This window comes from Bos grunniens, chromosome 6, assembly GCF_055505025.1.
Source record: "Bos grunniens cultivar Pamir isolate PY7600 chromosome 6, Bosgru_T2T1.0, whole genome shotgun sequence".
Taxonomy (NCBI): domain Eukaryota; kingdom Metazoa; phylum Chordata; class Mammalia; order Artiodactyla; family Bovidae; genus Bos; species Bos grunniens.
This window is the reverse complement of record NC_141170.1, coordinates 6,802,734-7,046,526: the sequence shown is the minus strand read 5'-3', so window position 1 is coordinate 7,046,526 and position 243,793 is coordinate 6,802,734. Positions and strand designations below refer to the sequence as shown.

At 42.5% G+C, this 243,793-nt stretch overlaps 2 protein-coding genes, 3 long non-coding RNA genes and 1 other non-coding gene across 17 annotated transcripts in view; 2 read left to right on the top strand and 4 right to left on the bottom strand.

The window, feature by feature from the left end:
* Positions 1–5,159: 5,159 nt before the first annotated feature.
* Positions 5,160–22,613, bottom strand: LOC147370247 (uncharacterized). Its single transcript, XR_015165148.1, has 3 exons — positions 22,415–22,613; positions 7,052–7,141; positions 5,160–5,695 (listed from the first exon to the last, which is right to left on the bottom strand). It is a non-coding gene; the product is annotated as an uncharacterized LOC147370247 (long non-coding RNA).
* CC2D2A (coiled-coil and C2 domain containing 2A) lies at positions 12,853–144,789 on the top strand. Of its 11 annotated transcripts, XM_086404753.1 has the most exons (38): positions 12,889–13,055; positions 20,727–20,786; positions 23,128–23,211; positions 24,622–24,715; positions 25,821–25,944; positions 45,981–46,069; positions 46,400–46,501; positions 51,895–51,996; positions 52,719–52,883; positions 57,729–57,891; positions 59,534–59,670; positions 61,825–61,956; positions 69,437–69,646; positions 70,743–70,849; positions 74,708–74,848; positions 74,970–75,126; positions 76,302–76,543; positions 78,478–78,655; positions 90,158–90,314; positions 93,399–93,546; positions 96,608–96,746; positions 98,691–98,894; positions 101,584–101,676; positions 104,610–104,701; positions 108,395–108,562; positions 111,408–111,513; positions 111,871–111,980; positions 112,904–113,000; positions 114,449–114,547; positions 118,658–118,834; positions 123,889–124,092; positions 127,709–127,798; positions 129,591–129,704; positions 132,118–132,252; positions 137,057–137,179; positions 141,855–141,913; positions 142,734–142,908; positions 144,460–144,789. In XM_086404753.1, exons 5-38 carry the CDS (start codon positions 25,845–25,847, stop codon positions 144,646–144,648), a joined length of 4,704 nt encoding a protein of 1,567 aa, XP_086260879.1. In that variant the 5' UTR covers positions 12,889–13,055; positions 20,727–20,786; positions 23,128–23,211; positions 24,622–24,715; positions 25,821–25,844; the 3' UTR covers positions 144,649–144,789. The 11 variants fall into 11 exon arrangements, 9 of the variants coding, with proteins under 9 accessions (XP_086260878.1, XP_086260879.1, XP_086260886.1 ...); XM_086404752.1 differs by lacking the exon at positions 24,622–24,715 and having other exon boundaries at positions 12,853–13,055; XM_086404754.1 differs by lacking the exons at positions 12,889–13,055; positions 20,727–20,786; positions 23,128–23,211 and adding an exon at positions 24,091–24,228.
* TRNAG-CCC (transfer RNA glycine (anticodon CCC)) lies at positions 28,292–28,362 on the bottom strand. Its single transcript has one exon. It is a non-coding gene; the product is annotated as a tRNA-Gly (tRNA).
* A 9,119-nt stretch (positions 144,790–153,908) lies between the features above and the next one.
* On the bottom strand, positions 153,909–199,460 carry FBXL5 (F-box and leucine rich repeat protein 5). The gene is made up of 11 exons (XM_086404762.1): positions 199,304–199,460; positions 190,978–191,193; positions 188,147–188,242; positions 186,638–186,824; positions 183,903–184,085; positions 181,084–181,209; positions 177,778–177,926; positions 176,921–177,003; positions 175,289–176,014; positions 163,697–163,845; positions 153,909–154,703 (listed from the first exon to the last, which is right to left on the bottom strand). The coding sequence occupies exons 1-11, from the start codon at positions 199,385–199,387 to the stop codon at positions 154,627–154,629; spliced, it is 2,076 nt and encodes a 691-aa protein (XP_086260888.1). The 5' UTR covers positions 199,388–199,460; the 3' UTR covers positions 153,909–154,626.
* Positions 199,461–206,027: 6,567 nt separating this feature from the next.
* LOC147370243 (uncharacterized) lies at positions 206,028–212,707 on the bottom strand. The gene is made up of 2 exons (XR_015165145.1): positions 212,540–212,707; positions 206,028–206,239 (listed from the first exon to the last, which is right to left on the bottom strand). It is a non-coding gene; the product is annotated as an uncharacterized LOC147370243 (long non-coding RNA).
* A 29,693-nt stretch (positions 212,708–242,400) lies between these two features.
* Positions 242,401–243,793, top strand: part of LOC147370242 (uncharacterized) — an 8,568-nt gene continuing 7,175 nt past the window's right edge. For both annotated transcript variants that reach the window (XR_015165141.1, XR_015165142.1), the window contains exon 1: positions 242,401–243,793. This exon is cut by the window's right edge and continues 1,919 nt beyond it. This is a non-coding gene — a long non-coding RNA (uncharacterized LOC147370242).

The following is a 243,793-nucleotide window of genomic DNA, read 5'->3' as shown; positions in this document are numbered from 1 at the left end:
CATATACACACTAATATATAGATACAATAGATAAAAAACAAGGACCTATTATATAGCATGTGCATGCTAAGTTGCTTCAGTCATGTCTAACTCTGCAACCCTATGGACTGTAGCCCTCCAGGCTCTTCTGGCCAAGGGATTTTCCAGGCAAGAACACTGGAGTGGTTTTATTTCCTCCTCCAGGGGATCTTCCTGACCCAGGGATCAAAGCCAGGTCTCCTGCATTGCAGGCAGATTCTTTATGGTCTGAGCCACCAGAGAAGCAGTTACTGTATAGCACAGATATATATTCAATATCTTACAATAACCTGTAGTGGAGAATAATCTAAAAAAGATACATATATATGTATACATATATGTTCTGCTTCCCTAGTAGCTCAGATGGTAAAGAATCTGCCTGCAAGGCGGAAGACCCAGGTTTGATTCCTCGGTTGGGAAGATCCACTGGAGAAGGGAATGGCAACCCACTTCAGTATTCTTGCCTAAAGAATTTCATGGACTGAGGGGCCTGGCAAGCTATAGTCCATGGGGTCACAAAGAGTCAGACTGAGTGACTAACACTTATACATATGTGTCACTGAATCACTTTGCTATAAACCTGAAGCATTGTAAATCAACTATACTTATTTTAAAAAAATAAAATAAACAAATAGAACAACAACAAACTCTAATTTCAGGCAACCCTTCTATGACTTGCCATAAATCTAATTGGATAAAAGTGATTAGATAGTTCAATCCCCTTCTAGGTGGTAAACAGCTAGAAATTAACAATTTTTTTCATTATCTTTAAATCTCTAGTACTTTTCATCATACTTGTCACATGGCATATATTTAATAAATGTAGATAGATGGACAGTTAGATTTTAATTTGAAATTATACATCAACCAAAACCGAAAGTCACTTGCCTGGTTCTCCAATTAGCAAGTGGCAGATCCAGAGTTTGAGACCAGCAGTTCAGTCTTACATTAAAAGCCACCATCCCAACCACTTGCCCTAGAGCCCCCTGCTACTGAGGATGGCCTTTCTAAATTTCACAGAAGCAACCTTTCTGACTGTGTGAATCAACACAGCTGATTCAAGAGGAGATAGTATTTTTCAGATGCACAGCCAAATGTTTTTGCCCTCAAATAATGACCCAATAAAAATCATCCTTCGTATGTTGGTTCATTCCTTCAATCATTCAATATATATTTATTGAGTGTTTACTATGTGCTGGGAATTTCCCTTAGTAATGAGAATCCACTGGGAAAGACTAAATGATGTCCCAGCCACTATGCTAGCAGTAAGCCCTGGCAGAATAAAGAAAGAAGGCAGCCCTGATACTGAAGATTGAGCTTTCCCCAAGGTTAGTGGAGACGTGAGTTAGGACACAGCCCTGAAGCTTGCGAGAATTTATGAATAAATCTCAACATCCCTTGATAATAATCCAGGTTGGTGGCGAAGAGAGAGAATCTTCAGATGGTCAGGGGCAAAACTGGTGTTTCTTTCCCTCAACCATCATTCTTCGAATTCATTTTGTTTTTGAAGATCTAGCAAGCTCTACCAATACCATCATACTTGCTTCTGAAATTATTCTTCATCTCCTTACCCTTCTACCCCAAGCATGGGTATGAACCCTTTCTTTAATTTCCCACAGCCCAGATGAGGCCATGTAGGAGTCATTCCAAGATTTTACTGAAGTCTCAGGGAAAACAGAGAGGAATGATAACAGAGTTTTTAAAAGATAGCAGCTATACATGGGGGCACCTGAGACCTACGGGCACCCTCCAGAGGTTGGCCAGACTCCTGTGGGATTGCTTTCCTATCTTGCCCTGGTTTGGCAGCATATGGCCATGTCCAAACTTCCTACCACCCCAGGAAATTCCTCAAATGTGTCAAAGCCCCTCAGAGTCCCAGCCCAAGAGAGCAGAGTGGTGCATGATGACAAGAGTCCCTTTTCCCCAAATTCCATCTCTCACCTTGTGAGAACACCAGCAGCTTCCTATTTACAGAGGGCTTTTACTCCAAAAATCTATTCGCTAGACAGTTTTTTGGAATCAGCCATGCATTTCCAAAAACATCAACAGTTATTCAAATCAGAGGCAAGTCCTCGAAAGTGCTATTTATATCCTGGCCCATCCAAGGATATAATGGACCAACTAAGGATGTTGGAAATACAGCTTTCCAGTTTGGCAGAAATCAAGAAGCAAACACAGATGCTCCTGCGGGTGTGCTTGCTAAGTCGCTTCTGTCATGCCTGACTCTTTGCGACCCTATGGACTGTAGCCCGCCAGTCTCCCCACGGGATTCTCCAGGCAGGGATACTGGAGTGGGTTGCCGTGACCTCCTCCAGGGGATCTTCCCAACCCAGGGACTGAACGTGTGTCTCCTACATTTCCCGCATTGGCAGGTGGGTTCTTTGCCACTCTTACCACCTGGGAATCCCATAGATGCTCTTGGGCACTCTCTATATCCATGTATCATCTGTACCAATATGAGGACTCACATCCCCTACCAAATCCCCTGCATCAGGAGAGAAAGCGTTCTTGCCTCCACATGGAACTGTGGCTGCAAAGACAGAAAATTCTTGACCTGGAATCAATAGAGTAGTCATTCCTAAATTGAGTCCAGTAAACACCCTCTGTTTTCCTGAGTATCTTTAGTATTTGAGGAATTTGAAGGAAATGCAGTACAATTTGTGGCACCACAGGACATGAGAAAATGATAGATAGATCAGAGTGCAGAGTGAAACCGAATATAGTATTTTTTATCAAGAGATATTGTCAGCCACTCTTCTATCTAGTAATCCCAGCAACTTTCCTTGGATAAGACCTTGTTTCCATGAAGGGTCATTTGAGCACCTCTTCTTGATTATGCAATGAAAGACAAGGGGACACCCATTGCCCTGGGAAGAGGGGACATTACAGGATTTTCTGTGACATGACGGACACTGCCCTTTCCAAGTGCCCCTTGCATCCTTGACATCAGTGAATAAATCTGCAAAATATCCTGGGGACAAAAGAGACTTAGATGCTGACCTTCCTGCTAAATTTCGACAGCACTTAAACCTCTCTGATAGAAGACCTAAACAGATATTTCTCCAAAGAAGGCGTACAGAGGGCCAATAAACACATGAAAAGATGCTCAACATCATTAATAATGAGAGAAATGCAAATCAAAACTACAATGTGGTATCAGCTCACACCACTCAGAATGAGCATCATCAAAAGATCTATAAGCAGTAAATGCTGGAGAGGACTGGAGAAAAGGGAACCTTCCTACACTGTTGGTGGGAATGATACAACCATTATGGAGAATAGTCCTTTAAGAACTAGGAAGAAATCTACCAAATGACCCAGTAATGCCACTACCAGGCATTCACCCTGAGAAAACCACAGTTCTAAAAGACATTTGCACCCGAATGTTCACTACAGCACCATTTACAAAAGCCGGAACACGGAAGCCACCAAAATGTCTATCAAGAGATGAATGGATAAAGAAGATGTGCTCACAATAGGAGAAGCCACTGCAATGAGAAGCCCCCACGCCACAACAAAGAGTAGCCCCTGCTAGATACAACTAGAGAAAAGCCTGTGCGCAGCAGAGAAGACCCCGCCCAGAAAAATAAATAAAACTTAAGAAAAGAAAGCGAGACTGTCGTGATATTTGTATCCTAAGCTGATGACACAGGTAAGACCAGTGAGATGCACTTAAGGGAAGTAGCTAGAGAAGAGAATGTAAAAACTGTAGGAAAGGAAACTTTTCGAGGCTTCCCAGGTGGAAAGAAGTGAAGTAAAGCAAAAGTCCTATCCAACTCTTTGTGACCCCATGGACTATACAGTCCAGGGATTTCTCCAGGCCAGAATACTGCAGTGGGCAGCCTTTCCCTTCTCCAGGGGATCTTCCCAACCCAGGGATCGAACCCAAGTCTCCCACATTGCAAGCGGATTCTTTACCAGCTGAGCCACAAGGGAAGCCCCAATGGTAAAAAAAACCACCTGCCAACGCAGGAGACACAAGAGACGTGGTTTCCATCCCTGGGTTGGGAAGATCCCCTGGAGGAGGGCATAGCAACCCACTCCAGAATTCTTGCTTGGAGGATCTCTTGGACAGAGGAGCCTGGAGGGCTACCGTCCATAGGGTCGCAAAGAGTCAGACACAAGTGAAGCAACTTAGCACCCAAGCATGCAACATTTTCAAAGAGAAAAATACTCAGACTAGAGCACTAGTTTTCTCTGCATAAGAGCATCTCCAGTCATTTAAAATTATGACATGAGTCTCTAAATAAAATGAATCTTACAACATTTTATTCTCAATAGCTCAGACAGCTCTTTTAGGAAGTGGGAGTGTTGTGAAATGAAACAAATGAGAAAAAAAAAAAAAAAGGTTGCAATTCAACAAAGGTTGGAAATCATGGCCCTGGAGGAACAAAATTAAATGCTTTAGTATCTATAAAATAAAAATAGGCCACACAACCAACATATCTGAATCAGTAAATGTTTCTCTCCATTTGCTATAGAAACAACAGGTTCAAATTTACTAGGGTCCGAGTTATATTTCAAGGAGAGATGTATATAATTCAGTAAATTGGAAAATATAAATCAAATGTTGAAGAATGCAGTTTTATAAAATTTATGATTCAAAGGTGATTCTTCAGCTTCAAAGTTGAGCCTTATTTTAGTGATATATTTTCCCTTGTGAAACATTTTTCTTTCATGGAGAATAAATCAGCTACAATCAAAAATATTTTAGAACTGCAAGAGCCGAGTAAGAATGACACATTCGTCTGAAGTTGAAGCTGTGTTCCACATGTCCAGGTGTACAAGCAGACTCTAGCCATTTATTGACTTAATGCACCATTGCAGCCTTTATCTGGGTGCTTTCCTACACAGTATAACACTTTCATCTCAGGTACTATAATTTTTCCATGTTGATTCTAATGTTCTAATCTCCCAAAAGGGTTTCTAATGCATCATGCTTTAGTGATATTACCCTTGAAGGCATTGAGTGCATTTTTCTAGTTTCTTTTAGGTATACATGTAGAAATTATGTGTCTCAGAGTTCCATGTAAAAAAATAATGACTATATTTCATTCATCAATTCATTCATTCATCTATTTATTTATTTAAAGATATGACTGCTACAGTTATCATTGATGCATAACAAATGAGCCCCAAAATGCAGTGACTTAAAAGAGTGATTTTATTATGCACACGGATTTCATGAAACACGAATTTGAACAAAGCAGAACTGGTTGACTAATCTCTACTCCACAATACCTGGGGCCTCAGCTGAGAAAACTTGAACCCTGGGACATGAGTCAATGTTTAGGGGCTGGAATCATCCAAAGACTTGCTCAGGCGCATGTCTGGAGCCTTGACTAGAGTGACTCAAGGACTAAGACTGGAACTGTAACATGGCTCAGCCGCCATGGAAAACAGTTTGGCAGTTCCACAAAAAGTTAGACAGGATTACAATGCCACCCAAAAATGCACCGCCAGGTATATATACCCAAAAGCGTTGAAAATGGGGCTTCAAACAGATTCTTGTTCGTGACTATTTACTGCAGCATTATTCACACTAGCCCAAAGGTAGAGACAACCAAGCGTTCATCAGCAGATGAAGGATAAGCAAGGTGTGGAATATTACACGGCCCTCCAGAGGAACGATGTACCGATGAGCGCTGCAACCTGGACGAAACTCGGAAGCCTTGTGCTAAAAGGAAGGCCAGACACAAAGGGACACACGCTGTGTGAGTTCACTCATGCCAGATATCTAGAATAGGCGAGTGCATAGAGACAGAACATAGATTACAGGCCACCCGGGGCCGGGGGGGTGGGAGAAATGGGGATTTATTGTTTAAAGAGTAAAGAGTTTCTTTTTGTTGTGTATGTGCTACAGTCTTTTGTTAGTTTGGCTGGTCCAAAATAAGCTTTGTTTCCTTTAAATAAAAAGAATTTGTAGTCAAATAATATAATTAATATGTTAATTAAATATATTAATTATTTGATTGCAGATTCTTTGTTTTAATTGGAGGATAATTGCTTTACGATATGGCCTTAGTTTCTGCTGCACATACCATGAGTCAGCTGAATGTCTACATACATCCTTCCTCCCTTGAGCCTTCCTTCCACCCACCCCGTGGCACCCCTCCAAGCATCACAGAGCACCGAGCTGAGCGCCCTGTGTGACACCGCAGCTTCCCACTAGCCATCTATCTTACACATGGTAGGGTAGATATATGTGAATGCTGCTGCTGCTGCTGCTGCTGCTAAGTCACTTCAGTCGTGTCCGACTCTGTGCGACCCCATAGACAGCAGCCCACCAGGTTCCCCCGTCCCTGGGATTCTCCAGGCAAGAACACTGGAGTGGGTTGCCATTTCCTTCTCCAGTGCATGAAAGTGAAAGGTGAAAGTGAAGTCGATCAGTCGCGTCCGTCTCTTCGCCACCCCATGGACTGCAGCCCCCCAGGCTCCTCCATCCATAGGATTTTCCAGGCAAGAGTACTGGAGTGGGGTGCCATTGCCTTCTCCAATGTGAATGCTACTAAGGAGTAAGGAGTTTCTGTTTGGGGTAATGAAGTCATAGTGATGATGGTTGTGCAACATTGTGAATGCAACTGATGCCACTTACTTGTACACTTAAAAATGGCTAAAATAGCAAACTTAATGTCATATATATATTTGTCATATATATATATATATATTCGTAACAAAAATGTCTCACCAGATACAAATAGTTTTATGGACAAGTTCATAAAACAGATCATGTATGTGTGTGTGTGATAAAGAGAGGCAGAGAAAGACAGGGAGAGAGAAAGAAAACGTATCTGTCTTCCTTTTTAATATTAGAATCTCCTTCATTCTCAAGAACAATGTAGGAAAAAATAATAGGCCAAATTCAGTAATGAACATGAAGGCCCCCAAAAATCTAAATATTAGTAACAAAATCCCAACAAGTCATTTTTAAAACATCTTTACCAAGTTTAGTGCATCCTAGGAATGAAAGAAAAGTTTGACATTGTCATTGCAATAACAGCACTAAGAGAAGAAAAATGTCATATACGATTACCTCAAAAGATCCAGGAAAAACAATTTTGAGATGTATGATCCAACACTCATTCATGATTAAAAACTCTTCAGTCAGATAGGAACACTTAACCTGAAAAATGAGATTTTCACATTTGAATTTAAAACAAGTCTGCTAGATTCATCTACTTCGCTTGCATAAGAATTTTTGCAAGAAACGTCGTTTTTGAACGATGCTTTTTAATGATTTTAGAATGTAATGGGAGATGGATAATTCTTACGAACTGTTGTAGTTTAAGTACATACTAAAAGATAAGGGAGGATTTCCCTGGTGGTCCAGTGGCTAAGTTTCCACGCCCCCAGTGCACCGGGCCCGGGTTTGATCCCCGGTCAGGGAACTAGATCCTTCATGCTGCAACTATGAGAGCTCACACGCCAGAACCAAGACCCGATGCAGCCAAATAAGCAAACAGTTAAAAGAAAAGGGAACTCGTAATCATAAGGTAGTTAGCACAAATGTAGTAAACAAATCCTACCTGTTATAACAGTTGACCACTTCAAGTAGATGATCTTTTATAAAAACATCTACTACGTCCCCCCAAATTATTCTGTTCTCAGCTAATCCTCAATGTGACTGTATTCAGAGATAGGGATTTTAGGAGGTAATTAAGATTAAACGAAGTCTTAATGGTGGGACCCTAATTATATAGGACTCGTAGCTTTATTTCAGATCAGTTCGGTTCAGTTCAGTCACTCAGTTGTGTCCAACTCTTTGCAACCCCATGGAAAGAAGCACACCAGGCCTCCCTGTCTATCACTAACTCCCAGAGTTTACTTAAACTCATGTCCATTGAGTCAGAGATGCCATCCAACCATCTGATCCTCTGTTATCCCCTTCCATTCCCACCTTCAATCTTTGCCAGCATTGGAGTCTTTTCCAATGAGTCAGTTGTTCGCATCAGGTGGCCAAAGTACTGGAGTTTCAGCTTCAGCATCAATCTTACCAGTGAATATTCAGGACTGATCTCCTTTAGGATGGACTGGTTGGATCTCCTTGCAGTCCAAGGGACTCTCAAGAGTCTTCTCCAACACCACAGTTCAAAAGCATCAATTCTTTGGTGCTCAGCTTTCTTTACAGTCCAACTCTCACATCCATACATGACTACTGGAAAAACCATAGCCTTGACTAAAAGGACCTTTGTCAGCAAAGTAATGTCTCTGCTTTTTAATATGCTGTCTAGGTTGGTTATAGCTTTTCTTCCAAGGAGTAAGCATCTTTTAATTTCATGGCTGCAGTCACCATCTGCAGTGATTTTGGAGCCCAAAAAATAAAGTCTGACACTGTTTCCACTGTTTCCCCATCTATTTGCCATGAAGTGATGGGACCAGATGCCATGATCTTAGTTTTCTGAATGTTGAGCTTTAAGCCAACCTTTTTCACTCTCCTCTTTCACATTCATCAAGAGGCTCTTTAGTTCTTCACTTTCTGCCATAAGAGTGGTGTCATCTGCATATCTGAGGTTATTGATATTTCTCCCGGCAATCTTGATTCCAGCTTGTGCTTCATCCAGCCTGGCATTTTGCGTGATGCACTCTGCATATAAGTTAAATAAGCAGAGTGTCAATATACAGCCTTGACGTACTCCTTTCCTGATTTGGAACCAGTCTGTTGTTCCATGTCCAGTTCTAACTGTTGCTTCAGATCTGTTATTTCAAATCAGCACATGGACTTCTCCAGGCCAGAATACTGGAGTGGTAGCCTTTCCCTTCTCCAGGGGATCTTCCCAAGGGAAGATCGAACCCAGGTCTCCCACATTGCAGGCAGATTCTTTACCAGCCGAGCTGTGAGGGAAGGTGGCTTTACCTAAAGAAGAAGAGGGAGTTCTCTCTCTCTCTCTCTCTCTCTCTCTCTCTCTCTATCTATCTCTCTCTCTCTATCTCTCTCTCTCTCTTCTTCAGGCACCAGGAAAGGCCATGTGAGAACACAGCGAGAAGATGGTTGTCTGCAAGTCAGGAAGAGAGTCCTCACCAAACACCAAACCACTGGCAACTTGATCTTGAACTTCCAGCCTCCAGACCTATGAGAAAATAAATCTCTGTGGTTTAAGCCACCGGGGCTATGGTAGTCTGTTAAAGCAGCCTAAGCTAAAACAGCATCCACATTTTTCTTTCAATTTAATAAACCTTACAGCATTTACTAGGCTTTTCCAGGTGGCTCATGGGTAAACAATCTGCCTGCCAATGCAAGAGACGTAGGAGATGCAGGTTCAAGCCATGGGTCTGGGTCTGGAAGATCCCCTGGAGAAAGAAATGGCAACCCACTCCAGTTTTCTTGCCTGGGAAATCCCATGGGGTCACAAAAGAGTCCATGTGACTTAGCAACAAAGTAACAACAACAGCACTTACTGTGTGCTGGACTTCCCTGGTGGCTCAGACGGTTAAGCGTCTGTCTACAATGCGGGAGACCGGGGTTCGATCCCTGGGTAGGGAAGAGCCCCTGGAGAAGGAAGTGGCAATCCACTCCAGCACTCTTGCCTGGAAAATCCCATGGACAGAGGAGTCTGGTAGGCTACAGTCCATGGGGTTGCAAAGAGTCGGACATGACTGAGTGACTTCACTTTCACTTTCAGTTTTTGGCAAATATTAACTCAATAAACCTTATCATGACCCTCTAGAGTAAGTACTATTATTAACCTCAATTTACAAATGAGGACACTGAAATCTTAAGAAGTTAAGGAATTTGACCAAGATCCCTCAGCTCTAAGATCCAGTGTCCAGAGTCTCTCTCTTCTCTGCTCTTGAACTGCACTGGACATGGTGCTGCTGCCACTGCTGCCAAGTCTTTTCAGTCGTGTCCGACTCTGTGTGACCCCATAGACGGCAGCCCACCAGGCTCCCCCATCCCTGGGATTCTCCAGGCAAGAACACTGGAGTGGGTTGCCATTTCCTTCTCCAATGCATGAGAGTGAAAAGTGAAAGTGACGTCGCTCAATTGTGTCCGACTCTAGTGACCCCATGGACTGCAGCCTACCAGGCTCCTCCATCCATGGGATTTTCCAGGCAAGAGTACTGGAGTGGGGTGCCATTGCCTTCTCTGACTGGACATGGGTAGATCTCATCAATTTCTCCTCCATGTCTTTCATCCAAAATTTTCCTAGTTTCAATCTCTCTGTGCCAACTTTGAATTTTTAAATCTATCTTTTACATCACTCATTTTCTGTCCAGCTCTCTCATCCCATCCTTTGTTTTAAATTTAAAAATTAATATATATATGAATATATGACTCATACATATACAGCATTGCAAATCAACTATATCCCAATAACTTTTTTAAATTCACAACTTTATTATTCACTTCTAAAAGCTCTAGCTGGTTCTTTTTCACCTTTTCCTGATCTTTTTGACAGCATCGCCCTCTTTCATAGTTTCAAAGCCTCCTTTTAAGTTCTTTAATGGTCCTTGTTTTTTCTGATTCTCCATATGATCACTGTATGATCAGAAGTTCTTGGGTATCTTTGCGCCCTCTGACTGTCGGCAGACTCCTGGATGTGTCCTCCTATGCGTCTGATTTTGGATTGTGAGTTCACCTTTAGGGTCCTTGTGTTTTCTGATTCTCCATACAATCACTGTATCATCAGAAGTTCTTGGGTATCTTTGCGCCCTCTGACTGTCGGCAGACTCCTGGAATTGTCCTCCTATGCGTCTGATTTTGGATTGTGAGCTCACCTTTAGCAGGTTTTTTCGTCATTACGCAGTCGTGTCCGACTCTTCGCAACCCCATGGACTGCAGCATGGATCAGGTTTATCTGCAGCAACTCTGAATGGACTAGTTGAGGGTGTGTGTCTCCAGAAAAGTTTTGTATCTGCCCTTGGGCACCCAACAGTAGCCTGATACAGTAGCCTGAGCCCATTTTTAAAATGTGTCCCCTGGGGAGTTCCTAGATGATGTACATAGCATAAATAAGGCAATTCAGCAACCTGGTGCAGGCTGGGGTTATGAACTCCCTGGAGAATATTTCTCCTGCCACATGCAGAGCTGGTGAGCTGAGACAGAGTAGTTTTCTCCTGGGGTCCCAGCCCAGCGCTGGGTCACAGGCTCTTTCAACTGAAAGACTTCTTTCAATTCTGAGAATCTTCTTTGCGTTACTTCTTTGACACATTGTACTTTTTGCTTGCTTGACTCTCTTTCTGTATAACTGCAAGTTGCATTTCTTAACCTGAGACCCTCTCGGTTTCTCTCTATTGCCTTTCTGTAAAGGCAACATGATGCTTCTTTCATTGAAGGAGCCAGAAATGCCTGTGCCTGGGACCTGCTATTTGTGACCATTCAGTTCCTCCAGAAAATAATGTCCTGTGTTTTCCAATTTGATGCCAGTGAAGGTGGGACCATACAGTCCATGGGATTCTCCAGGCCAGAATACTGAAATGGATAGCCTTTCCCTTCTCCAGAGGATCTTCCCAACCCAGGGATAGAACCCAGGTCTCCTGCATTGCAGGCAGATTCTTAACCAGCTAAGCCATAGGGAAGTCCAAGAATACTGGAGTGGGTAGCCTATCCCTTCTCCAGCGGATCTTCCCAACCCAGGAATCCAACCCAGATCTCCCGCACTGCAGGCGGATCCTTTACCAGCTGAGCCACCAGTGAAGACCCCTACTTGATTAGGGCCCAGCTTAATGACCTTACTTTAAACTGATTACCTCTGTAAAGACCTTGTCTCCAAACAACGTCATATTCTGAGGTCCTGGGAATTAAGACTTGAACATATCTTTCCAGGGGACACAATTCAGCCCAGCGCACTGCAGGGCAAAACCCTGGGCCTCTCTGAAGTGCTGCTGAGCAGACCAGCTCATGCCCTCATTCTGGTGCCTAGCTGACCCACCCCACCCCTCCCCACACACACACAGATACACACACACAGATGCACACACATACATAAACACACACACACAGATACATATACGCAGGCACACATACATGCATAGTCACAAACACATGGACACAGACTCTTAGACATATACACAGAGACACACACACCCAGAGAGATGCACACACACACAGATACACACACATACACATACAGAGACTCACACACACATGCAGATACATACACCCAGACATACACATGTACACACAGACCTAGACACTCAGACAGACACACATACACATATATGGAGACACAGACAGACACACAGATGCACCCACATACATATACAAAGATGCACGCACAGATATACATACACAGACACACACAGATATATACACACACAGAGACAGACCAGAGACACACGCAAACACACACAGACGGGGACACACGCAGAAGGACCCAGATACCCACATACACACGTCCTAGGATACTCGGCGTGTGGCTTTCTTTGGTCTGTTCATTCCAGTCCTCAATCATTGGCTTTGCCTCTTTTTCCATTTCCTTTGCTTTTTGAGCCTTACCAGTGATCTCCTCTTTCAATAAGTTCAGGTTGATTCAGAGAATAAGCAAAGTCATCTCGCACATTCAATTTTCCACGTTTAACCAGAGAACAGTCCACACCAACCTCAGGGAGCATGAGAGGCAGACAAGTCAGACATCCTCACCTGTAACAAGGACCGTTCCTGATTCTAAGCCACCCATCTCTGAGCATCGCCTGCCTGCCATTGATCAGGAGTTCCCAGTGACCGATAATGTGAGGGAGGGGGCTGCTCTGAAAACTTGGCCTCCTGTCTGCCCAGCGCCCCCAGATTCATTCTCTGTGTGCTTCTCCTGTGAGCTGTGCGCTTCTGCTCACCCTGGTGTGTGCTTCTCTGCTAGAAGTAACCTGTCACTTTAAAAGAAAAAAAAAAGCTGCGGAGTGACCTTCCTTAGGAACGGGTTGCTAAGCGGGTGTTTTTGCTGAGACGTGGCTGCAGCTTCCCAGGGAGCAGCCCAGGAGCCGCCCCAACACTCAGCCTTTGCCCTCCGGAATTTTTTAGAAGCATCACCAGGGAGAGCCGTCTCGCTCCACTTTCAACACAGAAAGCAGAATCTGCAAAGTGCCCTGAAAAGTTCCTTAAGGTAAATCAGTTCCTCCCGGGAGCAGGGCTGGAGCAGTGAGGTCCTGCTAGCGCAAGCTCGGAGCTCAGCCTCTCCCCGGGATACCCTGAGCCGATTTAATGAATTGTAAACGTAGGAGTCCTTGTCGTTATAATATTTATGCTTTACTTCTGAGATGAAAACATGGAGCACGACTCGGGCTGCTTTGCTTAGAGCCACTGCCTGGTGCCTAGCTTGCAGGAAATGTAAGTCCAGCTCATGACAGCCCCTGGGGGAGAATGCCTTCTAAAATCTCCCTCCACTTCCTTCCTGGAACGTGCCCGCCATCCTGTTGCATTCCCGTCCCCCAGAAACACTGGTTGCAGGCTGCATTTCTGGGTCTTTTCGTGCGAGTCGGTTCAAGGGGCAAAGTACTAGTTACCGCAAGCTTCACTTTCCTCAGCATTAGACAGAGGAAGGGCTGCTACAGACAAAGGCTGACTGCTCTCGCCAAGAGACAAAGAATTCTATCAGCTGCGAATTAAGCTGATCCTTTCCCTTCATTGCAAAAAGGGGCTCTGAAAGGCTAATAAAGCCTAAGGGGAAATCCATAGATGTTACTGGATGTTCATATAACCTTTTCTGCAAGTAAATTCAGCACCAGAAAGAAATCTCTGGCAAACGGATCTCCTCGAGCTTATTTAAGGAGTCATTCAACCAAACATGCACTGAACAGTCCAGGGCACCAGGCTTCAGCAAGCTGCTGAAGTTTAGAGTGTGCAAAAGGGACCCAGACCAGGTCAGGAGCTCGGAGTTTGCTGGAGAGACAGACCTATGAACAGATAACAGCACAGCGAGATAACTGCCATAAGAGATTTATGAAAGGCTTTGAGTGCTCAAAGCACCTCGGGATGAACCCCAGGGAGGGCCCGGAAACATTTCGCGCTCACGTAGTGAATGCACTGGGCGTATATCATCCCACAGCTCAGATGCGGTGTTTATATGTACTCTTTGAAGACCATACGCACTCTATTGAGCTGATAAAATGATTCTATAAAGCTGCTTGTCACTCTAGGAAGCAATGGCTGGAAGAACTTGGAGAATTAGGTAAAGAAATCAAACAGGGTGTGTTTCGACCTGCCCAGAGGTCCAGGCTTTAACAAGATAAGACAGAAAAAGCTAAGTGCTGTCCATGGGTAGAATAGGCTCATGGGATTGAAGACAGAGGAAGGTTTCAGAAACACCCTAAAAGGAAACAGAAAGGAAACTGCCCTGGGCCCAGCTGAGGCGTGGGTGAGAAGTGTTATTCGGTCCAGTGACTCAAAGTTGAGAACCGAAGGTGTTCCTGGAAGATTTGATGTCACCTAAGGTCTTTCTTTGGAGAAGGCGATGGCACCCCACTCCAGTACTCTTGCCTGGAAAATCCCATGGACGAAGGAGCCTGGTGGGCTGCAGTCCATGGGGTCGCTAAGAGTCGGACACGACTGAGCAACTTCACTCTCACTTTTCACTTTCCTGCATTGGAGAAGGAAATGGCAACCCACTCCAGTGTTCTTGCCTGGAGAATCCCAGGGACCGGGGAGCCTCGTGGGCTGACGTCTCTGGGGTCACACAGAGTCGGACACGACTGAAGTGACTTAGCAGCAGTAGCAGCAGCAGAAGGTCTTTCTTATGATTCCATTCCCCCCCCTTTTTTTTAACCCTCCTTATAACTTTCTTCTACTTTCCTCCCTCTGCTGCTGCTGCTGCTAAGTCGCTTCAGTCATGCCCAACTCTGTGTGACCCCATAAACGGCAGCCCACCAGGCTCCCCATCCCTGGGATTCTCCAGGCAAGAACATGCCATTTCCTTCTCCAATGCATGGAAGTGAAAAGTGAAAGTGAAGTCACTCAGTCGTGTCCGACTCTTAGCGACCCCATGGACTGCAGCCTACCAGGCTTCTCCATCCATGGGATTTTCCAGGCAAGAGTACTGGAGTGGGCTGCCATTGCCTTCCCCCATCTAGGATCACCTTTTCTTAAAAATACCACTTTTCAGTATTGATAGCCTGGTCCGTGATGGGCAATTTACTACATACATTCTATCATCATTTGAAAGAAAGTGAAAGTGAAAATCGCTCAGTTGTGTCCAACACTTTGCTACCCCACAGACTATACAGTCCATGGAATTCTCCAGGCCAGAATACTGGAATGGGTAGCCTTTCCCTTCTCCAGGGAATCTTCCCAACCCAGGGATCAAACCCAGGTCTCCCACATTGCAGACAGATTCTTTACCAGCTGAGTCACAAGGGAAGCCCAAGAATACTGGAGTGGGTAGCCTATCCCTTCTCCAGGGGATACTCCTGACCCAGGAATTGAACCAGGGTCTCCTTCATTGCAGGCGGCTTCTTTACCAACCAAGCTATCAGCGAAGCCCTGAGTCATGGAGATTATATCATTTAACCTTAATAAAACAATCACTTATCGAGGTAGGAATTATAATCACAAGTTTACAGATACAGAAATGTATCTCAGAGGGCTGAAGGCATTGCTCCCAGATCACATAACTGATAAATAGAGCTGGAATTTGAACCCAGGTCCATACAATTGTTTACAAAGTCCTCACTCTTTCTATAAAACTATGTCTTCAGTGTTCTGGAGTAGGGTACATATATTATATTATGTTTCTTTCTTTCTTTTTCATGGAGATATTAGAAGATCAAACCTATTATGTTATCTTTTAAGCAGCCAAGGTTGAAATGCCTCACATACAATGCCACCCTCTTCATATACTTTCCATCCTTTTTTCCTGCATCCTATAGAGTCTACCACAAGACACTCTGGGTAGGACTCTGATTACTTAATGGCCCTCGGAGAAGGTCCAGTTGTTTGGGTGAAGGTGTCAGTAGGTTCCTTGAAAAATATCTTTGGTTTCCTGCATTGAGTTAAAGTAAATCAATCGGTGACCTAAAGTAACCAAAGTCCTTTCACAAGGGGGAAGTCTGTGCTTTTCAGTTGTAAATATTTCCAGAATGGTGGACTAAGAGACACGAGTTACTGGCCTCGCAAAACAAGGCTGAGCCCCGAAACAGAGAGGCAGGGGGCCATGGAGGAGGGCTGCAGCAGTCAAGTTTTGAACATGACGTTTAATAATCATAATGGCAAATCGCGGAGCCTGTCCAAGCTTAACCTCAGAGGATCCCTCCATCGCCTCCTGTGCAGAGGCTTTTACTGCTGGCTGGAAGTGTTCCTGTGAGCCCTAGCGATACGGTGCGTCTAGAGAGAGCACAAATAAGGCTACACTGAACCACAGCTCTCATTCTGATGTTACAGGAGGAATATATTATTAATGACACACACTCAATACGCATGATGATGACAAGCTGCATATTAACGTTAGGGAGTATTGATTTGTTTTCTCAGCAACAGTGTTCATAACAAGATAAATCTTGATGTCATTCGATTTCCTTGGAAACTCATTCAAAGGTAATGATCAGGAATACACACGGAGGAAAAAAAAATCAACCCCATCACATTTTTCATGTTCTGCTTCTATTTCTTTCATATGTAACATTTTCAATTTATGGAGGATCTTCTTTTAGCCACTAAAATATTGCACAGTTCCTTTTTCCCCACTTCATAATTACCAGAGTTGTGCTTCAGAGAGTTCCCGTGTCCTGTAGCACTTTATGTTGACTATCTGCCCTCTGGTTCTCTCTAGATTACCTCCTCGCCCTTTTTTCTTGGCTGCTTGCGGCATTTCCCTTCCTCCATTCTTTGTAGCCTGTGAGAAGGTGTGAACAGGAGACAATAGAATTTCAGATGTTTTATTTCCCTTCAACATTCTAACTCCTTGTTAGGGTCAAAGAAAGCTTGAGTGCTTCAGATGAGCTGCTTACGTGACCAACTCCAGTTAAGATTCCAATTCCACAGCTGTTAAGAAGGGCTTATAATATATCAGCCCTGCCATTTCTCCTGTGTTCTCTCCTTTAATCTTCTCAGCACCTCAAGGATGACAATGATGCGCTGAAGGGCTCCAGAATGTGGCCAAGGAAGACACAGCCAGAAAAGAATGATTTAGTCATTCATTCAACGAACATTTATCATGTCTACTGGGTACAGCAGTCCTAGGCTCTGGGGCTAAACAATGACCAAAGATTCCTGCCCTCCTATAACTTGTGTTCTAATGAGAATGTTCAGATGGCAACAAATAAATATATATGTCAACTGGTGATAAATACCATGGAAAAAGAAATCTCTATAAGGTGGCTGGGGAGCTCCAAGGGGGTGTTACTGTAAGCATTCAGGGAGGATGTCTCTGATAAAATGAAATATGAGCAGAGCCTTGAGGGAAATGAAAGAGAGGGAGAGTCCGAAAAAGCTTAGGAAAGAGAGTTCTAAGCAGATCCACTGCAAAGGCTCGGAGCCAAGAAGATTCAAGTGTAGATCCTACAAGGCCTGTAGGCCATTGAAGGATTTTGTGCTTAACTCTGTTAAGAGAGGGAGGTCACTGGAGAATTTTGAGCAAAGGAATGATATGACCTCACTTACACACTAAACAATTCACTCTGGCTTCAATACAGAGAATGGATTGTAGGTAAGTGAGGCTGGAAGCAGAGAAGTCAGAGAAGTTCGCTCAGTAGTGTCCAACTCTTTGTGACCCCAGGGACCGTAGTCCATGGAATTCTCCAGGCAAGAATACTGGAGTGGGTAGCATTTCCCTTCTCCAGGGGATCTGCCCAGCTCAGGGATCAAACCCAGGTCTCCCACATTGCAGGCAGATTCTTTACCAGCTGAGCCACAAGGGAAGCTTAAGTCAGGAGACTCTTACAAAAAGTCCCTAAGAGACAACCGTGCCAGACCAGGGTGGCAACAGTGAGGTGTTTAGAGCTGGTTGGAGTCTCAATATAATATGAAGGTGAAGCAGGTAAGGTTTCTGATGGACTGGACGTGATGTGTCGTGTGAGACTCACAGAGGACTCAAGGATGACTCCAATGTTTCTGGCCTGGCGGGGGAAAAGATGGAGTTCTGTCATTACGGCATGCAGATGACACCACCCTTATGGCAGAAAGTGAAGAAGAATTAAAGAGCCTCTTGATGAACGTGAAAGAAGAGAGTGAAAAAGTTGGCTTAAAGCTCAACATTCAGAAAACGAAGATCATGGCATCTGGTCCTGTCACTTCATGGCAAATAGATGGAGAAATAGTGGAAACAGTGGCAGACTTTATTTTGGGGGGCTCCAAAATCACTGCAGATGGTGGTTGCAGCCATGAAATAAAAAGACACTTACTCCTTGGAAGAAAAGTTATGACCAACCTAGACAGCATATTAAAAAGCAGAGACATCACGTTGTCAATAAAGGTCCATCTAGTCAAGGCTATGGTTTTTCCAGTAGTCATGAATGGATGTGAGAGTTGAACTATAAAGAAAGCTGAGTGCCAAAGAATTGATGCTTTTGAACTGTGGTGTTGGAGAAGACTCTTGAGAGTCCCTTGGACTGCTAGGAGATCCAACCAGTCTATCCTAAAGGAAATCAGTCCTGAATGTTCATTGGAGAGACTGATGTTGAAACTGAAACTCCAATACTTTGGCCACTTGATTTGAAGAGCTGACTCATTTGAAAAGACCCTGATGCTGGGAAAGATTGAAGGCGGGAGAAGAAGTGGACAACAGAGGATGAGATGGTTGGATGGCATCACCGACTTAACGGACTTGAGTTTGGGTAAACTCAAGGAGTTGGTGATGGACAGGGAGGCCTAGTGTGTTGCAGTCCATGGGGTTGCAAAGAGTCAGACCCAACTGAGCGATTGAACTAAACTGTGCAATATAGCAAGGAAGGCTGCAGGACATGCAGATTCAGGGTGATGACAAGGAGCTTGTTTGGGACATGTTAAGCCACGAGACTGTCTTCCCAGGTAGTAGAGTGGTAAAGAATCCGCCTGCCAACGCAAGAGACGTGGGTTCAATCCCTGGCTCAGGAAGATCCCCTAGAGCGGGAAATGGCAACCCAATCCAGTATTCTTGCCTGGAACATTTCAGGAACAGAGGAGCCTGGCGGGGTCACAAAGAGCTGGACACAACTAAGTGACTGAGCACACACACAGGAAGGTGTCTGTCGAGCATGTGCATACTTGAGTCTGGAGTTCTGGGGAGATGTGTGGACCTTGGTCTAAATGTGGGGAATGTCAGTAGGCAGACGGTACTTAAAGTCGAGAGACGAGACACGCTCACCAAGGGAGTGAGTTGAGGGAGGCTCTTCCCCAGACACTGTCACGTGTGCTGCTCACCAGACCAGCAGTCCGAGCAGGAGAAGCAGTGGGCAGGCGAAGAACTGGGCAAGAGTGTGCCTGAGAAGCCAAGAAAAGAAGGTCTTGCAAGAAAAAGAAGGCAACGAGTCACTTTCCTTACTCACCGCCTCTGATGGGGCAACTAAGCTGAGGGTTGAGGACTGAACATGAGACGTGGCGATGCGGAGGTCCTCATGAAGAGGAAAAGCTAAAATTTTACATAGCCTCCTTCTCCTTCTGCCTCTGTAACTCAACTTGCTCCTTGCAAAGTCTGGATCATATAGGTCACGTAGTCTCAGAAAGTGGGGACTCACAACACTAGGAATTGGAGCTTATCTCACTCACGCTTGTCCTGCTCTTTGCAACTGCCCAGCCCCTGCAAACCTGTTTAATCAAGTGTAAAGGTCAGGCACCCTTCTCCCCGTCTTGACTGCTGTTCCTGCGTGCACGTGAAATCTCTTAGTTTAAACCAGCCTATTAACAGCTGGTGTTGCCCATTGTAGTCTGTCCACAAAAGCTCTGTAACCCCTTTGTTCAGGGCTCAGAGCTTGGAGTGTTAACTCCTCTGGGCCCACCGGCATAATAAACCTGAGTTCTCCAACTCTCCAAGTGTGGTGCTTGGTTTCTCGAGGACTGGCTTCTGCAACACTCAGAGATGCTGGCAAGAGCACTGTCGGGAAGTGCTGGGCTCAAAACACTGATTGGAAAGAGTGGGTCTGAGGAGTTCCTTGTAGAAGGCTGAACAATTGAGTGATGGGTAGAAAGAGACATGAAACCCAGAGAGAGATTTTTTTAAGGAAACAGCCTTTGTACACAGATGGGAATGAACCCAAAAAGCAGGAAGAATGGATTATGCAGGTAAAAGGGAGGGTAAGAAGGGACAGGATGGTGGACATTCGAAGGGAGAGGAAAGTAAAAGTCATTCAGGCGTGTCCAACTCTTTGCGACCCCGTGGATTGTAGCCTGCCAAGCTTCTGTGTCCATGGGATTTTCCAGGCAAGAATACTGGAGTGAGTAGCCATTCCCTTCTCGAAGAGATTTTCTCAACCCAGGGGTGGAACCCAGGTTTCCTGCCTTGCAGGCAGATTCTTTACCGTCTGATCCACCAGGGAAGGGAGAGGAGAGGCTATGAAATAATCCTTCCGGAGCTAGATTTCCTCCAGGGTCATCGGACACCAAGGGTAGAACCCTCTCCTGAGTCTCGCCTCCTGCACAGGAAAGCCAGGTTCCTTGCCAAGCTCTGGGGATGGGGGGTCCAGCCTCCTTCCTTCTCCTCTGGGGTTCGTGTCCATCAGGCCTGGGGCCTAAGAATGTATTCCTTGGGGCTGGACTCAGCTCAAACACTTCCCTAGCCATCAAGGTTAGCTTTAGAGTTGTCAATAGTAAGAAGAAAGATGTTTGGCTGAGTTCAAAGGGCCTGACTTCTTCTTTGTTCTTTGCCTGTCAGGGAGGAGCCACCGCTGAGAAAATGAAGTCCAAGGAAGAAAAAGTGAAAATAATTTCAGAGGTGAGTGGTGGCTGAGGTGTACCTGACAGATGTGTGGTGTGTGTATGCACGTGTGTCACACGCGTTGGTGAATGAAGTTAGGCCAGCAACAAGTATTTATTGCACACACACTGCAAGTGTAGGGCTTCTGCAATGGCTCAGAGGTAAAGAATCCACCCGCAATGCAGGAGACACAGGACATGCGGGTTCGATCCCTGGGTCAGGAAGATCCCCTAGAGGAGGGCATGACAACCCACTCCAGTATTCTTGCCAGGAGAATCCCATGGACAGAGGAGCCTGGCGGGCTACTGTCCATGAGGTCACAAAGAGTCGGACTTGACTGAGCATGCTTTGTCATCATTTCGTGAATTCCAACAGACGGCAGTTCTGAGTTACCACCTACGACAGGGCCCAGTTCTGCTGAAGCACCTGGTCTCCAAAGAAATTCAACATGAGGGTAACAATTATAGATTGTGACAGCTAATAAAATCCCCACAGAGTCCTGCAGTTTCTAACTCTTTTTGTGCAAAACATCATTAAACACCATCTGGAGCAGAGGAGGAAGCCCAGCTCCAGTTTGGAGATTATAGACCACCAAACAGAAAAGAAAGTATTCCTCTCAGTCTTTGCTTCTCTCTTGGCTCCAGAGCTCAGTAACTTGAGACCACAGAGGCAGAAATGGGACAATATGCTGTTTTCAATAGGTACTTCACAAGCCTGAAGGAATCCAGATCAGACCAGAAAGACTCACTTTAAGCAAGATAAGTACTAACAACTTACTTCCATCTACCTGTGTTTATTCATTCGTGCAACAAAGATGGATTGTGCCTCTGGTCCCTGGCACTTCAACACTGAACAAAACCCTGAGTCCTCTTGGAATTCACATTCGGTCTAATTTGAGATCCTTCTGCACAGCTTTCCATTGATGGAGGCTCAAAACTTGATTGGAAAGCCAAAAAAAAAAAATTATGAAGATTTCTCACAAGTCCGTTCTAAGTCAATAAGAACTTTGATTTGAATTAAAAGCCACAGTTGCACACTCAACATTAATGTCTTATAATCCAAGTTGGTGAATTCCTGGTAGGCCCTGAAGAAGAAGGCTTAAAAGAGGGTGGGGCTCGCACCCAGAGGACATCAGTTGGATCAGGTCCTGTAGACAAGGCCGTGCCCCTTCCCTGGCTGGGGCCTCAGTTCCCTCCGCAGTTAAGGCTCAGGTCTCCTCTAACTGAGGTCAAGCACACTGAGGTGTGGTTAGAGCCCAGCCCAGCAAACTGCGTGCCATTTCTTTGAAACCTTACATGATTCAAATCCATGCTTTGTGTTCCAAATTCCAGCAGAAGTACCAAAATTTCCCAATTTCAGGAAAAAAATGTCAAATAAATCTGGTATCGCAGGAGAGGTTCTAGATTCATCCCGCAACCTCTTTTACACCCAGAGGTGCTTGTGCTCTGGTTTGAAAAAGTCAGACTAGAAAACTTTAAAGCTGGAAACTAGAGAAGCTTCAGTTTTAAAAACTTTTGACCACAAATTTAGAAAGCATCATGTGGAAAAAGAAACCAAATTGGCACTCTTACAGGATTTCTCCCTTTTCAAAAAGACCTGCAAAAATTTCCATTAAGTCCAAACATCCATGGTGATTTCACACGTACCTTCATTAACCTTTACCGGCTTGTAAGGCTGGGAGCAGAGAAGCCCAAGCCTGGAAACCCTTAGGCTGATTCTGTCTTTTTGGGCTAGGGGCCTCCATCTGGGTCAGAACATCGGTCCTGGCAGATCCACTTGCTGGTGGCCTTCATGACATTATGACTTTTGAAGGAAGTCACCAGGCACCTCTTGTGCCCACAAGACCTGGAACATAGTGAAAGTGAAAAAGTCACTCAGTCATGTCTGACTCTTTGTAACCCCGTGGACTATACAGTCCATGGAATTCTCCAGGCTAGAATACAGGAGTGGGTGGCCTTTCCCTTTTCCAGGGCATCTTCCCAACCCAGGGATCGAACCCAAGTCTCCCGCATTTCAGGTGAATTCTTTTACCATCTGAGCCACAAGGAAAGCCCCCTGGAACATGCCCCAGGCCTGAATGGGCACCTGGGGCCATGGAATCTCCAACACCATCTCATTGACCATCTTTCCATTTGGATACAACTTTTCAAGAATGTGTCTCTTTGGAGCAAAGCAGATGGTGGCTGTGTAGCTCTGTCAACTGCCCCTTCAGCCACATTCAGCATCAGGGGGTGTAGGGTCCAGGCCAAGGCGGTCATTGGAACACCTAAGAATCCCACCCCTCTTCCTTTCTTGCCATTTTTTCCCGATTTACACATATGCATTAAGTGACCACACTTCCATTTGCATTTTCACAAAGGAGTTCATTGACGACGATGAGGATGCAGAAGAGGAAAGACAGAAGAAGCCCTTGAAGATTCCAAGACAAAAAAGAAAGAAGCAGGTAGGGACGGCAGAAGCCCGCGTCTGCCTACTGGGCTGTCGGTTAAGAGCCCACCGCATCCAGAGGGGCCACTTGGCCTCCCGCGGGCACCAGCACTTGGGATTCTCTGGAGGAGACAGGGATGCGGGTGGGTGGTCCAGGTGAAGGACCCCGTGGGGCCTCATGGATGATCCTCACCATGAAGCCATGGGCAGCGTTTGGAGCATCTTTCCCCCAAGGTTTCTCCCATCGCTGGAGAGAAGTTTAGAAATACTGGAAAGAGGCCCTTCGGTACCATCATTGTCAACCACAAATCAGCACTTGCCATGGCTGCTTGCCATCTGCCTCTACCAGGATGAAAGCACGTGCCGCTGTACCTACTGACCTCCAACATCCCCTTTAGTTCAGGGTGGAGAGCAGACAGGAGGCGCTCTGTGCTCTGGGAACCTGGCAGGATAGGTCTTTACATAGTCAGATGTTCTCAGGAGCTGATTTTACGAGCCTACTTCTTATATCTCTTTGTATCTAGAAAAACACTAAACTCCCTCACGGTGACGATTGTTTCTCGTGACTAGCAGAAGCTTCACGAGACCAGCAGAAACTTTCTACAAAAAAATACGTGCTTGACTGCATGTACCCACCCTTTACCAAATCACTAATATACCGTCTTTTCCCCCTCCCTCTTTGGAGCAGCTTCTCAGAGCTATCAGAGGTGCTGTCTCCCAAGCTGCAGTCCTCATTTTGGCCCAAATAAAACTTAACTCGCAGCTCCCTTATTGTGCATCTTTTTTTTTTAAGTCGACATCATCATAAGGCCATAAACTAAGATGTGCAGTAGATGGCAGTGCAGGATAACAAATCCTGGGAACTCCCACTTTCTCCAACTCCAAGCCTAAATTCCAGCTCGGTCTAAACCAGAGGCCAACCCCCTTCTCCCGGGCGGAGTGCTGGCTGGTGGTCCCGCCCCTGGCCCTGCTCTCCCTCAGAAGCTGCCCTCCCTGGCTTAGAGCATCCTGGAGTAAGGTCCACCTTCTCAAGGTAAATAGATGCCCTTGCCAAGGAGTCGTCCCCTGCGGAGGGAGGCAGGAAAGATCTCGTGGAGGGGCGGTTTGCTCGGGAAAATCCAGATGCCAGCAAGGGAGGAGGGAGGAGGAGGGAACGCCATTTTGAGCCAGCAGTCACGTGATGGGACTGCCTGGAGGGGGGCCAGGGAGGTGGGGAGGGCAGCGGGAGAGCTGAAGTCTGGAGAGAGACCCCCTTTTCAGCTCCCTGCCTCACCCAGCACCATCCCATTGGGACAATCTGGGCCATGGTGCCTCCTTCTCTGCTGGTGGATGGAGCGGGCCGGTGAGGGTGGTGGGGGGAGGGAAGTGGTACCCGGCCAGGGGGCTGGTCCCCTGGCCACTCAGGGAGCTTTAACCCTTCCTGCAGGGCCAGCCGGGGGCCAGGGAGCCCCAAGGAGTCAGCAGATGAGCCAGTGCGGAAGCAAAGAGCTCAAGTTCCCAGTTCCAAGGCCACAGGCACAGTGAGCAGGGGTAACCAGGGTGGATGTGCAGCTACTGAGCCGGAGGAAGGCATGGGGATGGAGAGAAGGTGTGCACTTTCCAGAGACAAGTCTTTCCTCCACTGCACAGGAGCCCTGATCAAGACCACGTGCAGTCGTCCGGGCTTTGTGAGAAGTCTGGGGGACGATTTCTAACCCCAGTGGCACTTCGGAATCACGAGGGGATTTTTAATATATGTCAGATGCCTCAGGTCTACCCCAGGACATTATTTAAGTCAGAATGTCTGTGGTTTACCACGTGCCCGACAGGTAGCAGCGTCTCCGTGAATGGGCTTTTTATTTCCCTTAGTTTACAGTGAGGAAAGAAGGTAGGCAGTTCACTAAGTCACCCACAGTCCCGCAGTACACTGGGGTTCAGAGGCCAGCCTTTGGCTAGTCCAAAGGCCATCACTCACCTGTGGCCTCCATTGCTCCTTCTGCTCACCTGCCCACCCTCCTCTAAGAGTCTGGGGGAGGAGTCAGAGGCTGGTCTTTGCTTTAGATTAACCCACAATATTTTGACTGCTTCTTTCAAATGGGCTTCCCTGGTGGTTCAGTAGTAAAGTACCCGCCTACCAATGCAGCAGAAGCAGTTTCGATTCCTGGTCAGGAAGATCCCCTGGAGTAGGAAATGGCAACCCACTCCAATGTTCTTGCCTGGAGAACCCCAAGGACAGAGGAAGAGGAGTCTGGAGGGCTGCAGTCCATGGGGTCGAAAAGAGTCAGACACAACCGAGCATACTCTCTCACCAAATGAGTTAGAGCTGGGATCAAGCAGTCTGATCCTGATTTTTCTAGTTCCCTTTCCTCCAAATTTTTACAGAGCGCTACACATTGTACCTAGAAAAAGTGAAAACACTCATTTTATTTTAGGATGCCTGGGTCACTCTCTCCAACAAGAAACCTCTTAAAGAAAGGATCATCACTGCTTCCTGTGGGGTGAGGGGATAATGACCACAGAGACCCAGGTGACAGAGACCGGGATTATCTGGATCTGAACAGGATCGAGGCCTGTCCCTTTGCTAAGTGACCCACCTCATCCCGAGACAGGATCTGAGTCAACCAACCTCTGACTCTCTGCCCACAGCTGCCGACTGCCAGCCGCGAGGAAATGGTGTTGGAAAACTCCCCTGTGGATGACCAACAGGAGCCGGTGCAAAAAGGCCCTGACACCCGCCTCCTGGGCATGACGAGCCGACGGGGACCCCGGAGTAAGTGTCTCTGTGTTCAGTTCATTCAGTATGTATCTGCTGCCTCCTGTGATCGGCACAGAGCAACATGGGCACTTGTCATGGGAACTGTTTTTTTTTTTTTTGGTACGTGTCCACCGCCCTCCACAACACTTTACCCCAGTTCTGAGAGTAAATTGCTAGGTTAGCAGGTGTCTGGGAGACAGGACGCAGACACAGGACATAGTTACATAGCTACAGAATTTTGGAAGCACTCAACGAAATTGAAATGGTGCAAATAATCAGATAGGTAGAAATACAAAGGCAGGTGAAATAAGCAAGGCGTATTTGTCAATGATGGGACTGGAATCAGATGTTGGAAAATCTGAAGATGTCTCTGAGGCTCTCGGAGACCTTGTCCTTTGAGGACCCCTTCTCTTATCCCTCCCCCAACCCCTCCCACAACACATACACACTCAATTTACCCTCCAGGAACCGTGGCCTGTATTTTACCACAGGATTACTCTTCTTCATCACAGTGACCATCATTCATTATCTGCTCATTGTAGGGAAAATTATTACTCCTCACTTGTTTCTTAAAAAAAAAAAAATCTATTTACTTAATTATTTGGCTGCTTCGGGTCTTAATTGCGACACATGGGATCTTAGATCTTTATTGCAGCATGAAGGATCTCTAGTTGTGGCATGTGGGATCCGCCCCTGACCAGCGATTGAACCGGGCTCCCTGCATTGGGGAATCTTAGCCACTGGACCGCCAGGGAAGTCCTTGTTCCTTTTTTTGAACAATGGATTAGACCAGAGAAGGAAGTGTGTTACACTTCTTAACTGTTACATAATTATTACTCAGTTGTTACCCTATTTCCCTGTAACTAAGCTGGGGAGTAAAGTACCTATTGGAAATTAGAGAGCTTTTGGAAGCAAGCTCATCTGAAGTCCGACCCTAAGAAAAATGCAGTTCCCGTCTGAGAGCAATAACGCAATAGGACTGGTACAAGTGACTAGAGCAGAACCAGGCTTCAGACCACGCAGCTGCTTCCGGTCCTAAACGCACGGAACTGTTCATTACCGAAGATTACAGTGTATCTTAGTGTGCTCAGGCTGCCCGAATATACTGTACCATAGCCTGGATGGCGCCAAAAAAAAACCAAACTTTTGTTTTCTCACAAATTCTGGAGGCTGGAAGTCCACGATCAAGGTGCCCATGGGGTCAGTGTCCAGTGAGGCCTTTCTTCCTGTCTTGTAGGTGGCTGCCATCTCCCTGTGTATTCCCTCTGGTGTCTCCTCTTAGAAGGACACTAACCCTTTTGCACTGGGGCCCCATCACATAACCTCTTCATGACCTCTTTAGAGGCCCTATCCCCAAATGCAGTCACACTGAGGGTCAGGGCTTCAACTTATAAATGTGGGGACAGTTCAGTCCATAGCACAACTATGGAATATTTAATTACCTGTTTTAAGCTCGGAGGGGGGGGAAATGTCAGAATATGTCTAGGAATAAAGGCTCTGTGAAATGTGAATTCTTTCCTTCTTTCTAAAATGGGAGAGATAACGCTTCGGTGTCACCATGGGGTTGATTGTGGGGATCAAATCAAGAGGATGTGCAAACATTTTAAATAGTGTGTGCTGTTTTATCGGTGTCACCATGGGGTTGATTGTGAGGATCAAATCAAGAGGATGTGCAAACATTTTAAATAGTGTGTGCTGTTTTAAATGTTTAAATAATATGCATTAGTATTCTAAATTGGAGATTGAAATGGCAACCCACTCCAGTATTCTTGCCTGGAAAAATCCCATGGACAGAGGAGCCTGGGGGGCTACAGTCCATGGGGTCACGAAGAGTCAGATACAGCTGAGCACTCGTCAGCAGCAGCATTCTAAATAGATAAATACACAGTAAATAAGGGGTTTAGAGGGGGATAAGGGCTTACCAGGTGGCACTAGTAGTAAACAACCCGTCTGCCAATGCAGGAGACACAGAGATATGGGTTCAGTGCCCAGTTGGGAAGATCCCCTGGAGAAGGAAATGGCAACCCACTCCAGTATCCTTGCCTGGAAAATTCCATGGACAGAGGAGCCCGATGGGCTACAGTCCATGGGGTCGCAGAGTGTCATACACGACTGTGCACACATCTAGTAGTATAGTGAAAAGTGAAACTGAAAGTCACTCAGTAATGTCCGACTCTTTGCGACCCCATGGTATATACAGTCCATGGAATTCTCCAGACCAGAATACTGGAGCGGGTAGCCTTTCCTTTCTCCAGGGAATCTTCCCGACCAACAGATTGAACCCTGGTCTCCCACACTGCAGGCGGATTCTTTACCAGCTGAGCCACAAGAGAAGCCCAAAACAAACACAACCATCATCTGGTGCACTGGCCGGGAATCGAACCCGGGTCTCCCACATGGGAGGCGAGAATTCTACCTCTGAACCACCAATGCGGTAGTATAGTAGACAGAGATAAAAGACAATCTATGCATTAGTCCAAAAGAAAAAGATTAAAACCACTATGTATGATTTGAAGAGGGAAGGGACGATCCAATGCTAAGGTGTGCCTGCCTGAGAAAGGTTGTGACCAGCTGGGCGCTCAGGGCAGAGCTGGAGGCTGATGCTGATTCGGCAGCACTGGTAAGCGAGATGTAGAGAAAACCCGGAATGAGCTGGGGGCACTGGCTGAATGAGCAGCCTGAGTGGACAGGCATCCTTCAGAAACGAGAGGTCAAGACCAGCAGGAAGTGGTCAGTGGTCAAGAGGGCAGATCAGGTCTCATTCACTGTGTCAATGCAGGTCAGAGTGAGAGGCAGATGCGTTCGAGGAATGAGGATCCCAAGGAGACTCTGCCTAAGACAGAGGTACATCAGAAGCCATATAGGACGTGCAGGAATCTCCATGGGGGGTTCCTGGGGACCGAGGGCTCCAGACCAAGAGCTCTGAAACACAAAAACGAGTGCAGAAAACGGTGCATCTGAAACCTACTGTGTCTCTTTTTTGAAGTTATTTGTTATTGGATTATAGTTGCTTAACCATGTTGTGTTAGCTTCTGCGGTGCAGCAAAATGAATCAGACATATGTATACTTACGTCCCCTCCTTTTAAAGGTCCCTTCCCATTCACGTGACCACAGAGCATTAAGTAGAGTTCCCTGTGCCATACCCTGGAGGCATGGCAACCCACTCCAGTATCCTTGCTGGGAGAATCCCATGGACAGAGGAGCCTGGCGGGCTACAGTCCATGGGGTCGCAAAGAGTCGGACACAACTGAGAGACTAGGCGTGCACACATGCCTGTGCCATAGAATAAGTTCTCATTAGTCGTCTATTTTAAGTTGCTTCAGTCACGTCCTAAGTCCTTGAGACCCTTTGGTCAGTAGTCCACCAGACTCCTCTGTCCATGGGATTTCCCAGGTAAGAATACTGGAGTGGATTGCCATGCCCTCCTCCAAGGGATCTTCCTGACCCAAGGATCAAACCCATGGCTCCTGCGTCTCCTGCCTTACAGGCAGATTCTTTACACTGAGCTGCCAGGGAAGCCCCATCTATTTTATACATAGTATCACTGGTATATGTGTGTCAACCCCAATCTCCCGGTTCCTCCCACCACCCCCTTGGTGTCTATACATTCATTCTTCTCTACGTTTGTGTCTCTGTTTCTGCTTTGCAAATAGGTTTATCTGCACCATTATTCTGATTCCGCATATGTGCATTAATAGACAATACTTGTTTTTCTCTCTCTGACTTGCTTCACTCTGTATGATAGTCTCTAGGTCCACCCATGTCTCTGCAAACGGCACGATTGCCTAGCAAAAGGGATTTCCATCATGCAGGCATGTTTTCTACTCGACCCCTTTTCTTATTTTTCCTCAATGAAACTGGAAACATGACCTTATTTCCTGTACTAACAACATTTCAGCTCATCTATTAAGGTTTTATATGTATGGTTATCAAAGGAATTTGGATTTTCAAAGTAAATCTGATGTCACCAAGGCAACTGCCAAGAATCCTAAACAGAGTACCCTTGGGGACCCTATTTTTCATTATGAAAATTCAAATCTACACAGAAGTAAAAAGTATAGTGACGCGTATATTATCCAAGGATTAACAAGATTTTGCCACATTTTTTTTCCTTCTTGTCTTTGCCAGAGAATTTTTAATTATTAAAAAAAAACATAAAACTTTCCATCTCAATCGTTTTTCAAGGTACAGTTCAGTAGAATTACCTATATTCACGCTGTTGTGCAATAGATCTCCAGAACTAGTTCATTTTGTAAAATTGAAATGCTATCCCTGTTAAAAAGCAGCTCCCCCCTTTTCCTCCCCTGGGCCCTGGAAACCACTCTCTGTTTCAGTGAATTTGACTACTTTGGATACCTCTTGGGCTTCCCTGCTGTCTCAGTGGGAAGGAATCTACTTGCAGTGCAGGAGATGCAAGAGAAATGGGTTTGATCCCAGGGTGGGGAAGATCCCCTAGAGAAGGAAATGGCACCCCACTCCAGTATTCTTGCCTGGAGAATCCCACGGACAGAGGAGCCTGGTGTACTCCATTCCATAGGGTCGCAAAGAGTCAGACCCAACTGAAGCACCCGGGCACGCGCACACACAGATGCCTAGTGGGAGTGGAATCGTACAGTATCTGTCTTTGTGACTGGCTAACTTCACTTGGCATTATGTCTTCAAGGTTCACATTGTAGCTTGTGACAGGGATCCCTTTCAAGGCTGAATAATATTCCATGTATCCCAAGACTACCCTTGGCTTATCCATTTATCCTTCATGAACTTTTGGGTTGCTTCTCCCTCTTGACTATTGCTAATAATGCTGCTTTCAATATGAACATGCTAATACCTCTTCAAGATCCTACTTTTAATTTTGTTGGATATATACCAAGAAGTGAAATTCCTGGTTCCTATGGTATTTCTAGGCTTCCCAGGTGTCTTAGTGGCAAAGACTCTGCCTGCCAATGCAAGAGACATGGGTTTGACCCCTGGATCCGGAAGATCCCCCGGAGAAGGTAATGGCAACCCAAGCCATTATTCTTACTTGGAGAATCCCATGGATAGAGGCTACAGTCTATAGGGGTCACAAAGACTTGGACATGACTAAACATGAGCAAGAACAAATATGACATTTCTAATTTGAATTTTTTGAGGAAACCATCATTACTCTTTTCCATACCAGGTACACCAAAATTTTTCATGTCCACCAACAATGCACAAAGCTTCCCGTTTTTCCATATCTTCACCAACACTGGTTGTTTTCCTTTTGTTTGTTTGTTTTTTAATATAGCCACCCTCATTTGTGTGAGATGATATCTCACTGTGGTTTTACTTTGTGTTTTTCTAATGAGTAGTTGTAGCTCAGTCGGTAAAGAATCTGCCTGCCGTGCAGGAGACCCAGGTTCGATCCTTGGGTTGGGAAGATCCCCTGAAGAGGGAAATGGCAACCTACTCCAGTATCCTTGCCTGGAAAATCTCATGGACACAGGAGCCTGGTGGGCTTCAGTCCGTGGGGTCGCAAAGAATCAGGCACAACTGAGCGACTAACACTTACTTACTTAATGAGTAGTGATGTTGACCATCTTTTCACAAGCTTGTTGACCAGTTATCATCATTGCAGAAAGGCCTGTCCCTTGCCCATTTTCTGATCAGATTACTTGCTTTCTTGTTATTATTGTTGAGTTGTAGGAGTTCTTTACATATCCTGGGCAATAATCCCTTATCAGATATATGATTTGTAAATATTCTCTTCCACTCCATACTTTGTCTTCTTGCTCTGTCAACTGTGTCCTCCAAGGCACAGAAGTTTGAAGTATTTTAGCCTTTGTCTACTTTAATCCTCGTTGCCTGTGATTTTGGTGTCACGTCCAAGAAATCATTACCAATCTCAATGTCAGAAGATTTCCTCTGTGTTTTTCTAGCAATTTTATAATTTTAGGTCTTACAATGATGACTTCAATCCATCTTGAGTTTATTGTATAAGGTAAGGGCCAACTTCATTCTTTCCCACATGGATAGCGAGTTTCCCATCACCATTTCTGGAAGATACTGTCTTTTCCCAGTGAGTGATCTTCACATCCTTGTTGAAGATTATTTGGCCATATCTGCAAGGTTTTATTTCTGAGCTCTCTATTCTATTTTATTGGTCTATATGTCTGTCTTTGTGCCAATACTACACTGTTTTCATTGCTGTAGCTTTGTAATGTTTTCAAATCATAAAGTCTGAGCCTGCAACTTTGTTCTTTTTCAAAATTGGTTTGGCTATTGCGAGGTCCCTTATAATCCATATGAATTTTAGGATGAATTTTTTAATGAGAGGAATGCCATCGAGACTGTGATAGGGATTGCACTAAATCTATTGCTTGCCTTCAGTAGTATTGACATTTTAATAGTATTAAGTTTTCCAGCCTATGAATATGAGATGACTTTCCATTTATTTGTGTCTTTAATTTCTCTCAGCAGTGTTTTACAGTGTACAAGTGTTTTCCCTCTTGGGTTAAATCCATTCCTAAGTGTTTTATTTTCATGCTATTATAAATGCAACCATTTTCTTAGTTTCCTTTTTTAGATGTTTCATGGTTAGTGTATAGAAACACAACTAATTTTTGCATATGAATTTTCTATGCTGCAACTTGGAGAAGGCAATGGCACCCCACTCCAGTACTCTTGCCTCGGAAATCCCATGGATGGAGGAGCCTGGTGGGCTGCAGTCCATGGGGTCGCTGAGGGTCGGACACGACTGAGCGACTTCACTTTCTCTTTTCACCTTCTTGCATTGGAGAAGGAAATGGCAACCCACACCAGTGTTCTTGCCTGGAGAATCCCAGGGACAGGGGAGCCTGGTGGGCTGTTGTCTATGGGGTCACACAGAGTCGGACACAGCTGAAGTGACTTAGCAGCAGCAGCAGCAGCAGCATGCTGCAACTTTGCTGAATTTGCTTATTTGTTTCCACAGTTTGTGCATGCATACTTGTGTGTATGTTTGTGCATTTGTGTGGAATCTTTAGGATTTTCTCTACAAAAGACCATATCATCTTATACCCTGAGGAAATCAGAATTGAAAAAGATATATATTCCCCCAACGTTCATTGCAGTATTATTTGCAATAACTGGAACATGGAAGCAACCTAAATGTCCATCAGCAGATGAATGGATGGGGAATTTGTGGTACATACACACAAGGAATATTACTCAGCTATAAAAAGGAACACACTGTGTCACTTCTAATGAGGTGGGTGAACCTAGGGCCTGTTATACAGATCGAAGTAAGTCTGAAAGAGAAAGACAAGTACCGTATATTAATGCTTACATATGGGATCTGGAAAGATAGTACAAATGATCCTACATGCAGAGCAGCAAAGGAGACACAAATGTAAAGAAGAGACTTTTGGACACAGTGGGGGAAGGGGAGGATGGGATGATTTGAGAGAATAGCATTGAAACATACACATTACTATATGTAAAATAGATGGCCAGTGGGAGTTTGATCCATGATGCAGGGAACCCAAAGCCAGTGCTCCATGACGTCCTAGAGGGATAGGGTGGGGAGGGAGGTGGGAGAAGCGTTCAGGAGGACACAGTATACCTATGGCAGATTCATGTTGATGTATGGCAAAAACCATCACAATATTGTAAATCAAAAATTTACAATATTTACAAAAAATTGTAAATATTGTAAATATCCTCCAATTAAAATAAATACTATTTTTTTTTAAAAAAAAGACCATGTCATCTGCACACAGAGATAATTTTACTTCTTCCCCTCCAATCTGGATGCCTTCTGTAACTTATTCTCTCTATGTTAGTCTATTGGCTCTGTCAGTACTCTAGACTGGGGAGCTAATTAGCAGCAGAAATTTATTTCTCACAGTTCTGAAGCCTGAGAAAGCCAAGATAAAGGCAGCAGCAGATATGGCGTCTGGTAAGGAGGGCATCCTTTTTGGCTCCTATGTGGCCGTCTTCTTGTGTTCTCACACGGTAGAAGGGGCAAGGGAGCTCTCTGGGGTCTTTTTCATAAGGGCACTAATCCCATTTGTGAAAGCTCTACCCTCTCATGACCTAATCACCTCCCAAAGGCCCTGCCTCCAAATACCATGACGCTGGGGATTAGTTTTCAACATCACAGTTTGGGAGGACACGGCCTACGGCTCTCGCCAAATGCCCAGGTCTGGATTTGTAGCACTGTGTTGAGTAGAAGTGGAGAGGGGGGCTTCCTTGCCTTGTTCCTCACCTTGGAGGAGGTGCTTTCAGTGTTTCACAACTGAGTGTGTTAGTTGTGGGCTTTTCATATATGACCTTTACCACGTTGAAGTAATTTCCTTCTGCTCCGAGTCTGTTGAGTGTTTTTATCGTAAAAGGATGTTGAATTTTGTCCGATGCTTTTTCTGTATCCATTCAGGTGATCATGCGGTTTCTGGCCTTTGTTCTGTTAATGAGGTGTGTTACATTGATTGATTTTCATATATTGAGTCCTTCTGGCACCCCTCCCCAACCTGGGCTGGGACTAATAAAAGGTTCAAGAGGCTGTTTCTCATGACTGATTTATAAACACTACTTACCTACCTTTTTTCTAGGCAAAACCTCAGATTCAGTGGTTTCCCTATTCCAAAAAGGTTTACGCTAAGGAAGTTGTGGGATTGTTTTAAGCTCTTATGATTTCATTGTAGTTTTCTTCCTTAAACACTTACATGTTTACCTGAAGCATCTCCCCCAGAAAGAGAAAAAGAGACAGAGGGAAAGGGGAGGAAGGGAAGGATGGAGGGAAGAGACAGACAAACAAATGATAAATCTGGCAACCTTGAACTTTGAGAGTAAAAGAGGAAAGAAAGGAAGAAGAATGAAAGAAAGACAAATAGATCATAAATCTCTTGAACTCAAAGAGAGAGAGAAAGCAGACAAACCTGATGACCTTGAACTCTGAGAACTTAATACTGTGTGCTAAGCCAGGCAGCAAGCTTTCTGATGAGATTTCCATCAAGATTCCTCATTCTCTTTTCTTACGCTAACTCCATTATGTTGCCCAAAATTAAGAGAAATAAGCATTTCAAGTCCACAAACATTGCCCGACATCAGAGCTCACCACTGCTTGTCACTGCTTTTGGTCATGGGACCTGGAGCAACAAGCTAGACTCCCTCAGCTGCAGGAGCCTCGTTTATAAAATGGAGATCATAAAAGCCTTGGCTTCATGCAGCTGTCATGACAATGAAATCAGATGATACATAGCAAGGGCCCCGCAGAGGGGCTGGCACCAGCGTCGTCACCTTCTCCAGCTGGAAGAAGAACTTGATGCTAAGTAACCAACACAAATAATTCCCTCTTCTGAGGGTGAGGGTGATCATACAGCAGGCCCCGTCTTTATATGTACTACGTTACTCCAAGCAGCTCCGTCATCAGGCATTGCTTTACAGTTCAGGAAATTCAGGTTCAAAGAGAACCAGCCGCTGTAGATGGTAGAACCAGAACTGAAACTCCAGTCTACAGACATCAGGGAAATCTGTTCTTTTTGGTTTTGCTATTGCTATTGTTGAAGTGTAGCTGATTTACAATGTTATGTTAATTTCTGCTGTACAACCAAATGATTCAATCATACATGTATATACATTCCTTTTCATATTTTCTATTATGGTTTATCACAGAATATTGAATATAGTTCCCACAACTTATCTCATTGATACTAAATGAATTTGTGTTGATAATTGCCACACTACAGCCTCATTCTACACCCACAAATCTTAACTCTGATTGTTCTTTAAAGATAATGGTTTACAGTTGCCCAGGGAAAGTCCAGTGCTTGTGTGTATTTTACTCATGGCCATGCTCTGGCTTCCCTGTGGTCACTTACTACCCAATGACCACAACACCAGCCTACCACATCCTGCCGACCAAGTCTACCTGCTCTGTTGTTGTTCATTCTCTAAGTCATGTCTGACTCTCTGCCACCCCATGGACTGCAGCACGCCAGGCTTCCCTGTCCTTCACCATCTCCCAGAGTTTGTTCAAACTCCTGTCCATTGAGTTGGTGATGCCATCCAACCATCTCATCCTCTGTTGTCCCCTTCTCCCCTGCCCTCAATCTTTTCCAGCATCAGGATGAGTCAGCTCTTTGCCTCAGGTGGCCAAAGTACTGAAGCTTCAGTTTCAGCATCAGTCCTTCCAATGACTATTTAGGACTGATCTCCTTTAGGATGGACTGGTTGGATCTCCTTGCTGCCCAAGGGACTCTCAAGAGTCTTCTCCAACACCACAGCTCAAAAGCGTCAGTTCTTCAGCACTCAGCCTTATTTATGGTCCAACTTTCACATCCATACATGACTACTGGAAAAACCATAGCTTGGACTTGCTCACCGAGGTCCAAATTTTTGACTCCCTCTTGATGGTTCACTCCCCAAATCTCTTATGGGTCTGGCCTATTGCTCAATTCTACTCCCCCAGCTCCTGACCTTGAACCTATGACCTTCTCTATACTGTAGCATCCCTACAGGCTACAGGGCTCCAAGTGTTGCCAAGTCCAGATTGTCTTCAGATACTTAGATACAAGCATCCTTGATGATCTGGCGTCCCCCACTGCCCCGGGCACATGCCCAGAGGGGCCACCTCCCTGATGAACAGCAGTATAAACCCACACACTGAAAGCTTCGGCTTCTAATTGCTATTCAAACATATACATAGTCAACGACATAGTCAGTGACATTCCAAATAAAGAAGATAGCATTGCGCTGAACGGGCGCTTGCTCCAAATCAAATAAACATTTAGGAAAAAAGTACACATTACTGCCGCAATTCCAACTTGCACCATCTCTTAAGGGAGGAACTATCAAATGCTAAGTAGTTTCTTATGAACATAAATTTCTTCATTACTGACATCTGTTTTCCATTCATTCGTGTTGGTTTCTCTGATTAAAGCATCATTTCCGAGCCAATTTTTCAGTATCGCTTGCAAATAAAGTTCAGAATCCAGTGAAATTTGATGCAAATGAAAGAAAAACACATCATTTATTTTAGGCATACTTTTTAAAAGTCACCAAGAGCTGGAGAGACTGACCCAGGAAACAAATGTTATAAAGTTCAATACAAGACAAAGAGAACCTCCCAAAGGAGCTGCTCTTGGGAGTTGCCTTGGAGCCCAGCAGCTGGAGAAGGAAAGAAGATTCTAGTCAGAGGATGCACACTGATGTAGGAAATGTCAAAAGTTCATCCATGCTGGAGTTCACAACCTCACAGGGATCTGGGAGCAGGGGGTTGAATTACAGTACTAAGTAAAATATTTATATAAGTAAAAATAAATAGTATGCTATATTCAATAACATTTTTTTCTGAATATTATGTTTGACATTTTAAGAAAAAAAAAAAGAAAACTTTCTGGTTGGGGAGACACTAGCCAATTGTTTAGAAATATAGAGACAGCAAAGACCCCAGACTGGAGCATGCCTGAAATGCTACCTAACCAAGCCAGAGCCCTATGCCTTCTGTCTGGCCAGTCCAATCCCAGGAAGCAAGAGTCCTCTGCCTGGATCATCGCAGGGCCAGGTACGCAGCAACAAGGGACCACCTCGTACCTCAGAGCCCATCAGAACAGCTCAAACTGGCCCGTCCTAACCTGCTTACCCTGCCCTGCCCTCTATTTCCATCAGAAACCCCACAAAAGCCATGGTAGAAGCCTTCACCCTCTTCTGTCTTCTCCTCCTGACCACCTGACTGCCTTTCCACGTGCCCTACATGTCACGCCCTGCCCCCTGCTACAGAACCTGAGCCTCTCCTCTGTCTCTGCATGTGGCCACACCTGACTGCCCATCTTAGCACAAAGAATATTAAACAGACCCATCTTTATTATTGGGCTTCCCAGGTGTGGCAAAGAACTCTCCTGCGAATGCAGGAGACATAAGAGATGTGGGTTCGGTCCCTGGGTTGGGAAGATCCCCTGGAGGAAGGCATGGCAACCCCTTCCAGTAGTCTTGCCTGGAGAATCCCATGGACAGGGGAGATTGGCAGGCTACAGTTCATAGGGCTGCAAAAAGTCAGACATGACCGAAGGGACTTAGCCTGCACACATCTTTATCATGAATTATCAAGAAAGGCATTTTCCCAAAAACTCCTTCATAGCAAAATTTCTCCAGGGCCATCTATTCCCATTCTATCTGCAGTCTTGAACTTTCTCCTGTAACTGAGATCCCCACTGCCTGTCGACCCTGTCCTTGTTGAGGTCCCTGTGAACCGCACATTTGCTCAATTCTAGGGTCAGCTCTTCATCTACCTTCCTCGACTGTCAGCCGCACTCCCTGCACCTTGCACTTCCCCTCCTCGGCATTCAGCTCCTGGACACCACTCTCCTGGGTCTTCTTTCTCCCTCCCCTGGTCCTCCCCACCTCTTCATGGGTTCCTACACCCCAGCCTCTAACAGTTGGAGCCCCTAAGCTGGGTGATCAGCCCTCTTTCCTTAATGAACATTCATTCTCTCTGTCATCTCGAGACTTTCAATTCCAGCTTCTAGATACTGTAGGTATAACTGATCAGTCCCCAATTTTTTTTTAATTTATTTATTTTAATTGGAGGCTAATTACTTTACAATATTGTATTGGTTTTGCCATACATCAACATGAATCTGCCACAGGTGTACACGTGTTCCCCATCCTGAACCCCCCTCCCACCTCCCTCCCCATACTGAATGGGTAAGAAAGCTGTGGTACATATACACAGTCCCCGATTTTTATCTCCAGTCTGGGACTCTCTCAGACTAAATGTGAACTACCTACTCAAAGCCACATTTGCCTATCACATAAGACAGCTCGCATTTTAATAGACTTGTGGAAGTATAACTTGCATATCATAAAATTCACCCATTGTAAGTATACAATTCAATGACGTTTAGTAAATGCCTAGATCTGTGTAACCATCACTAAAATCCAGTTTTAGGACATTTCCATCACTCCAAAAAGTTCCTTGAGACCTATTTGCAGCCACTGCCACCCCCGGCCCTAGACAAACACTGATTTGTGTTAAATATTTGAATAAAATATATTCCTGTAAATATGCATTTTCTAGACATTTCATGTGAACAGAATCATACAGTATGTAGCACTTTGTGTTTGACTTCTTTCCCTTAGCATAATGTTTTTCAAGATAATAAACGAAGTAGCATATGTCCTCACTGTGTTCCTTCTTATTGCTAAATCCTATTCCATCATCTGGATATGTGTGCACACATTTTATTTACATTCACCTGGTGATGGATATTTGGATTATTTCTAGTTTGGGGCCATGATAAGTCATGCTTCTATGAACCAGGTCATATGATGAATGTATATTTTTAGCTTTATAGGAAACTGCTAATCTGTTTCACAAAGTGGCTATATCATTTCACCTTCCCACCAACAGTTTGTGAGAGTTTCTGTTTGTTCACTAAAAACAACTGATTTTATCTGTGATTTCCATTGTACCCTTTATAATACACATACAGTGATATTTCATTGTGCTTTTAACCTAGTATTTCCCTAGTGCTTAATGATGTGGAGTATTTTTCAGATGCTTATTAGCCGCTTGTATATTATCTTAGTAAACTACTTAATTTTTTACACATTATTAATTGGATTCTTCATCTTACTGAGGAATTGTAAGAGTTCTCTATATACCCTAGATACAAGTACTTTATCTGGTCTATAGTTAGAAAGTATTTTCTCCAAGCAAATGTCTAACCTTTTCATCTTCTTTGTTTTATAATCGTATTTATTCATTTACTTTGGCTGTGCTGGGGTTTTGTAGCTGCGTGGGCTTTTCTGTAGTTGCGCTGAGCAGGGGCTACTCTCGCATTGTGGTGTGCAGGCTTCTTATTGCAGTGGCTTCTCTTACTGTGGAGCACAGGCTCTAGCGTGAACAAGCTTCAGTAGTTGCGGCTCAAGGGCTCAATAGTTGCAGTCCCCAGGCCCTAGAGACATTACTTTGCCAACATAGGTCTGTCTAGTCAAGGCTATGGTTTTTCCAGTGCTCATGTATGGGTGTGAGAGTTGGACTCTAAAGAAAGCTGAGGGCCAAAGAATTGATGCTTTTGAACTGTGGTGTTGGAGAGGACTCTTGAGAGTCCCTTGGAATGTAAGGAGATCCAACCAGCCCATCCTAAAGGAGATCAGTCCTGGGTGTTCATTGGAAGGACTGATGTTGGAGCTGAAACTCCAGTACTTCGGCCACCTCATGTGAAGAGCTGATTCACTGGGAAAGACCCTGATGCTGGGAAAGATTGAAGGTGGGAAGAGAAGGGGATGACAGAGGATGAGATGGTTGAATGGCAGCACCGACTCAATGGACATGAGTTTGGGTAAACTCTGGGAGTTGGTGATGGACAGGGAAGCCTGGCAATCTATCGTCCATGGGGTCGCAAAGAGTCGGACACGACTGAGCAACTGAACTGAACTGAACTGAGGCTCTGGAGCGCAGGTATGTGGGATCTTCCTGGACCAGGGATCAAACCCATGTCTTCTGCGTTAGTAGGCAGATTCTTTACCACTGAGCCACCAGGGAAGCCCCCTTTTCCAAAACAAAAGTTTTTAATCATGGTGAAGTCAAATTATCACTTCTTTTCTAATATGGATTGTATCTAAAAATTCTTTGTCAGACCTAAGGTCATGGACATTTTCTTGCATATTTTCTTTTGGAAGTTTCCTGTTTTTAGCTCTTACATTTAGTTAGGTCCATGAACTATTTTGAGACAACCCAAATGTTACTTGACTGAAACTGAGCTTCTGATATCCTTCTTCCAACCCTGACCTGTTTCTGCTACAAAACTCTTCCAGTTTCAGAAGGTTTACCTACCATTTCTCCTCTTGGAAGTCTCTGAAGCTTGTTAAAGCTGGTTATGAGGGTGGGAAAATCCTGGTTATCTCCGTCTCACTGGAGAAGACACTTCACCTTTTCTGCTATTGTTGCTAGTCTCTCAGTTGTGTGTCCAACTCTGGGCAGCCCTATGGACTGTAACCCTCCAGGCTCTTCTGTCCATGGGATTCTCCAGGCAAGAATACGGGAGTGGTTGCCATGCCTGCCTCCAGAGGATCTTCCCTACCCAGGGATCAAACCTGTATCTCCTGCACTGCAGGCAGATTCTTTACCATCTGAGCCACCAGGACAAGCTTGGAGTGGACAGATGTGGATTGCCACGCCCGCCTCCAGGGGATCTTCCCAACCCAGGGATCGAACCCATGTCCCTCATGTCTCCTGCATTGGCAGGCAGGTTCTTTACCACTCATGCCACCTGGGAGGCCCCAGGTGAGAGATTTCTCCCAGACCCCTGGGAGAAAGATTTTGTAGTTGATGCTTGAACTGAATTCTCTAAGCCATCGGTCCCAAGAATGGGTTGGGTAGAATGTGTACTCAAACTCTATCAGAGATTAACTGCCGCAAAAATATTTCAAGCTCAGAAGCTTTACCTACTATTTCCCTTCTTAGAAATTTGAGAAGCTTGTTTGAGACAGTCACCCTGGTGTTTCCCACACAGCGCTTGGCCCTCCTGATGCTTCTGTTGTCTTTTCCACTCCGCTCAAGGCAATGTGGAAGGCTCAACCCGAGGCAAAACGGTCAGGGCAAAGCGTATCTATGATGTTCTTTACCACTCTTCAGAGTCTCAGGCCCGCTGGAAGCCCCATTGCCCTGTGAAATCACCACGATGGTGCCAGAGTGCAGGGACAAACGGCAAAGCTGGCGGGGCTGGTCTCGCCCAGACAGACGGTCCCTGTACCTGCTGGCTGACGCTGCTATAACAAAATATCATAGATGGTGGCTTGAACCACAGACACTGAGTTCTCACTGTTCTAGAGGCTGGGAGTCCAAATCAGGGTGCTCGGAGCACTTCCAAGATTGTGGAGGGAAGACCTTAGAAGCCTGCCCTCCTGTCCATAGAAACAAGGTCACATCGACTCAGGGGCAGTAGGTGAGAAGATTGGAAAATTATTTCAAAGGGCAACGCCTTTCTTATTAGAAGGTGGTGTGTGTTTTCTGAGGAGTCAAGTATCACAGAAGTGTTTTAGAGAAAAATGGACGGTGTTCATCGTTTGACGAAGTCTGTAAAGAGAGAGATGTGGGGTGCAGTGAGTGTGGGTGACAGGAGAAGGTGTCAGCACAGAGAAGATCTGGGAGCCGCTTGCAAACATGAGGCTGATGAGGCTCTCAGGCTCACAGGTCTGCCGGACAGCTGGGGAAGCGTTGTCAAATCCATTGATATAACCCCTGCTGCCCCGATGAAAAGCATCCCTTGGCCAGAGAATCCATATTTCATACCAATGGACATTATGTATATATTTTTAACAGAATGTCTTAAAATTCTCTCATTGTCCATAAGCTCTTGCACACCCTCAAATCAAATCTTTCAAAATTCAAATTGTTTGCATTGCACTCTTTCAGTCTAATATCTCTCACACCTTCATAGTCCTCCATGTTTTCCTTTTCATTGATTTAGTGCTACAAGGTGCCAGGTACAAAAGTCACCGACAGAGTCCGTGCCGTCAAGCAGGTCACATTCTAGCTGGGAAAATAACATCTCACCACCTAGTTGTCCAGATCAGATTTAGAAATCTTTATACCCTCCAAATGTCTTTCACTAACACCGAGTGTATTTTTAAAAATCGAGAAAGAGCTAGTTTTTACCCCCTCAACATTTTTCAGGACTTTTTAAATTAATACTTGCTAAAGAAGCCCCTTTCGTTTTGTTATTCAGAGCAGATGGTTTTTAAATAAAATATCTTGTCTCTTTTAAACAATATAAAATTATTCTAATGAACTCCATGTTTGTTGTTTGGTTGCTGCTTAGTGCTAAGTCATGGCCAACTCTTTTTGTGACCCCCATGGATTGTAGCCCACCAGGCTCCTCTGTCCATGGGATTTTCCAGGCAAGAATACTAGAGTGGGTTGCCATTTCCTCCTCCAGAGGATCTTTCTGATCCAAGAATCGAACCTGCATCTCCTGCATTGGCAGGTGCATTCTTTACCACTGAGCCATCAGGGAAGCCCCATGGAGTTCATTAGAACAATTTTATGAATTATATCTTGCCTCTTTTAAAGAACAATTCATGAAACTATTCTAATGAATGCTATGTAGGCAGCAAGTATTTTAAGTCAACTTGAAAAACTAGATCTCTTTTAAAAATAAAAGAGGAGGGATAGTAAATAAACAAGAGTTTTTTTTTTCATGTTCAAAGACATTGCTTCTTTCTGGGGGCAGAAGGAGGGGGGTGATCAGCCAGAGAGCAGGGGTCCAGTCTAGAAATCCTTCTTTATCCACCTAGGTGGTCCACACACACTTAATGACATTTAACCTGTGCTCACCCTCTGTGGCTGGAGACCACAGAACCTGGGGGAGGAAGAAGGTATTAATGCAATAACCACACAAATACATAAATTCAAAATGTGACAAATGTGAAACAGGAAAAGTCACAGGACTCTGACATGGGGATATGATGGTAGATGGTCTTTAAAATGGGAAACAATGACTTGATTTTTAAAGTTGGCTTAAAAAAAAAAAAAAAACGCCAAAGGCCTGTTCAGGCTACTGAAGGAGATTCTTGTAAAGAACTTGAACCTCAGCCCGCACATGTAAGGCTGTGATCTTTAAGATGATTATTTCAGGCCTTCCACCAGGCACAGAGGAAGCCTCAGGCAGGTGGTTGGCACCTGATAAAGTAGGATTTTACATCCTTCTGTCACACGAAAGGAAGGACACTTGGCCTCGGCACTGAGTGACCAGGCTGCAGAAAGCTCCCTCTTCTGCACAAGCAGAGGCGAGGGGTCAGCACGGCGGGCTCTGCCCAGTGCAGCTTCCTCTCTCCCCGCTGTTCCTTCCACCTGCTGATAAAGCATCTTGCCTTCTCTCTTTTTCTTTCACTTGTGAGCCTTCTTCCTTTAACAGGGCAGATGGCTACAGGGCCAGAAAACTCCTCTCTCCATACTCTTTTTCTCAAATGTCAGCATCACCAGGGTAGAAACACTTCCTCGGTCTCCATCTCAGGCACTGGATCCCTTCCTGGAGCTCAGCACTCAGGACCAGTACACATTCCCGTATCCTGCCGGCATCTCAGACTCGTCCCAGCTCCGATTTACAGGAGTAAACCAATCCCCCTCCTCACCAGTAGCCCCCAGGCTGGCATGCCTCCACTTTTTCTCTCTCAGGAGCCCCAAATCCATACTTACCTCAGCCGAAACCTCAGACACGTTCGCCTTCTCTAAACTGGGGGTCCTCCGACTTGAGTATGTCTTAAAAATTACCCAGATGGTGGCTCCACCTCCAGGTTCTGATTCAGTGGATCTGTCTGGGGTCAGGCCTGAGCGTTTGCCGGTCCACCAAGTGCCCAGAAGGTGCTGCCGCTGGGGGAATTAGTGCTCGCCCTGGGCTTCCCTTGTGGCTCAGCTGGTAAAGAATCTGCTGGCAATGTGGGAGACCTGGGTTCGATCCCTGGGTTGGGAAGATCTCCTGGAGAAGGGAAAGGCTACCCACTCCAGTATTCTGGCCTGGAGAATTCCATGGACTGTATAGTTCATGGGGTCGCAAAGCGTCAGACACGACTGAGCAACTTTCACTCCCCGTCGTCACTAGGAACCACCGTGTCATCTTTTTGTGGCCTCTTTGCAACCATGCCCACTGGCTCCCTCTTTATTATCCCAGCTGGGGTCTCTCCGTCTCCACCCCAACCATCCTGTGCCTGCAGCCCTAGGAGCAGCTCCAGAAAATGCTGCTTCTCCTCCTCTGCTCTCCATGTCCTTCAAGGCATCCCCACCACATAGAAAATATATTCCAGTTTCTTTCACGTAACATCAGAGGCTCCCCGTGACTTGACCCCAAACTCCTTCTGCAATCTTTTCTTCTACTTCCTCCCAGTAGAGCCCCCTCTCCTTTAAGTATCATAACATGCTGTTCCCCAAGCCTGTTGTCGTATTCCTACCCCTTTCATAATGGTGTAAAGCATTTAGGATCAAATCCTAAGCACTGTACCTCCTGAGTACGCAATCATCACTCCAGTCACTTTTTTGAAGACTTTTTTTTAATATTTACTTTTATTAATTCATTTGGCTGTGTTGGCTCTTAGTTGCAATACACGAGACCTTTCCGTTGTAGCATGTGGGATCCATTTCCCTGAAAAGGGATCAAACCCAGGTCCCCTGCACTGAGAGCAAGGAGTCTTAGCCACTGAACCACCAGGGAAGTCCCACATGCCAGTTACTCCAGGGTCTTCATCTTCAAGATGCCTAGTGAGCGATCCCCCCTAGCAGGAATGGCATAAAGTTGATGAGAAGATGCAGTCGGTCAACACATTATCACAGAGCCTGGGACATAATAGCTAAGCGACATTTCATGATATTTATGTATAGGTTTGTGCTAAGTCGCGTCAGTCGTGTCCAACTCTTGGCAACCCCATGGTCTGTAGCCTGCCAGGCTCCTCTGTCTATGGAGATTCTCCAGGCAAGAATACTTGAGTGGGTTGCCATGCCCTGCTCCAGGGGATCTTCCCAACCCAGGGATCGAACCTAGGTCTCCTGTGGCTCCTGCATTGCAGGCGGATTCTTTACCGCTGAGCCACGAAGAGTTTATGTACAGGTTTAATACTACGTACAAAATAAATGTTGTCTGTTCAATATAGCCCAAGGCTATGGCTTGAGCCTGTAGAAAAACTTTCTCTGATCAAAGCTATCAGCGTTGTTGAACGTCGAACCCCATAATCAATCAGTAGTCATTCATTCATCCAAGGAGCCTATTGTCAAATCAATAAATTTGAGAGCTTCTTCCCAATGGTAATTGAACCGGTGTGCTTGCGCTTTGAAAAATCAAGTGTCATTCGTTCGATTCTTAGTTAAGTCCACGTGTCAGCCCTGGTAGGACCAAGGTTGTCACTGTCAGTCTTAAAGAAGCCAAGACATGTCCTTATTACGTCAGATGCGGGGGGTGGGGGGGTGGGGCAGGGGTTGTTCAGCTTTATCTCATGATGGCTTATGTGAAATTCTAAATTTGCAAAATAAAATGATATTCTCTTGTTATTTTTAATCTAATCTTCCCTTTGGAAGAAAAAGATGTTGTTTTAAAGTAATTTTCTTGTATTGTTTTAGGCTTGCCTCCAATCCCCTCAGCTTCCAGAACAGGCTTTGCAGAATTTTCCATGAGAGAACGCATGAGGGAGAAATTACAGGCTGCAAGGGTGAGAGAAACCGCAGGGATATTTTGCTCAGCGCCGATTACCTTGCTTCCAGTCTTGTCTAGCTTGATTCATTTGCTCAAAACTGCGTGAATTTGAATACTGTTAAATCTGTTTTTCATGCTCTAAAGGTTAATGCAGCATTTAACTATGAGCACAGATGAAAGTTACACTTAAGAAGAATGTAATGTCCTTTTTCTAAACCATTGTTTTTACCTCTTAAAGAAGCATAACATGCGTATTTTACTGACTGATTTCCTCCCGAGATGGTGACTGAGGTTTTCATAGCATCACTGACATTATGTAGCAGTAATTTTCTCTTCGACTTTTTAGTCCAAAGCAGAAAGTGCGCTGCTGCAGGAAATTCCCACCCCTCGGCCCAGGCGCTTACGAAGTCCCACGGAGAAAGAATCGGAGACTGAATTTGGCACGGAGGTGAGAAATAGGCCACCCCTACTTTGTGACCAAAGACAGTGATGCCAAATAAAAATGTTCCAGCAAAAGTCCCAGAACAGAGCTATGCATGGAGGGGCTGTTAAACATTCATTAATAATAATAGCTGCTATTTATAGATGTTACTTGGTGCTGGGCATTTTGCCAAGTCTTTCCCCCATGTTATTAGATGCCCTTATCCCAACACCTCTATGAGGTGGGTGCCATAATTTTCATTCACATTTGACATATGAGGTTCAGAGGGCCTGCCCAGCCATCCCCAGGTCACAGAGCACGCATGTGGACAAGTCAGTACTGGATCCCAGCTCTGTCTCATTCCCGATGTGTCTCATGGGTCAGCGGTGCTGGGTCCATGGATCTTGCTGGGAAACAGAGAAAGATAAGAATAGAATCCAATCGTGGGGACTTTGAGTGTTACACTAAGGTGCCCCGATGGTTTTTTCTAAGCCACGGAAAGCAATTGACAATTGGATCGAGTGGTGATTTGAATGCACTGGGGTGACTTGTTTGAGTCTGAGATGCTGGTGAGACACCTCAGTGTGCTCCTCAGATGCACAGAGAGGCAGGGACCCAGCCTGGAGACACAGATTTAGGAAGTATTTGAACTGTGGTGAGTTTTGAGGGTGTGAATGACGATGGTCCTACACTTGGAGAAAAACTGACAATAAAGGCCCACGAGGCAAAGAGGAAGCCTGTTAAAGACAGAAAGATGTATCAGCCATGTGGCTGAAGGAACAACACATCTAGGGTGGAAGAAGGAGCAGAAACAGGGCACGTGGCTCAGTGAAGTGTTTGCAAGTCTAACCCAGTGGTGTGTTGATGATGATGGTTTTGGTTGTTTTAAGGTCTAAGCATTAGGGATATTTCTGGAGCAAAGTCACAGATTTCTTAGATGATGCCTTTTCTTTTTGTATAATGAGATGTTACAGATTTCCATTGACCTATATTCATCCCCAACAAGCCAGAGATTGCATGATTACAGGGAAAGTTGCAGTCGTGCTCATGGGTTTTCAGAACACTCAGTCGGTCTCCTAAAATGGCTTCATGACAACTGGCTACTCCGTTCTACAGAGGACACATTTCTTTTTCTTTATTTCCAATTTATTTTCTTCCATGAGAGCCATAAGTGTAAGAGCCATAGTTCTAAAGTATTGGAAAATAAAGAAAAAGTACCAAGACTTTCCTGGTGAGCAAGTGGTTAAAACTTCATCTTCCAATGCAGAGGGTGAGAGTTTGATCCCTGGTCAGGGAACTAATATCCCACATGCTTCTTGGTCCAAAAAACCCAAAACATAAGAACAGAAGCAATATTGTAATAAATCTAATAAATTCAATAAAGACGAAAATAGTCCACATCGAAAAAAAATATTATTTTAAAGGAGAAAGTCCCTAAAGTCCCATTATTATGACACAAATACTTTGGTTGTTTTGGTAGGTGTGTGAGTAAGCAATAGGAGGGTGTTGTCTCCCATGTCTGGCGTTGTCCGCACCTTCTTGATGGATAATCCTTTCACACAATCATGGTAGTTTTCGCCTGTCCAATAGGCCATGAATATGATATCCAAATCAAGTTGGTAGTTTTAGGAGTAAAAATATACTCCTTTGGCTCACAGAGTTGTTTATTTCTCTTTGTGAGCAGGAACTTGACCTTTTGTCTAACAGAGTGCATATCCCCTAAGAGCCATTCTCTGAAAGTGAGGCAAACACCACATGCCTTGTCCGCAGACCTGATCTCAGGTTTCCAATGGAACATATCACTCACAAGCACACTTATTCATGTACATACCTTAGCCCAGAAGAAGAATATAAAAGCAGTCGATTTTGGTCCTATGGGGCAAAGAGCACATGAAAAGGCCAGGTGCTGGCCCTCAGCTGCCCAGCACTAAATTCTGGCACTCTCACTTACTAGCTGCATGACCTTGGATGTGTAACTTACTCATTCTCTGAGTGATAAAATATAACCCCCTTCCCCACTTCCCACCTCTTTTTTTTTTTTTTTTGCATTGGGTCTTATTTGAAGCATGGAGGTTCTTTTGTTGCAGCACATGGACTCTCTAGTAGTGACATGCAGGCTGAGTTGCTCCACAGCATGTGGGATCTTAGTTCCCTGACCCAGGATTGAACCTGCGTCCTCTGTGTTGCAAAGCAGATTCGTAACCATTGGATCACCAGGGAAGTCCCCTTGCCTCTTTAAAATAGATACACTACCCAGAACCTGATCCTTGATATTGTTCTGAGGATTAAAGGAGTGCATACATGTCACAGGATTTCACACAGTGCCTGGCTCATGGGAAGCCCTCTCTCCATAGTTGGTAGCAAGTGTCAGTGGCTGTAGGGTCAAAGCAAAAAGAAGCCCTTGGGAATACTTGGGTCAGGAATCTAAATCCATCAGCACAAACCTATGCTAAACTCTTCTTTCCATTCCTCTTTATCCTCAGCAGATTTGTAACAAGAGAACAAAGCCAAACACACATCTCCAAGAACATGTCAACAAAGAAGTGGGAATAACACAGAACATTTGACTCCTGGGTCTCCACTAGGCATGACCAAAATGTCTCTGTTTTGTGGACCTGGCTCATTGTCCCAGGTGCCCGAGGTTCTGATCCCTTGACACACTCGACCTGTCGCCAGCATCTCTCAGAGGCTCCTTCCTGCCGGCTGTCCAGTGGACTCTGAACACACAGCAGTGACAGTCAAGGAGCCCAGTGGGGATGACAGGCAGGTGATCAGACAGTGGAAGTGCAGGCTGGTTAATAGCCATGGTGGGTGCCTTGAGGAAGCCTTGGAAAGGGCACTTCCCTGGGAGCCAGGTTATGTAAAATATGACGTGTCTTGCCTTAGGCAATGGTTTCTTGCCTTAGGTAATGGATTTTTATCTGTGACTCAAAAACACAAGTGGCAAAGGAATAAATCAGCACACTGGACTTCATCAGAATTAAACACGTTTCCAGTTCAAAGGAAACCAAGAAAAACGTGAAAAGACAACACACATAATGGGAGAAATTATTTGCAAATCGTTTAGCTTGATTAGTATCATTCCTGATACTGCGAATATATAAAAATCGGAGATATCAGCAAGACCATCTAGATTAGGCTGTCTTTAGGGAATTAAAAATATTGATTAGTAGTTAGAAGAGAGGTCAGGGCAGGAACTATTATATTTTGTAATTATGCTTTGGTAAAAATAATGAGACTTGAGATTGTCTAGCTCAAGCTAGAAGAGGGTCATAGAGCCTTCTTGGAGGTTACAACAAATTCAAGGATGAGAAAGAATTCCTAGCTGGACACAGCACACATCATCATAGGCATTCACTTGAAATTGAATATTATTACTTTAAGCTTTTATGAAGATATTATAGATAATAGTTCTTTAAAATTTAATTCTGCACACAGTCATTTTAAATACATTTAATGGCTTTTCTTATGCTAATATAATTTATAAACTTTTAAATACTTTGAGATTTTGATAAAAATTAAATTACCACCGTTTTGATCAAGTCCATACATATCATAGTAAAACTGTCAATCTTATAATTTTAAAAGATACCAAAGAAATTATATTGTCCAAACTTCCTGTCCTTTCTGTCAAGCTGATACAGAAAGAAATGGAAAGAAACAGAAAGAATAAAATACTGATCTCCACATACACATATTTGCCAAATGGAACTTTACCTACTTATTTTATTTTTTAAATTGCTAACGTTAGACTTTCTGCCTGGTCTTCTTCTGTTTTATTATCAGTCTTTAGATGTCTCTAAAACCTAAGGCTTGCCTATACAGAGCTAAGCTTCTCGTCTCTCTGATCGGTTGACTCCTTGGCTTATTTATGTGTTTCAAATGTATCAGTCTCTGTCTTGGGCTCTAGAAGGTGAGGGATTCTGAGGCAGACAGGAGCAGAATGGCATCTTCAACAGTGGGCAAGAAAGGTTTAGCCTTGTTTTATGAGAAAGACTGAACTTAGCAGACCCTTAGAAAGCCTTCCTGACCCTTCCCTGGTGGCTCAGTGGTAAAGAATCCGCCTACCAAGCAGGAAATATGGGTTTGATCCCTGAGTCTAGAAGATTCCCCTGGAGAAGGAAATGGCAACCCACTCCAGTATTCTTGCCTGGGAAATCCCATGGACAGAGGAGTCTGGTGGGCTATGGTCCATGCAGTCACAAAAGAGTTGAACACAACTTAGTGACTAAACCACCGCCACCAATTTTTAAACGTGTTTATCCTTACATTACATAATACTCATCTGTTTCTTTCCTTGTCTTCAAAAGAGCCACTTAAAATTCTGGAATTTACCAAGACAAATATTAACTCTGCATTGCACTGTGAAATTTATTCATTACCACTGCTTCAACCTTTGTATAATTGAATGCTATTAGTTAACTATCTGGGCTTCCCTGATAGTTCAGCTGGTAAAGAATCTGCCTGCAATGCAGGAGACCCCACTTTGATGCCTGGGTCAGGACAATCCCCTGGAGAAGGAATAGGCTACCCACTCCAGGATACATGGGCTTCCCTGTTGGCTCAGACAGTAAAGAATCCACCTGCAATTCAGGAGACCTGGGTGCTATCTCTGGATTGGGAAGATCCCCTGGAGGAGGGCATGGCATTTTTGCCTGGAGAACCCCATGGACAGAAGAGCCTGGCAGGCTTCAGTCCGTAGAGTTGCAAAGAGTCAAACACGACTGAAGCAACTTAACACGCACACACAGTTATCTATTTAACCTACTACTGCAAAATGAGAAAATGGAGGGAAAGCACAGAATCTTACATAAATTGGAATTGTATGTATTCTGTTAATATCATGATAGATTGCACCCAACTGATGCCCTCATTTTTATTCTGCCCATTGCTGGACATTCAGCTGCACTTACATGGAATTTCATAGCACCTTAGCTTGCTGTTCCCAGTATTTCTAGCTTCCATCACAGAATGTCTCTGGATAAACGCCTGAGGAGACCCGCTCAGCCATTCTGAGACTCACACAAGACTGGAAGAGCCAGGGCCTGGGGCAACCCTTACTCACTTGGACTTATTTACAGTCAGATGTGGTTGACGCTCTTCATCATAGACTGTTTCAAGGTGATCCTCTGTGAGCTGGATAATCTACTGACCTTTAGGGTGAAATAGCATTTCCATTTGGAGGTTTATTGACTGTGAAATTTTGTATTCATTTAATCATGAGAGAGACAGAGCTGAGGAAGAGAACAATCAGCCACTTTACCATTCAAATATATTTGTAAACATTTCATTCCCTAGAAATTGTGAGATGCATCAATGGTCAGAAGATAAAGCCTTTTGAGGGCTAATGCTTGTTTTTTTAAAAATCCTCAGTTCCTTGCTTTAAATGATGTGTCTGTTATTTTTTTCCATTTGAATAGCTGGATAGAGAGGTACAAAGGACTCAACAAGACCATGACTCCCAAGGCCATTCAAGAGTAAAGTTCCACGATTCTGTACGAAAAATCAAGTCTAAACCCCCGGTGAGAAATCCTGTCTTTTAAAATCATGCTACCTTTAAATTATGTAGGCTTTAAATCATGTATCTTATTGATTTGTTTCTGTTTTTTGAAAATTGTCAATGAGAGACAACTATACACATAAGCTGACTCCGACTGCATGAAATATGCAAGAAAAAAATATGAGGAATGATTCCTACTTTTAAATCCTAGAATCTTATGGAGAAATTAGAAAGGAAAGCTGCCTATTGTGGGGAAAGAAAAATGCCTGGAAGGACAGGAAATGTTCTTGATAAGCTGATTTGTTCAGCTGTGAAGTTGTTACCAGCTTTTATTATGGGAAAAAGGGAGATACTAATGCAAGAATTAAAACAAACCAGAAATGGTATTTTTTCAAAGTTTAACAAACCCTGTATTGCTCATAATTAAAAGTATCTCAGCACTGGCCTATAAATCACTTTTTGGCATTTTAATCATCTTTTCTAAAGCTTTTAACTGCTGTGAATAATATGTTTTTGTGTTTGTAGAAGGGTAAATAATTGCTGATTTATATTTTTTTAAAAGTAACTCATTAAAGTTACTTAACTAAGGAGGCCTGTCGTATTTGTTAAAGTTCATTACCATCAACAGGTAATGTGTTTAGGAAGCCTGGAATGCTCTTAGCATCCAGCCCCCTGTCAGTGAACTGTGCAGAGCTTATCTCAGCACAGATAATCTGAAATTCTATTCTTGCTTCCTCTCTGTAGGTTACACCTGGCTTCCCTTCTGCTGAGGAAGCGTATAACTTCTTTACTTTCAACTTTGATCCTGAACCAGAGGAATCAGAAGAAAAACCAAAAGCCAAAAATAGACATGGAGCTAACCAAGAGGAAAAGGAAGGAGAGGAAGAAGAGCCACCTGTGCAGGAAGGAGTAAGCAAAACAGTATTTAGTATAAGAATAGTAATGAGGAGAGGGAAGACCTTAACGGTGGATGGTGATGATCACGTTGGTGGTGATGGTGGTGATGATGGTGGTGATGGTGATGATGGTGACGGTGATGGTGAGATGATGATGGTGGTGATGGTGGTGATGGTGATGATGGTGATGATGATGGTGGTGATGGTGGTGATGGTGATGATGGCCGTGATGCTGGCAGTGGTGATGGTGGAGGTGGTGATGGTGATGGTGGCAGTGATGATTGTGGTGCTGATGGTGGTGATGGCAGTGATGATGGTGGTGGTGATGGTGATGATGATGTCCTAACTTGGAAGAAAGTGGCTAGGAGCAAACACACCACCACCATATAGATCAGCTCATCCACATCCTGAGCTCTTCAGATGATTCAGAAGGATCAACAGGGCTCTTGAAAGGGTTTGTTAAAATAGATGGCTGGCCATTTTTCCAAGTTCCCAATCTAGTAGGTCTTCCCTGGGACGAGAGGCCTTACTTTTTGGCACCAGGTCTAGATACAGGTGGTCTGGCTGACCTGCCTCTTGAGAAACCTATATGCAGGTCAGGAAGCAACAGTTAGAACTGGACATGGAACAACAGACTGGTTTCAAATAGGAAAAGGAGTCTGTCAAGGCTGTATATTGTCACCCTGCTTATTTAACATATGCAGAGTACATCATAAGAAACGCTGGACTGGAAGAAGCACAAGCTGGAATCAAGATTGCCGGGAGAAATATCAATACCTCAGATATGCAGATGACACCGCTCTTATGGCAGAAAGTGAAGAAGAACTAAAGAGCCTCTTGATGAAAGTGAAAGAGGAGAGCGAAAAAGTTGGCTTAAAGCTCAACATTCAGAAAACGAATCATGGCATCTGGTCCAGATCATGGCATCTGGTCCCATCATGGGAAATAGATGGGGAAACAGTGGAAACAGTGTCAGACTTTATTTTTTGGGCTCCAAAATCACTGCAGATGGTGATTGCAGCCATGAAGTTAAAAGACACTTACTGCTTGGAAGGAAAGTTATGACCAACCTAGATAGCATATTCAAAAGCAGAGACATTACTTTGCCAACATAGGTCCGTCTAGTCAAGGCTATGGTTTTTCCAGTAGTCATGTATGGATGCAAGAGTTGGACTGTGAAGAAAGCTGAGTGCCAAAGAATTGATGCTTTTGAACTGTGGTGTTGGAGAAGACTCTTGAGAGTCCCTTGGACTGCAAGGAGATCCAACCAGTCCATCCTAAAGGAGATCAGTGCTGGGTGTTCATTGTAAGGACTGATGCTGAAGCTGAAATTCCAATACTTTGTCCACCTCATGCGAAGAACTGACTCATTTGAAAAGAGCCTGATGCTGGGAGGGATTGGGGGCAGGAGGAGAAGGGGACGACAGAGGATGAGATGGCTGGATGGCATCACTGACTCAATGGACGTGAGTTTGAGTGAACTCCGGGAGTTGGCGATGGACAGGGAGGCCTGGCGTGCTGTGATTCATGGGGTCACAAAGAGTCAGACACGACTGAGCGACTGAACTGAACAGAACTAGATACAGGAGATCATGGAGAAAAGAAGAATGATCATAGCTTTAAAAGAGCCTGGAATGAACTTAACTGGAAAAGAAGAGAGAGTGGGTTTAAAAACAAACAGCTAGAAGAGATCAAGCCCTGATCCTCTGGAGTGGGAGCACAGACTTCAAGACCCTAGACTACCAGATAACTAACCCCAGGGAGTATCAAATAGTGAGAACTCACACAAAGAAAATCACCTGAATACAAGACCCGGCATCACCCAACCACCAGTAGCACCCTGTGCAGGACACCTCATCTAAACAACAGACTAAAAACTACAAACCCAGCCACCAGCAGAAGGATCACCACCTCACTCAGCCTTGCCCATCAGAGGGAAAACAAACAAATACACAAACAAACGAAAATTCAGCACAAACCTCACCCTATAAGCTTATACCAATCACTGGACCAACCTTAGGAGGGCAGAAACCAAAAGGAAGAAAGAATTCAACCTTGAAGCCTGGGAAAAGGAGACCTCAAACACAATAAGTTAAAACAATAATAATGAAAAGGCAGAGAAATCCTACACAGATGAAGGAACAAACTAGAAACCCAAGTCCAAACAAATGAAGAGGAAATAGGCAAACTACCTGGAAAAGAATTCAGAATAATGATAGTAAAGATGATCAAAAACCTTGAAAACAAAATGGAGAAAATGCATGAATTGATTAAGCAAGACCTAGAAGAATTAAAGAATAAACATTCAGAGACAAACAGCACAATTACTGAAATTAAAACTACTCTAGAAGGAATCAATAGCAGAAGAGCTGGAAGATAAAATGGTGGAAGTAACTTCTGAAGAGCAGAATAAAGTAAAAAGAATGAAAAGAACTGAGGATAGTCTCGGAGACCTCCAGGACAATATCAAACGCAGGTCCTAAAAGTGCTGTGAATGCTAGGTTCACATTACTTTCTGTAGCCTCAATTTCACCCTATAATTTGGGGAGTGGGGGCCTTGATTAAGTATATTCAGCTTTCTCTCTCTCGTGGGGAAAAAAAGTGGTGCAATACAGTTTGCAGATTTTTCTTGCTAGACTCCACACAAGGATTAGTATTCATTTCACATACAAAAATGTCTGCCTCTCCAAGGCAAATGCAGCCTAGTGCTCTCTCCTCTCAGCCTTACAGGTGAACAGTTTTCTGTGCCCCATACCACACCCAAGCTACAACTCAGATTCTGTAATTGTGGGTGGGATATGTGAGACCAGAGAAAACACACCATGAAAAATGGGCAGACTTGAATAGCCATCTCTCCAAGCAAGATACACAAATGGCGAAAAAGTACATAAAAAGATACTTAGCACTAATCATTAGGGAAATGCAAATCAAAACCACAATGAGATACCACCTTACACAAATTAGAATGACTATTAAAAATAGATAGGAGATAGATAGGAAGGAAAGAATGAAGGGAGGGCAGACAAGTGTTGGCAAGGATGCAGAGAAACTTGTGCATTGCTCATGCTGTTGCAAGGTGGTGTAGCTGCTGTGAAAAATCCCAGTGGCTCTTCAAAAATTTAAACATAGAACGACCATATGATCCAGCAACCCCAATCCTGGGTATATACCCCAAAGAATTAAAAGCAGGCATTCAGATCACTGTATACTCAAGTTAATAGAAGCATTATTTACAGTAGCCAAAAGTGAAAGCAATCTAACTGCCCATCAAGAGAAGAATGGATGAGTAAAAGGTGGTATATACAAGAGAATATTATTTAGCATGAAGGAAGGAAATTAGAATAAATGCTAAACATGGCTGAACCTTAAAGACATTATGCTAAGTGAAATAAGCCAGTTATCTGAAATGAATAAGACAAACTTTGTGCGAGTATTTTCACACTCACCGTTGATGCAGTCTTTCTGGTGAACCAGCTGCAGGTGCTGGCTTTGCTCTGCTGTCTTCTCTGAAGTTTTCTCAGCCTGTCCTTGCTCAAAGTAGAGCTTGGGGCAGGAACAAAAAGGGTCACACACTGATACTGCGGGATATTTTCTCTTTTCACCTTTTGAAGTTTCTGACATTCTCTGCCTTCAGCTCTTGCTGAGAGCTTGGTTACTATGCAGATTTACTTTACTCTTTTTATTATTTTGTGTATTTAGCAAGGAAATATTAGGTAATTAGGCTACAGCCATTGTCTTCAGCTACCTGGCAGTCTCCATAGCATTTTAAAGGGTGCTGCTCTTAGATGGATGTCAGGTTTAAACTTTAGAAAGAAGAACAAGACAGAGAAAGAAAAGAAGGAAAAAAGGAGAAGGAAGAGAAAGAAAAAGCAGAAAAGTTTGGAAAATATTCAAACTACGTTAAAATACTTCAGCTGGCATTTGTGATTACAGGTTCTGTGCTTAGAATTTTTACATGCATCATTTAATTTTTATTCTCACAAAACCCAAGGAAATAAGATCTATTAATATGCCAATCTTGAAAATAAGAAAACCAGGGATCTGAAGGGTAGGTAAATTCCTCACAGTCACCCAGGCAGTACAAGGCAAAGCTGGGAGTCAAGCCCAGGCAATCTGAACAGGGTGTGGACCCCACACTTGGTACCTTTCCCGTGGGGTTAGTGCCAAGGCCGAAGGTTAAATTATGCATAAGTCATGAACCCAAGTTCTTTAAGTCATTGTCAGAGAATAGACACCCGCAAAGGAGGACACACTCACTGAGGTTCCACTTGCCTTGCTTAGCACATCTCTTCTGACCCTTGTGATTTTGGCGTTTTCCAAGTATGTGGAATAGTGGAAAAACAAAGCATATTAAATAGGAAAGTCAGCATCGCTTTATGCTTTCTTTCAGAAAAAGATAAAAGGAAAAGGTAACTTTGTCTTAGGATATGTTGTTTGGTGCATTTAATATCATGGATTGTTTTTCCAAGTACGTTAATTGTCTTTGGGACTTCCCTGGTGGCTCAGTCAGTTCAGTCACTCGGTCGTGTCCGACTCTTTGCGACCCCATGGACTGCAGCACGGCAGGCTTCCCTGTCCATCACCAACTCCCGGAGCTTGCTTCCCTGGTGGCTCAGATGGTAAAAAATCTGCCTGCAATGCGAGAGACCTGGGTTTGATCCCTGGGTTGGGAAGATGCCCTGGAGGAGAGCATGGCAACCCACTCCAGTATTCTTGCCTGGAGAATCCCATGGACAGAGGAGCCTGGCAGGCTCCAGTCCACAGGGTCACAAAGTCAGAGCCAATCAGCAACTAACACATTCACCGTCACTAACTATATTTGCGGGATTGTTCCTTGACGTTCTTTAATGTGATGCAGGATGAGGAAGAGTGGTTGGATGGCAAAGATTCGGAGGATCTTCTCCTGGGCTTAGATCACACAGCTGAAGACTTTGTGGCAGTCAGACCTGCTGATTATCAAAGTGTCCACGTTCGGCTGCAGAAGGAGAAAGAGCTCCTGTTTGTACCCAGCAGACGGACAGGTACTTTCTCTCTTTATCTTCCTGCCCAGTTTCAGCATCCTTGTTTTCCTTCAGACAAAATAGAGATGGTGTGTAAAGCTAAAGTGAAAGTGTTAGTCGCTCAGTCATGTCCGACTCTTTGTGACCCCATGGACGATAACTCGCCTGGCTCCTCTGTCCATGCGGTTTCCTAGGCAAGAATACTGGAGTGGGTAGACATTTCCTTCTCCAGATGTATAAAAATGCCCAATTTCCACAACTGAACCCAATTTCTAATCTGACTTAATAATGAAGAAACAGGTTCAAATCATCCTACTCATTCCTTCTCCCACTGTGTCCGCAAGTCTGTTCTCTATGTCTACATCACTTTGAGAGAGTAGCGTGGAAACATACGCATCACCATGTGTAAAGTAGATCAGTTCAGTTCAGTTCAGTCGCTTAGTTGTGTCTGACTCTGTGACCCCATAGACTGCAGCACTCCAGGCCTCCCTGTCCATCACCATCTCCCGGAGTTTACTCAAACTCATGTCCATCAAGTCGGTGATGCCATCCAACCATCTCATCCTCTGTCATCCCCTTCTCCTGCCTTCAATCTTTCCCAGTATCAGGGTCTTTTCCAAGTCAGTTCTTCACATCAGGTGGCCAAAGTATTGGAGTTTCAGCTTCAGCATCATTCCTTAAATGAATATTCAGGACTGATTTCCTTTAGGAAATTGGTTGGGTTGGTTGGATCTCCTTGCAGAACTAGGGACTCTCAAGAGTCTTCTCCAACACCACAGTTCAAAAGCATCAATTCTTCAGTGCTCAACTTTCTTTATAGTCTGACTCTCACATCCATACATGACTACTGGAAAAACATAGCTTTGACTAAGACGGACCTTTGTTGACAAAGTAATGTCTCTGCTTTTTAATGTGCTGTCTAGGTTGGTAAAATAGATAGCCAGTGGGAATTTGCTGTATGACACAGGGAGCTCAAGTCCGGTGCTCTTCACAACCTAGAGCAGTGAGATAGGGTGAGAGGTGGGGGGAAGGTTCAGGAGAGAGGGGACATATGTATACCTATAACTGATTCATGTTGATGTGTGGCAAAAGCCAACACAGTATTATAAAGCCATTATCCCCCAACAGTCCTTGGCAGGCTGTTGCTGCCTGTCGCTCCCACAGACAGACTATCCACAAAGATCTGTTCTATGAACAGATCAAAGAGTGAGGAAGTAAATGAAGTCATGTGGACTCCAGCAAACTTTGTAATTTACAAAGCACTTCCCCATCCTTCACCCCATTTAATTCTCCCAGGAGCCCAGAAAGACTGATATTTTCATCCCTTATGTACGAGAGGACAGAGTTCAGAGAAGAGGCTGGCCCAGGCTCACGCCACTGATGAGGCCAGCAGCGTCCCTCTGATCTGGGTACCATACTCCTCGCAGTGTGCAAAGCCACGTGGGCCAGTTAGGTATCGAATTATTTCATGATTCTCCAACATGGTGCTGCAGGAAAACACGTTCACCTTCCCCTTGGTCCTGCTTCTGGACATCAGTTTGGGGCATTTGCACTTCCCAAGAACAAAAGTAAAACCTCTGCTGGTGACTGTATTCACCAGACTGCAGTTTGAGATGTTCAGGTCAGCACTGACGTGGCTCGTGTGTGCTTATGAACTGTCTAGTGCCCACGTATAAAAAGCTTCCTGAGAACGTGCAACCCAGGTACCTGGAAGATGAAGGCCTTTACATCGGGGCAAGGCCGGAGGTGCCGCGAACCAACCAGAACATCATGGAGAACAGGCTCCTGACCCAGGAACCGGTGAGCTCTCAGCCCTGTTCTCTGGTGTAGACAAGGAGGGATTCACAGAGGGTCTTAATCCTGACGTTGTCACTGCGGGGTGGGGCTCATTTCCTCCTGAAGGTGTCTGCAGACTGGTTCATTCTGTCACTGTTTTGTTGTTATTGTTTTTTAATTTGTCGTCAATTCCTTTAGTGACCCTCAAACATCACCGCTCTCGCTCAATCCTACCTTTCCCAAGCTGGATTCAGGCTCTTCCTACTAAACCAGATATTGGCAAACCTTTTCCCAATTTACAGAAATTTTTAATTGTCCCAAGAGAGAATGTCCTCAATTGTTTTTCGCCATGGTCGTCTGTCTTGAAATTTTCACGAATACAATTTCCCTGGTGGTCCAGTGGTTAAGAATCCACCTGCCAATGCAGGGACACGAATTCAGTCCCTGGTCCAGGAAGATCCCACATGCCACGGGGCAACTAAGCCAGCGCACCGCAGCTACTGAGCCACGCTCTAGAGCCTGGGAGCCACCGCCACTGAAGTCCGTGTGCCTAGACCCTGTGCTCTGCAACAGGAGAAGCTGCCACAATTAGAAGGCCCAGCATTGCAGCTAGAGGTTAGACCCTGCTCACCCCAATAGAGAGAGCCCCTGCATAGCAACAGAGATGCCAGTGCAGCCAAAAAACTTAAAAATATATTTTTAAAAATTGTTTCATAGAAAATATGCTTTTCTTAACCACTCCTTTTAACGTGAAAATGAAAGTCACTCAGTTGTGTCCAACTCTTTGTGACCCCTTGGACTGTAGTGTATGAATACCCAGGCCAGAATACTGGAGTGGGTAGCCTTTTCCTTCTTCAGGGGATCTTCCCAACCCACCGATCAAACACAGGTCTCCTGCATTGCAGGCAGATTCTTTACCAGCTGAGCCACAAAGGAAGCCCAAGCACTCTATTAGCTTTTTCTTAAACTTTTTTTTATCAGGAGGGGGCTGAAAACTATATCTTAACTCTGGGCGGCGGAGAGGCGTTACTGAGGACTCAATTTTTTAAAATTTTCATTGGAATACAGTTGATTTACAGTGTTGTGTTAGTTGCAGGATATACATATAGCCACTTTTTTTTTTAATGTGGATTCTTTTCGCACATAGCCATTGCAGAGTACTGAGTAGAGTTCCCTGTGCTATATGGTGGTGGTGGTTTAGTCGCTAAGTCGTGTCCAACTTTTGTGACCCATGGACTGTAGCCCACCAGGCTCCTCTGTCCATGAGATTCTCCAGGAAAGAATACTGGAGTGGGTTCTCCAGGGAATCTTCCCGACCCAGGGATCAAACCCCATTCTCCTGCACTGCAGACAGATTCTTCACTAGCTGAGCTATGAGGGAAGCTCATGCTATTTCAGTTCAGTTCAGTTCAGTTCAGTTGCTCAGTTGTGTCCGACTCTTTGCAACCCAATGAATCACAGCACACCAGGCCTCCCTGTCCATCACCAACTCACGGAGTTCACTCAAACTCATGTCCACCGAGTCAGTGATGCCATCCAGCCATCTCATCCTCTGTCGTCCCCTTCTCCTCCTGTTCCCAATCCCTGCCAGCATCAGGGTCTTTTCCAGTGAGTCAACTCTTTGCATGAGATGGTCAAAGTATTGGAGTTTCAGCTTCAGCATCAGTCCTTTCAATGAACACCCAGGACTGATCTCCTTTAGGATGGACTGATTGGATCTCCTTGCAGTCCAAGGGACTCTCAAGAGTCTTCTCCAACACCACAGTTCAAAAGCATCAGTTCTTCGGCTTTCTTCATGGTCCAACTCTCACATTCATATATGACCACTGGAAAAACCATAGCCCTGACTAGATGGACCTTTTTTGGCAAAGTAATGTCTCTGTTTTTTAATATGCTATCTAGATTGGTCATAACTTTCCTTCCAAGAAATAAGCGTCTTTTAATGTCCTGAGGTTGTTGATATTTCTCTCGGCTGTGGCTAATTCATGTTGATATATGGCAGAAACCAAAGCACTATTGTAAAGCAATTATCGTTAATTTAAAATAAATATTTAAAAAAAAAATAAAAGATCTACAGGACCAGGGGGAGGTGCATGAAATATACACGGTGACAGAGAATTTCCCCACAAACACTGTTTATTTTTGTAAACTATTTTCTGTCCTTCTGCTTGATCCTAGGGGAGGAGATGGTTCGGAGATGATGGGAGGATCCTGGCACTGCCAAACCCCATCAAGCCGGTTCCTTCGCGGCCACCCATGTTGACACAGGAGCAGGACATTAAGGCAGAACTGGAAACCCTGTATAAAAAGGTAAACCTCCCCTCCCATTTTTAATACATGAATTTACTTGAAAGTGCTTTGCTTTTTGAAGGGCTTGGAGTGATGAATTTGCAACATCCTATTTTGACTTTTCTTAACTAATTCACTATCTTGCACGTAAAGAGGAAACAGCAAGCCTGTTATGTAAGACTGAGTCTCCTGCCCACACAGAATCCTTTCTTAAATCCTTTTTTACATCAGCAACAAGCTTCCCAGGTAGGAAGGCTTGGGTCAGTGTCTTATTCCCATATCCAGGTTAGCTGCCCCAATATTTTTTCTTTTCTCTCTGTCATCTCACATATACTGCAGGGTTATTTCCCCCACTGTCTCTGTATTATATCACTGGAGATTTTCTATCCTCACAAATCCTTTCTATGGTATTTTTCCCAGCTCTTTTACCACACTGCCTGGCTTGAGTCCTGGCCCTGCCTCTTGTTTGGTTCACTTGACCCTCCCTCCTCTCTCTGCTGGTGTTTCTTCCTTTGCAAAATGGCATAGGCCTACTAGGATTGTTGTGCAGATGGTTGAGATAATACACCAAAGTGCTTAGAACAGGACTCAGTGAGGTCTGATGGGCTGGTGTTGAATAGGCAGTTGCCTGCCTTCACTTATTTTTTCCCCCAACAATAAATGATTACATTTATGAATTATCCTTTTTTAAAAAAAGTATCAAATAAATATATTCTGGGGGAAAGAAGCTATATTAAAATTAAAAGAATTGCTAGGCCTTGGTTACACATTTCTTTAATATCAGATACATTCTTACTGAAAGTTCAGATAAATCTATGAACACACAGTGACATTAGAGATTAGAAGAATTATTTTTTAAATGTTTCCAATTTGGGTCAACATAGAATGACTTTTTACTATGAAATCACTTCTAAGCTTTCAATCCGTGTCCCTTAAACATCATATCATGGTTTTTGTTTGCTGTATTATCATTACAACATTATTATCAAAGCTTACAACTTACACATCTTGTCTAGGACCACAATTTCCAATATTCTTTAGCTTTAGTTTTGTACTTATATGAATTTAATGATGCAATTTATGCTTTTTTACAATCTTTCTGTTCCTCAAGGATTTTGTTTTTCTTAGTTTTTTAGCTGACAAATATTTTATTTCTGTGTCTTGGAGCTTCTGTTGTTGTTTCCTTGTTTTCCTAAGATATATCCATATGTACCTGGGCTTCCCTGGTGGCTCAGACGTTAGAGAATCTGCCTGCAACGCAGGAGACCTGGGTTCAATCCCTGGGTCAGAAAGATTCCTTGGAGAAGGAATGGCAACCCACTCCAGTATTCTGGCCTGAAGAATTCCATGGACAGAGGAGCCAGGCCAGCTACAGTCCATGGTGTTGCAAAGAGTCAGACACAACTTAGCAACTCACACCCCCACACACAATCCAGGTGCACTTATTCCTTAAATTCTTGTGTATTAAGAAAGACCTGTTTTATTTTTTCTTGTTTGTTTTTATTTCCTTCCTTCACGTTGAATTATATTGCTCTTGCTCTCCTGAAATGTAGCAAGGATCACGTCATTCAGAAACTTGTGTAATTTGAAATGTGTAACATTTTGACACTGCTAAAGCCAAACAAAATAAGAGGATATAAGATCATTCTATAAAGCTATAGAACTATAGAGCCATAGAGTTGGGTGATGAACAGAGAAGACATGGACCCAAATCAGAGAATCTAAGCTGGGTGTCTACTAAGTCGTGGCTTTGGGCAGCTCCCTTGACTGCTGTGAAGGTGTTTCCTTAATTAAAAAATCACCATCATCTCTACCTCATACGACCATTATGAGTTTTGAGATGATGTATGTGTTTGCCCTTTTATTAAATTGTGAATTTCTATAAAATATTGTTATCAGAGACAAATATTAATGAGTGGCTACTCTGTACAGAAATGTGGACCCTAGGAGTGGATTTACAAAGCAAGCATAAACCCAAGCCCCAGGCCATGAGGCATTTACCATCTACTTGCTTTATGACAAAGATACATCATATAATTAGTGATCTAGACAGTATCAACTTGTACCTAATAATCCATCAGTTTCTCTCTCCATCCATCCATCTACTTCAGCATGAAACACTGATATAATGAAGCACAAATTTATGGGCTAAAATTAGAAAATGGAAGAGTCATTACTATGGAGAGTAGGATCTTGAGGGAGGCCATTAATCTTATCTGTCTCCTTCAGAAGTTCTGCACTACTTGGGAAATGCACAGGAATCAGAGAAGGGTGCAGATCTCAGTTTCAGCTAGGGGTGAGGCTGGATAGGAGAATGTGGCTTGGACCCAAGATGGATTGGGCTCCCTGCTCTCTCTCCCATGAATTATGGCCCCTGTGTAGAGAGTTTACCATGTGGAGTGCCTGCTGAAGCCACGGGCCAGTGAGCAGGCCCTCAGGAGATGGCTGAGTAAGGACAGCTAGATGCCACCGGTGACCTTGTCCAGCCAAGAACCTGGACTAGTGGATCTTCGGCTTCAATTAAATCTCCACTCAGACACAGTCTTCCTTCTCTTTGGGCAAGGAGCCAGTGGGGAGAGCACAGAGGGTTTCCTTCCAGTCCTTTTGAGAGGGGAGAGCTTCCTAGCTTTGGGAAGAAACAGGAAAGTAGAGGAAGATAAGAGTTCCACTAAGAGGGGCTGGTCATCCTGCATCACAGAGCAAAGAAGTTAGAAGAGAGAGATCTGCAGGGGCTGGAGTCTTCTGAGATCATTTCCTAGAGTTAGGCTGCAAACATAGCAAAGCATGGAGAACATGCCAGGCTTCTGCTATGAAAGAAGCAAAGGTCATATTAAAAGAGTTGTTCTGTTTAGTTGCTAAGTCATGTCCAACTCTTTTGCAAACCCATGGACTATGGCCCTAGGCTCCTCTGTCCATGGGATTTCCCAGGCAAGAATACTGGAGTGGGTTGCCATTTCCTCCTCCAGGGGATCTTCCTGACTCAGGGATGGAGCTGCATCCCTTGTGTCTCCTGCATTGGCAGGCAGATTCTTTACCACTAGCATCACCTGGGGAGCTCTCTGGTCCCCTGCTAAATTAGAAGAACTGTAGTAGTCAGCACTCTTTGAGTTGCAAGTGACAGAAACCCACTGAAAACTAGCCTAAGAGGAGAGAACTTAGTGACTCACAAAGCTGGAAGGACCTGGAGATGAATCACAAAACGAAGGTGGGGCTTTAGGAACCGGGACCCTGGGGCCAGGGACTCAGTGCTGGCAGTCTCTCTCTCTGCGTCTCCTTCCTCTGGTTCTCCTTGAATGGAGAACCTTCTGTCCTATGGAATGGAGAAACTTCTCTCCTGTTGTAGGCAGTCCAGAGTTTTCCATGGCTTAGGACATTGATAATGTAAGCTCAGAGATGCCAGAGGAAAAGGATCATATCTTGTAGCAAGATCCCCATGATCAACACCAAGGACAAACTAGTCAGTTTTAAGAGGAACATACACTCCCCAGCCTGACGTCCTGGAGACATACCCAGAAGATGGAGAACGAGAAAACTTCCCAGGAAGACCAGAACAACAGCTGTAGAATCTACTGCTGGCTCTGGGCTGGATTCAGGTTCTCTTGCTATTATTTTCTGAGGGAGGGCAAATACATACATTTTACTTTAATTCCACCAGTGATTGCTCTCTCTGTACAACCTTGAAATTTTCTTTCATCGGCATGCAACCCTGCTTGCACTGAGAATGTCAGCAGACAATCCACATGCACCACCTCTGATAGTTTAGATTTTCAGTTTTCCACCAAAGACTGAAGAATCAAACAACTTCGAAATGAAAATAATATACCTTAGAAATATTATTGGTTCAGCAGTAAAGAATCCGCCTGCCATGCAGGAGCTGCAGGAGATGAGGGTTCTATCCCTGGGTCGGGAAGATCCCCTGGAGGAGGAAATAGTAACCCACTCCAGTATTCTTGCTGGGAAAGCCCATGGACAGAGGAGCCTGGCGGGCTACAGTCCACAAGGTCGCAAAGAGCTGGACTGAGCACACAGCACACACACAGGACCATGCCACCGGCAGTACTTACTCACACCAAGCAGAGTACAAGACAGAACCTGCAGGCCACACTCTGAGTGAGCCCAGAACTCTGGAACCTGTGGTAAGAGGAACAGCAAAACAAGAACCAGCAGGAGCCAGGCAAGTGGAGAGGAATGTTTCCGTTAAGTCTCTGGATTGATGCTCAGGGGCACAAGTCTTTGAGAGGTGGAAATGTTTTAATTAATCCAGGTGGCCAGAAAGATCGTAAGACACATAGTCACCACCTGCAGGTTCAAACCCTTAACATGACGGCAGGTTATAATTGAATACTCTTACCCAAAAGAAAGAGGAAAGAGATGGGCCTTTGTTATGGCAGCATGATGGGTGAAGATATTAATGTCAGAACTAGGGCTTTCAGAAGGTACGAAATATTGGTGGAATATGACCCCTGTGGGGATGGGGTTCCCTCCCTGTAAATCCAAAGGGAGATTTGACTCAGCATATTTTGGAGCTATAATACTTTGGCCATCTGATGCAAAGAGCCGACTCACTGGAAAAGACTCTGAGGATGAGAAAGGTTGAAGGCAAAAGGAGAAGGGGGTGGCAGAGGATGAGACGATTTTATAGCATCACCTACTCAAGGGACATGAATCTGAGCAAACTTCAGGAGATAGGGAAGGATAGAGTAGCCTTGTGGGCTGCAGTCTGTGGGGTCACAAAGAGTCAGACATGACTTAGCAACTGAACAGCAATGACTGAGGTATAGTTAATCCATTTTTTTCAAACCTACCTAATTTGTAAACACATCCCAGTTTTACAAGAACATTTTTTTTAAATAAAAAAAATCTGTCTGTAGGTCTTCTCATCAAAGACAGACTGACTTATTTTCTAAGAAAGAAAAATTATTGTTTTATGAAAATGGAGGGTATGCCATATTGGATGCCTGTAGGAAATCACAAATCCTAAATATACATTAAGAGTCTACTAATCTTTTAGGGGGGAAATAAGTATGAAATTGAAAGACTGAAAAGAAATACACTCATATATCCTTACTCATGAATATTGATACAAAGAAGGTAACACAAAACCCAACAACGAATTTACTGGTAAATGAAGACTCATATGTGTATGTATTACTGTCAAATATTGCTACTACTTCAATGACTAATAGTAACTGAAAAGCAGATCACAGTGTATAACAAGTGTGAATGCCTCTTTGTCCATGCATACATGCACATCTTTGTCCATGCATACATGCACACCTTTGTCCATGCATACATGCACATCTTTGTCCATACATACATGCACATCTTTGTCCATGCATACATGCACATCCACACACATACACACAGTGTGACCTCCAAGCTTAGTCTGATGGGGAGAACAATGGGATCTTGTGAGCTAGGATTCTAATTCTGGAGTCCGCCCATCGGCTTTCCATCCCTCCCTCTGCATATCTCAGGCTTCATCCTTCCTGCTCCAGGTTGTAAAGCTCATGTCCCAGTTTCCCCCTATCAATCTACGGCTGCTCACAAACAGGTCCCGCTACGTGTAGTCAACCACTCATTTCTTGGAGTTATTGCAGGAAGGTGGACCCCTTCCAGGGCCCACGAGTAGGATCTTGTGTAACAGTCCGTGGTTCCCTGACAGAATGAGTGAGGTGATATATGTGACGCACTTTATACAATGCCTTGTTCTTGTTCAGTTGCTCAGTCATGTCCAACTCTTTGTGACCTCATGGACTATAGCTTGCCAGGCTCCTCTGTCCCTGGAATTCTCCAGGCAAGAATACTGGAGTGGGTTGCTATTCTCTTCTCCATGGGATCTTCCCAACCCAGGCATTGAACCTGGGTCTCCCGCATTGCAGGTGGATTCTTTACTGTCTGAGCCACCAGGAAGCCTTATATGATGCCTGGTGACATAAAAAATGCCAGCTGGATCTTTATCCTCAGAGGTGGAGCCAGAGCTGGAATCCAGGGCTTCTGTCCCTAGTTCAGCACCTTTACATGATATCATGAAGAAGGTTAAACAAAGAGACTCCTGAACGTTACCCACAGCCGAAGAAGGATGAAAGCGTCACTTCTGAGTAGAGTAGTTGCAGCTGCCATTTAACCTCATAACTTGTAAATAAAACATTTGGGCCACATAATCTTTTCAACCTAGACAGTATATTAAAAAGCAGAGACATTACTTTGCCAACAAAGGTCCGTCTAGTCAAGGCTATGGTTTTTCCAGTAGTCACATATGGACGTGAGAGTTGGACTATAAAGAAAGCTGAGCACTGAAGAACTGATGCTTTTGAACTGTGGTGTTGGAGAAGACTCTTGAGAGTCCCTTGGACTGCAAGGAGATCCAACCAGTCCATCCTAAAGGAGATCAGTCCTGGGTGTTCATTGGAAGGACTGATGCTGAAGCTGAAACTCCAATACTTTGGCCACCTGATGCGAAGAACTGAGTCATTTGAAAAGACCCTGATGCTGGGAAAGATTGAAGGTGAGAGGAAAAAGGGACGACAGAGGATGAGATGGTTGGATGGCATCACCGACTCAACGGACATGAGTTTGAGTAAACTCCGGGAGTTGGTGATGGACATGGAGGCCTGGCATGCTACAGTCCATGGGGTTGCAAAGAGTAGGACACGACTGAGCGACTGAACTGAACTGAACTGGCTGAATATTTTCCAGACAACATAAATAATATCCAGAAGTTCCTCTCCACAAAGGGGAGGCTCGAAGAAGTGTGAAAGTCCACATTCTGACTGTAGTCAGTGTTCATGACAAGGAGAGAACATTAAGACACAAAATCAAAAAGGTCAGCTCCCCGTTTTGGAGCTCCCAGCCTCCAAAACTAGATTCCCACAAGAGCAGCAGTGATCGACATAGAGTATCTGAATGAGTTTAATGAAGAAAAACAGACGTTGATATAGCACACTGTATACCAAGTGATCCAGGAAAGTCCCAGTGGAAATTTCCACTCCTGTTTTCAACACACTCAGCTGCCCACCTCCCTCTTGCTCTGTTATTTTGCAGACTAATTTTCTTCTTCCTAGGAAAACAAGAGCCAGCACGAAGCTCGGTTCAATAAGTTAGTCTCTGGCTGTTCTCTGCAAACTAAAAACTTGTCCACATGGAGAGAGTGTCTACGATCCAAGTAATGATCAGTTTGGACTAGAATCTGTGCTCTTCTCATTAAAAGAATTTCAAGGTCACCAGCTGCAAAACCCAAGAGTTCCAGGAAATGAGATAGTCGCATGACAAAGATTAGGGCTATGACTCAGTAGAGATAAATGCTGAAAGACCTAGAAAAGCAAGATTGAAGTGGTGTTCAGAAAAGGGCAGGCCCCAAAAGCTCCAGGGAACGGGGACTGGAGCGTAGTTCTCCTGGCTTGATCAGGGTAGAAGGGACTTTGCGCCTGGCTTTCCCATTGCACGTTAGAACTAGGAAGTGCTTGACTGTGTTTCCCCCACACTCTGCTCTCTTTGGCAGGCAGTAAAATACATCCACAGAAGTCAGCATCTCATTGGATCTGGGGACGCTCCTGGCAATTTCCAATTGGATATTGATATTTCGGGGTTAATCTTCACGCATCACCCCTGTTTTAGCCGAGAGCATGTGTTGGCAGCCAAGCTGGCCCAGTTGTATGACCAGTACCTTGCAAGACGCCAGAGGAACAAGGCAAAGTTTCTCACTGATAAGGTATCTGTGATCTCTTGCGTGCCAATTATTGATGGGGTTGGTTCTCCTGAGGAGCCCAATCGATACAAATACCTACCAGCAGCAAAGGCTCATGTGCCTCCTTCATGTTCCCTCTGTCTAGGATGTGGTGTGTTGTCCTACCTAGAGGCACAAGAAAGTCTAGGACAATGTACGCTTAATGTGTGCAAATTCAATGGCACACGCTTGGCTTAGAGAACCATTTGTACAAACCGAGCAAATGATCTCACCCACCTCGAATAGGTATTAGATGGAAGATACGAGGCTGCATCTTGCCTGTGTGATCTCAGAGGGTGAGATTGTTCACGGTTTGAGAATTTCTTGGTCCTCAGAGACATTCTCATCATTACATGTTAATTTCCCCAATAGGATACCTTTTGGGGTATCAACAAAAACAACAAAAATCAGTTGTTTCAACTGATGCTCAAAGAAATGGCTATCCATTTTGGATTTACTTCTAATGTGACACTGTCCCGTGGAATATTCATGGGTAGTCTTGATTACAGATAATTTTAGTCTTAGGCCCTGATCTTAAATCTTACTGCCCAAATAAGAAATAACACCACAATGCCTGCTCTTATGAGTCTATACTTTTATGTTCTGTATCACAAGAATATCATTCTGTGTCCAGACTTCAGAAAAGCCTCCTTCTCCCTTGAAAGAAAACTTGTTTCTGGGACACTAGAGTAAAGGAAGCACCTGTCATGAGCAGATGGGTCTGGACCACAGAATAAGAATGGACACACACGGTCCAGGAGGGAGGGGACGTATGTATACCTGTGGCTGATTCATACTGATGGATGGCAGAAACCAGCACAATATTGTAAAACAATTGTTCTCCAACTAAAAATAAATAAACTACACAAATAAAGACTAGAGGCAATATTTCTGTCAAAGTTCACTTCGGTGGAAGCGTGGAGATGTCTGAGTGCTTGCACATCCGTTGTGTCATCCTAAACGATGCCTGTCTGAGGTTGCAGGCATCATCTTACCCTGGAGAAGCGGGCGGGTCCAAGCACATCACTTGTGGTGAGGAGTAGAGCTTCTAACTCAAAACTTGAATCCACATCTCTTTAAGCTCCACGCTCTAAGAAGTGCTGTTCAGATGGGCCTTAATCCAGCAAAAACTCCTAAGACTCTTGAAACAACCCCCAAAACCATCAATGAATACAAATCTGAGATTCGGTGAGTAAAATCTATGACTATAACTGCTGCTTTTTTCCCTGTGCTTATTGAGAGTTTATTTTTTCAGAGTTTTTCCTGAATGCATTGAATACATTATAACCAAATGGGCTTCCCAGGAGATGCTAGTGGTAAAGAATCTGCCGGCAATGCAGGAGACCGGGGTTTGATCCCTGGGTGGAAAAGATCTCCTGGAGAAGGAAATAGTTACCCACTCCAGTATTCTTGCCTGGAGAACCCCATGGACAGAGGAGCCTAGTGGGCTACAGTCCATGGTGTCACAGAGAGTTGGACACGACTGAGCAATGAGCACTTTCACTGTCAAACGAAATAATGAGATGTGTCCATTGTATTAACACCAAAGTTGAAGCCCAGTAAAAGAATGAGGATGGAGGTGGGGGCATGGAGGACTGGGGAAAGTGGCTAGGGGGAGCAGAATATGATAACTTGCACCCTCTGTTGGTGTAAACAAATATTGCTACAGCCACCACTTCTGAGAGAGTGTCTTGTCCGGAAATGAACAAAGAGTTGAAAATGCCCATGAGTTAGAATCCTGCAATTCTGCTTAACACGCTCCAAAGAGCTGTGGGCACCTGTACCCTGGAGATGTGTGCAAGGGTTCCACAGTGTCACTTACAACATCAAGAAGCTAGGGATAACCCCACACCAGAACGAGCCCATCAGCTTCAGTCTTGTAATGAACGTCCATACTACGGTTAAGAGTGACTGAATTAGACCTGTGTGTATCATGGATACAATAGTGTGGAGTGAAAAAATCCAGTTGGAAGAGGATACTTGCTGTGTGATATGGGTCATGAAACCTAAAGACCACGTGAAATAATACTCATGTCTTCCAGGTACACACACATCTGTGTCATGTAGGGATAGAAAAGACACACATGCCAGTTTCTTCCTCCAGGGCGGGAAAGAAGGGAATGAATGGAGAGGTCTCCAAACATAACTCTAAACATTGCAAACAAACAAAGTTCAGTTCAGTTCAGTTCAGTCACTCAGTCGTGTCCGACTCTTTGCGACCCCATGAATCACAGCACACCAGGCCTCCCTGTCCATCACCAACTCCCGGAGTTCACCCAGACTCACGTCCATCGAGTCAGTGATGCCAATCCAGCCATCTTATCCTCTGTCATCCCTTTCTCCTCCTGCCCACAATCTCTCCCAGCATCAGAGTCTTTTCCAATGAGTCAACTCTTCGCATGAGGTGGCCAAAGTACTGGAGTTTCAGCTTTAGCATCATTCCTTCCAAAGAAATCCCAGGGCTGATCTCCTTCAGAATGGACAGGTTGGATCTCCTTGCAGTCCAAGGGACTCTCAAGAGTCTTCTCCAACACCACAATTCGAAAGCATCAACTCTTCGGCGTTCAGCCTTCACAGTCCAACTCTCACATCCATACATGACCACAGGAAAAACCATAGCCTTGATTAGACGGACCTTTGTTGGCAAAGTAATGTCTCTGCTTTTGAATATGCTATCTAGGTTGGTCATAACTTTCCTTCCAAGGAGTAAGCGTCTCTTAATTTCATGGCTGCAGTCACTATCTGCAGTGATTTTGGAGCCCAAAAACATAAAATGTGACATTGTTTCCACTGTTTCCCCATCTATTTCCCATCTTGAGTAAATGATCACTGAAGACTCAGATGCTCACATTTTCCAGAAATGAAGTAGTTTTTTTTCCAGGTTTTTAGGTTACTTCTTGAAGTACCTTTATTATTTTTTTTTAACTTTTGAACTTTTTGTTTTATATTGGAATAAAGGCTTCTCAAGTAAAGAATCTGCCAACACAGGAGCCATGGGAGACACCGATGCAATCACTGGGTTGGGAAGATCCCCTAGAGGAGGAAATGGCAACCCTCTCCAGTATTCTTGCCATGGACAGAGGAGCCTGGAGGGCTATAGTTCCTGGGGTCACAAAGAGTCAGACACGACTGAGTGACGGAGCAAGGACACACACATAGCTGATAGAACAATGTTGAGATAGTTTCAGGAGCACAGCAGAGGGACTCAGCCATGCATATACATGTGTCCATTCTTCAAACTCCCCTCCCGTCAAGGCTGCCATGTAACATTGAGCAGAATTCCCTGTGCTATACAGTAGGATCTTGCTGGTTATCCATTTTAAATATAACAGTGTGTGCATGTCCATCCCAAACACCCTAACTGTCCAAAACGAGTCTTATTCTAGTTCATGGCCTTCTAGCTTTTCTAAGGTCTTCCAAGAGTCCTCAGTCTTGACCACCCAATAACTAACCGGCTGTTATCTTCCACCATCTTCCTTTTCCATGATACCGACTGAATGACCTTCAGTCCTTTATCTGTGTGTCTGTCTCCTGAGCTGAACTATAAACTCCTTGAGGACAGAAAGTAAAAGTGTTAGTTACTTAGTCATGTCCAACTCTTTATGACCCTATGGACTGTAGCCCGCCAGGCTCCTCTGTCCATGGGATTCTCCAGACAAGAATACTGGAATGGGTTGCCGTTTCCTTCTTCAGGGGACCTTCCCGACCCAGGGATCGAACTTGGGTCTCCTGCATTGCAGGCAGATTCTATACCGTCTGAACCACCAGGGAAGCCCCTTGAGGACAGAGACATCTCCTCTATCTCCTACGCACTTCTGAATCCCCTGGAATGACATCAGGTGCTTGCTCAAGAGGAAAAAAAATTGAATTAATTAATCTACTAACTAATAGCATAATGAAGCACATTTGGGTTTTGGATTTGGCTATTATTTGTACAGGGGACAAAATTAGGCATTAAATAATTCCCAAATACACAAAGTATTATTTTCACTCAATAAGAATGAAAACATTTTCAAATGATGCCTCTACAAATCAAGCCAAACTTTGCTAATCTAGTCAGCACAGAAAACTCGCCAGGGCATGTAGTAACATTACTTCATCTCCTAAATGTAGAACTTGTGATTTGTACTAACACAGATAGACTTTAATATACCAGTTGTTAACTGGTTCAGCAACATACTTTCCTATTTACAATAATTTAGTTCTTGAGAACTATATTTACTGGGCCCTTTATTTTCACAACTTCAAAGCTGGCTTTTGTTTAAGACTGCACAGTATAAATGAGAATTTTAAATGGTTCAGTTCAGTTCAGTCACTCAGTCGTGTCCAACTCTTTGTGACCCCATGAACCACAGCACGCCAGGCCTCCCTGTCCATCACCAACTCCCGAAGTCCATCCAAATCCATGTCCATTGAGTCGATGATGCCATCCAACCATCTCATCCTCTGTTGTCCCCTTCTCCTTCTGCCCTCAATCTTTCCCTGCATCAGGGTCTTTTCCAATGAGTCAACTCTTCACATGAGGTGGCCAAAGTATTGGAGTTTCAGCTTCAACATCAGTCCTTCCAATCAATATTCAGGACTGATCTTCTTTAGGATGGACTGGTTGGATCTCCTTGCAGTCCAAGGGACTCTCAAGAGTCTTCTCCAACACCACAGTTCAAAAGCATCAATTCTTCAGCGCTCAGCTTTCTTTATAGTCCAACTCTCACGTCCATATGTGACCACTGGAAAAACCATAGCCTTGACTAGACAGACCTTTGTTGGCAAAGTAATGTCTCTGCTTTTTAATATGCTGTCTAGGTAATTTAGTCTTATTGAAGTCAGATTCTTCTAGAGAAAACAAAATTAAATAACCTCTCGAAACAGACCAGCATCCTACTGACTTCAAATTTGCATTTCATATTTCTGGTTTTCTAGTACATAAGAAATGTCATAGTTATGAAATTAATTATACAATCACTATAGTGTTATTAGTTTCTATTTTTAATTTGCAAACACACCCATATAACTTTTAAATACATATCCATATACTATATCTCCTAGGCAAACAAGAAAACTGCGTGATGCTGAACAAGAAAAAGATCGAACATTGCTTAAGACCATCATAAAAGTCTGGAAAGAGATGAAGTCCCTCCGAGAGTTCCAGAGGTTTACAAATACTCCCTTGAAACTTGTTTTGCGAAAGTAAGCTTTTTTCAAACATTGTTTTATTGGCTTATAGCATGCATAGAAAATGTATTTGCTGTTATTATTACTCTGTCACTTAATTTCAAGAAATACCTACGGTGTTATAAATTATTTTAAGGGAAAAAGTTGACCAGAAAGCCGACGATGAAGCATATGAAGCAGAAATTCAGGCCGAGATAAATGAATTGCTGGAAGAGCACACAGAAGAGTACGAACAGAGGATGGAAGTGTACAGAGTCACACTGCAGCAGTGGAAAGCCTGGAAGAAAGCCCAGGTCTGTGAACAGCCTTAAACAGAGCTGCCATGGAGGACAGGGGGGCCTGGGAGGAGGCCGCTTGGGGCAGGAGGAGGGAAACTGGGCAGGCAGACTGGGGTCCCCTGCTTGCTATTCTCTGTCTCCTCCTGGCCCTCTTGCTCAGGAACAAAAGGATGAGAGGGTGAACTGGTTGATGCACTTGTCGAAAATGTGACCCGGCCAGCAGATACCAGAGCCAGCTTTTTCCAAAGACTGGTCTCTGTATCAGGCTGTGACTATCTGAGTGAGCAAATAAGTAAAACATAGTAATTGCTCATGAGTGTGTCAAGTGCTGTGCTAAGCCTTTTACACACCTTACACCAATGAATGTAGGGTATTGTGCTTCTGGGTTTCTGTCAGAAAATTGTGTGACTTTGTACACATGTCCCTGCAAAACTGAATCAGGAACAATAAGTAAAAATCAGGATGTGTAACAGGCATAAGTTCATCTACCTCAGTTCAACTGACTCACATTTCTTCTTTTTCATGGCTCAGTAATAGTCCATTGTATACATGTACCACATCTTTATCTATTCATCTGTTGATGGACATTTAGGTTGCTTTCATGTCCTGGCTATTGTAAACAGTGCTGCAGTGAACATTAGGGTACATGAGGGGTAGGAAGGAGGCCCAAGAGGAAGGGGATATATGGAGATACATATATATATATACTTACAATTGATTCACACTGTTATATATATATATATATATATACTTACAATTGTTATATATATATATACTTACAATGTAAGTATATATATATACTTACAATTGATTCACACTGTTAACCAAAACAAAATGGTAAAATGATTGCCCTCCAATTAAAAATAAAAATTAAAAAAAAGATCAGTGTGACCTGCAGGACCAGTTCTGCTCACAAGACTTACTTTAATTTCAAGATGTGTCCTTGGTCTTTAGAATTGATCACATTAATAACCAACTTTTTTAAGCTCTCTGTAGGGACCAGGCACTGTGGTAAGTGCTTTCCAGGCGTGATCTCATTTCAACAGCTCTGGAAAAAAATCTCCTATGATTGTTCCCATTTTGTAGATGGGGGTGAAGCTGGGTTTACATCCCAGGGCTATCTGAAGACTGTGCTTTTCAAAGAAATTCCAAAATTTCTACTTAAGATAAGTTTGCCTCTTACCCAACAGAGGGCCAAAAAGAAGAAAAAGAAACAGGAAGCGGAAGAGCATCCCGCCGATGAGGAGAGGGAGGAGCCAGGTCCCGGGGAGGAGCCTGAGAAGCCTGCCCCTCCAGAGCCCGTGGACAGGGCGGTGATAGAGCAGCAGGTGAGGGAGAGAGCAGCCCAGAGCCGGAGGAGGCCGGGGGAGCCCATGCTGGTCCCGGAGTTGAGCCTGGCAGGGAGCGTGACGCCCAACGACCAGTGTCCCAGGTGAGCAGACGCTCTGACCGTGAATGAGGTTGACATGCGACGCACACACACATATGTGCACCATATGGAGTATACACCACCTGGCCGGCACGGAATGATTGGGAGGGTCCTGAACTCTCTGTAGCCATATGTTAGCTTAGACCGTATGCTGCTGCAGGCATTTGTCCAGACTTTGGTGATTTCCTATGGCTCACCTGCCCAGTATACCCCCACTGGCCCCAGGGGAGTTCACTCCCAGAAGCTGCCTGGAGGGAGTGCTCTGCACAGTGCCTGCCTGCGTGGCATCTGCTTTGCAGCCTTTATCTGTAACCTCAGTGTGTCCTTTGTCATCACTGCTAGCACATGCCCTCTCCTTGGCAAAGTGGATTCCTATCCACTGTACCACCAGGGACGTCCCCATGGTATGCCTTTTAAAGGGAAAATTTAGGTTTGATTTTGCAGTCTTTGATAATGAGTCCCATTTTGACCAAAAATGTATATCTCCGTCTGAGGTTTCTGAGTTTTCACTGGGTTTGGGGACTATAAACCAGGTTTCCCTGAGTCAGTGATTATAACCCACCCCCTTCACCAAGCCGTCAGGGGAGGGGGCTAGCAGAAGAAGGAGGCGTATCAGGTCTGTCACTGGCGTGAGGTTACTGGAAATAAGCCTTTTTAAAAATTCAGAGTCAAGTCTTTGGGGGTCTTGGATACTTCTTGAGATGGTGTCAACTGTTTTTTATAGGAAAAATAATTGAGCAATTTCACACCTAGGATGGGCCTACATTCAGTTCAGTTCAGTCACTCAGTCATGTCCGACTCTTTTCAGCCCCATGGACTGCAGCACAGCAGGCTTCCCTGTCCATCACCAACTCCCAGAAGCTTGCTCAAAACTCATGTCCATTGAGGCCTAAGTTATAGAGATGTAAAAAGTTAAACCTACTCTCCCAGTTTAATGAGTACAGGATTTCTATTTGGGATGATGAGAACATTCTAGAGAAGAATAATGGTGTCTGTCACATCACATTGCAGATGTACTTAAGGCCACAAAATGGCTTACTTAAATAATGTTAACGTGGTAAGTATTACGTTGTGTGTATACATATAACCATAATATTAAAAAAATAACACTCAAAAAACCCTGAGTATGTTTTGGATTTTTCTGCTCTCACCTTTTCGAATTCTTAACAGACTGAGTTACTATTGACTTAAGCAATAAGTGGCATTTGGAGTGGGCATCTCTACAAATAAAGACCGCTCTTGAAGGTGTTGACTTTTTTTTTTTTTTTTAACTTCCTGGCTATAAGAATGATATGCTTACTAGGATACCTCCTGTCTTCTACTGGGATTCAAACGACCTTTAAAAATAAGGAACCTTTCTTAGTTCCCTACAGCCAAAGAGCAATGACTCACCATCGGAAACTATTAGGAAAAAGTTTGGATTTTGGAAAAGCTGAGTTGACCCCACTGCCACAATATGCTATGATTTTTTTTAGGATAAAACATCACATCCAAACATAAACCACTATTAGCCTTTATGGTCTGAATTCACTCCATTTGACAAATAATATGATTCTGTTTACTTAAACTGTTGGGATGCAAACGTAAGGCTTGCTTGGAAAAAAAATTTAAAGACTGTAGCACAACGATGCTTGGACCACAGTTCTAAATCACCTGTAGGCTTTCCAGTACCTCTTATTTCACATCACATGTATTGTTATATCGGATTTCCTTCCCATTTAGGTCACCACAGAACACTGAGCAGTTTCCTGTGCTATACAGTAGGTTGCAGGAAGGTGTCCCTGCAAGACCTGTGGCTGCCTTGGTTCAGTGAAGACTGAAGCAACTGGAGCATCACCTCCAGTGAATCTCACTCTGCTCAGCACCCTTGTGTCAGCCACTCCACTTACACTTAGTACACGAATATTGACCCACCCGTGGATGGTCTCACTCTGCAGGGTGGAGGTCATGCGAAGGGAGGACATCAAGAGACGCTCGCTGTTCCTAAAGGTGACCTTCAACAACAAGGAGGTGTCCAGGACAGAGAGCCGGCCGCTCGGGGCGGACTTCCGAGTTCACTTTGGACAGATTTTCAATTTGCAAATATTCAACTGGCCGGAGAGTTTAACGTTGCAGGTACCTTTTTAAAATTTTCTCTCCACTTTTTAAAATTCATTTTTATTGGACTATAGTTGCTTTATAATGTCGTGTTAGTTTCTACTGTACAGCAAAGTGAATCAGCTCTACATATATATGTATCCTCTCTTTTTCAGATTTCCTTCCCATTTAGGTCACCGCAGACCACTGAGTAGAGTTCCCTGTGCTTTACAGTAGGTTCTCATTAGCTGTCTGTTTTATTCATAGTAGCAATAGTATATGGGCTTCCCGGGTGGCTCAGTGGGTAAAGAACCCACCTGCCAAAGCAGGATACATAAGAGATGTGGGTTCGATCCCTGAGTTATGAAGATCTGCTGGAGGAGGGCATGGCAACCCATGCCAGTATTCTTGCCTGGAAAATCCCATGGACAGAGGAGCCTGGTGGGCTACGATCCATGGGATTGCAAAGAGTCAGACAACTGAAGTGACTGTAGTGTATATAAGTCAGTCCCAATCTCCCAATTTTTCCCACTCCATATTTTAATATAGTCACTGTCCTGAGAATTTTTGCTCATCACAGGTGCGAGATGGCTTTAAGTCGTCCATTGGTTACACGGGTGTCCTGATAGATTCTCAAAGGCAACAGAAGTTCGAGGCACGTCTTAAGGTCTTGGCGGAGAAGATCTGTTACCCTGCTTGGCTCCCAAAAAATGCTGGCAGAGTAACTGACCACGGTGCTCCAGTGTGTGTCTCAGGACAAGACGGGGGGATAAGGGAGAGGGGGAGAGTAGAGAGATCTCTGGCTCATTCATCAGAGAACTTCAACCTCACGCCGAACCAAGATTCTGGCATAATATACCAGAGAAATCAATTTCTGTAATCACAGATCATTTTGATAGGGGTGGTGGTACAGGTGCTAGGATCCCCCCAAAATAAATCAAACTCCCCACTGGCCTAAAGGCCAGCGTTAGCAATCTATTTATTTGTGTCTGTTATCATTTTCTAAAGCTGGCATAACTAAGTACCACAAATCTGGTGATTTAAGACAAAAGATGTTTATTCTCTCAAAGTTCTGAAGATCCTGAAGTCTAAGGTCAAGGTGTCAGTAGGGCCGTGCTCTCTCTAGAAGCTCTAGAGAAGAACCTTTCCTGCCTCTGCAGCTCCTGGTGGCTCCAGGTGTTCCTTGGCTTGTGGCAGCATCACTCTAAACTATGCTTCCATCTCCACGTGGCCTTCTCACGTCTGTGTGTCCTTTTTTGTCTCTTACGAGGACACTCTTGTTGGATTTAGGACTCACCTTAATCCAGTATGAGCTCATCTGGATCTTTAACTATACCTGGAAAGACTATGTTTTTCAACTAAGGTCACATTCTGTGATCCCAAGTAGACATAAATTTTTACAGGACACTATTCAGCCCCCTGGGCTTCCCTAGTCGTCGTTCAGTGGAATCTACCTGCAGTGCATGAAATGCAGGTTCAATCCCTGGGTCAGGAAGATCCCCTGGAGGAGGAGATGGCAACCCACTCCAGTATTCTTGCCTAGGAAATCCCATGGACAGAGAAGCCTCATGAGCTACAGTCCATGTGGTTGCAAAAAGTAGGACACAATTTAGTGACTAAGCAACAGCGATGAAAAACAAGACAAATTCAACTCATTTCAATGTCTTAGGCTTGCTGATCTGGCAAAGCCTCTTATGTTGCTGACAGGTTCTGTTTCACGATACTAACAGGCACGTTAATTAGGCTTGCAAATACGTGGCACATGTACTGCTGTCTGCCATCTCCCACCCAGGCAGAAACCACTAGTCCTTATCCACCACTTGTGCAGAAATCTCTATCTTTTTTTTTTTAATTGGAGGATAATTTACAATGTTATGTTAGTTTCTGCTGTACATCAACGTGAGTCAGTTCTTTGTATACATATATCCCCTGCTTCTTGAGCCTTCCTCCCAGGCCCTCATCCCACCCATTTTCCTTATCACATAGCACCGGGCTGAGCCCCCTGTATTACACAGCATAGCTATCCCCCCAAGCTCTCTGTTTTACACATGGGAATATGTGTCTGTCGATGCTGCTCTCTCAATTTGTCCCTTCGTCCCACCCTGTCCTTCCCCCACTGTGTCCACAAGTCCCTTCTCTGCATCTGCGTCTCTATTCCTGCCCTGAAAATAGGTTCATCAGTAGCGTTTTTCTAGATTTTATATACATGTGTTAATATATACTATTAGTTTTTCTCTTTCTGACTTACTACTCTGTGCAACAGACTCTAGGTTCATCCACCTCACTACAACTGACTCAGAAATTTCTCGTTCTTATCCACCACCCTTGCCAGAAATGACAGCTAAGCATGCCTATTTTCCCCCTCTGAGCCTGGATATAACTTCAGACTCCTCCTCAACATAGTACTCCAGGCAGCCAATATTTCTTATTATAATTGACATTAAGTCCACAGATACAACTACAGCTGTGTAGTTATCAAAATATTTTAGTATTTCTCTACTGAATGATTGAGTACTGGTTATAGATACAATTAATTGAGAGAATATTGTATTTTGACTGTCTAGAAATAATATTGTACCATTTGGAAATTTTCCATATGATTGCAAGTTTTGAATAAGGGAAGGTTCAACAATTACTGGCAACTTCAGGAGGGTAAGAAAAGTCACCTTAAAAGCATCTGTTTATGCCAGTGCTATCAAATGCTTAACTTTAGAGGGTAATGTGCTTCAGAAAATGTTCCGAGACTCTCAGAATGATCATGTATCCCTTGATTCAACACCAAGCTCCAAATGTTTGTTGCTTGACTGTGGAGAGCCAACTGAGGGTCTGATGCTGAGCCAGGAGTTTAGTGGAACGTTGGAAGCTGTGTATAAAGAGCGATGTGCATGGCCCTGCCTGTGGGAGCTTTAAATCCAGCTGGGGGATGAGAGAGACAACTATTGGAGTGGCCCAGAAGTTCATTCAGGTTTCTCTATACGCTGTCACAAAAAACCCAAATGACCCTTTTGATCCACCCAATGCACAGAAATAACACTAAGCAGAGTACACGGGATATGGAAGGGAACAGTGTCGACTGTGATGTTTGATTTTTTTTTTGCATGTTTCAAACCATAGGACTCAGTGTTTCCTAGGCTGCCAGGGCAACCCTACAAAGCAGAGGATAAGGCCACCAACTCACCCGGAAAGCCCAGGAGGGAGGGGATGAGGCTGGGGACTCACAGAGGAAATGAGAGGAAGGGATTAATTAAAGCAACACTGCAGCCTTGAGGGCTTCCCAGACGGCGCTAGTGGTAAAGAATACTCCTGACAATGCAGGAGACATAAGAGACGTGGGTTCAGTCCCTGGATTGGAACGATCCCCTGGAAGAGGGCGTGGCAATCTACTCCAGTTATTCTTGCCTGGAGAATCCGCATGGACAGAGGAGCCTGGGGGGCTACAGTCCATGGGGTCACAAAGAGTCAGACATGACTGAAGTGACTTAGCACACACACAGCCTTGAAAGGAGGGATTGGCAGGACTTGATGATGGCTTCGTTTGTTGTTGTTCCTTAGGGTTAGCGTTGAGTCCGACACTCTGCGACCCCGTGGACTGTAACCCACCAGGCTCCTTTGTCCATGGGGTTTTTCAGGCAAGAATACTTGAGTGGGTTGCCATTTCCTTCTCTAGGAGATCTTCCTAGACCAGGGATTGAACCCGCATTTCCTGCATTGACAGGCAGATTCTTTACCACTGAGCCACCTGGGAAGCCTGTGATGGTTTGACTAGAGAGAGTAAAAAGAGCCTCAGAGTTGGCCCCAAGTGAAGGGTGAGATGGGACTTCACAGGATGGAAGCTGAAATGGGACCAGAGTCCTTCCAGAAAGGTCTCAAAACTTCAGGATTCTGAAGTCTTTCCAAAATAAATGCTTGTTGTTGTTCAGCCACTCAGTCGTGTCCCACTCTCTGCAACTCCATGGACTTGGTCTTTCACAAAAATGAAGTTTGACTTAGAAATAGAGAAAGCTTAGTGATAATGACCTTCACTCCTTTTCCTTTATCATGCACACCTGTCATGCCACCCCATACTCATCAACCTGACTCCCCCAAACTAACAACAGCTGTGTAATATTGTTGGGTGGCTTTTACACATCTTAGTGTTATTGTTTTTTTCCTTATGAATCAGTCCTGTTGAGCTTTTATATTCCTGGCACGTGGACTGAGATAGGGAACTTTCCTTTTAACCCAGCTGGAAGTCACTTGACTCTCCCTTCCAGAGTCCCTCCTGGTTTCTCTGGCTTTTCTGATAGAACCGCACTCTCTGGGTGGAGACACCAGTCCTGTTTGGAGATGTGTCCTGGATGACCCTCCTTCATCTTCCTGGGACAAGGGGGAGAGAGAATGAAATGCCCAGAGGAGGCTTCCTCCCAGAAGCTCAGCAGGGAAGGGATCGGGGGTTGACAGGGGACCATGGTTTACTTTAGGGTGTGGTTGATTGGAGCACGTTTGTCAGCTGTGGGAAAAGTGGCCAGCACAGAAAAGATTGATGACTTGGAAAATAAAAGGGAAAACTGGAAGGAGAGGGTGGGAAAGGGAAAGAGGGTGGGAGTGTTGAGAGATGATGGGATGGGATACTCCATCCATCAACCACAAGTGCTCCAGTCAACAACACCCTAAAGTACACCACGTCCTGTCAACCCCCGACTCCTTCTCTGCTGAGCTTCTGGGAGGAAGCGTCCTCTGGGTATCTTCATTCTTTCTCCCCCTCGTCCTGGGGAGACGGAGGAGGGCCATCCAGGACACATCTCCAAATAGGACCGGTGTCCCCACCCCGAGAGTATGGTTCTAACAGAAAAGCCAGAGAAACCAGGAAACTCATGAACCTGTAGTATCCCATAGGTTCATGAGAGGTGAATCAAGACAGAATAGCAGGACTTTCCTGGTGGCCCAGTGGTTACGATTTTGCCTTCCAGTGCAGGGGCTGGGGGTTCAAACCCTGGTCGGGGGCTAAGATCCCACATGCCTTGCATCCAAAAAAAAAAAAAAAAACCCAGAAAACAGAAGCAAGATTGTAACAAATTCAAAAATGATCCACATCAAAAACACTCTTTCAACAAAAAATACAGAATAGGAAAGTCCTTTGAGTTGGGAGTGATGACACAGAGGAGGGCGGGCCTCGGTCACCCAGAGTCTTCTCAGGGAGGGAGGGGAGTCTCTGGGCGCAGGAGTAAACAGTGTCTGATCCAACACTGAGGGGAAGTGGGGACATCAGCCACGGCGCCACTGGGGCTGAGATCGCAGGGCGGCCCCCTGAACCAAATCCGCTGCTACCACACCTGCAGGATAAGCCGTGCCGTGCTTTGCTTTGCTTAGGTTTTAAGATCAGAGAATCACGACTTAAGACCGTGCAATATAAACCACTTCACGATGGACTCTTCTTTTGTCTGGCTTAATGCCCCTACATTTTTCTAAGATTTGGCTTATCGACACTATCCTGAGCACTGCTGTTAGTAGGTAAATTTGCACCAGAATGTTGGCTTAAAGCAAACCTCATTCCAAATGCAGCAGAAGTTAATAATAACCTCACAGAGTCCCAGTTTGGTAGCAGTTGATCTAATTGCTATTCTGAATTCACTGCTGCCTTTTTTTTTTTTAATACAACAGGAATTTTTGAACCATTGAACATAAATCAAATTATATTCCCTGTCTTATTTCTTCATTAACATTTCACCTTCAAACAGACACATACACTCATTTTGCTTAGAGCAGTGCTTCTCAGTGAAGATAACTTTGTACCCCCGGGGGCCATCCGGCAATGTCTGGTGACATTTTAATCATTACAGGTGGTGAGGAGCTGCTGGCACCTCTAGTAGGTAGAAGCCAGCGATGCTGGTGAACACTGCAACACGCAGGATGACACATCATAGCAAAGGGCTGTTCAGCCCCGAAGTTAGGCATGCTGAAGCTGAGAGCCCCAGACTTAGAAAGAACACACGATTTCAACTTAATTATACAGAAAGCGGTCTATAAATATTTATAAAGCCCAGTGACTCAATGGACATGAGTTTGAGCAAGCTCTAGGAGTTGGTGATGGACAGGGAGGCCAGGTGTGCTGGCGTACATGGGGTCGCAAAGAATCGGACACGACTGAACGACTGAACTGAACTGAACTGATGAAGGCCAAGGTTCCACTCTTTGACTTTTAAAAAGAGCATTCTATTCTAGCATTAAATAGAGCTGCGATTTAAAAAATTAGGCAGTCTTGAAAAGACAGATCTTACATATTCAAGTTTAATGTAAATAAAAGAAATTCTTATTTTACAAAGCTTTTGTTGTTGTTGTTTAGTCACTAAGTTTTATCTGACTCTTTTGAGACCCCAGGGACTGTAGCCTGCCTAGTTCCTCTGTCCATGGAATTCTCCAGGCAAGAATACTGGAGTGAGTAGCCATTCCATTTTCCAGGGGATCTTCCTGACCCAGAGATCCAACCCGGATCTCCAGCATTGCAGGTAGATTTGTTACTGTCAGAGCAACCAGGGAAGCCCAAGAGTAGTTAGAGATACAAAGTCAGGAAAGGTTTAACTAAATGCTTAATACTGCATTTATGTCACCTTCTGAAGCATTTTACCAGCATAAATGGTATTTTCTGACTGTTGGTATGGTTTCTATTCCCTTAACTTGAAGTAATATCAAAGTTTTATTAGTCCCTCATGTTTTTAAGCATTTGAGACAATGTAGTTTGCTTTTTCAGAGAAGGCAATGGCACCCCACTCCAGTACTCTTGCCTGGAAAATCCCATGGATGGAGGAGCCTGGTGGGCTGCCGTCCATGGGGTCGCTGAGTCGGACACGACTGAGCGACTTCACTTTTACTTTTCACTTTCATGTATTGGAGAAGGAAATGGCAACCCACTCCAGTGTTCTTGCCTGGAGAATCCCAGGGACGGGGGAGCCTGATGGGCTGCCGTCTATGGGGTCGCATGGAGTCGGACACGACTGAAGTGACTTAGCAGCAGCAGCAGCAGCAGTTTGCTTTTTACCTCCTTATTTTTGGGTACCCAGAAATATAGATGATTTAACTCTAAATATGGAATATGCCCTAACATTCCTATAGGTTCTCAGAAGCTAAATGTCTTCCTTGAAAAAAACTAGGGTGTCTTGAAAAGACATTCTTACAAGTTAAAATTTAATTTAAATAAAAGAAATGACTATTTTATAAAAGTGAATAAAAGCAACTGGCCAACAGGATTTAATGAGATATTTGGGAAATGTAATCATGTTTATGAAAGACCTTTGTAAACTGCAAAGTATTAGAAAAATGTACATGCTTGTTGCCAACTGTATGCCCAGATGAAGAAGAAATGGCATTTATACAGAAGGAAAGAGGTTTTTCATCCATCTCAGCTAAGCTGCACCACTGCCTTCCTGCTGAACTTTGGGTAACATCCTCATTTTACAATGAGAGCAAAAGTGGGGGAATGTCACGCCCAAGATCAAGTTGCAGTGTCAGGGTTCAGATCCAGACCAATCGGACCACAAGGCTGCCCCATCCTGTCCACCACTCCGCCCTCTGCAGGCAGTGGGAGGAGCTGACCGTCCACTGGGCAACTCCCAAGTCTACCGGCAGTTCAGAGAAGGGAACAATTCCATCCCATGTATTTGTCCTCTAACACCTCACTTCCAGTGAGAGTTAACGTGGTCCTTTCTAAAGATATCAATTCACAGAGGAGAGGTACTGAGCAATCAAAGGGAAATCAAACAAGGTCCCTACCCTCAGGAATCTCACTCTTCAGTGAGACAAATGATAAACAAGGAATTTTATCATTTCTTGGGGATAAGCAGTCCTACAGGGAAAGCCCAGGGATTGGTGGGGGCATTCAAGTAAGTGTGGGTGAGCATGTGACAACCTCGTGCAGTGCTCACGCAGGGTCCGAGGGAGTTCGAACATCCTCACAAAGTGGACAGTGCACCCTCCCCTGGCCAGGAGAGCCAGTCCTTGAGAATGTGAGAAACCAGAGAGTTGGAGACAGGAAGAGCTCAGTGATCTTTTAATCACAACTGCCCGTGCTAAAGGCTGTGCTTTAACCTTTTGTTACTGTTGTGTTGTTGTTTAGTCACTAAGTTGTGTCCCACTGGTTTTCGACACCACGGACTGTAGCACGCCAGGCTCCTCTGTCCATGGGGTTTCCCAGGCAAGAACCCTGGACTGGGTTGCCATTTCCTTCTCCAGGGCATCTTTCCAACCCACGAATTGAACCCATGTCTCCTGCCTTAGCAGGTCATATCTTTAACACTGAGCCACCCGGGGAAACCCAACCTTTGGTTTTAGCCATTGTTTATACAGCATTTCCATGTTTTGTGGCTCTTTCATTTAGGTTTTTAATTCTCTTTCAATCATTATTTCTCACCAATCTGTCTAAGGTAATTATATTTACTTTATAAATCATGGATTATAGTTATGGCTTTAAAAGATTTCTTAACTTTTATTCACCTTTCTGATTTTCCTTGACCCGAGAGGAAAGCATAACAAAAAGTGAATGCATCCTGAAGTGAGAGAGTGGTAGATTCACATCCCAGCTTTGTGACTCACGAGATGAAGGACCAGGAGAAATTTCTCCCCTCCGCTGAGCCCCACATCCATCATCTAGGATTGCAGGGTCTGATATCTTGCTCAATCTTTACCAGAAACCATCCTTTATAGGACTGTGGTTAAAATTAAGCACGGTATCAGACCTAAAGCTCTTAGTGGCTTCACACAAAGAAAGGCCTGTCTGGGTGAATAAAAATTCAAGAAGTACAAAAAGAATTTTAAAGAAAGAAAAATGCGCCATTCTCTCTGGCTGGAACTTTATGCCAGAGAGTCCATAACTTAGCAGATCAAACCAAGGTCTCTTGTGCAGTAAGCAACAACCTGTTCCATGTTCTTTATAGTCTGTGATATTATAAAACTGCAGGCTCTTATGAGAAGCTGGGATAAGCCAAAACTTATGGAACTTTCTTTTTCTATTAGAGTTCTAAACCAATAAAAGTATAGAGAAAATCTGTAAAAAAAGATACAAAAAGAGAGGGATCATTTATAAATTAATAGAGGCTTGAGCAACATACCAATCAACTGCCGTGTATGAAATCATTGTCATCCTGATTCAAAATATTATAGTAATTTTTTGAGATTCTGAAGGGCATTTGAAACTTACTGATATTTGGCATTACTCAGGAATTGCTGTGATAACTCTATGGTAATTATGCCTTTTTATATCCTCTTTTAGAGATATATATTGAAATATTTACAGATGAAATGATGTCTAAGCTCAGAATACTAATGAAGAGGCAAATAGTTGAGAAGATAGATAAAACCAGATTGACAATAACTTAATGGTAATTGAAGCTAGGTAGGTGATGGGTTCATGGTATATTATTCTTCTGATATTACATATATTTGAAACTTTCTTTAAAAGATCTTTTTAATATAGATCACAATATCAGCAAGATATTTAAAAATATCACCTGTCTACTAATAAAGATGAAGTTGGAGAGTGTGGCTTAAATGTGCAACTCATGCGCTCCCTGCTGAGCCCTTGAATCAAGCAGGGGTAAGCCCTGAACAGTCACAGGTCTCTTGGTGGGCCCAGCCTGTTAGAATAACTCACAGTGGTACTCAGTCTGGGGTCTTGAGTTCAGTTCCTATGGAGCCTCTGCCTTTGTCTTTGTCCCAGGAGCCCCTCCAAACTCAATCAGCCAGGTTGCAAATGTGAGCTGGTGAATACCAGGCAGATGAGGCCTGGATAGCAGGCCACACGAATCCATCCTTCTCATCCTTAGAAAAGAATCCACAGCACAACACGTGCTGTGTTGAGGGAGGATGGACAGAGAGGCTCCATAGTGTCATCTTTGCACATTCAGGTGGTGAGTGGAAAGATAATCAGAGGGGGATCGATTACATCAGAAGAGAAATAGAAACAGTTCATCGAGAGATGAATGGATAAAGGAGTTGTGGTACATACATGCAATGGAATATTACTCAGCCATAAAAAGGAACGAAACTGAGCCAGTTCCAGTGAGGTGGATAAACCTAGAGCCTGTTATCCAGAGTGCAGTAAGTCAGAAAGAGAAAAACAAATATTATATATTAGCGTATACATCCATATACACGTATGGAATCTAGAAAAATGGTACTGAGGAACCTATTTGCATGGCAGGAATAGAGATAAGATGTAGAGAATGGGCTTTTGGACACAGTACAGGGGAGGGGAGAGTGGAACGAACTGAGAGTGCAGCATTGATGTATATACACCGTCACGTGTAAAGCAGAGAGCTAGTGGGGAGCTGCTGTACAGCACAGGGGACTCAGCTCAGGGCTCCGTGATGACTGAGAGTGGCAGGAAGGGGGTAGGTGTAAGGGAGGTTCAAGAGGCTGGGGACATATGTATACCTTTGGCTGATTCATATGGATGTATGGCAGAAACCAACATGACACTGTAAACCAATTATCCTCCAATTAAAAATAAATTTAAAAATAAAAAAGAGGGAGGAGATAATATGTATACTTAGAGCTGATTCACATCGTTGTACAGCAGAAACTAACACAGCATTATAAAGCAATTATCCTCCAATTAAAAATAAAAAGATAGAAATGCTTCATTAGTAGAAATAAAAGAGCAAGATCTGCATTTTAGAAAAATATGTACCAGCCAGAGAGGCTTCATGGAGAGAGACAATGGAACATGGAAGGAAGGCAGCAGAACTGAGAAATATTTTATCTTTTTCCCGCAAAAGTGAAATGACCCAGGAATACAGGGGAAGCTTGATCACACGGAGCAGAGGGTCCGACTGAGACCATATTGTATATTTGTAATCTGTGGATGCCCTGGCAATGGGGTCTTCATCTCACGGTGATGGGAGGATGATGAGACATACCACAGTAATTAGCATCAGAACTATAGATGGTCCCATTGACCCCATTTTGGGAGAAAAGGTCTGTGAAGGAGATGGATAGCGCTCAGCAACTAACAAAAATAATGAAGATCCTAAAGGAAAGACTGATTTACCAAGAATAGATTTTATATTAATAATACAGATAATACTTTTCTATTACCAATAATAGGTTTGACCCAATACCCCAGAGTACTTCAGGGCATAATGCTTTTGCTACTGACTCTGAAGTTGGTGCAGATAATAAACCATCTGGTGGCTTGTCCAAATTATCTCACCTTTCTACCTGATGCTGTTGCTCTCTGAAATAACTGGAACCAGGAAAAAGAGGAAGCCTGTTCTCCAAAACTAATGCATATTAGTTTGAAATAGAAATATTTGCAGTACCCTGGTACTTTGTAATCAACCTCTCTACCACAGATGATTGGGCCAGGCAAGAAGACAGGATGCTGATAACTTGTCAAATAGGGTATGATCTGGTCTCTATGGGGGCCAGGGCAGCACGACTCAACCCTCCACTCTGACTTGGATGCTCTGGACTAGAACAGTGAACAGCACAGACAAAGGGACTGATTATCTGGGAGTGAGCACCCTCTGTTGCTGTTTTTATTTGGCTCTTTCTCTTCCTCAATTTCAGGTCTATGAGACAGTTGGACACAGTGGTACCACCTTGCTGGCGGAAGTGTTTCTGCCTATTCCTGAAACCACTGTTGTCAGTGGAAGGGCTCCCATTGAAGAAGTGGAGTTTAGCAGTAACCAGCATGTGACCCTGGACCACGAGGGAGTCGGAAGCGGTACGGAAGGCCTCAGTGGCTCACAGAACCACTGTCAGATTTGAATATCTTTTTCTTGTCCCTTATCAGACAACCAGACAATTACAACATTGCTATCAGAAATTCAGATGAAAGCAATAATCACATACGATTTTTTGCAAAGTAATTTTTACACACTATGGGCGGCCAGTAAATTCATGTAACTGTACAAGTATGGCCACGTGCATTAAGGGCATTTAGATTGCCTTTGACACCTTAATTCAACTTCTAGGAATCTTTCCTGAAAAAATAATTCAAAATGAAGATAGAAATTTTGTGCATTAAAAAAAAAAAAGTACATCATAGTGTTATCTGTATGGTGGAAAAGTTTGAAAGAAAATAACTGTAATGGGGATATTATTAAATACTATTCTCTCATTTTCTCATGGACTTTCTCACTCTGTCAACTATGTTTTTTTAACCTCTCTTTAATGTACTTGACATCTCTTTCTTTCACTTCTATATTCTGTGTAATCTCTTTAAATCAGTCTTCTAAGCCATGAATTCACTTTTTGGCTGTGTCTAGTCATTGAAATTCATCACTGAGTTCCTCATTTCAACGATTGTATTTTTCCCCTTCCTATTTAGCTTTTTTCACAATCAGTTCTGACAGCCTTTTGTCATTTTCTGACACTCTCAGTCATTTATTTCATTCATTCCTCCATTCTTTGTGTGCATGTTAGCCTCTCAGTAGTGTCCAACTCTTTGTGACCCCGTGGACTGTAACCTGCCAGGCTCCTCTGTCCATAGAATTCTCCAGGCGAGAATATTTTTCAGTATTCTGTATCTGGCATTCCAACACCTTTCTGCTTATCGGTCTGATTCTGTTTCCTCGCATGCCTGCTGACTTTTTGTTGTGAGTGCATATCTGGATGCAAGAATCCCTTGAGTCTGAAATCCGATCACCAGTCAAAAAGTCTGGAGATCTAAGCTTTTAGTTCCAACTCTGTTACTGACAAACTGTGTGACCCTCGTAATCACGTAACCTCTTTGACTATCATCTTCCTCTTTCATAAGAGGGGTCTAATAATACCTCCCTTAAATGTCTTATGGGGTTATTCTGAAGATCAAGATGCAGTGTTCAGTATGAAGGAAAGATTTTTTTTTAAGTCATAAAGTAAAATAAGTACACTTTATTTAATTGTTTTTATCTTGGCTGCTCTGGGTCTTCATCACAACATTCCAGCTCTTCATTGTGACACACAGGCTTAGTTGCCCTGTGGCATGTGGGATCTTAGTTCCAGGACCAGGGGTCAAACCCGTGTCCCCTGCATTGGAAGGCAGATTCTTAACCACTGGACCACCAGGGAAGCCCTTGAAGGAAAGCTCTTTAGAAAACACAAAGGGGCTATTATAGGGTTACCAGTGGTGTTGTTTTGTGTTAATATCAATAATATTAACTTGGACTCCAGAACAAGAAGTTCCTATGAAAGTGAAAAAGTCAAAGTCACTCAGTTGTGTTCAGCTGTTTGCAACCCCATGGACTATACAGTCCACGGAATTCTCCAGGCCAGCATACCAGAGTGGGTAGCCTTTCCCTTCTCCAGGGGATCTTCCCAACCCAGGGATCGAACCCTGGTCTCCTGCATTGCTGGCGGATTCTTTACCAGCTGAGCCACCAGGAAAGCCTATGTTTCATGCTTAAAAATCTTCTTCTTTTACATGATCAATGTCCTGTCCAGAGACGTTTTGTCATTAATGTCAAATCAGTGGGAGCCCCGTCAGTGAGGCCTTCAAGTTTCTAGCGTAGCTGAGCGACAGCGTCTGTGGACTGGTCAGTGCCTGCCAGGTCTGAGGCTTTGCAGGTTTTTCCTCACTTGACATGCTGCTTCTCATTCCAGGCACGCTCTCACCTGAGGGCCTTTGCATTGTTCCTTCTGCGAAGAAGGCTCTTTCCCAAGATACCTATATGCCTCCCTTCCACTTTCTTCAGGCCTTTCATTATTCAGAAGGGACCTCTCATGGAGCCTTCCCTTGCCACTTAACATTGGAAAGTTCAACCCCTGCCTCCTCCTCAAACATATATTTTCTAACACTTTTCATTTTTTTTTTCTCTTTTGCACTTTCTACTCTCTAACATGGGGTTTCCCTGGTGGCTCAGTGGTAAAAAATCTGCCTGCAGTGCCGGAGATGTGGGTTGGATCCCTGGGTGAGGAAGATCCCCTGGAGAAGGAAATGGCAACCCACTCTTGCCTGGAGAATCCCATGGACAGGGGAGCCTGATGGGCCTGATGGGCTACAGTCCATGGGGTCGCAAAGGTGATCACAACTTAGTAACTAAATCACCACCACCACTCTCTAACATGCTAGCCTCATCTCTTTATTTATCACATCTATAATCTGTCTTTCCTACTTGAATGTAAATTCTGTGAGGTCACAGATTCCTATCAGTTTTCTTTACTACTGTCTTGGTGACTAGAGTAGTGCCTGGCATGAAGTAGGGGCTCAAATAGGTATCTACTAAATGAATGAAGGATGTCTTCACAGTAATCCTTAAAAGGGGGTGCTATTATTATTATTATAGTATGGGCTTCCCTGATAGCTCAGATGGTAAAGAATCCACCTGCAACACAGGAGACCCCAGTTCACTTCCTGGGTCGGGGAGATATGCTGGTAAAGGGAAGGGCTATCCACTCCAGTATTCTGGGCCTGGAGAATTCCATGGACTGCATACTCCATGGGGGTCACAAAGAGCAGGACACAACTGAGCAACTTTCACTTTTATTATTATTATCTCCATTTTATACATAGCGAAACTGAGGTTCAGAGAAGTTAAGCAGTTTGTCCATGGTCACACAGCTGTTAAGTGGCAGAATATATATGCAGTTGGTCCCAGTGCAGAGTGCATCACTCCTCATAATGCTACACTCTGCTATCAGAGATGCAGCCGAGGGGCCCACTGTGTCACCCCCTGAAGCTCCACGTTGTTGATCTGAATGATGTGTTCCATCCCCCTACCCCCACCCATTCTGTTCCATTTGTCTGCCCTCTGCTTTGCCTTCTCACTAGCACGGGGCTCACTCCCTCTTTCTAAACAGCATCCTTTTTCATCTGCTGCTTCCTCAGGAGTGCCCTTCTCATTTGAAGCTGACGGTGGTAATCAACTGATTCTAATGACCTCAGGGAAAGTGTCCAACAGCGTGGCATGGGCCATTGGAGAAAATGGGATTCCTTTAATTCCTCCGTTGTCGCAGCAGAATATTGGATTCAGAAGGTAACGTGTGGCTAGAACAGCTGATAAGCGAGGACAGCATTGGCGTCAGCGCGATTCAGGGGGGAAAAGGCTTGCAGTCTCACAGTCTTTCCTTTTATTGTCACGTGCCAGTATTTTCAGGGGTTTTTTTGTGTGTGTTCTTATGATAAAAACTAAAATGTTAATACCCTAACAAATATTGGATGTTTGTCAGCATCAGGCACCAGTAAGCCTGTGAAATATTCTTTTCGCAGTTTTGCAGATGGGAAAAGTACATGGTACGTGTTGTTGTTGTTCAGTCTGTCAGTCGAGGCCCACTCTTTGTGACCCCATGGACTACAGCTCACCAGGCTCCCCTGTCCTCCACGATCTCCAGGAGCTTGCTCAAATTTGTGTCCATTGGGTTGGTGATGCCATCCAACCATCTCATCCTCTGCCACCCTTTTCTCCTCCTGCCTTCAATCTTTCTGAGCATCAGGATCTTTTCCAATGAGTCAGCCCTTTGCATCAGGTGGCCAAAGTATTGGAGCTTCAGCATCAGTCTTTCCAATGAACATTGGCATGGCATATAGTTGTATCTATTTGGCCCTCAGTCAGAGATCACTGTAAAATATGACTGATGTAGAAACTTCTGGGTATATGAAAGGCCCTATTCTCAGTCCCCTTCCTTGATTGTTAGCTGTCGGTTTCACTCAGAACAGCAGGAAGGGACTCACTCCAGACGGACAGGCCACCCCTCTTAGTGGTTGATGCCCATCCAGGCAGCCTGGACTGTGGAGCCAGGTGCCTGGGTTCCAGTCTTGCTTCTGTCGCTCCCCAGTAGATGTGTCTTGAGTGGATCATCTTACTGCCATGGCCTCAGTAGCCTCCATAAAATGAAAGGACTTACCTTTTCTTTTTTTTTTATTTATTTGGCTGCACCAAGTCCCTGTTGCAGTGTGCAGCATCTTAGTCGTGATGGGATCTAGTTCCCTGCCCAGGGATCGAACCCAGGCCTCTTGCCTTGGGAGCAGGGCGTCTTAACCACTGGACCACCAGGGAAGTCCCAAGAGGACTTATCTTGATCATCAGGAAGATACGTTCCAAGTCACAGGCTGACATTTTCAACATGTGGAAAAACAGCAGAACGGGGCTGGTTTTATTCCCTTTACACCCTCTCCTTCCAATGTAAACACCTGTATCCATGTGATAACAACAATAAGGTCTTTCTCAGCCAGGAGCCTAGCAGCATTTCCAGGGGAGGCTTGTTTATGCCTTTACGTACAAGCCTCCTGTACTTTGTCTCATGGAGTTTCCTGCTGAGGTTAAAGCTCCAGCTCCTCGGGAGAGAAGGGAAAACAGTGTGAGTGACAGGAGACGCAGCCCTGTTAATAAAGGCCCAGCTGAACTGTGGTGACCACCTGGCCCCCTTGGAATTCAGTCATGTCCAAAGTTGGGGCTTAAGTTAGTTGCATAAATGTTCGTTTCTTCTCTTTTATTTTAGCCTCAGCCCCAAGTGGTCCCCAGTTACCTGGGAGGTGAGACCTTCCCGGCATCCTACACCAGGTGCCCTGGTCTGGATCCAGCGACTCAGGACACTGGTGTGCTGGGCACAGTTGCAGAAATGCAGGGTCACATTTGCATTCCTTCTATTTATGCTTCTTTTTCCCCCAGATGTACTGAGATCTCATTGACATGTAAAACTGTGTAAGTTTAACGTGTACCACATAATGATTTGATATTCTAGATATTGCAAAATGATTTTCACAATAAGTTTGGGTAACATCCATTGACACACATAATTACAGATTTTCCCCCCCTTGGGATGAGAAATTTTAAGAGCTACTCTCTTAACAATTTCCAAGTGTACAATAGAGTATTATTAGCTACACTCATATAATCATACATAGGTTGAAGGCAGGAGGAGTAGGGGGTGGCAGAGGATGAGATGGTTAGATAGCATCACCAAACTCACTGGACATGAATGTGAGCTAACTCCGGAAGATGGTGATGGACAGGGAAGCCTGGGGTCCCACAGTCCATTGGGTCACAAAGAGATGGACACGACTGAGCAACCAAACAACAGCAACAGCTACGGTCACCATGCTGTACATTAGAGTCCCAGAACCTATTCATCTTACAACCGGAAGTTTGTACTCTGGAATGGTTTCATCCATTTATCCACCCCCCTGAGCTCTGGCTCCACCAGTCTTTTCTCCGTTTCTACATGTTTGGTTATTTTAGATTCCACGTCAAAGTGAGATCGTCTCACTTAGCATGATGACTCAGTGTCCATCCATGTTGTTGCAAATGGCAGGATTTCCTTCTTTGATGACTGAATTATATATATATATATACACACAGATCACATTTTACTTATCCATGTGTCCACTGACGGACACTTGGGTGGTCTCCATGTCTTTTTATAACTGTTACTGTTATAACTAATACTGCTAAACATGGGGTGCAGAGACCTCCCCAGGACACTGATTTTGTTTACTTTGGATGTATCCCCAGAAGCCAGATTGCAGGAGCATGTGCTTGCTCTACTTTTAACTTCCTGAGCCTCCATACTGTTTTTCACGGTGGCTGCACCAACTTCCGTTCCCACAACAGTGCACAAGGAATTCCCCTCTCACATGCTTGCCAGCACTTGTTATTGCTTGCCTTTTATGACAGCCGTTCTGACAAGTGTGAGGTGACATTTCATTGTGGTTTTGATTTGCATTTCCCTGATCATTGAGCATCTTTTCATGTGTCTATTGGCCATTTGTATGTCTTTGGAAAAATGTCCATTCAGATCCTTTGCCCATTTGTTAATCAGATTGTTTTGTCACCATTGAGTTGAATGAGTTCCTTATATTTTTTGGATGTTTTTACACCTCATTAGACACATGCTTTGAAAATATTTTCTGCCACCATTCGTGCTTTTTTTACCCTTATAATGTGTTTAATAGAAACTATCAGGTAAGGAAAAATGGCAGAAGTCCTTCCTACAATCAGACTTTCCTTCGCAGAGCAGGGCGGACCCTGCAGTTCTGTGGTCCTGATGCAGACTGCTCTGTGAGGAAGTCTGTCTCAAGGAATCAACTTCTGTTTTCAGCGCTTTGAAGAGAGCAGATGCCATCTCTTCTATCGGCACGTCAGGACTAACAGACATGAAGAAGTTGGCCAAGTGGGCAGCAGAGTCCAAGCTTGACCCCAACGACCCCAGCAATGGCCCCCTGATGCAGCTGATCTCGGTAATGTGGCAGGAGACATGGGCACACACCACTTCTCCCCTCGGTGTGGAAACCAAAGGGCAGGGCTTTTTACACAGGTCGTCTTTCACACTACGTTCTCTTGCGCCGGAGTGTGTGAGAACGTGAGGGCTGGGTTAGCTCTGCACCTACTGACTGTGTGAGCAAGACAAACGTGGTCCGAAGCCCGTGATGCCCTCACAGTGTTGTTGGGAAGAAATGGGCTGCTGGTGTCAGCCTCTAGCTGTCCACACTCAGCATGCAGGAAGCACCAGATACTGCTGAGGTTACGGGGCTTCCCAGGTGGCGCCAGTGGTAAAGAACCCTAAATGGTAATCTAATCGTCCAACCAGAAAATGAGCAAAACCACCATTTCTGAAGACACCCCAGTACAGGAGAAATAAGCAATGCAGGTTCGATCCCTGGGTTGGGAAGATGCCCTGGAGAATCAAATGGCTATCCACTCCAGTATTCTTGCCTGGAGAATCCCATGGGCAGAGGAACGTAGCCCACGGAGGGCTACAGACCATGGGATCACAAAGAGTCGGACACAACTGAGTGACTAAACACTTGGTCCCCTTGATGTTTCTTCTTTTTAACCATTTGCCTCCCAGAGAAGCACAAAACACAGGGCTTGCTTTCCTGTTTCTGTTGCTCAGTCATGTCCGACTCTTTGCGACCCCATGGACTGCAGCACACCAGGCTTCCCTGTCCTTCACCATCTCCCGGAGTTTACTCAAGCTCATGTCCATTGAGTCGGTGATGCCATCCAACCACCTCATCCTTGCCTTCCTGACTAGCCCCTTTTATGAACCAGGATTGTCACCGCAGGATCACCTTTCCCATTGCAAAGCCCCAGCGGATCTCTGCTCCCAGAATCTCTCTCTGCAGGTCAAGGCTGCAGCTGACAAAGCTCCCAGCAGAGGAGTAAACGGACACCGGGGCAGAGTGCAGCCCAGACCTGCTCATCCTCTCAGGGTTGCTGAAGCTGTACTGTCTACGCTGGTGCCTGGGTCCATCTCTGGTTCACTTGTCCTCACAACCAAAGCCACAGAGTGGCGTCCAGGAACAAGACAACAAGGCCCTGGAGCCAAGTGAAGCTGGCTGACTGGGGCCCTTATTTATGTCCATAGATATAGTCTAAAAACTATATTTTAAAAATGTTTTAGTCGCTAAGTAGTGTCTGAATCTTTGCGACCCCATTTACTGTAGCCTGCCAGGCTCCTCTGTCCTTGGGATTCTCCAGGCAAGAATACTGGGTGGATTGCCATTTCCTTCTTCGGGGGATCTTTCTGACTCAAGGATTGAACCCAGGTCCCCTGCATTGTAGGCAGATTCTTTACCAACTGAGCTACAAGGTTTTAAAAATACATTTAAATATATATTTTATATATATTATGTATATGAATAATCTTATTTGCAGTGCTGTGTGCTCAGTCGCTCAGTCATGTCTGACTCTTTGTGACCCCCATGGACTGTAGCCCACCAGGTTCTCTGTCCATGGGATTTCCCAGGCAAGAATACTGAGTGGGTTGCCATTTCCTTCTCCAGGGGACCTTTCTGACCCAGGGATCGAACCTGAGTCTCCTGTGTATTTTTTGGAGTAGGCGTTTGGTAACACACTGATATAATTGACTCATTTATCAGTCTGTTATATTTTCATAACACCTATTAAGGGAACATGCATACCAGACATGAACCGTTTACTTTTTATTTCTCTGGAAAAAATGATTTATGGTACTTTTAATAACTATTCAATGAAGATAATAGCATCTCCCTCATTGCCATTATATTTGACTGTGTTTTCTCTTCAAATGAAATAGTGGATGTTTCAAGTATATCCAAAACTGTTCAACATTCAACATCATTCCCAAGAAGCTCAGTGCCAAGTTTCCTTGGGTGAAATCTGCCTGTCACCTAGAGCTTTGTATTTCCTGGTTTTTATAGGTTGCTACCAGTGGTGAATCCTACATCCCTGATTTCTTCCGACTCGAACAGCTACAACAGGAATTTAACTTTGTTTCGGATGAGGAATTAAATAGATCCAAACGATTCAGGCTGCTGCTTCTTAGAAGCCAGGAGGTGCCAGAGTTCCGACATTATAAGCAAATTCCACTGTATGACCGAGAAATTATGGAAAAAGTATTTCAGGTAAGAGATTGCCTTAGAGGGGTTAATAAAATAATGAAATATTTACTGTTCCATTTTGTATACTATTATATATATGTAGGTGTCCTTGTGGTGTTCTCAGTAGCAATATTGGTTTCTTCTTTATTGCACTTTACATAGCCTTTTCATTATTTTTCTTGAATCCAATGTTTAAATCATCTCTTTGTCTCAGTCTAATGACATCTAAACTAGGAAAAATTAGTGTCATAGGGCTGAAGAATCTCTTCAGTGTTAGTGTGGCAAACAGTCCTGCCTGGCTTAGTCAGGAATTCGATGCCCTTTTTTTTCAAATTAATTTATTTACTTAAATGGCTGCATCGGTCTCGTTGCGGCCCGCAGGATCTTCGTTGCATCACGAGGCATCTTTGCTTGCACTGCACAGACTCTCTAGTTGTGGCTTGCGGGCTTAGTGGCTCACATGTGGGATCTTAGTTTCCCGACCAGGGTTCAAACCCACGTCACCTTCGTTGCAAGGCCGATTCTTAACCACTGGACCACCAGGGAAGTCCCTCAATGCCATTTTAACCCAGTAAGTATTTACGAAGCACAAAGCACAGCGGTAAGCGCCGCTTGGAAGATAGATGGGTAGGATTTGAACAGCCTGGGTGAAGGGGTAGGAAGTGGGGAACAGGTCTGGTCAGCATGCTGCAGGCAGCTGGAGACAGAAAGCCTTGGGGGAGGTTGGAGTGGGGCAGGGAGCCTTTGAGGAGTTACAGGGAACAGGCCTGTGTAGGGGGGGCGGGCCAGGGAAAGCTGGACAAGTTTATGTTTGATGAGGTAAAGAAATAGCCACTAGAAATTAATATCAGTATGACTTCTTTTGTTTGTTTGTTTTCACTGCCATTACTCTAGGAGGTGGATCCCAAAAGATATTGCTGCAATTTATATCAAAGAATATTCTGCTTTACATTTTTCTCTAAGAGTTTTATAGAGTGTGGCCTTACATTTAGGTCTTTCATCAAAAGCAGTATGATTTTTCATGCAGAAATTATTTTTAGAGAGATGTTTTTGGTTACTTGGTTCTTCTTTGTTATCAGTTTGGACTTGTGATTATAAGTGATGAAAACCCAATTTGAACCAGCTCCTGTACCGGGGGAATTTATGAGATGATGAAATCACAAAATCAAGTTAAGCGTCTAAGACATCTGAATGACAGGAGCTCGTCTGCCCCTCAGAGCCACCCAAGGAGTACCAGGCTCCTTCTCCTTCCTGTGGGGGCTTCACGTGGTATGGTGGCCTCATTTTCCCCCATTTCAGACAGATTTCTCTGCTTGATCATTTGGCCACCAGTATCACCCAAGTTCATACCTAGGAGCCTCAGCCAGGAGGGAGAGGTGTGTCCTCTTGTCCCAAGTATAACAATCTTGGGGACAGGGTCTTCCCTGGTGTCCAGTGGATAAGAATCTCCTTTGCAAGGCAGGGGATGAGGGTTTGATCCCTGGTCGGGGAACTGAGATCTCACATGCCACAACAAAGACTCCATGTTTTGCAACTAAGACCTGATAATAAATAAATATTTTTATGCAGCCAAATAGTAAATAAATATTTTTTTAAAAAAGAAAACCATCTTGAAGACAGCTCTTAAGAAGAGCTAGAGAAGGACTGAAGGAGATCATGGCAGCTTCCTGGGGCCCACATGGAATTTTCTTGATAGAAAAAGAGGAAAGTACAGCTGCCTAGGAAAAGAAAGCCAAAGGCACCCACTACTCTTCTCCAAGTAGGTGACCCAGGTCAACTGCAACCAGTTACTAACAACTAAGATGTTAGGTGCTCTTTTTGTAATTGCTTTACTTGAAATAGACAAAAATGAAGAGTCCGACATGACTGAGCAACTGAACTGAACTGAACTGAACTTGGCTAAGCCATTTAGGTGAGCTTAGTATCTTGATCTACAGTGACTTGATTCTCTCTATGGCCTCAATTTCTTTCTGCGTGAACTCTGTAACTTGTAAAAAACAAATATCATGTATTATACAAGGAATTTAGAAAAATGGTACTGACAACCTACTTGCAGGGCAGGAATAGAGACGCAGATCTAGAGAATGGACTCCGGACACAGAGGGGTGAATTGAGAGCGTAGATAGCTAATGGGAAGATGCTACAAAGAACAGGAAACTCAGTTTGATGCTCTGTGATGACCTGGAAGGATGAGATCCTGAGTGGGGGGAACGCTCAAAAGGGAGGGAATATATGCATACATATAGCTGACTCACATTGTTGTACAGCAGAAACCAACACAAACTGCAAAGCAATTATACTCTAATTTTTAAACAAAACTTTTAAAAAGCATTGTAACTTGTAACTACTTGTAAAGCAGTTCAATCAACTGTTTCCAAATCCTGGATGCTGCATCAAAGATCAACTCTGAACCTGAAGTTCAGAGGGAAGTAGAAGGAAGATTTAGAACCACAATTTGTGACTTAAACTACACATGACGAATAATTCTCTAATCTGGACTGTAGCTGCCATGGAATTTTCCAGGCAAGAATACTGGAGTGGGTTGCCATGCCTTTCTCCAGGGGATCTTCCTGACCTAGGAATTGAACCCTGGTCTCCTGCACTGTAGACAGATTCTTTACTGTCTGAGCTACCAGGAAAGCCCAATTTCAAAAAAGGCATGAGAGTACCAGTATTTTAAAATCATAGAAGTATTGTTTCCTTTTAATTTTAGGACTATGAGAAACGGTTACGAGACAGAAATGTAATCGAAACCAAGGACCACATAGACACCCACAGGGCCACAGTAGCAAAGTACCTCCAGCAGGTAAGGAAAATCATTTCAAACAGTCCTCGTAGGGGACAAACAGGCAGCATCCTGGTGTTGGAGAAGGGGGGTCTTTATCCTCAACCCTTGTTGGCTTATTTTCTCATGATCGTTGTTGCTGTTGTTCGACTCTATTACAACCCTATAGACTGTAGCCCACCAGGCTCCTCTGTCCGTGGGATTTCCCAGGCAAGAATAACTGGAGTGGGTTGCCATTTCCTTGTTAGGGAGTCCCTCAAAGAATATTCTAAACTGAAAAATTCTAGGGTCACAATGGCAACATGAATAACCTCTCTCTTCCTTTTAAGACTAGACATAAAGTCACTTATCCTATAGTAGTCTGCAATCCTTTATGGCTTGCCAGGATCCTCTGTCCATGGGATTGTTCAGGCAAGAATACTGGAGTGGGTTGCCATTTCCTTCTCCAAGGGATCTTCCCAACCAGGGATCAAACCCACATCTGCATTGGCAGGTGGGTTCTTTACCACTGAGCCACCAGGGAAGCCCTCCTCATTCTTACAGATATAAAATTGATTAGCAACTATCTTCATCTTTGTAACATAATTACTTGGTTCTCCTTTGTATTAGCTTGGATTCATGATTGTAAGTGATAAAAAGTCCAGTTTGAACTAGCTCAGGCACCAAAGGGAATGTATTCAGTGAGGAAACACTGAAACCTCTAAGATTGGTCTCAGTTTATCATCAGTGGTTATCTTGAGGGGTATGATTACAAGGCACTTACTTTCTAAATCATGATTTTTTAAAAAAAATATTTGAATGTTTGCTGTGCAAAAACTTCCAAATTTGATTCGATCCCATTTGCTTACTTTTGTTTTTATTTCTATTGCCTCGGAAGACTAACTAAATATAGAATTACCATATGAATGTGTGCATCTTACTACCTTGGTAATAAAAAAGTTTTATAAACCACATACTCACTGCCCTTCTGCACTAGAAAATGAAAGTACTCTTTTGTCCTTCCTTTAATTAATTTAACTTGTAAGAAGTGCTACAATAACTACAGTACATTTTCCTCAGCCAGTTAATCTACCCTTTAGGTTTTGTATACAAAAATAATGTATGACATTTAAGAGCGCCTCCATTTAAAAAATAATTAGGAACTAAATCACTCTGAGTAGGGGAAGAACTTAGTTGTGAAGTGTGTGTGCTTCGAAGTGTGTTAGTCACTCGGTTGTGTCCAACTCATTGAACTTAGTTGTGAAGTGTGTGTGCTTCGAAGGGTGTTAGTCACTCAGTTGTGTCCAACTCATTGAACTTAGTTGTGAAGTGTGTGTGCTTCGAAGGGTGTTAGTCACTCAGTTGTGTCCAACTCATTGAACTTAGTTGTGAAGTGTGTGTGCTTCGAAGTGTGTTAGTCACTCAGTTGTGTCCAACTCATTGAACTTAGTTGTGAAGTGTGTGTGCTTCGAAGGGTGTTAGTCACTCAGTTGTGTCCAACTCATTGAACTTAGTTGTGAAGTGTGTGTGCTTCGAAGTGTGTTAGTCACTCAGTTGTGTCCAACTCATTGAACTTAGTTGTGAAGTGTGTGTGCTTCGAAGGGTGTTAGTCACTCAGTTGTGTCCAACTCATTGAACTTAGTTGTGAAGTGTGTGTGCTTCGAAGGGTGTTAGTCACTCAGTTGTGTCCAACTCATTGAACTTAGTTGTGAAGTGTGTGTGCTTCGAAGTGTGTTAGTCACTCAGTTGTGTCCAACTCATTGAACTTAGTTGTGAAGTGTGTGTGCTTCGAAGGGTGTTAGTCACTCAGTTGTGTCCAACTCATTGAACTTAGTTGTGAAGTGTGTGTGCTTCGAAGTGTGTTAGTCACTCAGTTGTGTCCAACTCATTGAACTTAGTTGTGAAGTGTGTGTGCTTCGAAGTGTGTTAGTCACTCAGTTGTGTCCAACTCATTGAACTTAGTTGTGAAGTGTGTGTGCTTCGAAGGGTGTTAGTCACTCAGTTGTGTCCAACTCATTGAACTTAGTTGTGAAGTGTGTGTGCTTCGAAGGGTGTTAGTCACTCAGTTGTGTCCAACTCATTGTGACCCCATGAACTCGAGCCCGCCAAGTTCCTCTGTCCGTGGAATTCTCCAGGCAAGAATATTGGGATGGGTAGCCATTCCACTCTCCAGGGGATCTTCCTGACCCGGGGGTGAAACCCAGGCCTCCTGCACTGCAGGCAGATTCTTTACAGTTTGGCGCACCAGGGAAGCCAAAGGTGAAAGCTTTAGTCCCTCAGTTGTGTCCGACTCCTTGTGACCCCGTGGACTGTAGCCCGCCAGGCTCCTCTGTCTATGGTACTTTCCAGGCAAGAATACCGGAGTGAATATCCATTCCCTTCTTCAGGGGGTCTTCCCGACCCAGGGGTCAAACCCAGGTCTCCTGCACTGCAGGCAGATTCTTAACCATCTGAGCCGCCAGGGAAGCCCTCGTGTGTTTCAAGACAGGTCCTGTTTTCTGTAGTTGTTCATTCATTTTTGTTGTTGTTCAGTTGCCACGTTGTGTCTGACTTTTTCCGATACCATGGACTGCAGCACGCCAGGCCTTCCTGTCCCTCACCGTCTCCCGGAGTTTGCCCAAGTTCCTGTCCGTTGAATCGGTGATGCCATCCAACTATCTCATCCTCTGTCACCCTCTTCTCCTTCTGCCTTCAGTCTTTCCCAGCATCAGGGTCTTTTCCAAAGAGTCATTCATTCATCCAGCTAAATTTTCTGCCAGGAATTTGTCCAGATCCTGACAATATAGCAGTGAACAAAATAGAACGCCCCTGCCTTAGGGAGCTTACGTTAGCAAGGAAAATTGGTTGATTTACCGTAGGAAGGGGTCAGAGCTGTGATGGATTGTGAAAGTGCCACCACACCGCAGTGACTTTCGAGCAGAGAATGGTGCAGGTCAGCAAACAAGAACATTTAAATAAGTCTTTCTCTCCCTCAGGTTAGAGAATCAGTGATAAATCGTTTCCTCATTGCGAAACACCATTTTCTTCTTTCGGATTTGGTAGTAGAAGAAGAAGTTCCCAATATCAGGTAAAAAAAAAAAATCTTGTTATTTCTTGTAAAAATTATTTGTATTGTATTATATTAAATATTCCCTGTGAATGTAAGATTTCTATCATGGTATGGTATGCATTTGGCCCCCTAACAGTACTGGAAACTGGTAAAGCCTGATGAACGCCTGATGTCACATTTTGGGGGGGATTCTGTTAGCACGAGTATCACGAGACCCTCTCCATCACATTCCAGTGGACCCCATCTCACCTCCCATCACCCCCAAGGGCACTTCCCCAGCCTTGGCCATCTTCTCATTCCAGTCACATGAAATGTGACAGCATCCTTTCCAGCACATCGTCCTCCTGCCTTCATCACCTCCCTGGGCCAAGATCTCCCTCACTCCCCCGTCACAGGGCAGTGGGGTGGCCGAGAATTATCCCGCTGAGATTCTGAGTGGCAGGGAGAGGCCTGGTTCCAGCACTGCTGCTGGGAGGCACAGAGCTGCCCTGTGTTTGGTGGCGGGTGGGCAGCAGGGGAAAGTGGATATTTACATAGAAGTTGGGAATTGACTCTATTTGTTTGCTAAATCGTCTCCCTGTCATTTAAAATAATTCTCAAATGGTCTCAAGTCGAGGCGGATGCATGAAAGATGAAAGAGAACTTTCTATATTGGTGGGCTTGCACAGTCCATTGACTTAATGACCCTTCCTGTGGTTAAATCTCTTGGTCTCCTGAAAGGGCTTCCCCGGTGGCTCAGCTGGTAAAGAATCTGCCTGAAATGTGGGAGACCTGGGTTTGATCCCTGGGTTGGGAAGATCCCCTGGAGAAGGGAAAAGCTACCCACTCCAGTATTCTGGCCTGGAGAATTCTGTAGAGTGTATAATCCACGGGGTTGCAAAGAGTTTTTGTGCAAACTCACAAAAAGTCTTTGGACATATGTCACAAAGTTATTGGACACAACAGATGGTCTCCTGAAAAGGTTATTTCCTATGCATGGACTTCCTCTCTGCCACCCAGCTGGCAAGGAGACAAAAAACTGGTGCAATCCATGGGAGCCCCTTTTCCTGGCTTTGCCTCCATCCTCATACAGAAGGGAGGCTGTGCCCACAGAAAATTCATGCAAAGTGAAAGTGAAGTTGCTCAGTCATATCCGACTCTTTGCGACCCCATGGACTATAGCCTACCAGGTTCCACCATCCATGGGATTGTCCAGGCAAGAATACTGGAGTGGGTTGCCATTTCCTTCTCCAGGAGATCTTCCCGACCCAGGGATTGAACCCAGGTCTCCCGCATTGTAGGCAGACACTTTACCAATCTGAGCCACCAGGGAAGTCCTCTCCATTCCAGGCCCACAGTCCAATCATTGACTGTTTTCTTTTTCAATCATGAAAATTACACTTTAGATGATGATTTTTCATGCTGTTTTCCATTTCTTTTCTTTCTTTTTCTTTTTTCTGCTTTACTTTTCTGCATTAAGTTCTGAAGGCTCAGGGTATGTTCTTTCTTCTTTTCATTTTGGTTTGTTCTTGGCTTTAGATTAAGATATTTCTGTATATAATGGTCCCAGCCACCAAGATGTTCTCATGCTGACTATGGGGACAGCTAAGTCTTGTGACAGGAGATATTCCTCGGGGAGGGAGCAAGTATTGAGGAAAGAAGCGATGTGCTTTGTTACAACCTCCTGGCAAAGGTTTTTCTCTGAGGTTCCCAAGTCTGGGTTAGGCAGGCATCCTGGCAGAGTGATTAAAAAGATGGGCTATAATTTGTGTCAGTGTGGATGGACTTTTGAGGGCATTCCGTTAAATAGGATGAGTCAGAGAAAGATAAGATCTCTGGGATTCTCACATATGTGGAATCTAAAAGAGCCAAACTAATAAGAACAGAGACTAGACTGTTGGTCACACAGGGCTAGGGGCAGGGGGATTGGGGGGATAGTTAAGGGTAGAAGGGTATAAGCCTACAACCAGTAGATAAATAAGTCCTGGAGATCTTATGTACAGCATAGTGATTATCGTCAACAATATAAACTTCAAGGGTGCTAAGAGACTGTATATTAATTGTTCACACCACACACACACACACACACAAAAAAAAAACAATAATTACTTAAAGTGATAGAGGTGTTGGCTAATGCTGCCTACGGTGGTAACCATAATGCCATGTATTAATGTATCAAACACATCTACTGTATACCTTGAACTTATACAGTGTTATATATCAACTGTATCTCACTAAAATTCTAAAATTAAAATGTACGGTAAAACCAAAAAAGACATTTGCAAAAATGTAAAATAGTGTCACTCTCCTCACACTCTTGGTTTTGGGAAAGATAGTTATTTTTTCACAAATTTTACATCACATTGTTATATAATGCGCTTATTCTTGTCCCAAATGAGTTAATGAAAAGATATGTGCAGATATTCAAAGAAAAAGTTGGGCTGTCAAGTCAGGGTGATCTGAGCTTGAACCTCAGCTCCCTCTCCTTCTATTTAGGAGCCTCCAGCAAATTCTATCACCTCTCAGAGCCTCCAGTTTCTTCATATGAAAAATGGGGTAACACCCTTGTAAGGATTAGAAAGAGTATACGTAAGGCCCCTCACACTCTGCTTGAACCGTAGCGGTGCTGGTAAACGGGAGCTCCTCTGTGCTCCCTTAGAAGGCCCTGGGGGGCTCACGGAACCACAGGCCCTGGGAGTCCCTTGGGAGTCATCTCCCTGGGCTGGCACGTGCCTCTTGGAAGGAGGGCTCCAGTCCAGCCAGCTCTTCCGTACTCACAGAGAAGAGCCGCGTGAGCATTGCCAGCCTGAGGCCAGCTCTGCCCAGCTGGCGTTGCTCTGTGGCTGTCGGGCTTAGCCATTCACATCAGCTTCCCGATACGAAGTCTCTGCTGTGCTCTCTTTAGTCTCTGGGGCAAAATTAAACTCGCTGTTCCCTGGCCCTTCTCATTCATAGACTGTGTTGCTTTCACCTTCCAGGAAGTGTTCATGGGTGTCATCTCAGTGACAGGCAGAGACATAGAGAGGTAGAGAGATCCCCCTGGCCCCCCTCCCCTGCCTTCCTCCTATCTCCATCCCCTCCTTTCTCCAGCAGAATCACCGTGGCATCGTGACCACTGTCATCATCCCAACAGTCACTGTGTTAGGGCATCTGCTAATGCTAGACCCGTACCCAGGGGCTCTGTGTACGCGCCTCGCTTAGTCCTCTCAATAACCCCAAGAGGTAGGTATTAATATTCCATTTTACAGATGATGAAACAGAGACAGCAAGAGGTGAAATGATTTGCCCAAGGTGAGCAGGATGCACTGGCCTGGAAATACTGGCCCTGAAAAGCGGTAGAACTGCAGTGAAGAGGGTCAACGAGGAAGGTGGAAGGAAGCATTGGGTGTTGCAGGATTGGCAGGAGCAAAAGCGGACAGTTGGCAAGCTCAGGCCACGTTTGAGGGGCTGGGGGATCAGCAAGGCAGAGGGCAAGCAGGAGGTGCAGGGCGGGGCCCAGAACCTGAGTTATCTGCCTTGGATCAGAAGCTGCTAAAATATACGTTCATCATCTACGCAGTAGATCTCCCCCATCTTGGGAGAATCTTTTGACAATTTCCACCCCTCCTCAAAGAGACAAAGAGTTTTTCGGGGGCCCATGAGGGACCTTGGGGCAGAGTGTGGGAAGGTGTCTCGTGAACTTCCCCAGTCTTTCTTTCCCCTAGAGTCCTAACTGTGTTCTGTAATCATTAGCATTTTGGGCCTGAGCCTTTTCAAGCTGGCAGAACAAAAGCGACCACTGAGGCCAAGGAGAAAAGGCCGGAAGAAGGTGACAGCCCAAAACCTGTCCGACGGAGACATAAAGCTGCTGGTGAACATCATCCGGGCTTACGACATTCCGGTGAGGAAGCCAACGGCAAGGTGAGAGCCCTCCAAGCCGGCCTGGGGTGGGAGCTGCGGGACCCCACCTCTTCACAGTGTGTTCACTCTCATCATCAACAGAGTTGTTGCTCTGTGGGGGCTGAGGGGAGGGATGGGGGTGAGGGTGGGTGTTCTTGATGATGTCAGGGCCCCATTAGTTCCAAGTAACAGAACCAAGGTGGCACTAGAGGTAAAGAACCTGCCTGCCAATGCAAGAGACGTGGGTTCGATTCCTGGCTCTGGAAGGTCCCCTGGAGAGGTCATGGCAACCCACTCCTGTCTTCTTGCCTGGAGAATCCCATGGACAGAGGAGCCTGGTGGGCTACAGTCCATGGGACTACAGAGAGTCAGACATGACTGAGCAACTGTGCACAGCACAGCACAACAGAACCAAATCAGTCGATTTAGGGTAAAGAGGGGCTTTGTTGGCTATATCTCACGGAACAAGAGGACAGCAGATATGGTGGAACCACGAGGGAGACCTAAGATTAAGCTGGCATCTTCAAAGGCCCTTTGTCTCTCTTGCTTCCGTGTGAATTTGCTTCACTCTTTGTGTGATGGAAGTGATTCATCCTCGATGGTTCCACCCCCAGTCATCAGCTCCCCAAAAGGTCCTAGCCCAGGTCGGGTGCTGAGCCACATCTAGTTACCTACAGTCAGGGGCGGGTTCACAGGGACCAGCCCTGAATACGGGGGACAGTCCTCAGAGAAGTGGGTGAGAGCTGGGAAGATACCCCAAAGGTGCATATTCTAGATTCCGAAACATGTGCTGTGAGCACAAAACTGTGGCTTCTTTTTTATCTGCCCAGAGAAAGGAATTACACCCACTGTATTTCATACACTGGGGCAATGGGGACTCCTCAGCCATAAGGAAGTGTTAATCGATTCATTGTGTCTGAGTCTGTGACCCCATGGGCTGTAGCCCACCAGGCTTCTCTGTCCATGGGATTCTCCAGGCTAGAATACTGGGGTGGGTTGCCATTCCCTTCTCCAGGGGATCTTCCTGACCCAGGGATCAAACCCGGGTCACCTGCATTGCAGGCAGATTCTTTTACTGTCTGAGCCACCAGGGAAACCCAACTATAAGTAAGGTGAGCTTAAATTTCTTAGCCCCTTGGAGAACAGAGACAGAAGGAACAAGAATTACTCCTCTTTGCTGGTGCCCTTACCAGTGTGATGAGGGAGGCTATACCTTACTGTACATTCACAGTGTTCTAGGCACTACCCTAGGCACTTTCGTATCTATGATTTCACTTACTTCTCACTACTATTACTGTCTCCATTTTACAAAAGGGCAAATGGAAGTGAAGAGCTTGTCGTGGCTTGCCCAAGGGCCTCCAGCCGTCTGATTACAGAAGTCCCCTGTTCTAGCCTGGGCCTCTTTCCTCCCTAGGTTCTTCCTTTTAAATGATCTATCCACTCCCACCCCCCCTATTATTTTGCCCTCCTTTTTTTCTTCTAACTCATCTACCCATCACAGAACATCCGATCATCACCAACTATTCCCAGAGTTTGGTCACATTTTGTTTTGTGAATGTCTGTCTAAGCTCTTGAATCTGTGCCATAGCATCGCTTCCCCAAGCCACATCCCAGCCTTTTCATCTTGATCACATTAAAGCTCAACTGTGGGGTGAAAAGCTGTTGTTATTTTTTAATGAATAGGCAATAGGTATTATTTTTTATTTCTGTTAAGTTTTTTAAGATTTAAACAATTTCATTCAAATCATTACAAAGAAGCATAATTGATCCTATTGTTTTACATTTAGTATAGACTCATCAAGTCAGCTCAGATACCAATTCTTGCACTAAATCCACCCAAATCTTAGCCCTCTCCCCTTAAAACTAAACTAAATAGGATTTTCAGTACTCTCTCTGCTCTCTTATATCCCATGCCCTCCAGTCTAACACATACCCCACTATATTACGACTCTTTGTTTATCTAGTCTAAGCTAAAGTGTATCTTATTGGCCTTTGCAGCCCCAGAGTCTAACAGATTGCTAAAGTACAGGAGGTACTAAACAGATGTTTGTGTAATAATGCAATTGACAGTGTTCCAAACAGGAAAAAGGTTTTCTCTGGTAGCTGTTGAGTTAAATGTTCCACTTTCCTTGTCTCGTAGTTTGTCTGAAACCCTTTCTGTGAAAAGGTAAGACAGTCTGGTGGAAAGAGACAAGGTGTACTTTGCCACTGAATGTGAAATACTAGATACACCAGAAAATTCAAAACAAATATGCAAGTGGATTGTTGGGATGAGGGGGAAGGCGTCTGGGAGAGGATCTCTGGACATGACCTTCCTTTCTTCCTTTATGATGGCAGTTCAAAAGGGAAAGAGGACAAGACTCGTAGATCCTAACTCGAGCTAGGAATCACTGACCACCTTTTGCCAGTGATGCCTGGCAGGCCCAGAGAGAGAGATCTTACCTGGGATGTGTAGCTCAAGCTTCCTGGAGTATGAAGTTTCAAAAAACATACAGAGAAAGAGGACCTGAATTGGATGGAGGCAGGGCAGGCTGGTTAGGAGGCTCAGGATTCTGCTACCTGAAAGGGATTGATGCTCTCAATTATGGGGGAAAGGCACCCACTAGACCGTAGAGAGAAAAGGTCTCTTCTTCTATTCCAGCCAGACATGCAGACCTAAGGAAGGACGTTGGAAAGGTTCTGGTAGTCACTAGGTGAGTAGGGAGGACCAGAGCATATGAAAAGACTTCTAAAGCGTCAACAAGCTTTGCAAGAATGTCTGCCAGGATAACTATCAGCACCAAACATCTTTGGAGAAACCATCTGCTCAGTAACATAATTAGACTTTCCCTGTCATTTATTTCTTCTGTTCATTTTTCCCTCCTAGTAAATTCCACCAGACATCAAGATCTTCAAGGACCTTCACTGAAAAGCACGCTGCTTCCCCGACAACACACAGCCCAGCCCACAGCGCCGACTACCCCCTCGGCCAGGTGAGATACCCAAGTGCTGGCTCTCTGGTTAGAATCTTGCCCCTTATGTTTTTAAGAATTGCCTAGAAAGTTCATAATCCATTTTCTGTCTCATTTTCTTTGGAAATATACTATTTAGAATCATGTTTTTCCTCTGCTCAGAACAAAATAATTCTACTAACTGTTACAGACTGTTTTCTCTTGATTAAAAAAAATAGTATAGAAATTTATTAAAAGTATATGCATAAACTTCCAAACTTCCAGTTTCTGCTCGGGATTTAGTGAGCTGAAAAGGGTTTCAATCCTAAACTGAAACAAACCAATAACAAAAAATCTAGCTAAACAGAAACTGTACATGTTCTTTTTTTTTTTTTAAAGGTTTTAGTACGTCCTTTTGTAGAAGTTTCATTTCAGCGAACAATCTGCCATACCACTACAGCAGAAGGACCAAATCCCAGCTGGAATGAAGAACTTGAACTTCCATTTAGGTAGGCATATTTTTCTCATATCACAAGTGGTTCCAATCAAGGGGGGAAAAAATGGGAAATGTCCAGCTTTTGAAATGTGGGTTCATTGTTAGGATACCCCACTCAACTCCAGGCTCTGGTTCCTCAGAGCCCAAGCTTTCCACTCCCTTGACCCCATAGGCCCTACACTGATTTTTTTTTTCTTCCCTATCTCCCCAGCTCTGGGAGCCTTAAGTAATTTCAAACCCAAATCTCCTTCATTGCAGGTGGTCTCCTGCATTTTGGGTTGTTTCTTTACCAACTGAGCCACCTTGGAAACAGAACTAGTTAAGTCAGAAGACAAACAGGAGAAAAAAAAAAGAAAGAGAGAGAGAGAAATAGATACCACTTTTCTACACAGTATAAGCAAAAAAGAATGAGCAAAGTTCAAGGCCAACGCTCAACCAAGCAGATGCAGTGGCCCGGTTTGGAGCCATGCCATGGAGAGGGCTGCTCTGGCCAGGCCTGGCAAAACTCAGAGCAGCTGATGTAGCAGATGAACCTCAGCTCGGCCTTGGTTAATTGGCAGGAAAAGTGACTGGGCTTCCCTGTTGGCTCAGTGGTAAAGAACTCGCCAGCCAATGCAGGAGACACGGCTTCAATCCCCGGGTGGGGAAGATGCCCTGGAGGAGGAATTGGCAACCCACTCCAGCATTCTTGCCTGGGAAACCACATGGACAGAGGAGCCAGGCAGGCTGCAGTCCATGAGGTCACAAAGAGTCGGACAGGACTTAGAGATGAAACAACAAACCACACTGTAGGATCCCCGTGCTGGAGAAACCCTTTAACTGAAAGAACTGCCATTAGTCCTCATTTCTTTGCTCATATTCCTGTTTGGACATTGGAGTGCTCACTATTTCTCTTTTGCTTCTTTCGTGTTCTCTGATCGTGGTGCACATCTGCAGGGCCCCCAACGGGGATTATAGCACCGCCAGCCTGCAGTCAGTGAAAGACGACGTGTTCATCAACATCTTTGATGAAGTGCTGTATGACGTCTTGGAGGTGAGCTCACGTTTTTGAGGAAGATGTCTGTACTTGTTTTCATATCCTCTACCCGCCGTGCAAGGCCTGTCAGGGAGGAGAAATTTTCCCCTTATTCTTGTGGGGTCTGTTAGCTGGTCTGATAATTAAGCTGACACAAGATAGATTAACAGGGGGGAAGGAAACCAACTTTTAATTTTGTGCATACAGAAGTCTCATAGATACAATATCTAGGAAGTGACCAAGGCAGATAGCTTTTATACTTTTTAGACAAAGAAATGATAAAGATGTGAGGAGTTGACGAGATAAGGACGTTTGGATTCAATGTGGTAAATTAGTAAAGGCTAACAAGGTGCATTTATGCAGCCTCCCCGGCCTTGGAGTCCCTCTCTGGTGAAAAGGTGTCTCTCTACGCAAGATGCAGGGAAGGTACCTTTCCTCGGGTTGGGGTGGGTGAGGGGGGGTGGGTTATTTCCTGCTTTCTGGAGACTGGAGACAAAGGAGGGTCTGGGTGTTCTTGCACCAGCTGTTTTTCAAATAACTTGAATTCAAAATAACCAATCTGCCACTTTGGCAGGTCTGGGGGCAGCCTGCCCTCAGTACCATAGGTCCCCAAATTCGGGATGTTTGAAACTTGACATGTATGAATGAGGAACGGGAGGAGGGAGGAAGAGAAACAGCTTTTTAAAAACAATAATTTTATTTATTTATCTTTGGCTGGGCTGGGTCTTTGCTTCTCTGAGGGCTTTCTCTAGCTGCAGTGCGAGGTCTTACTGCCATGGCTTCTCTTGTTTCTGTTCACCGGCTCCAGGGCGCGTGGGCTTAGTTGCGCCAAGGCATGCGGGATCTTCCAGGACCAGAGATCAAACCCATGTCTCCTGCACTGGCAGGCAGGTTCTTAACCACTGCGCCACCAGGGAAGCCTGAGAACCAGCCCTTTTGTTTTCAATCTGAGTGTCTGCTATGATCCAGGAATTGTGCTAATTCTTTATTAGCACATTGCCTTAGCTCTTTCTAAGCACACTGTCTTAATTCTAAAATAACCCATGAAATAGATTATCATTTTTCTTGTTGTTTTGTTTTTTCTTTTTTAAAATATTAATTTATTCAGTTGGCCACACTGGGTCTTAGCTGTGGCATGTGGGAGCTAGTCCCCTGACCAGGGATTGAACCTGGGCCCCCTGTATTGGAAGTGCAGAATCATACCCACTGAACCACCAGGGAAGTCCCCAAAGTAGACCGTTAAACTCCCAATTTATTGATGAGGAAACTGAGGTCCAGAGAGGTTAAATGACTTTCCTGGTTTTTACATAACTATTAAGTGTCTCAACAAGAATGTGACTTATATCTGTTTAACCTAAACCTACTGTGCTTTCAGCTAAAATCCTGCTGCTTTCCTGCTGTCGAGTTACTTATTAAATGACTGTCTGGAGTTGTTAAACAATTATGACTTCCCACCCCTCCTTTAGGACGACCGTGAAAGAGGAAGTGGAATCCACACTCGTATTGAGAGACACTGGCTGGGGTGTGTGAAAATTCCGTTCAGCACGATATATTTCCAAGCAAGGGTAAGCGTCTGAAGTCAGAATTCCATGGCAGTGGGGAACTGCTCTATCCAGCTTTCCTGGTACAGCTTTCTTTGTGGAGGTATACCCTTAACACTGGGGCTTCCTTGGTGGCTTAGTAGTAAAGAATCCACCTGCCAATGCAGGAGATGGGGGCTCGATCCCTGGGTCGGGAAGATCCCCTGGAGGAGGAAATGGCAACCCACTCCAGTATTCTTGCCTAGGAAATCCCACGGACAGAGGAGCCTGGTGGGCTACAGTCTGTGGGGCCCCAGAGTCAGTCGGATACGATTCAGCGACTGAGCAGGAGCACCCTTAACCCTGAGAGGACCGACACGCAAGGCCACTATTGGAAAGATAAATATCACTGTGTAAAGCCACTGATCTGTCATATTTGCATGACTTACTAAAACACCTATCTTCCTGACGATTAGTAGTTCACGTGCTGCTTTTCCAATCTGATAGTTTTTTTTAACACTTAAATAGATGTGAAGAAGGTAGGACAAAGTAGAAACTTGTCAAGAATGACTGGAGTCGGGTGGCCAGATGCCTGAGAATAACCTGAAGAAAACAATCAGGCCAGCTGATGGCCCCTTTAATTAAGTGCATTCATGTTTCCAGAGTCCTCACTATTTCAGAAATGAACATCGGTTGACTCGCTCAACTAAGTACCATTCTTCAGAGTTTAACAATTTTGTGTAAGAGGATCCATCAGGTTAACAATTCTTGAATGGCAGAGCAACTCTAATCTGGGACAGTTAAAGGTTTTGAAATGGCATTAACACCCCAGTATTAAATCCATAGCAACAGGGAGCTTTGAGGCAAAGTCATGCTAATCTCACACAGCTCCAGAGGAGACAGTGTAATTCCACAGGTGATGGCCGCATGGAACAAACGCTGCCTCTGTCAGAGCCTCGGGCAAGACCCAGAACAAAACTCCAGTCTGAGAGGCTTGAATTGGTTGGAATATCAGGAATCGTTTAGCATTGCAGTCTTCCCTAGACCAAAGGGACTGTCTGTAGGTGGTGCCGCAGTTTTATGCTTGCCAGATACTCTACAGTACTTTCCTCTTGGACTAGATTTGAAATGAAAAATAGAATTTAAAGAGCACATCATTTTGCAAATCCTACTTCCCGTGTTATGTGGCATCACACGAGGAAGGGTACTCAGAAGTAGTTCCTCCAAAGCTCTTCCCGATAAAAGAGTAAACTGCTTTTCTGTATTCTGGTAACAACCACACTCTGGTTGAGTCCCCTAAAGTAAGCACCTCACTGGCTTCTAGGGAAGCCTGCTCTCCTTCCAGTCACTCTGTCATCAGTTTCTTCTTTGAACTGTGCCGTGAGCCAAGTTCCTCCCTGTTGTTGCTGCCTAGCCGCTAAGTCTGACTCTCTGCGACCCTATGTACTGTAGCCCACTAGGGCTCTCTGTCTCCGGGATTCTCCAAGCAAGAATACTAGAGTGGGTTGCCATTTCTTTCTCCAGGGGATGTTCCCAACGCAGGGATCGAACCCACATCTTCTGCATCAGCAGGCAGATTCTTTGCCACAGACTTGTTTTGCCGATTGAGTCGTGAGGTTTAATTAAGGTGACAAACTAGCTATATGATATGGTCCTGATAAATACAATTATTACTATTATTATTGGGCTTCCCTGGTGGCCCATTTATTTCTATTATTATTACTGCATCAGAATTCTGTTCATTTTGTGTGGCTGCAAACCAAGATCTATGAGTAATGGGTCCAGGGAGGAACTTGGGCATCCCAGGTGGCTCAGTGGTAAAGAATCTGGCTGCCAACGCAGGAAATGCAGGTTCCATCCCTGGGTCGGGAAGATCCCCTGGAGGCGGAACTGGCAACCCACATCAGTATTCTTGCCTGGAAAATTCCATGGACAGAGGAGCCTGGTGGGCTACAGTCCATGGGGTCGCAGAGTCAGACACGACTGAGCCACCGAGCACGCACGCATGCACTAGGAGGGGCGTAACTGGCACCTAGTGCACTGAGGCCGGGAAAGCTGCAAATGCCCCGCAGGGCCCAGGCCTGCCTCCCATAGTGCTATCGGTCCCAACCGACAGTGCCCAGGGTGAGAAGCTCTGTCTTAAGTTCCTACACTTCAGCTACTTGGAGATGGTGCCACTGCCTCCTGGCTCATCTGCTGTTTCAGCTGAAGTTTATACAGCTCTGTGTTTACACTCTTCCTCCCCCTGCATCCTCCCATCTGCCTGGTTCAGGCTTTAGGGAAGCTCCCAGGTAAGTGTTAGTCACTCAGTTGTATCTGACTCTCTGTGACCCCATGGACTGTAGCCTACCAGGCTCCTCTGTCTGTGGGATTCTCCAGGCGAGAATACTGGAGTGGGTTGCCGTTTCCTTCTCCAAGGGATCTTCCCGACCCAGGGATCGAACCTGGGTCTCCCGCATTGCAGGCAAACTCTTTACTGACTGAGCTACCAGGGAAGACCCACCAAAGCAAGGAGGAAAATAAATAAGAGCTTATTTCATTCCTCTCTAGAGGGCATAGTCACTGAAAGCTTCAGTTCTTTCTGTCTTTGTTCTGAGAAATAAATGTCGCAAAAGACTGAAATAAAAATTGGATTCTTTGAAAATCCGTGAGTCTAAAATTCTAGCCCTGAGTAGTTTTGTGGCACCAGACAGTCTTTTGTAAACTTGATTGTTTTGACTACAAAGGTGTAAAAAGTTCTGCCTTTTTGAACGTCTGTGTAAGTTAGGTCGTTTTATGCAAGTGGCTTGTAATTCATTGAGCCTGCATCCAGCCTCCTGTGTATGCACACCAAACACTGCTACCTGTCGGAGAAGGGTGACACAAAGGGGAACACAACGCAGATTCTGTGTGCAGAGAACAGTAATCTAAAAGTAGACGATAAATACGCAACAACAAAGCCTGGCAGAATGTGTCAGTGCGATAAATGAAAGAAGCAAGCTACCTGTGAGGCTGGCAGAAATGACAAAACAAACCACGAAGGAGATAGCATCTGACCTGAGCCTTGAAAAATGATTCAAATTCTAAAATGTGGAGACACGGAGCTGGGCATCCCAGCAAAGGGGGCTGGCTGCCAGCTAACACTTGCCATGGGCCGGGCATTTTTCTTAGTGTTTTACATCTATTAATCCACTCAACACACATAATGACCCTACAAAGTAGGTACTATTATTGTTTCCTTTTTACAAATGCACAAGTTGAGTCACTTGGGGTTTAACCCAGGATTTGAACCCAGGCAACCTAATGTGGGAAAGATTGAAGGCAGGAGGAGAGGGGACAGCAGAGGATGAGGTGGTTGGACGGCATCACTGACTCAGTGTACATGAGTTTGAGTGAGCTCAGGGAGATGGCGAAGGACAGGGAAGCCTGGCGAGCTGCAGTCCATGGGGTCGAAAAGAGTGGGACATGACTGAGCCACTGAAGAACAACCACCTAGTGTGGGTATCAGCCTGCACAACTAGTACACGCTGTGCTGAGCCAAGCACAGCAGGCAGGGAGATAGCCTTGCTGACGGGGCGTAAGAAGACAAGTCTAGAGAGACGGGTGTGCCCTGAATACCAGTCTGAGCAGTTTCTACTGAATTCATCACATCATGGGGAGCTGACTTGCCTTTGAACTTCTGTTGGAAAATCACCAGGATGCTTCAGTTCAGTTCAGTTGCTCAGTCATGTCTGACTCTTTGTGACCCCATGGACTGCAGCACACCAGGCCTCCCTGTCTATCACCAACCTCTGGAGCTTGATCAAACTCGAGCCCGTCAAGTCGATGCCATCCAACCATCTCATCCTCTATCGTCCCCTTCTCCTCCCGCCTTCAATCTTTCCCAGCATCAGGGTCTTCTCCAGTGAGTCAGCTCTTCGCATCAGGTAGCCTAAGTATTGCAGTTTCTGCCTCAGCACCAGTCCTTCCAATGAATATTGAGGACTGATTTCCTTTAGGATGGACTGGTTGGATCGCCTTGCAGTCCAAGGGACTCTCAAGAGTCTTCTCCAACACCACAGTTTAGAAGCATCACTTCTTCTGTGCTCAGCTTTCTTTAGTCCAGCTCTCACATCCACACATGACCACTCTCACTCTCTCTCACCAGGATGCTTACTAGTTGTATTTTCTTCACAGATCGATGGAACGTTTAAGATCGATATTCCCCCAGTGCTCCTGGGCTACAGTAAGGAGCGAAGCGTGATGATGGACCGGGGTTTTGACTCTGTCCGAAGCCTGAGTGAAGGCTCTTACATCACCCTGTTTATTACCTTGGAGCCTCAGCTAGTTCCTGGGGAGTCGGTTCGAGAAAAGGTAACTGTGTAGTCTCCAGAATCCCATATGAGATGCAGATGAAACGTGAGAGAGGCTTGCTAGGCTATGCTTTCCTAAAATTAGACTGAACAGATAAGCAGAGGTTTCCTTTCTTGAGCATCTATTATTACATTCAGAGAGGAGCTTCCAAACGGGGAGAGAGCAGACTATGACTGGGGCCGACAGGCCGAAAACCAGAGGGCCCTTTGCACTGGGCATTCTTCCCAGGCAACTGACCTCCTACTGCAGGAGTTTTAAGAGCCCCGTGGCCTTCCTTCCTTAAAATGAGACTATCTAAGCTGTCAACTGCTGCCTTCAGTGGCTTTTCACTGCCCCACTGTGGCTGCAGGTGGCATTTCTCTTAGACCTCCAAAATGCGGGCTTAGGAAAATCCCTCTGAAATGCAAACTCGGCCGCTCCTTGTGCCTTGACAGGACCCGGGCGTCCTAAACACACAGCAGCAGAAACGAGCCCTCAGGGAGCCCCTGCAGGTCTTTCAGGAAAGAGAGGGTCTTGCCCTAAACAGTAGGGACCATAACCTGGAATTGTTTTTCCGCTCAACAGCAACTGCCAGGATTAGCAGATTAGTCTTCCCTCCACCATCATCCCACGCTGAGCCATACCATGCGGTTTTTCTTAAGTGATTTACTCATGGAATGGTCTAAGAAAATCAGTAGTAACTCCTGAAACTCTTATTTTAACATCCCTACTTTGTGTCGGTAAAAACGAAAGTGTTTTAAAGTAGATGATTTCTGTTAATGAAGTCTTCCTCTTATTTTGTTTTTCCTTTCTTGCCTCTGATAGATGGGTGACATGCTTAAAAAGGTACCATGTATTTTGTTTTGCTGTTCATCAGTCAGTGGTTATTGAGCTTCCGTCACCTGCTTCTGTCCTCTGCCTCGTTATAGAAGCTGCTGGGTCCTAATGTATGTGTAATCCCTTGGCCTGGAACTACAGACGTCTGCAGTTCCTGTCTAGTCTTGCCTCTGGGCCCATGTCATCTTGTCAGAAAGATTCTTATTTAGCTCTGAATCTGGAAGTCACATGTCAGAATGTCACCTGCATACTGGGAGCCACTTCCACTGTTTCCAAGCCCATAAAACCAATGACCTGCTTCTTACAGAAGCAGCGTGGCTATGACACTTATTTCTGGCCAGTGGAGCTGCCACAGTATAGGTAGTCAAAGAGAGGGGGAGAAAAAAAAAAAAAAGAAAACATTCAGTTTTCTGTAAATATTCACATTAACCAAAAGTTAAGGAATTGAGCCAGTTAAGAATCTTCCAAATTTCATGCTGAATCAACTGTGAATTTGTTGGTTCTACCTTTGTTTTATAATAAATAACCCCAATCCTTTTAGCATTTGGCTTTCGCCTGGCACTTCTCAGATGACCAACTCAGCATTTGTTGTTGTTTAGTTGCTCAGGCATGTCCGACTCTTTTGCAGCTCCATGGACTGTACCCTGCCAGACTCCTCTGTCCATGGAATTCTCCAGCAAGAATACTGGGGCAGGTTGCCATTTTCTTCTCCAGGGCATCTTCCCAACCCAGGGATCGAACCTGTGTCTCCTGCACTAGCAAGCAGATTCTTTACCACTGAGAAACCAGGGAAACCCTCACCAGTTTAGCATACTGCTCCTTAAATTACTGCTTCAGCCCATTAAATGGTAATTCTGGTAATTTAAACAGGTATTAACGACCATTATGAGATACCTGTTAAACGTTTACCTTATGCATGCTTGGTGCAGAGAAGAACACAAAATGACTCAGACATGGGCCCTGCTCCCAGGAAGCACTGGCCATGGAGTCAAAATGCACAGCAGATATTCAGGTCTACGTGGTAGGAAAAGTTTTATATTGAGTTGGCGGAAATGTTCATTCATGTTTTACCATAACAGCTTACAGAAAACCCAAACGAAAAAAAAAAAAAAGAAAACCCAAACGAACTTTTTGGCCAACCCAGTATATACTTGTTTCAATCTAGAATGCCAACAGTCAGTGCTCATGCCAGATTTTCACTGTTCTCTCTGGACAGTGCCTATAGGTGCCTCTCTCTAATGCCTCCCTGGCACACAGTGTCTATCCCTATAGGATCTCTGGTCAAGTATTAGTATTTTAAGCCCCTGATTCCTTATTAATGGTCTCCTCTAGACTAGCTTACTCCTTGGAAGAAAAGTTATGACCAACCTAAACAGCATATTCAAAAGCAGAGACATTACTTTGCCAACAAAGGTTCGTCTAGTCAAGGCTATGGTTTTTCCAGTGGTCATGTATGGATGTGAGAGTTGGACTATAAAGAAAGCTGAGCGCCCAAGAATTGATGGTTTTGAAGTGTGGTATTGGAGAAGACTCTTGAGAGTCCCTTGGACTGCAAGGAGATCCAACCAGTCCATCCTAAACGAAATCAGTCCTGGGTGTTCATTGGAAGGACTGATGTTGAAACTGAAACTCCAATACTTTGGCCACCTGATTCGAAGAGATGACTCATTGGAAAAGACCCTGATGCTGGGAAAGATTGAGGGCAGGAGGAGAAGGGACAACAGAGGATGAGATGGTTGGATGGCATCACCGACTCAATGGATATGGGTTTGGGTGGACTCCGGGAGTTGGTAATGGACAGGGAGGCCTGGCGTGCTACGGTTCATGGGGTCGCAAAGAGTTGGATACGACTGAGCGACTGAACTGAACAGAACTGAACTAGACTAGAAGTTTCTTGAGGGGTCTGCCTTATATACACTTATCCAGACTGCCTCAAACCCTTTAGACTTTCAGCAAATATTTTTAATAATTGGATAGATGGATAAATATATAAACTAATGAGTTTAAAGGAAGCAGGGATGAATTCAAAAGGGTGCTTTTTTTCACATCACCCTTGTTTCATAATTCTCTGTCTCTTTAAGGTTATGATTATTTCTACCCTAAGCATCTGTGACACACCCATACTGAAGTTTTATAAGCTCACTTTTTTTCATTTACTTATAAATTCATCATGACACCTATTTGGTAGCTACCAAGTCTTGGCACTGTGCTGAATACGTGGTCATAATGACGATGGCGTAATGACAATGTTAAGATTCAGATGTAAGTGGACGTCTTGTGAGAATACCCAGGAGGTTTTTGGAGATGCCTCCATCCTATCTCCCCCCAACTTCTTAGAGTACAGCCATCAAATTAGAAACAGGAACCACAGTTCAGCTCCAATATAAGAGAAGTCAAGAACAATCCAAGCTCATGAGGGAGGGGATATGTGTATACTTATGGCTGATTCATGTTGTTGTAGAGCAGAAACCAACACAATATTGTAAAACAATTATCCTCCAATTAAAAAATTTTTTAAAGCCATAACTTATGGAATAAAAAAAGAACAATTTTATATTCTAGGTCCTATTAAAAGTCATAAAATAGTAATGGGATGTTATCTGTGCTCTCATTCATTCATTTGGTAACACTTATTAAACACTTTACCATGTGCTGGCTAGTACCCTCAATACTGAAGATTAAAAAAAAAAAAAACTAGATCAAAACAAAATCCCTGACTTCAGGAGTCCTGTTCTGTGAGGGAGACAGTGTAATCAAATATGTCGGCAGCTTTAAATGCTAAAATAAATAAAAAGTATGAAGGGGATGTCTGGAGGTATTTCCCTACTAAAAAAACAAAAAAACAAACAAAAAAAAACCAACTTTCAAGCACTGCCAGGAATGTAAACCTTACTTAAAAGTTGACTTTCTAGTAAAATTTTGTGTTTGTCAAAGTAAGTAATCAACCATACATAAATTTTTATACTAAACAACAAAAATCTTATAAGAACACTTAAATATCTGCTTTATTCATGCTACTTTTTAGCAATGCCTTTAAGGAAAAATGACACCATATGTCCAGAGACAAGTGAAATCTGTTTCATCTGCTTGAGTTACTAAAAAGGCTGAGATTTGGCTCAGCTTGGATCAGAGAACCACTTTTTAAAGTATTTTATAAATGTTTAAGTATTATATCCTTCACATTTCTAGTTCTGCTTCCTTTTACTTCAGGCTCATTACTGTTATTTATTACATTGGCTATGGATTAAAACCTTTTAACACATCCATATATACTTGTTGCTTCCCAGTGGCTAAGCAGTAAAGAAGCTGCCTGCCAATGCAGGAGATGCGAGTTCGATCCCAGGTCGGGAAGATCCCCTGGAGAAAGAAATGGCAACCGACTCCAGTGTTCTTGCCTGGGAAATGCCATGGACAGAGGAGCCTGGCGGGCTGCAGTCCATGGGGTCAAAGAGCTGGCGCAACTGAGCACAGATGCATGGATATATACTTATACATGTTGTCCTTTTAACATGAGCTGCTTTAGCTTTGCACTTGAGACATTAGGTTTCTGAGTCCCTCTAACACCAACATCAAAATACACATAAAACTATTGCTTGGACTCATCAATCAGAATCAGTACATCATAGCTTAACTTTTATGTGTTGCTTTATTAATCTAATACTTTCCATATGGCTGTATGCCTAATGACTACTTTCTTGCTGTTGTTCAGTCACTGAGTTGTGTCTGACTCTTTGCGACACCTGGACTTCAGAACGCCAGGCTTCGCTGTCCTTCACTATCTCCCAGGATTTGCTCAAACCATGTCCATTGAGTCAGTGATGCTCTCTAACCATCTCATCCTGTGCTGCCCCCTCCTCCTCCTGCCTTCAATCTTTCCCAGCATCAGGGTCTTTTCCAATGAGTCAGCTCTTTGCATCAGGTGACCAAAGTATTGGAGCTTCAGCTTCAGCATCAGTCTTTCCAATGAATATCCAGGATTGACTTCTTTTAGGATTGCCTGGTTTGATCTCCTTTCAATGTCACTGAATTTTTAATGAGTCATTTTTAATGAGTCCATCTGATTTTTAGATTATAAATACAATTAAATAAGGCTTCAGGAACACCAGGGCATGACAGTGTTGTTAAGGGGGGGTCACTGAATCACACCTCATGAAGCACATGTTGAGTCCACGTTGACTGTGGGATCCGAACAGGTTCCACCATATCTCCTGTAATCATACACATCTTTCCTTTTGAAGTTTGATTCTCAGGAAGATGAGAAATTGCTTCAAGCAACAGAGAAGTTTCGAGCTGAGTGTGCCTTGAAGTTTCCCAACCGGCAGTGCCTCACCACAGTGGTTGACGTTAGCGGGAAGACCGTCTTCATCACTCGTTATCTCAAGCCTTTAAACCCTCCTCAGGAGCTCCTTGATGCTTACCCCAACAACCCCCAAGCAACAGCGGTAAGCATTTCATAGCAAATCAGTATCGGCGCTTAAAAGGTTTTAAAATTCAGTATGTGAAAGTCGCTCAGTTGTGTCTGACGCTTTGCGGCCCCATGGACTCTATGTAGCCTGCCAGGCTCCTCTGTCCATGGAATTCTCTGGGCCAGAATACCAGAATGGGTAGCCATTCTCTTCTCCAGGAGATCTTCCCAACCTAAGGATCAAACCCAGGTCTCCCGCATTGCAGGCAGATTCTTTACCATCTGAGCCACTAGGGAAGCCCAAAGTTCAGTATGTTACCCTCTTAATTATCATATTTCATGGTACTTAGGATAGTAACTATGTCAAGAACATTAGTGATTAATGATTAAGATTTTTTTTAGTACCACGAGGCTTACTTTCCTTACAGAAGTCTGAAGGTACCAGCAAGGATAATAACCCTTGCTCCATTCGTTCAGTGAATTCATTAATTATTGAGTGCTTACTGTGGCCCTGACATTACACTGGGTGCTGGAAAATTAACACCTGGAAGACGCTCCCCATGAGTACAGCATTTAGGACATCTCCACAAAGCACATCCCTACCAGGCTGTTAAATGTGCATCATTCTCTGCCTGTAAAGAACCACACCTATCAGAGTCTCAAATGAACAGAACTGTGTGTTGAATAGACTACTCTTTTTATCCTTTCCAGCTTATTTATTTTATACATAAACATGTTGCACCGTCTTTTTTTTTTAACTTCTTTTTAAATTTTTTCAAATTATTAAAATATGATAATACATTTATAGGAGACTTGGAAAATACAGACCATGTAGTTCCACTACATATTACAATTATTTTTTTAAGTAGATACATTAAGATTTTTAGTTGGAGTTTCAATATCAAACTCTCAAAAATTAATAGAATGAATATATAGAGACGTAGAAGGATATAGTAGACCTGAAAAGCACAATGAACCAATTCAAGGTAATTAAGATTTATACAATTTTCACACAACAGTAGGATACAAATGCTATTCAAGTTCCCATAGACTGTAAACCAGGAGACACTGGAACATACCCAGGGATATACGACCAGGTACAAAACTTTCATGATATAAAGGTATTAAAATCATACAAAGTCTTGAACAGGCTATTCTTAATTGAACACTGTAACTCATAACTGTCTTTGGAGAGTGGATTGTAAGACAGTAACCCCTGCTTGTGAGTTATTAATATAGCAATTTAGGGACAGAGAAGGAAGGCTCTCAGAAAATCCTAGATGCAACACATAATGACAGGTAAAGAAAACAGGAAATCTGTGTAGAATTCAACAAGTGATGGCACCCCACTCCAGTACTCTTGCCTGGAAAATCCCATGGATGGAAGAGCCTGGTGGGCTGCAGTCCATGGGGTCGCGAAGAGTCGGACATGACTGAGCGACTTCACTTTGATTTTTCACTTTCATGCATTGGAGAAGGAAATGGCAACCCACTCCAGTGTTCTTGCCTGGAGAATCCCAGGGACGGGGGAGCCTGGTGGGCTAACGTCTATGGGGTTGCACGGAGTCGGACACGACTGAAGCGACTTAGCAGTAGCAGCAGGTGACTCAGACAGTAAAGAATCCACCTGCAATGCAGGAGACCTGGGTTCGATCCTAGGTCGGGAAGATGCCCTGGAGAAGGAAACGGCTACCCACTCCAGTATTCTTGCCTGGAGGATCCCATGGACAGAACAGCCTGGTAGGCTATAGCCCATGTTGGAAAGAGTCAGACATCACTGAGCGACTGACACTTTCTTTCACTTTCAACAAGCATTGTCTTCATAGAAATAATATAAAACCTGTGTGGTTGAAAAATCAAGATAAAACAAAAATCCTGAAAAACATGTATATATGTCAGGACGGATTGATGAGACCATTTTAATGCCCTATATTTTCCAAGGGCAAAGATAAATGTTTTTAACTTTAGAAAGAAAGTGAAAGTGAAGTCGCTCAGTCATGTCCGACTCTTTGCTACGCCATGAACTGTTGCCCATGAGGCTCCTCCATTCATGGGATTTTCTAGGCAAGAGTACTGGAGTGGGTTGCCGTTCCCTTCTCCAGGGAATCTTCCCAACCCAGGGATTGAACCCAGGTCTCCTGCATTGCAGGCATACACTTTACAATCTGAGCTACCAGGAAAGCCCAACTTTAGAGTTCAAGTTAAATATTCAAATTGAAATTTCTAGATTAACAACTTAAAAGAATCTTAAAAATTGGGTATAACTTCCAAACTAGCAGAAGATAAAATAACAAAATGGAGTAAAGAGAGTGAGAAGGGGAAAAAACACTGAAAAAGTGTGAAAAATAAAAAGCACAGAATAAGGTAGTAGAAATAGTCTAAATATTTACCAGTAATCACAATCAAAGTGAAGGGATTAAACTTTCCAGTTAAAACACAGACTGTACAGCTAGATTTTTAAAACACTTTGTAGTGGAACTTGACACACTGATTCTAATATTTATACAGCAGTGCAAAGAGCCAAAAATAGCAAAATAATCCTGCAGAGTAAGAAGAGCTCAGTGGGAAGATCTACCATGTCATATAGTCACTAAGGTAAAATCGTACTGACACGCAGATAAAAAAAGAGAATTTAAAAATCCAGAATAGAGCTACACAAATATGACCCACTCAAACCTGATGTATGACAAAGCTGGCACTGGAAATTAGTAAAGGAAAAACTATTACATAAACTGTAGTGGGATCACTGATTTTACATATGGAAAAAAGATAAACATCAATTCCTGCTTCACACCATTCAACAGATAGACTGAGAACTTAAATATGAAAGGCATTTTTATCCATAAGACCTGATATAGGAAGATCATTAAACAAGCCAGAAAAAAGCACTGACTATAAAGAGAAAGCATAAACTTGACCACATTATGACTGAGAACCTGAGTCTAACAAAAGAACAGCACAAAGGAAATGAAAAGACAAGCCACAGTCGCGAGAGGGTGTTTATAGCTGAGCCACCAGGGAAGTCATATAATAGACCAAAGAATAGTAACTAAAATATATTTTTTAAAAACTACACATAAACTTGAAAATATACAAAATACTTAAATACAAAGTCACAGAAGTAGAAACATGAAGGGCCAATAAGCATATAAAAAGATGCTCGTCCTCCTTAGAAATTACAGAAATATGAATGGCAACCACAGCGATGCACCAGCCTTGGTTTCTAAATACCACTGTTCTCTATCTAAACGCATAGAGTTGGACATGACTTAGCGACTGAACAACAGCTATCTAAACAGAACCAGGACTTATTAGAGAAACGGGTGCTCAGGAAAATAAAAGACGATCCTGGAGAGTTCTAACAGTAAGGGGAAAGGAAAAAGAAGACGAGGACATTTCAAAGACACACAAGAGCCTTCTGTAAAAGGCTTTCTTCATCTGTCAAAGATGGATAATAGCAATAGTCTTCCTCGGGATGTTTGGAGAGGATTAAACGAGATACTATTAACACAACACTTAGTTAGCACTTGTGAGGATTCATTTTGTTCACATAAATGTCTGTGATACATGAAATTTTCTTGCAAGAAATGAGGTACAGGATCCAGCTTTCTATGGTCTTGGGAAAACAGTTACAGCTAATTTTGTTTAAACAGGAACTGGTGGCCCGATACGTGTCTCTGATTCCTTTCTTGCCCGACACGGTCTCCTTTGCTGGTGTCTGTGACCTGTGGAGCACTTCGGATGTAAGTATTCTTCCTCACAGATGTGCTGGCTTCATGGAATATCAGTAAATGGCTTGCTTAATTTTAAATTGCAACATTTAAAATTATAAAAGTTAGTCATTATAAAAGTCTACATGGCCATCTGTTTAACAGAATGAACTAAATTCATTCTGAAATACTTTTTTCTTCCTGGTTCAATCTACCCACACTTCAGGAGTTATGCAAAAACTAATTATTTGTGCATACACACACACTACTTCAGATGTCTTAATGCTGATTTGTCCCCCCAAAGTTTTATTCATAAAATAATCAAAATCACATTTTATATTACATTGGAAATTGCATATTCCTTAATTTATGGGGGCCTCTTAAGGCATGTCATTATTCATGTAGTAAGTATTTCTTCGTTCCCTGACACATGTCAGACACTATACAGAGTTCAGGCTATGAGCAGAAGAAACATGGCCTCTGACCTCTTGGAACTTACAATCAATGTATGCTAGCTACATAAACTTCGGAATGAGTCTTCAATGGTATAAACATGTATTATCACTGGTATTCATTTGGCTTCTGGATCTCAGGTACTGTGTTGGCATAAAGTTGAACTGTGATATACAACTCCCTTCGAAGAATAGCTCTAAAAGGAAGAAACTGAAGTACACTTTGAATTATTTGTTCCCCAATATATTTTAGAAACACAGTGTTGACAATTTTAGAGATAAAATTTCACAACCTTAAGATATTTAAAAGAAGACATACAATGAATAGAAGAGCTATGTGCTCTAGAGCCAGACAAGCTTTCCACTTCCTAGGTATTGCTTCATCTCTCTGTGCCTCCACTTCCTCATCTGTAAAATGGGAAGATGAGAGTATGCCTTCACAGGTTTATTCCAGGATCCATTGAACTGACTCATGCGGTGTGCTTAAAAAACAGTGTGGCGCTGGGATGGGAGGTCAGGATGTGAACAGGTAGAGCACAGAGGATTTCCAGGGCAATGAAAACACACCACATGATACCACAATGACCGATTCGTCAAACCCACAGAACGCACAACACCAAGAGGGAGCCCTGTATGTAAACTATGCTCTTTAGGTGATTATGGTGTCAGTGTGGGTTTATCAGCTCTAACACGTGTCCCGCTGTGGTTGGGGATGTTGATGATGTGCATGTGTGGGAACAAGAAAACATGGGAAATATCTGTAGCTTCTTTCCAGCGTTGCTGTGAAGCTAAAACTGCTCTAGAAAATAAAGTCTTTAAAAAGAAAGTGTTAGCACATACTGCTACTGCTAAGTCACTTCAGTTGTATCCGACTCTGCGACCCCATAGACGGCAGCCCACCAGGCTCCCCCGTCCCTGGGATTCTCCAGGCAAGAACACTGGAGTGGGTTGCCATTTCCTTCTCCAATGCATGAAAGTGAAAAGTGAAAGTGAAGTCACTCAGTCATGTCCGACTGTTAGTGACCCCGTGGACCGCAGCCTACCAGGCTCCTCCGCCCATGGGATTTTCCAGGCAAGAGTACTGGAGTGGGGTGCCATTGCCTTCTCCACATAGAGGGCTATCATATATAAGTTCAACATGAAAACTGAAACTTTGAAATTTATCTCCCTGACCCCACCCCACAATCGATTCTAGAAATTCATGTCATTGAAATGTCAGAGAAAACACCATGTCCAACTAAAATTGAGTGTTTTTTTAAACAATATATCTTATCTTTTAAACCACTAGTTTTAAGAGTGTCTTTTAAAAATCCTATACAGCCCGTCTAGAGTGAAGCAGCCAATGAACATGATTTTTCTTTCCTTTTGTTCAGCAATTTCTCGATCTCCTGGCAGGAGATGAAGAAGAACACGCAGTTTTACTATGCAATTACTTCCTCTCCATGGGAAAGAAGGCCTGGCTGGTGACGGGCAATGCTATTCCCGAGGTAGGACCATTAGGCTGGCTCTCTCTGAGAAGGTCATTGTCTAACATGGTGCTGTTATGTTCCAGGTCATGGGCAGGACTTATTTTCATAGCAGTTCTTGGAGCTGCAAAGAAAGTAGCCCAGAGAAGCCACAGTAGGGAGAGAGAACCAGTGATGAGACATGACAGGGTTTTCGGGGTACTTGAGCCCTATACGTTTGAGGATGTTCTGGGCAAATCTGAGCCCTTCTCCACCCATCACCCCCACCTGGCTCTGCCCTCCCGCCCATCTTACGAAGAGTTCTGATTCCCTCAGCTATCGAGTGTTATTCATGCTGAGGAATGAAAGGATCTGAAGAAGTGTGGCCGGGGTAGAGATCCTTTCACGCCTGCTTCTTCCACAAGCAGTTGCTGTTAGGCTGGCATGCAAAGCAGAACAAGGCAGATAACCACAGGGGCAAAGAGAAGAATGTTCATGCCATGTACTGGTGTCTCTGTTATTTTTATTAGACGGGAAATAGAGACTACTAAAATCTGTTTCCCCAGCCCACTGCAAATACCCCTAAACTGGGGGCAGGTTGGGGGTAGTTTGAGGGTACAAATTTTAAAAAGTCTCATGGATTGAAGCAGCTTAACTTAAAAGTGTTTCAGAAAACAGGCTCCCAGGCTCTGGGAATCCTTGGTGACTAGACAGCACAGGCTGCTGCTAGACAGGCAAGGTCACAACTGAACCCTAAGTCATTTTCAGTCTCTGTCTTCCAGAGAGCCTGGAACCGGGAAAAGAGTACAGGACTAGGAAGTCCCCAGGCCCGGGTCCAAGGCTCTGCCCACTCCTCACAAGCTGCATGACTCTAAACGATTTGCTTCACAACTCTGAGCTTCATGTAAAGAAAGTTGGGATGATAATTTCTACCCCACCTTCCCCAGAAGCCTAGAGTGAGCATCAATGAAATCACACAAGAAATAAACGAATGAATAAATGCACACTGTAAAAGGAGGGTCTAATAATGCACGAGTATTCTGAATAAAAAGTTAACATCCCTCTGCAAGTTTTCACTCCCAAGCCCACCCCTCCTCGGGTATACTCAACCGTCAAGAGTTCAGAAGTATCCTTTCACAGTACTTTCTATTCGTTTACGTAATTATAAAAGTGTATCACATATCAATCCCTGTATTAGAAACAGGAATTTTCAAATTCCGTTTCGAATTTTCCTTCTAAACAGGAATTAAAAGTATTATTCAGATATAATCAGCCTTCTGAATACTTAAAAGGCAAGCTTGCTCACTCTAAAAAGAAAACCCAGTTACTGTTTATTTCCATCAATAATCATGCTTCAGCCAATCTTAAGATATCTTGCCATTTTCAACACCATGGATGGACCTAGAGGGTACTATGCTAAGTGGAATAAGTCAGAGAAAGACAAATAATGTAATGTGGAATCTAAAAGCCAAAGTAAATTAACAAAATAATGAAACAGAAACAGAATCATAGATACAGCAAAAAACGCAGGTGATTGCCAGGGGTTGGGGGGCGGACAGTGGCGAGGAGAGAAATATGTGAGGAGGGTTCAGTACAAACTTTCAGTTACAAAATAAATGAGTTACAGCTACTCATCGTGAAATGTATAGTGTGGGAAATATAGTTAACAATTATGTAATGTCTAACAGATGATAACCAGACATCACGATGATCATTTTGAAATGTACAGAAATATCAAATCACTATATTGTTTACCAGGAATTAACATAGTGTTGTAGGTCAATTATACTCCAAAACAAACAAACTCAAAGAAAAGAGATCAGATTTGTGGCTACCAGAGGCAGGGGACTGGGGAGTTAGAATTAGATAAGATAATCAAAGGGTACAAACCTCCAGTTATAAAACAAGTTCTCAGGATGCAATGTACAATATACTAAAGATAATTCACATTGCTGTACATTGTAAATGAAAACTGTTAAGAGAGTAAATCTTAAGGGTTCTCATCACAAGAAAAAAAATTTTTTCTTGTCTATTTAAAGACATCTATATGAGATGATGGATGTTCACTAAACGTATTGTGGCCACCATTTGATGATGTAAGTAAGTTATGTTGGACTCCTTAGACTTACACAGCACTGTATGCCAATTATATCAAAAAAAATTGAAAATATATGTATCCCATTTAACTTTTAAAAACAAGATACATTAGTTCAGTAACATGACCATCCCTATTTGGTCACCATACTGAAGTAGTTGAAGGGGCAAGAATTATGCAAGAGTAAACTTTTGATTTTATTAATTCAACATAATCTAGAACTTCAAACTAATTTTCACCATTAGCCATGGGGTTTAGAAATTAGATGTCCAACTAAAATAATGAACTGTCTGTACAAACTCCTCTTGGCCCTAATTGCATAATTAATTGGAAATAGGCTTAATGGCTGTTTTCTTTCAGGGTCCAACCGCCTATGTGCTAACTCGGGAACAAAGTCACTATTTAATATGGAACCCCTGCAGTGGACATTTTTATGGACAATTTGATACTTTCTGCCCCTTAAAAAGTGTGAGCTGCTTAATAGGTCCTGATAATGTAAGTATTACCATTTCCTCTGAAATATGGTTGGTTGACTATTTTTTTTAACTGACCTATTAATTTTAATAATATTTGTGTGCCAGAAAATTTACATATATATGTATATGTGTGTGTGTGTGTGTATATATATATATGTATATATATATATATATAAAATTGTTGCTGTTCAGTCGCTAAGTCATGTCCAGCTCTTTGCAACCCCATGTACTGCAGCACGTCAGGCTCCTTCTTCCTCCACTATCTCCTGGACTTTGCTCAAGTTCATGTCCATTGAGTTGTACTGGACCTGGTGGCTCAGACAGTAAAGAATCAGCCTGTAATGTAGGAGATCCAGTTTTGATCTCTGGGTCGGGGAGATCCCCTGGAGAAAGGCACGGCAAACCATTCCAGTATTCTTGGCTGGAGACTTCCATGGAATGAGGAGTCTGGCGAGCTACAGTCCATGGGGTTGCAAAGAGTCAGACATGACTGAGAAACTATCACTTTTACTTTTCACACTCAATTAATTATTGAGTTGGTATTGGTAATTAAAGATAGTGTCAAGCAAAGGTACTCCATAAGGCACTGGTTAAAAACATGAGTTATTAGATCTCACTGCCTGAGTTTAAACTCCAATGTCAATGTTTACCAGTTGTGTATGCTTAGGAAAGTTTCTTAATCTTAAACAGCATCAGTTTCTTCCCCGGTTAAATGAAGGTATTTGCTAGTAACTACAGAGTAGTTGTGAGAAGTAAATGAGATAATCAATACAAAGCAACTATCACACAGTAGCAACCCCGTGTTGGCTCCTGTGACTGTTTTTATGATCATCATCTACCTTAGGAATCTCTGAACTGACTACTAAAATGATTCAGAAGAATCATTTCAACAGGTAGCCCCAATATATGTATTCTTATTTGTAAATTATATACTTACTTATGTATCGATACATTATTTACATTACACAGAGAAGACATATCTTTCTTAAAGAGAGATAGTTAGAGGGTCTAAAATTTCTTCCCATGTCACTGTGATGTGCTCCCTGCTGTGAAGGCCTCTGGTCTACGGGTTACTACCAGGAGTAGAGATAAGACACGCTGAGCACCCAGCAAAGTACCTGTCTGCCACAGGGATTCAGCAAACAGTAACTATTATTAACCACAAGTGTGAAAAGAGAAGTGCAGCATCCCGTGTGCATGGTACTGTTTTTAATTAAAAGCATAGGGATAATCACAGATGATCTGCTAAGCTCCATCTACATGTAGAGAAGCACTTTAAGGTCATATTAGTAGTCAGGTAGAGTCAAAGGGTACTGGAAAAGCCTTCGAAGAATTCCATTCTCTGTCAGAATTACTAGCTCTCAAAACAATTACCATATGGCTGACCAATTCACATGAAGCCAAGTGCTGTGAGCAAGAAAGAAGCCTTTCCTCCTCTTCTGTCAAGACGGACAGCAGTGGCTCAGGGTGCCGGCAGCGGCTGGGAGGGAACCTGCTCGAAGCCTCGGTCACCCTCCAGAGGACCCGCCCGAGGCTCACTTTCTGGGTCCGGCCCTCTGAACCTCCGCTGCCTCTGCTCCACCACCTCCTTAAGAGACTGCCAGGCTTTCTCCTCCTTCACTCCTCTGCCAAGAAGTCAGTCCTTTCCATCCATGTTTGTGTTTCCACTCCCGCTCCAACACTTGCCTCTGTTAAGTTTTCTCTGTCATTCTCTGTAGATATGCTTCTCCCAACCCAGCTATACCCTAAACTACCACTGCCCCTCCTTCTCTTCCTTCCAAAATTCTTTAAATTCTATTTATATGCCCTGCTTCCACTTTCTCAGACTTTATTGCTGTTGTTAAGTCGCCCAGTCGTGTCCGACTCTTTGCGACCCCATGGACTGTAGCACACCAGGCCTCGCTGTCCATCACCAACTCCCGGAGTTTGCCCAAGTTCATATCCATTGCATCAGTGATGCCATCCAGCCATCTCATCCCCGATGCCCTTTTCTCCTTCTCAGACTTCAATCCTCTATAATCTAGTCCTCTTCCCTAATCAGCCTACAGAATTAAACTCTGAGAAGTACCATTGTCTTACTAATGGATAAATAAGTCCAGTGGTTTATTCTCCTCACTCACTTCTCCTTTTCTATGGCACATGACACAACTAATCACCTCTTCATGAAAAAAAAAAAAAAAACACTTGACCATCCTTGGTTTACTAGTAAAGGACTGTTGGTTTTCATTTCTCTGCAACAGCTTCTCAGGTTTCTGCCACTAACTTTTCTTTCCACACTTTGAAAGTAGATTTTCCTGAAAATTCTATATTTAGATTTCTTGCAGAACCACACTTACTATTCATTATAGCTCTATCTAGTTTATCCTGGCAAAAAAAAAAAAAAGTCATAATTCTATCACTAGCCCAGGAATCTTTGGAACCTGAATCTTCAACTGTTTGCTAGACAGCAAGGTGCTGATCAAAATCTCAAACTCAGGACATCCAGAACTCAAGTCATTTTTCCTTTATCTCTGAAAACAGCCCCTCCTCCTGGCCCTCCCACTTCTACAGAGGTCAGGCACTCAGATTCAAACCCCGTAACTGTCCTTGAGTTTCCCCCTCCCCTACTTCCTACTTCAATCCTATTAACAGATATTAGTACCAAATGATACAGATACCGCCCCTTCTGTTTTCCAGGTCGTGTCATTATTATTTCGTCCTGCATTACTATAAATAGCCAAGTAAATAATCTGTCTCCAGCTCAGTCCATCGTTTGGTCCTCTGATGCCTGGTTATTTCCAAGTGTTCAGCTTTCCTCGTGCGATGGCTCAGAAAGTACTGAAGGCACCTCACTGTATATAAATTGAAGAATAAACGTCTCACCTTGGATTCTAATCTGACTTCAGCTCTCTTCCCAGTGCTATTTCCGACTGCTTTTCTGCACATTCCCTACCCTACAGCAGACTGTAGTTCTTAAAAACCTTGCCTTCTTAAAACTACTTGCCCCTATCCCTGTCTAATCTCCAGAGCAAATAATATTCCTGTTAAAACAGAAGTCAGATTTTCATCCCTCTGCTTAAAATACTCCAGTGACTTCTTGGCTCAGGCCAAAGTCAGAGCCTGAACCTTTACAGTGGCCCCAAGGCTTCCACGACCTGACACCTGCCTGGCCCCATCTTCCCTGATCCCTTTCTTGCTTCTACGTGCTCACTTCTCTGAAGTCACCTTGTTCTCTTTGCTGTCCCTCAAACGCGCTTTGCATTTGCTATCTCCTCTGCATGGATGACCCTTCCCCTTACCAGACAGCTTAATTCTCCCCTCACTTCATGCTCTCTCCAGTGAAAACATCCGTGTGTGTGTGTGTGCGTGTGCGTGTGTAGTCACTTATGTCCGACTCTGCGACCCTGTCCAGGGATTCTCCAGGCAAGAATACTGGAGTGGGTTGCCATTCTTGCCTAGCCCCCAATCTCACCTCTTACTGCATAGCTTTCTCTATAACCCATGTTAAGTTTAACTGTTGCCACAACAAAGCACTAAAAGCTCATCCTCAAACTAAATGGCTTCAGACCGTTATTCTCATGGACCCGTCAGCCAGCCAGGATGGTTCTGCTGACAAGGCTGGGAGCGCCCTGCTTCATGCGTTTTTATTCTGGGACTTGGGGCAATGACAGTCGGCGGGGGCACAAGAGGGCAAGTAGGAACATGCAGGGCTTCTCTGGGGGCTGGGACACAGAATAGTGACACCATCGGTCACACTATGCCTCTCTACTTAGCACAAGTCAAGAGCCAAGGAAATACATTTCTAACTTCTACCCTTTTAGTGGCGGGCTTCCTGGGTGGCTCAGTGGTAAAGAATCCACCTGCTAATGCAGGAGATGCAGGTTCAGGCCCTGGGTCGGAAAGACCCCCTAGAGAAGGAAATGGCAACCCACTCAAGTATTCTTGCCTGGAGAATCCCATGGACAGAGGTACCTTGACGGCTACAGTCCATGGGGTCACAAAAGAGTTGGGCACAACTTAGTGACTAAACAACAACTGCCAAGTAACAGGGCAGAGGCTGTAGGTATAGGCAGGGGTGCAGAACTGGGCCAGTGATACCCTCTCCCATGCCACGTATCGTCTGATATCCCATCTATCTGTTTGTCTGCACCGTCTTCTCATTAGCTACTACGTGCCGGTAGAAACTCTGTTTCATTTACAACTTTATCCACGACTGTATTAGAACTGAGCCTAGATATAAGATGCTTGACGATTATGTTGAATGGGACAAATTCACCACTCAGGCACACAGTTACAGGTAGGTAGTCATGCCTATCACATGCCAACCAGGAGCTGTGCCAGACACTAATGACGCAGTGGTGAATAGAGCACGGGACAGAAGTCCTCAGGGAAACATCTCAGTCTAGTGAGACAAACAACAATAAATACAAACAGTAGTAATAAAATAGCTAACAGCTCCTGAGGACTTAGTATGTACTAGGCATTGTTCTAAAGAGACGTAAATAAATTAACTCGCTTAATCTTATGAGGTAAGTACTATTATCCCACTTTTATAGAGGAGGTAAGTTTCTAATCACCAGGAACTACCTTATTTCAGCAATCTACATTCAATAGTAAGGTCCACCTCTACTGCAGGTATACAAAAATGTAAAGAAATGGCCCATGGCAACTACGTGATGCCACTGATTGTAAAATGCTTGTCGGTGTTAAGAATCAAAACATGACAAAAAATGGGCAAGCAGTGTGTCGTCTTGCTGTCTCTCTGCTGCCTCTCTCGAAACACTCACACGTGTATACACATACATCTGCCACCATATACACTAATGTAGTCTTGTCTTTTTTAGATTTGGTTTAATATTCAACAATATGATTCCCCACTACGGATAAATTTTGATGTCACCAAGCCCAAGCTATGGAAATCTTTCTTTTCAAGAAGTCTTCCATATCCTGGCCTTTCCAGTGTTCAGGTATGATATATTCTTATTAACAATTAAATGTAGACAGACAGGTCTTCCCTGGTGGTTCAGATAGTAAACAACCTGCCGGCAATGGAGGAGATGCGGGTTCAATCCCTGGTTTGGGAAGATCCCCTGGAGAAGGAAATCGCAATCTACTCCAGTGTTCTTGCCTGGGGATTCCCACAGACAGAGGAGCCTGGTGGGCTACAGTCCATGGGGTTGCAAAAGAGTCAGACACGACTGAACAACTAATACTTTTACTTTCAAATGCAGACAAAGAAAGGGAGGAATTTGACATCGTTATACTGGGTAGCCAGATATTTTTTGATCCTTAATTCCACTCCTAGGTATTTAGTCTAGGATAATTCTTCATTTTCAAACTTAGTTAAGGCTAATTCCCAATAAGAAACAGACCATCATATGATGAACCACTATACATACATAAAAGAATAAATTTGATACAGAGTCCTGTGATCTAAAAAAATGCCACAAAATATATTTCATTTAATTTTTCAGATGCTGGTCTCAATTCAATAAATTAACTTCATCACATGTTTCATGTTGAAACATGAAATCAAAGTTTGGGGCATGATCCAGGATGGACTCATTAATTTAGAGGGTCCTGGACATTATTAGATTATAAATAGCAAGCCTGAGATGTATTATGAAAACTTTAAATTTGATAGTTATCAGTTCAGTTCAGTTCAGTCGCTCAGTCGTGTCCGACTCTTTGCGACCCCATGAATCCCAGCACACCAGGCCTCCCTGTCCATCACCAACTCCTGGAGTTCACTCAGACTCACGTCCATCGAGTCAGTGATGCCATCCTTCTCTGTCTCATCCTCTGTCGTCCCCTTCTCCTCTCGCCCCCAGTCCCTCCCAGCATCAGAGTCTTTTCCAATGAGTCAACTCTTCGCATGAGGTGGCCAAAGTACTAGAGTTTCAGCTTTAGCATCATTGCTTCCAAAGAACACCCAGGGCTGATCTCCTTCAGAATGGACTGGTTGGATCTCCTTGCAGTCCAAGGGACTCTCAAGAGTCTTCTCCAACACTACAGTTCAAAAGCATCAATTCTTCGGCGCTCAGCCTTCTTCACAGTCCAACTCTCACATCCATACATGACCACAGGAAAAACCATAGCCTTGGCTAGACGAACCTTTGCTGGCAAAGTAATGTCTCTGCTTTTGAATATGCTATCTAGGTTGGTCATAACTTTCCTTCCAAGGAGTAAGTGTCTTTTAATTTCATGGCTGCAGTCACCATCTGCAGTGATTTTGGAGCCCCCAAAAATAAAGTCTGACACTGTTTCCACTGTTTCCCCATCTATTTGCCATGAAGTGATGGGACCGGATGCCATGATCTTAGTTTTCTGAATGTTGAACGTTAAGCCAACTTTTTCACTCTCCACTTTCACTTTCATCAAGAGGCTTTTGAGTTCCTCTTCACTTTCTGCCATAAGGGTGGTGTCATCTGCATATCTGAGGTTATTGATATTTCTCCCGGCAATCTTGATTCCAGCTTATGCTTCTTCCAGTCTAGCATTTTTCACGATGCACTCTGCGTAGAAGTTAAATAAACAGGGTGACAATATACAACCTTGACGTACACCTTTTCCTATTTGGAACCAGTCTGTTGTCCCATGTCCAGTTCTAACTGTTGCTTCCTGACCTGCATACAGATTTCTCAAGGGGCGGATCAGGTGGTCTGGTATTCCCATCTCTTTCAGAATTTTCCACAGTTTATTGTGATCCACACAGTCAAAGGCTTTGGCATAGTCAAGAAAGCAGAAATAGATGTTTTTCTGGAACTCTTGCTTTTTCCATGATCCAGCGGATGTTGGCAATTTGATCTCTGATTCCTCTGCCTTTTCTAAAACCAGCTTGAACGTCAGGAAGTTCACGGTTCATGTATTGCTGAGGCCTGGCTTGGAGAATTTTGAGCATTACTTTACTAGCGTGTGAGATGAGTGCAATTGTGTGGTAGTTTGAGCATTCTTTGACATTGCCTTTCTTTGGGATTGGAATGAAAACTGACCTTTTCCAGTCCTGTGGCCACTGCTGAGTTTTCCAAATTTGCTGGCATATTGAGTGCAGCACTTCCACAGCATCATCTTTCAGGATTTGGAATAGCTCAAATGGAATTCTATCACCTCCACTAGCTTTGTTCGTAATGATGCCTTCTAAGGCCCACTTGACTTCACATTCCAGGATGTCTGGCTCTAGGTCAGTGATCATACCATCGTAATTATCTGGGTTGTTAAGAGCTTTTTTGTACAGTTCTTCTGTGTATTCTTGCCATCTCTTCTTAATATCTTCCGCTTCTGTTAGGTCCATACCATTTCTGTCCTTTATCGAGCCCATCTTTGCATGAAATATTCCTTTGGTATCTCTGATTTTCTTGAAGAGATCTCTAGTCTTTCCCATTCTGTGTTTTCCTCTATTTCTTTGCATTGATCGCTGAAGAAGGCTTTCTTATCTCTTCTTGCTATTCTTTGGAACTCTGCATTCAGATGTTTTTATCTTTCCTTTTCTCCTTTGCTTTTCACTTCTCTTCTTTTCACAGCTATTTGTAAGGCCTCCCCAGACAGCCATTTTGCTTTTTTGCATTTCTTTTCCATGGGGATGATCTTGATCCCCATCTCCTGTACAATGTCACGAACCTCATTCCATAGCTCATCAGGCACTCTATCTATCAGATCTAGGCCTTTAAATCTATTTCTCACTTCCACTGTATAATCATAAGGGATTTGATTTAGGTCATACCTGAATGGTCTAGTGGTTTTCCCTACTTTCTTCAATTTAAGTCTGAATTTAGCAAGAAGGAGTTCATGATCTGAGCCACAGTCAGCTCCTGGTCTTGTTTTTGTTGACTGTATAAAGCTTCTCCATCTTTGGCTGCAAAGAATGTAATCAATCTGATTTCAGTGTTGACCATCTGGTGATGTCCATGTGTAGAGTCTTCTCTTGTGTTGTTGGAAGAGGGTGTTGCTATGACCAGTGCATTTTCTTGGCAGAACTCTATTAGTCTTTGCCCTGCTTCATTCCGTATTCCAAGGTAAATTTGCCTGTTACTCCAGGTGTTTCTTGACTTCCTACTTTTGCATTCCAGTGCCCTATAATGAAAAGGACATCTTTTTTGGGTGTTAGTTCTAAAAAGTCTTGTAGGTCATCATAGAACCGTTCAACTTCAGCTTCTTCAGCGTTACTGGTTGGGGCATAGACTTGGATTACTGTGACACTGAATGGTTTGCCTTGGAAACGAACAGAGATCATTCTGTCGTTTTTGAGATTGCATCCAAGTACTGCATTTAGGACTCTTTTGTTGACCATGATGGCTACTCCATTTCTTCTGAGGGATTCCTGCCCGCAGTAGTAGATATAATGGTCATCTGAGTTAAATTCACCCAACCAGTCCATTTCAGTTCGCTGATTCCTAGAATGTTGACATTTACTCTTGCTATCTCTTGTTGCCACTTTGAATTTGCCTTGATTCATGGACCTGACATTCCAGGTTCATATGCAATATTGCTCCTTACAGCATCGGACCTTGCTTCTATCACCAGTCACATCCACAGCTGGGTATTGTTTTTGCTTTGGCTCCATCCCTTCATTCTTTCTGGAGTTATTTCTCCACTGATCTCCAGTAGCATATTGGGCACCTACCGACCTGGGGAGTTCCTCTTTCAGTACCCTATCATTTTGCCTTTTCATACTGTTCATGGGGTTCTCAAGGCAAGAATACTGAAGTGGTTTGCCATTCCCTTCTCCAGTGGACCACATTCTGTCAGATCTCTCCACCATGACCCGCTGTCTTGGGTTGCCCCACGGGCATGGCCTAGTTTCATTGAGTTAGACAAGGCTGTGGTCCTAGTGTGATATATACAAACTGTGTAATATAAAATGTATTCTTTGCTGTGGATCAAATCTTTCCCAAAAACGTTTTAAGAAAAATCACTGTAGAGAAATTCTTCATGGATACCAGGTAACGTAAAAGTTTGCATAGGAGAACTGTTTGCAGAAGCCTCAGGACTGGCAGGACAGAAGGGGTAAGTTACGGTGTATGGTTATGGTGTGTATACAGTGGAGTATTTTATAGCAATCACACAAATGGATCCGTATTTATGAACCTTAGGTAAGCACACTGAGAATACGTATTTGCCATCCTCTCTAAATGTGTTACAGGGGAAAATTATATGTTCACAGGGTAAAATTACTAAAGTTTAGAAAAGTGAAAAGCAATACAGTATACTGTTTAGGGATATGTATATCTGTAGTTAAATCACAAACACAGTTCACTAATTTGCCTGTCTGCGCTGACTATAACGTAAACACCGCAAGAGCGGGGATTCTGTTCATACGGGCTACATCCTCTTCACCTGTTTAAGTGTCTGACACACAGTAGGTCTTCAATACATGTTGAATGAAGGAGTGCTGAAAAAAACAAATTCAGATTGTGGTTACTTCTGTGAGAGAAAGGGTAAGAAAACTGAGAAAGAACTACACAGCACTGTAATTTATTTGTGATGCTTTACTTAAAAGTAGATCTTGGGTACACTGGCACCTGCAATATTATCCTAACTCAATGAAGAGTGCATAATTAAAAAAAAAATTAGAGAAGGATGTACAGCTATTAAAATAAACTGATTCCTAAAAAATTTCTCAACTGTTTTTTTTTTCTTTTATAGCCAGAAGAGCTTATTTACCAGCGCACAGACAAGGTGGCTGCAGCTGAACTGCAAGACAGGTCACATGATAACCCATAAATCCACATGCCGTCTGTCACTAGGAGTGTTACTGTCAAACGAAACAGTTCTCAGCCTGGATCAGTGTGAACGGCAATTAAACTTTAATTTGTGTTTACAAAGTTCCAATGTGGCCTCTAAATCCCAAGGCTCTGGCATCAGCATGGTGCAAGCCACAGGGCAGTGAAGTCCACCACTGAAGTCACCACCAGTGAAGTTTCTCCAGAAACTTCCCCCCAGATTAGAGTTCAACAGCATGCATGCATGGGTCCCGTGCAGTAATCTCACAATCCTGGGCTTAAATAGGCCCATTTTGTCCCATCAGTGGTTCAGTGAACTTCAGCTACTTTCTAAACCTAGCACATGGCATTAATAAGATGGCTGGTAAGAGCCCGTTTGAGGCCCATAATCCTAATCATGAACCCTGTAAAACAGAACTTTTATTTTTCCAGTTTCACAAGGCTCAGAGAGGTCCCCGTACTTGTCAGGTGTTTAAGGGGCTTCTGAGCCCAGCCAGACCTTCCCAGTTCCAAAGCCTGTATGTCCTTTCTGCTGTCTCAGGCCACAGGAAGAGGTGCATGTCAAACTGTACAAGATCACAGTGAGCCTTTTATGGTATTATTACTAAAAAACACCAATTTACTCTCAACTCCAAATTTAAAATAAAGTTGTGAGATTCTGAGAACAACTAATTGCTGGAAAAAAAAAAAAATCTTGTTTCTTCTCAAAGTTTCAAAATGCTATTTTTGGTACTTTTGTTTATGAGGGAAAAGTCAAGTCAACCCCAAAAAATGGAGTTGTTTTTTTTTTTTTCATAAACAGGATTGAAAAAATACTAAAAGAAAAAATCATGGACTGGCGGCCACGCCATCTGACTCGGTGGAACAGATACTGCACCTCCATGCTGCGTCACTTCTTGCCTCTCTTAGAAAGGAACCAAGACGACGTAGAGGACGACCACAGAGCAGAACTGCTCAAACAGCTAGGAGACTACAGGGTAAGCAGTCCATTTCAAATTGGAAACTGCTTGGTGCGATGGGCTTTGGAATCAAAGTGTCTAGATTACTTCCCAAACTATATAGATGAAGCAGCAGAGACTAAAAAATGTGATTCAAAGTTCATAGCTCAAGAATGAACCCACCATTAAATAGCAAAACGTCTCTATATAACAGAAATATCACCATTTTTTTGTAGGAGGGTCCTATGAAAAATATCTTTTATAAAATCACAAGAGTATTACATAAAATGAAAATGTTTGGCTAAATCATGTTAGACTCAACTGAGCATAAAGGTAAAGCCAACCATTCTTGAGCAGACTTTAAGGATATGACTTTATTCTGATTGCTTTTTGTTGCTAAGAAAAATTCTCCTTACTAGGCAATATATATTCTCTGCTGTCAGTAGTGCTGTGTGTTCATACCCTATAGCTGGATACTGAAACCTAGAAAGCAGTGGCAAACTGAAACAGTAAGCCTCATTGGTCAACAGTATGAAACCAAGCTGGACATTTTTTAAATCTATTTCATTTTACTTCTGGCTGCACGGGGTCTTTGTTGCTGCACACGAGCTTTCTCTAGTTGCAGCAAGCAAGGGCCACTCTAGCTGCGACGCATGGACTTCTCATCGCAGTGGTTTCTCTGGGTGCAGAGCACAGGCACTAGGCGCGTGAGCTGAGTAGTTGTGGTGCACGGGCTTAGTTCCCCACAGCATGTGGGGTCCTCCCGGACCAGGGAAAAACCCATGTCCTCTGCGTTGGCAGGCGGATTCTTAACCACAGGACCACCAGGAAGGTTCCAAGTTGGACGTTTAATTCTATTCAGTGACTAAAACTTACCCTTTGACTTCTAAGGCTAGGTTTCAGCTGCGATGCTTTCAAGTAACAGAAAACTTATTTCAAACAAGCATGAGCATTAACAAATTTTAGGGGTGAGTAGCTATTGGGGCTATACCACGTCTGTACGTCTTCCCACTCTGCCCTCCTCCATGTGATGGCATCATCCACAGACTGGTTTTCCTCATGGGAGCACAGGAATAGTTCCTGGTAGCACTCATATATGGACACACGTGGGCTGGAATAGTTCCTGGTACGGCTCACAAAGGGACACACCTTGCTCTAAGCAGCAGAGAACATCTGTATGCCATTACTCCTTACAAGTTCCCCAGATCACATACCCTCTTTCCTGTAGATCAACACTGAGGCCAGGTAGAATGTGTTCATCTACCCTAGGTTCCTGGTACTGCATGGGTTTCTTTCTATGAAAACTCGGGGCTATGAGGAAGAAGGAAGGGAACAGTGGAGGGTGGCTGGGTGATTAACAGGTATCTTAAACATCAAGTCAGTATGTTAGCAATTAAAACACTTAGCCTCTCTCCATTTTCTATAATGCTAATATATAGCTGAATGGAAAAACAAAGCTAAATAAATGACTTTAAGACCCAAAAGGAAGACTTCCTACTTAGAACTGCACATACTTAATTAGGGGGAAAATACAGTGAAAACTTCACATTCAATAATGATTAAAATGTTGGTTGTTTTGTTTTCCTGCAGTTCTCTGGATTCCCCCTTCACATGCCATACTCTGAGGTGAAGCCTTTGATTGAAGCTGTGTATAGCACTGGAGTACATAATATTGACGCTCCTAATGTTGAATTTGCTTTAGCTGTGTATGTCCACCCATACCCCAGAAATGTTTTGTCTGTCTGGATCTACGTTGCCTCCCTTATACGAAATAGATAATACTTCCCTGTATGTTTTATATCATGTAAAATTTATAATTAAGATGTGAGAATATTTTTTTAACTGCTCTTGATCTGTCAGAGGAAAGAAAATACTTGCAAATAATGAAATAAAATTATCATGATTTTCAAAATGTGCAAATTTAGTAGTCTGCCTTGTCTCTGCCACTCTGACCCTAAATTCAACTTTGACAACTCAGAGTTCCTATGACCTTTATAGCTCTACGCTTTCACACTTGGCTCACCTTCTACTGGGAATGATCTTCTTCTTTGCCAGTAAGATATCCTGTGCACTTAGATAGAAAGAATTAATAGTTAAAATAGCCATACTGCTCAAAGCAATCTATAGATTTAAGGTGCTCACTATCAAATTACCCTTGACATTTTTCATAGAACTGAAACAAATAATCCTAAAATTTCTATGCAACCTCAAAAGACCCAGGATTGCCAAAGTAATCCTGAGGACAAAATCAAAGCAGGAGTAGCAGTCCTCCCAGACTTCAGACAACACTGTAAAAGCACAGTAATCAAAACAGCATGGTACTGGCACAAAAACACACATATAGATCAACAGAACAGAACAGAGCCCAGAAATAAACCCACACACCTTTGGACAACTGATCCTCAGCAAAGAAGGCAAGGATATACAATGGAGAAAGACAGTCACTTCAGCAAGTGGTGCTGGGAAAGCTGGTTAGCATCACGGAAGTCAATGAATTTTGCACACATACTCACACTGTGAACAAAAATAAACTCAAAATGGTTTAAAGACTCAATCTAAGACATGACACCATAAAACTCCTAGAAGAAAACAAGGTTTTCTGATTTAAATCATAGCAATTTTTTCTTAGATCAGTCACCCAACACAAAAGAAATAAAAAATAAACAAATGGGACCTAATCAAACTTACAAGATTTTGCACAACAAAGGAAACCATTAAAAAAACCAAAAAGACAACCTATGGACTGCAAGAAAACATCTGCAAACGGCATAAACAACAAGGGCTTAATTTCTAAAATCTACAAAACAGCTCATACAGCTCAGTATCAAAAAACCAATCTAATCAAAAAGTGGGCAGAAGACCTAAATAAGACATTTCTTCAAAGAAGACATACAGATGACAAACAGGCACATGATGAGATGCTCAATATCTCTAGTTGTAAGAGAAATGTAAATCGAAAATACAGTGAGGGACCACCTCACACAGGTCAGAATGGCCATCATCCAAAAGCCTGTAAGTTAATGCTGGAGAGGGTGTGGAGAATATGGAACCCTCCTACACTGTGAGATACAAATTGGTGAAGCTACTATAGAGGTTCTCTAAAAAAAAAAATAAAAGTAAAGTTATCATATGATCCAGCAATCCCCAAAAGAGATGAAAACTCTAATTTGAAAAGATACATGCCCACTTATGTTCACAGAAGCACTATTCACAATAGCCCTGACATGGCAACAACCTAAATGTCCACCAACATATGAATGGATAAAAAAGATGTGGTACACACAGACAGTGGAATATTACTCAGTCATTAAAAAAGGATGAAATGTTGCCCTTTGTGGCAACATGGATGAACCTTGAGATTATCATATTAAGTAAGTCAAACAAAGACAAATATACCACTTATATGTAGAATCTAAAAAATAAAACAAATGACCTTATTTACAAAGCAGAAACAGACTCACAGACACAGAAACCAAACTTATGGTTACGAAATGGGAAGGGAGAGAGGGATAAATTAGGAATACAAGATTAGCAGATACACCCTACTACATATAAAACAGATGAAGAACAAAGACCCACTGTACAGCACAAAGAACTATATTATCTTGTAAAAACCTAAAATACACTATTCATCTGAAATTAACAATACTGTAAATCAACTTTACTTCAATTTCAGAAAAAGAGGTATCCAGGGAGGGTAATTAGGTTATAGAGCACTCAGGATAGACCCCTCAAGTTTGAATTTAGTGCTCTAACAACAGACAGGAGAATTTACTTCACTTCTACACCATGCATGGATACAATGAGATGTCTATCAACAAACCAGAAAGAGACCCCATGAGACACCAGATCTGCCAAAATCTTGACTCTGGACTTCACAGCCTCTAGAAATGTCAGGAATACATGTTATTTAAGCCACCCAGATTATGGCATTCTCTTTTAACAGCCCAAATCAACTAATCAAAAGTCAGGTAATATTAAAAAAAAACTAAATATATGTACTGACATGGAAAGTGGTACACAAAATAGAAACATGTAAAACAGGATTTCTCAACAGCAGCACTACTGACTTTGCTTTCTTCTATGAAATCTTTCTTCTATGCTTTCTTCTCTGCAATCACCCTGTTTTTTCCATCTTTTAAAGGTTAAAACCTTGAAGCTTTCAACAGCTAAGCCAAATATCTCTCTTGGCAAATGTCACATTGCACTTGAAAATATGTGGGTTATTTTCAAATATCTGTTGATACTGATTTCTAAAGTGAGAAGACTCCTTATGATTTCAATATCTTTAGACCATGAAATTTTTGCTCCTTGTTTTCATCCCTAGATATGTTCCAGGGTCCCCTGCTTTATAGTCTATGGGAACTTGAATAGAATTTGTATCCTGCTGTTGTGTGAAAACTGTTTAAATCTTAATTATATTGTATTGGTTCATAGTGCTTTTCAGGTCTACCATATCCTTCTACTTTTGTATCTAATCATTCTGTTCATTTTAGGGAGTTTGATACTGAAAATCCAACTAAAAATCTTAATTTATCTACTTTAAAAAATAATTGTTACACCGGACCTATATGCAATTTTGTCCAATATTTTCCAGCTCAGTTCAGTTCGGTCACTCAGTCACGTCTGACTCTTTGCGACCTCATGAACTGCAGCACGCCAGCCCTCCCTGTCCATCACCAATTCCCCGAGTCCACCCAAACTCATGTCCATTGAGTCGGTGATGCCATCCAACCATCTCATCCTCTGTCGTCCCCTTCTCCTCCTGTCCTCAATCTTTCCCAGCATCAGGGTCTTTTCCAGTAAGTCAGCTCTTCACATCAGGTGGCCAAAGTACTGGAGTTTCAGCTTCAACATCAGTCCTTCCAATGAATCCCCAGGACTGATCTCCTTTAGGATGGACTGGGTGGACCTCCTTGCAATCCAAGGGACTCTCAAGGGTCTTCTCCAACACCCCAGTTCAAAAGCATCAATTCTTGGGCGCTCAGCTTTCTTTAGAGTCCAACTCTCACATCCATACATGACTACTGGAAAAACCATAGCCTTAACTAGATGGACCTTTGTTGGCAAAATAATGTTATCATACTTCCATAATTTAAAAATGAAAAAAAAAAAAAAAGACAAGGATGCCCACTCTTGCCACTTTTATTCAACATACTATTGGAACTCCTGGTCACAGCATTAAGACAAAAAAAAAAAAAAAAGCATCCAAATTGGAAAGGAAAGGAAAAAGCATCCAAATTGGAAAGGAAAGGTTGAAAGTGTCACTGCCTGTAGATGACATGATACTATATATAGAAAGCCCTTATGGCATCACTAAAATACTATTCAAACTAATACCACACAGTTGCAGGATTCAAAATTAGTATTTGTTGCTCCTTAGTATCCACAGGAGATTGGTTCCAAGACCCTCTTTTGAACACCAAAATTTTCAGATGTTCAAGTTCTTTACAGTTGGTCACATGCATTTGCAGGTTCTACACCCACGGATCCAATCAACCACAGATTGTGAAATATTCTCCAACCGTGTTTGGTTGTATCCGCAGGTGCAGAAACCACAGAGGGAGGGCCAACTGGACAGAAATCTGTTGCATTTCTATATGGTAATAACAAACTATCAGAGAAATTAATAAAACAATCCCATTTACAACTGCATCAAGAAGAATACAAAACCTACACATAAACCTAGCCAAAGAGGTAAAGTACAAGCTATGAGACACTGATGAAAGAAACTAAAGACAATACAAATGAAAAGATACGCTGCACTTGTGAACTGGAGGAATTAATATTGTTAAACTGGCCATACTACTCAAGGCAATCTACAGATTCAACACTAGCTCTATCAAAATACCAAAAGAACTGTCACAAAACTAGAACAAATAATTCTAAAATTGAATGTAAACACAAAAGACCTTGAACAACCAAAACAATCTTGAGAAAGAACAAAAAAGTTGGACGAATCATGCTTCCTAATAAAAAACAGACACACAGATCAATGGAACAGAGTAGAGTCTAGAAGTAAACTCACACTAAAATGGTTAACTAATCTATGACAAAGGTGGCAAGAATACAAATGGAGAAAGGACAGCCTCTTTAATAAACAGTATTTCAAAAACTGGACAGCTATATTATAAAAATAATAAAATTGGACTAGTTTCTCACAACAAATACAAAATAAACTCAAAATGGATTAAAGACTTAAACCTGAGACCCAAAACCATAAAACTCTCACCAGAAAAGATAGGCAGTATGCTCTTTGATATTGGTCTTACCAATAGCTGCGATATGTCTCCTCAGGCAATGACAATAAAAGCAAAAACAAGCAAATGGGGCTGCATCAAACTAATGAGCTTTTATATGGAGGAGGAAAAAAAACTCTCAACAAAACAAAAAGGCTGCCTACTGAATGGGAGAAGACATTTGCAAAATGATATACTTGACAAAGTGTTAATATCCAAAACATACAAAGAACTCATACAACTCCACATCAAAAAAACAAACCAGATTAAAAAATGGTCAGTAGATGACTTCCCTGGCAGTTCAGTGGTTAAGATTTTGCCTTCCAATGCACAGAGTGCCGGTTTGATCCCTAGTCAGGGAGGTAAGATCTCACACACCTTGTGGCCAAAAAAAACCAAAACATAAAACCTAAGCAATATTATATTGCTTAAAACTGTATTGTATAAAATTCAATAAAAACTTTAAAAATGGTCCACGTCAAAAAAAAAAAAATTTTAAATAAAAATGGTCAATGGACCTGAATAAATATTTTTTCAAAGACATACAGCCAGCCAACAGATCCATGAAAATATGCTCAACATCGTGACTAGGAAAATGCTCAGATCGAAACCACAATCAGGTACCACTTCAAACCAGCCAGAACAGCTACTAACAAAAAGACAATATATAACAAGTGCTGTGAAAACGAGGAGAGAAGAGAACCCTCATGCACTGTTGGTGGCACTGTACATTAATGCAGCCCCTATGGAAAACAGTATGGAAGCTCAAAAAAAAAAAAAAAGTAGCCATTTCACTTCTGAGTATTTACCCAAAGAAAACAAAAACACTAATTTGAAAAGTTAAAATGCACTCAGTGTTCACTGCTACATTATTTATAATAGCCATGGTATCAAAACAACCTGAATCAATGGAAAGATCTATGCATAAAGAAGATTTAATGTGTACATGCACACGTGCGTGTGGGTGTGTGTATGGAGTACTCCTTAGCCATAAAAAAATCTTGCTACTTGAAACAACATAGATGGATCTAGAGGATATTAAGTAAAATATGTCATAACAGAGGGAAAAAAATATGACATGATTTCACTTATATGTGCAATCTAAAAAACAAAACAAAAGCAGTCTCCCATAAATATAGAAAACAAACCAGTGGCTATGGGAAGGGAGTGGGGGGTATTAGGGAAAGGGGAATAAGAGGTAAAAACCCTGTTATATAATAAATAGGTGTCAAGTTATCATGCAGTACACTGAAACAACACTGTACATCAACTATATTTTAATAAAAAATAAACTTTGAAAAAAATTTAAACCATTCAGTTCAGTTCAGTCACTTAGTCGTGTCCAACTCTTTGCAACCCCATAAACTGCGGCACACCAGGCCTCCCTGTGTATCACTAACTCCCAGAGTTCACCCAAACTCATGTCCATCGAGTCGGTAATGCCATCCAGCCATCTCATCCTCTGTCGTCTCCTTCTCCTCCTGCCCCCAATCCTTCCCAGCATCAGGGTCTTTTCCAATGAGTCAACTCTTCACATGAGGTGGCCAAAGTACTGCAGTTTCAGCTATAGCATCAATCCTTCCAAAGAACACCCAGGACTGATCTCCTTTAGGATGGACTGGTTGGATCTCCTTGCAGTCCAAGGAACTCTCAAGAGTCTTCTCCAGTAGCACAGTTCAAAAGCAGCAATTTGTTGGCGCTCAGCTTTCTTCACAGTCCAACTCTCACATCCATACATGACCACAGGAAAAACCATAGCCTTGACTAGATGGACCTTTGTTGACAAAGTAATGTCTCTGCTTTTGAATATGCTGTATAGGCTGGTCATAACTTTCCTTCCAAGGAGTAAGCGTCTTTTAATTTCATGGCTGCAGTCACCATATGCAGTGATTTTGGAGCCCCCAAAATAAAGTCTGACACTGTTTCCCCATCTATTTCCCATTAAGTGATGGGACCAGATGCCATGATCTTCGTTTTCTGAATGGTGACCTTTTAGCCAACTTTTTCACTCTCCTCTTTCATTAAGAGGCTTTTTAGTTCCTCTTCACTTTCTGCCATAAGGGTGGTGTCATCTGCGTATCTGAGGTTATTGATATTTCTCCCGGCAATCTTGATTCCAGCTTGTGCTTCTTCCAGCCCAGCGTTTCTCATGATGTACTCTGCATATAAGCTGAATAAGCAGGGTGACCATATACAGCCTTGATATACTCCTTTTCCTATTTGGAACCAGCCTGTTGTTCCATGTCCAGTTCTAACTGTTGCTTCCTGATCTGCATACAGGTTTCTCAAGAGGCAGATCGGGTGGTCTGGTATTCCCATCTCTCAGAATTTTCCACAGTTTGTTGTGATCCACACAGTCAAAGGCTTTGGCAGAGTCAATAAAGCAGAAATAGATGTTTTTCTGGAACTCTCTTGCTTTTTCCATGACCCAACAGATGTTGGCAATGTGATCTCTGGTTCCTCTGCCTTTTCTAAAACCAGCTTGAACATCAGGAAGTTCACAGTTCACGTATTGCTGAAGCCTGGCTTGGAGAATTTTAAGCATTACTTTACTAGCGTGTGAGACGAGTGCAATTGTACGGTAGTTTGAGCATTCTTTGGCATTGCCTTTCTTTGGGATTGGAATGAAAACTGACCTTTTCCAGTCCTGTGGCCACTGCTGAGTTTTCCAAATTTGCTGGCATATTGAGTGCAGCACTTCCACAGCATCATCTTTCAGGACTTGAAATAGCTCAACTGGAATTCCATCACTTCCACTAGCTTTGTTCGTAGTGATGCTTTCTAAGGCCCACTTGACTTCACATTCCAGGATATCTGGCTCTAGGTCAGTGATCACAACATCATGATCATCTGGGTCGTGAAGAGCTTTTTTGTACAGTTCTTCTGTGTATTCTTGCCATCTCTTCTTAATATCTTCTGCTTCTGTTAGGTCCATATCATTTCTGTCCTTTATTGAGGCCATCTTTGCATGAAATGTTCCCTTGGTATCTCTAATTTTCTTGAAAAGATCTCTATAGTCTTTCCCATTCTGTTGTTTTCCTCTATTTCTTTGCATTGATCACTGAAGAAGGCTCTCTTATCTCTCCTTGCTATTCTTTGGAACTCTGAATTCAGATACTTATATCTTTCCTTTTCTCCTTTGCTTTTTGCTTCTCTTCTTTTCACAGCTATTTGTAAGGCCTCCCCAGACAGCCATTTTGCCTTTTTGCATTTCTTTTCCATGGGGATGGTCTTGATCCCTGTCTCCTGTACAATGTCATGAACCTCCATCCATAGTTCATCAGGCACTCTATCTATCAGATCTAGTCCCTTAAATCAAACAGCAGTGCTATTTAAAATTTAAGTGCAGGTTATGCTACGTTCCCATGGAACAGGTCAGGAGGTGATAGAAAAACAGTGAGTTTCCATATGACAATATGTTCATATACTGAAGTCAGTTTGGCTCAAGACTGCCAAGTCCTGTTTAATAGTTTTCTAAACATCAAGTAGCACAGAACAAAGAGAAAGAGGAGCCCCTCAATTACCTGAAACTCCTAGAAAATCAGTTGCTCAAATTAATTACTTTATAAAGAATAACATTTAAGCCAAGTCTCCAAATACCATTTAATCATGATTTTTTCCTTAAGTATTATCAAAACTTTTACTCCCCTTATATGACAGTCTTATGATTACATGGGTATAACCTTAAGTCCTCCTGTGGTGACTCACAACCATAGTTACAAATGACTAACTTCATGCAGTTTGATGGAAGTCCCCCAGAAGACTTATTTCAGTTTGTTTTCTTGAAATTGTCCCTAATGTCAACTTATTCAATTTATTCAAACAAATTTTATTAAATGCTTAAGGAAATAAAAATACAGTAACCACAGAACACTCAACCTACAAAATAAAACTTGTGACCCTGTAACCGTTCCCTAAAACTCAAATGTCCTCTCAAGTTCTCTAAGGGAACCCGACTTTTAAAGGAGGCAGCGAGGTGCAGTGTTGCCACAAGAGGCATGAGGACTTTATAAGCTAAGAGACACACACTCAAAGGATAAGATGGTCTGATCATTCAGCTGCCCCACCCTACATACAAGAAACTACAGGGGTTCCATCCTAACAATTCACTAATGTTAACAGCAATGGAATCAAAATCACAGAATCCTTAGAGGAAAGTGAAACTTCAGAGTTATTAGACGTCCTTTCTTACAGGTGATCTTCTCTCGGAGTGTTTAGTTCAAACTTTAGGTAAACTGAAAAGCAGAGTGACTCCTCCTGATTTATAGTCTTATCAACTGATTCTTCCTTCATTTTAGCCAACTCTGTGTAAAGTAGTTTCCAATTAGCCTGAACTGGAATCTGCCCACCTCTAGTTGGTATCTTTCCTACTCCTTCTCTTCCTCAATGAAACAAACAAAAAAATACTTGGGACCACAAGAAACACGACTGCAAGAGTACCTCCTCTTCTACAGCCTTATAGATATTTATAAAAATAATATGGTATGCTGCTGATATACTACTACACACAGCATGACATAAACTTTAGTCAATATGTGCCTTTCTGAGTAACGGGTCTCCATCCCAACTGTCATTTCACGCAGCAAAGATGAGCCTACAAATCTGAATTTCGAATACTGCACAATTAATTTCAAAGAGACAATTCAGCTCAACAAAATCAGGTATCCATCTAAAACTACAGACAGTTCTAGGGTCACTGATTTCATGGGAGTTCAAAACACCCATGTTGTCCTATTTCACAGTAAAGTAACTCTGGACTGAGATTTATAACACAATCAAAACACAAAAGAGATTACTTGGTAAAGTCCTCAAAGAAGATTTTATTTATGTATTTCTTCAAATGACTGTGGGACTTTTAAAAACCCCTCCCAAACATGACACGTTTTCAGACAGTGGTGGGGACTGGGGTCTCTGAAGAAAGTACAAAGACACTGGTGCTGTGCCGGCTCAAGGAGCCGACACCAGGAAGCCGATTTATTTCACAATCTTAAGAAGATCTTACATGTGGGTATGTTTGAATTGGCCCTCTGGGAACTGTTCAAATTAAAGGAAACATTATGGAAAAGAGACCGGTTTCCAAAACGTGCAGTCTCTGAAAATAAAACTTAAGAAATGTATGTCTGAAAAGATCTGCAAAGCTTGGTACAGTGTTTATCTATATAAAGATAACCAATTACCCATTGACTTCAAAACTCAAAATAATGTAAAAAATACTTTAAATGGCATGGCATTAGTGACAATTTTTTTTTTCAAATTATTCAATTTTAAAGAAATTTGATAAAACTGTTCTCACCCTATGAAAAGATCTAATCCCTTTCTAAAACAAAAGTACGATTTGCAAAGAGAAACAACACTGTACAATTCACTGGTAAATTAAGATTTCTGAGGCTGTAAGAAATGGGGCCAAAACAAGTCACTCAAAAAAGGGATGGTTAACACAAGAAATGTGCTATAAGTAAAGTGCATGAAAGGAAGCCTGCTCAGCTAAATGAAGTAGACAGGGGTCAGAAGTCAAGGGTCATTCGCCAGAGCGGCAGCAGGCTCGAAAACCACACTGCAGGTTCTGGCATCCGCTGGCGGTGTCAGCATGTGGACCTGCGTGAAAACAGAGAAGTGTGAAAGGAGGAAATTCTCATCACATAAAAGTAAGCTTGCTAGTGAAAGAACTGTAAAACACTTATTATTTTTACTGGTAATACATTATACCATAGAAATGAAAGCCCCATGAGTGTATAAAAAATTATTTAGCACAAACGTCACCAAAAGCAGTTTAACTTTAACTAACACAGGTAAATGAAAAAGAGGAAGGAAAAGAAATAATTTTGTTGGCAATAATCCTACAAAATAAAAAATCCAGGGTGAGATAACTCACAGAATCAAGACTGCCAGGCTAAGTGAACAATGGATCTCTTACACCATGAACATCCTTCCCAGAAATAGTATTAAGGCAAAAACAACCTCATCTGTAATAGATAAGCTAAAGAATCCACTATTCAAAAATTATAATAAATACTATATTTACAATATCTGTTAAAAATAAACTATGTAGATCTAGCCTTAACATGTTTGCCATATTGTTATTTAACATCTGTTCCCCCAAATAAATCTTGTGCTATGGTTAAATTATTTTCCAGAATTAAGTATGCAATGAATAAATAATTAAAAACACATCTAAAACATAATAAAAACTGTGATTCAATTACAAAGAAAGCATTAAACATCTGTGGGATAACTGACATTTTATTCCAATCACATTATGCAATTCAAGACACTAGACTAAAAGATGCATTAGGGAACGCAGCTGAGAATTAGAAAGTGTCAAAGAGACAGCATGGCACATATTCAAATGTTAAGTACTCTGAATGAATCATAGTTTTCAAAAAGGCAAGCAAATGTGGAAAAAGACATTTTAACTATATTGAAGCCTTTTTTACTGGTAATACATTTATACCATATGTATGTCTGCACCATGAACAAAGTTAGTTCTTTACTCATCAATTAGAACCAAAAGATTTGCATTTGTAATACTAAGGACAATAAAAATACATGAAATATAATTTTATTGTAGAAAATAACATTTTATAAAAAGGATTAAAACTGAAAAATCATAGTACTCTGGGATGACACCAAGACGTTAACTCAGAAAAATATGCTAAGTTAGTTTCATTTTGTTTTTTGAAGTATCAAACCATTGCAAAAGAAGGCAACTATGCTAATACCAACGTAAGAAAATAACAACTTGCAAATCAACACCCAGAACACACCTACTTCCCAGAATTTAACTATTCTTTGTATTCTTGAAATGGCAATATACAAAATACTAAAGATTAATTTCTTAGGATATACAAAGAAGTACAGCATTCATATAGCTAACTATGAAAATAATAATGTATCTTTAGGAAAAGAAAGAAACGGGCTTTACAACCATAGTGGAACTGCAATAGCTTATGATTTCATTTGTCTCCAAATACTTATGTTTAACTTTTAAAGTAACATTATGTCTGGGATATAGGGGGCAAATAAGGGAACACATAATGGTATATCAAAGAGGACTGGCCTCGGGTGTGTAACTGCTGAAGCCAATGATACATAGGCTTCACTGTATTATTATGTTTATATGTTTAAAATTTTCCATAATTTTAAGTCTAAAATCATTTCAAATATAAAACTGAATTACCACAAAGCCTATTTTTTGCTTAATCAAAATGAAAATGTGTTCTTTTAAAATAAAAACTTGAATGTGTCAAAACTTAAAATTCACAAAGCAGCACTTTTGTTAAGATTATTTTCTCTTAAAATAAGACACAACACTAGCAATCTTAATCACAGAGTCAAAATGAAATCTCTTAGTATTGTGTTATCATATATTAGAAACACCCTAGGAAGGAAACCTGTGGCTTGAAAATCTTCTCGCACTGACGACCTTTGTCCAGGTATTCCCTTTGAACACATTTTCAGCTTTAACTGATACTCCCCAACTTCCTTTCTGAGTCCGCTTTCCTCCCTGCTTACTCTGGTCACTGCTCGGCCCGCCAGTCACTGAGAGGCACCTTTCTCCGAGACCCAAGGCCCTGCCTCACTGCCACTGCCCTGCCCTGCCCTGACACAGTCCCTGGGGATGGAATGTTTACACTGGCGGCTTTTACGAAAACATAACTATAATTTTCTCGGTGTATAATTCTAACTTTTCTGAAAGGGAGAAATAAGAGGAAAGAGACATGGAGACTTCAGTACAGTATTCCAAAATGAAACTAAATCAGATTGATTATACCTTTGCAGCCAAAGATGGAGAAGCTTTATACAGTCAGCAAAAACAAGACCAGGAGCTGACTGTGGCTCAGACCATGAACTCCTTATTGCCAAATTCAGACTGAAATTGAAGAAAGTAGGGAAAACCACTAGACCATTCAGGTATGACCTAAATCAAATCCCTTATGATTATACAGTGGAAGTGAGAAATAGATTTAAGGGCCTAGATCTGATAGAGTGCCTGATGAACTATGGAATGAGGTTTGTGACATTGTACAGGAGACAGGGATCAAGACCATCCCCATGGAAAGAAATGCAAAAAAGCAAAATGGCTGTCTGGGGAGGCCTTACAAATAGCTGTGAAAAGAAGAGAAGCGAAAAGCAAAGGAGAAAAGGAAAGATATAAGTATCTGAATTCAGAGTTCCAAAGAATAGCAAGGAGAGATAAGAGAGCCTTCTTCAGTGATCAATGCAAAGAAATAGAGGAAAACAACAGAATGGGAAAGACTATAGAGATCTTTTCAAGAAAATTAGAGATACCAAGGGAACATTTCATGCAAAGATGGCCTCAATAAAGGACAGAAATGATATGGACCTAACAGAAGCAGAAGATATTAAGAAGAGATGGCAAGAATACACAGAAGAACTGTACAAAAAAGCTCTTCACGACCAGATAATCAGGTTGGTGTGATCACTGACCTAGAGCCAGACATCCTGGAATGTGAAGTCAAGTGGGCCTTAGAAAGCATCACTACGAACAAAGCTAGTGGAAGTGATGGAATTCCAGTTGAGCTATTCCAAATCCTGAAAGATGATGCTGTGGAAGTGCTGCACTCAATATGCCAGCAAATTTGGAAAACTCAGCAGTGGCCACAGGACTGGAAAAGGTCAGTTTTCATTCCAATCCCAAAAAAAGGCAATGCCAAAGAATGCTCAAACTACCACACAATTGCACTCATCTCACACGCTAGTAAAGTAATGCTTAAAATTCTCCAAGCCAGGCTTTAGCAATATGTGAACCGTGAACTTCCTGATGTTCAAGCTGGTTTTAGAAAAGGCAGAGGAACCAGAGATCAAATTGCCAACATCCGCTGGATCATGGAAAAAGCAAGAGAGTTCCAGAAAAACATCTATTTCTGCTTTACTGACTATGCCAAAGCCTTTGACTGTGTGGATCACAATAAACTGTGGAAAATTCTGAAAGAGATGGGAATACCAGACCACCTGATCTGCCTCTTGAGAAACCTGTATGCAGATCAGGAAGCAACAGTTAGAACTGGACATGGAACAACAGACTGGTTCCAAATAGGAAAAGGAGTACGTCAAGGCTGTATATTGTCACCCTGCTTATTTAACTTCTATGCAGAGTACATCACGAGAAACGCTGGACTGAAAAAAACACAAGCTGGAATCAAGATTGCCGGGAGAAATATCAATAACCTCAGATATGCAGATGACACCACCCTTATGGCAGAAAGTGAAGAGGAACTAAGAAAACGAAGATCATGGCATCCGGTCCCACCACTTCATGGGAAATAGATGGGGAAACACTGGAAACAGTGTCAGACTTTATTTTTCTGGGCTCCAAAATCACTGCAGATGGTGACTGCAGCCATGAAACTAAAAGACGCTTACTCCTTGGAAGGAAAGTTATGACCAACCTAGATAGCATATTCAAAAGCAGAGACATTACTTCGCCAACAAAGGTTCATCTAGTCAAGGCTATGGTTCTTCCTGTGGTCATGTATGGATGTGAGAGTTGGACTGTGAAGAAGGCTGAGCGCCAAAGAATTGATGCTTTTGAACTGTGGTGTTGGAGAAGACTCTTGAGAGTCCCTTGGACTGCAAGGAGATCCAACCAGTCCATTCTAAAGGACATCAGCCCTGGGATTTCTTTGGAAGGAATGATGCTGAAGCTGAAACTCCAGTACTTTGGCCACCTCATGCGAAGAGTTGACTCAGTGGAAAAGACTGATGCTGGGAGGGATTGGGGGCAAGAGGAGAAAAGGACGACAGAGGATGAGATGGCTGGATGGCATCACTGACTCGATGGACATGAGTCTGAGTGAACTCCGGGAGTTGGTGATGGACAGGGAGGCCTGGCATGCTGCTATTCGTGGGGTCGCAAAGAGTTGGACACGACCGAGTGACTGATCTGATCTGATAATACTTCAAAATGTCTATATTCGTATTTTCTTTAAAAGGACAGAAAGGTAAGGAAGAAATTTTATACTGAAATCAAAAGTGGCCTAGGAAAAAGTCCTAAGCGATGGCTGAAAGCAATGAAGTAAAGTATCTACTGGTTCGCAAAAAGGGAGAAAGTGAAAGGGCTTCCCTGGTGGCTCAGATGGTAAAGCATCTTCCCACAATATGGGAGACCCAGGGTTCGATCCCTGGGTTGGGAAGATCCCCTGGAGAAGGAAATGTCAACCCACTCCAGTATTCTTGCCTGGAAAATCCTATGGACAGAGGAACTTGGTGGGCTACAGTCCATGAGGTCGCGAAGAGTCAGACACGACTGAGCAACTCCACTTTCACTTTCATGGGAGCCAAGTGGATCAATCACGCCACTTAAAAGAGTCGTACTTTTCCAAACAAAGGTATATTCCATTTAACCGTGATCTGCTTTACTGCACTTTGCTGATACTGCATTTTTACAAACTAAAAGTCTGTGGCCACCCTGCACTGAGCTAGTCTACTGGCACTATTTCCAACAGCATTTGCTCCCTTCTTGTCTCTGTGTCACATTTTGGTAATTCTCACAATATTTCAAGCTTTTTCATTATTATTATATTTGTTACAGTCTGTGATCTATGGTCAGTGATCTTTGATGTACTACCATGACTATTCTGAAGGCTCAGATGATGGCTAGCATTTTTTAGCACTGAAGTATTTTAAATTACGTACATTGCTTTTTTAGACATAAAGCTATCACACTTAATAGACTGCAGGATAGTGCTGACGTAACTTTTACATACACTGGGAAACCAAAACATTCATGTGGCTCACTTTATTGCAACGTTCCTTTATTATGGTGCTCTGGAACCAAACTTGTAATATCTTCGAGGAATGCCTATACCACACAGTTTTTTCATCATTCTCCCCCAAATACAGAGGCCCAGGATCCTCAGTGTTCACTCTGGACAGCTGAGTCACTCTTTGTTCTCAAAGTCTCAGGGATGGCAGTAGCGCTAATAGAGGAAGGAAAATGCAGGAATGAAAGTATGTGCCCTACGTTAGGTAGAAACAACCCTATCCTGACACCTGTCAGTCTCTCCTTATTCGTCACAAAGTTATTGCTCCTACTGATATAAAATGGGCTCCCTTTCTCAAACACACACTAGGATATCTGTCTGAGTTTCAACCGAAGTCTAAGGGCATAAATGTACTTAGCCAGTAACTATAACACCACCTCAAAACTACAATCCCATTCAAAGGTCAATGACATTCCAGGTGACTGATCCTAATAATCCATAAAAGTGGATTCATCCATGAATGGATTTTATTTTGTTGAAAGCCTACAGCAGAGCAAAGGTAAAGACAACCACTGTTTTTAAGTTCGTTTCATACTGTTGGAAACAGGGGTGAACAGCAATTTCCAAAGCACAGAAGTCATAAGCAATGCTAACAGTTAAGATGCTCCAGTGTCACAGGAGGACTGTTCAGAAAAGGGAATAAATGGACAATAGAATAAACAGGCCACAGAAAAAGCGAGGTAGAATTAGAAAGAGATATGACTAAGATATGCTGGGTTGCCAAGGATCTCTAGATGCACTTACATAGACATGGAGTTCAAAAGGTAAACATTGGACTTATCACCAGTAAATAGCAATCTTGATATGAGATTAAAAAAACAACCCGATGGTTATAATATATGAGGATTAAGTTACAGTACAGGATAATAAATAGAAAACTGACATCTGCATAATCATCAAATAAAATCTTTAAATGCATGGTAAAAATAAATTTCGTAAGAAAACGTTCTTTAAAAATATTAGAAAAGAAGAGCTATAATGTTAGCTATCATTATCTTCCCAAAGTTTTATTACTGAATTATTTTTCTCAGATTTTAAGCACATTAGTTATGCTGTGTATCTGCACTTACCTTCACTTACCTTTAAAATTCCTTTTAACTTAAATTAGAAATATAAGAGAGCAAGTCATCTGAGACTGTGTCACCTACCATGAGCTAATCTCTCTTAATTCACAAACATACACTGAAATGCAAATCAGTACGAAAAGTCTATGTGCTATCACTGCTCAAACGTTCTTCAGAGCGCTAAAATCATGCAATTCCATCTACTGCTTCTTAAATGACAAAGAATTTTTTAAATGTCACAGCTAAGAAGTCTTCTTTATACTTAAATCTTAACTTTTTTGTCAAAAAACAAGTTTAAATGTCACGAAGAATCATTCAGAAGAACAAAAATGTCATTTTATGTCAGTGCTTAGTACAGTGTCTTGCTCACAGGAGACAATGCTTGATAATTAATGTATCTTCTCCAAAATCTCTGCTAGTGCTTAGGAAACAGAAAATTTTGCTTCATCACTTGTTTAATGAACATTATTTATCAGTATTTACTTCTTTTAGTAGTAACCTAGTAGTTAACTATGTAAATAAACTCTTTTGACAAAATGAATTTTCACTGTGTTATTCTCAAATATTAAAATAAAATGTATCACCTGAATATGCCCCCTATTAGCCTAAGAACATGTATAAAAATACTGGCTACTTTCCAAACTAATAAAACTAATAATAAAAAGACAGCCATTACACAATCACTAAATATTTACTATACAAGCCGAACTGTAATAAAAGATACTGGATCAATCCCATGTCATCTTGCAAAACTGGAAACAAGGCAACTTTATTTAACACTTTCTAGGTTGTCAAAATGTCCTTTAAGGAGAAGACTGTTACTGGAGTACTGCTTTAAGAGCAACCGGCTGGAACTCTGGAACATACTATAAGTTCATATGACAAGTCACCCTGTAAATTTTAAAGGATTTCCATTTCCCGCAAATCATTCTTTAAGAAGCTGTTAAAGGAGACTTGGTATTCGATTATACAAGCACTGTCTATTTTGTTTCAAACCCTTTAAAGACAGATATGGTCATTAAAATTGGCTTATTGAAAATTAGCACTCATTTCATAAAAAAAAAAATCTTAAAAGGAATTCAACAAACATTCAACAAATATAGCAGCTCCTCTGGAACACTTTAAGATTTATATATTCAAAATAGGTCAAAATTAAAGAATTTCTAACATACTAATAAGTTTTAAAAAAGATACATGCAAAAGCAGCAGACAGGTCATAAAAATGAAGTGAAACCAAATCCCCCCACCAACCCAATAATATCTATATACCCTAAAATAAGTATAACAAATTAGGTTTGAAGATTTATTCCCATAAGTATAACCTATACTGAAATCAATGTAGACAAATCAAATGTAACCTACCAATAAGCTATTTTTCCTACAAAAAATAATTGCTTATTGATTACTTCTCATAATATATAAGCCTTAGTAACTACAATGGTGAAACTACAATGACATAACTATACAAAAAAATAAACAAAAAAGTAAAACTCTTCCCAAACTCCGGAAGAAGCACATGCGCCACCACAGCACTCACACTTTCTTTCATACACGTAGCAGGTTGCAACCAATATGACACTCACTTTCACAAACATTTCTTATCATACACCACAGGCAATGGAGAGCAAAGAAATGCTCCAACTTAGAGCTGCGATTTCCAGAACACAGGAGGTCATCTCCTGCATCAGCAGTGTGAGTCCAGAAACAAAAGAGGTGCTATCTTCTGTCTCTTCATATGTATTTTAATAAAAACCTGATCTCCGAGAAACAGCAAATGTGCTAACTTCTCTGCCTACTGGGCTGCCGTTCAAGAAGATACCATTCCTCTAGTCTTCCTGGCCTCAGTCCAGTTTCCTGCCTGAGAGAAACTCAGTTGATCTTCCCATGATCTTAAGATGAAATTGGACTCTCAAAAATAACAATGTATGATGTAAAAAGACACAGCAGAATCTGAACCAAGTAAACTTTTCCCAGTTAGAAATACAGGAGGTTGATTTGCTTATGCTTCAGGACTTCTGAACTGCAGTGTCCACCAGCGATTACCAGATGACCAACAGGGCAGTGAATGCACTTTGAAAAAGCACATTAAACAGTCCCTCTGCAGGGTAGGAATAGGCTTTAAAAAACAAAACAAAACAAAACATCAAGAAATATTTACCTGATGATGTTGGAAGAAAGTGCAGGACTCAATCTCCAAAATACTATAGGGGTTTTAGTCACATTTAAAGCACCTCAGTCTCTTCCCATTACCACACTCACCATCCTCCTCCATCTTCCAAGAGGTTTATCTGGAACCAGACTAAGGGTCCCTGAGGAGCTCACATCACCCAAGTCCCCCCTTTTCTACTGTATTATGACGCTTTCTTGCCCTACAAGAAAACTGACTATCCTCCCTAAGAACTGGGTGTTATCTAGAACGTCAGTACCTCTCTACCGTTAATGAGTGCTCTTTCACTAGAAGAAATTCCCCAAATTTTATAAGAACTTTAGTAATTCTACAAAAACTTGCCCCTCTGGACTGATTAAACTATTACATATTTCTAAAATCTGGTGGAATGCATAGCTGAAATCTCTCTCCATAAGAAAAGCTCAAGTTTAGAAAAGGACTAAATCTGAAATTGCAAAAATGTGTGGTAATTAGAAATCTAGAAAACAATAGAAATCCTAAGAATTATCAGAACTGTTAAAAAGTGTTAAATCAACCCCTCCAAAATTATCTCATTGTTAAAAAAGGCATTACCGTTAATGTTGTCACAGTAGTAAAAGTATTCATCATTTAAAGAAGGACATGCTGAAACCAAGTCCTGCAGGCCTGCACCAGTTACAGTAAGACAACCAGAGAGATTAAGGTGCTCCAAGTAAGGCAGCCCTCCTCCCAGAGTCAAAACCCTGCAAGAGAAGCAATCCAACAATGAGAACAGATTAACAATTAAAAGACGACTCTGAAAACTTACACATCTGCATGGTCCAATGGAATATGAACAGACCCTTCAGTCTGAAAATGAGGAAAACTAAAGAATTTCTATAAAACATGACAACTAACTTCATCCTTAGGTAGGACACTGTACATTTAATGGGAACATTTACAAAGACATTCATTCAATAAACAAGTCTTCTGAAATTTTCTTTATAAGAACATGATAGTAAGTCAATTCTTACAGGAAGGAAATACTGAATATTAGAATTGTAATCTTCATTCTCCTACCAAATTGTCTAAGTAAAAATTATCGAGAAAATTACTAAACAGTTTTGTAGTTCCTCGAAGAGTTAGCGTAAGCCTATAACCCAAAATTACTCTCCTAGGTGCACACCCAAGGGAAGTGAAAACACACGCTCACAGAAAAACTTGCAAACAAATGTTCACAGCAGCATTACTCATAATACCCACGAAGTGGAAAGAATCCAAATGTTCACCAATGAATGAGTGGATAAACAAAATTTAGTATAAACAGGATGCAGCTACGCAGCTACAAAGTACTGATACATGCTACAGCACAGATGAACCTTGAAAACTCAGTGCTAAATGAAAAAAGTCAGACACAAAAGACCATATATTAGCTAATTTCATTTATACAAAATGTCCAAAATAGGCAGAAAAGACAGACAAAGTGGATTACTGGTTGCCAGGGGCTGGGGACAAAGAGGAATGAGGAATGACTCCTAATGAGTACATGGCTTCTTTTTGGTTTAATGAAAATGTTTCTAATTGGATAGTGGCAGTGGTTGCCAACCTTGTAAATATATTAAAACCGCTGACTTGTACCCTTAAAAAAAAAACAGATTTAATGTGAATTCCATTTCACTAAAAATGAAAACATTAGGTTTCATGGCATACTTTAAAAGAAGTTTTTAAAATACTATTTATACAAAAATGGTAAAATGAGAAATCGACTAAAATGACAACGGCAGAGCTGAAAAATAGCAAGAGCAAAATTGAGAACATCAAATTTCAGTATGCAACAGCAAAAACTGGGAAAACTAGCAACAGTCCATCTGGACAGGGATATCAAAAAGCCTATAATACAATAAATTCAGTAAAAAAAAAAAAAAAAGGATAATTAGCATCATTACACAGGCACATGGAAATTAGGAAGTAAAGGTAAGGAAATGCATGTAAACTATTGAAATCAGAATAAACTAGGGAAATATTTATATACTCAGAAACACGGACGGACAAACGTCGGGAAATACATTTTAATGTTTTGTCACTGCATGTTTAAAAGAAAAAACTGGTCAACCAAAAAGGATTTATCAAGACCCCAATATACATGACAGATTTAAACGCACACTTCCCCTGATATTTTAACTGAAAAAGACTGATTCTTTTTCTTAAATCACAGATTCCCTGATCCATCCCAGAGTTTAGTAACAGCAGCAGTTCAGAACCTCTGTGTCTTCACTGGGCCAAGTAATTACAGACAGACATCTTTAAAGGAAGACAATATAAGGTTTACAGTTTATTGAATCTTTTTTTTCCTGTAAAGTTGAATAGCTCATAATAAAAAATAAAACAACTTCTAAAAAGGGACCTAAAAGATCTCAGAAGGTACCTCAATGCACAGACTACCTCATGTTCTAAAACTTAAAAACTTTCAGGACATTGAGGACAGACTGCATGGAATATAAAACTCCGTATCAGAAACACACTTGAGTGAGCTACATATGCATTCACTCGCCTCACCGCATCTAGTGGGATATCAAACAAGACAAAAGTAAACAAGCAATTATATGATGAATGCTCTTCCGGGAATACAGTTAAGGATGGTAGTGGCCTGGGGGAGAGGGGATCGCAAAAGGTTTCCCATAAGAAGCAACATTTTAACTGGAATGGAGATAGAAACAAGCAGAAGTCAGCCAATACATGCATGTTACAGAGACAGCAAATGGATGAAGACAAGAGAAATGCAGTACAGGCAGACCTCAGAGATGCCTGCGGGTCAGGTTCCAGACCACTGCAGCAAGGCAGCTATAATAATAAAGCAAGTCACACAAATTTTTTGTTTTTCTAGTGCATGTAAAAAAGTTGTGTTCACATCATACTGTAGAGTCTATTAAGTTTACAACAGCAATGTCTAAATAACTATATGCATCACTTCAGTTCAGTCACTCAGTCGTGTCCACCTTAATAAGAAACATTTTACTGCTATTAGGGTGGTGCAAAAGTAATTGCAGATTCCAGTGGCCACAGGACTGGAAAAGGTCAATCTTCATCCCAATTCCCAAGAAGGGTAGTACTAAAGAATGTGCTAACCATCAGACAATTGCATTCATCTCCCAGGTTAGTAAGGTCATGCTTAAAATCTTGCATGCTAAGCTTCAGCATGATGCAAACCAAGAACTTCCAGATGTCCAAGCTGGGTTTCAAGAAGGAAGAGGAACCAGAGATCAAACTGCTAACATCCGCTGGGTCACAGAGAAAGCAAGGGAATTCCAGAAAAACATCTACCTCTGTTTCATCGAGTACACCAAAGCCTTTGACTGTGTGGACCATAATCAACTGTGGAAAGCTCTTCAAGAGATGGGAATACCAGACCATCTTACCTGTCTCCTGAGAAACCTGTATGAGGGTCAAGAAGCAATTGGTAGAACCCTGTATGGAACAACTGACTGGTTCAAGATTGAGAAAGGAGTATGACAGGGCTGTCTGCTATCACCTTGTTCTTTAACCTATATGCTGAGCACATCATGAAAAATGCGGGGCTGGATGAGTTACTAACTGGAGTCCAGATAGGCAGGAGAAACATCAACAACCTCAGATATGCAGATGATACCATTCTAACGGCAGAAAGCAAAGAGGAACTAAAGAGCCTCTTGATGAGGGTGAAGGAGGAGAGTTAAAGAGCCAGCTTAAATATTAAAAAAACTAAGATCATGACATCTGGCCCCATTATTTCATGGAAAATAGAAGGGGAAAAGATGGAAGCAGTGACAGATTTCCTCTTCTTGGGCTCTAAAATCACTGCAGATGGTGACTGCAGCCATGAAATCAGAAGACGATTGCTTCTTAGAAGGAAAGTTATGACAAATTTAGACAGTGTGTTGAAAACCATAGACTACTCTGTCAACAAAGGTCTGTAGAGTCAAGGCTATGGTCTTCCCAGTGGTCACATACAGTTGTGAGAGCTGGACCATAAAGAAGGCAGAATGCCAAAGAACTGATGCCTTCCAATGTGGTGGTGGAGAAGACTCCTGAAAGTCCCTCAGACGTTGCTGAAGAGGGTCAACTGTTTCAAGGTCACTCAGCATTTGAAGATCAAATCATTCATATCTTAAGAGAAATCAACCCTGAATACTTGTTGGAAGGACTGATGCTAAAGATGAAGCTCCAGTGTTCTGGTCATCTGATGTGAACAGCCAACTCACTGGAAAAGTCCCTGATGCTGGGAAAGACTGAGGGCAGAAGAAGAGGGCATCAGAGGATGAGATGGCTGGATGGCATCACTGATGCAATGGACATCAACTTGGGCAAACATCGGGAGATGGTGAGGGACAGGGAGACCTGGCATGCTGGCAATCCACGGGGTCGCAAAAAGTCGGACCTGACTGGGTAACTGAACAACAAAAGGCTGGTGCAAAAGTAACCGCAGATTTTGCATTGTTGAAATTTGCCATTTGATATTAGAATACTTTCTTAAATAAAGATGGTTAAGCTATACATCATTCCAATGCACATTTCTTGTTTTGTTTTTTTGCTAACGACTTATTGTGTGCATGTTAAGTCGCTTCAGTCCAATCCGATTCTTTGCAATCCTATGCACCATAGCCCGCCAGGCTCCTCTGTCCGTGGGATTCTGCAGGCAAGAATACTGGACCGAATTACCGTTTCTTTCTCCAGTGGATCTTCCCAACCCAGGGATTGAACCCACATCTCTTGAATCTCCAGCATTGGCAGGTGGGTTCTTTACCGTATTTTATTTTAGACTATGGAAATGATGTTAGACAAGAAGTAAATTCGAGTGATTTTCTTATTCAAGTTCAAAATAGGTCATAAAGCAGTGGAGACAACTCGCAACATCAGCAACACATCTGGCCCAGGAAATGCTAATGTGCAATAGTGGTGGTTCCAGAAGTTCTGCAAAGGAGACGAGAGCCCTGACGGGGAGGAGCGCAGTGGCCGGCACCGGAAGCTGACAGCCAACTGATGGAAATCACCAAAGCTGATCCTCTTAAAACTACACAAGGTCACTCGGCATTTGAAGCAAATTGGAAAGGTGAAAAAGCTTGATAAACGGGTCCCTCATGAGCTGACCACAAATTTAAAGAACTGTCCTTCTGAGGTGTCTTCTTCTCTTATTCTATACAATAACAAACCATTTCTTCGTTGGACTGTGATGTGCAACGAAAAGTGGATTTTATATGACACCCAGTGATAACCAACTCAGTGGACTGAGAAACCCCGAAGCACTTCCCAAAGCCAAACTTGCACAGAAAAAAGATCATGGTCACTGTCTGGTGGTCTGCTGCCTGTCTGATCCACTACAGCTTCCTGAATCCCAGCAAAACCATTACATCTTTGAAGTGTGCTCAGCAAATCGATGAGACGCAACGAAAACTGCAATGCCTGCAGCTGGCATTGGTCAACAGAAAGGGCCCAGTTCTCTTCCATGACAATGACCGACTGCACATTGCACATCCAATGCTTCAAAAGTTGAATAGGGCTAGGAAGGCGTGCCTTGATCCACAGGCTGCAGAATGGATGCTGTGTTAGCAGGCATGAAAACAACATTAATCTCACTGTAAACTTCCATCAGAGCTTTTGGGTGACCAGCAATTATCTCTGAGCAATATTTTGAAACAAACCTTTTTTTTACTGAACAGTAGATCTCAACAGTGGACTTAAATAATTCATGTTGTAAACAGATGTGCCGTCATCCAGGCTTTGTCATTCCATTTACAGAGCACAAGCAGAGTAGATTTAACATCATTCTTAAGAGCCCTAGGATTTTCAGAATGGTAAATAAGCATTGGCTTCAACTTGAAATCATCAGCTGCATTAATTCCTAACAAGAGAGTCAGCCTGTCCTTTGAAGCCAGGCACTGATTTCTCCCCTACAGCTAGGCAAGTTCTAGACGGCATCTTCTTTCAATATAAGGCGTTTCACTGATACTGCAAATCTGTTGTTTAGTTCAACTACTTTCATTAGTTACCTTAGCTAGATCTTCTGAATAATTGACTGCAATTTCTATCATCTTGCACTTTAATACATTATGGCTTCTTTCCTTAAACCTCATGATCCAACCTCTGCTGGCTTCCAACTTTTCATCTGCAGTTTCCTCACCTCTCTCAGCCGTCACAGAATTGAAGAGAGTTAGGGTTTTACTCTGAGTTAGGCTCTGGCTTCGAAAAATACGGTGGCTAGTTTGATCTTCTATCCAGACCTCTGTAATTTTCTCCTTACCAGCAACTCGGTTGTTTCACTTTATTATCAATCATTTGTTCAATGAAGTAGCACTTTTAATTCCTTCGAGAAATTTTTCTTTGCTTTTACAACTTGGCTAACTGGTGCAAAGGACCTAGTTTTCAGCCTGCCTTGGCTTCGGGCATGCCTTCTTAACTAGGCTTAATCATTTCTAGCTTTTGATTTAAAGTGAGATGCGTGACTCTTCATTCTGCATGAAGAGGTCACGTATAGGGCTATTTACTGGCCTAATTTCAATACTTCTGCGTCTCAGGATGGAGAGAGACAGAGAAACAGCCAGTTGGTGAAACAATGAGAACACACAGACAGCATTTATCGATTAAGTTTGCAGTCTTGTATGGTTTGTGGCACTCCAAAACAATAGTACCATGAGAGATCACTGGTCACAGACCATCGTAACAAATATAATAATAATGAAAGTCTGAAGAATTAAAGTGTAACACAGAGATGTGAAGTGAGCAAATACTGTTAGAAAAATGGCATTGACAGACCTGCTCAATGCAGGGTTGTCACACACCTCCAATCTGTACGTAATGCAATTATCTACCAAGTATGATGAAGCAAAATACAATAAAACAAGATATGCCTATATGTTGGAGGAAAAGGAAATAGATGAGTATAGTTAAAGAAAGGATGGTTCTCTTGTGTGTGTGTGTCACATTGATATTCACCTATTTGATGTCTTTTATTTGTAAAAGGTGAAGATGGGAGGAAGTAAAAAGATATTTACAGAAGGTAACAAGAGGTAAACTACAGGGGCAAGCAAGGGCCAAGGATGTGAACTCTCATCAAAGGGCAGTTAGACTCACTGCAAGACTGAGGTAAAGGAGTAATAACAAGTAATAAGAAATGCATTCTACAAAGACGACTCCAGTCTACTTTTTATCACCAACGTCCAAGTATGCCAGGCACAGGCCTACACAGTAAAATGCAAAACACAGTCTCTGCCCTCAACCAAAGACGGACACATTTAAACAAAGTATTAATAATACATGTGATAAGAAAAAAAAGTTTTAGAAATACATCAAGTTATGGAAATAATACAGATCAGGGAGTGATTCAAAGCAGTAATCTTTAAAAGGACAGAACAAAATGCAGAATTCAATGATTCTGTACAATTCACATTATCTGGTGTCCAATCAAAAACTATTAAACACAGAAAGAATAAAAAAACAAACAGTAAACAGACCAATAAATGATAAAGATGATGAAATTAACACATAATGACTTTAAAATGGATTTTATGTTAAATATGCTCAAGGATTTAAAAGAAAATACATAATGAAACAAAAAGATCTATGTACTTTTACTATTTGGGTATGTTTTAATACATTTACATACATTGTGTATTTGTGTGTGTGTGTGTAGGTATCTGGGGGGAACATGAGTACACCAAATGAAACTTCAAGTCATGAAAAATACAGGACCTGAAACAAAAAGTACACTGAAGGAGCTCAGCAGTGACTAGACACTGCAAAACCAATTTGTGGACTTGGAAGAACGACCAGATTAACCAAAACGAAGCGCCAACAGAAAAACAGAAACAGTGAGGGAAAAAAACCCTGGTATTATGGGTTGAATTGTGTCTTAGCCCTCAGTATCATAAATGTGACTCCAGTTGGAAATATGATCTTTGCAGAATTAATCAAGTTAAGATCAGGTCATTAGGGTGGGCCTTAATCCAGCATGACTGATGCCCCCCACACACACATACACACACAGATAATGCCATGTGAAGACGTATAAATACACAGACACAAAAATGGGACGGCCATGAGAAGACGACCGAGGCACAGACCGGGCCTACTGTGCCACAGCCCAAGCGACACCTCGTTCCATAAGAGGTGGGAACCTTAGGAAAAGACGCTCCCTTAAAAGTTCCCAGAGGGAGCATGGATTCGCCAACACCTTGATTACAGAACTCTAGTCTCCAGAACTGTGAGAGAATAAATTCCTATCATTTTAACCACCCTGTTTGTGGTACTGTGTTATGACAGTCAGGGAACTATTACAATCAAGTGACCTATAGGACAGCATCAAGAAGTCTGACACACATGAATTCCCAGCAGGAAGCAAGGGCTATACAGAACAGCGAAGAGAGGACAGTACTAGAGGAAATCATGGCTGAATCTTGTTTTTCAATTTTATGAAAGCTAGAAACAACAGATCCAAGAATCTCAATAAGATATCCCAAGCAAGGTGATGAAGCTATCCGTATCTATAGACACCAAGGCATACATACCATGTGCTAACTGCTTTCAAAGTAGAAATGAAGTTTTTAAGGCAGCTAAAGAAAAAAACATGCATTACATACAGAAGAATTAAGATAAAAGTTGAATACAATTTTCATAAATTATTCAAACTGAAAGACAATGGAACATCTTAAAAGTACTAAAACAAAACTACCAACCTAGAATTCTATACACAGTGAAAATCTTTATAAAATGAAAGTGAAATAGTTTTCCAGACAAGAGTTGAGAGAATTTTTACTGTCAAAAGACTTACAGTGCGAAAAACTACAGAGGACTTGGCAGGCAAAAGAAAAATATTACCAAATGGAAACATGAAACTTTATAATAGAAGAATGCCAAAAAAGGTGAAACAGAATGTGTCTGTTAATGTTTTTTTCTAAAAGACAACTGTTCAAAGAAAAAATATTAACAACGTTATTCTGGAGTTTAAAACTTATATAGAAATAAAATATATAACAAAAACAGCACAAAGAATGGGGAGGGGAGCAAGAGCTTACTCTTTTAAGATTCTTACATTCTTTGTGAAGTCGTATAATACCATTTGAAAGCAGAAAGTGATTAGTTAAAAATGCCCACACAAAAGCATAAAACGTAATTATAAATCTATGTTAAAGGGTACACAAAGTATAAAGAGCTTCCCTGATAGCTCAGTTGGTAAAGAATCCGCCTGCAATGCAGGAAACCCTGGTATGATTCCTAGGTCGGGAAGATCCACTGGAGAAGGGATAGGCTACCCACTCCAGTATTCTTGGGCTTCCCTTGTAGCTCAGCTAGTAAAAGAATCTGCCTGCAATGCAAGAGACCTAGGTTTGACCCCTGGGTTGGGAAGATCCCCTGGAGAAGGAGAAGTCTACCCACTCCAGTATTCCGGCCTGGACAATTCCATGGACTGTATATAGTCCATGGGGTCACAGAGTCGGACATGACTGAGCAACTTTCACTTTGTATTTTGTACTATGTATAAACGGAGCAACAATGGAGAAACAGACATAGAGAACAGACTTATGGACATGGGGAGAGGGTGAGATGCATGGAAAGAGGAACACAGAAACGTGCATTACCATGTGTAAAACAGACAGGCAACAGGAATTTGCTGTTTGGCTCAGGAAACCCAAACAGGGGCTCTGTATCAACCTAGAGGGGTGGGATGGGGAGGGAGATGGGAGGGAGGTTCAAAAGGGAGGGGATATATGTTTACCTATGGCTGATTCATGTTGAGGTTTTAAAAAAAAACAAAGATGTAAACTGTACCTGTAACAATATAAAGGGAGATGAGACAGATGTCAAGAGCAGGGTGTCTGTAGATGACTGAAACTAAGCTGATTATCAAACTACATTGTTTTAAGTTTCAAGGTGTTAATTTTATCCCTTAACCCCAAACAAAAAAAAATTTTTTTAAATAAAGAAAACAGGGGGAAAGGGAATCACATGGTATACAACAAACAAAACATAAAAAGAGGACATCACTGAGAAAACGATAAGGGAAAATGAAAGTCAGAAGGGAAAGAAACAGCTAAATAGCATAAAGTCCCCCTCATCAGTAATTATTTGAAATATGAATCCATCAGATTCTCCTACCAAAAGGTAGCAATTAGCAGACAACAGATTTTTTTAAAATTTTGATCAAAAAATTTTAAAAACATGGATCCATCTATACACTCTCTATGACAGACCTCACTTTTGATGCAAAAACACAACGAGGTTAAAAATGAAAGCATGAGAAAACATTTCCATGCAGAAAGCAACTGAAGGAGAGGACTTCCTGGAAGTCCTGAGGTTAAGACACCACAGCTCCACTGCAGGGAACACTGGCTGAGTCTCTGGTTGGGGAACTAGGGCCAACCTGCCACAAAACGTGGCCAAAACAAAGTAACCAAAGGAGAGCCAGGGTGGCTGTAACACTGTGAAATGAAAGAGATTTTAAATTTTAAAAAGGTAACCTTTAGAAAGCAAAGGATATGATATACTGTCAAAAGGCTCACCACTCCACTCAGAAGATTAAAAAAACTATGAACAAACACACATTTAACACAGCTCCAAAATACACAACACTGAAAGAACTAAGGGGAAAAATACAGTCCTCCAAAATCAGTTGGCGATTTCAATACTCCGTTTTCAATAACGGATAGGACAATGGAAGAAGACCAAGGGGAAACAGAGAGCTTGAACTACACTCTAAACTGGTTAGCCCTGACAAACACATAGAGAACACGCCAGTCAACAGCAGAATACACGTTCTTCTCAAGTGCACAAGCAATACTTAAGACCATGTTTGGCCACAAAAAAAATTTTAAAGGTTTACTAAATTTTAAAAGATTGACTGTTCTGTCTGATAGTCTACCTTTCTTGTCTTACTTCTACCATTAGATTGAAAACTCTATGAAAGCAAGGACTTTGTCTCATTTACTCTGGATCCCTATCAGCTGGAAGAGGGCAAGTCACACAGTAGATAATCATTACCAAGATAATCTAATTAAAAGAGCTGCACTTTGTAAAATCTGAGCTGCATTCAAACTGCAGTTCCTAAGGTAGTTCCTGCATTCCCCATTCCCCCAATGAATTCTTCCCTGAATTTAAACTCTGTCATAGCCTTATTGCCCACTATTTCCCAATACACATCCTTTACTACAACCAAACCAGAAAACTAAGTCTCCTTTGAATATTCCCCACAGTCCAACTTAATCTGCTAAAGACCATACTTAAAAGACAAGTGGGATTCTTAGGCTTTATGCTGGATGAATTTTCGCTGTTTAACATGCCTGACATCCATTATTAAAGAGCCTGAGTAAAATTCAAGTCTATGACAGGGTAAAAGAGAAAACATGAAATCAATTTCTGAAGGCTCATGTCACAGATAATGAACACAACTACTGCACACTATTAATGCGAGAACACCGTCACAGCAAAATAACCTGGCAACAGCTACACAGCGCTTTTGCTGCTGTTTAGTCGATAAGACATGTCTGACTCTTTGCGACCCCAGGGACTGTAGCCCACCAGGCTCCTCTGTCCATGGGATTTTCCAGGCAAGAATCCTGGAGTGGGTTGCCATGCCTTTCTCCAGGGGATCTTCCCAACCTAAGGATCGAACCCATCTCCTGCTTGGCAGGCACTTTACTCTGGGCTCAAATGCCTGCTATCGCTTGGAATGGTCTCTTCTCCCTCTGTCATCCATCGATATCCCTCGTCTTTCTTCAAAGTTCAATTCAGGGTCATCTTTTCATTCCATTTTCTGATCATTTGCTGCAACTGGATGAGAGGCCTCTCTCTCTCTCTGAGCCTCAGAGAATCTTTAACCCAACATCCCTTAGAGAATGTACACACACAATACACAGAAGACGTGTATTCCTTCTCTGTTACAAGTCTTAGAAGGTAAAAACTATCCTATTCAACTTTACATAAACTAAAGCACCTTAGCAAATGTGTTGGAGGTATTTGCTAAGTATTTGTTAAACTTTTTAAGTTCTTCCTCGCCACAAACAAACTGAACTCACTGAAATGTCATGTTGAAGTTATATCACTCCAACAGTGCGATATAGCAGAAGTGGTTAACTCTTTCAGGTAAACAAACCAGCTGAAAAGAATGACTTAGATTCAGAATTTTACACTCCACTGAGGAGAACATGTCCGTTTCCTAATACTCTGCTACTGATTACTCACCTGAGACCATGGTCTGTGATCTGATAACATCCAGACAGACTGAGAAACAGAAGCACACGCCCAGTCTCTTGATCAGATTTTTCACTCCCAGAGTAAATTAAGTCTTTTTCCCTAAGCAGTCTAGTCCTTGGTGCTTTTCTGCACAGCGTGGAAGACTCTGGGAGTGCTGACATAGTTCTTAAAGCTGTTCCTGTACAACAATATGAATGACCACAATACGCAAAGGCCGGAGAAGCACAATGCTGTTGCCAGCAGACACTAGTCCTTAGTCCAACAATGTCCTTACTGTAACAAGCAGAGGAGGGACAACTGAAGTTGGATGCTGTTTCCATTACACAAAGACTTTCAACATTTCTATGTCTCCATTCTACAGCATCTTCAATATCAGCCAAATCTTCAGCATCTAACATCCACACATAAGGTGAAGTGAAATCGTCAGAAGAAATAGGCTTAGTCCAGGGGTGTTCATTATCTACTTCTTCTCCAATATCCTTGTTAGTTACATCATGCAAACAAGCAGATTGCTTGAAAGACTGCATGGTAATGTCTTTATTTTTCCACGTAGTCGAAGTAACTTTGCTTGTAGAAGTTTTTAAAAGGCCACTCTCATGAGTTGTCAAAATTCCAAGAGCTCTAGAAATCTTCTCTAGAGCCACATCTGTGATTTTTTCACATCCAGATAGATCAAGATGCCGAAGACTCTGGCAGCAACCAAGCCAAGACCAACTGTTAATTAAGAGGTAACAAGACTATTAGTGAATATCGTTAAATTCTTCAAAAGCATTTATTTATATGTAAATAAATGGAAACTACAGGAAAGAGTTTAAATCTAATATAATCAATCAAACATTTACTGAATATCTACTGTCAAGCATTTTTTTAGATGCTGGGACTACGCAAAGATAACAGGAGTAACTGGGAACTAAGAGTACTGTTAACCCAACAGAAGGGGAGGGAAGGAGAAGGGTATGGAAAGGAAAGACTGTCTTTCATCCTGAAAAATAACCAGTCGAGGAGAAAAGCTGCACACACATGAGAGAAGGAAAATCATAATTAAGAGGAGCATTCTCTTAATTGTTTCAGAAGAACAAGCTCCAGGAACTGGTAGAGAATCAGCCTTAGCCAGGGAAGCATACACGGCCCTCTCTGAAACAGGAAGACAGGTACTGATAAAAGACTAGGTGGGCAAGTGCAGGGTGAGGCAGAGGAGGAGGAAAGTAGTGGCATCCAAGGAAATAAAGTCTGAATGCAGCTTGAAAAAAAGTCAGAACTTCAGAATAAGTACAAAGAGTAAGAGCAAGCTTGGCCAAATGGTACTGCAAAACCAACCGAAAACAAAAACGTCCTTAAAACACAGCCCCAATCTATACCATTGCACAGCACAGCGCAAGAGCCTAGACACAGGTGGAGATTATAAAGATGACAGGATGACACAAATGTAAGTCTGGGGACCTAAAGACAAGAATAAAGAATTGGAGGGCGCCATCAAGTTATTGCTATAACATGACCAAAATCCGACAGCAAAAAATAATGGCATGATTAAACTGTGATGATGCAAATGACAAACTATAGAACAATTCTATCAATTCATAGTTGGAAATCATCAAATTTAAATACTCAAAAATAACTAACCTGTCAAACGCAGAATCTGAAATGTCAGTTTGGGTGAGATCCAAATGCTCCAAATTAGGACAAAGCTCTAAAATCTGCCTAACCTAAAAGGGAGAAAATAATCACTGTGAAGATCTGCAGATGCTTAGTTAGGGTTGGAGACATAACTTTCAGTAAACAATATATCCAGGAGTTCTCAAACTTTTCTACATGTAAAAATCACTTCAATTTTGCATTACAAATATATATTGTGATGAAACCCTTATTAATTTACATTTTTAAGGAATACCCAAGGAGATTCTGATGTAGGATGTCACAAGATCATCTTTTATAAAACCGTGATTTAATCTCATCTGCCCATCTTACCATGCCTTACATAATATAGAGTCATGTATGACTTCCCCTGATAGTCCAGTGGTCAAGAATCCATGCCTTGTAACTAGCCTCCAATTAAAATTTAAAAAATAAAATGAAAAAAAAAAAAAAAAAGAATCCATGCCTCCAAGGCAAGAGGCGTGGGTTCAATCTCTGGTCAGGGAACTAAGATGCCACATGCCTCATGGTGCAGCAGAAAAACATTTAAAAACAAGAAAACCTGAGCTTCGTCACTTAACATCTGTGAAACTAAGTAAACTGTTTAACCTCTCTTAGTCTCTGTTTCCTTTTCTATAATGTGTAGCGATGATATCTACGTACAAAGATTACTATGAGAACTGAAATGAAAAAAGGACAAAATCAGCAGTGTATGCCTACCTATGGGAAGGCACACTCGTGGGTAAAGTTATTTTTCTTCTTAATTAAGCTTAGCAATAAGCAAACCAAATGGAGATCATTGCTACTTTTTCTTAATACCCAAGCTAGCGCAAATTTATACCTACCATTTTGCTGGAAACTGCAGAGCTGTAGGCTAACACTAAAGTTTTTACAGAAGTGCCAACATACGGCAGAACATTATGAATTAAGCCGTGGAGTAAACGCTTTTCCATTTGTGCAATGCTGATAGCAATCGACTCCTCTCCAGACTCTTCTGAAAAATGAATTCAAAAGTCTAAGAACATGATAAACCAGTTATAATCAGGCTACTCAAGGAATCACTATGTCACTAAATATGAAATACTTTCTGCTCTCCTTAAACTCCCTTACATATGCAAAGCAAATTTAATGGACAAGTTCTCATCAGCCAGCACTTAATATTTAACAGTCTTGATATCAACTGAAAAGAGACAAAGAGGGAAAAGAAGTTTAAATGGGAAGGAAGGGATAAAGTTTTCACATGATTCAAGGTTGAAGGTAATTTTCTAATTTTCTTCTCAAGCTAATTAACAGAGGGAAGATTAAAAATAACTCCAATTTCAGGTACCGAAAAAATTTTGGAAAAAATACTTTGACTACTTAAAGAACAGTGCAAGTTCTTCAAAAGAATATAGGAATTGAAGAGGAAAATGAACCACAGTAAAAATAATAAAAAGTATTTTCATTATCTCACATAAATAAAAGGGACATGGACCTAGAAGAGATTTGAAACAAGTTAGGCTGGCCATAGTGAGTCAAGGAAGGAAAAATACCTTAGAATTTTTAAAAAATTAAAAATGAGCAAAGCTTTTGCTTTTTGCTTAATAATGTCTATAAAGCTTAGATGTTTAAAAAAGGATGTAATACTGTAACAACAAGTACCAAAACCAAAAAATAAAAAACCCAATTTGATACAAGGAAAAAACACACTACACTAAGAACAATGAATTAATAATCTTATCCTATTACTTTCTTGCTTACCTGAAGATCTAACTCGAACGTCTCTAAACATAAAACAGTTGAACAGGAGAAGCTGAGGAAGTCTCATTTAACACAAAACTGAGTGTAGCAGACAAAAGGAATTTAAGTAGAAAGAGTAATTCTGAATTTTGACTAATGTTTCCATGTTACAGATATTATTCTAAATTCTTCCTTTACCCAAACATAAATGTAAAATATAGGGATAAAAATAACTTTTAGTGAACCCTATTTATTCTACTATAATTTTATTTCCAAATAAAAATGACTTTTAGTGAACCCTATTTATTCTACTATAATTTTATTTCCAAATGATTCTTTTGTTTCTGTGGCTGTCTCTAAATATGTACTGTTTACTGTGAAATCCTAAGAAAAAGAAAACAAAACATCCTATGAAGAGTAATAACTTCTCTGCAAGACTAGTAAAAACAGCTAAGCTGAAAAAGCACTAACATAGATGGCAGATCCAAGTTTAGTCTTGGATATACTACACAGCTAAAAAGATACATTACCTTAGAAAGGCTCCATCATTATAACCTTAACCCTTCCCTTTCAGTGTGAAAGAAAACAACAGTCTCTTTGTCTATCTTTAAGAGCTGAGATAAACACATTAAGTTTGATAAGATCTTTAAAACTCAACACAAATATTATGAATTGATTTTTTTAGAATGGGTAAATCAAGTGTTCCTAATAGTTCAGTTGGTAAAGAATCTGCCTGCAATGCAAGAGACCTCGGTTCAACTCCTGAGTCGGGAAGATTCCTTGGAATAGGGAATGAATACCCACTCCAGTATTCTTGGGCTTCCCTTGTGGCTCACCTGATAAAGAACCCACCTGCAATGCGGGAGACCTGGGCAAGATCCCTGGATTAGGAAGATCCCCTGGAGAAGGGAACGGATACCCACTACAGTATTCTGGCCTGGAGAATTCCGAAGACTGTATAGTCCATGCGGTCACAAAGAGTCAGACACAACTGAATGAGTTTCACTTCCCTAAGGTGACATAAGACTGAAGACCTTAACTCCTTGAGGCTTTGCTCAAATTTCTCAAGAGACCTTACTACCCACTCTATGGGAAATGGTAACTTCTTTCCTCTCTTCCTGACACACTTTTCCATTATTTTTCTCCACAGCACTTGATACTACCTAATAAAGTACGTATTTTGCCTGTGTTTACTGTCAGTCACCTCCTCTAAATTTTAAGCTAAACAAAGCCAAGGATTCTTTTCCATTTTGTTCACTATTAACCTCCTGCCAAAAAGTGCCTGCCACAGAGTAAGCATATCACCAAATACCACTGGAACAGACCTCTTCCTTATATGACACCTTCAAAACATTTAAAACTATGCCACATTGTTTATTTCATAAAAATAAACCTGATACTGAAAGAGTCATCTCTGTATTTATAGTCCTTACTTTCCACAAGTTTATTTTGCCAGCCCAGCTAACTATAAGTGAGCAGCTTACAAATAAATTCCTACAAGTTCAATTTTATGATGTATAAGAATATCTTATTTATCAATTCTTTCTTTTTACTACTTCATCATCTTTTAATAATCATTATCTAGGATAAATATCAAGACAGAATTGTGTCCTTCTCCTCCATATTCCCAAAAAGCATCTTTCTGCACCTCTCCTACAGCATTTTCCAATATGCACCATGATAAAGAATCTTGTATTCTCAATTCTCCTGTCTGTGAGTTCTTTGAGGGCAACACGAAGTCTTAGTCACCTCTGAATTCTCCCACAGTGCTAAATGAATGCCTACACTAGTCTATAAAATCCTCTACCATTTACAAGGAGTTCCCATATATATTACTTCTTAATTCTACAGCCACCACATGAGGCAAGTGGCATGACTGTTTACAAATGAATAAACAGCTTCATGCTGCTTCCTCTGGGCCACGGACAACTCAAAAATACTACTGAACTGATCAAATGAAGTGGCCCTAAAAACACATGGTAAACTGCAGAGCATTAAAATAAATGTATATTATTTCAATAAGGAAAAAAGCCATCATCTTCTGATTTTTTAGGTGTTTGCATAAATACAAAAGCATATGGGAATCAAGCCTATACACATTTAAAAATTTAACAGAACTCTAAGTACACTTACTATTCTGTCAAAGTTTCAAAAGCAGTAGGCTTAAAAACAGCAGTTACTTTAGAAAACACAAACTACATAAATCCTAGCACCTACGTACTTGTTAAAGTCAGTCAAGTCAAGTCAAGTCGCCCAGTCGTGTCCAACTCTTTGCGACCCCATGGACTACAGCCCACCAGGCTTCTCCGTCCACGGGATTTTCCAGGCAAGAATACTGAAGTGGGTAGACATTTCCTTCGCCACGTCCTTGTTAAATGTAACATTAATTATTAAAACACTACGTAACAGTTTTAATTCTAAGCATAGCTCACCAGACTCATCTATATCGGCATCTTCATCCCACTCCTGAAAAGCACGGCTCTCATCTCGTCTGCTCTTCACCCACTCCTCATCAGGCTCAGTATCAAGTTCAGCTGCAGGACCACTATACCAGTCACCTACGCAACAAGTAAACAAAAGGAGCATTAGATTGTGTGCTTAGTCTTTCAATTGTGTCCGACTCTTTGCAACCCCATGGACTGTAGCCCACCAGGTTCCTTAGTCCATGGGGATTCTCCAGGCAAGAATACTGGAGTGGGTTACCATGCCCTCCTCCAGGGGATCTTCCCAACCCAGGGATCAAACCCAGGTCTCCGGCATTGCAGGTGGATTCTTTACTGTCTGAGACAGCAGGGAAGCCCAAGATTAGATTGGCTATCATTAAAAAGAAAAAAAAAAAAACACCATTTTTTTTTCTTCTTCTCCTAAAGTAACTTATTTATAACAAAAATCTCAGCACAAAAAAAATACATGAGCTCTAGGCAATGAGCTAACTATTGTTAGAAATACTCAACTGCGATTTTAAAAAGTACACTTAAATAAGCACAGAATTCAATTTCAGACACACCAAAAGAACTACGACAAATAATTATCAATAGTCTTAACATGCAATTTCGGAAATGACTGAAAACAACCAAACCTCTTTCCCCTGCTGTGGCTTCAACACTGGCTCCAGCAATACCTCCATTACAACAGCTAATAAACAAAACGAAGCAAGACTTTCTATTCAGCAATGAATTAGTCAGCAATTCAGAAGTAGGTGGGAACAGAAGTCAAAGGAAAAAATAAGGTAAACTATACATTTAAAGATCCCGCAGAATGCACTGAAATTAAATTACTTGATTATGAAGAGACTATGCACAATTAATTTCCTGAACTCCTAACATTAGTAAATCTATCAATAACTTAGTGCTCCTCAATCTTCAGTTCAGTCACTCAGTCGTGTCCAACTCTTTGTGACCCCATAGACTGCAGCACACCAGGCTTTCCCTGTCCATCACCAACTCCTGGAGTATACCCAAACTCATGTCCATTGAGTCGGTGATGCCATCGAACCATCTCATCCTCTGTGGTCCCCTTCTCCCGCCCTCAATCTTTCCCAGCATCAGGGTCTTCTCCAATAAGTCCATTCTTCACATCAGGTGGCCAAAGTATTGGAGTTTCCAGTTTTAGCATCAGTCCTTCCAATGAATATTCAGGACTGATTTCCTTTAGGATTGACTGGATTCTAAGGTTAAGGATCTTCAACCTCAGCACCAATGATATCCTGAAGCGGACGACAGAGGATGAGCCACGGGCTCACAAAGAGTCAAACACGACTGAGCGACTGAAGTGAACTGAACTGATATTCTGGGCTGGCTAATTCTTCCTTGCAGAGGGCCCTCCTATGCACTGGGCAGGTGTTGAGCAGTAACTCTGGCCTCCACTCAATGGATGTCAGTGTAATACTCCAAGTTGGGACAAACAAGAATGCCTCCATTTCAAAACAGGGGACACTTCAAAACATCCCTTGGAAGGGGTAAAATCAATTGTGATCGAGAACAATAGGAAACAAATACTGTAAATAAATTAAAATCATTTTTATTGGAACTTTTTAAGTATATTAAAAACAGAAAGAAAAAACCAAAATACAGCATATACAAGATCTAGTTAATGTCACAGAAATCTAGCCTATCATTGTTATATTTGATATTTATATCAAACAGTACCTAATTATGTATTAATAGTAATTTTTCATAATCAAAGATACAGTTAAAAAAGAATATTTGATATATCCATACTTGCTTTATTTGACTTTTCACTTAATATATTATTATCCTCAATACGAAAAATTATTTCACGTTAATAATTCTAATCACTTGGTTTATATAAGTCTACCTAATACTCCAAACAACTTAATGAAAAAACATTAAATACCCAGCAAAAGCCTATTTTAAAAGTGCTACATATTAATATAAAAAAATAAAACTTTTAAAATTAGGTTTATAGCTTATGTAAAATAATATATATTTCCATGTCAAAGTGACAAATTACAGAAAATTTAAAAAAAAAACAATGTAAATGTGAAGTAAATACTCACCTAGAAAACTTGTTTTAATTCAGTGACAGAAGAATAAATGCCGTATTAGTTGCATTTATACCATGACTGCATCACATGCTCATGAAAACAAAATTTTCTTTCTTTACTTAGCCCAATGAAATTAACTAATTCAAAATGGTTAAGTTATAGAATGAGGCATTACTAATCACAAAAAAATATGCTATAGACAAAAACAAATTAAGTTATCTTGAGCCACTATCAAAATGGAAACAATACTGCCTCATTTTTAAATTTTATCAGATTATTCTGTATTTTTAAAATACTCATCTAATTATATAAAGCTGCTCTGACAACCTATTAATTTTAGTTTTAACTTTCTGTTATGGAAAACTCCAATCATAGTCAAAAGTAGGAGTAAGTAGCATTAAACAAACTGGATAACCAACACCTATGTACCTATCACCTATCTTCAACAATTACCAACATTTTGCCAATTATTTTTCATTCCATCCCCAATTATTTTTTCATAATTATTTTAAAGGAAATTCACATATCACACAATTGACCCATGAATACTTAAGCATTACTAGCTTTTACAAACTGTATACAAAGAAAGACCTATAATCTAACTATAAAACCTAGCTTTTAGTCAACCTTTCAAGAGTTTCCCTCTCTGGCCTTGCTTATTAATGTCTATATGTGTTCACCTAAAAAAAAAGAAAAAAAAAGACTAAAATATTTTTAAAACAAATTAAGTACCTCTTTACCTACCTCTGGCCCAATGAACAGGGTAAAGATGCTTCCAGAGTGATCCAGTCTTTGCCAGCTGAGACCATTTAGTGCTCACTTGACTGCAGCGACATAATTCTTGAGGATTAAGATAACTGAAAATTGACACCATTACCTCAGGAGGAAGATGAGTTATACCTGTGGATTGTTCTGACACCTCTGCTTCTGAAATAAAGAAGGAAAAGTTTAACATTAAAGGTACAAGAGCAAATGCAGTAAGAAATTACAATCACATTTCTATAAGTAAAATCCAGTGCCTGAAGTCCACTCCTTCCTGCTTGCAAGATGTGAAAAGGAAATAACATGGATTAGAGGTAACATGGAGATGTTAAACTGTTAAGGATCTGCAGGGTTAAACGATCATGGCCCAAATCATACTGCATCAGTGGGAGCTACAGTAATGAACACAGAACTGACTTCCTTTTACAAAGGCGTCACCAAAAAAAAAAAACAATGCTCACTTTATAGTATAAGAAGCATCATTTGAAAGAGCAATCCAACAGGTTACACAGCTTTAAGTCAGCAAATATAGAGTCAGCCAGATTATGAGATCTCCAAGGCATTTATAATGACATACCAATCTCACCGTGTTTTCCATTCATGCATGACAAGTATTTCCCTTGTGTTTCCTCTTTGATTTTCACGTTTCATGTAAGAGCTCGTGAAATCTGACCTCTTTAACCTTTCGGTGCCCTAATCTACTTATCCTACTTAAGAGCCAGTTGAGACGATACAACGTAATTATTTCTAATGCTGGTATACTTTTACCAAGGATCTTTTGTCAGCAACTGTTACAGAAAACAGTCGCTGGACATCCAATTGCCTATAATGTATTATTTCAGTACCAATATTCCAAAGGAAAACTGAAAATGAGATATACAATAAACAATGTAAAATAAAAAAGTTTCATCATTAAAGTAGTGAGAAGAATTTGAATATCTTATACATTTGTCTTTCACAAAGCAACTTAAATAAAGAAATGCTATCATGAAATTACTTTAACCTAACCCTTTTCAAATGGCAAATATTTTAAACACAACACAGCTATAATTTACTTTGAAGGAATGGGAAAACTCAATGTAACAAGTGTGGTGTTTTTAAATCTTATGTTATAATTACAACCAAACCAGACACAACAGGTCTTGGCTTGGTGTGTAACGCAGAAGCTGTACTTCAGAGTGAAGCACATAAGCTTTATGGGTTTAATTACAGCCTAACCTACAAAAACAATTTTGTTTCAACACGTTCAACATGCATCTCACCTACTTTGTTAAACAAAAATAAGAGAAAAGGACCAATTTCAAAGACTTTGAAGCAATTTAAGCAATATCATTGCTATGCTCATCTAGCAAAACCAAAGGAATCTTTACTAGCCTAAGGATATCAATAATTTTATTTAATGATGTTTTAAAACACAAAGTTATTGAAGAAAAGAAAGAATAAAAATGAGGAAACAGTCTGTTAAGAAAAAAAGCAGGCATATTTTATTTCCATTTGTCATTTATTTTCTCAAACTGAATATACACAGGAAAACTACACCTCTCATATTCACTCCCCTGTGTATTTCTGCATATAAGCTATGAGAAAGGGTAAAGATGAAACTATAAGCATTAAATGATTTTGAAAACTGATTTAACAAAACCAGGGACAGATATAAACAGCCACTGTGGTCAGTGGAGCTCAGAAAATTGGATGATACTGCAAAAGTGCTCTACATATGGTAGTTTCCAATAATTCTGATTGGAAATAATAATAATACCTAGTATTATTGAAATATTATTAAAATATTATTATATATAAGAAGTAGTATTGACAGTTATTACTGCTAATCAATATTATTATATATAAACTACTTTAAGAAATACTATATTGCATGTGGCCCAAATAAATGAGCTGTATAAATTATCACTGGTGTTTAGTTGCTAAGTTTAGTTTGACTCTTCTGCAACTCCATGGACTGCAGCTCACCAGGCTCCTCTATCCATGGGATTTCCGAGGCAAAAATACAGAACGGGTTGCCGTTTCCTTCTCCAAAGGATCTTCCCCACCCAGTGATCGAACTCATGTCTCCTGTATTGGCAGGCAGATTCTTTACCAGTGAGCCACCAAGTTCAGTTCAGTTCAGTCACTCAGTCGTGTCCGACTCTTTGCGACCCCATGAATCACAGCATGCCAGGCCTCCCTGTCCAACACAAACTTCCAGAGTTCAATCAAACTCATGTCCATCAAGTCAGTGATGCCATCCAGCCATCTCATCCTCTGTCGTCCCCTTCTCCTCCTGCCCTCAACCCCTCCCAGCATCAGAGTCTTTTCCAATGAGTCAACTCTTCACATGAGGTGGCCAAAGTACTGGAGTTTCAGCTTTAGCATCATTCCTTCCAAAGAACACCCAGGACGGATCTCCTTCAGAATGGACTGATTAGATCTCCTTGCAGTCCAAGGGACTCTCAAGAGTCTTCTCCAACACCACAGTTCAAAAGCATCAATTCTTCGGCGCTCAGCTTTCTTCACAGTCCAAGTCTCACATCCATAGGAAGCCCATAAATTATCACAGACAACAATAAATTCTAAGAAACTATTGTCCTCAATTAAATTTACTATACTTGAAAACAAATGGCTTCAATTATTTTTCAAGCAAAATATTAACTTCATAACAACAAGAAGTAAATGGCCCTGGGATGAATAAATCACTAGCTATCTAAACATATGACTCTCACCTTTATCTGACTTTTCATCCACAGAATATTTAAAAAACTTTTGCCGCTCCTCAGCTTGATTCCAGAGGCTAAGACCTCTAAGGAGTTCTGCAGTATCCTTCTGAGAGCAGTGCTGTGCAATCACTTTCTTTTTAATATCCTTAAGCTCTTCATAGGTAAAATATTCCATTAACATGGGCTGAAAAACCTAAAGGAAACACAATACTCATAAGGAAATATGCTTAATTAGTTTTGTTTTAATCTCTAACTTTTAAAGTATTAATAGTTCAAGTGTACTATTATGACCACATATTTGGAAGGCATAAAAGCTGCTGTTAACACTAAGCTAATTTACCCAAAACTTGCAAAGAATACCACCATCAAGATCCTTCTTTGGTTGTTTCAGTCGATTTGAAAGTGTTCGACCGAGAAGGTCTTCCTGCATACACTGCATCATACACTCTTAATTATCCTCTTCTGGTGAGACATTTAAGTCAGTTAACTGTCTTCTGCCACTACAGTAACTGACCTCTACCCAAGCAGGGCCTCTGAATCACATGAGAATGGTACCCAATGCACTGGAACCAGAAAAATCAGAGCTCGATGACTCCTTCAACTATTCAATATCATCTAGGAGATTTCATCTTCAAAATAGATGCCTGGTCCCAACCTCCAACTGATAGAATCAGAATCTTCAGAGGTGGAGCCAAGGGCACTTTTTTCCTTTGCTCCACAGATAATGTCAGTGGTGCGTCACACGTTAAGAAACACTGCTTTAATAACTCAGTGGTTTTAGAACTGGTTGCATATTTGCATTTTACAGTGATTTGGGGAGCCTTTAAAATATACCCATGTTAATACCTACTTTCCATATGATTTAATTGATCTAGGAAGGGGTTAAAAGTAGATTTGTTTTTAATAGCCATCTGATTATCAAGTGAAGCCTTATTACAGTGAGAACCACTATAATACCTGATTTACAGCTGAACAAAAATCCAGTACCTCACAAAATATTCCCTCTATTCCTTTCCTGATACTCACCCCAATTTAGAGAAAACAGAAAATGAGGAAGTGTTTTGCTCATCCATTTAGTGACATCCTAACAGGCATGCACTGGGCATAAGGCTGCTAAGTTCAATACCACCATTTAATTACTAAAATCCACTACTAAAAAAAAAGAACACTAAAAATGTTTAAACTTAGGATGAACACAGAAAACATTAAAATATATATATATTAAAAAATCTGCTAACAGTTCAGAAAAGACATTAGAGGCATAAACAGTTAACATTCAACATGGTACATCCACACAGTAAAACAACAAATGTGTTTTGAGTACATGAATCCATCCTTCATTCAATGGAAAGCAATAAGCTCTCTAAGGAGACAAAATAAATGCTTTTTTGCCTTGGGTTTTTTGTTTTCTAAAATGTTCTAGAGGTTCATCTTCCTATGTATTATTTTGAAGAATCAAAATAACACTTTTTAATTTTATAGATCAAAATCACAAGGAGGAAAAATTATACTTACCTCCTCTTCCTCTTTCATGTGAGGAAGAAAGTCTTTTGTAAAAGCCTCCAGTCTCTCTTTCAGTTGTTTTGCATAATTTAACTGCTCATACTCATTCTAGAAATAAAAAATTGTATTCTATAAAAATTTTGCATCTTAATTTATATTATATCTGATCCTATAAAGTCCGTTTGAAATGTTACTTGAAACTTCAGGAAAAAAATTAGACTAACAAATACCAAAGTGGGCTCTGTACTTTTCTAAGTACAAAAGATGGCCTTGAAACATCTCTTTCAAGAATCCTGACATCCTTTACTAATGTGATCTCCTACTTCTTTTTAAGAAGTCTAGAATAGCAAGCACATGCTCAAAACTTTTACTGATTTCTAATGCATGTATTTAATACCATTTTAATATGTTCATTTTCCTAATACACCTCTAAGCAGTCCACAAGAGTCTACTGGACTATATTCACTACAAAATCCCTTTAAGGTCGCCTAGTGTATCCTCCACTAAACAATTCAGAATAGCTGTTACATGACCCTGCAGAACACCATATACACTTCTAAAGGCAATGCTCTTGCTACTGCTTGAAGTAAAGCACTGTAATCCTGGACAACAGCTACACTGTTCCTCCCCATTCAAACTAAGATCATATCTCTCTGTAACTTATCCATCACTACATGTGGAGAATTTACAAAACAGTGAAACTGATAAAATGTGGGAACATTTTATTCCCTGCTGAGTCCTCTCTCTCTAGTCTCCTCCTTTCTGAACTAATTTATAGTCAACTGCTTCCTAACAGTCTATCCAACTTCCTATTCTCTCAGGATTTTACACATTTTCCCTAAGCATACTCAAATTTGCTTTTCCAAACCAAATTACTCTTCCAAGCTTGAAGCCCAACTACTGCTTCCTCCTGCTAATCAACGTGCACCTGGACTACACAAACAGGTCACACTCAACTTGTCCATAAGGGATCCCTTCATTCCCCAAGTCTCATCTGTACTCCCTAGAAAGTCAAGCTCGAGTCTCCGTTTCATTTTCTTTCTTTCTCCTTCCCCTGTTACATGCAAGCACTGGTGGTGTTTAGTCGCCAAGTCAGGAACGTCTCTTGGGACCCCATAGACATCGTCCACCAGGCTCCTCTGTCCACGGGATTTCCCAGGCAAGAACACTGGAGTGGGCTGCCATTTCCTCCTCCAGGCGATGTTCCTGACCCAGGGATCGAACCTGCTTCTCCTGTACAGGCAGGCAGATTCCTTACCACTGAGCCACTAGGGAAGCTGTTCGCAAGCACTACCTTTATCAGTCTCATGTCCTACGTTGTTCTGAAGTCTGTTCCCTCCCCTCTATCTTTGCTAGCCACTACTTTTGTTCTGATCTTAATCATTTCATTGCATAGGTAACGCATGAACAAAATATGAAAGAGTGTAATGAAGCATTTAATACCACCTTCCTTCCCAGTACCTCTCCCTAGGCATCTCCCACCTCCCTACAAGTGCCTACCATATACTCTTGACTATTACAATCATCTTTTTATAACCATCCTGCTTGAACCTTTTCTTTCCCTTCAATCCATCCTCTTCCCTGCTGCACAACACTCTTTCTAGAATATAAACTTATCAATGAAATGTCCATGGTGGTCTGACAGAGCTGCAACTGAAGTCCATGTTTCACCAAGCCAAAAGGGGGACAGAGGAAGATCAAATTTCAAATACCCTATAATAAATAAATAAAATTAATAGAGAAATTTCTCTACACAATTATCCTAAATGATACCCAATAATATCTTTAATCTTCTGTTAAACAATTAAAAATTATTCTTTGTAATCAGCCCTACGGCCCTGTTCATTCTAAGTAACAATCTTACTTTTGGTGGTGGTTTAGTCACTAAGTCCTGTCCGACTCTTGCGACCCCATGGACTGTAGCTTGTCAGATTCCTCTGTCCATGGGATTTCCCAGGCAAGAATACTGGAGTGGGTTGCCATTTCCTTCTCCAGGGGATCTTTGGGACCCAGGAATCGAACCCAGATCTCCTACATTGCAGGTGAATTCTTTAGCAACTGAGCTACAAGAGAAGCCCATCTTACCTTTAGTCACCAATAACTGCATCTATTGGGGCTTCCCTGGTGGCTCAGTGGTAAGAATCTGCCCATAAAGCAGGAGACCCAGGTATGATCTCTGGGTTGGAAAGAGCCCCTGGAGGAGGGTATGGTAACCCACTCCAGTACTCTTGCCCAGAGAATTCCATGGACTGAGGAGCCTGGTGGGCTACCGGCCATAGGGTAGCAAAACAGCGACTAACCAACCACAAAGAGGTACGACAAAGATGCTCACAAACCTGAGTCTTCTCGGGCTCCGCTGAGTCTTCTCAATTAGGCTCTGACCCTGAGGTCTGGCCTTGGCCCAGTTATTCCAGTTTCAGCAAAAATCATCCAGAATCAGTTTATTCACCCTACCCTGACCACCCTCAGCATTTGATAACCCTGTTATCTATGCATCCTCAATCTCTTGCCACCTTGGTCTGTCTTCAGCAAAAGGCAACAAGGGTCAGTCTAGCCGGAATCTCCCAGCCTTGATGCTTCCTCTTACTAATTTTCCTGAACCTTAGCCTGCTCTCTGGCTTTCCCCACTAGCCCTTGTCATACTCGGGAGTTTAGCCCAATCTCTCTCCCTGACTGCAAAACTCCACTGCAGTAATCCCCTGAAAAAAGTCTTCCTTACTGTCTTTAACAAGTGTCATTTTTTTAAAACACGGTATCATTTGCTATGAAACACTAACAAGTTTTGGCAATGACATACCAGAAGATGGCACAAGCTGTGATAAATATCCATTTGTACAACTCACCTTAACATTCTTCAGACCCTTTTCAAAGAGGCTAAGCATCTCAGAGAGTTTATTGTCAGAATGAACATTATAAATGGTCTGGCTGCGTTGTTGAAGCAATCCAATAATGTATTCGTTTTCAATCTGCTCATGCATTTTGAACTCCTTAAAAGTAGCATACAGAGACTGCAGAAGAGCACGGAAATCATTGTTGTTGGAAAAGTTGGTTTTAGAAAGCTGGAAAAAAATTAAAAAGAAGACATAATAAGTACATGCAAATATGCATCAAAAAGAAATATTCAAATGCATTCCTACTTAGTTTTGTACAGAGCAAAATACCTCCCTTACACTTTGTTAAAGCAGAAAAGGAAACTCCTAAATTATAAGTTTTTATGGTATAATAAAAAGTGCCCCAGGTCAGGAAGATGTTGATTTCTGAAGGAAAGGATGTATACACCAACAAATCACAGTTTCTTTAAATATCAGATTAAACCAGACTCCCTCAAAACCTAAAATTCCATTACTCTATATCCATATACTAAATTCCATATACTAAACACAGATACTTCATAGGGTTATACGTAAACATTATAGGAGCTGTGTTAGGATAAAGTGACACACTTTTTTCTTTGTTCAAATGCCCTGTATGCTATTATACTACTTTTATAATATAAAAAATTCAGAAACTTTCTATTATAAATTGTTTTAATTTTAATATCAAGATGAGTATGATTTGTTCAGAAAATAAAGTACTAAGCTATCAGAACATTATTAATTTTAGGAGAACTCTTTTTTTTTTTTTTTTTTTAAAGAAAACCACGGTAAACAATTAGCATTTTATATAAGGAACCATGTACTTTTCTAGAGCAGAGGCACTTCAGCAGTACAATGTGAAAACCTTGTACATCAGGGCATAAGAAAGTACATGCTCTTGAAGGAAAGGCTAAAAATCAATGAAAATATAAATATATACACAGTCACTTTCTCTAATTCTGTTCAACAAGAGAAAATGACAATCCTGATATAATTTTATTTTTCTGCATTTAATGTCAAGTTAAATTCTCATGTTGAAAGCATACATATTATCAAGAAACTTGATTCAAGCTGAAGTTCAAAGTAATATTCAAACCTTCTGTTATCTCCACTGTCATATTCAATCCATCTTCTATGATGTCAATTCCAGTTTCAAAACCCATTTTAAAAGTGAAAATCTGATTAGGTTAAAAACAACACAGAGTAAATGAAGAAGAAGCTACAAACACCATACTTCCCAGATTTATTCTGCCAAATCTGATCTAGTATCCCAAAAATGGAGAACAGTCTATGGTGTCTTAATTGCCTGTTTTGGGCAAGAAGACCAGGCTCATGATGCAGCATCAGAAAGATGACAGACTCCTAAAGTAAGACTATTCCACTATATAATTTAACCAAGGATCTTCTGTGACAGGCAGAGGAACGAGGAATAAGGGTCATTTACAAAAAAGCAGACGTTAGAGTCAGATTCTCTAGGGGTGGTTCCCTCCTACTTGTCCACCAGGCTCAGTAACTCTGGGTGAGCTATTTTTCGCCAACGTCTTAGTTTCTTCTCGGTGTTAAATGGGAATGATAAAACTACCTGTACTTCACATAGCTGCTGTGAGATTAAACTGGTGCTTAGTAAACATTAGCTATCATTACTTTGAAAATTAAGCATTCATTTTTATAAAAATTCATGTAAAAATGAATTTTTTTATTTTTCATATTAAAAAACCTTATTCAAATATTTAATGAGCAGCTATTATAAGCCAGTCACTGTTTCTGGTAGTTGGGATAGCTCAGTGAACAAAACAGACGTCTCTGCCTTTATCAAGTTTACATTCTAGTGATGGGAAATAAAATAACAAACCAACCGCAATAAATAAATTACTTATAACAGGTGCTGGCAGCTTTTTCTGTAAAGGGCCAGATATTTTAAGTTTTGTGGGGCATACCGTCTGTAGCAACTATTTAATTAGTTGTTGTAGCACATAAGTAGTCACATGAATCCATGGCCATATTCCAATAAAATTTTATTAATATTTATGGGAACTAAAATTTTAATTTCATATAATTTTTGCATGTCATAAAATATTATTCTTATTTTTCCCAAAGACTTAAAAATGTAAAAACCATTCTTAGCTCCTTAGCCACACAAAAATAACTGACTGGATAGAGATGGTTAACCCAAGGCTGTAAATTTTATCCTAAGAAATGTTACACAAAATTACAACAAAATTCACTAGTGGCTAATCTCAGCAAATACTATCATGTGTCACTATTAAAAATTAGTCAGTAGAGATATTGATAAGAGGTATAACAAATGAAAACATTAGTGATAACTATAAAATTTTTTAAAAAACAAAAAGGATAGCAGAAAACTAAATAATGCCCTCACGTGAGTTATGGAAAATAACATCTTAATAGACTCGCAGGAAGTTTTACATGTGTTCTCACTGGACTATTAGAAAATCTTTCATATTTAGTAACAAGCTCAGGTAAAGATCAGGTCATGCTACAGACTGAGAACCCAAATCAGAGGAAAGGACTCTCCGCAGTACAGTCAGTCCCGCAGAGCGGTTACAGATGCTGACTGCAGCTAGCCTGCTTAGGTGTGAACCCATCTCTGCCAGCTTGGTCCCTCACTCCCCTTCTTCCCCAGTAAAACAGGTCTAATGACATTAACTACCTAATAAGGCTCTTGTGACAATTTAATAAGCTAATATATTTAAAGAACAAGGAATATAACATACATAATCCTACTTAGGTTTTTCTCTTATTCCTATGAAAAAGTCAAAGTGAAAGTGTTAGTCACTCAGTTGTGTCCGACTCTTGTGACTCCATGGACTGTAGCCTGCCAGGATCCTCTGCCCATGAGTTCTCCAGGCAAAGAATACTGTAGTGGGTTGTCATTTCTTTCCCCAGGGGATCTTCCCAACCCAGAAACTGAACCCTGGTCTCCTGCATTGCAGAGAGATTCTTTACCAACTGAGCTATTTAGCCCAAATAAAGTTATCATTAGAAGTCCTTATTCTACCCGACAGTTTTTCTCCACTTGAAAAGAGCAACTGTCTTTAACCAGATATCTAAAGTCAGTGCAGTGAAAAGAATAACCTGAGCATATACAAATTAACTTTTTAAAAAATTATGCATATGAATCATTGTTTAAAATTGCTTGCCTCTGCAAAGTTATTCAATCATAGAGACTTGATTGAAAAAAAAAATAAACCTAGACACTAATAACGTCTGGGACATATTGAAGCCTACATGTGGTAGGTACTATACTAAATAATTTCACGTATTACTTAATTCTTAACAACAATCCTAGTAAATTGATGTTACATTTACCATTTTATAGGTGAAAAACCTGAAGCTCAGAAAAAATAACTTATCCCAAACCATACAACTCGCAGACACAAAAACAGAGATCAAGTCTCTGGGCCTGTGAAACCTACTTACTTCCCACAAGATATCATGTTAGTCTCCATCATGAAGCTATCTTTTCAGATCCAACAGAGTACACTGTCAGTGCTTGCTCTAAAGGACTCCTTCTCACTGAGGAACTTATGGACAAGGTCTAGAGAATGTTTAGCTGTCTCTACTGCATCTCAGTGGGTATGGCAGGAAAGGACTAAACATCCTAGTGCACAGGACAGCCTCCACACCAAAGCATCACCCGGCCCAAAATGTGAGCAGCGCTGCACTTGAGAACCACGGCTCCAAAGAGAGTTTTTTCAACCATGCTTAACCACGACCTTTAGTGTGAAATACACTCCAGTCCAGACACATACACATCACAGACACTTCCACCAAATTCCAGGAAACAACACTTCCCTCCCTAACCTGTGATGTTCTCTTTATCATTTACTTTACTATTTCATGTTTTTAATGCTATTTCTGATCCACAAAACTGACTCTATGACCCACTAATGGGTCACAGAACTCACTCTGAAAAACACAGTAGGATTATAAAAGTTCCAAAGTGACCTGTAAGCTTATATCCCTTGATGTATGGTAAACTTAACACAGGACCAGGATGCATATAATCAACAAATAACAACACTCAGTGCATTGTATCTCCTATATTTTCAAATAATTTTTAACTGACTTTCTGTCTCAGACACTCTACAATGTAAAATCATACTTACAGCCTGGCTTTAAACTGAGTTGAAGTTGTGTGTCACTTAAAAAAGACTATGTATTAAGTTCAAAAACAGATATGCAAAACAGCATAACAAAAACTCAAATAATATTACCCCAAGTAAGTTTTTACTTTTTCGTTCCTCAGCCAGATAATCCTTTCATTTAATCAAGACAGATTTACACTGAATGAAGAAACCTTAGTAATTATCTGCTCAAACTGACAGAAAAACCTATGATCCACCAATGAAATGTTCTGCATAAAATCATGTAATTAGTAATAAGGAGCAGAACCAGTACGGTGACACAAAAACATGGGCTTCAGAAAGGAAAAAAAAGAGTCCTAAAGACGAAAATTCAGCCTCCCCTAATTACTAGTTGGGCTTCTCTGGTGGCTCAGACAGCAAAGCGTCTGCCTGCAATGCGGGAGACCTGGGTTCGGTAAAGCGTCCGCCTGCAATGCGGGAGACCCAGGTTCGAAGTTGAGTGAGTTAGTTCGGTAAGTTATTAATACTTAACCACTAAGTCTGCTTCCTCATCTTTAAATAAGGACAATACTTGTCTCACAGGGCTCTTGTGAGGATTAAAAATACGGAAGCACGTAATAAGAATGCGTTGAATTCCCTTTTCTTTCCCCTCCTTAGCTCTCAATTCAATATTCTCTCCAATAAATCAATCTTCCCAATGTCAGTCAGTAACAGTTTCAACAGGTATGCAGAGAGACAGAAAAACAAGGAAAACTAAATATATTCTTCATAAAGCTATACTCATTCAATTTTTTAAAAAAATAATCTGTTCAAATTATTCTGAGCTTGTTTTCTCCCTAAGGCTTTGGTCATAAAATGTCCTATCTTTATAAAATGATAAAATAGACTGCATAAGATTCTTCTCTGAAAAACTTGGGCACTCCATGAAGCCTCCACCAACTGAACTTTTTATAGCTGGTCAACGTATAAGTCTGGAAATCTCTGTACCATGCACATCCTTACAACCATCACATACTTTGCTCTCAGAAATCAACTCAGAGAGACTGTAAGCCCACTTCTGACCCTTTAATGTAAAGCTGACCAAGTATCACCCCCTTTGCTCCCACCATAGGTCATCTGGATTTCCACACAGCACAAACCTTAGACGATCATCTGAAGAACAGAAACGGTCTCAAACGGCCAATACAAGCTACTACAGGGCCAGCTGACAGTAAAAACTCCACGCTCATTGGCAGAATTAATGCTGTTAAGTTTTGAGGATTAGGGAAAAACTGAGGCATTAGAATAAACTGGAAAAAGGATGTGATCCAATATAAATGTTGCGTAAAATCATCCCAATTTGGAAGGTGAGTGAATTAGCACCATTTCATAATAGATTGTCACCAAAAATTTTTTCAGAAACTATTCTGGCTTCATACAAAGAAAATTAAACTAGGAATCAGGATCCTGACTTGGCTTCCATTTGGATCCATCACTGACTACTTATGCAAACTTGGTCTAACTAATCTAAGCCTACACATCGCCTACACACACCTAACTAAAAAGACTGCTATCTGGATAACAAGAGTAAAAAACTTTTCCATAAAACCTATAAATGTAAAAGAAAACCCATGAGCAAAGTATTAAATTAGGTGTTATAGAGCAATATTTAATATAGCTCACAACTTTAGAATAAATTATTCTAAATAAACTGGCCTAAGCACATAAATAATGGTTGTTACTAATAAACAAATGACTGCTTCTAAAATACACCATACTTGAAAAGTCAATATTCAAAATAAAACTGACTTCTTTATAATTACTGAGCATTCAGAGACAACATAAAGAATACCATGAATTAACATATCTTGTATCCTTTAAGTACAAAAACTAATTCTCATTTTGTGAGGTTTTACTATATGCTGTTTGGGTTGGATACCCCTGGTCTATCCAAACAAAACATGGTAAAGGCAAAAGTTGAGGTGATAAATGAATAAAAACATATAGTCCTTTGAGACAATTCAGCCATCATAAAATACTTTTTTCTCTTCTAGCCCCCAAGGGCATACTAGGAGAAATTTCAATTAACTATTAGCATCAAAAAGAAATCCAGATGTAGAATTCCTATGCATTTTCCCCCCTAAATCACCTTGGTCTCTGATCCATAGTTCATAAAAATTGGAATTAGTCTTCCTGATGAATATATACAACAATCTAATTCAAAATTAGTGATAATTTTAATTTCTGCTATATCAAATTGACAATGCTTTCAAGAAGGCGCACTGCAACTACCAAGAATCTTATTTGACTAAAATATTGCTTTTAAAAAGGGCACTGTATTTTCAAAATTTGTTCTAACCTTCTCAATCACCAGGTAATGATACACAACATTAGTGACTGACTGCTTCAAATTTTTTAAATAGGGCTGGTTAGTCTAGTGTATACCTAAATAAAGTTGTGATCCTTAACTATTTGGGGAGGGTCACTATCATTTGGATATCTGATGAAAGCCATTAAGTCCTTAGAAAAATGCACCAAAATGTTCAAAATTCCAGGTGGTCTTGGACTGCCTCTCCCCAACCCGTAATAGAAGACTTCACATTCTATTACTTCCTCATTAACTTTACCTTTGCAATTTTGAGAAAGTTAAAAAACCTCCCCAATTTTTTTCTTTCCTGCAACTGAAGGATACTGTCAGAATAACTAAGTTCAAAGGTCAGAGCAGGTAAAAACACTACAGTAGGCTAACTCAAAAATCCAAAGTATACAGACTTAACTGACCACTTACCCACCTATTATGTTTCTCCTGGATAAGTGGCTCTTACCCTTGGCTGCACGCTGGACTCACGGAGAACTTTAAATTAAATACCTGATGCCGGGTCCCACCCTCCAAAATGCTGATTGTAGCGGTTAGGGCATCGGGACTTTTAACAGCTTTCGAGGTGATTCTAATGAGCAAAGAAGGTTGAGAACCACTATCCTAGACTACCCTAGTATTTAAACCGATATCTGAATCGTGTATTTTTAATTTTCAAAATGGAGGGAGGAAAAAGATGGTTGTGGATGCTTTTTTAAGTGTGGCCTGGCACTGAACACTAAGGGCATCCTCCAACCAACTCACTGGGCTGTAAGAACACCTCTTTTCTCTCAACAGTGCTGTCATTTCTGAAAGTTCATCAAAGTTGACTTCTATGCTGAAACATTACAGGTCTTTAAGTGCTTTTTTGTTTGATTCACTGCTACACAAAGCAGCATTGCCAGAAGGTGGACTCTCCCCAACACAAATGTTTGACAAAAATGACTCCTAACACTGTTTTAAAATCATAGGCAAAAAGCCCTGGGATAGCTCCACAAATGTGCTTTTTCCGCTTTAGGCTGCACCTATTGAGAGCACAAAACGGCTCTCGCAGTTCCACCAACTTGTTCCCAGGCCCTTTTATTCGAGCCCACGTAAAGAATTCCAGCAGAGAATAGCTGTCTCATAACAAAACCGACCTCCAGTAAACGCTCCGGACAATCAAAGTTGCAAGGGGGAAAAGAAAAAAGAAAAAAAATGACCGCAAATAAAAGAGTGAATGTTCTCTGCTTCGTAAGCCAAGAAACCTTTCTCTCACATCAAGCCCCTGCAAAGCTGAGGGCGCTTAAAAATAATAATAATAGTAATGGGCAGACGGAGTTGGGAAGAAGATGCCTGCGGGGCCAGGATGCAAGTCAGGGGTTCAGAAGAAGGATGGATGGGTGAAGAGGCACGGGGAGACTCCCCCAAAGCCGGCCGGGGCAGGGCGGAGGGGAACAAGGCTGAAAGGGGAGGGGGTGCAGCTGCGAGGACGGCCTGCGCCGGGCGGAGGAAGCCCGCAGGTGGCCGGCCCGGGTCCCCAGGGGTCGGCGGGAGGCCAGGGGGCGAAGGGGCCCCGCTCCCCCGGGGGACCCGGCGGGAGGCCCGCGCGGCCGCGGGGAGCGCGCCCCCGAGGGCAGCGGGTGGCCAGGCCCTCGGCCGGGAGGGGGCCGCGCCGCGAGCTCCCGGGGACACGTCCGAGGCGGCCGGCCGGGCAGGACGCGGGCTCCCGGGGACAGCGCCGCGCTGACAGCTGCGCAGGCGGCGGTTCGCGCGGCGCACGGCCCCTGGACGCTGAGGGCGCCGCGCAGGCCCGGCCCGCCCGGAGACCGGCCCGCGCCTCCCCTCCGCCCGCGCGCCGCCCGGAGCCCGGGGCCCCGCACAGCAGTACCTTGTCGCAGTAGAGCCCCACCAGCTGCTTCATCCGCCAGTGCGGGGCGGTGAAGACGTCCACTTCTTCGGGGAAGGGCGCCATCGCCACCGCCTCAGCCGCCGCCGCCTCAGCAGCCGCGGCCGCCGCCTCTCCATAGACACCCTCGCCGCGGGGCAGAGGCGGCGCGCCCCCCTGCGCATGCGCCCGCCCCGTCGGCGCGCGCGCCCGGGCTGCCCTGCCGGAGGAGGCGCGGGGGCGCGCGCGGGCCGCCGCCGCCATGCGGTCCCTGCCGAACCACGTGACCCGACGCGCGTTGGAGGCTCGCGCTTCTACCTCCCAGTTCCACTCTCTTTCCTCGTCTGCCCGAGAAAGAAACCGAGTCTTTTCCCCTGTTTGTTTCTCTGTTAACGTTTCGCAACAGAAAAGACACGCTCTGAGGGGAGAGGGTGTCGTCTCAGAGGCGTTGTCGGCGCTCCTCTTGGCCGCTGCGCCCACCAGGCCTTGAGGCCGAGGCGCCGAGTACAAAGGGCCGCGGTCGGTCGGCCCGGCCGCCCAGTTCGCCTGAGCGCCTGCGCTGGGCGCGCCCCGGCCCCCACGAACCCCCCTTCGCCTCCAGGCCTTTCCAGGTGCCTGTTCGGCCCCTCGGCCGGAGCGCTGACCTCCCTGCCCGCCGGCCAGGGGTCCCCAGCGATGAGGGGAACCGGGCCTGGGGAGCTCCAGAACTCAGGAAACAGCGAGAGCAGGCCGAGGACGGACAATGGCGGCCCTTGGGCTTGAGGGCGGGCGGGGAAGCCCGGGGCTGGGGGCTGGGCGCTGGGCGGGAAGGCCGAGTGGAATCGTGAAGGAAGACTCCTGGGAGGGAAAGTGTCTCCTGGGAATCAAAGGCGGGAAGACGCTTGAAGCTCAGAAATACCCGGTCAGGGTTGTCAGTAAGGGCCCTGGGTGCTGGAGAGTCTTCGAGGGTAAATAATCCCAGAAAGTCGGTTGCGGGGAAAGAACCGCAGGACACATCCCTCCATTTTAAGCTGAGACTCAGAGAGAAAGACTACTTCAACCAGGTCACTGGCAAGAAAAAGGTCAGTCTCTTCCGGACGGTCGACTGATCCTGGCCTCAGTCCTCCAGGAGACCTAGGAAGACCCTGTTACGGGCTTTGCTCGTCCAGATCAAACCTGGACTGTGTGAAATGAAAATATTGCCTGCCATGTCAATAAATAAGAAATGTTTTACGGCCATCAGCGATTTCTGGCATCCCAATGTGAATGAGGTGCCCAAAATGGAACACAGTGTCTGTGATCCAACAGATGCTGCCACCCACCCCCTGGGGGCGGGGGGGGGGGGGGGGGGGCGTGTTGCTCGTGGGGCGGAGGGTGGCGGATGCAAGAAGCAGCTATCTGCCATTCCTTAAGGTGATTGAGGAAACAGGATTGGCTGAGTTCAGTGAGCCCAGAGGCTGGCATTTTCCCATACATAGCACGCTATGTATTTGATTTTTCTTACATCACAATAATCTTTGATGTTCAGACTGCCTGGCTCCTTTTGTTGCACGCTTGTATATAGCCTGACTTCCCCCGCCCCTGCCTCCTTGGAGCGGTTTTCTCTGAGCTACTGAGATGCTGTCTCCCCAGCTTGGGTCCTAACTGGTCCCATCAAATAAAATAACTCTCTACTTTCAGGTTTTGACTATTTTTTGGTCGACAGCTGGTTGGTTGGAGGTTTCATGAACACACAGAGATATGGAAGAGAAAACAGGAAAGGTTGAAAACCTGGGGTTATGGAATGTGTGTTTGTGTGTGTGTGTGTGTGTGTGTGTTCAGTCACCTCCAACGCTTTGTGACTCCCATGCACTGTAGCCCATCACGCTTCTTTGTCCATGGGATTTCCGAGGCGAGATTATTTGAGTGGGTTGGCATTTCCTCCTCCAAGGGATTTTTCTGACCCAGGGATTGAACCCATGTCTCCTGCATCTCCTGAATTGGCAGGTGGATTCTTTACCATTGAGCCCTCTGGGAAGCCCTGTTAGGTAATTTGCTTAATGACTGTAAACTCCAGGAGAGCAAGAAGCAGGTGTATTCTGTTCAACCCTTACATCCGTACTATGAGAGTTCCAAGACAACATAGGGGTTTGATGAATGTTCAATAAATGATGGAGTAGAATAGTGTAAGAACTTTGCATAAGAATGCTTTCGTTTATTTCTAATCTATGTGCCACTTATTGAAAGGCAGTATGAGCAGTTTTTAAGAGCACAGTTTGGCGCTGAAGTTGGATTCCTGGTTTGAAGGATACTGCATGTGTGACCTTGAGCAAGCTTCCCTAATTTCTCTGTGCCTCAGGTTCCTTATATATGTAATGGGGTTAATACAGCCATGAACTCAATGCTTGTGCCCCCCTCAAATTCAAATGTTGAAACCCTACTCCTCATGTGATGTTATGAGGTGGGCATTTTGGAGATAATAGGATTAGATGAAGTCATGAAAGTAAAACCCTAATAATGAATCCCTAAGGAGCTCACTACCCTTCTCTGCTCATTTGCATGTGAAGACATGAGAAATCAACCATCAGGCCCTCGGCATGCTGACACCTGATCTTGGACTTCCAACCTCCAGAACTAGGGAAATAAATTTCAACTGCTTATAAGCTACCCTGCCTATGCATGGGCTTCCCTAGTAGCTCAGCTGGTAAAAGAATCTGCCTGCAATGCAGGAGACCTGGGTTCGATTCCTGGGTTGGGAAGATCCCTTGGAGAAGGGGTAGGCTACCCACTCTAGTATTCTTGCCTGGAGAATTCCATGGACAGAGGAGTCAGGCAGGGTACAGTCTGCGGGGTCTCAAAAAGTCAGACACGACTGAGCGACTTTCGCTGTCTGTGGTATTTTAACAGTCTGAGCAACTGAGACAAATACCTACCTCATAGGATTGTTATGAGAATTAAGAGAGTTCATATAGTTGAATTGTTTATAAGAGTACCTAGCACATAGTAGGGTTTCCCCAGTGGCTCAATGGTAAAGAATCCACCTGCAATGTGGAAGCCACAGGAGACGTGCATTTCATGCTTGAATCGGGAAGATCCCCTGGAGGAGAGCATGGCAACCCACTCCAATATTCTTGCTGGGAAAATCCCACGGACAGAGGAGCCTGGCAGGCTACAGTCCATAGAGTCACAAAGAGTCAGACACAACTGAAGTGACTGAACTGTGTGAGGTATACGGCAGGAAACTTAAGTCTTGGTATTAATTGCCTAGCATCCCATAAATTAGTGAGGAATCTGGCCATATGATCTAGGCCCAATGATACCGTGCCAGGCATTCTGTTAGTTGTGTAGGATACAGAGATGATGACTTGTACATAGTCTGTCTTAGAAATGGGAACAATTCTTGTATAATAGAATATAGAGAAGGTCCTTGATCAGATCAGATCAGATCAGTTGCTCAGTCCTGTCGGACTCTTTGCGACCCCATGAATCGCAGCACGCCAGGCCTCCCTATCCATCACCAACTCCCGGAGTTCACTCAGACTCACGTCCCTCGAGTCAGTGATACCATCCAGCCATCTCATCCTCTGTCGTCCCCTTCTCCTCTTGCCCCCAATCCCTCCCAGCATCAGAGTCTTTTCCAATGAGTCAACTCTTCCCATGAGGTGGCCAAAGTACTGGAGTTTCAGCTTTAGCATCATTCCTTCCAAAGAAATCCCAGGGCTGATCTCCTTCAGAATGGACTGGTTGGATCTCCTTGCAGTCCAAGGGACTCTCAAGAGTCTTCTCCAACACCACAGTTCAAAAGCATCAATTCTTCATCGCTCAGCCTTCTTCACAGTCCAACTCTCACATCCATACATGACCACAGGAAAAACCATAGCCTTGACTAGACGAACCTTTGTTGGCAAAGTAATATCTCTGCTTTTGAATATGCTATCTAGATTGGTCATAACTTTCCTTCCAAGGAGTAAGTGTCTTTTAATTTCATGGCTGCAGTCACCATCTCTAGTGATTTTGGAGCCCAGAAAAATAAAGTCTGACACTGTTTCCACTGTTTCCCCATCTATTACCCATGAAGTGATGGGACCGGATGCCATGATCTTAGTTTTTTTAGTTCCTCTTCACTTTCTGCCATAAGGGTGGTGTCATCTGCATATCTGAGGTTATTGATATTTCTCCCTGCAATCTTGATTCCAGCTTGTGTTTTTTTTCAGTCCAGCGTTTCTCATGATGTACTCTGCGTAGAAGTTAAATAAGCAGGGTGACAATATACAGCCTTGACTTATTCCTTTTCCTATTTGGAACCAGTCTGTTGTTCCATGTCCAGTTCTAACTGTTGCTTCCTGACCTGCATACAAATTTCTCAAGAGGCAGATCAGGTGGTCTGGTATTCCCATCTCTTTCAGAATTTTCCACAGTTTATTGTGATCCACACAGTCAAAGGCTTTGGCATAGTCAAGAAAGCAGAAATAGATGTTTTTCTGGAACTCTCTTGCTTTTTCCATGATCCAGCGGATGTTGGCAATTTGATCTCTGGTTCCTCTGCCTTTTCTAAAACCAGCTTGTACATCAGGAAGTTCACGGTTCACATATTGCTGAAGCCTGGCTTGGAGAATTTTGAGCATTACTTTACTATCGTGTGAGATGAGTGCAATTGTGCAGTAGTTTGAGCATTCTTTGGCATTGCCTTTCTTTGGGATTGGAATGAAAACTGACCTTTTCCAGTCCTGTGGCTACTGCTGAGTTTTCCAAATTTGCTGGCATATTGAGTGCAGCACTTTTGCAGCATCATCTTTCAGGATTTGGAACAGCTCAACTGGAATTCTATCACCTCCACTAGTTTTGTTCATAGTGATGCTTTCTAAGGCCCACTTGACTTCACATTCCAGGATGTCTGGCTCTAGGTCAGTGATGACACCAATCTGATTATCTGGGTCGTGAAGAGCTTTTTTGTACAGTTCTTCTGTGTATTCTTGCCATCTCTTCTTAATATCTTCTGCTTCTGTTAGGTCCATACCATTTCTGTCCTTTATCGAGCCCATCTTTGCATGAAATATTCCTTTGGTATCTCTGATTTTCTTGAAGATCTCTCTAGTCTTTCCCATTCTGTTGTTTTCCTCCATTTCTTTGCATTGATTGCTGAAGAAGGCTTTCTTATCTCTTCTTGCTATTCTTTGGAACTCTGCATTCAGATGCTTATATCTTTCCTTTTCTCCTTTGCTTTTCGCTTCTCTTCTTTTCACAGCTATTTGTAAGGCCTCCTCAGACAGCCATTTTGCTTTTTTGCATTTCTTTTCCATGGGGATGATCTTGATCCCTGTCTCCTGTACAATGTCACGAACCTCATTCCATAGTTCATCAGGCACTCTATCTATCAGATCTAGATCTTCTCCCCCTGTCTTCATTCTTTTTAAACTCTACTATTTCACTACGGCTTTGGGTCTATATTTTCTGATATCCCCCAGAAGACATTTTCTTATTTTCCTTCTGTTACTTTACCCTATTCTGATCTGTCACTCGCGTTGTCTCGAAATGTGGACCCAGACCTCAGGTCAACCAGTTACACAGAGCAATGAGCTCCATGAGACTAGGCACATGGCTTGATCCTCAGCACTTAGGACAATGCCTGTCATACATACACTGAGTACTCAATCTTTGTTGAATAAAGAAAGAAGGAATGAGGGAAGTTCATAGCATTCTGTAATTTCACCATTTCTTGTGTTAGTCGCTCAGCTGTGTCCAACTCTTTGCAACCCCACGGACTGTAGCCCGCCAGGCTCCTCTGTCCAGGGGATGCTCCAGGAAAGAATATTGGAGTGGATTGCCATTTGCTTCTCCAGGGGCTCTTCCCAACCCAGGGATCGAACCCTGGTCTCGTGCATTGCAGGCAGACTCTCACCACATTTTGTTTCACAATACCAGTTTGTGTCTGTCGTTCACCAGTATACCCCTAGAACCAGGCACATTGAATCAGTGCTTAACAAACAAATGAACAAAAAGGCATTCCACACAGTTTCACTGTAACCTAGACCTTGAAGCAGTGTAGTTAGCTGAACAGTAGTAACACCCAGGTTGGACTGGTCATTTCAGGGAATTTAAGATAATAAAATGAAAGAAAGTAATAAAAAAAAAAAAAAGTAATAAGTCCCGTGGGTCATTCTTCCCTTCAGAAAAAGCTATTAACTTTTGCACCATGTGCTGAGTAAGGTAATAATTAATCACCAGATATATCCAGAATACATGATTGATTTACATTAAACTTTAGCCCTAAAAAGAAGACATTGATCAGCCTAGTATCATTTTTATGGGTTCCTGCAACTACAGCAGATCAGGAACTGCTATTAAGGTCAAGGTTATTGGCTTAATCATGCCTTTATGATTTCTTCTGACAAATGAAAGTGAAGGAATTCTAACAACCATCTCCTCATAACATCAGGTGAGCAGTAGGGTTTCAACATCTGAATTTGATGAGGGCACAAGCACTGATTTAATGGCTGTATTAACTCCATTTTACATATGAGGAAACAGAGGCACAGAGAAGTTACAGGTAACAAGGGACTAGATAAGGCATGAAAACAGAGCAGCAACAATGCACAGTGCGTAGTGCCTGGTGGACTGGTAACGCCTTTCCTTTACTCATTCTCTCTGAAAACAGCATGCTATGGGGGAAAAAATGCCAAATCATTCCCTGGTGACCTAAGTGTCTGATGACATGAGGCCTTTTTACTGGTATTGTTGCAGTGAAAAGGGCAAAAGAGGAATGAGTTGGTTTCTTTTTTTTTTCTTTACTAAGAACAAAAGTAGTGAGCGGGCCTGATCACTCCTAGTTTTTATTCTGTTACTTTGACCATCTGATTCAAAGAGCCAACTCATTGGAAAAGACCGTGATGCTAGAAAAAGATTGAAGGCCAAAGGAGAAGAGGGTGGTAGATGATGAGTTGGTTAGATGGCAGTTGGTGATGGACAGGGAAGCCTGGCGTGCTGTAAAGAAACGGACATGACTTAGTGACTGAACAACGATCTGTAATCTGTAACTAAATTTGCTTTTTCTGCCCCCTAAATCCGCAGGAGCTACATTTCACACCTGTTACCATTTGATTCTATGCTAATTACATCCTGTTTCTGGGGCTCACCTTTACAAACCACCCCTCTTAACTTTTCTTTTTGCATCAGAGAAAGAAGGCCACAGTGCTCCCAGACTGCCAGACTCAATTACTGGGTTACCTGACACCAGCCTGTGACTGTTAATTGAAACAAAGCACGAGGAAGAAGAATACAAGATCCTGACCCCCTTGTTCCTCCCCCCTCATCTTATATAAGCCTCTTGACTCCTTGTGGAAGGGCCAGGGGCAGTTCTTCAGGCAGAAGCCAACATCCCCCCCACCCCGCCCTCACCACTCCACCAGCTGAAGATTAGAAATAGAAAGCCACCTTCCTATTTCCTCCAAACTCTGTCTCCAATTTTTTTTAAAATTCATATTTGGTGGGCAGAGAAAGCCAAGTTTGGCAGCAACACCATTTTCCAGCCCTGGTTTTGAGGACCCTGGAGAGGGTTATGAGTCAGGGAAAGTCCATTCTAAGGCATTTATATTTAACTGTGTTTAACTGAGTTTATGACACAGCAGTTTTCCAGGCAAGCAGTGCATTAGTTGTGAAAGTAAGCGATGAAAGGTCGTTGCTACCCCCAATGGAGAAGGAAACGGCAACCCACTCCAGAGTTCTTGCCTGGAGAATCCCAGGGACAGAAGAGCCTGGTGGGCTGCTGTCTATGGGGTCGCACAGAGCCGGATACGACTGAAGCGACTTAGCAGCAGCAGCAGCAACCCCCAACAGTTGGAATCCCAAACCTAACTCAGTACCAGAGCTGATCCTTACTGTCACACACACACACACACACACACACACACACACACACACACAGGGCAGGCTAGGTTGATTGATTTAGGAGTAAAGCTCTTAGCAGGGATGATGGCATTTTTAAAAAAAAAGATAGCCAATGCGTTGAAATGTGAGGCCCAATGCTATGTTTTGTTTTTCATTTTTTTTCTTTCACTTTCCTTTCAAATGCTGTATTTGCACACAAAGCTCAGAATATGAAATATACATAGGCCTGCATTTTGCCGCAAGCTTTTACTTTCTCTCTTTTAACTTAAATAGCAAGTGCTATTATTATTTTCCCATTGGTTTTTACTAAATAGAGATGAGTGGTTGGGTGTATTCTTTTGCTGGGGTGGTCAAAAGTAAATATGACAGACTTAACAACAGAAACTTTGCTTCTCACAGTTCTGGAAGTCCAGCATCTAGGTGCCCGCAGGTTTAGTGCCTTCTGGGGCCTCTCTCCTGGGCTTGGAAATGGCCACTTTCCCCCGGTGTCCTCACACGGCTTTTGCTCTGTGCCTGTGCCCGTCTGACGTCTACGTCCTAATCTCCTTCTCAAATAAGGACACCAGCATGATTGCACTAGGGTCCACCCCAACCACCTCATTTTCACTTAATCACCTCTTTAAAGGCCCTATCTCAGAATACAGTCGCCGAGATCCTGAGGGTTAGGACTTCAATAAATGAATTTGAAGGGAGCACAATTTAGCCTTTAACTCTACAGAAAGAAAAGCTTGTCATAAAGTATAATAAAGGCTTTTGCACAATGAGAAAAATAATGGGAAACAACTGGATGTCTCTCAATAGAATACTGGATAGGTGATAAATTATAGTACATTCATTCAGTAGACAAATAAATATGCACCTGCTAGAAAGTATAAGATAGATCTATATTTGCTGCTATGAAATGAAACCAAGGTGTTCCAAGTTAAGAGGGAAAAAACAATGGAGAGAACATTTTGTTAAATATGTTCTCCTTTTTTTTTTTTTTAATATAGTATGTGTTTCTAGAATAAGACAGCAAAAATTTGTAAGCAGGGCTCCTAGGATGAGAAACAGTTAAATGTTTTTAAATACATCCACACCCTTTGGTACAGTTTTAATATTTTTCTGTGTTCACCTGTTTTCCTGATAGGTATAAAAATCTATTAATAGTAATGCATTTTAAGAACATTTTAAGTCATTAAATATACTAACATGTTTGGTTGTATATAATCAGTAGCTACAGTTCTAGTTTCAGGTAGAGCCATTTTATGTTGTTGTTGCTCAGTTGCTAAGTTGTGTCCAGCTCTTTGCACCCCCAAGGGCTGTGTCAGGCCAGACTCCTCTGTCCTCTGTCTCTCAGAGTTTGCTCAGATTCTTGTCCATCGAGTCGGTGATGCTATCTATCCGTCTCATCCTTTACCTCCCTCTTCTCCTGCCCTCAGTCTTTCCCAGCATCAAGGTCTTTTCCAATGAATCAGTTCTTCATGTCAGGTTGCCAAAGTATTAGAGTTTCAACCTCAGCATCAGTCCTTCTAGTGAATATTCAGGGTTGATTTCCTTTAGGGTTGACTGGTTTGATCTCTTTACTGTCCAAGGGACTCTCAAGAGCCTTCTTCAGCACCACTGTTTGAAGGCATTAATTCTTTGGCTCTCAGCCTTCTTTACAGTCCAACTCTCACATTCGTACATGACTATTGGAAAAATCATACATCTGACTATATGGACCTTTGTCAGCAAAGTGATGTTTCTGTTTTTAATACGTGGTCTGGGTTTGTCACAGCTTTCCTTCTAAGGAGCAAGTGACTTTTAATTTCATGGCTGCAGTCTCCATCAGCAGTGATTTTGGAGCCCAAGAAAATAAAACCCATCAGTGCTTCCACTTTTTCACCTTCTATTTATGATTACCCCAAAACTATATTCTAATCTGCCCTGCCTCTCACTACTCTGATTACACTGCCCTTGGGTCCACATCTGTTTTTCTAGTAGGAATGGAAGCCTCCTTGAGGGAAGGGACAGGGTTTTTAATGACCTGGTAGAAGTAGGTATGATAAAAGGTTAACTGAAAACAACATGATCAAAATTTCACATGATCCACACCAAGCTTATAAAAATGCATAAAAAGGATTGCAAATAAATGGCACAGAGTCTTATTAAGTCTCCTCTGAGAGACACAGTTACAGATGATTCCCTCCCTCCTTTAGGTGTTTCTGTTCTTTCCAGTGTTTTGAATGAGTATGTTTACTTTTGATGTCAGAATACAGAAATGACTATATTACAAACAATCTCACAGCAACTATATTTTAAAATACCTTAGAAAGGGGATTGGAGAAGGAAATGGCAACCCACTCCAGTATTCTTGCCTGAAAAATCCCACAGACGGAGAAACCTGGTAGGCTACAGTCCATGGGGTCGCAAAGGGTCGGACACAACTGAGCAACTTCACTACACTTGGAAAGCGGGTAAAAGGAAACGCTGTGTATCAGAACGTTGGCACTGGCTTTTGGTGGTGGGGCTATGACTGGTTGGAGGCAAGGAGAGCTACTTTTGTTCCTCAAAATTTTAGCAACGAATTTGTTTTCAAATTTTGTATTTGAAAAACAAAATTAAGGTTTTGGGTTTTTTTTTTTAAGATTTCAGTTTAATTAATATCGATCATCTTTAGATGACCATTGCAGAGCTATATCCAGTTTCTCAGAAGCCCTGCGCTACCACCCAGACATATAGATGCCTCCTGTACCTGTGCCGGAGACCTGTGCGTGCATCTCCTGCCGCACAGTCCCATCTTCTGGCGTGGGCCTCTCCCAGTCTGTCACTAGGAAGCCGTTCCAGTGAGTTCTAGCTGAGTTCTCTTCCTTAGACCACGAAGCCATTGTGGCACTTCCTACAGGACATAGACACAGGACCCTCTTCACCAAGGTTAGGCTGCCCTGGCCTTCCCTGGTGGTCCACCGGTTAAGAATCTACCTGCCAATACAGGGGACAAGGCTGTGATCCCTGGTAGGGGAAGATCCCACATACCATGGCCCCACTAAGCCCTGGAGCCCCAGCTACTGAACCCTGAGTGCCCTAGAGCCCATTCTCTGCAAGAAGAGAAGCCGCCACAATGAGAAGCCCCTGCACCGCAACTGGAGGGTAGCCCCCACTCGCTGCGACTAGAGAAAGCCCCTGCTCCTCAACCAAGACCCAGCACAGCCACAGATAAATAAAAAAGTAAATAATAAAGTGCAGCTAGCCGCTAGGAAGTCGGGGTTATCTACCACATTGGGCGTTTTCCTGTCTGGAGGCCCTCTGTGCTCACAGTGAGTCTGCATCCGTTTCTAGAACTTCACGTTTGCATTTCTGGAGCACATGCTTGACTCAAAGAAGAAGGCAACAGATCCGAATGCTGGTGCTACTTTCTCTAGCCTTTTTTTCAAGGTGTGGAGCTCTCTCCCCAAGAGGAGGTTTACTCATGCCTCACAAGTGAGAAAAAGAAATGCTGGGACATACACAAAGGCACAGGAGAACAGAAGAGCTGCGGAGAAGAAGAGGCATAAAATATAAGACAGAAATTAAAAGATGAGGAAACGCGGAGTGGGGGAAGGATTAAAGAAAGATAAAAGATATAGGTGGAAGTAAACAGAAGAAAACAATAATCAAGATATACTGGCAGGAATTTGCTGTATGGCTCAGGAAACTCGAACGGGGGCTCTGTATCAATCTAGAGGGTGGGATGGGAAGGGAGACAGGAGGGAGGTTCAAAAGGGAGGGGATATGTGTATACCTATGGCTGATTCGTGTTGAGGTTTGACAGAAAACAACAAAATTCTGTGAAGCAATTATTCTTCAATTAAAAAAAAAAAAAAAAAAAGACGCACTGTGGCCAGGACTTCCCTGGTCCTCCACTGGCTGAGACTCTGTGCTCCCAATGCGGGGGACACAGGTTCGATCCCTAGTCGGGGAACTAGATCCCACACGCCATAACACTGAGAGCTGCACTGCAACTAAATCCCGAGTGGCGAAACTAAGAACTGTAGAGACAAATAAATAAATAAAAAATTTTAAATACATTGAGGTCTTAACATGTACCAGGTACTTAAGTGCTTCACATGAGAATTGTCATGTGTAATCCCCACAACGACTACACGTGGAAGGTTCTACCATTTTTCCCACTTGATGGGAAAAGGAAAATACTGTTTAGAGTTATTATTTGTCCAGGGTCGTGGAGGTAGTGAGTGGGAAATCCGGAATTTAATCTATGTCTTTCGCACCCTAGAACCTGTGCTAAACCTTACACTGAAAAACAGTTCTCTGTCATCACTTTATGTCAACACACTAAACGCCTAACCTGTGCTGTTACCCTTTAACAGGAGCCAAAGGTGACAAGGAAGAATATAGGCCACACCACAAACTACGTAAGTGTCTAAATATAGCGTAGTTCAGTTCCTTAGATTATCTTTGGAAAAGACATAGTTTAGATAATGCTAAGACTACAGTTTGCTCCAGTAGTGATACTGGGCAGGGCCCCACGGGGCTTCTAGGCACGAGGCCTTTCATGTCTTCTGTTTCTTTGTGTATCGGAAATAGCCTTCATTTATCCACCGTGACCTTCCCTGAGTTCCAAAGAGCAGATTCAAACAGTTGATAACTGGGGAAGGGAGAGGGTGTGAGGCTCGGGAGAAACTAACAATCAGGAGCAGCCTCGGGGCAAGGTCCTATTTCCCCACCAAGGGATAAAATGTTGTTTTTGTTTAGGTGCTAAGTCATATCCGACTCTTTTGTGACCCCATGGCCTGTAGTCTGGCAGGCTCCTCTGTCCATGGGATTTCCCAGGCAAGATTATTGGAGTGGGTTGTCATTTCCTTCTCCAGGGAATCTTCCCAACCCAGGGATCAGACGTATGTCTCCAGCACTAGCAGTATTCTTTACCACTGAGCCACTAGGGAAGCCTCATGCAAAACAATAGCTTTGAGCTATTTTGCAAATACTGTAACCCCTTCCAGGTGGAAGAAGTTAACAATTGTCAATGGAATGCTGCCAAAAGCATGTAGACCCCAGTTGGACCTGAAGGTTGATGATATTGACTCCTGCTAACCTCACTACCAGCTCATTAGAAAGATGTGCACAAGCTGATCCCGCCCACTTTGAACAATTACTATAAAACTTCTCACTATGTTCCCCAAGTTGGGACACACAGTTTTGAGGGCATTAGCCTACTGTGTCCCCTTTTACCTGGCAAAGCAATAAAGCTACTTTTCTACTTCACCCAAAACTCTGTCTCCAAGATTCAATTCAGCACCAGTGCACAGAAAAGTCAAGCTTTCAGCATCAGTAGAAATATGGAGATAAGATGAGCATAGTGGTCCATAATGTTTCTTTGCAAAATTTCCAGAGAAATAAGAGCCTTCCATTTCCTAGACATACCTGTGTGTCACTTACCTATTCTTAACATGCCAAGTCAACACCAACGCCAATCAAAGACTCTATTAGGAGCTGACTTGCAGGATGGTGCAGTGTATATGGCCCAAGGGAAAGGCGGTGACTAGTATCATGGACAACTTGCTTTAGCTGTTTTCAACATGTAGTGAGGGAAAGTATAACCAGTTTCTGGAATGGAAAGGAATGATAAACTTCCTGTAAATTGTCAGGCTTGCATTCATTGTAATGATGACATCTGGCAGATGATTGCTTAATTTCTTGCCTACGCAGGCGGAGGTGAGTGTTTAGAGAAGTACCAGTTCGGTTTCCTTCCTCATAAACCCAAAATACAGTACAAAAAATATTCCCAGCTGTATAAGACAACTCTCGGAAATTTTTTAAACGCTAAGAGGTATATGAAAGTCCTGTAAGTGTTAGCCACTCAGTCGTGTCCGACTCTTTGTGACCCCATGAATGGTAGCCTACCAGGCTCCTCTGTCCATGGAATTCTCCAGGCAAGAAAACTGGAATGGGTAACCATTCCCTTCTCCTGCGAACTTCCCAACCCAGGGATTGAACCTGGGTCCCCTGCACTGCAGATTCTTTACCATCTGATCCACCAGGGAAGCCCATATGGATGGCAAGAGTTATATCAGCAGAAGGAAACAGGGCTGTCATATACACCTCCTTTCCAGTAGTCATGGACAGATGTGAGAGTTGGACCATAAAGAAGGCTGAACACCGAAGAATTGATGTTTTCAAACTGTGGGGCTGGAGAAGACTCTTGAGAGTCCCTTGGGCAGCAAGGAGATCAAACCAGTCAATCCTAAAGGAAATCAACCCTGAATAGCCACTGGAAGGATTGATGCTGAAGCTCTAGTATGCTGGCCACTCGATGTGAAGAGCCGACTCATTGGAAGACTCTGATGCTGGGAAAGATTGAAGGCAGGAGGAGGGGTGACAGAGATAGAGGATGAGATGGTTGGATGGCATCATCAACTCAATGGACATGAATTTGAGCAAACTCTGGAGTTAAAGGACAGGGAAGCCTGGCATGCTGCAGCCCATGGGGTTGCAAAGAGTTGAGTGTAACTGAGTCACGTAACAAAAGATACACACCTGATTCTCATTAATTGATTGGGTTTGGGGGAACAACTTGGTTAATTCATTAAACATTGTCCTGAGATCTAATTCCATCTCTTGTGCCACACTGCTGCTGCTAAGTCACTTCAGTCGTGTCCGACTCTGTGCGACCCCATAGACGGCAGCCCACCAGGCTCCCCCGTCCCTGGGATTCTCCAGGCAACACTACTGAACCCATAAACTCTGGAGCCTGTGTGCCACAACATAATAGAGAGTCCTATACGTTGAAACAAAAGATCTCACAGGATGCAACAAAGATTCCATGTGCTGCCACTAAGCGCAGATGCAGCCAAATAGATAAATACTTTAAAAAATAGTTAACTGACCGTTCAGTTCAGTTCAGTTGCTCAGTTGTGTCCGACTCTTTGCCACCCCATGAATTGCAGCACGCCAGGCCTCCCTATCCATCACCAACTCCCGGAGTCCACTCAGACTCACGTCCATCAAGTCAGTGATACCATCCAGCCATCTCATCCTCTGTCATCCCCTTCTCCTCTTGCCCCCAATCCCTCCCAGCATCAGAGTCTTTTCCAGTGAGTCAACTCTTCGCATGAGGTGGCCAAAGTACTGGAGTTTCAGCTTCAGCATCATTCCTTCCAAAGAACACCCAGGACTGATCTCCTTCAGAATGGACTGGTTGGATCTCCTTGCAGTCCAAGGGACTCTCAAGAGTCTTCTCCAACACCACAGTTCAAAAGCATCAATTCTTGGGTGCTCAGCCTTCTTCACAGTCCAACTCTCACATCCATACATGACCACAGGAAAAACCATAGCCTTGGCTAGACGAACCTTTGCTGGCAAAGTAATGTCTCTGCTTTTGAATATGCTATCTAGGTTGGTCATAACTTTCCTTCCAAGAAGTAAGCGTCTTTTAATTTCATGACTGCAGTCACCATCTGCAGTGATTTTGGAGCCCCCCAAAATAAAGTCTGACACTGTTTCCACTGTTTCCCCATCTATTTCCCATGAAGTGATGGGACCGGATGCCGTGATCTTCGTTTTCTGAATGTTGAGGCTCAAGCCAACTTTTTCACTCTCCACTTTCACTTTCATTAAGAGGCTTTTGAGTTCCTCTTCACTTTCTGCCATAAGGGTGGTGTCATCTGCATATCTGAGGTTATTGATATTTCTCCCGGCAATCTTGATTCCAGCTTGTGTTTCTTCCAGTCCAGCGTTTCTCATGATGTACTCTGCATATACATTAAATAAGCAGGGTGACAATATACAGCCTTGACGTACTCCTTTTCCTATTTGGAACCAGTCTGTTGTTCCATATCCAGTTCTAACTGTTGCTTCCTGACCTGTATACAGATTTCTCAAGAGGCAGGTCAGGTGGTCTGGTATTCCCATCTCTTTCAGAATTTTCCACAGTTTATTGTGATCCACGCAGTCAAAGGCTTTGGCATAGTCAAGAAAGCAGAAATAAATGTTTTTCTGAAACTCTCTTGCTTTTTCCATGATCCAGCGGATGTTGGCAATTTGATCTCTGGTTCCTCTGCCTTTTCTAAAACCAGCTTGAACATCAGGAAGTTCACGGTTCACATATTGCTGAAGCCTGGCTTGGAGAATTTTGAGCACTACTTTACTAGCGTGTGAGATGAGTGCATTTGTGTGGTAGTTTGAGCCTTTCAACTAGTTTACCTGTGATTTGTTCCATCCACTTTTCCTAAAACATCTCTGCCAGGATGATTCTTCAGATGACTACAGACTTTTCACCTTATGTGCAAGACTGTAATGAAACATTGACATATGCTTGTAACTGAACTGAAAGTATTCTGTAACAGTATAGAGGATGTAAAGGCAAAGTGGGTAGTAATGTGGACCCAGTTTCTTCACCTGTAAAATGCGGTGAGAGTCTATACCTCCCAGGATATCCTGAGAGTTACATGCTGTGTGGAACAGAGAGCCCAGCATAGGAAACATTAAATATTCACTGTTACTTTTACCTATAAAATGAAGGGACAAGATGCTCTCTTTGGTCTCCTGCAGTTCTCAGCCTCTGGGACCCAAAAATAGTACCTTGAAAGATATTTCTTCAGGTTAATTCTACAGATTAATTTAGCAGGAGAAGAGAGGGACTCAGAGTTAGATTTGGCTGTTAAGTGACGTAAAGCACAAAATGTCAGTCAGTGGCTGAAACAAGATAGAGGTATTCCCTTTGTCTCGTGTTATTAGCTATCTATTGCTGTATACCACATTACCCAAAACTTAGTGGTTTACAACCTTTGTGTCACAGTTTCAGGGGATTAGTCTGTGGGGTCGCATGGAGTGGGATACGACTGAAGTGACTTGGCAGCAGCAGCAGTGGCTTAGTTGGGTCAATCTAGCTCAGGTTCTCTCATGAGAATACAGTTGAACCGACAATCTAGCCACAAAAAATACAACAGTAAGGCATACTGACCGAGTCTACCAGGAAATAATGAATAAGGAAGAGATAGTTGTGAAATACTTACCAAATATAAATGCCCAAGGTGAGTCAGCTTTAGGATGGGTCGAAATAAAAGGAATGCTATCATTCATGAAGAATCAAAGATTTAAACATGTTTAATCTTGCCTGTCTCTAACTGAACATTCCCGGAAAATGAGATCCCCCCCCCCCCACTTTTTACACAGTTTTAATATTTCTATGATCTTCCTCTACAATTGTAGGGGTAAATCATGCATTGATGACAGCCATCAGTCAGGGAAAGACTGACTATATACCGGCCACCACCTTATCTGACAATATTGTGAAGTAGGCTCTGCCAACCCAATTTTACACAGGAGGGAACCAAAGCTCAGAGGTGCAAGTAGGATTTGAAGTCGTATCTCTCATTTTCAGTGCACCATGAGACTCTTTCCCTCCTGTACTTCACTTCCTGTTAAACACAAATCCTACCATGTAGTCTGCTGAGAGCTTAATTAGAAGTGCAGACAGTGGGGAATAATGTACGGCAGAACAGGAGACAGAGTGCATACTGCCTCAAGATTCTTAAGCTAAGTGTCAGCTTACTGTTAGCTAAATTAATGAGAGAAGATCTGAAATAATAATTAAGAGTTAATGGTATGGTGCAGACAATGCAAGTAGAGTAGCACTTCAACCAGAGAGCTGTGGTGCCAAGAGTCCCTAACTAGCCCTGTTCCTGATGATGTTCCTCAAAACATGGTCCTTTTGGAACTCAATTAATATCACACCCCATTCTTTTAAAGATTTGATTTCTGAGACTCACCTTTGGAAATTTGAGTTAGTATATTTGGGTCAATGTCTCAGACCATATGATTTAGTTACATATGATTCCTATGTAACTAAAGTTTCAAAAATACTATTCCAGTTATTAGGAGACCCCAGTTCGATTCCTGGGTTGGGAAGATCCGCTGGAGAAGGGATAGGTTACTCACTCCAGTGTTCTTGGGCTTCCCTTGTGACTTGGCTGGTAAAGAATCCACCTGCAATGCAGGAGACCTGGGTTCAATCCCTGGATTGGGAAGATCCCCTGGGGAAGGGAATGGCAACCCACTCCAGTATTCTTGCCTGGAGAATCCCATGGACAGAGGAGAGCTTGGTAGGCTACAGTCCCTGGGGTCACAAACAGTCAGACACAACTGAGCAACTTTCACTCACACTCACTATCATATGTCAAGCATTATATGTTCACTATCTTCAATCTCCACAATAACCCATTGAGGCATTATAATCAATATTTTACAGAAGTGGCAACCTAGACTCAGAAGTGTTCAGGAACTTTCCATGGTTACATAATTATGAAGAGATTTGAGCTCAGCTCTTATTCTGTTTACTCATGAATAAACAGTCTATCATTTTTCTAGTAATCTGTCATGCAAATTTAGCTATATTACATTTAGGGTATCATGTCCTTGTGTTTCGCAAATGATACCATGAGTTTCATGAATTCTACTATCACCTTATCAAGTCTGAGAAACAGTGACATACAGTAGCCATTCACTTAATAATAGGTATTGTTATTACTAAACATTTAAAACTATATAAAATATACTGTATATTAATAGAATCTGGTATTAAGAGATATTAAAGGCCACAGGTTTCAAAATGGTTTGAGCCATTATAATGGTTCAGCAGACCCAGATGGGAATCAGACTGTCTGGATTCCAATTCCAGCTGGTCTACTTTCTCACTTACTACCATCAGAGAAAAACAGAACTTTATTTGCCTTCTGGGAATGAAGTCTGTTAATCTTGTTAAGCTATGAGCCTGTTTACTCTTCTGCTAAATTAACTGTGAAATGGAAATAATACAACTTATCTGACAGCAATGTCTGAGAATTCTGTTCAGTTCAGTTCAGTTGCTCAGTCATGTCCAGCACTTTGTGACCCCCATGGACTGTAGCACGCCAGGCCTCCCTGTCCATCACCAACTCCCTGACTCCACCCAAACTCATGTCCATTGAGTCAGTGATGCCATCCAACCATCTCATCTTCTGTTGTCCCCTTCTCCTCCTGCCTTCAATCTTTTCCAGCATCAGGGTCTTTTGAAATGAGTCATCTCTTCGCTTCAGGTGGCCAAAGTATTGGAGTTTCAGCTTCAACATCAGCCCTTCCAATGAACTCTCAGGATTGATCTCCTTTAGGATGGACTGGTTGGATCTCCTGGCACTCCAAAGGATCCTCAAGAGTCTTCTCCAACACCACAGTTCAAAAGCATCAATTCTTCAGCATTCAGCTTTCTTTATAGTCCAACTCTCACATCCATACATGACCACTGGAAAAACCATAGCTTTGACTAGATGGACCTTTGTTGGCAAAGTAATGTCTCTGCTTTTGAATATGCTATCTAGGTTGGTCACAACTTTTCTTCCAAGGAGCAAGCATCTTTTAATTTCATGGCTGCAATCACCATCTGCAGTGATTTTGGAGCCCCCAAAATTAAGTCTGTCGCTGTTTCCACTGTTTCCCCATCTATTTCCCATGAAGTGATGGGACCAGATGCCATGATCTTAGTTTTCTGAATGTTGAGTTTTAAGCCAACATTTTCACTCTCCTCTTTCACTTTCATCCAGAGGCTCTTTAGTTCTTCTCCACTTTCTGCCATAAGGGTGGTGTCATCTGCATATCTGAGGTGATTGATATTTCTCCCGGCAATCTTGATTCCAGCTTGTGCTTCCTCCAGCCCAGCATCTCTTATGATGTACTCTGCATAGAAATTAAATAAGCAGAGTGACAATATACAGCCTTGATGTACTCCTTTCCTGATTTGAAACCAGAAAATTAAATTAAATGTGAGGATTAAATGGGATTATACAAGTAAGGACTTTATAAGAGTGCCTGACATATAACCAAAGAGTTTAAAAAAGAAGACTTTGTTCATTTCTGTTGTTATCCAACAAACACAGTGCGTCAGAAACTCCAGATTCAACCCAGCCGAAAGTAAACTTGAAAGACAGGGGAAGGGGGTAGGGCATAAAATTTAAAAGAATGACATAGCCCGAGGACACAACACAAACTGGTTAGAATCAAATAGGCCCAAGATGGCAGACAATTCCACTTCCACTAGACCTTGAGCCTCAGTAGATGCTCATTGTAAGACCTCAACAAGCTAAGTGATACATTCACCAGTTCCATGACACTTCCAAGGCCGACCATCAAAGATCAAAAGTGGGTGGTGGCCCAATTCCAGAAATATCCACCCCTTCCTCATAAAGGGCTTTCCTGGTGGCTCAGATGGTAAAGAATTTGCCTGCAATGCTGGAGACCCAGGTTTAATCCCCAGGATGGAAAAATCCCCTGAAGAAGAAAAAGGGTACCCTCTCCAGTATTCTTGCTTGGAGAATTCCATGGACAGAGGAACTTGGCCAGCTACAGTCCATTGGGGTCACAAAGAGTTGGACATGACTGAGAAACTAACACTCCCCAGAATAGCTGAAGTACGTCTCTCACTCATTATCCTATGAAATTACCCACTCCTATAAAAACAGATAACTCCATACCTGGGAGTTACCCACACTCACCTTATGGGATGGCTCACATTCTGTCTGCAGAATGTGTTTCTTTCTGAATCAGTTCAATTCAGTTCAGTCACTCAGTTGTATCTGACTCTTTGTGATTCCATGAATTGCAGCACGCCAGGCCTCCCTGTCCATCACCAACTCCCGGAGTTCACCCAAACTCATGTGCCTCGAGTCAGTGATGCCATCCAGCCATCTCATCCTCTGTCGTCCCCTTCTCCTCCTGCCCCCAATCCCTCCCAGCATCAGGGTCTTTTCCAGTGAGTCAACTCTTCGCATGAGGTGGCCAAAGTATTGGAGTTTCAGCCTCAGCATCAGTCCTTCCAATGAACATCCAGAACTGGTCTCCTTTAGGATGGACTGGTTGGATCTCCTTGCAGTCCAAGGGACTCTCAAGAGTCTTCTCCAACACCACAGTTCAAAAGCATCAATTCTTCGGCGCTCAGCTTTCTTCACAGTCCAACTCTCTGAATAAATCTACTTATTACCTATCACTTTGTCTTGCCTTGAATTTTTTCTGAGATGAGACATCAAAAACATGAACTTCATTGAGTCCTGAGACCAGGTGTGTGACCTCATTTAAAAGACCTCCTACTTTGGCCAAATTCAAAGCCCAGTCAGGGTTTGGGCTGGATTCAAGTCCCAAACTGAGGTGCATTGTTTCAGACTCACCATTTTCTGGGTCCTGTGCGTGTGCCAAGTCTCTGTATTCTTATCACCCTGGCTTCTGTCACTGTTCATCTAGTGACCCCATCTAGAACAATGACAGCAAACAAACTTGAGTACAAGACCCTATTCTAAGGACTTTCAGTATAAAATGTTATCTTTTCTCAGAACGACTGGAGTGTAGGTACTATTATCATCCCTATGTTACTGATGCAAAGAAATGACTCATTGGAAAAGACACTGATGCTGGGAAAGATTGAGAGCAGGAAGAGAAGGAGGCAACAGAGGATGAGATGGTTGGATAGCATCACTGACTCAATGGATAGGAGTTTGAGCAAACTCAGAGAGATAGTGAAGGACAGGGAAGCCTGGCACGCTGCAATCCATGAGGTCACAAGACTTAGTGACTAAACAAAAACAACAACTTTACAGATAAAAAAAACTGAGATGGAAGAGATGCAAAATTTGCCCAAGGTTATTCCACTAACACAGAATCAAGATTTTAACATAGGCAATCTAGCCCCCACACCTGTTATTTTATTTTTTATTTATTTTTATTTTTTGGCCACACCTCAAGGCTTGCAGGATCTAAGTTCCCCTACTGGGCCCTCTACAGTGAAAACACAGAGTCCTAATCATGCATATTTCAAGGAAATCTCCTAAACCTGTTATTTTAACTTACATGATATGGCCTCTAGAGATTTTTGAGTTATTTTTAAAGATTTAACTCTGCATCACTTGAATATCTAATAAAATACACAGACTTCTTAAACACCCCCAATCCATCCCCTTCTCAACTCACACTGACATAGACCTAGTTTAGGCTCTACTACCTTCTGCTTGAATGACCAGTCTCCTTGGTTTTAGCTTCCTCTCATTCAATCCTGCCAAACCAACCAGTCAAAAGGTTTCTAAGGTAAATCTGATAAATAACTCTCCCGTGATTAAAAACTTTGAATGCCACCCCAGTTTTTACTGAATAGGATGCAAATACATGTCATTCAGTGAGGTACCTGGTATAGTTCCTGAGTGACAATATTGAGTGTGTTACATTTTACTTTCGTCCATACGTCCATGTCTTTTTCCCCACTAAAGTGGGCCCTTTTTGAAGGTAAGGACACTGTTTTGTTGATCTTTATTTAACCCATAAATCCCCAGGTCCCAGCAGAACCATAGATACAGATGAAGCCATAATACTGTTAATATGTGAATCCGAATGATTCATTGCCCCACCAGCATGTGAGAGTTGGACCATCAAGAAGGCTGAGTGCAAAAGAATTGATGCTTTCCAATTGTGGTGCTGGAGAAGGCTCTTGAGAGTCCCTTTGACAGAAAGAAGATCAAAGTAGTCAATCCTAAAGGAAATCAACCCTGAATAATGATTGGAAGGACTAATGCTGAAGCTGAAGCCCCAATAGTTTGGCCACCTGATGCTAAGGAACCAACTCACTGGAAAGACCCTGTTGCTGGAAAAGATTGAAGGCAAGAGGAAAAGTGGGCAGCAGAGGATGAGATGGTTATTGGCTTCACTGACTCATGGACATGAGTTTGAGAAAACTAAGTGAGGTAGATAGTCAAAGACAGGGAAGCCAGGAGTGCTACAGTCCACGGGGTCACAAAGAGTCAGTGACCGAACGACTTAGTGACTGAACAACAGCCAGCAAGTGCAGAGTCTGTGGCTTCGGGAGAACCTGTCGACATTACTAAGAAGTGCTTTTGAGCCCCTAGGTGTGTTTCTCACAGTTAAGTTCAGTCGCTCAGTTGTGTCCTACTCTTTGCAACCCCATGGACTGCAGCATGCCAGGCTTCTCTGTTCATCACCAACTCCCAGAGCTTTCTCAAACTCATGGCCATCGAGTTGGTGATGCCATCCAACCATGTCATCTCTATTGTCCCCTTCTCCTCCTGCGTTCACCATTTCCCAGGAACAGGGTCTTTTTCAATGAGTTAGTTCTTTGCATCAGGTGGCCAAATATTGGAGTTTCAGCTTCAACATCAGTCCTTCCAATGAATATTCAGGACCGATTTCCTTTAGGATGGACTGGTTGGATCTCCTTGCAGTCCAGGGAACTCTCAAGAATCTCCTACACCACAGTTCAAAAGCATCAATTCTTCGGCGCTCAGCTTTCTTTATGGTCCAACTCTCACATCCATTCGTGACTTCTCACAGGCTCTGTAACAAATTCACTCTCTTTATAGTATGCCACTACCTCAGATAACAAGAGAGCCATTGTGTCTCTTCCTTCTTCCCCGAGCCCTGTATTCTCATATCATCATGAGCTTAGGTGCCAAGTTGTAAAGAATGGCTTTCTTCTTTGTGACATATTGTTAAAGTGGTCCCAAAGGAGGGTTATTTCAGCACTGTGTCTTTAGTGAAATAGCTTTCAACTGTATCCAGTTACAGCCCTGCAGCTCCCTGGACACCAGATTTGCTCTTAGGGGTCTGAGTCAGGGAAAATGTGAGGTTCAGCCACACTGTCATATTCAGAATCCCCACTTCACTCCAACAGTGGCTTTAGTGTTGATGCTGAGAGCTCAGCTGCTCTGTATACAAGTGCCAAATCTAATCTCAGAGACAGAGTCCTGGGTGAAGCAGAAAAGAGTGGCTGTATCGTTTTGCCTGGCAAAGGAGGGCAAAGCAAGCTAATGCCCTCAAAACCATGGGTCCCAAGTTGGGGAACATAGTGAGAAGTTTTATAGCAATTGTACAAAGAGGACATTCAGTTCAGTTCAGTCGCTCAGTCGCATCTGACTCTTTGCGACCCATGGACTGCAGCATGCCAGGCCTCCCTGTCCATCACCAACTCTCAGAGTTTACTCAAACTCATGTCCATTGAGTTGGTGATGCCACCCAACCATCTCATCCTCTGTCGTCCCCTTCTCCTCCTGTCCCCAATCCCTCCCAGCATCAGAGTCTTTTCCAATGAGTCAACTCTTCGCATGAGGTGGCCAAAGTACTGGAGTTTCAGCTTCAACATCAGTCCTTCCAATGAACACCCAGGACTGATTTCCTTTAGAATGGACAGGTTGGATCTCCTTGCAGTCCAAGGGACTCTCAAGAGTCTTCTCCAACACCACAGTTCAAAAGCATCAATTCTTAGGCACTCAGCTTTCTTTATAGTCCAACTTTCACATCCATACATGACCACTGGAAAAACCATAGCCTTGACTAGATGGACCATTGTTGGCAAAGTAATGTCTCTGCTTTTTAATATACTATCTAGGTTCGACATTGAGAGAGTCAATTTCTAGGTAGGTTTGTTGCAGGAAGGGGGACGCATTCCAGGGCCCAAAACTGGGCTCTTGTCTAACACTCGGAAGTGAATTGTCCGAGGAGACACATCTGCTGACAAAGCAAGAGATTTTATTGGGATAGGGCACCTAGGTGGAGAGCAGTAGGGTAAGAGAACCCAGGAGAACAGCTCTGCCGTGTGGCTCACCGTCTCGGGTTTTATGGTGATGAGATTAGTTTCTGGGCAGTCTTTGGCCAATCACTGTAATTGAGAGTCTTTCCTGGTGGCACACGCATCGCTCAGCCAAGATGGATGCTAGCGAGAGGGATTCTGGGAAGTGGACGGACATGTGGTGTCTCCTTTCGACCTTACCTGAACTCTTCAGGTTGGTGGTGGCTTATTAGTTCCATGCACTAGACCATTCAAGTATGACCTAAATCAAATCCCTTATGATTATACAGTGGAAGTGAGAAATAGATTTAAGGGCCTAGATCTGATAGATAGAGTGCCTGATGAACTATGGAATGAGGTTTGTGACATTGTACAGGAGACAGGGATCAAGACCATCCCCATGGAAAAGAAATGCAAAAAAGCAAAATGGCTGTCTGGGGAGGCCTTACAAATAGCTGTGAAAAGAAGAGAAGCAAAAAGCAAACGAGAAAAGGAAAGATATAAACATCTGAATTCAGAGTTCCAAAGAATAGCAAGAAGAGATAAGAAAGCCTTCTTCAGCGATCAATGCAAAGAAATAGAGGAAAACAACAGAATGGGGAAGACTAGAGATCTCTTCAAGAAGATCAGAGATACCAAAGGAATATTTCATGCAAAGATGGCCTCGATAAAGGACAGAAATGGTATGGACCTAACAGAAGTGAAGATATTAAGAAGAGATGGCAAGAATACACAGAAGAAGTGCACAAAAAAGATCTTCACGACCCAGATAATCACAATGGTGTGATCACTGACCTAGAGCCGGACATCCTGGAATGTGAAGTCCAGTCGGCCTTAGAAAACATCACTACGAACAAAGCTAGTGCAGGTGATAGAATTCCAGTTGAGCTATTCCATATCCTGAAAGATGATGCTGTGAAAGTGCTGCACTCAATATGCCAGCAAATTTGGAAAACTCAGTAGTGGCCACAGGACTGGAAAAGGTCAGTTTTCATTCCAATCCCTAAGAAAGGCAATGCCAAAGAATGCTCAAACTACCGCACAATTGCACTCATCTCACACGCTAGTAAAGTAATGCTCAAAATTCTCCAAGCCAGGCTTCAGCAATACGTGAACCCTGAACGTCCTGATGTTCAAGCTGGACTTAGAAAAGGCAGAGGAACCAGAGATCAAATTGCCAACATCTGCTGGATCATGGAAAAAGCAAGAGAGTTCCAGAAAAACATCCATTTCTGCTGTATTGACTATGCCAAAGCCTTTGACTGTGTGGATCACAATAAACTGTGGAAAATTCTGAAAGAGATTGGAATACCAGACCACCTGATTTGCCTCTTGAGAAATTTGTGTGCAGGTCAGGAAGCAATTGTTAGAACTGGACAGGGAACAACAGACTGGTTCCAAATAGGAAAAGGAGTATATCAAGGCTGTATATTGTCACCCTGTTTATTTAACTTATATGCAGAGTACATCAGGAGAAACACTGGACTGGAAGAAACACAAGCTGGAATCAAGATTGCCAGGAGAAATATCAATAACCTCAGATATGCAGATGATACCACCCTTATGGCAGAAAGTGAAGAGGAACTCAAAAGCCGATTGATGAAGGTGAAAGTGGAGAGTGAAAACGTGGGCTTAAAGCTCAACATTCAGAAAACGAAGATCATGGCATCCGGTCCCATCACTTAATGGGAAATAGATGGGGAAACAGTGTCAGACTTTATTTTGGGGGGCTCCAAAATCACTGCAGATGGTGACTGCAGCCATGAAATTAAAAGACGCTTACTCCTTGGAAGGAAGGTTGTGACCAATCTAGATAGCATATTCAAAAGCAGAGACATTACTTTGCCAACAAAGGTTCATCTAGTCAAGGCTATGGTTTTTCCTGTGGTCATGTATGGATGTGAGAGTTGGACTGTGAAGAGGGCTGAGTGCCGAAGAATCGATGCTTTTGAACTGTGGTGTTGAGAGGACTCTTGAGAGTCCCTTGGACTGCAAGGAGATCCAACCAGTCCATTCTGAAGGAGATCAGCCCTAGGATTTCTTTGGAGGGAATGATGCTAAAGCTGAAACTCCAGTACTTCGGCCACCTCATGCTAAAAGTTGACTCATTGGAAAAGACTCTGATGTTGGGAGGGATTGGGGGCAGGAGGAGAAGGGGACGACAGAGGATGAGATGGCTGGATGGCATCACTGACTCGATGGACGCGAGTCTGAGTGAACTCCGGGAGTTGGTGATGGACAGGGAGGCCTGGCGTGCTGCGATTCATGGGGTCGCAAACAGTCGGACACGACTGAGCGACTGATCTAATCTGATTCCTTATCAGGATCTCCTGTCATAAAATAACTCATGCAAATTCTTGCTATGGTGCCTGGGCAGGGTGGGAGGTTTCAATCAGTGTGCTTCCCCTCACAGGTTGATAAGGAGTCCAGGGTGGCTGAGAAGGAGGAGAAAGGGGTCTGGAGCCCTCAAGAAGGAGAAAGGGGTCTGGGCTCTCTAGGAGAAAAGGACAAAGGTTCTTTTCTACATGGCTTTGTCTTAGTCAATATAACAATATATCTTGAAGACTGTAGTCATCAGTATACATGCAGCTATGTTCTCCAGAGGAATCTTCTGAAGAAATCTGGGTCACAGGTGAATTAATTGTTCACAACCACACGCCACACCCTATGGTCTGAAGAAAGAGGAAGTGATCCATTTTCCTTATGGCCAATTGCAGTCAGAATTGCATCAAGTTCCTGTTGACACAATCTTTTCTTTAAAAAAAAAAAAAAAAAGACCATTTAATTATGTTGTTTCTGTATTGCAAATCACTTTGGTTGATTTGACCTTTCAGATTTTAAATATATGGGATTTGTTGTTGCTCTGATGACACTGCAGCCTGTTAGGCAACGTGGTATTAATGGAGAAAATTCACCCAATTGCTAACTAGATTAGGGTTTTAAACATTGGTAGTGTTTTCAGCTTATCAAAGCTGAACATTTTAATGTGAACATTTCAACAATATTAGTACTGTTACAAATTGCAAGTATTAATCATGAAAATCTCATCTCAGCCTTACTGGTTAGAATCATGGTGTCATGCAAAGGGCACCTGACTACATTTCGTAGTTCTTTGTCTCTTTCACTAAACAACTACATGGTCATGGACAAGCTTGATAACTTTTATGACAATCTATGAGAAAACAATGCAAAAGTGCCTAGCATAACACTTGGCATATTGTATAGGCATTCAATATTTGTTAAAGTGAAAGGTTTAACAGATATTAAACAACTTACGGTCTTCATGAATCACACACTAAGTATGTATTTGACCCTCCTATTTGACACGTAGAGCTTTCCATGGTAGCTCAGCTGGTAAAGAATCCACGTGGAATGCAGGAAACCCTGGTTCAACTCCTGAGTTGGGAAGATCCCCTGGAGAAGGGATAGTCTACCCACTCCAGTATTCTTGGGCTTCCCTGGTGGCTCAGATGATAAAGAATCCACCTGCAGTGTGGGAGACCTGGGTTTGATCCCTGCGTTGGGAAGATCTCCTGGAGAAGGAAATGGCAACCCACTCCAGTATTCTTGCCTGGAGAATCCACCTGGACAGAGGAGCCTGGTGGGCTACAGTCCATGGGGTTACAAAGAGTCAGACACGACTAAGCGACTAAGCACATTTGACATGTAGATGTGGAAAGACTCATCATTACATTCATATGAGACTAAGCAAAGTCTCATATTGCCTCTAAATACAAGTCAAAAGTCATAATATAGTGCTTTTAAAAACAACAGGTCACAAGCTAATTGTGGACTGAAACCAGCAAGTCTTTTTCATAGAAAATGCCAGAGAAACATACTCAAAGTCTGAGCAAGGAATATACCTATTGCCACAAGTAAATCCCATGGACGGAGGAGCCTGGTAGGCTGCAGTCCATGGGGTCGCACAGAGTCAGACATGACTGAGCGACTCTACTTTCACTTTTTCAGTTTCATGCATTGAAAGAAATGGCAACCCTCTCAAATGTTCTTGCCTGGAGAATCCCAGGGACGGGGGAGCCTGGTGGCCTGCCGTCTATGGGGTCGCACAGAGTCGGACACGACTGAAACGACTTAGCAGCAGCAGCAACTTGTAATATTTTAATCAAATGAATACAAATTGAACTTACATCATATTTTTTAAGCAATAAGAATAAAGAATGATTAAGTGAAAACTGTTCACCTACTGGATCTGGGGTGTAAAAACAATAAGGAAAAATAGTTATTTTAAACAGCATATTTTGACCTCATTCATGACACCTTCTAAAGCAGAAAAAAAGTGTAATACAAAAGATTATAATAAAGTTTTTTTCTCTTTTTGCCTACTCCGTGTGGCTTGTGGGGTCTTACTTCCTTAACCAGGAATTGAACCTGGGCCCTTGGCAATGAAACTATGAAGTCCTAACCACTGAACCAGCAGGGAACTCCCATAATGAAGTTAATTTAATATGTAGGTTTATCAAATTGTCAAAGATATTTTTAAAATAGAAGTGTAACATCTTCAAAATTAAAAATCTCCTTGGACAAAACCTGCTGAATTTATTGATAAGGAAAGGGGACAGATACATCAAGATCCCAGTCTAAGCATTGTTAGTGATTAAACCTTACTATTGTCATTAAAGCTGAGAGTCATAAACACCGAGAGACAGAAAATAATTCACATGTTTTCTTACAGCATGTTTGGATATGGTGTGTATAAATTAAAAATCTAATAAAAAAATGCAGAGTGCTAACACAGTAGCTCATTTATGTTTTACTATTGTGAAACACTTAGAAGCAATACTTATCACAAGTCCACAGAGATTTCAAAACCCAATTTGATGAAAATAAACTGCATAACATTTTTAGTTTGTTGGATATATACAGCAAGATCAGTTCAAACAAGATATGTTATGTTGTTTAACTATAACATCACACAAAATTAAAGTAGATATATTTATTTCAGATAATGTATTGCTGGTAATATAAGTTAAAAAATATTTTTGATGGAAAATTTCAAATGAAAATAAGAATAGAGACAGTGGTATAATGAACACTGTCAGGCACCAATAATTATCAGCTTCAATAATTATCAACTAACATACAATATAACAAAATTCTGTTATCTGAATATGATTCTGGTAATTTCATTGAGGTGTTAAAAAACACAGGGATATAGTTATTTAAATTAAATATTTAGTACTATTTGGTCGACTATTTTTTCTAGTTGAAAAATAATTGTTATTTTGCAAACATTTCTGAAGACAATATCTAAGTCATAAAATGACATAGATAAATGATATTTTCAGCATTCTCGATGAACTTTCTTTACAACTACAGGGTTTTATTTCAACATACAAATGTATTTAAAGGTTCCAAAAGGCATTACTGTCATGACAGTAATCACACAAGGTATTCAGTTCAGTTCAGTCGCTCAGTCGTGTCCGACTCTTTGCGACCCCATGAATCGCAGCACGCCAGGCCTCCCTGTCCATCACCAACTCCCGGAGTTCACTCAGACTCAAGTCCATCGAGTCAGTGATGCCATCCAGCCATCTCATCCTCTGTCGTCCCCTTCTCCTCCTGCCCCCAATCCCTCCCAGCATCAGAGTCTTTTCCAATGAGTCAGCTCTTCCCATTAGGTGGCCAAAGTACTGGAGTTTCAGCTTTAGCATCATTCCTTCCAAAGAAATCCTAGGGCTGATCTCCTTCAGAATGGACTGGTTGGATCTCCTTGCAGTCCAAGGGACTCTCAAGAGTCTTCTCCAACATCACAGTTCAAAAGCATCAATTCTTCAGCACTCAGCCTTCTTCACAGTCCAACTCTCATATCCATACATGACCACAGGAAAAACCATAGCCTTGACTAGACGAACCTTTGTTGGCAAAGTAATGTCTCTGCTTTTGAATATGCTATCTAGGTTGGTCATAACTTTCCTTCCAAGGAGTAAGCGTCTTTTAATTTCATGGCTGCAGTCACCATCTGCAGTGATTTTGGAGCCCCTCCAAAATAAAGTCTGACACTGTTTCCACTGTTTCCCCATCTATTTCCCATGAAGTGATGGGACCGGATGCCATGATCTTCGTTTTCTGAATGTTGAGCTTTAAGCCCAGTTTTTCACTCTCCACTTTCACTTTCATCAATCGGCTTTTGAGTTGCTCTTCACTTTCTGCCATAAGGGTGGTGTCATCTGCATATCTGAGGTTATTGATATTTCTCCCAGAAATCTTGATTCCAGCTTGTGTTTCTTCCAGTCCAGAATTTCTCATGACATACTTTGCATATAGTTAAATAAGCAAGGTGACAATATACAGCCTTGACGGACTCCTTTTCCTATTTGGAACCAGTCTGTTGTTCCATATCCAGTTCTAACTTTTGTTTCCTGACCTGCATACAGATTTCTCAAGAGGCAAATCAGGTGGTCTGGTATTCCCATCTCTTTCAGAATTTTCCACAGTTTATTGTGATCCACACAGTCAAAGGCTTTGGCATAGTCAATACAGCAGAAATGGATGTTTTTCTGGAACTCTCTTGCTTTTTCCATGATCCAGCGGATGTTGGCAATTTGATCTCTGGTTCCTCTGCCTTTTCTAAAACCAGCTTGAATATCAGGAAGTTCATGGTTCACGTATTGCTGAAGCCTGGCTTGGAGAATTTTGAGCATTACATTACTAGCGTGTGAGATGAGTGCAATTGTGCGGTAGTTTGAGCATTCTTTGGCATTGCCTTTCTTTGGGATTGGGATGAAAAATGACCTTTTCCAGTCCTGTGGCCACTGCTGAGTTTTCCAAATTTGCTGGCATATTGAGTGCAGCACTTTCATAGCATCATCTTTCAGGATTTGAAATAGCTCAACTGGAATTCCATCACCTCCACACAAGATATTAGTACTCCCCAATTTTCACAACATATGGAAAACAATAAGATATTTTGAAAGAAAGATATATCTGCTGTGGGGATCAAACTGTTTTATTGTGCGACTTTAGGGGAAGGGTCGAAAGGCTGGGAAGATGAGACCCAATATCCTTCTCCAGCCCATCTGCCCAGCTTGTCAGCTTCTGAAACTGAAAAAAAGATATTAAAAAAAATATTCATGTATTTGACTGTGCTGGGTCTTAGTTGCAGCATGTGGAGTCTTTAGTTGGCATGTGGGAATCTACTTCCCGTTCTAGAGACTGAAACCTCACCTCGGAATTGGGAGTGTGGAGTCTTAGCCACTGGACCACCAGGCAAGTCCATGAAGGAAAGATATTGTACATCTAACGTTTCTGGCACAAACTTTTGTAACAGATTTATGGAGGCATCACTGACATACAGTGAACGACACATATTTAAAATGTACAGTTTGAGGTCTTGGCAGAAGTATAAACACAAGAAACTGTCACCTGAAAAAAGATAATGAAAATCTTCCCCATCTCCAAGTCTCATGGTATCTTGGGAAAGCCTCCTTCCTGCTCTTTCCCCTGCCTCTCCACCCTTGTCCCCACATCCCAGGCAATTAAAGTTCTTTTGGTCTCTATGTCTTTAGTTTGCATTTCCTAGAATGTTATATAAATGGAATCATTTGTCTGACTTCTTTCACTCAGCATAATTATTTTTTAAACCCACCTATGTCATGGTTTGCTTCAATAGGTGATTCCTTTTTATTGCAGTGTAGTATAGCTGTGAAAAGAAGAGAAGAGAAAAGCAAAGGAGAAAAGGAAAGATTTAAGCATCTGAATGCAGAGTTCCAAAGAATAGCAAGAAGAGATAAGAAAGCCTTCCTCAGCAATCAATGCAAAGAAATGGAGGAAAACAACAGAATGGGAAAGACTAGAGATATCTTCAAGAATATTAGAGATAGCAAGGGAACATTTCATGCTAAGATGGGCTCGATAAAGGACAGAAATGGTATGGACCTAACAGAAGCAGAAGATATTAAGAAGAGGTGGCAAGAATACACAGAAGAACTGTGCATAAAAAGATCTTCACAACCCAAATAATCATGATGGTGTGATCACTCACCTAGAGCCAGACATCCTGGAATGTGAAGTCAAGTGGGCCTTAGAAAGCATCACCACGAACAAAGCTAGTGCAGGTGATGGAATTCCAGTTGAGCTATTTCAAATCTTGAAAGACGATGCTGTGAAAGTGCTGCACTCAATATGCCAGCAAATTTGGAAAACTCAGCAGTGGCCATAGGACTGGAAAAGGTCAGTTTTCATTCCAATCCCAAAGAAAGGCAATGCCAAAGAATGCTCAAACTACCGCACAATTGCACTCATCTCACATGCTAGTAAAGTAATGCTCAAAATTCTCCAAGCCAGGCTTCAGCAATATGTGAACCGTGAACTTCCTGATGTTCAAGCTGGTTTTAGAAAAGGCAGAGGAACCAGAGATCAAATTGCCAATATCTGCTGGATCATGGAAAAAGCAAGAGAGTTCCAGAAAAACATCTATTTCTGCTGTATTGACTATGCCAAAGCCTTTGACTACATGGATCACAATAAACTGTGGAAAATTCTGAAAGAGATGGGAATACCAGACCACCTGACCTGCCTCCTGAGAAACCTGTATGCAGTTCGGGAAGCAACAGTTAGAACTGGATATGGAACAACAGACTGGTTCCAAATAGGAAAAGGAGTCCATCAAGGCTGTATATTGTCACCTTGCTTATTGAACTTCTATGCAGAGTACATCATGAGAAACGCTGGGCTGGAAGAAGCACAAGCTGGAATCAAGATTTCTGGGAGAAATATCAATAACCTCAGATTCTCAGATGACACCACCATTATGGTAGAAAGTGAAGAGGAACTAGAGAGCCTCTTGATGAAAGTGAAAGAGGAGAGTGAAAAAGTTGGCTTAAAGCTCAACATTCAGAAAACTAAGATCATGGCATCCGGTCCCATCACTTCGTGGGAAATAAATGGGGAAACAGTGGAAACAGTGGTTGACTTTATTTTTGGGGGCTCCAAAATCACTGCAGATGGTGATTGCAGCCATGAAATTAAAAGACGCTTACTCCTTAGAAGGAAAGTTATGACCAACCTAGATAGCATATTAAAAAGCAGAGACATTACTTTGTCAACAAAGGTCTGACTAGCCAAGGCTATGGTTTTTTCAGTAGTCATGTATGGATGTGAGAATTGGACCATAAGGCTGAGCACCAAAGAATTGATGCTTTTGAACTGTGGTGTTGGAGAAGACTCTTGAGAGTCCCTTGGACTGCAAGGAGATTCAACCAGTCCATTCTAAAGGAGATCAGTCCTGGGGGTTCATTGGAAGGACTGATGTTGAAGCTGAAACTCCAATACTTTGGCCACCTGATGTGAAGAGTTGACTCATTTGAAGAGACCCTGATGCTGGGAAAGGTTGAGGGCAGGATCAGAAGGGGTCGACAGAGGATGAGATGGCTGGATGGCATCACTGACTCAATGGACATGAGTTTGGGTGGACTCTGGGAGTTGGTGATGGGCAGAGAGGCCTGGAGTGCTGCGGTTCATGGGGTTGCGAAGAGTGGGACACGACTGAGTGACTGAACCATACTGAACCAGGTTTGTCATAGCTTTTCTTCCAAGGAGCAGCATCTTGTAATTTCATAGCTGCTGTCACCATCTGCAGTGATTTTGTAGCCCCCCAAAAAGAAAATCTGTCACAGCTTTTACATTCTTTACTCCTGGAAATATTTTTCCTTTGTTCTGAAATCTACTTTGTCTAGTAACAATGGATATTTTAAATTTCTTTTAATTAGTTTTACCCTCATATCTTCTGCAGAAGGGCATTGCAACCGAGTCCAGCATTCTTGCCTGGAAAATCCCATGGACAGAGCAACCTGGCAGGTTACAGTCCCAAAAAGGGTTGCAAAGTGTCAGACATGACTGAAGTGACTTAGCACGCATGCACTATCACATCTCTTTTTGCCTCCTTTTGTTTTTAACCTACATGAGTCGTATAAGCAGCATATAATTAGGTCTTGCTGTTTTATCCAATCCAACAATCTCTGCATTATAACAGGGGTAAAGAGCCAGTGGTTCTCAACCGGAGGCAGTTTTGCCCCCAGAAGAATTTGATGATCTCTGGAGATATTTTTTTAAATAACATTTTTTAAATGTAAAAGCTATTATTAGATTGTAGGCAGTAAACTAACACGGCTACAGATCAGTTTGCTAGTCTAGTGTGTTTTCTTTTGCCTGAAAGACTGGACTTGCTTTGACATTTCTTGCATTACGGATCTGCGAGGGATGAATTCTTTCAGCTTTTGCCGGAGAAAGCTATTTTGCTTGTTTTTGGGGTGTTTTCTCTGGGCATAGAATTTTAGATTGACAGGGTTCTTTCTAGTTCATTAAATAAGTTTGTCTACTGACTTCTCAACTGAATTATTTTCTAAAAGAAATATGATGTCACTCTCATGTTGGAAACAGTGCCTTTTTTCCTTGTTTTTTTTTTTTTTTTTTATTAAGATTTTATCTTAATCACTGGTTTTAAGCAATTTGATAATGATGTGCTTGGGGTAGTTGTTTTCCTGCTTCACGTACTTGGGATTCATCAATCGCCTTAGGTCTGTGGATTTATAATTTCTGTCATTAAAAAAAAACTTTTTAGCTACTTCTTTAAATAAATCCTTCAGGTTTCTTCCATATCTCTTAGTCTCCTATTATAGGCATATTAGGCAGTGGTTCACAGCTCACTTGTTGGTCTTCTGTTTCTGTGCTTCATTTTGGATAGTTCTTATTGTAACATCTTCAGACTCATAAATCTTTTCTTCTACAGTGTCAAATCTGCCGTTAATCCACCCAGTGTTTTATATCCCACACTCTGTAGTTTTCATTTCTAGAAGTTTGGTCTATCTCACATGTCTCTACTTAACTTTTTAAACATAGGGAATAGTTACAGTATGCTGTGCTTAGTCATTTGTCGTGTCTGACTCTTTGTGACCCCATGGATTGAAGCCCACCAGGCTCTCTGTCCATGGGGATTCTCCAGGCAAGAATGCTGGAGTGGGTTGCCATTTCCTTCTCCAGGGGATCTTGCCAACCCAGGGATCGAAGCAAGGTCTCCTGCATTGCCGGCAGATTGTTTACCATCTGAGCCATCAGGGAAGCCCCCCCAAAATAGAGGCAAAGTGTGTGCTCAGTTGCTCAGTCATGTCTGACTCTTTGTGACCCCATGGACTGTAGCCTGCTAGGCTCCTCTGTCCTGTCCATGGGATTTTCCAGGCACGAATCCTGGAGTGTGTTGCCATTTCCTTCTCCAGGGGATCTTCCCGACCCAGGGGTGGAACACGTCTCTGAGTCTCCTATGTTGGCAGGCGGATTCTTTTCCTCTGCACCACTTGAGAGGTTACAGTATAATGTGTGCAAATTTTAACATCTGTATCAGTTTCAATCGATTTGTCTCCTTACTGTGGGTCCTATTTTTCCACTTATTTGCATCTTTGGTAATTTTTGAGTGGATGCCAAGCAATGAAAGATTTACCTTTCTAGATACTAGGTAGTTTTGTGTTCCTATAAGACTTTTGCTCTGGTGTGTTAACTTGGAAACCATTTGGTATTTTTAGGTCTTGTTTTAAATACAAGGCAGAACAGTGCTCAGCCTAGGGCTAATTATTCCCCGTAACTGGGCAAGACCCTTCTATGTACTGCATGCATTGCTCTGTGAGTGAGGTTTTTCCATATGTCTTGTGGGCACAGCCATTATCCCCAGCTCTCTTTGAGCTGGGGTCTATTGCTTGTAATACCTTCAGGAGGTCCTTTTCTTGGCCTCAGGCAAGTTCCTCACCATTGTGCACTGATCAGTACTCACCTGAAAACTCAAGCAAGCAAGCATCTTTCCAGATTTCTAGAGTTCTCTTTCTGTGCTGCTCTCTCCTGTTAGGCTGTGCTGCAAACTGTAGCCACTGTGGTTTCACCAGACGCTCAGCTCTTTCTCATGCAACCTAGGGTCCCACCAAGCTCTTCCTGTGTTTCCCCACGGCCATGCTGAGCCTGGAGATTCTCTCAAGGCGGTAAGAGGGAGCAACCATAGAACTCACCTTGTTCATTTCCTCTCACTCAGGGTTCACATCCTTTATTGCCTGTTCTTCACTGCCTGATGTCCAGTGTGTTTAACAACATTTTTTGATATATGTTGCCTTTTTTTTTTTTTTTTTTACTGTTTCTGGCATGGTTCAAACTTTTAACCATTGTATCCCAGAAAAAAAAAAAAAATTGATGCATTCAAGAAAACTATCTGGTTGGATTCATTTGCCTTCAAAAACTCTGAATCAGAAATTGAGTTGCATATACTTGGTAATTAAAGAATATGAAATATTACAGCTTGCTTTTCACAGATGCAAAAGATTAGGAGACATTAAATTTATGATTCTTTTTGATGAAATAAGACTGTTCACAGACTTCCCTGGTGGTACAGTGGCGAAGAATCCACCTGCCAATGCAGGGGATGCAGGTTCAATCCCTAGTCTGGGAAGATTCAGATGCCTTGGAGCAAGTAAACCCTGTGCCCAGTAACTACTGAGCCCGTGCTCCGGAGCCCTGGAGCCCTAACTACTGAGCCCGTGCTCCGGAGCCCTGGAGCCCTAACTACTGAGGCCTTGTGCTGCAGCCACTGCGGTCCGTGTGCCCTAGAGCCGGTGCCCCACGAGAGAAACCCCTGCTCACTGTAACTGGAGAAAGTCCGTGAGCAGCAACAAAGACCCACCGCAACCAAAACATAAATCAATTTAAAAAATGACTGTTCATTGAAAAGCAGAATTACTGTAATACGATTCACTTTCAATATTTAATTCAATCAAAACAAAGGAGACAGAATTAACCAGATATATGGAATTGTTCTTGTGCATCTCAGATTGGAATGAACTTATGAACAGACGGTGTACTAATCACATTAAATAAAATATTCCTGATTTTTATCTGTATTGTGTTTATTTGGGATTATTTTTCTATGCTGCATTTAAATATTAGTGAAATTTATTTAATCATATCATTTCTCCCCTACAAAGTAAAGGCATCATTTCATGAAACTTTTAGTCATAAATCTTCCTTCCTCCCTATCAGCTCATTTCTACTATATTAGAAAATGATCAAAGTAATGGCTTTACATGAAAAATTTGTCATGTACCTACCATCATTGTTTTTGCAAATTCCTGTCAGTTCACTGAAAATTACTGAAAAAGAAAGCAGTGATCTTGCCACTATCGTCCACTTTGACTCATCATAAAGATAAAGCAACTCAAGATATTTCAGTGAAGTGTAACCAGGCTTGTAGAAGATTTTTTGCATCACTAACTTCACAGCATCTGTTCAGTTATGAAAGCTTTAGAGGAATGTAACTTCCCTCTAGTTTTCACTTCCTTTATTTTGTTATATAACTCATTTTCTTCAAATTGGTATGAACTTGAAGGTATTCATTAGACAAGTAAAAACAAAAATGGAAAACAAAGCATATCCGTACAAAAAGAAATAAAGTGAACACACACACTCACACACAAATTATTTAGGACTAAATAACCAATGACTATTTTAGGCTATGGGGTTCCCAGGTGGTGCAATGGTAAAGACTCTACCTGCCAAGGCAGGAAAGGTAAGAGACAGGAGTTTGATTTCTGGGTTGGGAAGATCCCCTGATAGGAAATGGCAACCTGTTCCAGTATTTTTGCCTGGAGAATCCCATGGACAGAGGAGCCTGGCAGGCTACAGTCCATGGGGTCGCAAAGAGTTGGATGTGACTGAGTGACTGTGTACGCACACACAAACACACACGCACACATTGTAGGCTATAAAGATTTTCTTGCGCTCTTCCTATCCTGGGTTTACCAGGTTTTCAGGCTTAGGTTCCTGTCTAGGACCCCTCTGACTATTGCTTTCACTCTCAAGTCTTAGCTATCACACTGGCAGTGAAAAAAACAGAACCACTCAAGAGAGTTGAAAGTTTACTACTGCGTACACTTTACACAGTTAGACATGTGCTGTGACTTACCTTCTTAGTCACAAAAACTCTACTTGGAACAGGCAGAAATGCCATCCTGAACCACTTCTGATTTTTTTCTGATGCATGAAAATCTTCAGATGAAGGTCTGCACACCTGAGGCGAATATTTGAAAGGGAGTATCAGGTGGAATAAAGGTCTACTTCTATTAAGTTAGTTGTTTGGCCTTTGGCAAATATTTAACTCTCTAGGCTTTCGTTTCAGTTCAGTTCAGTTCAGTCACTCAGTCGTGTCCGACTCTTTGTGACCCCATGGACTGCAGCACGCCAGGCTTCCCTGTCCATCACCAACTCCTGGAGCTTACTCAAACTCATGTCCATTGAGTCGATGATGCCATCCAACCACCTCACCCTCCATCGTCCCCTTCTCCTCCCTCTTTCAATCTTTCCCAGCATCAGGGTCTTTTGAAATGAATCATCTCTTCGCATCAGGTGGCCAAAGTACTGGAGCTTCAGCTTCAGCATCAGTCCTTCCAATGACTATTCAGGACTGATCTCCTTTAGGATGGACTGACTGGATCTCCTTGCTGTCCAAGGGACTCTCAAGAGTCTTCTCCAACACCACAGTTCAGAAGCATCAATTCTTCGGCACTAAGCTTTCTTTATAGTCCAGTTTGCACATCCATACATGACTACTGGAAAAACCATAGCTTTGACTAGATGAACCTTTGTTGGCAAAGTAATGTCTCTGCTTTTTAATACCCGTCTAGGTTGGCCTTAGTTTCCCCACCTGTAAAAACAGGAATATTAGAAGTGAAAAGACTACAGAGGAACACATTTATAATCCTTAATCATACACATTAGGACACTGTTTTCACCTCCTGATATGAACGCAATAGAATGTTTATGTGCTGTGCTCAGTCGTGTCTGACCCTTTGCAGCCCCATGAACTGTAGCCCGCCAGGCTCCTCTGACCATAGAATTTCCCAGGCAAGAATATTGGAGTGGAGGTGCCATTCCCTTCTCCAGGGGATCTTCCCAATTCAGGGATCAAACTCGCATCTCTTATGACTCTTGCATTGGCAGACAGATTCTTTACACTAGCACCACCTGATAAACCCCAATAAAATGTTTATAAAACACCACATAAGTATTTTACCCCAATTCCTGAAAAAAAAAAAAAGGACAAACTATTCTAGTCAATCATCTACCCTTAAATAGCAGTTCATGGGAAATATACATGAAATAAACAGGCTGTGTGATACTATGAGGATGAAATCAGCCAAATCCAGAATATGGGAAATTCACCTAGACAAATGACCCAATCTCTACCACAAATAATTGTCAAAGAAATACAGGGGAAGAGAGCCTGTTATATATTAAAAGAGACATAAGAAGTAGCATATAAAATATACAGATAGTTTAGATCCTAATTCAAAGAAATGGTGTGAAAAACAATTTTTTTGAGAAAATTAGAAAAATCTGAACACTGGAGAGTAGATGAAATGATAGCTAAGATTTGCTTTAAACTAATTCTAACTGAGTAGGGTGGGATGTGTAAAATGTGTTCATGTGGTCTGGGCTGTGGGAAGAGAGAAGGAAGAGAAACAAAACTGGTCTAATACTAATAGTGGTTAAAGCCAGGTGTTGGTTTGCTAGGTTCATTTTACTATTCTCTCTGAAAGTTTTCATAACAGTAAAAACAAATATGACTTTCAAATCCATTAACTTTGTGTTTGTTTACCTCATATATCACTAGGCCTTGTTGAAGATATGGAATGCTCTGAACTAAGTACAAAATCCTAAGAAAACAAACAGATGAAAAAAAAAAAAAAGGAGTCATTAAAAACCCAATTGAGGGACTTCCCTGGTGGTTCAGTGACAGAGACGCCTCAGTTCCAGTGCAGGGGGCCTGGGTTCGATCACTGGTCAGGGAATTAGATTCCACATGCTGCCACCAAGAGTTCACATGTCGCGAATAAAGATCCTGCATGCCACAGCTAAGACCTGGCACAACCAAATAAATAAATACCTTTTTAAAAACCCAATTGAACTAGCTAACAAGTGATAATTCTATATATATTAAGAAAATAAGGCGCTGATACCTACAAAATTAATACACCTAATTAGCCTCAAGACAGATCAACCCATGGATCATCTTTTTTCACCTAAACTCCATCTATAATACCCCCAAATCCCTGGTCTCATATTAGAAATGGCTTTTTAAAAGGTTCATTAGGTTGCCTTGAAAAGAATTTTTTTAAGTCTTTGGGACAAAAACCATTTTCTATGCTTAAACACACCTAGCTTGATTCTCCACATTTGACAACTTCAAGATCATACACATATCAGTTGTTAAATAATTTAATTATGGGTGAGTGAGAGAGCAAAAGTCACTCAGTCGTGTCTGACTCCCTGTGGCCCCACGGACTATACCTTGCCAGTTTCCCCTGTCCATGGAATTCTCCAGGCAAGAACACTCGAATGTGTAACCGCTCACTTATTCCAGGGGATCTTCCCAACACAGGGATCAAATCCAGGTCTCCTGCATTACAGGCAGATTCTCTACCATCTGAGCCATCAAGAAAGCCAATTTTATTACATATTTATTTATTTACTATATTATATATATAAATAATTTGAAACAAACAATCCACTTACTGTGTGTGTGTTAGTTGCTCAGTTGTGTTCTACTCTGCAACCCCATAGCTTCCCTGGTGGCTCAGACAGTAAAGCGTCTGCCTGCAATGCGGGAGACCGGGGTTCAATCCCTGGGTCTGGAAGATCCCTGGAGAAGGAAATGGCAACCCACTCCAGTATTCTTGCCCGGGAAATCCCATGGATGGAGCCTGGTAGGCTATAGTCCATGGGGTCGCAAAGAGTTGGACACGACTGATCCACTTCACTTCACTGCAACCCCATGGGCTGTGGCCTACCATGGCCTACCTCTGTCCATGGGATTCTCAGGCAAGAATACTGCAGTGGATTGCCATTTCCTTCTCCAGGGGATCTTTCCAACCTAGGGGTTGAACCTGGGTCTCCCACACTGCAGGCAGATTCTTTACCAATGGAACTACCAGAGAATCCCAAATATATACACACACACACATAAATATAAACAATAAATCCAATTACTATAAGATATTAAGATTTATTATAAAACCATAATAATTAAGGGGCTTCCCAGGTAGTTCAGTGGTAAAGAATCTGCAAGAAGATCCAACCAGTCCATTCTAAAGGAGATCAGCCCTGGGATTTCTTTGGAAGGAATGATGCTAAAGCTGAAACTCCAGTACTTGGGCCACCTCATGCGAAGAGTTAACTCATTGGAAAAGACTCTGATGCTGGGAGGGATTGGGGGCAAGAGGAGAAGGGGACGACAGAGGATGAGATGGCTGGATGGCATCACTGACTCGATTGACGTGAGTCTGAGTGAACTCTGGGAGTTTGTGATGGATAGGGAGGCCTGGCGTGCTGCAATTCATGGGGTCACAAAGAGTCAGACAGGACTGAGCGACTGATCTGATCTGATCTGATCAATGCAGGAGCAGCAGGAGATGCAGGTTAGACCCTTGAGTCAGGAAGATCCCCTGGAAGAGGAAATGGCAACCCACTCCAGTATTCTTGCCTGGAAAATTCCATGGACAGAGGAGCCTGGTGAGCTACAGTCCATGGGGTTGCAAGAGTCAGACATGACTGAGCACCAATGCACGTAGTATTAATAATTAAGACAACATAATAATGGTCTCAGTTCAGTTCAGTCGCTCAATCGTGTCCGACTCTTTGCTACCCCATGAATTGCAGCACACCAGGCCTCCCTGTCTATCACAAACTCCCGGAGTTCACTCAGACTCACATCCATCGAGTCAGTGATGTCATCCAGCCATCTCATCCTCTGTTGCCCCCTTCTCCTCCTGCCCCCAATCCCTCCCAGCATCAGTCTTTTCCAATGAGTCAACTCTTTGCATGAGGTGTCCAAAGTACTGGAGTTTCAGCTTTAGCATCATTCCTTCCAAAGAAATCCCAGGACTGATCTCCTTTAGAATGGACTGGTTGGATCTCCTTGCAGTCCAAGGGACTCTCAAGAGTCTTCTCCAACACCACAGTTCAAAAGCATCAATTCTTCGGTGCTCAGCTTTCTTCACAGTCCAACTCTCACATCCATACATGACCACAGGAAAAACCATAGCCTTGACTAGACGGACCTTTGTTGGCAAAGTAATGTCTCTGTTTTTCAATATGCTATCTAGGTTGGTCATAACTTTCCTACCAAGGAGTAAGCATCTTTTAATTTCATGGCTGCAGTCACCATCTGCAGTGATTTTGGAGCCCCAAAAAATAAAGTCTGACACTATTTCCACTGTTTCCCCATCTATTTCCCATGAAGTGATGGGACCAGATGCCATGATCTTCGTTTTCTGAATAATGGTCTAAAGATAGACAAAAATCATAATTAGAATAGAGGCCAGAAAGAAAACTGCATTGTAGGCAGACTTGATGTATGTCAGAGCTGCCAAAGACTATTCAATAAATAGGGCTAGGACAACTGTTATTTGTGCAGGGAAAAATGAAACTATACATCTACCTCAAATCAAACATTAAAAAGAAAAATCAATTCCAGGTACATTAAGGATTGAAATGAAAAACATTCAGAAAAAAAGAATATATTCTTTTACTCTGGAGGTTAGGAAGAATTTCTTAAATAAGACATAAGACAGGGCATTAAAGAATAAATCTTACTTTCATTAAAATTAACTCCTACCCATCAGTAAGGAAAAAACAAATAGCATAACAGAAAGGTGGTCAAAGATATAACAAAAATTTTATTGATATAGAAATTTTAAAAATACATGAAGATATTCAACTCTCCTTAGTTTTCAGGATAGTGCAATCAACACAACAGTAACATTCCACTCTTATCCCAACAGACTGGAGAAACTCAAGTCTGACAAAACCAGGTTTGGGCAAGGATGTAGAATAAGAATTCTCACACATGCCAGTAGGATTGTAAGTTGGTCCAAGCACTTTAAAATAATATTGGCATTACTAATTAAACTGAACTTATGCATAATCCCATCTAGCAATTCTAGTTGTATTCATCTGCTAGGGTAGCAGTAACAAAAATGCTAGAGACTGGGTGGTTTAAAAACTGATTTATTAAAAAAAAAAAAAAAGATTTATTTCCTCATTTTGGAGGCCAGAAGTCCAAAATCACAGTTTGGTTTCTTCCCCCCTCCTCTTCTTGCATTGCAGATGTCTTCTTCCGTGTATTCACTGGCCTTTCTTCTTTGAATGCACATGTCCAGTGTCTCTCTATATGGCCAATCTCATCTTCTTTTTTTAAGTTAATTTATTTTAATTGGAGGCTAATTACAATATTGTAGTGGTTTTTGCCATACATTGACATGAATCAGCCATGGGTGTACATGTGTCCCTCATCCTGAACCCCCCTCTCCAATCTCGTCTTCTTAAAAGAACATCAGACTAGACTAGACCACTCCCCACCAAAGGTCTCATTTTAATTAACTATCTCTTTAAAGACTCTATCTCCAAATGCAGGCAATTCCTGAGATACTTGGAGATGTTGATAATCAGGGCCACAATTAAGAATTTTGGAGAATCCCAATTCAGCTCATAACACCACCTCTAGGAATATCAGCCAGGGAAACTTTTGTATGTGTTTGAGAATGCTGATAGCATTTAGTTCATAACAGTAAACAACATAGCAGATAATTCGAGTGTATTGTCTTTCTAAAGCAAAATACTATATAGTAGTGAAAAGGAAAAGACTATAATTACACACAAGGGCTTCCCAGGTAGCACAATGGTAAAGGATCTGCCTGCCAAATGCAGGAGCTGTGGGTTCGATCCCTGGGTTGGCAAGATCCCCTGGAGGAGGGCATGGCAACCCACTCCAGTATTCTTGCCAGGATAATCCCATGGACAGAGGAGCCTGGTGGGCTACAGTCCATGGGGGCATGAAGAGTCAGACACAACTGAGTGATTGAGTATGCATAGCAACATGCATAAATCTGGATCATTCTTAGAAAGGGTTAAATGGAAAAAAATTCATTACAAAATAATACATGCAAAATAGCTACATTTATAATAAGGTTAAAAAAAGCAAAGATACATTGCATATCTGGGGGATACAGTGGGTAGCCTTATAATAAACTCTAAAGAAAAGCAAAGTAATGAATAAC

Excerpts from the sequence above, each read along its gene's own strand:
- CC2D2A (XM_086404752.1), top strand. The coding sequence starts at position 20,748 with ATGAAGTCCAAGGAAGAAAAAGTGAAAATAATTTCAGAG. Across the intron at positions 108,563-111,407 it reads GTGAGGAAGCCAACGGCAAG|TAAATTCCACCAGACATCAA; the intron begins GTGAGAGCCCTC and ends TTTCCCTCCTAG. Across the intron at positions 132,253-137,056 it reads GCTTAATAGGTCCTGATAAT|ATTTGGTTTAATATTCAACA; the intron begins GTAAGTATTACC and ends TGTCTTTTTTAG.
- FBXL5 (XM_086404762.1), bottom strand. The coding sequence starts at position 199,387 with ATGGCGCCCTTCCCCGAAGAAGTGGACGTCTTCACCGCCCCGCACTGG. Across the intron at positions 184,086-186,637 it reads GGATGAAAAGTCAGATAAAG|AAGCAGAGGTGTCAGAACAA; the intron begins GTGAGAGTCATA and ends TCTTTATTTCAG. Across the intron at positions 181,210-183,902 it reads CCCTGTTCATTGGGCCAGAG|GTGACTGGTATAGTGGTCCT; the intron begins GTAGGTAAAGAG and ends CTTGTTGCGTAG.